Source organism: Strongylocentrotus purpuratus, unplaced genomic scaffold (genome assembly GCF_000002235.5).
Source record: "Strongylocentrotus purpuratus isolate Spur 01 unplaced genomic scaffold, Spur_5.0 spur5_scaffold_14, whole genome shotgun sequence".
NCBI lineage: Eukaryota > Metazoa > Echinodermata > Echinoidea > Camarodonta > Strongylocentrotidae > Strongylocentrotus > Strongylocentrotus purpuratus.
The window spans coordinates 31640437-31884103 of NW_022145599.1; the positions used below are offsets into that span (position 1 = coordinate 31640437).

At 39.0% G+C, this 243667-nt stretch overlaps 7 protein-coding genes, 1 long non-coding RNA gene and 19 other non-coding genes across 30 annotated transcripts in view; 21 read left to right on the plus strand and 6 right to left on the minus strand.

Moving 5' to 3' along the window:
* The first annotated feature begins 7591 nt into the window (after positions 1–7591).
* Positions 7592–22100, plus strand: LOC575739 (short-chain dehydrogenase/reductase family 42E member 1). The gene is made up of 11 exons (XM_030984744.1): positions 7592–7720; positions 13293–13461; positions 14193–14288; positions 14607–14667; positions 15870–15985; positions 16413–16488; positions 17053–17135; positions 17975–18112; positions 19076–19205; positions 20500–20573; positions 21455–22100. The coding sequence occupies exons 1-11, from the start codon at positions 7668–7670 to the stop codon at positions 21614–21616; spliced, it is 1158 nt and encodes a 385-aa protein (XP_030840604.1). The 5' UTR covers positions 7592–7667; the 3' UTR covers positions 21617–22100.
* A 29102-nt stretch (positions 22101–51202) lies between these two features.
* Positions 51203–51685, plus strand: LOC105444358 (proline-, glutamic acid- and leucine-rich protein 1-like). The gene has a single exon (XM_011678508.2). The coding sequence runs from the start codon at positions 51203–51205 to the stop codon at positions 51683–51685; it is 483 nt and encodes a 160-aa protein (XP_011676810.2).
* Positions 51686–56172: 4487 nt separating this feature from the next.
* Positions 56173–60415, minus strand: LOC115923640 (DNA polymerase subunit gamma-2, mitochondrial-like). The gene is made up of 5 exons (XM_030984745.1): positions 60334–60415; positions 59628–59846; positions 58941–59035; positions 58269–58365; positions 56173–57405 (listed from the first exon to the last, which is right to left on the minus strand). The coding sequence occupies exons 1-5, from the start codon at positions 60361–60363 to the stop codon at positions 57346–57348; spliced, it is 501 nt and encodes a 166-aa protein (XP_030840605.1). The 5' UTR covers positions 60364–60415; the 3' UTR covers positions 56173–57345.
* Positions 60416–66563: 6148 nt separating this feature from the next.
* Positions 66564–66636, plus strand: TRNAR-UCG. The gene has a single exon. It is a non-coding gene; the product is annotated as a tRNA-Arg (tRNA).
* Positions 66637–77951: 11315 nt separating this feature from the next.
* On the plus strand, positions 77952–84078 carry LOC115923846 (steroid 17-alpha-hydroxylase/17,20 lyase-like). The gene is made up of 7 exons (XM_030985225.1): positions 77952–78062; positions 78763–78977; positions 79742–79934; positions 80791–81164; positions 81671–81910; positions 82823–83156; positions 84029–84078. Exons 2-7 carry the CDS (start codon positions 78816–78818, stop codon positions 84076–84078), a joined length of 1353 nt encoding a protein of 450 aa, XP_030841085.1. The 5' UTR covers positions 77952–78062; positions 78763–78815.
* Positions 84079–85802: 1724 nt separating this feature from the next.
* On the plus strand, positions 85803–85875 carry TRNAR-CCU. The gene has a single exon. It is a non-coding gene; the product is annotated as a tRNA-Arg (tRNA).
* A 298-nt stretch (positions 85876–86173) lies between these two features.
* On the plus strand, positions 86174–86246 carry TRNAR-UCU. The gene has a single exon. It is a non-coding gene; the product is annotated as a tRNA-Arg (tRNA).
* Positions 86247–86947: 701 nt separating this feature from the next.
* On the minus strand, positions 86948–87020 carry TRNAR-UCU. The gene has a single exon. It is a non-coding gene; the product is annotated as a tRNA-Arg (tRNA).
* Positions 87021–87319: 299 nt separating this feature from the next.
* On the minus strand, positions 87320–87392 carry TRNAR-CCU. The gene has a single exon. It is a non-coding gene; the product is annotated as a tRNA-Arg (tRNA).
* Positions 87393–87645: 253 nt separating this feature from the next.
* On the minus strand, positions 87646–87719 carry TRNAR-UCU. Its single transcript has one exon. It is a non-coding gene; the product is annotated as a tRNA-Arg (tRNA).
* An 884-nt stretch (positions 87720–88603) lies between these two features.
* On the minus strand, positions 88604–88676 carry TRNAR-CCU. Its single transcript has one exon. It is a non-coding gene; the product is annotated as a tRNA-Arg (tRNA).
* A 1825-nt stretch (positions 88677–90501) lies between these two features.
* On the plus strand, positions 90502–90574 carry TRNAR-UCU. The gene has a single exon. It is a non-coding gene; the product is annotated as a tRNA-Arg (tRNA).
* Positions 90575–91923: 1349 nt separating this feature from the next.
* TRNAR-UCU lies at positions 91924–91996 on the plus strand. Its single transcript has one exon. It is a non-coding gene; the product is annotated as a tRNA-Arg (tRNA).
* A 435-nt stretch (positions 91997–92431) lies between these two features.
* On the plus strand, positions 92432–92504 carry TRNAR-CCU. The gene has a single exon. It is a non-coding gene; the product is annotated as a tRNA-Arg (tRNA).
* Positions 92505–93384: 880 nt separating this feature from the next.
* Positions 93385–93456, plus strand: TRNAR-UCU. The gene has a single exon. It is a non-coding gene; the product is annotated as a tRNA-Arg (tRNA).
* A 253-nt stretch (positions 93457–93709) lies between these two features.
* Positions 93710–93782, plus strand: TRNAR-CCU. Its single transcript has one exon. It is a non-coding gene; the product is annotated as a tRNA-Arg (tRNA).
* Positions 93783–94079: 297 nt separating this feature from the next.
* On the plus strand, positions 94080–94152 carry TRNAR-UCU. The gene has a single exon. It is a non-coding gene; the product is annotated as a tRNA-Arg (tRNA).
* Positions 94153–94616: 464 nt separating this feature from the next.
* On the plus strand, positions 94617–94689 carry TRNAR-CCU. Its single transcript has one exon. It is a non-coding gene; the product is annotated as a tRNA-Arg (tRNA).
* Positions 94690–94988: 299 nt separating this feature from the next.
* On the plus strand, positions 94989–95060 carry TRNAR-UCU. Its single transcript has one exon. It is a non-coding gene; the product is annotated as a tRNA-Arg (tRNA).
* An 843-nt stretch (positions 95061–95903) lies between these two features.
* On the plus strand, positions 95904–95976 carry TRNAR-CCU. The gene has a single exon. It is a non-coding gene; the product is annotated as a tRNA-Arg (tRNA).
* Positions 95977–96277: 301 nt separating this feature from the next.
* Positions 96278–96350, plus strand: TRNAR-UCU. Its single transcript has one exon. It is a non-coding gene; the product is annotated as a tRNA-Arg (tRNA).
* Positions 96351–101254: 4904 nt separating this feature from the next.
* TRNAR-CCU lies at positions 101255–101327 on the plus strand. The gene has a single exon. It is a non-coding gene; the product is annotated as a tRNA-Arg (tRNA).
* Positions 101328–102984: 1657 nt separating this feature from the next.
* TRNAR-CCU lies at positions 102985–103057 on the plus strand. The gene has a single exon. It is a non-coding gene; the product is annotated as a tRNA-Arg (tRNA).
* Positions 103058–104699: 1642 nt separating this feature from the next.
* On the minus strand, positions 104700–151937 carry LOC763490 (cAMP-dependent protein kinase type I-alpha regulatory subunit-like). 3 transcript variants are annotated; one of them, XM_030984746.1, is made up of 11 exons: positions 151643–151937; positions 131431–131613; positions 125700–125791; positions 124589–124650; positions 114758–114804; positions 113472–113570; positions 111998–112057; positions 110956–111016; positions 110159–110280; positions 108384–108465; positions 104700–107413 (listed from the first exon to the last, which is right to left on the minus strand). In XM_030984746.1, exons 1-11 carry the CDS (start codon positions 151805–151807, stop codon positions 107241–107243), a joined length of 1146 nt encoding a protein of 381 aa, XP_030840606.1. In that variant the 5' UTR covers positions 151808–151937; the 3' UTR covers positions 104700–107240. The 3 variants fall into 3 exon arrangements, with proteins under 3 accessions (XP_030840606.1, XP_030840607.1, XP_030840608.1); XM_030984747.1 differs by lacking the exon at positions 151643–151937 and adding an exon at positions 143591–143721; XM_030984748.1 differs by lacking the exon at positions 151643–151937 and adding an exon at positions 132881–132988.
* A 4633-nt stretch (positions 151938–156570) lies between these two features.
* Positions 156571–202874, plus strand: LOC594214 (leukocyte receptor cluster member 8 homolog). Of its 2 annotated transcripts, XM_030984750.1 has the most exons (15): positions 156571–156764; positions 163971–164230; positions 165594–165760; positions 166476–166839; positions 168772–168961; positions 189439–189471; positions 190058–190429; positions 191452–191667; positions 192656–192841; positions 195193–195364; positions 197316–197405; positions 198202–198336; positions 199007–199075; positions 199751–199880; positions 200108–201012. In XM_030984750.1, the coding sequence occupies exons 1-15, from the start codon at positions 156715–156717 to the stop codon at positions 200512–200514; spliced, it is 2841 nt and encodes a 946-aa protein (XP_030840610.1). In that variant the 5' UTR covers positions 156571–156714; the 3' UTR covers positions 200515–201012. The 2 variants fall into 2 exon arrangements, with proteins under 2 accessions (XP_030840610.1, XP_030840609.1); XM_030984749.1 differs by lacking the exons at positions 156571–156764; positions 163971–164230; positions 165594–165760; positions 166476–166839; positions 168772–168961 and adding exons at positions 182958–186321; positions 201399–202874 and having other exon boundaries at positions 200108–200315.
* Positions 161845–162172, plus strand: LOC115923641. The gene is made up of 2 exons (XR_004064029.1): positions 161845–161949; positions 162099–162172. It is a non-coding gene; the product is annotated as an uncharacterized LOC115923641 (long non-coding RNA).
* Positions 202875–220665: 17791 nt separating the features above from the next.
* LOC373213 (scavenger receptor cysteine-rich protein variant 2) overlaps positions 220666–243667 on the plus strand; it is a 23046-nt gene continuing 44 nt past the window's right edge. Inside the window, 13 exon segments of the mRNA NM_214484.1 lie at positions 220666–220703; positions 228238–228342; positions 229643–229972; positions 231229–231401; positions 232247–232448; positions 235632–235949; positions 236501–236818; positions 237434–237745; positions 239019–239342; positions 240379–240684; positions 241192–241371; positions 242533–242635; positions 243090–243667. The exon segment at positions 243090–243667 is cut by the window's right edge and continues 44 nt beyond it. Coding sequence (NP_999649.1) covers positions 228246–228342; positions 229643–229972; positions 231229–231401; positions 232247–232448; positions 235632–235949; positions 236501–236818; positions 237434–237745; positions 239019–239342; positions 240379–240684; positions 241192–241371; positions 242533–242635; positions 243090–243348 — 2922 coding nt within the window. The 5' untranslated portion in view covers positions 220666–220703; positions 228238–228245 and the 3' untranslated portion in view covers positions 243349–243667.

The following is a 243667-nucleotide window of genomic DNA, read 5'->3' on the forward strand; positions in this document are numbered from 1 at the left end:
TATATCTATATAGTTGAGAACCATTTGTGATAAAATGGTGCTTTATATTTTATTGAGATCAAATGGGATTTGTTTGAATAAATGTTATTTATTGTGATTGATGTGTGAATTAACGCAAAGATTCATAATTATGCTGCTTTTGATTATTAATCAAATGTAGAAATCTGTTTGCAATCTTTACTGTAAGATGTATGTATTGTGCCATGTTAAATTGTATATCGTGTACTCTGTGCTTTCTATCATATTATAGATTTAGTGTTATTTAGATATTAAGTAGTACTCTGTGGTATATATTTTCATTGAAGTGTGGTATTTATCAAATGTATCCGCTGAGAACATGTTTATTACCATATATATACACTGAATGACTGTGCACAAAATAGATATTGCAACAAGTACTAAGAGTTCGCATAAGAACTACTATCATTGTAAATTTTCACATCTACCCATTGAAAATAAATACACAAAGTAATGTTAGCGTGTGGGTTCAGACTCAACTGTGGAAAGTTTCTAAATGTATTTGTATTATGACACTAGTTCTGTGCATTATATCAAAGAAAACCTTTTCCTTTCACAGTCTTCAAATTTATACGCATTGCATGATTGTTAAAAAAATATGCTTCTGTACTACATGACATGTTTATATGGTACACATTTTCATGGTAGTATTTAACATATGTTGAATGCTGATACCAACAGAATTGTGTATTGCTTTGTACAAACAGTTGTACATCTATGTTAGTTCCCACCTTACACAATTGAATAATCTTTAGTGCTTATAGATTCTTCAAGTTTCACAAACAAAATGGCCGATTTTGAAGGGCCTTTCTATTGTTATTCTGCTTCAGTGAAAATAGCAAATCATTGATAAATATTATAGCTCTACATGTATTATACTATGTTCATGCACTATGCTTCATCTATTGTGTTTAATGTCAATATGTTTCTGTCCATCAATAATCAACTCTTATTAGAAATCTTGTAGGTTTCTTTATATTTAGTATTTCAGACTGTCATAACATTTAATCTCTTGTTATTATTATTCAGGACAACTATACAAGTCCTATACAATTTAATCCAAAATATGATTTCATTTAGTCATATTTATAAAGGGTATTCAGGAGAGCAATCGTGTCATATATATATTTTAATTTTTTTATTAAAGCTAACCTTAAAATTGTTTGCCTTAACAGCTAGTTGATAATGCTTGTCTAGTGTCAAGTTTTTGTTTAGGTTTAGAAACAGTGATCTGTCTTTTCTAATTCAGTTAAAGCTGACCCTAACAAAAAGAACATTAGACCTCAGACTAACATCATCTGTTAAACCTGATTGTGCACAAAAGCCTCAATGCAACATTAGGTTTTAATTTTTAGTAGCAAACGAACGATTGGGTGCAAGGAGACTTGGTGCTCATCAACCTGTTGAAATCTAAACTTTGATAAATTAACCCTTTACCTATTTTGGTTGTCTAATAGACAACTAGTAGACCACCACTGTTGACTTTTGTCACATGTATGTACATGTAACTCATACTCCACACAATTTGCCAGTCTGTGGTATCTTAGCAAAATGTATCCTCTTTATGTACGTTCTATGCCCCTGGACTGTCATTTTCTTAATGCTGTGACATGCTACCTGGACTTGTAGATCATAGGGAAGCATGCTAGTTAAGATGATATTTGCGATTATAAAGTAAATTGCTTGATAACTACAAATCCCATTTGGGATTTTTTAAAAGGGAATGGTCAGCAGCTATTTGTATGTAGATGTAACAAAAGGTTTCCCCAATAAAAAGTATTACAATGCTTACTTCATATTTATTAGTCTTGTAGTATGTATATTAAACTCTATAGTCTACCCGATAGTATACTTGTAAATTTGTATTTTATTACAAGAGTACTAACATTTAAATATCATTATTGTTGTTCACAAGAAATGGCTATTGTAATAAAAGTGGATCGTTTCACCAAATTTTTCTTGTGTTTTCATGTGGTATTGTGTATGTGTGTGTGTGTGTGCGTGTGTGATTTGTTTATGAAATAAACAAAAAATCAAATCAAATTATATATTATATAATTTCACTTTCTGTATAATAGTAGGAGATCAGCCTGTAGATCCTGTTACCAAACTCTGGGAACAAAGGTTTGAAAGTGTTTTTGTGTCCTCTGATGAATACCTAACAATTTTGACTTGGGCTGCCCCCTTGAAAATCCCGGGAATTTCCGGGAGGGGTCAACAAAGGTCAAACAGGGGTCAAAATTTAAATATATTCCAATCGTGTCGATATGCATATCAAATTACTTGTCTAGTCATGAGGATTCAAAAAGTGTATAGTTTGATATACCTCCAATCTTTGATGAGGGCGCTAGGGTAAAAAAAAACGTTGAAAGGTCAACGCACTCTAGAGTGCAGTACGTGGTGGTCAAGTTCACCAACACATTTAACATTGTCCGATTCTAATGATTTTAGTGTCTAATAATATGTTTCCTGGCATGGCAAGTTCAAATATATAACTTTCGTAAGTAAAAAGGCTTTCCTTGACCATGAACATTCAAACTGGCTGCCAAAAGGGCTAGGCTACTGCATGAGAGACTTGAATCAGGAAGCTGTAATGAATGGAGATACCGTCTCGAAAGAATTTTCCGAGGGAAAATTATTCAAGATTAACCTGGCTTAACAAAAAGAAATGTAACCCACTCCAGCCATCATTTCCATCAACAGCTGTCCATATCAATGCACAGTCCCTCTCTGGCATTCCAAATAGTACGAAATGTTACGCAACGCCATCTGCTTCCCTGAGTTCTCTATTCACTCGTTTGCAAAAATATGCAAGCATCGGGCTTTGAAGCCATGCGTGGCACCGACAAATTAAGTCATGTTCATGGAAGATGTATTTAGCTATAACATATAAAATGCAGAATTCACAACATATGACCAATGCAACTTTCTATTAGTCATCAAATGCGTTTTCCGTTCTCGGATAGCTCTACTGAAGACATGGCCATTTTAACCAACGAAATCGACCAAGGAAATCATGAGTTAGAGCGAATGAAAGATTTTCATAATCATGATTTTCTCATCTAGTTATTGACATTTTCCGAAAATTTCCGAAATTTGTACATAGCTAGGAAGGTAGTCCAAAGGTTTATCTTCCTAAATAACTAAATTAAATTGTGTTATAATGTTTGCGCATTTATTGATTTAGGGCTAGAAGTTGTCAAGTTAGCACCACTATTCACCCAAAGTACGGGCCGGCAAAGCAAAAGCCGCCGTGCTCGCTGGGCTGGGCTGTGTGTGGAAAGGGAGGACTTAGTGCTAGTAGGGAGCTGTAAGGTTTTGGAGGGGGATTAAGGGGATTACGGTAGGGGAAACAAAAGACGCGCGGTGCCACGGATGACTTCAAAGGGGCCTCTTGGACGGGATCTCCATTCATTACAGCTTCCTGCTTTAACATACATTTTTCAAAAAAATTGAGGGTGGGGGGGGGGGGGGGGGGGGGGGGCTTGAGCCCCTGAGTCCCACCGTTCTGCAGGCCCTGACATGAAGGCTTCTAAATAAGTATATTTTTTTGCTGACTGTAAATTTGGGAATATGTAATTTTCCAACAAACGCATAAAAATGTATAATTTCCACACAAAAATGAGAAAAAAATCCCGGAAAATCATGTCATTTCAGCAACATTTGTAAATCACTGGTATCGAATTTGAAATAAAGCTATAATTATAAAATCTTCGATTGATAAATATAGGGGCATGCGGAATGCTTAGGAAATTTAATTCCCGTTTACTTTACTTTTCTTTGAATGGAATATAATTTGTATGTGATTTTCTTTTTGTATACAAAATACAAACCATTTTTTACTCCTTTACTGCTGATTTTTTTTTCGGGGGGGGGGGGGGCGAAAATGCGTTTTGCCCCCCCCCCCCCCCCCCACTTTTTCCGGTTTTTTTTTTGGGGGGGGGGGCGACTGCCCCACCTGCCTTCCCCCACATCTGGCGCCTAATGCATTTAATCTATCCCAATATTTGTAATGGAAATGTGTGGTGAAGACGACAATTTATATTGTTGTCGGATAACGTTTTCATTCTGGCTGTGATTTGAGTGCTCATGATCCTCTCGGAACTTATCTGCTAGGAAGAATTTTAATTTGATACTTGAACACAATTCCCCTTACCTTGAGAAGAGTCCAGCTCTGCCAGTCTCTGGATCATGTTTGCATCAGAAATTTCAGGAGCAGGTTAAATACATAGTCTATGGCGTGCAGTATATACAGTGTGATGTTTTTTTTTTTTTTTTTTCTTCATTTATTACTGCAAACTAAAATAACAATAATAAATAGTCCAGTAAATCGAGACAAGCGTATACCACAGTAATGGTATCGTTCCCTTTCAAAGAAAACATTGATCAAGCTGGGTTAGCTTAACTTCGATAGACGGATGACCAGGAAATCAAGTATATCAAATGAAATATGTTTCTTTGAACATGAAATTATTTAATTCTAGCAGTCTTGGCTATATACGGTGAGTATGATACAAGAAATAATCTTCTTCTTTTTTTTAATAAATTTGTAATACCTGACAGACTTGGAAAAATCGGAAACTTATTTTATTTTACTGGCATACAATTTGGAAATCTTTTCCCAAAGTGTGTAATAATTGTAACATATTTTTCACATTACGTTGATATATTAAAACAAAAATAAAAAATATATGTAGAAATGAGTTCTTGAATGAACATGATTGTAACTAGTGAATGTAATTTCAATCAACATGTCATGTTACATTGAACTTCTTCCCTATAATTTATTGTTATAGTTTTCTAACTGTTGTCGTTGATGTAGGTGTTGTGGTTCATTTAGTTTCCTTCTTTTCCCCCTTTTTTTTAGTCTTGCTGTTTGATCACATCTATATATATATATATATATAGGAGTTGGAAGGTTACACTTTATTGGTACGAGTTATACAGACAGTTATACTGCACATGAGTGTTTTTAACTTCGCCATGATTGTATTATGTATTTAGTTACTGATGAGCCTTCTGGCGAAACAGTTTGTATAACTCGTACCAATAAAGTGTAACCTTCCAACTCCTATATCTACATTTGCTCCTACAGTTGAGTACTGTCAGAAATTGCAGTTTCACTAAACTTGCTTATATATATATATATATATAAAGTGCGAGAATTCTCAACTCTGACATGACAACGGGTGTTCCAGAAAATGTAGGCGTGAAGAAAATGGTCTAGGAACGTGAGACGTAGCTGTACTTTACAATTTTATTACGAGCTTTACTTCACGCCTATATAATCATTATCAAACGTACCGTCAGAATACCCATGAATTTATCAATTATTTGAATAAATTCTGTACCCCACTTGAAATTTGACTTTTTTTTTTTACCTCTGACATTTTAACCTTTGACATTTTTATCACTTATAAGTTCTATACCGCACCAAACTATCCTCCTACCCATCATGATCAGTTACATCAAAGTTAAGTACTGCAGATCGAAGGTGGATGAATATGAACGAAATTGAGAGGGAAAATGATTTGAATATACTCTCCTCCCGGGGATGATGTAGACCCTCATTTTGGTTATGATTAAATGAAAGACGTGCATGGAATCGTTCTGCTCAATCGATCGCTAAAACATATCAATTTATTTTGTTCAAAACACTTTTCAGTTCGTTGTTCCTATTTATTCCCGTGTCCCAGTACTTAACATTTGCACTTGAACACGTGTACAGAATAATGTAATTTACGTCAGGTCTCCGTGATTTTTCACGATTAAAAAGTTACACACTCTTATCTAAACATATAGAATGATCAAACTTCGCCTGCATTATGACAACTGTAAATAATTATTCTTGAGACTAACAGTTGGAGCTCATTACAATCATTTTCCATTTCGTTTAAGCTAAGCTCATCATGGCATCGAAGACCATTACCGCCTTGCTCCTTCTCATCATCGCTCTCATGGACGCGGCGAGTGCTTCTATGAGCTCTGAGAGTGAATTTGACAACGAGTTAAATAACGAGTCTTTTAGTAATGATGACATCGGGGATCGCAAGGAGAAACCAGATGCATTTAGTAAGCAAGGACATTTGGAATACACATTTAATTATAAGACGGGTGAAATAATGACTTTATTGTATGTGCAACGTAATGCTTTTATTCATTGCTCCTCTTTTATTCGGAAATGTAACAATATTAAGGAGAGAGCATTTCTGACCATTTTATTAGCTTTATACAGTTTCAGTACTCACACTTTTGATCCTACATCCCCATCGAACTTTAATCCACTACAACAATTTATTTTTCATTCATGCTTACGTAATTAATTATATTCAATTTTGTATATTAGACAATAAAGATAAAATAGATATTTTATCTTCGTTCACCAAAAACACAATTGCAGTGAGGGGTAATAGATACTATGTAATATTTTGTTTAATTTTACAGCAGGTCGCATATAATATGTATAGGTACTATTACATTAGGCATTCCATGCCACCTCATTTTCCTATTTTGTATAGCACGAGTTATAATGGATTAATATATTAGGTATTATATATCTGAATCTTCGGAATGTATTACATTATATTTTTTACTGAATGCATTATTTGTCATGTTATTACAAGAAGAAAACAAAAAGAGTTTTTCTGCTGTATATAATTTTCCTTCTGCTTTGCTATATGTACACTGCATTGTAAATTAATTTATATGATATATAATTATGTTTACAAACAAGATTATTGATGTACATAAATGAAGTTTAATAAATACGATACAATACAATACATATGGCACATTTAATGTTGGTCTGTTAACTTCGTCAGGCCTCCTGGCGTCTAACTTTATCACATCTATCTAATATAAAAATTATGTGGGATGAAAGCTTATAACAACGAATTTTATACGTTAAAAGGCATTTATATGACTGAGAAACATTACCCAGTGTCATGCTTTGCCTCATCCTCCCTGAATCAAGTAATGTAACATATATCAACTGAAATGGCTCGTTTCTATATACATTAACATTTTCCTGTCTAATTTCTCTCTATATATTTTTATTTCTTTAGATTAAACTTCATATAGCTTCCTATATAATATTCACTCTCTTTCCTCTCTCCTTCAATACGGCTCCCTCTTTTTCTCTTCCTCTCACGTCCGCCTATAGTGTTCCATACTTCAAGTTCAAGTTCAGTTTATTTCACACATCCTATAAAAAACTAACTTACTTGTCTATCGATTATCTACATTTTTATTTCCATTTCTTCATCCATCAAGTAGCGAAAGAGAGGGAAAGAAAAAGAGAGGATCGAGAGAGGGAGAGGGGAAGGGAGAGAGAGAGAGAGAGAGAGTTGATCAATATGTAGACTATATAAGTATGTGAATATGTAAAAATGTACTACCATTGTAAATATGAAAAATTAAAAATGGAAAAAATAAATGAATTGAATTAAATTGAATTGCTGGAAAATGCATGAAGATACAGGTTGGGTGATGACGCGAGATTTTCCTTTGAGGTTGTTTCGTCGGCGACACCATTGTTACCCAGCCGACCTGAATTTCGGCATCTTCTTTGTCAGATAAAATCTCCCCGTTAAGTCGGCCTGATCAGTAAAAAATAAATTATTGAGTTAATAGGTAAACTATAACTAAGAATGACAATGTCTGCGAATATCCGCCATAGACAACGAGCTGGGGACGTGATTCGGTGAGTTGTGTGTTATGCAACTTGCTCGTCTGAGTCCGACACATTTAAAATGGTGTTGGCGTAGACTACCGTATAGCTGCATATTACTATCATGGTTGTGTATTAAAAACTATTCTATTGTTTCTCAATATTTCAAAGCGACTGTACAAAACTGAACTGATTTCACTAAAAATTTGTACTTTAGTGACGCTGTCTTCCATTCACACAACGTAGACCATATTTGTGCGAGCAGCAAGCTTGCAATTTTTTTATTTCTTTTCGTCGATAGATCTAGAATCTACCAACATTATGATGGCTAGACCGAAAACTTCAGTCTCTCTAATCGTCGGTTGTTCCACTGAGACTACGTCTGGCTCCACTAGACCTCCGATTATAGAGACTGAAGTATGGCCTATCGGGACTGTACGGAACCAATGGTTCGGTTCGGCAGGACCGCGATGAATGAGATATGCTACGAGATTTTCACTCTTTACATCCTCACACATGCTGCAATATGACAATAATTAGAGTCTAATTAAAAATAACATATATATAGCTTATTTGACTTACGATAGCTTGCTCATTTAGATCCTAAATTAATGATTAATCCGAGAAAGTCTCGTCGTCAACATTATCCGTCTTGGTTTTAGTTGATGAATATTAATTTTTTCTTTTCGAACGTCCAATAGCTACCGTAGCTAGAGTCGGCCCGGCTTGACCAACGAACTCCCACGAAACGAGTGCTCTGATTGGCCATTGGCTATGTTTTGGTAGGTGGACCCGGAAATATATCGGCCGCCGGGTAATATTTCGAATGCATGAACGTAAGTGCTTCGCGGTTCTGAGGAACAAATTGGATAATTCATATAAGTAAGTCCGAAAATTTCACATTCTATAATAGGTTAGAAAATTTCGAAAACTGTAATTAGGAGATATATAGACCGACCTAATTTACATCTGATTTAGAAATCAGGAAATTAGATCTAAATAAAGAAAATCGGGGGAGAAATGTCGGTAACGAAAAGCTGTTACGCTGTGGCTCTAATTTACCCCCACGGTACGAGATCTCTGGGTTGCCATCTGTATTGGGGAATGACAACAAATGTCAGTTTTATTAAAGAAATGACCCAAATCAGATGGTTATTGCTGTCTATGATAGACCTTGATATTGATATTTCAGTCAAACCCTCTAGACATTTGTTACGATTTTTCAGCATCTTTAAAGGGTTCAGTATTTCACTTAAGTTTAAGTCTTACATAACTATTTTTAAAGTTTGAAGAATTCTGATTTTTATCATAGATCTATTTAAGGTACAAACTGGAAGTTTATTTTGAAATGTTTGTTAATTTTTCTATTTAAAAATTATTGTGTGTGCAACTTCATGTGTGCGTCAGTTATGTGTGAAGTGCATCACCTGTTTAAAGCGTGACATGTCAAAATATCTGTGATGTGACGTAATATTACGTATTGACATTGCCATTGAACTTAAGTTGCGCTTAAGTTGAGTAGGCCCTCTCTCACTTTAATTCGAAGCCACTCGAGTCGAGCGGATCGGCCAATGAGAGTGCGTAAACTCACTGTACATCAGAGAAAAAGTGTTCCCTCAAAAGCATTGCTCTTCAAATGCCTTAATATTCTAAATATGACAAGTAACAGCTTAAAAATGATGCCTGATTGTTATGCCACATGTATGTGTAGTCCCATATACTTCTTTCTGCGTAGACTACAGTGCTTGTTACTTTACCAAGACTGGGCCAAATTTTTTATCATTTCGATCACTCCAGAACCTTGCAGTACATACCAGTACTTAATTGCTACATGATCAACTATTTCTGATCGATTCCACACCGTTTCTTTCACAATGCAATCGCATGACCAGAACTCAACTTTATCTTTAAAATTACATGTATCATTTCCCAGATTGCTTGAAAAACAAATGTAATATGTTGGATTATTCCCCTACAGTATATACATGTATATCATTGCATCATACTAGATTTTTAATGATGATTTAATGAGTAAGTTCTACATGTATTAAGTTTGAATCCATGGGTTTTATAATAGATCGGACACAAACAAAGACTTAGATATGAAGTTATAAGAGTGCAGCTACCGTTTTGTAATATACATGTAGGCCAGTAATTCAATTTTCAGATCATTGTGTATGGATGTACAGGCCTCGAATTACGTCAAATTTGGGTCAAGGCCACTTTTTTGAGAGGGCACAAATCTATATCATAAGGGGCACTAAGGCCAAAGTGGAAATTGTGTGTAAAATCACCTCACGCCATTTTAATGGGGGGGGGGGGGACCCCCCCCCCAAAAAAAAATGCTCACAACCCCCCCCCCCCCAACTGAGCGAAATATCGGCCGGGCGCGATTTTCAAATTTTCGGGAGCAAAAAAAAAATAGTGCTCACTACACCCCTCCCCCCCCCCCCTTATTAACAGGCAGGCTGTTTCGCCACTAAATATTCTCCCACTGGGGCCCCTCTTTGGTCCCCTCCCCTGCCGCCGGCTGGATCCGCCCGTGGGGTGGGTGAAGGGGGTGGGGAGTTTCCCCCTATGACGTTTCATTGAATTATTAGATAAAGAAGACGATTCGTTGTACCGTTCTCGACTCGTTTTATCTGTTTATCCTTTTCTGAATTCCACGGGAAGCGTGGAAGCTTAGATGTTTTTAATAAATTCTTAGAGAAAGAAGATGATTCGATACCGTTCTCGACTCTATCCTTTCCTGAATTCCACGGGAAGCGCGGAAGCTTGTATTTTTTAAATAAATTATTAGATACAGAAGACGTTGTACCGTTCTCGACGATTAATCCTTTTTTGAAATCAATTCCCACCCTCCAGCGCGAAGCGCGTAAGCTATGACGTTTTAATTAAAACGTATGTGAAAGAAGACGATTCGATGTACCATTATCTCAACTTTTAATTGTTTTCTGATTTAATTCCCGACCCTCCTCCCGAGGAAAATTCAAGTTTTTCACTGATTAAAAACTCTGAAAACGCACCAAAAAAGGTCACAACGCGAAGTAAAGATGTTGAACCAACGATAGGTAAACAAAACTTCCCGATATTGATTGGTCCAAGTAAAAAGGATGGAGACGGATTGAAAAACTAAGCCCGAGTCATTACGGTTTTTGTGCCAAACGTTTCAGTCATTTCGATGAAGATATGCTTTCATATCTCCGTATCGGCAATGAAGTCCCGCCAATAGTTATTAATTTAGGAGTTCCATGGTGGCAGTGAAGTCTCGCCGATAATTATTGTTTTAAGATCTCCGTAGGGGCAACAAAACCTTGCCGATTATTATCGTTTTTAGAGCTCCGTAGGGGCAACAAAACCTTGCCGATTATTATCGTTTTTAGAGCTCCGTAGGGGCAGCACAACCCTGTCGATTATTATCGTTTTTAGAGCTCCGTAGGGGCAACAAAACCTGGCCGATTATTATCATTTTAGAGCTCCGTAGGGGCAACAAAACCCTTGCCGAGTATTATTGTTTTTAGAGCTCCGTAGGGGCAACAAAACCTTGCCGATTATTATCATTTTTAGAGCTCCGTAGGGGCAACAAAACCTTGCCGATTATAATCGTTTTTAAAAGCTTCGTAGGGGCAACAAAACCTTGCCGATTATTATCATTTTTAGAGCTCCGTAGGGGCAACAAAACCCTTCCGATTATTATTGTTTTTAGAGCTCTGTAGGGGCAACAAAACCTTGCCCATAATTATTGTTTTTAGAGCTCCGTAGGGGCAACAAAACCTTGCCGATAATTATTGTTTTAAAGCTCCATACGGGCAACAAGACCTTGCCGATCATTAATGTTTTTAGAGCTCCGTACGGGAAACAAAACCTTGCCGATTATTATCGTTTTTAGAGCATCGTAGGGGTAACAAAACCTTGTCGATAATTATTGTTTTTAGAGCTGCGTATGGGCAACAAAACCCTTGCCGAGTATTATTGTTTTTAGAGCTCCGTAGGGGCAACAAAACCTTACCGATTATTATCATTTTTAGAGCTCCGTAGGGGCAACAAAACCTTGCCGATCATTAATGTTTTTAGAGCTCCATAGGGGCAACAAAACCTTGCCGATTATTACCATTTTAAGAACTCCGTAGGGACAACAAAACCCTGCCGATCATTATCGTTTTTAGAGCTCCGTAGGGGCAACAAAACCTTGCCGATTAATAATGTTTTTAGATCTCAGTTGGGGCAACGAAGTCTTTTTGAACATTACAAGTCGGGGTTGACTTATGATGACTATAATGTCGGCAAAACTTTTGTGGATTTAAATATTGTGGCCGTAAGCGGTTTGATTTTGAAAAGGGCATTCCGGCCAGTGAGAGGGGCATGGCAGCAAATTGCCGATTGCCGGTGGGTAATTCGAGCCCTGGATGTATCACAAAAACATTACATATATGAAGCTTGTATTAAGCTTGTATCAGCCTGCTTATGTGGAAAAAAGATAACTGATGCTAGACACTACAAAAAGAGAGTGGCTTCAAGTGTACCTATTATGCACCCGCCCTCAACAGTTTCAGGTGGTGGTTCAGCACTCCTGAATTGCAGGTGTATATGTGTTTGTTTTTAAAACCGCCTGTACTATTTCTACAGGTTTGGAGAAATAATATTACCAGGTGGTCGAATTTTTATTCACATTTACTGTCATTTAGCATGAGCAGGTGTCCATATGGACTTATTTCTCCACAAAAAAAAACATGTTAAATAAAATTTTGAAATCCAAATTTCAATGGGCAAGTGTCATCATTTCATGGCAGATTGTAATGCATGATAATACTCGCTAGGGGATCACATATATTGAAATGATGATGATAATAAATTAGAATAAACTACATATCTGTACATTTAATCGCTTTAATGTATTATGAGGAGAAATGCAATGTATTTGGTATCTTCCATCTCGGCTATATTCAAATGTGTGTACCCTTGTAAGGTGATTACAGAATTAGTATTGAATGCTTTATAACTATGTCAAATTGGATCTAATTTAGAATAATTTTTATTTTAGTTTACAGAAACACATATGTTGAATGAGGAAAAGTAGTGTCTGATTGCATTGCAGACTTGCAGTGATGTTAGGTAAAATGGTACTGTACCATATGGTAGAGTGTGCTTTGTTGTATAGGTTCCCTTTCTCATGTTGGCTATATTCATCTTTATGTCGGACTATACCAAGCATACTTTTAAAAAAATGCATAAAAAGGATTGATATGTTGTTTTGGTTTGAAGGGAGGAAGTCTTGCTGTATGTATGAAAAAGTAAAGAAACACTTAAACTTCATGGCCACATTAAAAATCTATAAGTGTAGATGTGATGACATACAAAACTGTACATTGTGGGCTAGCACAAGCCTATAATAGCTAGCAAACCTTTAGGTGCTGGCGGTCTTGTAGATTAATACCCCACTCTGATTTTAAAGGTCAACACTTCATTTTATGCAATTTACAGTGGATTAATATTGGATTAACAATGAGGACCATTTTATAAATCTTTATCCTTATCCTTATAAATCTTTCTCCTTATCATATCCGTATCATCAGTATTGTAACCTGTGGCTGTGTGTTTATTTCAGGAACTTGAAAGTGGAATCATTCCGGGGTCATCAGGTCCTGGTGACCGGGGGAGCTGGGTTCGTGGGCGTTCACCTTGGGAGGGCACTGCATCTCCTGGGGTCAAAGGTCACGCTGTTTGACAAGGCCAAACCATTGGAAGACTATGACCCAGATATCAAGGTTGTTCAGGTAATATGACAAAGGTTCAGAGAGGTACATGTAGATACACATGTATCATGTACAAGGAGATGGATAGATAAATGAGAGAAAGTTAGAGTAAGGCCTAAAAAAAGATGTTGTATTGCTTTTTGCGACCGACCAAAAATCTTGAAATCTACGGTCTTCTTTTTGATTTTTTTTTTTTTTTTTTACCGTTTACAAAAAAAAATGTATTAAAGCACTAAAGAATGAGAAATAACAGCCCAAAGAGGGAGTAAAAAAAATAAGATTTCTGACCGACCGACCCATGCTTTGGCAACTAAAGGGCAATACAACATTTTTAAAAAAAAGGCCTAATATAGAAAGATTTGGGGGGGGGTGGGTTGAGGAGAGGGAGAACATTCTTGACAAAATTGATTTTTGTTTCATTACAAATTGAGATGTAAAATGTACAGAATCACTTAGGACATATATCCTTAGCCACTTGTATTGGCAGGGTAATAATCGGGAGTGCCAAGGCTGACAGATGTGAGCGCTATACAAGAACCCAATATTATTATTTATATCAGTGGTGAGGCATTCTTTTGTTTTGAATGGTACTGGGCCCTGTTTCAGCATACTAGTACTCATTATCAATGACACAATAGCTGAAATCAGCTACTGAAATACATGCATTTATTAAACAAGTTTGTGAAACAGGGCCCTGATGTTCATACATGCATGCATTCAATAGTTAATTTATTTTTGTATTTTTTTTGTAGGGTGACATCAGGGATCGAGAACTACTTGATAAGTTGTGCGAAGGTGTAGACTGTGTCTTCCACATAGCTTCCTATGGGATGTCTGGCAGGGAAATGGTATGTATTACAGGCCCTACCAAAATACAAAAAAAAAAAAAAATTGTCCCAAGTAAATTGGTTGTACTTGGCAGAATCAGGCTTGCAAGATGCAGGATATCAATCTATATTTGCCACTCTCCACCCAAGTGTAGTAATTGGGTACCTGGTAGTAAGAAATTCCTTGAATGGTAGCTCGTCTAAAGCCGGAGCGATGATATGATTGTCGCGCCTTAAAGGCGAACAGTATTAATACTGAAGAGGCTACCCTGGGTAAACAAGACATTTTATCATCATAATCTTTATTATTATTTATAATTGATTGTATTCTCCTCTTAGATGAAAGCCTCAGACTTCATCGAAAGCATCAATGTTGGTGGAACAGAAAACATCGTAGAGGGTAAGTCGGATTTGTGCAGCAAGAAAATAAATGATAAATGTTAATTTGGTTTATGTCACACTTACTTCCTCGAGGAATGGACAAGCATGAATTACAAATCCTCTTTGTTGGTCTGATGCCCAAATTTGTCATGTCTGAGTTTGCCAACACCCCCATTGAAACATTTGTTATAAAATGAATACACATTCCTGTATGATGTACATATGAAGACAGATTTATAATGGTTTCTTGCAACAGCAGTGTTTCTGAACAAAATATAGGAAAAAGCATCAGTTTTCCTAATACTTCACTGTTCATATTTGTTTGCCTGCCTAGCAAAAAGCGAGACATACCTGTAGGCGCCGCTTTTCCGGTGAAGGCGATGGCATCAACATCAAAAACTTTACCTAAGGTTCAGTTTTAGAATTTTTGGTATAATTTTGAAAGAATATGTTCTTAGTCAATGAAACTTGGACTATAGGGTTATCAAGTATCTCCAATCATGTGAGTAGTATTTCAGGTCACTTAGTTAAGGTCAAAGGTCATTTTAGGTCAACAAACTTAGACTTTGTTGTGGCATCAATATCAAGATTTTGAATTTTTAGCATATTTTCAAAATTGTTTGTTCAAATTCTATGAAACTTGTACCCAAGTGTTATCAAGTATCACAAATCATATGACACAAATTCCAGGTCAAAAGTCATTTTAGGTCAGTAGACTTTGATCATGTTTTCATGAATTGAATTAATAAATACAATTTTAAAGTTAATTTGTTCATATTTCATTCAAGTTATCGATAGTGGTACAATTAATAGTAAATAATTTTTCTGATGATTCTTAGTCAATATTCACTTCAAAATGCTGATTATGTTCAGAGTATTTCATTTTTTGGGGCCTGATAACGGGCCACCCTGCCTATAAATAATGTTACAACCTCAATTTTCATCATATCGAATTGCGTAATGCAGGCGAGACCGCCAAGAGCATTTCCCTTGTTTAAGTTACTATTTGAAATAATTTTGTAATTCTTCCACATACACATGTATAGCTTTGGGGCTTACAACTTGGAAAATAGATAGGGATTTATACACTTTATATATGTGCATATACTTTATATACTTTATTTATACGCTTTATATTTTCGGAGGTGATATTCAAGTCGAATCTCCATTTCATGATTACCCGTTTCAATGTTATTTCTATTTCATGATTATCCATTTCAGCCTGTATCAAGCAGAATGTACCAAGACTAGTTTACACAAGTACACACAACGTGGTCTTTGCTGGGCAAGATATAGAGAATGGAGATGAGACATTACCACTGCTTCCACTGTCTGCTGTGAGTAAATAATGCTTTCACCCCCTCCCCCCCCCCCCCCTCATTACCTTGGTCCTGTCCTCCCATACCATTTTCCACAGATTTATCCATTAGACCTCAACAACCATAATGATTAGGATGACGATGATGATGATGATGATGATGATGATGATGATGATGATGATGATGCTACTACGTCTACTACATCTACTACTACTACTACTCCTCCTCCTCCTCCTACTACTACTACTACTACTACTACTACTACTAAAATTACTACTACTACGACTACTTCTTCTACTACTGCTTCTACTACTACGACTACTGATTAAAAAGAAATTCATTTAATACCTGTAGCAGTGACATGTTCATTACCAAAACTTCTCTCACTTTCCAAGTGCTCTCTATCTTCTACTGTTATTTATATTTACTCTTTTTTTTGGCACAGCACAAAGATGATTATTCAAGAACAAAATCAATGGCCGAGCAGCTTGCAATGAAATCAAATGGCAGGGAAACGAAAGGTGAGAATGGATTTATTTGAAGCGATTACACTGTAATTATCATAATCTATTGCTTATGGGAACCAAACAGTTCCTTTATTAGAGGCTATGAGAACGAGATACTTCAATAGCCAAAAGGTTTATATAGACAAAACAGTATATAAATAGAGAGGATTGGTTCTATAATCGAAGCACCATATATGATTTTTTTTTTTTAAATGCATAATGATCATAATTAATACAGATTTGTGTATTTTTGCATAAGCCTCGTTATTGAGCTACGGTAGGAATTTTGAGAAAAAAACTTATGGAAATAATGCAATACCTCATAAGTAGTTAAACAGCATCAAAGGTGAATAGGAGCTGCGAAATATTTGAAGTAAAGTTATTACAAAATTCTAGTCTGAAATGAAACAAATCATAGGTTAAGATTTGCATTCCACATGACACTTTTTTCCATGATTTGTTCCCATCCTGAAGGAACAATTCAAAGATTTTCAAATCATATTTTGTGATAAATTTCACAGGAATAGGGTATAATAGGAAAGAAACTTACCTATTAATATTTTCATCCTCTGTTTTTAGATGGGAGCATTCTGAATGTGTGTGTTATCAGACCTGTAGCTATCTATGGTGCAGGGGAACAGAGACATTTCCCCAGGATAGTGGTAGGTGTTCACTTTGTTAATTTTTTCTTTTCATCTTGTAAACAGATAGTAATAATGATAAATTAAAGTCAGCCCACTTCCCTGGACCTTGGCCATGCAATGATCACAAATTTTGAACACTTCAGAACAGTCAAAGCATCTGCTAATGAATAAGCTGATGAAATTTCTTATGTATATGTATATCTCACATAATGTGGAGGAACAGGATATGAAATGCTGAAATGGATGGCTCAAGACCGAGGTACTTGGAGAGACACTTTATGTAGAATTTTGAATGGGTCACTGAACCTGTCATAAACTGACAGATCACTATTGATGATGATATATCACATTCTTTTTTAGTTATCACTAAGTGAATTGACAATTTTGCAGTGTGTAGAATTGAGTGTTGATACGGAGTAATGTCCTTCATCTTGTTCGGCAATGCATGATACCCTCAAATTTTGATAAAAGTGTATAAATTTGGTATTAAAAGATGCGTAAGACTCTTGGCCACAAAGTCATGAAAGCTTGTGGCACAAAAATATAATCGCATTGGGGGGGGGGGGTGAATTTCGTCATCGCTGGCCCTCTTCAGGTTGAATTTAATTGCAACCCTAACCCTAACCCCTATATCTTACACACAATAAAGTCCAGAGCACTTTACGACACAGGGGTGTTCTTATGGAAGTAGCTGCTCTGTCTTTGAAATGCATTGTTTACATCAATATGTTTGTAAATTTTGTATTTATGTTGTAGGGCCTCCATGGAAAACAGTATTTAACTACTGATGGAGCCACCCTACTAAAACAAGACTAATAAACAATTAAAATATAAATAAATGTTCTTGTTTTTTGCAGAAGAATATGGAGCAGGGTCTTTTATGTATGAAGATAGGCAGTTCCCACATCAAGGTTCCATGGGTTCACGTCGACAACCTGGTGAATGGTCATATACTAGCAGCTGAAGGGTTATCGAGTCACAAAGAACACATAGCAGTAAGTTGGTCCACCTCTACACATTGCTGTTAAAGACCCCATTGTGCAGGAACCGCAGTAGTTTACATTGGCATCTTCTTCTTTTTTAACGTGTGAATGAATTACAAGTGGGGATGGGAAAAATAGAAACCTGCGCACAACAAAGGCCCTTTGCGTGCTCACTAATCTGAGTGCTATAGGAGGCAGAAATGTTATTAAAGTGCATTATGCTGATTTTCATCATTTAAAAAAAACTGCAGCAGTTTTCTGCATCATATGTGAATGAGACTTAACTCTACTTCTGCTACACAGAGGCCAGCAACTATAAATCCTAGTTGGCCAGGTGGACTAGTGTAACATTTAAGTTTTGTTTATCAAAAGAAAAAGAACAAGCATCGGCCATCATTGTAGATGTATATAACTTTTGTTCAGAAAAGGTAACAAGGGAAAGATTGTGTATGACGTATTATGGCTAATGGCCAATTATATCCTAAAGAATGAAAGTTCTGAGAATATTTATATATACTTAAGAAATTTACTTTATGCTCTTTAATTGATGATATTGAAAGAATACCGTATGCCACCATGCAAGCATGCTAGTCTTTTCATTGAGCCTAGATACAGTTAAGTAAGTGTCAAACGTTTTAATGAGAGAGTAAGGTAATAATGCATGAAAGTAAAATAAATTAAAAAGGAGGGGATAGTAGGAGGAATAGTGGGAAAAAAAGAAAAAGGATTGGGGGGGGGGGGGGGGGGAGAGAGAGAGAGAGAGAGAAAGAGCATGTAAGAAAAAGAGCATGTAAGAAAAAGAGCATGTAAGAAAGAGAGAATCACTTTGCATTGACTTTACCATGTACATTCTCTGGTACAATACATTGATCATGTACCTGTATATTGCTTGTACATGTAATGCCATGTATGATGTGAACTTGAAAATTCCTCTTGGCAATCATGTTTAAATCATGTTTGTATCTTTCCTTTCAGGCAGGTCAGGTGTACTTCATAGCTGACAAGGCTCCTGTAAACCAGTTTGAGTTCCTCCGTCCGCTTATAACCGGTCTAGGTTATCGTTATCCATCCCTCATTGTTCCTGTATGGTTCATGTACATAGTAGGTGAGTTTGAGTTCCTCCGTTCCGCTTATAACCGGTCTAGGTTATCGTTATCCATCTCTGATTGTCCCTGTATGGTTCATGTACATTGTAGGTGAGTTTGAGTTCCTCCGTCCGCTTATAACCGGTCTAGGTTATCGTTATCCATCTCTGATTGTCCCTGTATGGTTCATGTACATTGTAGGTGAGTTTGAGTTCCTCCGTCCGCTTATAACCGGTCTAGGTTATCGTTATCCATCTCTGATTGTCCCTGTATGGTTCATGTACATTGTAGGTGAGTTTGAGTTCCTCCGTTCCGCTTATAACCGGTCTAGGTTATCGTTATCCATCTCTGATTGTCCCTGTATGGTTCATGTACATTGTAGGTGAGTTTGAGTTCCTCCGTCCGCTTATAACCGGTCTCGGTTATCGTTATCCATCTCTTATTGTCCCTGTGTGGTTCATGTACATAGTAGGTGAGTTTGAGTTCCTCCGTCCGCTTATAACCGGTCTAGGTTATCGTTATCCATCCCTTATTGTCCCTGTGTGGTTCATGTACATAGTAGATGAGTGTTCATAGTGAATTAAACTGTCCTGTGATGATGTGAATTATGATGTTAATGATTGTTTGGAAACAACTGAAGAATATCCCACCACACAACAAGTAACCTGACCCCCGAGTGACCACACCCAAGACCCTAACCTTAACATTAATTCCAACCGTAATCCTAATCTTGAACTTAACCCTTACCCTATTACCCTTAAGATAAATCTGACACTGACCCTAACCCAGGCCTAATTCTAATCCTTATCGTAACCCTAACTTTTACCGTAGAACTGGCCCTAGGGCCTAACCTTAACTTGGCCCTAATCATAAGCCAGATCCTGACTCTCCCTTTAACTCTGTTTCTAACACTGAACCCATGTGTATTGTACTGATGCACAGTGAGATATTCTATGAGCGTTGAATTTGTCAGTATCCAAAGTGTTAGATATCTATTAAGCTACCAATATATGTAATTTATGGTACAAGTCTACCTTTTCTAAACATACATGTACCCTAGTTTTAATACAACTGCTACAGGATCTGATAGAGTATGTCCACATTGACTCAAATTTTCCCCACTCCAGCTGAAATCCAAGTCTTGCATGTCAGTCGTTCTATCAATTTCTTTTGATTTGCAAGTGTCGCCCTTATAAAAAACAAAAACTACATTGATTTGTACACACAATGATAGAAAAGTTAGAACTTCTTTTTCGGAAGTGGCATGAATATTTAGGTATTTACTTTTCTTTTCCTTTTTGTTTTATCATGTAGCTCTGCTTAGTGAGTGGTTACACACAATCCTAAAACCAGTCATCAATTTCCAGCCCTTGATGGTGAGAACAGAGGTAAGAGAAACTTCCACTTATTTGTAATTTTTTTCTCGAAATGGTGAAATCTGTATATAAAGACTGCTTTACTAGAGAAACATGAAAAGTGGATTTTATAGGCAGGTGGTCTTTATGTACAGGTTCCTTTAGTACAGGTTTCAATGAGAAACCAGATTCAAGGGAAATAACAAAGGTGTTCTTTCTATACAGGTGGTCGCCAAAGCAGGTTTGACTATAGTTACTGCCAAAAATGTTTTTTTTTTTTTTTGAGACGTCCAGGTATTTGTATAGGGATACAGATGTAAAGCCTAGGTCATACCTTGCTGATAATGATAACTGTAACCATAAATCGTTCCCAACTCGCTCCCCAAATGGCTACCCTGTTGTTTATGTTTCTGTGTGCATTGCATGTGATTTCCAGCAAGATGAGAGTCTATATCTTTCCATTTTGATCATTTTCAAAGTTCACAATCTACATCGGGGGGGGGGGGGGGGGGGGGGGGCTGTTTCACAAAGACTAAGATCGACTTTAAGTTGGACTTAACTATGGCACGCTGTTCATGCCACTATTTGCTCTCACAATTTTACTGACAATGGTCCCTCTTGGGACGTACAGATCATGGTCACAAATAGACAGAATTTACATTTTTTGATAAATCATTATTGAAGGCAAAAATATAATCTGAAGATCATAATGGTGAGAGTAACCAGAGGCATGAAAAGCCTGCCGTAGTTAAGTCCAACGTAAAGTCGATCTTAGTCTTTGTGAAACACCCCCCAGTTCTTAATGTACTTCATCATCAGCCTTTCCCCTATTGCTTCCAGACACTTTCTATCACAATGCAACTGCATGAACAGAACTTAACTTTTTCAATATTTTTCATTTTTACTTCCAACAGCTGTTCCAGGTTGCAGTCACTCATCATTTCAGTATAGAGAAGGCCAAGAAGCAGCTTGGGTACGAACCTGTTGAGCGAGATCTCACCGATATGGTCCAGTACTTCCTCGAGCGCGGCCATCGGAAGAAGTCATCGTCGATCGGCGCGTTCTTTTTACCGTGATTCTCGCTGTACTATTTGTGATGCTGTTAATGTCTCTTCTACCTCTAGCTGGGTGATATATATGCATGGAGTGTTGAACCTTGAACCCTAGTTACACCAGGGAGGTGTTAGAGAAGGAGTGGAATCAAGTCGCTCTCCTTTGACCCCATGCTCTAAGCTGCCGAAAAGTTATGCGCTAATCTGCAACTGTTGAACAGGTGATGAGATAAAAGAGCGCATGGATAATCAGGGTTTAGAATTCCTACATCAGAAAATGGTATCTCTGCAAATGTTCGCTGCCCTTTCAATGATTTCTCATCAATAGTTGAATGTTTAATGAGTTGAACAAGCGAACACAAACTTTTGTAATTCATACTTTTGTTCAACTGCAAAAACAAAAAAAACATGCAAAAGCATGCAGTAGTAAACTTACAGTTATCGAAGATTGTAAATCATGGATTAAGTGATGGGGACATTAAAACATGCACAATAATCGGATTATCCTAAAATATTGAGTTTTTGTCAGGATCTATTTTTCTTTTCCCAACTCTGGCACACACCTCCCTGGTTACACCAACAAGACCAATCCCATGCCAAGGCTTTCCATGGAAATTCATGGAATGATGGAAAAGATTTGTTTCATACAGGTGTCGGATAAGAACATTTTTGCAATAATTATATTTAGGGTGAATGTGATTGACAATTTTCTTAAGGGAAAATATGAATGTAATTTTTTTTTTAGTACAGGGCAAATGGAAGTGGACCTCGTAAGATACGTTACGCAGTTGCCAATTAGGGGGGGGGGGGGGGGGGGCTTCTGCGCTCATTATAGTTATCAATTCTGATTATGCCTCTCAGAATTTTGTCCAATCTTGCAACAACTACAACCTGCTAATGACCCCTCCCCCAAGAGCATAATACTATAGAGGAGAACATACAAAAACGCCCCCCCCCCCCAAACATCAAAATACAGCATAGAAAATACATAAAGATAGTTTAATGTACCTGCATTACAGTAGTTGTCTATTTTAGGCGGCTGGTCGAAAAGGTGATACATGCACGTGTAGTTCTATTTTATGTATTCTGTTAAATGCAAATGTAAAATTAATCATTATGTCGTGTGTGTGATCAATGTTTCCTTCAAATAGTGCGTTCAGTGAACTAAAAGAGAATTAAATTATTTGTGGCTCTGTGGGTAGTCAGTATTGAAGAAAGTCAGCTACATGTACTTTAGCCCTCAGTATTATTGATATTTATGCATTTTACTAGTAAAGTTATTTTGAGACTTGAGAATTTAATTAAATTATGATATTTCATATTCTGTGCAAGTATCCGTGTACTCTGTGACCATGGGGTACTGATGATAATATTGTGAAGTGTATTGAAGTATTCATGTAATGAACTGGGCCCTGTCTAATACAAAGAGTTGATATTAATCGCAACTTATTTGCGACTATGTACATATTGAGAGATAGGAGACTGCAAACTTGCTATTGATTGGAGGACTTGCGATTGATCGTAACTCTTTGTTAGACAGGGTCCAGATGTATAGTTATTCTCTTACTATGAAGAGACTTGTATAATCTGAATCCTATTTATCTGATAATTATTATTCATGTGAGGTAATGTTTAATTATATGTAATTCTGATTCCTCTTTTATCCCTCTCTCCAGCTCATGTATTTTTAACATGACTATATGCCCTGTCTCCCTCTCTCTTTTTCTCTATATCTATCTACTGCCATCTCTCTCTCTCTCTCTCTTCATCTCTCCATATGATATCCTTAAAATACCTCATTCGTGTTCAGTGACGAATTCTTATCTCATTATATAATTCATGTCTTTTTTTTGTTACCTGGATGCGCGTTTCCATTTTACACAACAGCCTAGGGAACATTCATCTCTGCTTCATATAAACATGTGACGCAAGAGTCTAATTTAAATGTATGAGCAGAGTGCAATGAAATAATAAATCACCCCCCAAACATGTTTATGGAACATGAAATATAGTAGCTGGGTTTCTAACTTTCTTTCCGTATGCTGATAGTATGATATAAAACTGCAATAACAGTATTACCGACTGCAATTTGAAATTGGAAACAAACAAAATTTATACATTCATTTACAATTGGAAAAAAATAAATCAATTAAACAGATGAGTTAGACTCCACTCTTCTAAAGCAAAATTGTTATCAAAGATTCCCCAGGCTGTTGTGTAAAACGCAAAGGCCCTTCCTGGACCCCATGGCAGACCAGAGGGGTGTTTCACAAAGATCCTAAGTTGAACTTATCTCTAAGTTAAACTTAACAATTATGGAAAGGCGTTAGCATCTATGAAAATGTTTTGTAAAAGTTATTTTAAAAGGCATAAAATGTTAATTTAAATCATTCACAATTTCTATTATCAAGGAGATTTCATGGTCTTGATGTGGAATTTATAAAAAGTAAAAAAAAAAATTGAATTTTCACTATTGAATTTGAAAGCTACAAATGGCTCTCCATCATTTTTAAGTCCAACTCAGAGTTAAGTTCGACTTAGGATCTTTGTGTGATGCTGGTACTGTAAGTCCTGTCCAGGACTTTTGAGTTTTTAAGAGTGTGAAGTATTGGGACCAAGAATGACTACGTCTTTCTCTCTAAAAATCATTGTCGGGTCAACAAGGTAGTTTTTTTAAAAGTTTTTTTAAAAGGCAGCTGTAATCATTTTGCCCCAGCAGTTATAAACTAGTTTGATTCAGGCCTGTTTCATGACAGAAAAAGTTAATACTCTTGTCACGTACTGTACATATTTGTACTCTACCTAAAATAAGGCCTACAATGTGTTTCTTTGAAATTATGTTATTAGATTAAATGTATTTGAAATTTCATTTTTGTATATGATTTAGAAGTTATAATGTGACAACAGGTTTGTGAACAGGTTTGTGGACTAAAGACATTGTATTTTGTGTGCTCTCTGAAGCAACTGATAATTATAGCATCTTTCCAGTGATAATTGCAATTATGTGACATTATTGTGCAAATAAATCATTTTTATACATGAAATTATATCTCCAGTTTGTAAAAGTATTTTTGAAAGTCATCTTGCAACGTTTATTGATACAATGGGTGGTATTCCGGTAGCGCGTACTAAGTTAGTCCACACTTTTATGGAGTGCCTGTTGCCAACTCATTTACCCTGTACAGATTGTTTTAATCCTTCAATGAAAATTTTCTAAAAAATTAAGTTTGCAATGAAATGGGAAGAAAAAGATAATATGAGTATGAACTGAATTTCAACCAAGTCTTTGGTAGATTATCTTTGTCATGAATATTGAAGGAGGAAGATAAAACCTAGCATTCTATAGAAGTGTGAACTAAAATTCTTGTTTAGTCTGGACTTAGTCCCGGCTTAACTTATGAGAATACCACCCAATAATGTTAGCATACAAATTGCATATTGTTATTTTCATTATCATCCTTCAACTATCCTCCCCCCCCCCCCCCCCCAATTAACTTGACAAAACATACACAAACATTTACATTCAACTTTGAGTATCTTCTTTTTTTATTATCATAATTTTTTTCTTCATTATAACAAAATAGTACTTCCTCTTGTCCAAATTAGCACCATAAAATGGAATCACACACATACATTTAGTAATACAGAATTCCGAAAAAATTAGTACAAAGTTTGACAACATTACAAAAGTTGGAAGTAAATATTGAATACCAATGTCATGAAAATGATAGGGTGGGCATAGAATATACATACATTTATAATACTTAAAGTTAAGCAATCATAAGCATAAATAAAATGTGTTATTAGAATACATACCGGTATACTGGGCTATATCACAATTCATTGTTTTAACACTAAAGCCTCGTTCAGATACTATGCCTTCACTACAGCATTTTATTTTCATGATTGAGCATTTTATACTTTATGGCATTATACAAAATATATATAATATCATAATGTTATATTTGATGACATTTATAAGCATAATAAATAGCTGCCAACTGTTACAAAAAAATTGTAATTGTTACAAATTTCCCACCCTCGGTACAAAATTACCCATAATAATAATAATAATAATAGTGGGTGCTTGTATAGCGCTCATACATGTCAGATTTGACACTCCTGGCGCTCTTGATTATTACCCTGGCTTTAGCACGGCTGCCAATACGGCGCTCTAGCATTTCAAGGCAGGCACGATCGGGGATTTCTTAGGGGGGGGGGGCCCTAAGCTAAAAATCCAATGTGCGCGCCAACGGAAATTCGGTACATGCATGCGCTAGAGTTGAATCCACCGTGTTGTGTTGTTGGTTACAAACAGGAAATCGTTGTGAATAAGATGGAGCGCCAAAGGGGACTTCATTACATCATCAGGAAAGAGTAAACATTATACATTTTCCAAGGTATGTCGCTGAGAAGCAGTGGACAAGTATGATGACAGAGAAGAATGCTTCTGGTGAACTGTGCTATGACAGACTTGCAAGAGTAATGCTTGGGATTCTAACCATACCCCATACCAATGCTGAATATGAAAGGGTCTTCAGTCAGGTGCGAAAGAACAAAACTGACTTCATAGGGTCCATGAGCAACAAAACTCTAGAAAATGCCCTTATTATTAAGGAATCCCCCCATACGTTGATGATCAATGTAATGTACGGTATGTAATAGTTGGATGAGCATTTAACACATTTGGCAAAGCTTTGTAGGCTTTGTGGCCAAATGCTCTCCAAACACCCTACATCATTTAACATAGGTGATTATTTCATTTGAATTAAAGTGGGCTTGTTTCAGTCGAGCCCGACATCCATCCCAAGCGATTGTGCAAGGGGTGTTACACAGGCATAAAATCACCCAGGAACAAATGGGTGCCAAGAGCAATCTGAGCACCACACGAAACCAAAACTGTGCAGTTTGTTCAGATTCAAAAAAAATGTTGGAGGGCGTCCAAAGAAAAAAAGCCCTGGAGAGTATTTTTACCATATGGTCACCATATATGGCAATTTCTATCGCAAAGGCTTTATCCATGCTTACCAAGTCCCCATTTCTCTCCTGGGTATGGAGTGGCAAATGTGGATTAATGTCTAGCCAAAGGACAGTATAGTACTGTGTAAGAGAATTGCACAAAGAAATTAAGAATTTTACCCTAAGTTTAAGCATCATACCCGGTATGCTTAAAGTTCAAGCGAAAGGCTCACAACTCATTTTCAAAGCTGTAGATAACATGGCAGCATTAATTCATCGCATGCACACTAACTATCGAGACTAGGCGCGTGCACCCTGTCAATACTTACGGAATTGAACTTATAAAGAGGTACAGATTCGATAAAGAAGGAATAATAGAAATTACAGAAATGATCCATGATGACATTGCACCCAGGGTGAATAGAAAACATGCCATTCAGCCCGTTGAAGAGTGGCAATATGACGACGCCGTGCAGTGGAGAAAATTACAATGGAATTTCAACATTATTTATGCAGAGACATGAACATAAATGTTGCTGATCATCTCGATATTTTTTTGACAAAATATTAGACTTATGCTGTAAACAATCAAGTGACTTTCGGTAATAATATTGAAGTGAATCTCTGGCTAAACGTTGACTTGGCATTCATAAAAAATTTGCTACTTTTTTCGTCTATATTCTTCTTAATCATATAATACAAAACATCATCTGAATCACATATTACAAAATCATGTCAGATAATATGTAATTATTCATTTTCATATATCCCTGTTTTAGCCAATCAAAACTACAATAATTTGTGTGGCATCAGTATCAAGCAAAGATTGCTCGAGGACAACTATAAGAAGGAGGAGTGCAGTGATGGGGAAGATGAGGAAGGTGGTTCTCTGGGGGAGGAGGAGGCCCAGCAGAGAGATCAAACCCAGACTGCATGGGGCCCTACCGGAAATATTGGAACCAAACTGGAATAAGTATTCCAGCCGAGGACATCCTACAGCTGAAATCATTTTTTGGTTTCAGCTGGAAAAAACTCAGAAGACTGAGTGCGCCCGGCTGCTAGAAGCTACAGTAGGGGGAAGGGAGAGAGGTGGGAAGACATCAATCGGAAGTGGACCGACTTGAAGGTGAGGGCAAATAAATACCTCACCAAGAAGAACAAGACAGGTAAATATTCCTAAATCTTTACAATACATAAACAGAACATAAGAGAGGAAGGAAGTAGCAATGTTGAATATGTGCATTATATTTTGCAATTTATTCCTTATAAATTTATCTTACATTATTCTCATTTGTAGCCAGCATTGAATGGTTACATACAGTATAACAGATAGGAAAAACATTGATCTGTCTTTATCTCTTTCTATTTACCCTCCCCCCCCCCCCCAATAGAGTAATACCAATTTTCTGTTTTCAAAACTATAATGAAGCATCAGGTTTTACAAATGTACATATATGAATCAAATACTGAAGAAGAAAAAAATTATATTTTGTATACAATTTTTTTTAATGAAGCATGTTTCACTCATTTCTCATTTAGACATGTGAACCAGTATAAAATAATTAGCTAACAAGTGTTTTATTTATCATCATTTTCTCACTAACTACATACAGGTGGCGGGGCCTTCTCTGTACATCCAATGTTCGAGGCAGTGCTGCAGGCACAGTGCCCACAAGCAATTGTGGGTGTGTTGGGAAGTGACACAGAAGCAGGCCTGCTTTCATCCCAGGTGAATTGAAGCTTTATTTTTAATATACATTTGGATTCAACAAACTGCCCCCCCCCCCCCCCCCCCCCCCCCCGGGCTTTGTCATAATGACATTCTAAATCATCGTGAATGCAAAATGTGAAATTATTAATGTAAACCCACAGTGGCCAGGAAGCGTCCATGATTCACCCATTTTGAGGGAAAGTGGACTTGACGAGGTTCTTGAGAATGCAGATAGGCATCTGCTGGGGGATAGTGATTATCCCCTTAGACGATGGATGTTGATATCTTTTCTATGACCACGAAACCATGCGGAAGAACTCTTCAACAGTTAATTGTCATTTTCAGATCAAGATCAAGCAAGAAGGACTTCAAGAGCTGTATAACGAGGATGAGGAGATCCGCACACAGACGAGGATGATTGGATCACTTGCGTATGTGCCGGTAGAGGATGTTGAGGAGGCATTTGAAGGAAGAACTCTTCAACAGTTAATTGTCATTTTCAGATCAAGCAAGAAGGACTTAAAGAGCTGCTCAACCAGGATGAGGAGATCCGCCCACAGACAAGGATGATTGGATCTCTTGCGTTTTTGCCGGTAGAGGATACCGAGGAGGCATTTGAATCCTTGTCAGGAATTGCTAGGCCAGAGTTACAGCCTGTGCTCAAGAACTCTGAGGCTTTTAAAATGCATGAAAATGCCAAGAAAATCCTGATGGATGCAGTTTACCAATCCAGAAGAGCCAATTCTGATGTTTTCCACTTTGTCACTGACACTATCCGCCTGTCAGCACCAAAGGTGCAGAAAGAAAAAGGTGTGCTGCAAGTGGGTCTCAGCGGATAAAGATTGCAAACCAGTTCCAAAGCAATGGAAAAAATTCTTGGCAAATAGCTTCACCAAGCAACACAACTGTACAACTTCAACTATCTACATGTATTTGTTGACATGGACATTGAAAACGAGAATCTCTGTAGCTACAATGCCGTCAAGGTACGCATAGACGACATTAACAGTTACAGAGAGAAGTTCTGTGTTTGAAAAATTTGAACAACCAGAAACGCAAAATATGTGGCCATGGAAAGACTGTTGAAATAGACATGTCCAAAGTTGGCAAAAGAAAGTATCATCAAGGTCATGTTGTAGAAGGCCAATGGGTTTTTGTAGGGATTGAAAGAGCCTCACAACCTCAGTAAACATGGCTACTATCATGAAACGGTCAACCACTCAGTTGAATTCAAGAACTCAAACGGGTTTCACACAAATACTATCGAAGGTCACTGGAGACATCTAAAGACTATTCTTCCACAGGACAGCAGAAAAAAGCACACTACGAATTGAATCTTGCTGAATTTCTGTATAGATACCAGCAGCATCCATGCGGGGACAGGTTTACGTCATTCATGCGCTATGTAGCTCAGGTGTACGACGCAACGATGTAGATTCATCCAGATACAAATGCCAAACATAATGATATTTCAATCTTCATTGTGTTCGAAAACAAGAAAGTGCCTAAATACTGAAATGGAGAATAAAGACAGTCATAATAAATAACATTCTTTAGATTTTAAAAAAAAGCTGTAGATAACATGGCAGCATTAATTCAACGCATTCATAATAACTAGCAAAACTAGGCACGTGCACCCTCTCAATACTTACAACGATATTATTCGATAGAGAAGGAATAATAGAAATTACAGGAATGATCCATGATGACATCGCACCCAGGGCGAATAGAAACCATGCCATTCAGCCCGTTGATAAAGTTTGTGCAGCCCTTCACTTTTACGGGACTGGTCCTTTTCAAATGGCTGAAGGGGATACCTTGAAGATAGCACAACCGTCAGTTTCAAGCTAGGATAATCAAACTGGTTTCGCTCGCACTTCTAAAGAGATATTGGGTGAGCATGTCTGTCTCCATAATGAGGAGGAAAGGAGGGTCAATGCTGATAGCTTCTATCAGATGGCAAACATCCCTGTTATCATTGCGATTCGAGAGGTGACAGCAGTCAGATGGAGTAGGACCAGCACGTTTCTCAACTGCATCTTCTCCAAGACTGAAAATTGATGCAAGAAGGCTGATCAAAGAAATCAACATGCCCAAAGTAGCATTACCTAAAGTGGTGATGGGCTGGAATACCGGGACTTTGTCAATCTTGTTCATCCCAATTGGCCAAATGATAAGATCATCAATGCTTATTTGCACCTATTAATGACTGCAAACAATCGATGTGACTTTGGTCACATCTTTATATTGCCATCATGTGTGGCTCTGCAGTGGAGCTGTGAGGGTTATATGCAACCATGGATGTTTAAGAAGGTGACGTTGTGCCAATTCACATGGTCATTCATGCCCATAAATGAGCGGCAGCCTTTTGCTATATAAACAGTGCTACCCCGTACTTGTATTTTTGAATTGTTGATTTCTATTACTGTGATAGATGCATTGTTTTTTCCCTATACAATACGGACGCTTACAACAATTAGTGAGTTATGAATGTAATGAGCGGCAGCCTTTCGCTATATAAACAGTGCTACCCCATACAAGTATTTTTGAAATGTTGATTTCTATTACGGTGATAGATGCATTGTTTTCTCCCTATATATTAAGGACGCTTACAACCATTAGCGAGTTATTAATGTAATGAGCGGCAGCCTTTCGCTATATAAACAGTGCTACCCCGTACTTGTATTTTTGAAATGTTGATTTCTATTACTGTGATAGATGCATTGTTTTCTCCCTATACATTAAGGACGCTATTAGAACCATTAGCGAGTTATTAATGTAATGAGCGGCAGCCTTTCGATATATAAACAGTGCTACCCCATACTTGTATTTTTGAAATGTTGATTTCTATTACTGTGATTGATGCATTGTTTTTTCCTTATACATGTACATTACGGACGCTACAACCATTCGCAAGTTATTAATGTAATGAGCGGCAGCCTTTCGCTATATAAACAGTGCTACCCCATACTTGTATTTTTGAAATGTTGATTTCTATTACTGTGATTGATGCATTGTTTTTTCCTTATACATGTACATTACGGACGCTTACAACCATTCGCAAGTTATTAATGTAATGAGCGGCAGCCATAAATGTTCGCAAGAGCCACTGGATCCTTTTGGTGGCCAATATCCCAGCAAGAAGAGTTCCACGTTGGATTCCCTTGCCGACCGGCCATGACAATTTGTTCTATATTGAAAAGTTTAGACTGTACATGGCAGACAGAGCAAGGTGTACTGGTGAACTTCAAGAAGAGTGGCAATATGACGACACTGTAACATTACCGCAACAAACAACAGTAATTCATGTGGCCCATTTGTGATGCTTAATGCCTTAGCTTTGAGCTGGAACATGTTGCATGCAGTCCTCAGACAAGGCCATGCCAGAAGCATGCAAAATTATGTGCTCTCCAAACACGTATGCGCAATGCATAATGACCGTGTGATAATTTAGACTGTTCAAGAATGGCCGCTGAGGGTGAGATTTGTTTACATTTCCAGTTCATTTTTATTATACCACATTATCAATGTCTAAATAATCGTGAATGCAAAATACGGAATTATTAATGTAACCGCACAGTGACCAGGAAGCGTCCATGAATCACCCATTTTGAGGTAAAGTGGACTTGACAAGGTTCTTGAAAAAACAAATGGGCATCTGCTGAGGGATTGTGATTATCCCTTAGACGGTGGCTGTTGACATCTTTTTTTACGACCACAAAACCATGCGGAAGAACTCTTCAACAGTTAATTGTCATTTTCAGATCAAGCAAGAAGGAATACAGGAGCTCTACAACCAGGATGAGGAGATCCGTACACAGACAAGGATGATCGGATCACTTTCGTTTGTGCCGGTAGAGGATACCGAGGAGGCATTTGAAGCCTTGTCAGGAATCGCTAGGCCAGAGTTACAGCCTGTGCTCGAGAACTCTGAGGCTTTTATGCACGAAAATGCCAAGAAAATCCTGATGGATGCAGTTTACCAAGCCAGAAGCACCAATTCTGATGTTGTCCACTTTGTCACTGACACAATCCGCCTGTCAGGATTAAAGGTGCAGAAAGAAAAAGGTGTGCTGCAAGTGGGTCTCAGCGGATAAGGATTGCAAACCAGTTCCAAAGCAATGGAAAAAATTCTTGGTAAATAGCTTCAACAAGCAACACTTTGCCAAATTTTTGGTGGACCATGTGGAAATAGACGAGTCCAAAGTAGGCAAAAGAAAGTATCATCGAGGCCAATGGGTTTTTGGAGAGATTGAAAGAGCCTCATAAACTATTGTATTAGATTGCTGGAAAGCCTATAGCAACCTCAGAAAACGTGGCTACTATCATGAAACGGTCAACCACTCAGTTGAATTCAAGAACTCAAACGGGTTTCACACAAATACTATCGAAGGTCACTGGAGACATCTAAAGGCCATTCTTCCACAGGACAGCATTTTGGTGGCCAATATCCCAGCAAGAAGAGCTTCTATCTTGGATTCCTTTGCCGGCCGGCCATGACAATTTGTTCTATATTGAAAAGTTTAGACTGTACATGGCAGACAGAGCAAGGTGTACTGGTGAACTTCAGGAAGAGTGGCAATATGACGACACCGTAACATCAGCGCAACAAACACACGGTAGTTCATGTGGCCCATTTGTGATGCTCAATGCCTTAGCTTTGAGCTGGAACATGTTGCATGCAGTCATCAGACAAGGCCATGCCAGAAGCATGCAAAACTATGTGCTCTCCAAAATAACAGCTTCTTCATACAATGAAGTGAATGAACATGCTCGATCTGGAGGATGAACATGCTGGGGGCTGGGGGAGTGGGGCATTAGCAAATATTTCTAAACAAATCGATTGGTCAACTAAAAAGAAGATTCCATTGTCTTCATAAGAAACTGCGAGTGAGCCAACTCAAAGCCAGACCCGTCGTTGCTAGTTGTTGTGTTCTACACAATATAGCTACGAGGATGAACATGCCGGACAACGAAGATGCCCCTGACCATGCCAATGACAAGCAGCCTCCTCATGGAAACGTCATGGAACATGATGGTGTGTCTGGACAAGCCTATCGCCAACACATCGCTGCTCTATTACTCAGTCCTCAAAGCAGTGCCTATTTTTATTGAATGGTTTATATTTAATTTACAGTCAAGACAGTCATGGGTTTGCACAAGTGGCATGCAATTTAACAGTAGAGCAGACAGTGAATAGAGACACAAAGACCAGAGGAGGAGTAAAGTGTTTCTCCAACAACCAAGTAGCTACAAACTGCCGGGTCAGAGGCTACCATGAAAGAGCCCCTATCACAAGACGGTGTGAAGAAATAGCTGGAAAGTTCTGACAAGCCAAATCAACATAAAAGAGAAAGAGGTTGTGCTGAAGAGCGTCCGCGAGTTAATGGCCAGGCTCATTATCATCGGCCGTGTGCGCAAAATTGATCAACGGAAGATGCTAAGTCACTCTTTGTAATGTTAAAGTTCACTTCACACAAACACAGAAACCATCTATATATCAACACTCTCATTGACAACCTGCATTTAAAATGCACACACTGCCAGTCATCAATTCACCACACTAAAACATCCATTCATTCATGCCATCAACATGACCACACATACAGTAAAACACCAGACATCGTCGTGACACAGTTGACACACAAACAGAGGCAAGAGATTGCAACAACATATCTAAAGTCTCAGTGTTCCCATTCCCATGATGGCATCTCTGCTACGTTTAGAATACCTGGCCGTGGAAAGGTAATAAAATACTTCTGTTACTTATGACCTCCACAATTCTTTTTGACATTTCTAACTCATTAGTATTTTTACAAGATCAAATCAGATCAAACTATTTTTTATGCCATTACCATGGTGATTCAAAATACAAAATGTTAGGTGATAATTAAAATGTCTATGCATTTTGTAAGAAATGATTAACAAATTAAGGCCCCATGCATTATTACCAAGAAGTGAAAGGGAAAGAAATGTGTGTGTGTGTGTGTGCGTTTGTAAATGGCTGCGAACGTGGAACTTTGTAGAAATACACACCTTCTAACCATGGAAGCCCGGCGACGGTGGACATCCACGGTTCTCTTTTATCTTTTATATGACTTTTTACGGCTAAACAAGGACCATATCAAATAGCAGACTCGATTGGAGCGGTCCACGATAACCGTAAACAAATCTGATACACTGGTGTGCATATCATTACGACCGAGTAGGATTAATGATCGGTGGGACAAAATTACTCGATCGGCGGATTTTATCTGCCCCTGCATGCTTTTCCTCTGCAAATGATGATCCACTACATGGATTGTCTTGTCAGTGCTTTGTCTTCTTTTTTCTCAATCTCTTGATCATTCTTTGTTTTCTTTACATTAGGCTGATGAAAACTGATCTCATGGTTCTCGTCAGCGCCCGCATCAAATTTTGCTCGCACACCAAAAAAGTTCAACACTCATCGCTGACGAAATTCCCGCGTCAAAAAGTCCAGATATGAAATTGCCGCCTCAAAAAATCAACAATATTTTCGATTGGCTGCCGCGCGTGGCCCATGTGACACGCGTCCATGGCGATGTCTGCCAAGTCGATCACTGATTGGTCTAAAGTAGCGGGCGGCATAATATGCCGCCCGCTACTTTAGCTGCCTATCGCGTAGGCCAGGAATAGTCTGCGGCTAGACATGGGGCGAATGTTTTGCCTCACGCCGTACTCCGGCTTCCCGCTACCATACCGGGTGGGAGCTAACGCGTATTAAACTGTTCAGGACAGCAATTCATCTGTACGATTTATCGATCGCTTTTGGCCGCACTGTCAGTCAAAATGATTCTTTCACTTTGTGTGACTCAGGGCAGCAGACTGCTTGTCAAGTGGAAGATAGTTTGTGTAGATAGTTTTGATGAAACCTTGACATTTGAAAGGTTTTTTGAGTCTGTGAAAAGAGGGGATGTGCTCGGCGTGCCTCCATGCATTGAGTGGCCACACGGGCCAGGCCACGATGTACATCAGCAGCAGCCCTGTGAAAAGTTTGACCCCGCGGTTGACATCAAACTTGCAAAGGTGTACATGGGTAAGTCTCCCGATGCTCTAATTGAAGGCACTACCACACTACCTGTTGAGGCATGCAAAAAGTCATTCGGGGACTTTGTGAAGTTTGTGTGCAGCGTGCAGGAGCACCCTGATGACTGTGTCTGTCAAAACAAACCCAAGGTTGTGAAAAATGCGTTCGTTATGATGATGCAATCAGTGGCTAGGCGAAAACCAGATGGACTTTGCCTCCCAAAAAGGATAGAGACCCCAAGAAATCAATTGGACAAGTTAAAAAAATCAATTGATTGATATGTTTGAGGACATGGGGCTGGGTTGGGATACGCCAAATCCCAGTCACATGCATGCTGTCACGGATTTGACTAACATTTTGTGGAGCATCGACGGCCACCATGCTACACTGGAGGCGAGAACGCATAGATTGCCTGCCATGTTTCGGGAACTGAAAGGCTACAATGTACCGCAGGCCAGCAAGCACAGAAAAAGAGCGGCCGAAAACCTGAAAGTCTCAACACTCCAAAAGCATGTGAATACTCTGAAGAGTATGTTGTCTACCACATGGATTGATCGTCAAAAATGGAAAGAAGTATATCATGGTCGTATCGTATCTTTTTCTTTAAATATTTGTCTTCATATTCTTTATCTGTGTATATGTTCTGAACGTAATGTTTGTATCCCTGCTATACTAGCTATCCATTTTCTTCTCTCCAAAAGAAAACATCTTGAGGTGAGCTATTAAGTTAATGAAGTTATCCTCATTTGGACGGTATCATGTAAAAATGAATGCAATATGTGAAATTATTAATGTAAACCTACAGTGGCCAGGAAGCGTCCATGATTCACCCATTTTGAGGGAAAGTGGACTTGATGAGGTTCTTGAGAATACAGAAGGGCGTCTGCTGGGGGATAGTGATTATCCCCTTCGACGATGGCTGTTGAAACCTTTTCTACGACCATGAAACCATGCAGAAGAACTCTCCAACAGTTAATTGTCATTTTCAGATCAAGCAAGAAGGACTACAGGAGCTGTTCAACCAGTATGAGGAGATCCGTACACAGACAAGGATGATAGGATCACTTGCGTTTGTGCCGGTAGAAGACACCGAGGGGGCATTTGAAGCCTTGGCAGGAATGGCTAGGCCAGAGTTACAGCCTGTGCTCAACTACTTTGAGGACGTTTATGTAAGTCGACCTCAGTCGAAGCAGAACAGTTAGAGAAAGTGTCCATCAGAGAATGGACGTGTGCTGCACACAAAGTAGACAATATGGTAAATGCAATGACGAATGCAACTTGTACCCATCTTCACGACACCACTTACAATAGACAGAATGTTGGGGCAAAAAAGCTCATCTATGAAACAAACAAACTGATCTGTGAGCAGAGTCGCAAGGAGTACGGCCGTGGGAAGGCCTTTAAGATATAAACAGTGCTACCCCATACTTGTATTTTTGAAATGTTGATTTCTATTACTGTGATACATGTAGATGCATTGTTTTCTCCCTATACATTACGGACGCTTACAACCATTAGCGAGTCATTAATGTAATGAGCGGCAGCCTTTCGCTATATAAACAGTGCTACCCCATACTTGTATTTTTTAATGTTGATTTCTATTACTGTGATAGATGCATCGTTTTTTCCTTATACATTTACATTACGGACGCTTACAACCATTAGCGAGTTATTAATGTAACGAGCGGCAGCCATAAATGTTGGCCAGAGCCACTGGATCCTTTTGGTGGCCAATATCCCAGCAAGAAGAGGTTCTATCTTGGATTCCCTTGCCGGCCGGCCATGACAATTTGTTCTATATTGAAAAGTTTAGACTGTACATGGCAGACAGAGCAAGGTGTACTGGTGAACTTCAAGAAGAGTGGTAATATGACGACACCGTAACATCAGCGCAACAAACAGACAGTAGTTCATGTGGCCCATTTGTGATGCTTAATGCCATCCACGCGGGGACAGGTTTACGTCATTCATGCGCGATGTAGCTCAGGTGTACGACGCAACGACAAAGTTTCATCCAGATACAAACGCCAAACATAATGATATTTCAATCATCATTGTGTTCGAAAACAAGAAAGTGCCTAAATACTGAAATGGAGAACAAAGACAGTCATAATAAATTGATTGGTCAACTAAAAAGAAGATTCCATTGTCTTCATAGGGAACTGCGAGTGAGCCCACTCAAAGCCAGACCCAACATTGCTAGTTGTTTAGTTCTACACAATATTGCTAAAAGAATGAACATGCCGGACAACGAAGACGCCCCTGACCACGCCGATGACGAGCAGCCTCCTCATGGAAACGTAATGGAACATGATGGCGTGTCTGGACAAGCCTATCGCCAACTGCTCTATTACTCAGTCCTCAGAGCAGTGCCTATTTTTTTTTAATAGTTTATATTTAACTTACAGTCAAGACAGTCATGGGTTTGCAGAGGTGGCATGCGATATGACTATTGAGCAGACAGTAAATGAGACACAAAGACCAGAGGAGGAGTAAAGGGTTTTCTCAACAACCAAGGAACTACAAGCCGCTTGCTCAGAGGCTACCATGAAAGAGCCCTTATCACAAGACGGGCGAAGAAATGGCTGGAAAGTTCTGACAAGCCAACAGTCAACATGAAAGAGAAAGAAGTTGTGCTGAAGAGTGGCAGTGAGTTCATGGCCAGGCTCATTATCATCGGCCTTGTGCGCAAAATTTATTAACAGAAGATGCTAAGTCACTCTATGTGGTAATGTTAATGTTCACTTCACACAAACAATCAACACTCTCATTGACAGCCTGCATTTACAATGCACACACTGCCAGTCATCAATTCACCACACTAAAACATCCATTCATTCATGCCATCAACATGACCACACATAAAGTAAAACACCAGACATCGTCGTGACACAGTTGACACACAAACAGAGGCAAGAGATTGCAACGACATATCTAAAGTCTCAGTGTTCCCATTCCCGTGATGGCATCTCTGCTACGTTTGGAATACCTGGCCGTGGAAAGGTAATAAAATACTTCTGTTACTTATGACCTCCACAATTCTTTTTGACATTTCTAACTCATTAGTATTTTTACAAGATCAAATCAGATCAAACTATTTGTTATGCCATTACCATGGAGATTCAAAATACAAAATGTTAGGTGATAATTAAAATTTCTATGCATTTTGTAAGAAACGATTAACAAATTAAGGCCCCATGCATTATTACCAAGAAGTGAAATGGAAAGAAATGTGTGTGTGTGTGTGTGTGTGTGCATTTGTAAATGGCTGCGAACATGGAAATTTGCAAGAATACACACCTTCTAACAATGGACGCCCGGCTGATGCCACTGACGATGGCATATTTTTTTACGACCACGAAACCATGAAGAACTCTTCAACAGTTAATTGTCATTTTTAGATCAAGCAAGAAGGACTTACAGAGTTCAACCAGGATGAGGAGATCCGCACACAGGCGAGGATGATCGGATCATTGTGTTTGTGCAGGTAGAGGATGCTGAGGAGGCATTTGAAGCCTTGTCAGGAATTGCTAGGCCAGAGTTACAGCCTGTCCTCAATTACTTTGAGGACATTAATGTAGGTCAACCTCAGAGGGCTGTGGGACATGGTCGTCAGGCAGCGAGGTTCCCGCCCATTATGTGGAACATGCACAATGCGACACTCCGGGGAGAATTCCGCACTAACAATCACGTGGAGGGCTGGCACTGACACATTTCCGCCTGTCAGCATCAAAGGAGCAGAAAGAAGATGTGCTGCAAGTGGGTCCCAGCGGATAAAGATTGCAAACCAGTTCCAAAGCAATGGAAGAAATTATTGGCAAATAGCTTCAACTAGCAACACTTTGCCAAGTTTTTATATGAGACGTGGTGTGCTTGTGGTGAGGATGAATTCAAGGGATTTGCAACATTCAACGGAAGGCTGAAGGAGAACATTACCAACAAGAAAATGCCACCAAGAAGGGTATTACAAAGCTTGGAATTGGAGGGACGCTCTATTGCTCATAAGGAAAAGGTGGACCGAAGAAGAGAAAGCAACGTTCATCGGTAGGCTAAAGGGGTACATTACCAACAAGATATTGCCACCAAGAAGGGTACTAGAAAGCTTGGAATTGGAGGGACGCTCTATTGCTCAAATAAGAGCAAGAGCACATATACATCATAAATGGAAAACTACATGTAAAATAAATAAAATCAATATATATAAGGACCAGTATCAATGAGAAAAATTGAAGAAAAATACCTTGCTTTAAAAAGCAGAAAAGGCAGATCTAACCAGATAACCAAAAAGGTTTAAAGTTCACCCCCACAACAGAAAAGATTGACATTGCCAATTTGCCATTTATCTTGACCTCATAATAACGTTGACAGCAAATGCCCTGGCTCGAAAGATTGTGGGTATCTACTTTACTCGGAAGGAGAGGCTCCCATGTAATATAAAGGGGGCTCATGGGCACTCACCTTTGGATCCGTTAAGGGTAGCAAAGGTGAAGTCCCTGTTCCTTCACGTCATAGGGACCAGGAGCAAGAGCAGTCATCGCCATAGATGAGGAGACAAGGAATTTGAGAAACAGAGATCTTTTAATTTAAGAAGGGGACTTTACAGACAGTATACAGTAGAGTGTGACAGTATTAACCTTTTAAGATTTCTTTGTATATAAATATTCTCTTCTATTTTTCCTCTATAGTCTCTATTTACAGACCATGGTGGTACCCTGCAACCAGTGCAAACGAACCTTCAGAAGCTACCCAGAGTAAAATTACCATTTGCGGAAGGTACATTTATGGTTATTAACTTTAAAGTGTGGGGTGTGCTCGTACGAGGCACAGGAGTGGATAGTAATGCTCGATCATTACCAACAGCTTCACAAGGAAGAGCTAATCAAAGTGGATTTTCTGGGGTACACATTGGCGGGACCCAGATACCAGGACAAAAAGGAGAGAGAGGAGAAGACAAGAAAAGAGAAGCAGGAGAAAGAGAGGAGGGCCAAACAGAGACGGGAGGCAGAACAAAAGGAAAGGGTGGTAAGAAAGGGGAGAGAGGAGAAGGAAAAAGAAGAAGAGGAGAAGACAAGAAAATAGAAGCAGGAGAAAGAGAAGAGAACCAAACAGGAAAGGGAGGCGAGAAAGGAGAAAAAAACGAGAAGGAAAGAGAAGCAGAACAGAAACAAGCAAGAGAGGAGGAACAGAAGACACAACACAGGAGAAAGTAGAGGGGGAGAAGACCGGGAAAGAAAAGAGGACAGAACAGAAGGAAAAGGAGGAGAGAGAAGGAGAGAAAAAGGAGAAAGAAACACAGAAGCAAGAGCGTGGTGACCATCCAACTATCGATTTATACGAGGAGGAAACAGATTTTTCAGACTCTGACAGTTTGTGCAGCGAAAGCTGCGAAGCGTGTGTCCCAAGGAAGAGACCTTACCTGGCTCTAACGAACCCCATCACTGCAGAGCAGGATAGTATCCTGTTCTCAGTTCCTGTAACACCTCTAGGTATCAAGAGGGTGATAACAAGGGTAACAGTTCATACCAGCTGGTATGAGGAAAGCGCACAGGGACATCTTCGGCTGAAGAGGAGGATGGTTGAGACTTCTTATCTGGAGAAACTGCCGGAGAATGTGGAGGAATAGATTGCTTGCAGAATTCCAGCATCATATACATGTAAGAGTGAAGCATGAACTGACCATGACATGGGAATGCAACTTTTGCCAATACGAATCACCTAACCTACATGTAGGTAACATAAAAAAAAACATTACAGCAGGACACACAAGATTTCTGCAAAGGAAACAAAATCTTGTCTACTTACCAAAGCCAGGAAGTTCTATGGAGTCAACAAAAAGGTCCCGGTTGGAATGGGGGAGAGGGTAGCGAGAAAGGAGAGGGAGGAGTTGGTCAGTAGAAGTAGCCCAGAACAACCAAAGTTGAAGAAATTGAGGATTCCAAAGTCAGTGATATGTGTGCCCCAGCGAAGCCCATCCCCTCGTTCTGTTCCTATGGAAGCGACCATGGAGCAACTGCTCCAGTTGGGATTGGACCTCAGTCTTAACTCATCATTTTCGACCTTTGATATTTCATCGCCCAAGTCTAGCTTTTCAAAACTTGCTCCCCCACAGTTCAAGACATTCATAAGATCTCAAATAAATGAGGAACATTTCAGTATACTAGATATAGAAGAAATGTGTATGCAAGAACTGCGGTCAGACTTACTTCTTTTACATGATGGAAAGGTATTATTATGTAGCAACAGATGATGATGTACTTGTACCAAGTTTCAAAACCAAATTTGCATTGGAACAAGACAGATCCAATGAAAGATCACAATTCTCTTACCTATATATTTTGGATGAAAAAGCAGATTCACCTGATACTCTTAAACGGACTTTGGGTTTCGTGTGTGATACCTTTGCAGTTAAGACTAAATTAAACCATCTTGTAGTAGTCGGAGATGGAGCAACAATACGCATTCTCCTTCATATAAAATTAGAGTACGGACAGGCAATGGACTGGGTAATCCCATTTATAGGAGACCGACATGTGCTTAAAAACTTTCAGGAAGTTTTAATGAAAACTTACTGGGATACTGGCCTCAAAAACGTGGCTAAAATAATAATATTAGTGGATGCCATATGTTAACGATGGCTTTATTTGTGGTATTAATATTACTAGGTACGGCGAGAAAAGAGATGAGAGAGAACTGACAGACCAGTGGTGGCGAATGACGCTGCAGGCAAAGGCCGAATGGTCTTCTTTCCGGACACAAACAGGGAAGACGGGGGAAAGGTCCACCGCAGCCTAGCCATCCATGATGGCCAAGGAAGTTAAGAGACTTGTACCAACAGAGTTTAACGAGTTGAGAAACATGTTAGATGATGATTGTGACATCACGGCGAACAACCCTGAAGCTGTTAAAGCGGAAGTTCAATTTTCATTTGCAAAGGGTACATGGACGACTATTAACTCTGAAGTGTCGGGTGTGCTTATATGAAGCAGAGGTGGTTATGAATGAACATTAACAAACCCCATCACTGCAGAGCAGGATAGCATCCTGTTCCCGGCAACACCTCCAGGGATGGAGAGGGTAATTACAAGAGTAACTGTACATACCAGCTGGTATGAGGAGAGCACACCAGGACAGTTCTATGGAGTCAACAAAAAGGTCCCGGTTGGAATGGGGGAGAGGGTAGCGAGGAAGGAGAGGGAGGAGTTGGCCGGTAGAAGTAGCCCAGAACCAAAGTCGAAGAAATTGAGGATTCCCAAATCAGTCATTTGTGTGCCCCAGCGAAGCCCATCCCCTCCTTCTGTTCCGATGGAAGTGACCATGGAGCAACTGCTCCAGTTGGAATTGGACCTCAGTCTTAACTCATCATTTTCGTCCTCAGACATTTCATCGCCCAAGTCTAGCTTTTCTTTACCACCTATTTCAGCACGCATCTCCACCCCTCCACCCGCCTCTATTTCATCGCCCAAGTCTAGCTCTTTCCTACCACCGATTCACAAACACATCTCTACTCCTCAACCCACCTCAGAATTAATGGACGATATTTGTATAGTTGAGACACCTGCCGACGACGAATATGAAGACATCCTAGTGAGAGTCAAGAATTCGGGAATCGGCAGACTTGCTATTAGGACAATGACAATTGTGACTGAACGTGTGGAGGATGAAGATGAGTGGCTATTCGGTATCAGGTGACGATATGAAGGTAGTCAAGGACAACAACATTTTGCACTCAAAGAGGGGCAATCGGAACCATCCCATACCAGGCACCAGAACTACTCAATGGTAATCGTAAGTATATAAATACCTGTTGATGTATACCCTTATGCAATGATCATGTATGAATTAGCCCATGTGGATCAGCAGTATCCATGGCAATAAGATTGTGGTTCATCTGCAAGTCGCATCAACAAAGGTTTATCTCTGCGATTTTGTTGTTCCCCGAGAAGCCGCGGGAAGCTATCAGGTGGCTAACCATTTGCGAACAGTGAGCAAACGGTAAGCCAACGGTTAGCGAGACAGAGCGCATGCACAAATTTCTTTCTCTGAACGGTGAACGGGAAGCACCCACTTAGATAAAGAGCGTGCATGCGATGAAACAATGACGCAACAATGACTGATTTTATAAAGCCGCATGGAGATCTAGGATTCATGTTTGCTAATGTATAAAGAATGAAGACTTGTGCTCTGCATTCGGAACGATTCTGGTGAAGATAATGATGGTGATGTTTTGATGAAGTTGTTAATGATGATGATGACAATAAAATTATGATGAGATGGTGGTGATGATTGTGTGGTGGTGTTTGGGATGATCGTGAAAAACTATGATTGTGAACTTGATGTTGATGATAACTCTTCACTTTGTCATTATTTGTTCTAAACCTGTAAATGAAATCTCTGCTTTCCAACATTTATACGTACACAAGAAGAAGAACAGTAGAAAAGGCAGACGTGAATATAGGTTTGAAGTTTGCTCCCGACTCTGAGGAGATTGACATTGCCATTTATCTTGACCTTATACTAACGCCGACAGCAAACGCCCTGGCAAGAAAGGTGGTGGGGATATACTTTACATGTGAGGAGAGGCTCCCGTGTAATATGAAAGGAACCCACGGGCACCCGCCTTTAGATCCAGTAAGGGTGGCTAAGGTGAAGTCCCTCTTCCTTCACGTTATGGGAACGAAGGCAGAAGACCAGGAGACTGCCTGGGCAAGGGCAGTTGTGACAATCGACAACGAAACTAGAAATTTACGTAAGAAGATCGGGAAGGGACAGAAGCTGTAATCAGGGGTTTTTAATCAATTTAGGTAGCAGGCCAGAAATGATTCTATAATCACATTGCGGGCTATTGAATATCCCACATACCATGGCCCCCCATCCAGGGGCTGCAAAACATTTTCAAAATGGAGGACAATTTTCAAAACTTGATCCCCCACAGTTCAAGACATTCATAAGATCTCAAATAAAAGAGGAACATTTCAGTATACTAGATAGAACAAACATGTACCCAAGAACTGCGGTCAGACTTACTTCTTTTACATGATGGAAAGGTATTATTACATAGCAACAGATGATGTACTTGTACCAGGTTTCAAAACCAAATTTGCAGTGAAACAAGACAGATCTGTTTGAAAGATCAGTTGAAAAAGCAGATTCCCCTGACACTCTTAAACGCACTTTGGGTCTCTCGTATGATACCTTTGCAGTTCAGACTAATTAAATTAAACAATCTTGTAGTAGTCGGAGATGGAGCAACAATACGCATTCTCCTTCATAAAAAATTAAAAAAAGAGTACAGACAGGCAATGGACTGGGTAATCCCATTTATAGGAGACCGACATGTGCTTAAAAACTTTCAGGAAGTTTTAATGAAAACTTACTGGGATACTGGCCTCAAAAACGTGGCTAAAATAATAATATTAGTGGATGCCATCATATATTAACAACGGCTTTATTTGTTGTATCAATATTACTAGGTACGGCGTGAAAAGAGATGAGAGAGAACTGAGAGACCAGTGGCGGCGAATGACGCTGCAGGCAAAGGCCGAATGGTCTTCTTTCCGGACGTAAACGGGGAAGACGGGGGGAGGTCCGCCGCAGCCAAGCCGTTCATGATGGCCAAGGAAGTTAAGAGACTCGTACCAACAGAGTTTAACGAGTTGAGAAAAATGTTAGATGATGATTGTGACATCATGGCGAACAACCCTAAAGCTGTCATGGCGGAAGTTTAATTTTCATTTGCGGAGGGTACATGGACGACTATCAAATCTGAAGTGTCGGTGTGCTTATATGAAGCAGAGGAGCGGGTGGTTATGAATGAACATTAACAAACCCCATCACTGCGGAGCAGGACAGCATCCTGTTCCAAGTTCCGGCAACACCTCCAGGTATGGAGAGGGTAATTACAAGAGTAACTGTACATACCAGCTGGTATGAGGAGAGCACACCAGGACGTCTTCGGCTTAAGAGGATGGTCGAGACTTTTTATCTGGAGAAACTGCCGGAGAATGTGCAAGAGTAGATTGTCTTTTGGGAGGGGTTTAAATATGCATGTAAACAGGTAGTTTGACATTCTCATTGTTGTTCTTCGCCAGTTTGGCCACTTGTTTTTGGAGTCGGAACCTTCACCCTTTTCATGATTTTTTTATCATGTATAATATATAATTCCCCAAATTCTTTCTCTTCTTTCTCAGAATTTATGCACTAGGACTGTCAAGATGATGTTTTACGTGCCCCACATGCCACTGTGGCTTTACTACAGTTGCGGAATTCCAGCATCACATGAGAGTGAAGCACAAACTGACCATGACATGGAAATGCAACTTTTGCCAGTACGAATCACCTAACCTAGGTAATATCAAGAAACATTACAGCAGGACACATCAAATTTCAGCGAAAGAAACCAAATCTTGCCAACTAACTAAAGCAGGGAAATTCTGGAGCCTTTTTTCATTACAGCTTCTCATGGTCTATTGTGCAAAGTTAACACACCTTGAAAGCCGCTGAAATATAGTGTTTGATCCATCTTGGCCTGCTGCTTACTCCATACCATGTTCATTTTTTTATCAAAATTAAAATGAAATTAGTGTTAGGCTATTGGCGACATTAAATTCAATATTATGGGAAACATCTCCACGTATCTTTTACATAAGATAGCTGGAGAAAATTTCATTCCATGTTTTGTCAACGCCAAAATATAAGGAACAGGGTTCTGTATATGTGTTATCATATGTGTATATCCATTATCTATGCTGTACCTGTATTAACCCTTATCGTACTGGGGCCTGGGAGCCCCCCCCCCCCCCCCCCCTGGAATTTTAAATTGCCGTTTCTACGCAACTACGCACCTAAGTCCTATACGCATATTTTGATACCATTTTCGTCTAAATCAGATATTCTTGTAAGGTGTCACATTATTAGTATGCGCATGTCATCAAAGAGTGAATTAGAGTGCTATAATTGCATATTCATGTACAAGCAAAAGTGTGAACACAGGTTTAGATTTCTTCAAACAAGTGTGAGATATAAATTGATATCAACTTGCTTTGATATGTTCCCGAACAAATACATTAGAAATAAAATGAAATAAAACAGAGAATGAGTTATGATCATTAATAATTAAAAGAATACATCAAATAAAAGTTCATTCTTGGCTTTTATAATTATGACACCATAACGCATGACTTTGCAGAAACAAGTTGCTATTGGTAAGGCATATTATTTACATTAATTCAACTACCTTATTTAATTCCTAAAACGAAATTTCGACGAGCCACACGATTTAATATTGAACAAAAAATAACTGATAATGATTAATAATCCCAATTCATTTCGTTTCTTCGCACTCTTTTCCATCGCAGTCTTCAATGTCCGGATCGTTTTTAGATTATGTTTGCGGGCAAATATATCTAAAAAGTTGTAAGGGATCCGAGCCTTGTTTGACTGAATTCACATAAATCCTGTGCTTTCATTTATTCGGACTGGACTTTTTTTCAGATAACATGACCTTGAACTTGGAGCAAGAGGAAGCTGAATTGGCGGCGCTGGGGGCTGAGGACGTAGAGGAGGTGCTGGAGGCTGAGGCCGTAGAGGAGGTGCTGGAGGCTGAGGCCGTAGAGGAGGCGCTGGGGGCTGAGGACGTAGAGGAGGTGCTGGGGGCTGAGGACGTAGAGGAGGCGCTGGGGGCTGAGGCCGTAGAGGAGGCGCTGGAGGCCGAGGCCGTAGAGGAGGCGCTGGGGGCTGAGGACGTAGAGGAGGTGCTGGAGGCTGAGGCCGTAGAGGAGGTGCTGGAGGCCGAGGCTGAGGCCATAGAGGAGGTGTAGCGGTTCAACATTCTACTGTGTAAATAAGTTATAGTTCCTTCACCTTTCTGTCACCTTTTCATTGGCATGCGTCCGCATTCTTTATTTATTTTTAGACGCGCTATTGTACTGTTGACGTCACAATGGTATGCAAATTCTTCAGTATGCTTGCGCGTTGCTGTTGTAAATTTATTATGTTATGCGTGCCGATCCCATTTGATAGGTGTGTTTTGCCTATTTAGTAATGTATTTTTGCCATTTTGTGTCACTTAAAGTTTAATAATATTCAAAATGATTGCTTGGGTGATAATAACATTTTTATATTGCTCTATATTCTTCAATTCAATAATAATTTTAAATCTGGAAGTTTTATTAAGATAGTATTCTAGTTGACTCCAGTAGCACAAATAGTGTGTGTTTTGTCATTCTTGGTTTTATTGGTAATTGTAAAAGTTTGCTGCCATTGGTCAGTTTTTTCTCTTCTTTGATTGGCTCTTTATATTGGCCAATCCCTTGGGGCTTAAGTTAATTTTTTGGCTTTGGCTAGTCAGTCGCCTTGAAACCTTCGACTTGAAAGGTTCAATTTTTTGTCTGATTTTGAGCTCAGTTGTCCTTTACTTAATTTCACTTATTTACGTGCTTCAGTTGATCTCCTATAGACCTCTATGTTTTATTACGTTTATTTGGAAATTTTATTCTCCTGAGCAATTTTCACTTCAACAATACGTCAACCTTTCATTGATTACTTTTTGGCGACCATATTTTTTAGTAATCAATCTTCAACAAACTTTTGGACTTCAACTTCAATTCAGTGAATCAGTACAGCTCATGAACTGCAACTCTCGAGTCTAAATTATTCCCGTCTTAGAACAGTCGATTAAAGACAGTCATCAATCTTCAACTCCGACAACGTTTTCAGCATCATCAACATTTTAGACTGAGAGTCTTGTGAACTGAGTCCAGAGTTACTTTCATCATTTAAGCATCATCTCGAAACTCGACTCGGATTTATTGTTCCACAATCAATTTATTGCAGGCTGAAATTCTGATTTCTCATCAAGTTCAATCATTCATCTAGGCAATACCATCAATTGCTTAGTCTAGTTCAAACTGTCGCGGTTCTTCACTTAATCAACTAAATTAACGACTAGCTTCAAACTCTTATTCAACGATCACCAACGTCAGTCTACATATTCAAGAGTAGATCTAGTTCTTCCAAATTTTGATCATTCTACAAGCTACAGTCTACGCTGGATTCGTGAGTTTGGCTCGTCTACCTATTCAGCACTGATCAACATCATTCTAGATCTTCATCATCTTTATTTCATCTCTTCGTTGGTTTTTTCGCCAATGCGTTGAAAAGAGTTTGTATCTATAAATCAGGAAGTTTCTTTTTAATGGATCTATATTTCCCCCCTTGTATTTGACTTGGCAGTAAGGTAAAATAGCGGCGGTCTTTCGCTTTATAAATAAATAAATCTATTTATTAATATTAATTAATAGATTGTAACCAGTTGCATGCCTGGATTATCTCATTTCTAATTTCGTGATTTTGATATGAACATTACAATATTTGGAAAGTGAATCTATTTATCAAACAAAAAAACAAATCGGTGTTGGAACTTAAAGATTTTGCTTGATCAAAGTGTCTCTTATTCAGGAGTTATTTTCTTGTAAATCAATTTCATCTAAATTATCTTTAAGTCCTTTTATTACCAAACTGGTGACCCCTGTGAAAGAACAAATATTTCTCGGTTTGATCATATCAATTTCATGATTTAGATTGAGTTTACTTAATGTTAAGTTCGAACAATAATATTGTGAGCTGGATTTAGATCTAGACCCTCTAAATCTAACTGTTAGGTATTAAATCAGAGATTCTGATTAGACTTTTGAGTCTATAGATTATCTTGGAATATTTTTATTGGCGATTCTATCCCAACGTAATCTATACTATTACAATCTCTGATTTCTGTAGTGTAAGTTAAATCTAAGACTAACGTTAGAGTGCCCGTCAGGCCGATTGCTCGTCGTGCTTTTTGCATGTCATGATTTAGGCTCGATATTGCCTATTTTTATTGTTAATGTTATTATCTACTAGACGGTAGACCTAACTTATAGTTATAGTGTGTGTGATGTTTTGATTGCATTATCCAAGAATTGGTGAACTGACTGAGAATTTTGTCTTGTCTAATTTTTGGACATCCTTTTCTCTAGACTTCTACTTTGTTATTTAGCTTTGCGCGATGGCTAATAGCAATAATAACAATAATAAGCCTGATCCGGTTGTGGATCCTTCGCTTGACAACGGGCCGCCCATAATGGGACCCGTGGTGAACTTGAAGCTGCCACAATTCTGGTCTAATGACCCACAAATTTGGTTTGCACAAATTGAAGCGCAATTTGAAACCAGGCGCATTAACTCACAACAGAGCAGGTTTGCTCACGTCATTTCAGCGTTACAACCAGAGGTTGCACAAGAGGTGCGCGATGTATTGCTTAACCCACCTCAGGTTGATGCTTACAAAGCTCTTAAAGAGCAACTGATTCGTCGAATGTCAGAATCAGAGCAGCGACGTTTGCAACTCCTTCTTACTGAAGAGGAGTTAGGCGACCGTAAGCCTTCGCAGCTTTTGAGAAAGATGAATCAATTGTTAGGCGAGCATATTAAGCTTGAGACAGGTATCCTAAAGCAATTGTTTGTCCAGCGCTTACCAACAAACGTTCAACTAATCCTATCGACTGCTAGTACTGCTCTGTCAAACGAGCAATTAGCAGATTTAGCCGATCGTATTATGGATGTGCCTTTGTTTACATCTTCTGTGCATAGCGTTCATGTCCCGTCACCCCCTACAACTGCTAGCGTTACTTCAAGTCCTAGTCCTATCGAGACAGCAATTTCTTCCTTGCAGGATGAGATAAAGCGTTTGTCTATGCAGGTGCGTACACTGCAGGGCAATATGCGTGATCGTGAGCGTAGTCGTAGTCCTGCCCCGGGTTATCGACGGCCATCTGTCGATAGGCGTAAAGGAAAATCCAGCAGTCATAGCTTCAGCAATAGCGACCCCAATGTAGGGGGAACCCCGTCCGCATCGGATTTGTGCTGGTACCATTTGAAGTTTGGTAGTAATGCTCATAAGTTGCGAGGAGGGAGGGAGACAAGGAAGTAGAGTGGGGGCAGCCAGACGACGACTGGCATCTGCACTGGACTGCGGACGAGGAGACCGAGGAGGAGGAGGAGGAGTTGGTCAGTAGTAGTAGCCCAGAACAACAAAGTTCAAGAAATGGAGATTCCCAAGTCAGTGATTTGTGCGCCCCAAGCGAAGCCCTTCCCCTCCTTCTGACAATGACAATTGTGACTGAACGTGTGGAGGATGAAAATGAGTGGCTATTCAAGATTTCAGACCTGGGAGAGGCCCATACAGCCCTGGACACCACGTACAGGACTACGACATCTTGCAATCCAAGAGGGGCAAAAGGAACCATCTCCAGAAGCAAGAATGACATGGAACGGCGTCGTATCATTACCCATACATTGATATCAAAGAAGAGGAACATGAAGTTGTTGAAAAGTGTGGGGATTTCAAAGAAAGTTGTGCAGAAGATGATTAAAATCAACGGAGAGACGAAGTGGCAAGAGTTTCGAAAGAGAAGACAGGATGCGGTATCAGGTGATGATAAGAAGGTAGTCAAGGACCTTTATCATCATTACTCGCTAATGTGGAGAACTTGCTGGTAAAATGGAGAGTAAAAATGTAAAGAGAAAGGCTAATTGGGATGCTGCAGAGAAATCCCATCTGCTATATCTCTTGGCTGGCGAAGGGCATTATTGAGGTGATAAAGTTGAAAAACAACACTTATGCAGCTTCATGGTTTGCACCAAGTCTATCATGAGGAAAAGGTGGACCGAGGAAGAGAAAGCAACATTCAACGGAAGGCTGAAGGAGTACATTACCAACAAGATATTGCCACCAGGAAGGGTACTAGAAAGCTTGGAATTGGAGGGACGCTCTATTGCTCAAATAAGAGCAAGAGCACATAACATCATCAACGGAAAACAGTACATGTAAAATCAATATATATTAGGACCAGTATCAATGAGAAAAATTGAAGAAAAAATAACGCTGGGGGCTGAGGACGTAGAGGAGGTGCTGGAGGCTGAGGCCGTAGAGGAGGTGCAGGAGGCCAAGGCTGAGGCCATAGAGGAGGCACAAGGAGAAGATGAGGAGGAGCAGCAGGAGTATGTGGAGGAGGAGGAGGAGGTGAATTTTGAGGAGTTCGAGGTGATCGAGGTTGTGAGAAGGGAGGGAGACGAGGAAGTAGAGTGGGGGCAGCCAGACGACGACTGGCATCTGCACTGGACTGCGAACGAGGAGACTGAGGATGAGGAGGAGGAGGAGGAGGTGAATTTTGAGGAGTTCGAGGAGATCGAGGTTGTGAGGAGGGAGGGAGACGAGGAAGTAGAGTGGGGGCAGCCAGACGACGACTGGCATCTGCACTGGACTGCGGACAAGGAGACCGAGGAGGAGGAGGAGTTGGTCAGTAGTAGTAGCCTAGAACAACAAAGTTCAAGAAATTGAGGATTCCCAAGTCAGTGATTTGTGTGCCCCAAGCGAAGCCCCTCCCCTCCTTCTGACAATGACAATTGTGACTGAACGTGTGGAGGATGAAAATGAGTGGCTATTCAAGATTTCAGACCTGGGAGAGGCCCATACAGACCTGGACACCACATACAGGACTACGGCATCTTGCAATCCAAGAGGGGCAAAAGGAACCATCTCCAGAAGCAAGAATGACATGGAACGGCGTCGTATCATTACCCATACATTGATATCAAAGAAGAGGAACATGAAGTTGTTGAAAAGTGTGGGGATTTCGAAGAAAGTTGTGCAGAAGATGATTAAAATCAACGGAGAGACGAAGTGGCAAGAGTTTCGAAAGAGAAGACAGGAGAATGGAGAGTAAAAATGTAAAGAGAAAGGCAAATTGGGATGCTGCAGAGAAATCCCATCTGCTATATCTCTGGGCTGGCGAAGGGCATTATTGAGGTGATAAAGTTGAAAAACAACACTTATGCAGCTTCATGGTTTGCACCAAGTCTATCATGAGGAAAAGGTGGACTGAGGAATTAAAAGCAACATTCAACGGAAGGCTGAAGGAGTACATTACCATTTCAAGTCTATAATGAGGAAAAGGTGGACTGAGGAATTAAAAGCAACATTCAACGGAAGGCTGAAGGAGTACATTACCATTTCAAGTCTATAATGAGGAAAAGGTGGACCGAGGAAGAGAAGCAACATTCAGCGGAAGGCTGAAGGAGTACATTACCAACAAGATATTGCCACCAGGAAGGGTACTAGAAAGCTTGGAATTGGAGGGACGCTCTATTGCTCAAATAAAGAGCAAGAGCACATAACATCATCAACGGAAAACAGTACATGTAAAAAGTCTAAAATCAATATATATTAGGACCAGTATCAATGAGAAAAATTGAAGAAAAAATAACTTGCTTTAAGAAACGGAAAAGGCAGACGTGTACTGATAAAAAAAGGTTTGAAGTTTGCCCGCACCTCTGAGGCGATTGACATTGCCATTTATCTTGACCTCATAATGACGTTGACAGCAAATGCCCTGGCAAGAAAGATTGCAGGGATCTACTTTACTCGGGAGGAGAGGCTCCTGTGTAACATGAAAGGGGCGCACAGGCATCACCCTTTGGACCTGTTAAGGGTAGCAAAGGTGAAGTCGCTCTTCCTGCACGTCATGGGGACGAAGGCAGAGGACATGTCTGGGCAAGGGCAGTCGTTGCAAAAGACAAACAGTGCTCCTGGTCCTGTACCCATCCCCAACATTACCGCTGCGCCCGTCGATCCAACCCCTGTTGACGCCCCTAACCCAGCACCCGGTCTTACCCCCGCACATGCCCCTCTGAACTTCAATACGTTAGAGGGCCTTCTTGCCACTGCTCCAACCTTCCAAACAGCAGAGGAGATTGACATTGGCGAGGTCCCGGCGCCTGTTTACCTGGACCTCATTGTCACCCCAACCGCAAACGCCCTGGCCTGTAAGGTGGTCGGGATATACTTTACACGGGAGGAGAGGCTCCCATGTAATATGAAGGGTACACACGGCCACCCGCCTTTAGATCCAGTAAGGGTGGCTAAGGTCAGGTCGCTCTTCCTTCACGTTATGGGGACGAAGGCAGAGGACCAGGAGACTGCCTGGGCAAGGGCAGTAGTGACAATCGATAACGAGACAAGAAATTTAAGAAAGAAGATTAGGAAGGGGAAGAAGTTGTAATCAGGGATCCTTCATCAGAACAGCAGGTGCATTTTTAGGGAGACTCTATCATTCGTGAACTGGAGGCATTTGGAACAATTGGACTGTAGAAACGAGTATACCAGTGCCAACAGTTAATGAGGCATGTAAATGTAATACCCTATCATAGTCAAATGAGACTGTTACAGCACAGGGAATTATAGAGTAGATACAGGCAAACAGACACCAGCAAGAAATGTTAGCCCAAGACACTTTGACACAAGCAGCATCATCACTATAGGCAAACCATCGTAAGGGAAGAATCACAGCAAGTCACTGGCGCAGGTGACTGCATAGGAAGCGTTACATGTAATGGAAGCGTGTCAGGACAGTCACAAATTGCTCCCAAGGTGAATTGATGCCGTTACGTCCGGTCACGGTGCCTAAATCGAAAGCTCGCTATTAATGATCCAAACGGAATTGCAGAACTTTTTTTTGAGGGGTTTAGGTTGTGGAATTGCCTAAGTGAGATTTTCTACAAGCTGGCAGTTGTACAAGTATTGACAATAATGTTATGCAAATTTGTATTTGTATTATCGTGCTCTGTCTATACTAATGTAGAAGCAGAAGGAAAAATCAGTCAAGGAAAGTGAGAAAGCAGAAGCTGAAGGCCTCATAAATGAGCTAGTGGCCAAGAAAACACCACTGCCTGCACAGGTACATGTACATGTATGTCTAGTTAGGATATTCTTCACTTGATTTAAATGTGTTTATTATGTATTCCATATCGAGCTTGTTGTTTACCGGTATAATCTCTTGAACTCTTCTCAATAATTCTTCTGTGGGTATAAACTCATTCATGCATGCATAGATATTCAGATAGCATATGAGGCCACACATCTCACATTTTAAAAACTTAAAACATTGTTAGTCAATTGCTATAAATTGAATACGGTATTCATTTTTCCAACTCTAATTTTTGATGCTGACCATTTTAAGAGTATTACAATTTCTACTTTGTGTCCTTTGAATGATAATGGTGATAAGTAATTGCACTTATTCGGTTTGTTATAGACAACTGAACATGGTACGAATACAGCTGAGATTGTTCGTCGCCATGCAAGAAGAAAAGGCTACATTGAATGCAAAGATTTCAAATTTTAGTGCAACTCTGGCTATTATGAAAGGTTGGTGTACTATATTCTGCCAAGGAACTTGTTAATTACACATACTTAAAGAACCTCTCCAAAGAAGGGGAAAAATAGACAAATTACACATCAATGGAAAGCCTCTAAGCTACAGAATACAACGTACAATGGCCAAGACGCCAGCAAACAAGACTGTTCCACCATCCTACCCTAAGACGGACATATTCCTTGGAGGAACAATCTGTGATGTTTCCCTCCCCCTCCAGTCAACATTGTTTATCATTCTGAATTAACTCTTCATGTTAAATGACCATTGTGTTCAAAGGAAATATAGGGCATACCAGCATAGAGATTTCTTAAATCTGCTCAACAGCAGATTGTCATCATTTGGCACAAGCACAATGTCTTCATTATGATAACCTAACTGAAAGTGTACATTCTTGTAAATGTTTTCAATCTATCTACAGGTGCTCAAAGACATCCCTGATGTGGTCTATGGTGCTGCACGAATTTGCCTGCCCCAACAAGAATCTAAAGCTCCTCACCTACTTGCATTGGTTGCCTATCCAATCACGAATTGAGTTTAAGATCTTGTTACTTGTGCATCAGTTTTTTCATGAAATAGCTCCAACATACCTCTCAGACCTCCTTGCAAAATACCAGCCAGTGACAAGTCGGAGGTCAGCACAGAAGGACTTGTATGTAGTACCTCACACTTAGCTAAATTCTACGGTAAACGTAGTTTTGGGCATGCTGCCCCTGAATTGTGAAACAGCATCCCTTATGATATCAAACATACAAATACTTTCAAGACATCTTTAAAAACGTATCTCTTTAATTACAGTTGAATAAATCCTACACACAGGTCCTTCTGTGTAGAATTTGACCATGCTGTGTAGAATATTATTATGCAGTATATTTTCTTTTTCCTTACTAGTATTTTATTTTTATTTTTCAATTTTTCTACAGTACGTAGAGATGTTAACAAATGTATTATGTGATTTATAAGAACTGTACTATTATCATTATTATATTATTACATAAGAGGTGTGCGACACAGATTGCCCGGCTACAGACTTGAGTCATCTGCCATGTTTTTCACATCCTAGACGCCGTATCTGACGTCTTCATCAAAAAGCATTGGTTGCCTATCCGATCATGAATTGAGTTTAAGATCTTTTTACTTGTGTATCAGACCCCGGTATCTTTTTTTTCGTAGCTTTCACAGGTGCCTACCATGCCTGTGAAAGCAGCAAAGCCTTCTAAATCCGTGAATCGGTATGTTTTCCATTACGTGCATCATCTATTATTTCCTCTTACATCTTGTTTTTCAGCGAAAGAAACCAAATTGGACACATTAGGAGGTTATAGCAATGTGCAACTTTGTAAAAAGTCACCGTGAAAAACTGTTTGGACGAGCGGGACATTGCTCAGCGAAGGTACGTAAACTAAACCCCTCCAAAGAAATTTTGGAAACTAGATCTATACATGTACATGTAATTAGATTTTTTTTGTAATGAGACCCCCTTTGTTTCTATTTTTCAGTCATGGAATGTGCAGTAGATCAAAATAAGAGTCAAGGTCAAGTGAAAATCCACTGCTCTTTTTCAACTGTGCATTCAAATAACACTTTAGTTTCCACGCTTTCTTTGAGTGTTTTTTTTGTGGGGGGGGGGGGTGTGTTTTTACTTGTTTTTCTTCATTGATTATGATATCCTTTGTTAAAATAATCTACCTTTGACACACTCAAACCCAGGTGAGGTAAATGGGTATCGAGCAGAAATTCTTTCAAATGCCGGAGCGCTGTAATGGCCGCCGTGCTCAAGCTGGGCAATAACAATGGAGCGCCTAGAGTAGCATCACGCCACAAAACAAGAAACCACTAAATATATCAGTGACATGTCATATAAAATACTGTTAACTTACTAAATTTACATCATAAATCTTGCTAGTAATTCAGAAAAATGCCATCTATCTTGATTTCAATAAATAAATAAATCTCTTCAAGATTTAACTAATGCCCCTTACCCATAAGAATACAATACAACATGCAGCAACAATTACAACAATAACCCTACAGAGCATGGTAGTTGCTCACATATTAGATGATAATGGCACCTCTGTATTTGATCAATTCGGATCTGCATCTCTCAGCCTCAAGCCGTCTCAGGACCATGTCTTGAACAGGTGACAAGAGCATCTTAGCAGCTCACTGGTTGCAGAGTGAAAGTTCTTCCTGGTCCTCTTGGTTGACTCAGATTTACCTCAATCTGTCTCTAGACAATGCTGAATCATGTCTTGGACAGATGATAGAAGATGATAACAGCTCACTGGTAACATAGTGATAGCTCCTCATGGTCAACTCGTGTTGACTCAGTCATGTCTTCTGCCTTTGGACGACACAGGATCATATCTTGGACAGATGAAATAAAGAGTTGACAGCTTACTGGTTTATACATAGTGATAGCTCTTCATGGTCCTCTCTTATGTTGACTCAGATGAGCCTTTTGCGTTTGGACGACACAGGATCATGTCTTGGACAGATGATAACAGCTCACTGGTAACATAGTCATAGCTCTTCATGGTCCTCTCTTAGGTTGACTCAGTCATGCCTTCTGTCTTTGGACGACACAGGATCATGTCTTGGACAGATGATTACAGCTCACTGGTTACAAGGTGATAGCTCCTCAACTTCCTCCCTTTGGTTGACTCAGTCATGCCTTCTGCCTTTGGACGACAGAGGATCATGTCTTGGACAGATGGCAATTGTAGTTAGCAGCTCCAAGGCAACTGGTGGGGTGATTGCATCTCTGATCGAAGACTATCCTTGTGCATCAGTCTGCCTCTAAATGACGCAGGATCATGTCTCGAACCTCTGTGATGTGGAGCTGTTGCTGTAATGTTGAGGATAAATAGAGCATTGAAGGGAAAACTTAATAGTGATGTCTTGTAAAAAGATGAGTTGACATGGCAACAAGGTTGAGATTTACTGCCATTAAACCTCACACAACAACACAAAACATTCTACCCAATGACATTATTAACCTTTCATCAGGTGAAAAATCATTTTATCACTCTAACGCTATACACCCTATGACTTCTGACTTGGTAAACCTACAACTAATGAGTGCATATTTCAAATTCATAAATCCTTCATCAGGTCAATATTAAGCAATTGAGCTTTGACCTTTGAACTGTTAGCCAATAAACATCACCAGCCCATTGTTATATATCTACTGACATGAAGAATTTAATGGCAGGAGTCCATTTTGCACTTCTTAAGCGTACCACTTATTTGTTGTGAGACACAAGCTCCAGCAAAAACTTGCAAGGCAGTTGATTTCCTACACTAACTAAATTCCTAACTTCTACCCTGAGCTAAAAACTAAAACTACCCCTACCCCTGACCCTATACTCAACATCAAACCAAATTGCAAACCAAATCCAAATGCTAATTCTTTGACGAAATAAAGCCGAAAAGCAACAGTGTTCCTGGTGCAAATTTCAGATGACTAACTTAGACTATTTGGGACTATCCTAACAGGGGCTGCTGGTGTGACCAGCTGTCAACAAAAACCATTTGATACCTGGGCCTCTTCTTATAAATCAATCGCAACTCCTCCCATCAATCACAAGTTTGCAGTGTCCTATGTCTTATGTACAAAGTTGCAATTCATATCAACTCTTTAAGAGACGGGGCCCTGAACTGGCTAATGTTCGCAATTTTAAATATATATATAGATATAAAAGCACTTACCATGAGAGTTGTGTCTCTCTGCCTCACTCTCAATATACCGGATTTTAAGGTGTTCTCATTCAGAAGTATAGTGAAAGGTACGCCCATCTCATCAAACCTGGACAACAAATAACCTAAAGCTCTTAAAAAAACAAAATGATCCTTTCAATAAATTACCCATTACATCAAAATGAGAGCCTAAGGAAATATCTATCTGCTCTTGTGACGTCTACACACCCACATTTAAATTTGAAATTTTCAAAAGAAGAAAGGAAATTAGTGTCTTGCATGAATCCTAACCCAGCTTTCCAACGACTAAGTTACAGGTACATAAGAAAGCAGCAGCCATAATACAGGTGCTAAGCCTCCTCCATACTTGACTCGTCAAACCTCCTAAAAAAACCTAATCCATAACACAGAGGAAAAATAAAATGATATAAGTGTATGTATCTCATAACACAGATAAGTGAGCACCCACTCATCATTCATTCGCATGTACGATGAGATGCTTTTATATTTTGTCTGACCCATTTTTTTATGTTGACAGTTTACCATGTCATGAACTAATAAGGCTTTGGTGCAGACCATGTTTTGTGTTTGGACTGAAAAGGGTTCGTGTCTGCAATGCAGTTCCAGGAGGTTTTCAAGATGTCACACTCTTTTTTTAAAAATATAAAATGTTTTTTAACTCACATGGTGTAATAATTCTCCAGGGACGGAGAGACTTCTACGATGCTCCTCACGTTGACACCTGCTTTCCTGAATTCCTTGCCCAAGTAGTCCGAGAGCTACAGGATGAAGGAACAAAAGAACAGCATGCAACACATCCAGGAAGAAACATACATACAGTTGAATACAAAAACAAACTCCTCTTAAATCAGACCAAACTAAACAGTTATTTCTGGGGAGTCTTTGGTGGTATTGAGGCGCTGGGCTACATGTGCTAACTTGTCCATAACTGATGCACTTACCTTGAATTTCATGGACTATACCCTGAAGTAGTGCTTACCAAGTAATAAATTCATATGTGATGCATTATAACATATTCATTTATACATTACTCATTCATAACAAGCTTTCTGGTCATCTAAAGCATTTTTTTCAAAGATATGAGCACAAAATCAGTACATCTGGGTTCATATTCATCAAGCCTTACTAAGCCTACATGTAGCTGTCAACTAAATATGCATTATGGCTCTGGCCATTAGTTTAGGGTCTTGCTTTGTCCCGCCATCCTCTAGCAAGATTTCAGGTCAACAAAAGCATTTTTGTTCAAGAAATAAACATAAATTCAGTACATAATCAGTCTAAGATTGTTTATGGTTAATGGCAGTCAATGTTTTTGGACATCCCTCTGACCAAACACATCTCTCTTCCTACCTCTCTAAGTTCCTTGGTTCCTCTGAGAGGTAACACGATGACCTTGAGCGGAGCCAGCCTGAGGTGAAGCCGAAGGATCTCCCTGGACACCGACTGACCCCTGGTGTCCGTGCGTTGCTTCTCCTGGTACCCGTCCACCAGGTAGGCAAGGAGCCCGCCCTCTAGTGACGCTGTGGTCTCGATCATGTGGGGGATCACAGACTTTCTCCCATCCTTTCCCTATGAAATGAGAAAAATGTTTTGATTTTTGTGTGAAGGGGTGTAACAATTTAAATTGTTATCATTCCTTTCCAGACTGTTTTTTGAAGAAAAACCTGATATTATAAGAGCTGATTTCAGATCATAGCTACTGAAATACAGTCTCCAACAAATTAAGTGAGCCCCTAAAATAAGTTGATTATTTTAATGTAAATTTATATAGATTTTATAGAGTTGGCACACTGTCATACATTAATAGGTACAACATATTTATTCTGTAAAAACAGTCATTAACAATACAGAGTTGGATTCAAATGTGTTTTTTAAAGGCTGCAATCACTTTTTGCACATACTGTTTTGGAGAAAAGCACAAGTCACTTACAGGGAATAAATACCAAATATGCAACTACTGATGTACAGAATGATGATAGAACAGTGGTTTGTACATATATGGGACCATTTTCCACTGCCCCCCCCCCCATGAACTAATAACTGCCGGCCTGTATACCTGCATGTCAGTTTTAAATGAGGCCTGCATCTGTTCAACAGGTACGCTCCCATGGTTAGATATTCTCTCGATCGTGTCTACTCCCCATGGAACTTGTACTGTATCTCAGTCGACTGTACGTGTCCTGTCGTTTTGATGTCCGTTGCAGTGAAGTCGGAGGGTATGCCAGCAAACTAAGGGGATGAAATTGGATGGAAAAGAGAGATGAGAGATTAAGATGTCAATATAAATGGAGGGAAAGAAAGGAGACAAGAGAAAAGAGAGGAACAGAAAGGGGAGGCAAACAAAGAGGGAGAGCAGCAAGAGGGGATGTGAGAGGAGAAAGAGAGGGAGTGACATGGAATGTGAGAGAGAGAGAGAGAGAGACAGAGAGAGAGAAAAGGGGAAAGAGGGTATAGACAGCAAGGAAACATGACGGATGGGTAGGAAATATTATCAAATGTCCCACGTACACATTTTTTTCCCAATTGATGACATTTTTGAAAATTATGAAAATTATTCTAACCTTTCTCCACCAAGATAACCTGTCTCTGTGCCAGGTGTTAAACGACAGATTGCTTGTTTTAGGGTCGAGAAAAACTGCATGGACATCTCTGACGTTTGCAGGCCACTGGTGGTCAAAGAAATAAAAAACAGTGACAATACTTTTTATGTGATTTTGTCTTCTTCCTTATACTATGATTTACTGTCCGTCTCTATGCTTTTACTCTCCTCCTCCTAGTTTTAATTCTGTCTCTTTTCAACATTCCTGCCACACTCTACCTCTCTTCTTCACTCCAATCTCTTCATCCCACTCCATTTTTGTGTGTAATTTCCTCTCCTACACTCTTCCTCCACCTTCCTTTCCTCCATTCCCTCCCCTCCCCGTCATCCCCCCCTTCCCCATTCTCTCTCTCTCTGTCTTTCTTCAGTTTCACTCTCTCATTTTCTTTCCATCATAATTACATTCCCAACTGTTGTCCTGTCTTTGTGAGTCTGTCCTCTCTCAGAATAAAACAAATAATTCTCAACAAAGCGTACTCACTTGAAGATGAAAGTATCATGTTCTTGAGATGAGGAGGACCTGTTAAAGCAGGGACCAACCTGGGCCAGGCCAAAAGGCAACCTTCTGTTCAAGAGGCATAATGTGTTGAAATAGTGGTTAAATAAGCCTGTGGGTGACACAAAGAAAAGCAAATGATAAATTACATCTTTTCAGTCTTTCAGAAAATTCATACAATCATCAAATCACAATCAGTGCAGTACCCAGAAGGTGGCACAAAGTAAGAACATTTTAAGCTCAAAAGGGGTGAATCAGCTTAAAAAACAATCCGCTCCCCAAACAAAATGAAACAGTTGAGAAACAGTATGAAGCATCAAAATTAATCTATGAGTATGAGGTAAGCAAATGGAATGGTCTCCCATCATATGTAGCAGAAAGTCCATCACTCAATTCTTTCAAATAATCTTGATAATTGGTCGCTGAAGAAAGACAAGTTTAATCCTGATGAATTATTCAACTGTCCATGTTCATCCGTAACTGCACAGCACCAATTCAAAGTGGATATGTAGAACATAAGAATTGAGGTTTTTGATATCATCAAATGAGTAGATTTTGATTAAATCTAGCTGAACATCACAAGACTACACACAGAAATTGGTAATTGGGACTACACACATGTGAAATAAAAGTTTGGTCTCCACTTTTCAGGTGTTTTTGTCACATTCTAAATATGAGGGTTTTCAGGAGACATTTTTTAACATTTTTAAATATTTTCTAAACTGACAAAAAAAAAAAAAAAAGAGAAGCTCAAAAATGATGTTTCCACCTTTACCAGCACTCAAATTTCTCTTTAAAAGTCTAATTACTGTGTTAGGTGAATAATGATTACTACTGGCACATCCCTACATACAGATAGTTCCATGAAGAATCCTAAATATATACTTACCATCATGCAATGAGCTTTGCAGGCATGCCTCTCCATTGCCTTCATGTAATCTAGATGGATAACATAACATGAAAACCTGTTCAAAAAGTCATATTATTCACATCATACATTGGAAACGTATCTACTGTGACCAATAGTTTTCTGTTCTGTTCTGAGAAAAATCATGGGTTCACCCCCCCCCCCCCCCCCCCCCCCCCCCCCCCCCCCCCCCCCCCCCCCCCCCCGCCCCCCCCCCCCCCGCTTAACAAGAATAACTGTTAATAGGTTAAACAAATTAAATTGGCATTATTTTCTTTTCTTAAGAGTTTCAACAAAGTTCTTACCCATGTGTATAGTTTTCAGAGATATGATATTCTATTAGAACAATATAATTTACAATAAAATAGCAATATAAAGCATATATTATTGTCAATTTTGAGAACATGTGATCAATTTAGGCCTTAAAAATCCCTGTCCTGAATAGGTCAAGCAATTGGTTACCTGACACTAAGGTTATGCTGTGATGTACTAGTACCGTTTTGCCCAGGTGAGGATGAGCTCTGTGCGACTGTGCTGCTCTGGAGGGTTGCATTGTCTACACCTACGACATGTTCCTGAGAGCTGACCATCTCACTCCACCTACAACACATAACCATGGAAACAAGGAAGATAATGCCTTGTTAAGAGTAAGACAATGTGCTTTAAGGACATTCTGCGTTAATGTTTATGGTTCTTGCTCTCTCTACAGTGTAAGCTGCGCTGGGCCAGCTGATCATGTATTTACCAAGTATGATACCACTTTACCAGGAACTCCAGGAATTGTGCAAGATGCACACAAACAATACTGTGGAAAGTCCTTTATTTCACTGCCAAAACAAGAAGAAGAAAAAAATCATATTTGAAAAAAAAAAAAAAGAGGAGATGGTAGGGCCAAAACCAGTCGTCGTCTGACTCTCAATATGACTATCATGGGTCTGAGTCCTGTAAACACAAACAAATGATTGTCGCCATGTTATGCGTAACCATGCAACTCCTCTCTGTTCTTGATGCAGGCTCAGGTTCTGGGATGTCAGCATTTGCACATGTTAATCTACATACATGTAGGTCTACAGATCTTTGGGATAGGCTGCAAAGCCCTTTGGAGATAACAAGAATAAAAAGTAGAAGAACAAACAAAACAAAAAAGGAAAACAAGAACAAAACAAAATAAAATTTAACAAATTATACAAAACAAAAATAAAACAGCAAAATTAAAACAATAAAATTGCAGCCTAATTAAAGTTTATTATGTTCAGAAATACAGGGGTGCTAACTCTGTGTAAAACCTTAAAGTTTATGAGTTAACACCTCATTCATTTATTTGTTCCTTACCATTCATTCAGCAGATTCCTTTTTAACTCCACTCCCAAAGGCCCATAGTCAAAGCAACCTTTCACCCCCATCGATGGCCTCAGGTGTCCCGAGGAGTATACGTAACCATGGCGTCTTGACAGATTGACGACTCTTCCCAAAATGTCTCTCCTGCTCATGCTGTAAATTCTTTGAATTGCTGATATTGAAGTGGATGCCTGGAGGATTGTATGAGGAAAAAGTACAAAAGTGTGCTTTCTTCTGGCAGTTTCGAATTTGAGAGACAAAAAAAAACATGTAGAAATACAAAGAGCATAGTTTATCATTTCTTACAGTTAGGCCTACAATGTTGATTGGTTATTTAACAAACAAAACAAAACATTCTAGAAGTAGAAACGCTTTCACTTATTTTTCAGAATCAGATGTTTTATTTTTTATAGGTCTAGGTCTAGATCTAGATCTAGATCTATTCAAAAGCCTGAAATCCAAAAATATTTGTTTAAAAAATTTGAAAGTTAGCATGGATGTGTCCAACAGACATTTTGCTGACCTAACAATACAGATACAGATACAGAATATATTGTTCAGTTTAAATTTTAACTTATTGAAATATTGCACTGAATGACTGATCGTCTAAGAGACTAGATCTAACGTAGACTGCTGGTAAGTTACTTCACACATATAGTAGGGTGTCTGATCGCGCACCAGGTTTTGTGTGCTAAAACCCTTCCCATTGACATTGCACACATCCCTATAGAGTCTATGTGCATTGCAAAATAAGTCAAGTTTTTAAAAATAAATTTAGATTCAAACCTTAATCTGTTGTGATCCTGAAGGTGATACTCAATAAATGAGGTGTCATATGAAAGGGCAGATTAATTCCCATATTTCCAAAGGGGGTCATTTCAAATTTCTAAAAATATCTTGGTTAAAACAGCGATTTAAATGCGTTTCCATGGCAACTCGGGAGATTTCCAACTCATTTTGAGAATCGACCCCCCCGAGGGATAACTAGTTCAAGTCGTAAGGAATACGTTGATGTTCTTTTTTTCCCGATAGCCCCAAGGGATCACGTAGGATTTAAGTTTGAAAATACCCTTGTATTCTGCAGCGGTTTGCCATGAAACCTGAGAAAATGTGTGTACTAATATCATTGTTTTTCAGAAAAATACTCCAAAAATAACAAGAAAATTTACCTCCTTTAGTCTATATGTAGGGTGTCTGAACGATTTTTCGGTTTCCAATTTGGGATCGTTTTTCACCATTTTTGTTGGATATTTGAATAAAAGTAATCAGAATAATACATTTCAAATTTCAAGACTCACCGATGTTTCTATCAAAAGATACAGCCCCTCAAAAACTCTGCAATATTCATAGCATTTTGGTCAGAATGGACAAAAAAGTGGTTCACGCCGAGTTATCATTTTTTGCTCAACAGCTGCATTATAATGCATTAGGCTATATGCTAAAAGTGGGGGAAGTGCATACTGATAGTAGGTTGCGGGCGGGCGCGCGTGCGCGCCTGTGTGAAGTAATCTAACGTAGTTCTAGATCTAATGTCTCAGATCCTCGTCTAGTTAACTTTACACGTTACACTTTACACCCGCAACACAGAAAATTGACACGAAACAGGTAATAAACATAACAACTTTTAACTCATGATCTTTATTTGGACATTTAATGAATATTTACTTCATTTTGGGTATGTTTTAGTAGGGACTATCTCCACGCCGGAGTTACGGGTCATATTTTGGATACCTTAGTACTGAACAAGCGCCCAGAACAAAAGTTTAGAGGTCTTGACCTACAAAACTTTGGGAAACATTGTTCAAAAGAACAAATTTATTTGTAATCACTCTGTGACTCTCTCTCTCTCTCATTCTCAGTCTCACTGTCAGGAGTTTTAGCACAGACTGCACAGTAGAAATATTAACTCGGTAATTCTACACTAGATCTACAAACGATATAATTTCTCCCCAGCTTGGCCAGATTAGTATTTTAAAAAAGTTTTAAAATTATAAAAATGTAAAATTAAACTTCCAGAAAACATCCTAAAAATGCTCTAGAAGACTAATGGGGCGTTGCAAGAAAGTTGCAATCAATTGCAAATCCCCAAAATCAAGCGTAGATCTAGATCTAGACTAGTCTAGACTAGATCTAGATCTAGGTCGATCTTGCGATTACTTATAAATTTGCAATTGATCGCAACTTTCTTGCAATGCCCCATTAGAATAGAAAGAGAGAGAGAGGGAGAGAATAAAAGCTAGAACTACCAGTAGTTAATTTAATTAAATTGATAAAACTTTAATTCTTACAAAATCCTAGGAAATTTAGGAGACTACTTTTTATAGCAAGAAAGTTGAGTTGCAATCGATTGCAAATATCAGTTGCAAAATTTGCAACTTCATGACTTGCAGTCAATCGCAACTTTCTTGCAACACCCCATATGACTCAAAAAAGAGCCTAGACCTACTGTAAATGATCAAAAATACCTTCTTGATGTAGCATAACTAGTCTAAGGTCAACATTGAAGCTCATTGGGTCGAATTTTAGGCGTGTTTCAGGACAATGAATGCAATCCTTTTTCTAACCGTGGCCGTGTGAATGCGGCGCCCGCGTGCGGGGAACGTGGAGGAGCTATCGCGATACCTCCTCTTCTCGGCCGCCGTAAAAACAAGCACGTCGGACCAAGCATGATATTCAACACATCGTCTGCAGATTGTGGAATAAAGACCTGCAGGCTGCATGCAGAGTATTGAGTTTTCATAAACCATACAACGTTCAGTTCAAACCTTTACTGAAGTTTATACTTTCCGTGGTTACATGATAAAAATAAAGGTTAAACAATGTTAAACTTACAAAATACTTTCTGTCATAAAATTCACATGGGCTGGCGTTCAAAACTTATCTGATGAATATTCATGATTATTACATTGTGCTATACTTCGGATAAAAGCGCCCTCTCTCTTATGCGGCCGCGTAGCCTAATGGATAAGGCGTCCGACTTCGGATCGGAAGATTGAGGGTTCGAGTCCCTTCGTGGTCGTCGAACACCAATTTTTTTAACGCTATGTCTCTCTCTCTTTACAATCAACCAGTTCATTAGTAACAAGGCAGAAATGGTACCAAATATCCATTGATGTTTCAAATTAATGTTTGAATTCATCAGTAGCATTAAATCACTTTAAAATACGTTATGCCAAATAGAAAATAATTATTCTTCTTCACACTTATTACACTATTTAAAGGCCAGAGTAAACAGTACGCAATACAAGGGGGACTTTTGTTTTACTTGCACCACCACACTTTTTATTTAATATAAGAAGGACAGTATTGCAGCCACACACGGCACAAAAGCACCGCTGAATAAGCACTTGAATGTGTATAAATTGAACTGTACTAAAACTAATTTCATAGCTCTTCGTTCCTCTGCTCGCTATATAATGTTGAAAATATCTCTATATTTTCAACTTGATGTAAATGGTCACATCGTCCCTCTTTCTCTAAAGTTACATAGCTTGGGGTATGCATCCATACCATGTTCACAATGTCCTTTCATGTAAATAATTTTGTAATAATTATCTCCAGAATATAGAGGATTCGTTTATTTATTGATTTTAAGACTTGTCACCATGCCGTCACAGGCCTTTTAGGGCAAGGCCACTTTCTGTAGGGCACATTTCTATATTACAGCACAAATAGGAAGAATTGGAAAGGGCACAAAAAATCTCCAAGGCCAATGAGAGGGGCATTGAGGCCGTGAATCAAAGGGGCATCTAAGGCCATGGCCTTGTATGGCCTTGGATTAATGTAAGCCCTGCCGTCACCATGGCTGTACGTGCCTTAATTCTATCTAAGTTCGATTATTGTAATAGTCTTTACACTATGTATTATTAACAGGTGATTACGTTACTCCTCTCAGGCCCTCAGTGCCCTTTTCTTTTTTAAAATAATTTTCCTAGACACCCCGTAGGCCTATATCGACATTTCAAGAGAAAAATAAGATCCTTGAAATTCAGAGTAGATTTGCAATTACAGATGTTAACTGATCTTCTAAAATCAACACATCTCTCTTCGGTATTCTAAAAATTATGTCAAAGGTAGGTTGCCTCTTGTTATTATGCCCCCGACACGCCCAATGCTCATTGATTCTCCAATGAAAATAAATATTTAAAAGAAAATATACCCTTATAGCTAATAGCATTTCATGTTTGATAACCATGCCTGGATTATGACTTTTAGCTGGGGACTTGACACAGATTTCAATCGAATAGAATTGGATTTATTGATTTATCCGTCATACAACAGAAATTCTTTTTTCAATTGTTGAACAATAAACAGCATTCATAACATTCAAAGAAGTGTATAAAGAAGTGTACAGTGACAAATATACATGATTGTGATCACAAAACAGAAGAAAATGTAAAAGAAATTTTAAGGCAGTTCCCCCCCCCCCCCCGCCCAACCAACCAATGCCTGTCATAAAAATAATACAGGAAAAGGAAATTTCTCTCATTAACTCATTTTGAACGCCCTCCTATCATAATTATGTGAATAAACTGAATTTATATCTAATTCAGATCATTGCCCCCCCCCCCCCCTCCCCCAACAATATCGCCTCACTGTAGAACTGTTGAATAGGTGCAATAACAGCTTTCATGCAATACAATGGTTTTCAGAATTATTCTGAAAACCATTGTAAAGAAAAGACTGGGTCTGTTTGCTCGCCTAAGCACTTGCGTCAGAGTATTTGATAAATATTACACAAAGTGACATTATAAGATCACACACCCTTTTTGAATAAAAGATGCCCATTTTGTTGGTGCCCCCACTTTGAGAAACGCTCCACCGTTTTTGTCTTGCTTTTTATTTTTGGAATTAGGGTTGGGGTTGAAGTGGGAAGTACGCCGTCTTTGCCATTTCATATACGCCTCATCTTTCAAAACGAAATATAGGAACAATGCAGAAAGTTTAACTTTGATGCACGCCTGAATAGAATTGTGTAGGCCGCATGTTTTATTACTTGTATTTTACGAATATATCCTAAATCATACATTAGCCTGATCACAGAATTTGCTTAGAAATAACATCCTCGTTAAATTTGCTCACTACACGTCCTCGACGAAAGAAATATTATGTTATGTAGCCAAGGGTGTCGATTTGTATCCGTGGTTGGGGGGGATGATAGGTGCCAAAATATTTTCGGCAATGGATCAAAGCAACCAAGAGGTAGAAGCGTGTGGCAGGTTGCACCCTCTCCCCAAGCGGTAACAAGGATTTCATTTTAGGGGGCGGTAGTGAGCACGCGAAACGTGCGAATCACTTACAGAGCACGCGAAGCGCGCTCTTTAGGGGGTTGGGTGCAGGGAGGGGGGGGTTCCCTCCTCCCCCCGCGAAGCGCAGAAGCTTTGAGGTTTCATTAGATAATTAAAGAAAGAAGACGATTCGATGTACCATTCTCGACTCTTAATCCTTGTTTGAATCAAGTTCCCCTTCCTCCGCGCGTAGCGCGGAAGCTCTGACGTTTCATTAGATTATTAAAGAAAGAAGACGATTCGATGTACTATTCTCGACTCTTAATCCTTGTTTGAATCAAGTTTCCTTCTTCCGCGCATAGCGCGGAACCTCTGACGATTCATCAGATTATTAAAGAAAGAAGATGATTCGATGTACCATTCTCGACTCTTAATCCTTAATGTTTGAATCAAGTTTCCCTTCTTCCGCGCGTAACGCGGAAGCTTTGACGTTTCATTAAATTATTAGGGAAAGAAGACGATTCTTTGTATCGTGTCCTTGTATGAGCGCAATTCCCCCGCCCTCCCGCGCAAATCGCGGAAGCGTTACCGTTTCAATAAATTATAAGAGAAGGAAGACGATTCGTTGTATCTTGTCCTTGTCTGAATTCAGTTTTTCCCCCTCCCGTGCGAAGCGCGGAAGCTTTGACGTTTCATTTGATTATTACTCTTAATCCATGTCTTAAATCATTTCCGCCCATTACGCGCGTAGCGCGGAAGCTTTTACGTTTTATTAAATTATTAGAGAAAGAAGACGATTCGTTGTATCGTGTACTTTGACGTTTCCTTTAATTATAACTCTTAATCCTAGTCTAAATTCAGTTGCCTCCCTCCCGCGCAAAGCGCGGAAGCTTTGACGTTTCATTTGATTATTACTCTTAATCCATGTCTTAAATCATTTCCGCCCATTCCGCGCGTAGCGCGGAAGCTTTTACGTTTTATTAAATTATTAGAAAAAGAAGACGATTCGTTGTATCGTGTACTTTGACGTTTCCTTTAATTATAACTCTTAATCCTAGTCTAAATTCAGTTGCCTCCCTCCCGCGCAAAGCGCGGAAGCTTTGCCGTTTCACTAAATTATTAGGGAATGAAGACGATTCTTTGTATCGTGTCCTTGTATGAGCGCAATTCCCCCCCGCCCTCCCGCGCAAATCGCGGAAGCGTTACCGTTTCAATAAATTATAAGAGAAGGAAGACGATTTCGTTGTATCTTGTCCTTGTCTGAATTCAGATTTTCCCCTCCCGCGCAAAGCGCGGAAGCTTTGACGTTTCATTTGATTATTACTCTTATCCATGTCTTAAATCATTTCCGCCCATTTCGCGCGTAGCGCGGAAGCTTTTACGTTTTATCAAATTATTAGAAAAAGAAGACGATTCGTTGTATCGTGTACTTTGACGTTTCCTTTAATTATAACTCTTAATCCTAGTCTAATTCAGTTGCCTCCCTCCCGCGCAAAGCGCGGAAGCTTTGCCGTTTCACTAAATTATTAGAGAAAGAAGACGATTCGTTGTACTGTTCTCTATATTAATCGTTGTTTGAATTCAGTTTCCCCACATGATGTACATATGGAACGTTTGTTTTAGGAAATATCAGGAAACAAAATGAGTGAAAAAACAAACAAATAAAGATACAATGACGTGAATTTTTAAAAGGGTGGAGGGAAACAACATAACACTAGTAAACTATCTTATAAGTCATACTAATAATCCGAAAATCTTTCTCCTTGTCTCCGATCTCATCACGAATTTGTCACAGAGTTCATACTGTCCAGGGTTGTCTGATGTGCATTGCAGATTGCTACTTTTGCGCTTCGCGTTTAACATTTAGCTCGTTGCTTTTTAACGTTGCGTCTTTGCATTTGGCGCACTGCATTTCTATGATGCTGTTGATTGAACAAATTGAATAAATTCATCAATTCCTGATGAAGCCGTATGAGCGAGAATTCAATTTATTCTTATCTCATATACAGTTGTCTCATTTACTCCGTATATATGTATGTATTTTGAAAATGAGATAGCAAAATGTGTATATTGATGGCCATCTTGCGAGTAATAACCATTAACTACTCTCATCGGGTTCTCATCATTAATTGTTCTCTTTTTTTTTTTTTGAGGGTGAATTATTGGGGGGTGATTGTACAGGCCACCCCCCCCCCCCCACCTGAAATATTTGGGGGGGATATATCCCCCCATCCCCCCCCCCCGGGATCGACACCCATGTGTGTAGCCTTGAATCGTATTTTATGTCGTTAAAAGTCTACCCTTAAAATGTTCAATTATGAGGATTTGTGCCCTTCCCCATCTCCCATGTGGAGGATATCTTTGTCTTCATACCCATTCCTAAATAAAAGACGTTATTTGGGGATATGAGAGGAAAGAGCCGCTTTTATTGTGTTGAAACAAATATTTCTTTCACTTAGGAGAGGGTATTGTACAAATTCAGCCATTTCTCGACTTTTTAACAAGACCTACTCCCTCAAATCATAATGTTTTTGAAATCATTGTTTTCTTGCTTTTTGCAACCTTTCTGGATGAACTTTATTCATTATTTTATATATCCTCCTGCAGTCGACAATGAAGCACAGTTTTTAAAAATAAAACGAACTGAAAGAAGAAGAAATATATCACCCCGTGCAGGCGCGGATCCAGGATTTTCCAATAGGGGGGGGGGGGGGGGGGGGGGCCGGAAATTTGAAAATGCGCAGACCGTTTTTTCAAGGTCATATTAGAAGCACCATTGACATTTTCATCGGGGGGGGGGGGGGCTATAGCCCGCGGAAGCTTTAACCTTTCATTAATTATTAGAGAAAGAAGACGATTTGTTGTACCATTCTCGACTCGTATTCCTTGTCTGAATCCAGTTTTCCCCCTCCCGCGCAAATCGCGGAGGCTTTGACCTTTTACAGTTTAATGAAATTATTAGAGAAAGAAGATGATTCGTTGTTCCATTCTCGAATCTTAATCCTTCTCTGAATTCAGTTTTCCCCCTCCCGCGCGAAGCGCGGAAGCTTTGACGTTTCATTAAATTATTAGAGAAAGAAGACGATTCGTTGTAACATTCTCGACTCTTAATCCTTGTTTGAATTCAGTTTCCTCCCGCCCGCGCGAAGCGCGGAAGCTTTGCTTTTTCATTAATTATTAGAGAAAGAAGATTTGTTGTACCATTCTCGACTTTTATTACTTGACTGAATTCAGCCCCCCCCCTCCCGCGCGAAGCATGGAAGCTTTGGCCTTTCATAGTTAATGAAATTATTAGAGAAAGAAGATGATTCGTTGTTCCATTCTCGACTCTTAATCCTTGTCTGAATTCAGTTTTCCCCTGCCTGCGCATAGCGCGTAAGCTTTGACGGTTCATTAAATTATTAGAGAAAGAAGACGATTCGTTGTACCGTTCTCGACTCTTAATCTTTGTCTGAATTGAGTTCCCGCCACCCCCCCCCCCCCCCCCCCCCCCCCTCCCGCGCGAAGCGCGGAAGCTTTGACGTTTCATTAAATTATTAGAGAAAGAAGACGATTCGTTGTATCGTGTACTTTGACGTTTCCTTTAATTATAACTCTTAATCCTAGTCTAAATTCAGTTGCCTCCCTCCCGCGCAAAGCGCGGAAGCTTTGCCGTTTCACTAAATTATTAGAGAAAGAAGACGATTCGTTGTACTGTTCTCTATATTAATCGTTGTTTGAATTCAGTTTCCCCACATGATGTACATATGGAACGTTTGTTTTAGGAAATATCAGGAAACAAAATGAGTGAAAAAACAAACAAATAAAGATACAATGACGTGAATTTTTAAAAGGGTGGAGGGAAACAACATAACACTAGTAAACTATCTTATAAGTCATACTAATAATCCGAAAATCTTTCTCCTTGTCTCCGATCTCATCACGAATTTGTCACAGAGTTCATACTGTCCAGGGTTGTCTGATGTGCATTGCAGATTGCTACTTTTGCGCTTCGCGTTTAACATTTAGCTCGTTGCTTTTTAACGTTGCGTCTTTGCATTTGGCGCACTGCATTTCTATGATGCTGTTGATTGAACAAATTGAATAAATTCATCAATTCCTGATGAAGCCGTATGAGCGAGAATTCAATTTATTCTTATCTCATATACAGTTGTCTCATTTACTCCGTATATATGTATGTATTTTGAAAATGAGATAGCAAAATGTGTATATTGATGGCCATCTTGCGAGTAGTAACCATTAACTACTCTCATCGGGTTCTCATCATTAATTGTTCTTTTTTTTTTTTTGAGGGTGAATTATTGGGGGGTGATTGTACAGGCCACCCCCCCCCACCTGAAATATTTGGGGGGATATATCCCCCCATCCCCCCCCCCCCCCGGGATCGACACCCATGTGTGTAGCCTTGAATCGTATTTTATGTCGTTAAAAGTCTACCCTTAAAATGTTCAATTATGAGGATTTGTGCCCTTCCCCATCTCCCATGTGGAGGATATCTTTGTCTTCATACCCATTCCTAAATAAAAGACGTTATTTGGGATATGAGAGGAAAGAGCCGCTTTTATTGTGTTGAAACAAATATTTCTTTCACTTAGGAGAGGGTATTGTACAAATTCAGCCATTTCTCGACTTTTTAACAAGACCTACTCCCTCAAATCATAATGTTTTTGAAATCATTGTTTTCTTGCTTTTTGCAACCTTTCTGGATGAACTTTATTCATTATTTTATATATCCTCCTGCAGTCGACAATGAAGCACAGTTTTTAAAAATAAAACGAACTGAAAGAAGAAGAAATATATCACCCCGTGCAGGCGCGGATCCAGGATTTTCCAATAGGGGGGGGGGGGGGGCCGGAAATTTGAAAATTGCGCAGACCGTTTTTTCAAGGTCATATTAGAAGCACCATTGACATTTTCATCGGGGGGGGGGGGCTATAGCCCGCGGAAGCTTTAACCTTTCATTAATTATTAGAGAAAGAAGACGATTTGTTGTACCATTCTCGACTCGTATTCCTTGTCTGAATCCAGTTTTCCCCCTCCCGCGCAAATCGCGGAGGCTTTGACCTTTTACAGTTTAATGAAATTATTAGAGAAAGAAGATGATTCGTTGTTCCATTCTCGAATCTTAATCCTTCTCTGAATTCAGTTTTCCCCCTCCCGCGCGAAGCGCGGAAGCTTTGACGTTTCATTAAATTATTAGAGAAAGAAGACGATTCGTTGTAACATTCTCGACTCTTAATCCTTGTTTGAATTCAGTTTCCTCCCGCCCGCGCGAAGCGCGGAAGCTTTGCTTTTTCATTAATTATTAGAGAAAGAAGATTTGTTGTACCATTCTCGACTTTTATTACTTGACTGAATTCAGCCCCCCCTCCCGCGCGAAGCATGGAAGCTTTGGCCTTTCATAGTTAATGAAATTATTAGAGAAAGAAGATGATTCGTTGTTCCATTCTCGACTCTTAATCCTTGTCTGAATTCAGTTCCCCCCCTCCTGCGCTTTGCGCGGAAGCTTAACGTTTCATTAAATTATTAGAGAAAGAAGACGATTCGTTGTACCGTCATCGACTCTTAATCTTTGTCTAAAATTAAGTTCCCGCCACCCCCCCCCCCCCTCCAGCGCGAAGCGCGGAAGCTCTGAAGTTTCATTAAATTATTAGAGAAAGAAGACGATTCGTTGTACCGTTCTCGACTCTTAATCTTTGTCTAAATTGAGTTCCCGCCACCCCCCTCCCGCGTGAAGCGCGGAAGCTTTGAAGTTTCATTAAATTATTAGAGAAAGAAGACGATTCGTTGTACCGTTCTCGACTCTTAATCCTTGTCTGAATTCAGTTTTCCCCTGCCTGCGCATAGCGCGTAAGCTTTGACGGTTCATTAAATTATTAGAGAAAGAAGACGATTCGTTGTACCGTTCTCGACTCTTAATCTTTGTCTGAATTGAGTTCCCGCCACCCCCCCCCCCCCCCTCCCGCGCGAAGCGCGGAAGCTTTGACGTTTCATTAAATTATTAGAGAAAGAAGACGATTCGTTGTACCGTTCACGACTCTTAATCTTTGTCTGAATTGAGTTCCCGCCACCGCCCCCCCCCCTCCCGCGCGAAGCGCGGAAGCTTTGACGTTTCATTAAATTATTAGAGAAAGAAGACGATTCGTTGTACCGTTCTCGACTCTTAATCCTTGTCTGAATTCAGTTTTCCCTTGCCCGCGCATAGCGCGTAAGCTTTGACGGTTCATCATATTATTAGAGGAAGAAGACGAATCGTTGTACCAATCTCGTCTCTTAATCCTTGTTTGAATTCAGTTTTCCCCCTTCCGCGCGAAGCGCGGTAACGTTGACGTTTCATTAAATTATTATAGAAAGAAGATGATTCGTTTTACCATTCTCGACTCCCAATCCTTGTCTGAATTCAGTTGCCCCCCTTCCGAGCGATGCGCGGAAGCTTTGACATTTAATTAAATTATTAGAGAAAGAAGACGATTCGTTGTACCGTTCTCGACTTGTCTCAATTTGAAAAAATATTTCTTTGTCTGCTCCTTTTTCGTCCTCTTACTGCCCTCACCGCCCCTGGCTACGCGCCTGCTTTAAAGGGAAAATAAAAAACAATCATGATTGTGATAGTACACAATTAGCTTAGTAGACATGAAAGGAAAAAAAGATGTATTACACCAACCATGGATAAATCACGGCCGGGAGCGTCATAGTTTTGTGTTATCGAGCGAGGGCCGGGGCGTAGCGACCAAGCGAGATTTTGCAATGTTGAATGCTGAAATTATGCATTCTAGAAAATCCCTAAGCCCAATTTGTACGTTCTTTCCGTCATATTTCTTTCTAGCTATATTTCTAAATTTCCTGGGGGACGTGTCCCCCTATCGGGCCCAGGATTGCCGCCCCTGTCCACAAGCGAGTTGGTATGAGCTGAATCCAAATGAAGGGCAAAATAAGAGTTGTGAAGCGGCCCTACCGATAATCAAAATGTGACTGTTGAGTATATAACTTCTATTTAAAAGACATCCAAAATATTGTGCCCTTTTCAAATTTCTCACTAAAGAGTGATGACCGCAGGGGCTGTTTTTAACGTTTAACTTTGAATCCGCGGCTCGAGATTTTATGCGGCCGGCCCGTCCCCCATCTATTCAATAACGTTTGCCAAGCCTTCTGGAATGACCCCAAATCTCCCGATTACAGTTTTCCCTTATTCATCGTTACTGTCACTTAGCGCCATTTCCTTGTCTTTCCCCTTTCTCACCGACTTTTCTTTTCCCACCCCCCCCCCACCCACTTAGTGTTATCTAGGGTACGCACATGTATGTGGCCTCTCTTTGAAAGCAGCCCTCTAACTGGGTAAAGTCAGTACGGGCCGGATTTTTGTGTATTACGGGCCGGACTTTGTTTCGTGAAAAGTAACTCTTTATCGGAAATTTTGGGAACATAAATTCGGCCCCTCCGACCTCGGAGTGGGAGGGGGGGGGGGGGGGCTTTCTTCTTTATCTTTTCTCTTCTCTTTTCTTTTCTCTTCTTTTTTCCTTTCTCTTCTCCTTTCTTTTCTCTTCTCCTTTTTTTCTCTCTTCTCCTTTCTTTTTTTCTCTTCTTTTCTTCCTCTTTTTTTTTCTTCCTTTTTTTTGCGCCGCCAATAGGGGGGCCGCGGCCGTTTCGGCCCCCCCCTGGATCCGCCACTGCCGTGCAAATTTGTGGAGGGTATACAGAAACTGAGGTCAGTGACACTGTAAACCTTCAGCATAAAGATTTTACAAAGCACAATAGTTGATAATAATATTTCTTTTAAATTATCTTGTGCAAATATGGCAATAGACAATGAAGCACAGATTTAAAAATATAACGAACTGAAAGAAGAACAAATATATCACCTCGTGCAATTTTTTTGGAGGGTATACAGAAACTGAGGTCAGTGACACTGTAAAGTTTCAACATATAGATATTACAAAGCATAAGAGTAAATAGTAATATTTCTTTTAAATTATCTTGTGCAAATATGGATGGGAATAACATGATAGAGAGTACACGAACCTGAACTGGGGCAGCTAGACTCGCCCACTATTATGTATGGTAACCTTATTCACTATCGTCAAAAAATTGCTAGCATTATGAATTATCTTTTTTAATATTGATCAATATTCCTTATTTGATTTCATATTTTTAAAAACTGACAGTGTTTCTTGTAATATTTTTGCCTAATCTTCTTTCTTCGAATCTTTATTTCCAGGTTTTGACCCTTAATTGGTCTCCTTCTCACCCTATAGTTTCGATGAAAACAGTACATTGAATCCCTTAAAAGCATATATTTATCCCGTATTTTATTTACTTTTGTTATACAGCATGTTATGATTGACAACTGTCATAAGGGATATTTCATATCCAAACTTAAAGATACTGTGTCCCTTTTGCAGCCAACATCAAATTCTGTAGAACTTTGCAGGAATTAGGAATATGCCTATGTCATGTATGTCCTATAATGTGAGATTTAAACATTGGCAGTGTCCTATAATTTTGTTTATGCAAGAAAACCCGTTTACCTTCTAGGGTTCACTGTCAGACGCCATTGAGTGACTAACTGACATCTATTTTTCTTTGGTAATAACATACATAAAATAAGCTGTAACAGGTACATGAGCATTTAGTCTACATCAATAACCCACTTCTTGTAATGGCCAAAATCAAACTGATTGAATCTTTGTGCATCACAAAACGTACAGCCATTTGGTAAAAGGGTCTGAAAATCAGACCATGACTTAGGTGATTGCAATCACTTAAGTCGATTCGACAACTAATGGTCGTTATTTTCCCACCGAAAGCCATTTTCAAGCCCTTTCGTTTTGAGGGAAGTTCTATAGTATTGTCTTTCAAATGCCGTTGAAATTTAACCTTTTTATCTTTGTTTGGCCTGCAAATGGGACATAGTACCTTTAAAAACTTGACAGATACCTTCGTGTTCCAACTTCCACATCAAATATGCTCAATTGATTGAATGATAAGTGTACTCGCGAGAGAACAAACAAGGAGTACTAACACCTTCCATTTATCTCAGGCAGATGTTTTGTATTTTTCTAGATCGAACAAACCTTGCCTTTTCTATTTAAGCAGCATCTCAATTATAGAATCCATTCTTCACACACGATATATAAGCTGCCGCTTCTCGGTCAGTGACCAGTTTGAGAGAATCCTCGGTGATATCAGTACGTGGGCTTTCTTTCACTGGCAGGTACAGGTGAGTAGCCTTGACAAACTATCCCTTTAAATTTTAAAATAGGTTTTCGGGTAGATTTGGAAAAGTGATAAAATCTTCTACTTAATTTTTTTTTAAATTGACAACACTGCGCCTTTTTTGCTCGTGTACCTAGCTCACTACTCGTAAAAACTATAACCTCAACTATTTTGAACGATTCTATATCTTATACGAGAAAATTTGAAATGGCTAAACAGGCTATAATACAGGCCTATAGGCTACTTTTGAATTGTTTATCATTACTTTTGTTTTCCATTTTTCTGTTATTAATCTGAAACCTTCAAATCCTCAACAATTTTAAGTGGTCATTATGGCAGAAAATGATACTTCCATTCAAAACGTCACCCTTTAGATTAAAACGTAGTAATTTCTTTTCCTTTTTTTTGCATCTGGGATTTGTAATTGGCAATAATTTTGCTGAGGTATTATCCTGAAAGAACGAGTAGCCTATGTTTATGACCAGGATCTAAAAATGGGCTCATTTGTAACTATTTCCCAACACAAAATCACACCCCATGTTTATTTTTTCTTCTCTTCCTTCCCGTTCTTTGGCAAAAATCGACCCATTAGAGCGGCACCCCTATTATACTGTATAATTATTAATTAATAATTTATATATAAAATACCATCTCTACCTGATTTCATAATGATTTGACAGACCACAACACTTCCCTTTCCTCAGTATTTCAACGCCTAAACCGCTTCATCGGGACAGCTACCAAATCGAACTCCAAGATGCATCTTACGTGCACGGTGGTGAAGGTGGTGATGGTGGTCGGGATGTTGATGGTGATGACACCAAACTCTGACGCATTGAGTGGAAAAACACCTCCCGGTCCGGGGCTGTTGGGGAGCTTTACGCAGTTGAAAAGGGTAGTGAGCGATTTCTTTAGATCGGTAAGTAGCCTATTCAGTGTAGCCTGCATGATCAGTGGCTTTTCAAGACCTTCGGCATCGGACAGGAGAGAGAGAGACAGAGAGACAGAGAGAAAGGGGGAAGAGAGAGAGAGAGAGAGAGAGAGAGAGAGAAAGAGAGAAAGAGAGAAAGAGAGAAAGAGAGAAAGATAAATGGTGACAAATGATCCAGGCAAATGAGTTGTTTCTTTTGAGTTTCAGCACGTTCAGCAACAAAATAAATCCTCCCATGAAGATTAATTGTGAAGAGTTCCAAGCTTCATTGCTCGCCCCTGGCGCTTAAATACCTAATACACCTCTGTTAGGCTTTATTTACTGGGAGATAAGTAAGGCAAGAATTTCGTCAATTTTCATTCAACACGACTTAATTTTTTTTCTCAATAACCCTGTACATATTGCAGTTTCTTAAAAGTGTGATTATACAATGACAGATTGCAAAATCATAAATCCAGTAGTGTTTTGTCATTGCCCAGGAGTTGATTTCTTAAAAGGCTTTGCGATCACAGATTTGCTTTCTCCTATTCACGTCTTCCAGATTCCAATCATGCCAAACTTTTAAAAAAACATTACAAATTAATCATCAATCTATTCTGAAAATATTGGGTTTCTATTGTTATATATAATAACATAATAGTTATCTCAAAATCTGATACATGTTATGATTTGTCGTAATATCAGTGCGTTCAACTGCCTCATAATAAATTATCAGAATTCAAAATATTTCATGATTTTCGACATTTTGACAGAGATCGGCGGCTGAGATGATCAGCGAAAAGGAAGGCGGACTCTACCAGTTAAACCTCGGTTTATCAAAGATCTGCTTCATCAACTCCAGGGGATTCAGGGATGAAGCGTTTTTGGAGAAGTATCACCTCTTCTCCGATCGTGGGGTCGAGTCAAACAAGAAGCAGCTACCAGAAGAGCTCATGCAGTGGCGAGGTATGAAAACGAAAAAGTCGGAGAAAAAGGGGGGGGGGGGTAGTAAGCACATTTTTTTTTTGCACCCCCCCCTTGAGCGCCGGGGGGGGGGGGCAACCCCCCCCCCCAAAAAAGTAAAAATCACGTGATTTTACATGATTTTTTTCTCAAGGGGGGGGGGGGGGGGGAGGCGGGCCCCCTGCCCCCCCCCTGGATCCGCCACTGATAAGAGGTATATAATCACGTTTATTCACGGAGCTCTGTGATATAATCTTGCTATGATATTAAGAAACGTAAGCGTACTACGTCTTTACGTTATTATTAAAAAAGCCGCCGCGTATTTTCTGCGTCATTTCTGAATGAGCCTTAGTTGTAGGAATAGTATAAATAAGTCTAATCTGAATTTATACAGCGCTTAAAATGCGAAATACCGTCTTTAAGCGCTTTACCTCGATCATCGGATTCATTCGACCAAAATATGCAATGTCTCCATTCCCCGAGGAGTATTCCTACCATAATATTATGGTCACCGTGAGGGCATAAGTATGACAATTACTAACACAAAGGCCTTCGCCATCTTACCAGGTCCACTTTTCTCTCCTAAGTAGGGAGTGGCGTAATGTAGATTAATGCCTTGCCAAAGGACATTAGTGTCGTATCAGGGATCGAACCCACGACCATTGCATTATTTTAAAGTCAAATGCTTAAACCACTTCACTTCGACACCTCTACTGAGATTCATTCTACAACTTTTTTCAATGTCAGTTAATCTCTGGCCTCTTCTGTTTGTTCGGGGGTGTTTTTTTTTTTTTGTTGTTGTTGAATTAATTATCATTTTTTAATTCAACGGTACGTATTTAATCCATTTTCAACAAAGGTACTATACGAGACAACGGCGCTGCTTCGGAGGAGGCACGAGCCTTTGTCAACAGTACCCTCAAGGAAACGTCGTACCTGAGAACCACCGTCGAAACTCAAATCGAAGAAGCCATCGCCTTCTTCGACGATGAATTGACGGGGGCAATTCCCAGCGATTTAGTCGTCCCTAAAATGATCTTCAGGGAGCACGTACTGGACGTGATGACCCGTATAGCGTTCGATACAGCCGGTCATAGAAATACAATCAGCGGCCAGTGGCAGTTCCAGAAATTCTTTGAGGACGTCGATGCTCTCAGTAACAGTGTCTTGTTTCAGCCAGGGTTTATATCTACTGTCCTGCCAAACACTAAAGTAGATGACTACGAAACCAACGTGAGTACCGCCATTGTCAGTTCGAAATACTGTAGTTGCATCACTGTAAAGCAATTTTGTATCTAAAAGATAACCCTTATATTGAAGGTTCTATGACAATCCTGAAGGTGGGAGGGGGTTAAGCTCACGAAGTTGATATTGGACAACATTACTTATTACGCCACTAGAGTGGTGTGTGTAGGGGGGGGGGGGTTACAAGTCAAAACATTTGCTCCATGCATTTTCTTGTCTCCATCCCCCGGTTATTGGATTCAATTGGTTTACAAGAGCACGCATGCCAATCCAACCAAATTAATAACTGCATCTGAGCGGGGGTACCCATTCAACACCTGGGTAGAGAGTGGCAAATTAAGATTAATCTCTTGCCAAAGGAAATTAATGTCGTAACGGGACTCGAACCTGATACTTGGCAACGTATCCACAAGATCACGTCACTCGCCTCAACCATAATAATTATCATCCGCACCCCGGGATTTCTGCCGGTCGTTTCGTAATTTATATTGCAGCTGGTAGGTGTGGCCAAATACCTCAAAGAACGAGCGGAAGAGGCCATCTACACGAACCGTGAAACCAGCCTCGTGCAACGTTACAGCGATTTCTTTTTGAAGCGTGAGTCGTCCATTGCCCAACCAGAGGACGGATGGCGACTTATGTATGACTTCTTTACGGCCGGTGTCAACACCGTACCCGAGGTCATAACATGGGACATCTACTACCTGGCAAGTGACCTGGACCTCCAAGACAAGGTAAAGTCGCAATGTTTGCTTTCCCTTGTATTTATACCGAAAATGCAGTAATGGGGTTCTATTCCATTTTCGGAATAACGAACCTTCGTATTCATGAATCTTACAATTTATTTTATTTATTTATTTATGCATGTTCACAATTTCACAATTCATTGAAGTTAACATCACATGAAAAATTAATATAAGATGACAAATCATTTTCAATTTTACAATACATTTGAATTAACTTCACGTGAAAAAGAATATAACATTGTTTTATCAAAGACAAGTTGTAACTTATATACAGTTTGAAGAATGAACACACAAAGGTGATGAAACATAAGCAAATAGAGCTTGAATCGTTACAACACCTTTCAAATATATAATATATGAAAAATAAAATTCCTAAAGGAGTAGAAACAAAAACGCAAAAGAGGGAAAGAGAATGGGATGACAGTTTGTGTTAGGGCATTACAAAGACAGTTTTTGACTGTTTAAAATGCAACATTTTTGTAAGACTCGGTTGCTTAGCTCCAGAATCTCATAATTTGGCACCCCTAATAGATAATGTGTATAAATAGTATTTTAAAGGGTTAAAATCATTGCATTGCTCTCGATTTTAAGTTAGATCAGGCTCTTGTTAAAATTGCGTCCCCTGTTTACTGGATCCATACAAAATGGTATTCAAAGGTAATTCCACAAATATTAGTACTGAAAGAGATGTTTACTTTCGGTTACTTTGCGAAACAATATTTCATTAATTTCATGGTTTCCTTCGGCCGCCATACACAATTCCTAGCTACATCACTACTGACAACAGACCCCCAAATCACATTAAGCCTATCCCTAGCGCATGGCCAAGGATCGGTCGGTTTGGCATCGGCTTGGCTCTGTGAATGAGGTACAAACCCACCTTTGCTTCCCTCATCTCAGATTCGCCAGGAGATGAAGAACTTTGGCACCGACGTTACGTACGACGATCGCACGAGTCTTCCACGGACGATGTCCTTCCTGACCGAGGTCCATCGCCTTCGCCCAGTTGCTACCTTGGGAATACCCCATGCGGCGTCCGCAGACGGCACGATCGGTGGTTATGCCATCGACAAGGAAACTCTCATCATTCCAAACCACTGGGCCATGCACAACGACCCTGCCGATTGGCAATCTGATCCACAGGTCTTTGACGCTACGAGATTCTTGAAACTCAACGGCAATGACCTGACCTTTGACTCGGACAAAGCCCGTATCGTCACCCCATTTTCTGTCGGTAAGTCATTTTTCGTCAAATTGGGATTCCCGTAATTTGTTTCCATCTTCTTTTTTCTTCTTTCTTCTTTGCATCTTATTTGTTTTCTTTCTGGCCGACGCTGTTATAATATAAATATCCTTGAATAGTGTAAATAAGACTTAAAACATCGCTTAGGCATTCGGACCAAGAACAGTTTTACTTTGAATGTGTTGTGCTACATCAAAATGTTACAACTAGTAATTGAGGTGTCTCTAAATGACTGAATATAGATTAATCATAATCTATAATTGTGTCGGCTCCGTAGGTTGTCGGTCTCCTCAGCCAGTAAACTTGAGACTCTGTGTCACGTGGGCCAGGCGCGGATCCAGGATTTCTTAGGGGAGGGGGCCAACTTTTTTTTTTTTTTTGCCCCCGAAAATTTGAAAAACGCGCCGGCCAAAAATTCGCTCAGTGGGGGGGGGGGGGGGGGGGGGGGGGGGGGGGGGGGGGTAGTGGTAGTGAGCACATTTTTTTTTTTTGATCCTCAAAAAAAATTTCAATTTGCATCCCCCCCCCCTTGAGCGCCAGGGGGGGGGGGGGCCCAACCCCCAAAATCGTAAAAATCACGTGATTTTACATGATTTTTTTCTCAAGGGCCCGGGCCCCCCCCCCCTGGATTTGCCACTGACGTGGGCTCTTGGTCTCAATGACCTTAGGATTTTTGGTCTCATTGGATGTATAGGTTGTTTAGATGTCCTCGTTACGGCGAATAACAAAGGGAAAATCTGGTGAAGCTGTAATGAGGAGAGAGCAGAGTTTTTGTGCATCTATGCATCTACAACATTAAGGCACTAATTTGTCCGTTTTTGGTATTTTTTTGTAATGTTCATTTGTTTGTTTGTTATATCCAGGTCCAAGATCCTGTCCCGGCCAGGAAGTTGCCGCAGGACCATCTTTCTGACTATTGCCAACCTGGTCCAGAAATACACCGTCCGTTTCCGGAGGGGCCTGTCGTTGATGTGTCTAACGTGAAGGGTTCCTTCACCATGTACGCACCTAAGTTCGAAGTCCTTCTCGAGCCTCGTTCTAGACCGCCCCCACAAAGGAATTAAAACGAATAATCCTCTTAATTGAGGTCTTTGTTATTCTGGTAGTGTAAGGCCTAAATAATTTACAGAGAACTGTTTCTTCTTCATTAATACTTGGCGAATGTTTCTCACAGAAATTGAACATATTATCTAGCCTAGATAATTATGCAAAATTAGGTAAAAACTTGATGAGGAAATCGTATTTAAACAATAATATTAGTACCTATCGTAATGACATTTACAAATGTAGTTTTATCGTAATACGACAATAATAGAAGTACCATAATAATTGTATGTATATAATACTATGTCCATAATGTAACATTAACGCAGTAACATAATATGACGATAATTAAAGTATCAAAAGACAGTAGTATATGCAATAAAAGCAGTACCGTAATCATGGTACATGCGTATCAGGACAATTACCTCCCTGGACAATCACCCCCATGCAGGTAAATCATCCCGGAAATTCCCCCCCCCGGAAAATCACACGAAGGACAACCAAGGCTATAGGACAATTATTCCCCGGGAAAAATTACGTCCCAAGGACAATTACCCCCACCCCAATTCTGAAAATTCCCCCCTTGGACAATCACACCATTGGACAATAACCCCCGGAGGACAATTACCCCCCCCCCCCAACAGAAAATATCCCCTGTCAAAGGGTATCATTTTCAGGGAAGGGGGATTGTCCTCGGGAAAGGGTGTGATTGTCGAAGGGGCTGATTTTTCAAGGGGGGGGGGTAGTTTTCCGGGGGTTATTGTCATCGGTGATGGTTGTCCTTTGGGTTAATTTTGACTGGGGGTTATTGTCCTTAGGGGTAATATCCCGTTGGTAATTTACCATTGGGTGATTGTCCAAAGGGTAATTGTCATAGAACCTGCTACATGTAATATGCATTTTAATTTTGCAAGACAATAATTCACATTTGACACTCTTCACCCGGGTGTAAATCAATATCTGGCAATTACTTGGATATGATTATTCTAAGGCCGTCAGTTTTTACTTCACTAAATAAACAAACGAATCATTAAAACAAACACAAAATCGAAGAAAAATTACTAAAAATATGAGGGCAGCATTCATTATGATCACACGATGACGTAATTGTATGAATTATCATAGTTAGGTCCTCATTATTTCTTATAATTGTGAAACTAAATTAATGCTACAATTCGTAATATTTTCTTTTAATCTCCTGGCATAACGTTTCCAAATTAATGTAAGAAAATTATAAGCATTTTTATTTAAAAGTTACCATTTGTTTGGTTCCCGTGAAATTCGTTATACAAAATCATATATAGAAATAAAATATATAGTTAAATGCATTAATTTATTTTGTGCCGTTATTATCCTGTATTAAAGTTTATTATGTGTGGGCGTGTTTATTTCAGAGAGAGAGAGAAAGAGAGGGGGTGGGGAGAAGAAAAAAAAATCAAATAAAAAACAAAGAGAAGAGAAGGAAGGAGTGACTGGATGAATTCAACAAAAAGGTGCTTGTGTGGATAATATAATAACGTCTTACTTACTCCCAATCGCGGTTCATTTATTAACAGATTGCAATTTTATGAGGGGCATCATTGAACTCCGTGGGCCTCCGTGGCCTAATGGATAAGGCATCGGTTTCCTAAACCGGGGATTGTGGGTTCGAGTCCCACCGGAGGTGAACACATTTTTTTGGGGGGTGTATTAGTTAGTTATTATTTTTATCATAATTTCTTCGTGCTTTGTTTCGGCAAACGCTGTAGAAAACCTCATTTTTCAAACAAAGCATTTCAGTGATTGTGCATCCTTAAAATTCTGCCAGATGTTTGCATATATTTTAGTTATTGGAACTCAAGCTGTAATACCTCTTTGATGTAATATCTGAATGTCACATGACCATGAATCCAAGCTGAGATGACCAGCACTAGATGATTCATTTTTAACAGAATAAAATCTTAGGAGAAACACTTTCATCATCCGCCTCCGTGGCCTAATGGAAAAGGCATCGGTTTTCTAAATCGGGGATTGTGGGTTCGAGTCCCACCGGAGGTAAACAGATTTTTAGATTTTGTTTCCGTATCGGGACAATTACCCCCTTGGACAATTATCCCTATACAATTACCCCCCCCCCTTACCCTCCCACCATTGAAACGGAAATGAATTTTTAAAGAAGATGAAAGAATCGAAGTAGAAATGGGAGGGAAAGTCACAGGACACTTAACTTAACGATGGGACTCGAACCCACAATCCCCGGTTTAGGAAACCGATGCCTTATCCATTAGGCCACTGAGGCCTACGCAGTTCAAAGACGTCTCTCATAAAATTGTAATCTGTTAACAAAATAATGAATAACTTAAATGCTTTAATTTTGTATATCTAAGGTACCAAGCCGCCCCATATAAAGGGGCAATAGGGAGTAAGTTAGAATTTATTATATTATAAACACAAGCACCTTTTTGTCGAATTTTCCAGTCACTCATTTCTTCTCTTCCAATAACCCCCCCCCCCGAAAAAAAATCCTGCTGTTATTTTATACCAACATATTTCCTGGGTAGACTTTCCCTATAATGAACAGGGGGATAGTTTTCGAGGGGTAATTGTCCTCGGGTATTGTCGTCCTCGGTTGTACCTGGAGGGGGGAGGCTGCTTGGGGGTAATTTTCATAAGGTGGGGGTTGCTAGGGGGTAATTTTCAATGGTGTGTGTGGGGGGGGGGGAATTGTCCCGATACGGAAACAAAACCAAAAATCTGTTTACCTCCGGTGGGACTCGAACCCACAATCCCCGGTTTAGAAAACCGATGCCTTATCCATTAGGCCACGGAGGCGGATGATGAAAGTGTTTCTCCTAAGATTTGATTCTGTCAAAAATGAACCATCTAGCGCTGATCATATCAGCTTTGATTCATGGTCATGTGACATTCAGATATTACATCAAAGAGGTATTACAGCTGGAGTTCCAATAACTAAAATGTATTGCAGACATCTGGCGGAATTGCAAGGATGCACAATCACTGAAATGCTTTGTTGGAAAATTAAGGATTACCACAGCGTTTGCCGAAACAAAGCAAGAAGAAATTATGATAAAAATAATAACTAAACTAATTTACACAACAAAACATCTGTTCACCTCCGGTGGGACTCGAACCCACAATCCCCGGTTTAGGAAACCGATGCCTTATCCATTAGGCCACGGAGGCCCACGGAGTTCAAAGATGTCCCTCATAAAATTGTAATCTATCAATGAATGAATCGCTTAAAATAATACTTTAATATGTTATAAGGTTCCAAGCCGCCCATAGATAGGGGGATTTGGAGTAAGTTAGGAGTTATTATATTATATTATCCACACAAGCACCTTTTTTTCAAATTCTTCCAGTCACTCCTTTCTTCTATTCAAATTGTCCTAGGGGATAATTGTCCCGATACGGAAACAAAATCTAAAAATCTGTTTACCTCCGGTGGGACTCGAACCCACAATCCCCGGTTTTAGAAAACCGATGCCTTATCCATTAGGCCACGGAGGCGGATGATGAAAGTGTTTCTCCTCAGATTTTATTCTGTCAAAAATGAACCATCTAGCGCTGATCATATCAGCTTGGATTCATGGTCATGTGACATTCAGATATTACATCAAAGAGGTATTACAGCTGGAGTTCCAATAACTAAAATGTATGCAGACATCTGGGGGAATAGCAAGCATGCACAATCATGGCCCTGGGAAGCAGGGGCGGGCTGGGGGGGGGTGCTGCAGTACCCCCGGAATTTTTCCGGGGGGAGGGGGGGGGGGCACAGCCCCCTGCAATTTTTTTTCGTATGATATATTTAATGTATATCATTATATGCTTCGTTTACAAAATTGTCACACAGCCGTCAGCCACAAATGAAGATTAGAAAGAAAAAAAATTATAACGTTTCTTTCACAAAATCTATAAAATGTATCCCTCGAAGAGAATTTGTTTTGTTTAATAAAAAAAAAAAAATGTCCTAATTGGGGACCCCAAAATGACAGACCTCCCCCCCCCCAATACCGATGGACAAAATTTTCAAATTATTCGACACACACAAACAAAAATGCCCTCTTCCCCCCCCCTCCCCCTCTGCTTATTCAGTGGCTGGCTAAGTCGTTGCGAAATTTTTGGGACCAAAAAAAAAATATATGTCCTCTTACCCCCCCCCCCCCCCCCCCCCCCCCCGCGCTTATTCAGCGGCTGGATGAGTCGTTGCAAAAAATAATTTCGCAGTATATATCTCAGCGGCCCGGTGAAAAAATCGTTCCCAGGGCCCTGTGCACAATCACTGAAATGCTTTGTTGGAAAATTAAGGATTACCACAGCGTTTGCCGAAACAAAGCATAAAGAAATTATGATAAAAATAATAACTAACTAATTTACACAACAAAACATCTGTTCACCTCCGGTGGGACTCGAACCCACAATCCCCGGTTTAGGAAACCGATGCCTTATCCATTAGGCCACGGAGGCCCACGGAGTTCAAAGATGTCCCTCATAAAATTGTAATCTATCAATGAATGAATCGCTTAAAAATAATACTTTAATATGTTATAAGGTTCCAAGCCGCCCATAGATAGGGGGATTTGGAGTAAGTTAGGAGTTATTATATTATATTATCCACACAAGCACCTTTTTTCAAATTCTTCCAGTCACTCCTTTCTTCTATTCAAATTATCCCCCCCCCCCCGAAAAAAAATTCTGCTGTTATTTTTATACCAACATATTTTCCTGGGTAGACTTTTCCTATAATGAACAGGGGGTAATTTTCGAGGGGTAATTGTACTCGGGTATTGTCGTCATCGGTTGTACGTGTTGGGGGGGGGGGGGGGTTGCTAGGGGGTAATTTTCAATGGTGGGGGGATAATTGTCCTAGGGGATAATTGTCCCGATACGGAAACAAAATCTAAAAATCTGTTTACCTCCGGTGGGACTCGAACCCACAATCCCGGTTTAGAAAAACCGATGCCTTATCCATTAGGCCACGGAGGCCCACGGAGTTCAATAATGTCCCTCATAAAATTGTAATCTGTTATGAAAAGAATCGCTTAAATGCTTTAATTTTTTTTCTTCATATCTAAGGTTCCAAGCCGCCCATAGATAGCAGCGATTGGGAGTAAGTTAGAAGTTATTATATTATCCACACAAGCACCTTTTTGTCGAATTCTTCCAGTCACTCCTCTAAATGAACCAAGAGGGGGGGGGGGGGGGGATTGGAGAGAAGAGAGGAGTGACTGGAAGAATTCGACATAAAGGTGCCTGTGTGGATAATATAATAACTTCTAACTTACTCCCAATCGCTGCTATCTATGGGCGGCTTGGAACCTTAGATATGAAAAAAAAAATTAAAGCATTTAAGCGATTCTTTCATAACAGATTACAATTTTATGAGGGGACATTATTGAACTCCGTGGGCCTCCGTGGCCTAATGGATAAGGCATCGGTTTTCTAAACCGGGGATTGTGGGTTCGAGTCCCACGGAGGTAAACAGATTTTTAGATTTTGTTTCCGTATCGGGACAATTATCCCCTAGGACAATTATCCCCCACCATTGAAAATGACCCCTAGCAACCCCCCCCCCCCCCCCAGGTACAACCGAGGACGACAATACCCGAGGACAATTACCCCTCGAAAACTATCCCCCTGTTCATTATAGGGAAAGTCTACCCAGGAAATATGTTGGTATAAAAATAACAGCAGGATTTTTTTTCGGGGGGGGGGGGGGTTATTGGAAGAGAAGAAATGAGTGACTGGAAGAATTCGACAAAAAGGTGCTTGTGTTTAAATATAATAAATTCTAACTAACTCCCTATTGCCCCTTTATATGGACGGCTTGGTACCTTAGATATACAAAATTAAAGCATTTAAGTTATTCATTTGTTAACAGAGTACAATTTTATGAGGGACGTCTTTGAACTGCGTAGGCCTCCGTGGCCTAATGGATAAGGCATCAGTTTCCTAAACCGGGGATTGTGGGTTCGAGTCCCACCGAAGGTGAACAGATGTTTTGTTGTGTAAAATTAGTTAGTTATTATTTTCATCTTAAATTTCTTCGTGCTTTGTTTCGGCAAAACGCTGTGGAAATCCTCATTTTTCAAACAAAGCATTTCAGTAATTGTGCATCCTTGAAATTCTGCCAGATGTTTGCATAAATTTCATTTATTGCAAACTCAAGCTGTAATACCTCTTTGATGTAATATCTGAATGTCACATGACCATGAATCCAAGCTGAGATGACCAGCGCTAGATGATTCATTTTTAACAGAATAAAATCTTAGGAGAAACACTTTCAGCATCCGCCTCCGTGGCCTAATGGATAAGGCATTGGTTTTCTAAATCGGGGATTGTGGGTTCGAGTCCCACCGGAGGTAAACAGATTTTAGATTTTGTTTCCGTATCGGGACAATTACCCCCTTGGACAATTATCCCCTATACAATTACCCCCCCCCCCTTACCCTCCCACCATTGAAAATACCCCCTAGCACAATCCCCCTACGTACAACCAAGGACAACATTACCCTAGGACAATTCCCCCTCGAAAATTATCCCCCTGTTCATTTAAGGGAAAGTCAATACCCGGAAAATATGTTAGTATTAATAACAGTAGGATTTTTTTTCGGGGGGGGGGGGGATTGGAGAGAAGAGAGGAGTGACTGGAAGAATTCGACAAAAAGGTGTTGTGTGGATAATATAATAACTTCTAACTTACTCCCAATCGCTGCTATCTATGGGTGGCTTGGAACCTTAGATATGAAGAAAAAAAATTAAAGCATTTAAGCGATTCTTTTCATAACAGATTACAATTTATGAGGGACATTATTGAACTCCGTGGGCCTCCGTGGCCTAATGGATAAGGCATCGTTTTCTAAAACGGGGATTGTGGGTTCGAGTCCCACCGGAGGTAAACAGATTTTTAGATTTTGTTTCCGTATCGGGACAATTATCCCTAGGACAATTATCCCCCACCATTGAAAATGACCCCCTAGCAACCCCCCCCCCACCCCCCCCCCCAGGTACAACCGATGACGACAATACCCGAGGACATTTACCCCTCGAAAATTATCCCCCTGTTCATTATAGGGAAAGTCTACCCGGAAAATATGTTGGTATAAAATAACAGCAGGATTTTTTTTTCGGGGGGGGGGGGGGGTTATTGGAAGAGAAGAAATGAGTGACTGGAAGAATTCGACAAAAAGGTGCTTGTGTTTATAAAAAAATAACTTCTAACTTATTCCCAATCGCCCCTATATATGGGCGGCTTGGTACCTTAGATATACAAAATTAAAGCATTTAAGTTATTCATTTGTTAACAGATTACAATTTTATGAGAGACGTCTTTGAACTGCGTAGGCCTCAGTGGCCTAATGGATAAGGCATCGGTTGCCTAAACGGGGATTGTGGGTTCGAGTCCCACCGGAGGTGAACAGATGTTTTGTTGTGTAAATTAGTTAGTTATTATTTTTATCTTAAATTTCTTCGTGCTTTGTTTCGGCAAACGCTGTGGAAATCCTCATTTTTCAAACAAAGCATTTCAGTAATTGTGCATCCTTGAAATTCTGCCAGATGTTTGCATACATTTTAGTTATTGGAACTCCAGCTGTAATACCTCTTTGATGTAATATCTGAATGTCACATGACCATGAATCAAAGCTGATATGATCAGCGCTAGATGGTTCATTTTTGACAGAATAAAATCTGAGGAGAAACACTTTCATCATCCGCCTCCGTGGCCTAATGGATAAGGCATCGGTTTTCTAAACCGGGGATTGTGGGTTCGAGTCCCACCGGAGGTAAACAGATTTTTAGATTTTGTTTCCGTATCGGGAAAATTATCCCCTAGGACAATTATCCCCCCACCATTGAAAATTACCCCCTAGCACCCCCCCCCCCCCCAACACGTACAACCGATGACGACAATACCCGAGTACAATTACCCCTCGAAAATTACCCCCTGTTCATTATAGGGAAAGTCTACCCAGGAAAATATGTTGGTATAAAATAACAGCAGAATTTTTTTCGGGGGGGGGGATAATTTGAATAGAAGAAAGGAGTGACTGGAAGAATTCGAAAAAAAGGTGCTTGTGTGGATAATATAATAACTCCTAACTTACTCCAAATCCCCCTATCTATGGGCGGCTTGGAACCTTATAACATATTAAAGTATTATTTTAAGCGATTCATTCATTGATAGATTACAATTTTATGAGGGACATCTTTGAACTCCGTGGGCCTCCGTGGCCTAATGGATAAGGCATCGGTTTCCTAAACCGGGGATTGTGGGTTCGAGTCCCACCGGAGGTGAACAGATGTTTTGTTGTGTAAATTAGTTAGTTATTATTTTTATCATAATTTCTTCTTGCTTTGTTTCGGCAAACGCTGTGGTAATCCTTAATTTTCCAACAAAGCATTTCAGTGATTGTGCACAGGGCCCTGGGAACGATTTTTTCACCGGGGCCGCTGAGATATATACTGCGAAATTATTTTTTGCAACGACTCATCCAGCCGCTGAATAAGCGCGGGGGGGGGGGGGGGGGGTAAGAGGACATATATTTTTTTTTGGTCCCAAAAATTTCGCAACGACTTAGCCAGCCACTGAATAAGCAGAGGGGGGAGGGGGGGGGGGGGAAGAGGGCATTTTTGTTTGTGTGTGTCGAATAATTTGAAAATTTTGTCCATCGGTATTGGGGGGGGGGGGAGGTCTGTCATTTTGGGGTCCCCAATTAGGACAATTTTTTTTTTTTATTAAACAAAACAAATTCTCTTCGAGGGATACATTTTATAGGATTTTGTGAAAGAAACGTTATAATTTTTTTCTTTCTAATCTTCATTTGTGGCTGACGGCTGTGTGACAATTTTGTAAACGAAGCATATAATGATATACATTAAATATATCATACGAAAAAAAATTGCGGGGGGGTGCTGTGCCCCCCCCCCCTCCCCCCGGAAAAATTCCGGGGGTACTGCAGCACCCCCAGCACCCCTGCTTCCCAGGGCCATGATTGTGCATGCTTGCTATTCCCCCAGATGTCTGCATACATTTTAGTTATTGGAACTCCAGCTGTAATACCTCTTTGATGTAATATCTGAATGTCACATGACCATGAATCCAAGCTGATATGATCAGCGCTAGATGGTTCATTTTTGACAGAATAAAATCTGAGGAGAAACACTTTCATCATCCGCCTCCGGGCCTAATGGATAAGGCATCGGTTTTCTAAACCGGGGATTGTGGGTTCGAGTCCCACCGGAGGTAAACAGATTTTTAGATTTTGTTTCCGTATCGGGACAATTATCCCCTAGGACAATTTGAATAGAAGAAAGGAGTGACTGGAAGAATTTGAAAAAAAGGTGCTTGTGTGGATAATATAATATAATAACTCCTAACTTACTCCAAATCCCCCTATCTATGGGCGGCTTGGAACCTTATAACATATTAAAGTATTATTTTAAGCGATTCATTCATTGATAGATTACAATTTTATGAGGGACATCTTTGAACTCCGTGGGCCTCCGTGGCCTAATGGATAAGGCATCGGTTTCCTAAACCGGGGATTGTGGGTTCGAGTCCAACCGGAGGTGAACAGATGTTTTGTTGTGTAAATTAGTTAGTTATTATTTTTATCATAATTTCTTCTTGCTTTGTTTCGGCAAACGCTGTGGTAATCCTTAATTTTCCAACAAAGCATTTCAGTGATTGTGCATCCTTGCAATTCCGCCAGATGTCTGCATACATTTTAGTTATTGGAACTCCAGCTGTAATACCTCTTTGATGTAATATCTGAATGTCACATGACCATGAATCAAAGCTGATATGATCAGCGCTAGATGGTTCATTTTTGACAGAATCAAATCTTAGGAGAAACACTTTCATCATCCGCCTCCGTGGCCTAATGGATAAGGCATCGGTTTTCTAAACCGGGGATTGTGGGTTCGAGTCCCACCGGAGGTAAACAGATTTTTGGGTTTGTTTCCGTATCGGGACAATTACCCCCCCCCCCCCCACACACACCATTGAAAATTACCCCTAGCAACCCCCCCACCATATGAAAATTACCCCCTAGCAGCCTCCCCCCTCCAGGTACAACCGAGGACGACAATACCCGAGGACAATTACCCCTCGAAAACTATCCCCCTGTTCATTATAGGGAAAGTCTACCCAGGAAATATGTTGGTATAAAATAACAGCAGGATTTTTTTTCGGGGGGGGGGGGGGTTATTGGAAGAGAAGAAATGAGTGACTGGAAGAATTCGACAAAAAGGTGCTTGTGTTTATAATATAATAAATTCTAACTTACTCCCTACTGCCCCTTTATATGGGCGGCTTGGTACCTTAGATATACAAAATTAAAGCATTTAAGTTATTCATTTGTTAACAGATTACAATTTTATGAGAGACGTCTTTGAACTGCGTAGGCCTCAGTGGCCTAATGGATAAGGCATCGGTTTCCTAAACCGGAGATTGTGGGTTCGAGTCCCACCGGAGGTGAACAGATGTTTTGTTGTGTAAATTAGTTAGTTATTATTTTTATCTTTAAATTTCTTCGTGCTTTGTTTCGGCAAACGCTGTGGTAATCCTTAATTTTCTAACAAAGCATTTCAGTGATCGTGCATCCTTGCAATTCTGCCAGATGTTTTGCCTTCATTATAATTATTGGAACTCCAGCTGTAATACCTCTGTGATACAATATCGGAATGTCACATGACCATGAATCCAAGCTGATATGATCAGCGCTAGATGGTTCATTTTGACAGAATCAAATCTTAGGAGAAACACTTTCATCATCCGCCTCCGTGGCCTAATGGATAAGGCATCGGTTTTCTAAACCGGGGATTGTGGGTCGAGTCCCACCGGAGGTAAACAGATTTTTGGTTTTGTTTCCGTATCGGGACAATTACCCCCCCCCCCCCACATCATTGAAAATTTCCCCCTAGCAGCCTCCCCCCCCCCCCAGGTACACCGAGGACGACAATACCCGAGGACAATTACCCCTCCAAACTATCCCCTGTTCATTATAGGGAAAGTCTACCCAGGAAATATGTTGGTATAAAATAACAGCAGGATTTTTTTTCGGGGGGGGGGGGGGTTATTGGAAGAGAAGAAATGAGTGACTGGAAGAATTCGACAAAAAGGTGCTTGTGTTTATAATATAATACATTCTAACCTACTCCCTATTGCCCTTTATATGGGCGGCTTGGTACCTTAGATATACAAAATTAAAGCATTTAAGTTATTCATTTGTTAACAGATTACAATTTTATGAGAGACGATTTGTTTCCGTATCGGGACAATTACCCCCCCCCCCTCTACCCTCCCACCATTGAAAATAACCCCTAGCACAATCCCCCCCCCCCCCCTTACGTACAACCAAGGACAACATTACCCGAGGACAATTACTCCTCGAAAATTATCCCCCTGTTCATTATAGGGGAAGTCTACCCGGAAAATATGTTGGTATTAATAACAGCAGGATTTTTTCGGGGGGGGGGGGGGGTAATTTGAAGAGAAGAAATGAGTGACTGGAAGAATTCGACAAAAAGGCGCATGTGTTTATAATATAAGAACTTCTAACTTACTCCAAATCGCCCGGGGCTATGTGTGGGCGGCTTGGTGCCTTAGATATAAAATATTAAAGTATTATTTTAAGCGATTCATTTATTAACAGATTACAATTTTATGATGGACATTCCTTATCTTTGTGGGCCTCCGTGGCCTAATGGATAAGGCATCGGTTTCCTAAACCGGGGATTGTGGGTTCGAGTCCCACCGGAGGTGAACAGATTTTTTGTTGTTGTAAACTAGTTAGTTATTTTTTTTTATCCTAATATCTTCTTGCTTTGTTTCGTCAAACGCTTTGGAAATCCCCATTTTTCAAAGAAAGCATTTCAGTGATTGTGCAATCCTTGCAATTCTGCCAGATGTTTGCATACATTTTTAGTTTTTGGAACTCCAGCTGTAATACCTCTTTGATGTAATATCGGAATGTCACATGACCATGAATCCAAGCTGAGATGACCAGCGCTAGATGGTTCATTTTTAACAGAATAAAATCTCATGTGAAACACTTTCATCATCCGCCTCCGTGGCCTAATGGATAAGGCATCGGTTTTCTAAACCGGGGATTGTGGGTTCGAGTCCCACCGGAGGTGAACAGATTTTTAGATTTTGTTACCGTAACGGGACAATATCCCCCCCCCCCCACCACCACCACCACCATTTACAAATACCCCCGGCACAAACCCCACCCCCACGTTCAACCAAGGACAACAATACCCGAGGACAATTACCCTCGAAAATTATCCCCCTGTTCATTATAGGGAAAGTCTACCCGGGAAATATGTTGGTATTAATAACAGCAGGATTTTTTCGGGGGGGGGGGGGGGTAATTGGAAGAGAAGAAATGAGTGACTGGAAGAATTCGACAAAAAGGTGCTTGTGCATGTCATTCACCTGTTATTATTCTTTGTACTCCAATTGTTAGAATACAAAATGCATTTTGGTTTTATATTTTCTTGCAATAAGTAAGTCAATAAAAGAGTATGTTCTGCACAATAAAAACAATGTGTGTCCCTATTGTACAATGTAATGTGTCCCCTCATTTTGTAATAGTTAATTTACCCATTTACATAATGGAACTACCTGCCCGATGAAGCCAGTGGCCTGTGACCCCTGAGCACTCAACACCGTGTGGGAGTCAGTTTGTGATCAACTTCTTTTATGAGACAAATACAAGCAAACGTTTCCGTATGCAAAAGTAAACGCCGTGGGTTATGTCTGCAAAATCAGAAACATTATAGTTGACGTCGATTGCATATAACTTTTAAAAAAATTAGAGGGTTCCACGTACACCATAAAAGTTCAATTTGGACAAGAGAATTGAATGATCTACTTTATCAAAACTTTTGATAAATCCATAAATATTCCAATCCAATTTTTTTTCTTCCATTGCTAATGTCACGTTACCCTGCAATTTAATCAAAGCATGGGTTGTGGAATGATTACGTCGAAATCCAAATTGGCAATCAGTAAGTATATTATGTTTAGAAAGAACAGAAAACTATACAATCGATTATAAACACATTTTTCTAATAATTTTGATATACAGGGTAACAGAGATATTGGTCGATAATTTTTTAATGAATGACGATCGTCTTTTTTAAAAATAGGAATAATCTTCGCAATTTTAAGTTTGCTTGGAAACGTGCCAGCGGACAGTGAAATATTAAAAATGTAGACCAACGGTTTTACAATAGCATGAATGATTTGTTTGAGTACATTGCAACCTATGTTATCATATTCACAAGATTGTGTATTTCTTAATGATTTACACACTTCAATGAATTAATTTTGTGATTATAGGCTTAAACAATAATGAAGAAGAAGTTCGGACATGTAGGTAATCTGTATGAGAAATAATATTAATTGGAGCAAGACGATTATTTGCATCAAACCCAGAATATGAGGAAATAAGATACGAATTAAATTAATCTGCAATAGATTGATCATTTTCAACCATTTTACCATCCTTCATAATATATGTGGGTAATTTGGGTTTTGATTTATTTAAAAGGGTATTAATAGTTTTCCATGTACCTTTCATATCATTTTTCGATTTTCCACATTTTAAACAAAAGTAAAGTTTCTTTGCCTTTCTCAATAGATTATTCACTTTATTCCTATAAGATTTGAATTTATTTTCATTTACAACAGACCTATTATGAATAAATTGTTTATAAATTTTCTTTTTCTTTTGAATACACCGTATCAAACTTTTATTTATCCAAGGCTTTCTGATTTTCAGTCGTTTAGACTTATTTGGTAACAAAGGTAAACATTTGTTGTATGCAATGGTAATTATCACCGATATAAATGTATCGTACAAGTCTGTTCTATATCCTGAAGGTTGTTTAAAAAAGTCCAATCTATTCTATACAATTCACCCAATGATGCTGCAATATTTTCATTCGAGATTTTCCGAGTATAAGATTGAAGTGTTTTCCTATGTCTTTCGTAATTGTCTATATTAAAAAGGGAGAATACAGGTTAATGGTCTGTTACATCGGTACAAATTGTTCCGCTCGTACAGTCAGACTTAGTAAGGTTGGTAAATATGCATTGCATGCATTGTATATGTTGTTTCAAAGAGATTCTGAATGGTTCTCAGAAGAAACATCTTAAATGTTAAAGAATTACAAAAACAAAAAAATCATCTGGTCTATTTCCTTTTCTAATCGATTTGATCAACATCAGCGACAAGACAGCGAGACACAACTAACATTTGACATGTACAGGTCGCATCCGGAAACCTACCCTCTGAACATCCACCCCCAAATAACCACCCCCAGTCAACTACCTCCTAGGGCAACCACCCTCTAGGTCGACTACCCCCCCCCCCCCGGGAAAAACTACCCCGGACAACTGACCCCCAGAAAACTACCCCCTAGGACAACTACCCCCTAGGACAACTACCCCAGACAACAATCCCCCGGACACAACCCCCTAGGATAGTTGTCCCGGGGGTAGTTGTCCTAAAGAATGGTTGTCGTAGGGGGTAGTTGTCTGGGGATAGTTGTCCGGGTGTTTAACACATTAACACAATGGGGGGGGGGGGTGGGTAAAGAGCACTAACTTTTTTTGCCCCCTTATCAAACAAAAGCATTGAGGAGAGGGTGGTTAACCCCCCCCCCCTGCGTACGCGCCTGGGTTATCTATATTGTCTGAAGATCTTTGTAGTTAACTGAACATAATTATATAGATCTCCCTGCCTCATCTGTTTCTCTCTTTTTTCGCTCTCTCTCTCTCTCTCTCGTATCATCTATACCGGCTTGCTTCAATCTCTATCTCTCTCTCTCTCTCGTATCATCTCCATGGTCCATGCTCTCTCTCTCTCTCTCTCTCTCTCCATGGTCCATGCTCTCTCTCTCTCTCTCTCTCTCCCCTCTCTCTCTCTTTCTCTCTCTATCTCCCCCCCCCCTCTCTCTCTCTCTCTCTCTATCCTCCCCTCTCCCTCTGTAATACACACGGCTACACACTTACAGGTAGATATAATTATGTAGCATCATTTTCCCTTGTGCAATTCAACCTCCGCCTCCGGCCTCGATGATAGATGGCAGAACTCGGGTGATATTAATTTATCGAAACATGAACGCAATGATATCCCACATCGATACTGGCTTGAATGAATCCGCTGTGAACTATCATAATTGAACAATAGGTCTATTGATTGATGGAGTATGTATGTTTGTATTATTGCGAACTGTAGTCTGAGGATTGATTGATTAATTTGATTGATCGATTGATTGATATATTCAGTAATTAATCCATGAAGTATAGATGATTGAGTAAATTGCATGTTTGATTAACCATAATATTGTGTGATTATTAGTGTGGGCCTATATTTAACGTTGGCGTTTTCTTCCTGTGTTAAAAAGAATTTGTTGATTTGCATTCTTGTTGGATTCCACAGAGTTTGACGAAACAAAGCAAAAAGGAAATAACATTAAAAAAACTAACTGAATTTAAAAAAAAGTTTTTTTAAAAATAAAAAAATTACAGCACCTCCGGTGGGACTTGAACACACAATCCCCGGTTTAGGAAACCGATGCCTTATCCCTTATCCACTTATTGTAATAAGTATGACCGCAGAATATATTGTTTGATTATTTTTTATAATGAGTAGATATCGAAGCCTGCCGTTCGTTACCGACACGTCACCACATTTATGTAAATTTGAAGGAATCAATTAACGTCAAAGTATTGATGTATCGTCGAGAATGGCGTACGGGCTAAGACCTCTGACCTCTACATGGAACGAAAACGAGTTGGACTGGTTCATTTTATATACAGGGGAAAGTGCCATTCGCTCCCTTATGATTGTTAGCATAAGTCATCAAATGCTTCATATTTTATTGTAATTTTGAATGTAAAATAGATTTTAATGTGATATTTTTTATCTATCATTCACCTCGACTCATAAGCAAAACTTATATACGTCTTTGACCTTTTGTTGCATGTTTTGATGATGAACAAATCACGATCGAACGAAGCCAACTAGGAGATGGCCGTTCTGATTGGTAAATAAATCCAACGTTATGAATAAATCATGCAGAGCAGTAAAATCTAGATTGCAAAAGGCCTCGTGGCTAGCGCCACTCGATAGCGCGTTCGCCCCTAGCCTCTTATCGATGGCCTTAGCGCTGCTGGATCGAGTCCGTAACCCCCCACCCCCCCACTCAGTGTTTTTTAGGTACCCATATGCGTGTTCCCTCCTTTTGAAAATACCCCTAAGTCCGGTGTGTAAAGTCAATTTTGTGAATGTACGAGCCGGACTTTGGTGCGTGAAAAGTACCCCTTTACCGGACATTTTGGTAACACGCATGCGGTCATTCCGACCCCGGAGGGGGGGGGGGGGGGGGGGGGGCCGGGGTCCGTAAAATTTACGGACTCCAACAGCGCTACACAAGAGGCTAGTTCAACTGTACCGGGTCTCTGGACTCATCTCAGCTAAGCTTTTGGTGGAAATTAGCCAGAGTCACGAGGCCTTGTCAAAAGGCTAACCCGGAGGTGAACGGAGATTTGTTCTTCCTTTAAGTTATTTAGTTAATATTTTTATCTAATATTTGTTCTTGCTTTGTTTCGTCAAACGCTGTGGAAATCCGCAATTTTTAAAGAAGAACGGAAAGTTGAAATTTAGATATAAACGCATTGAAGCATTCTCGTGATATATTGTGCATTATCCTTGCAAAACAATCCTGCCAGATGCATTTTAGTTACTAGTAATTGGAACTCTACAATACCTCCATGTAATGATAAATATAAGAATATTACTTGACCATGAGTGTAAGCTGAGATGACCAGTGCCAGATGGATCATTTATTATCAGTTTAGAATAGGATGATAAGTCATTTTGAACAACTGCCTCCGTAGCCTCCAGCTGTAATACCTCCTTGACGTATATCGAATATCACATGACCATGACTCCAAGCTGGTATGACCAGCGCCAGATGGTTCATTAAATAAAATCTTATGACTATAGGAACAATTTTTAACATCCGCCTCCGTGGCCTAATGGATAAGGCATCGGTTTCCTAAACCGGGGATTGTGGGTTCGAGTCCCACCGGAGGTGAACAGATTTTTAGATTTTGTTTCCATATCGGGACAATTACCCTTTAGACAATATACCCTAGGACAATTACCCCCCCCCCCCCCTCCCCACCATTGAAAATATTTCCATAGCATAATCCCCCAACGTACATTCAAGGCAACAATACCCGAGGACAATTACCCTTCGAAAATTATCCCCTGTTCATTATAGGGGAAGTCTACCCGGAAAATATGTTGGTATTAATTACAACAGGATCTTTTTCGGGGGGGGGGAGGGTAATTGTAAGAGAAGAAAGGAGTGACTGGAAGGATTTTACAAAAAGGTGCTTGTGTGGATAATCAAATGAACAGATTTTTTATTTTTGTATCCATCAGAACAACTACCCCTTGGATAATTACCACCCGGAAAACGACCCTCCGGAAACTACCCCCCCCCCCCCTACGGACAATAACCCTCACCGGATAATTACCCCCTAGGACAATTACCCCCGAAAATTGAAAAATACCCCCTAGAACTATTACCCCCCCCCCACAAAGTACAACCAAGGACAACCACACCCGAGGACAATTACCCCTCCCCCGAAAATTACCCCCACCCACTCCCTGTTCATTATAGGTGGAGTCTACCCTGTCTACCTGTCTCAGATGGTCCGGGGGTAATTGTCCTCGGAGGAGGGGGGGGAGGAATGGTCATCCTTGGGGGTAATTTTCTGGGGGGTAATTGTCCTAGGGGCAAGGGGGCGATTTTACGGGGGGGTAATTGTCCTCGGTGGTAATTGTTTTTCTGGTAATTGGGAGGGGAAAGGGGTGATTATCCATTGGGTTATCTGCCTCCGTGGCCTAATGGATAAGGCATCGGTTTCCTAAACCGGGGATTGTGGTTCGAGTCCCACCGGAGGTGAAGCAGAATAAGTTTTACTTTTAGTTTTTTTCAGTTAGTTACTTTATTCTATTTCCTTTTTTACTTTTTCTCGGCAAACGCTGTGGAAATCCGCATATAACAAATTAATTTTAGAATATTCTTATTTGAAATTTCATATCAAAGTTACGATTAATTTTGCTCCCGCGTGAAATGCATTATACATATCATAATATGTAGAAATAAATATATAGAGTAATATAGAGTAATTAAGTTCATTATGTAGGTGTGTGGCCGTGTTTATTACAGAGAGAGAGATAGAGAGAGAGAGATAGAGAGAGAGAGAGAGAGAGAGGGGGGAGAGAGAGAGAGAGAAAGAGAGAGAAATAAATATAATAGAGTAAGATGCATTAATGAATTGTGCCAGTAAAGTTCATTATGTAGGTGTGTGGTTCCCCCCCCCCCACTCAGTGTTATTTAGGGTACGCCGTATGCATGGAAAATTACCCCCAACCATTAAAAATTACCCACTAGGACTATTACCCCCTAGGATAATTAACCGGCCCCCTGCTTATCATTTAGGATCGAAGTCTCCCTGATAATAAGTTGGTAAATTTGCCTGGGGGGTATTGTCCGTGGAGGGTAATTGGCTGAGGGGGTTATTGGCCGGGGGTAATTGTCATAGAGCCTAATACTTTTATAACTTACTTGGAATATCACATGACCACATGACCATGACTCCAAGCTGAGATGACTTACGCCAGATGTTTTTTTTATTAATAGAATATAATCTTAGGACTACAAAATCCTTTCATCATCTGCCTCCGTGGCCTAATGGATAAGGCATCGGTTTCCTAAACCGGGGATTGTGGGTTCGAGTCCCACCGGAGGTGAATGGAGACTTTTTTTTCTTCTTTTAGATTTAGTTAGGTATTTCATCTTATTTGCTTGTTGCTTTGTTTAGGCAAACACTGTGGAAACCGCAATTTTCCAAGAAGAATTCAATCAACAAATTATTTTTATCACAGTGAAATGAAAAAAATCAATATTTACCAGACAAGAAGAGAAATTCTATGTAAAATGTAGACCCACACTAATCACACAATCTTTTGGTTTATTCAACATGCAAATTACTCAATCATTCCTATTTCATGGAATAATTACTGAATATATCAGCAATCAAAAGCTCTCAACTAATCAATCCTCAAGACTATAGTTTGCTAAAAATACAAACATACATACTCCATCGATCAATATATTGTATGAAAATAAAAAATGACATACTCATTCAATCAACAGGCCAATGTTTGATAGGGATTTTTTAGTACACCATCACAGATTATGACTTGAACTATCAACATTATTTTTAAAAAAGAAAAAAAGATCGTTCGCTTCACATGCCCACATATTTTCACAACTCTCTGTCACCATATCCTAACACGTATGATTTGAATTAAATCAGTGAGACGCAAAATATGTATGATATTTATGATAATGCATTTAGACTGGGGGAGAGGGATATTTTGTTCTTCCACCGCCCCTAAATGGGCCATTGGTATATGTATGCAAAATACATACTCAGTGGCCCATCTGACAAATTACCGGTAAACCCTTTTGGGACGAGCATTTCACATTTTGTGGTTTTGCCCAGTTATTTTTTATTCAGAGCCTTTAAAATATACCAGATGCATGAAAAGAAAGGGCAACAGTTTCTGCACATATCGTGTCCATTTTTGTTGCATGATGCCATAAATTTTAAGGAGTATAAAATTCTAAATATTTAAATTGGCAACACACAGAGAGGTTCAAAATCATTATTTTTATATGAAAATTTTTCATAATATAATTTCAAAACAAATTTTTTACCTACCATATGTATAATGCCTAATGTTTTCTGAGACATTGCAATTCATTAGAACAATATAACATTAAGAGAAAGATATTGTTTTGAATTTGAAGAATTTTGAATGTTGAATGTGTTTTTATTAATAAACGTTGCAGATATGTCATAATCAAGTGGCTCACTCACTTGACTAGCATCGCTAAGGTCGCAGGTTCAAACCTCAGCACAGCAGTTTGCCCTTGAGCAAGGCATTTTATCTACATTACCCTTCTCCACCCAGGTGCTACATGTGATGTAAATGAAAATCTGCCGGATGGGACTAACTACCATTACCACACCATCATGAACACAACATTCTAAATATTTTCAGACGGTAGAAAGGTTTATTGCTGAAAGACGCAGCAAACTAGATGGGCACAATGAAAAATGGCGCTTAATTTCTGAAATTTTAGAATATAATCCCGTTTATGCAGGTTTTTTCTGGGGGCGGGGGTATTTTGACGATCACTGATGTTTTCTATTTTCCATTTGATTTCTTTTTTGGATCTATTGTTGTTCCATGATTATAAATGTCTGATATTTGTATCATGTTTATTTTGAATGTAAAAATATTATTGGATCAATAAAAACTCATCAAATAAAAAAAAAATAAACATGACATTCAGATAAAAAAAGGTAACACAAGACCAGTCTTTCTTTAGACACCACCTTCATTAAATTTAATGATAGTAGATTATAATTTCACAGAACAATATGTTTTTTATCAGGGTATACCTCTACAAGAAAAGACAACACACAGATATGTAATAAGTAACGCTCTTTCATATATCTATAAACAATCTATTGTGCGAGGAAAAAACAAGAAGGAAAAAAAATGGTTAAAAGAAAGTATACATTAATTCAAAAGAATTATGTAGTCATAATTCCCTTCATGGTGGCATGATATAAGATTAAATAAACGTTTTGAAATAATTAAACAATTAAAAATGTAATCATATCAAATAGATTTTTGGTGCTTTATTTATACGGACAAAACAATGAGAGATATCTCCTAATGATTGTGAGCATTCTAACTACATAAGGTTCTATTTACAAGCTTAGGGTAGTTAAAAAGACAAGTACTTGAACACATTTCAAAAAGGTTGTTCTGGAATTTCGACATCAATACAATGATAAAAGCACACCACCTATCTGATACATGAGAAAAGCAAGAATAGTAAACTCAACGACCTTGATATTCCTATTAAACCCAACAATGTCTTAATTATATGTTTGTTTATATTCCTCATATTTAAATCGCTAAGATTTTTGAAAAGATGCCTTAAAAGGCGGCACTCTGCAAGAATGATGCTCCTTTAAAGCATAGTTCTCAGCATTCTCACAGACCACAGCAACATGATTTTCACTTTCTCTGCCAAACTGTTACAACCGTTACATGTATATCACAGCATGTTTCCAGAGACATCTTTCAAATTAAATTGAAGTGAATTGAATACTGAAGAACCAAGGCAGTATGTCCCTTTCTCCCCAATAAGGATCCAATAAAACTTTCTGATACCAAAGTACACACAAACTTCGTATGTACGACCAAGTAAGATGAAAATATTAGAAGAGATGATGTAAAATAAAAACGAGAGGGAGGAAAATTAGACCCAGACCCAATCATTAAACCAGCGCCCAGAAAATGTATAATCTACAAATATAATGTTGCACTATTTAAAGCAAACAGTCTAACTGGCTATGAATATTCATATGAGGAGTTATGAAAACCATACACAATTATGCATCCCCTTCAAATTTACAAGAGCAAATATAGTTTATACGTTATATTTAGCGAATTCCTGTCCGACCCTCATTTGACACACAGCACCAGGGACTAATGAATGAACAAACAATGTCAGTTATGTACATACACATGGTCAAACAACTGCCCCAATCCGTCCGTAAACACCAAGTTTTTGGATTTTCCACACATGCTATGACAAATCCTCGCTTGTCAAACCACAAGCTCTCTCCCGCACTGGTCAATGGGCATAAAATCACAATAAATAAGGAGTTATAGTCGTCTAGAGTAATCTAAAATCCTACCTCCTCTCCAACTGCTATAATAAAGGTTTTTATAATACCTGAACAATTTACAAGGGAATTGTGTTTATTGTCTGTTTGGAGCCAGAAGGGCAGTAACTCCTAAACTTGAACAGAGAATTAATGCCTTTCTGACTGTTATAACAGATGATTTCATAAAAAAGTAACAAACTTCAAATGCTCCCCGCATCTCTCTTTTTCACTGCTTTGCAAATAGACCGCTTTCAGATATGTTGAAATGCTCTTCAGGAAATTATCAAAGAAAACAGCATAGTATATTCTCTTTCAAATTCAACTTCGGTCTGCAATATCCCATAACAGCAGCGTTTTGATTGAACTGCACAGCGAATGACATATCCCGTCCTAACTTCATCGCAACTAGTTCACTTTCATAGTGCACACGCTAACCCTCTATTTCTTGTAACAAAGAAAAGTTGTGAGATATTTTGTTGTAGGAATACTAGACACACAAAGCATAAAGAACAAAGCTCCATAGCTCTCCCCCTCCCACTATGATAAAGAAACCAAAGTGTTACTTGGCCAATTTATCTCTCGTCTCTGATCTCTCTTTCTCTCTCTGCAGTTTGTAGCAATTTATTTTTATAACACACTCTCTTTCCTTCATCTCCTTCATTAGTACCAATGCTTGTACAATACGAAAGACCCGACACTCGGAGGGGCCTGGTCCACAGAGGCCCCCCAATTTAAACTCTCTACCCTACATTTAGAAATTTGAACAGGGGCTGTATGCAAACTGACCATAAAAATTTCCAATTCATACCACCTGTGAAAAAAGGTTTTGTGAGGCCCTTTGAAGAAACATTGTAAAACTCTTAAGGTACTCTCTCAATCGTTTTTAAGTTCTAAAGCATCACATAGATGACACAGATCTTTATCCATCCTCTCGAAGAGAGAGAGAGAAAGAAAGATAGAAAGAGAGATAGAGAGGGGATGAGAGAGAGAGGGCGATGAGTGGTGAGAGAGAGTCGTGGAAAGAGACGGACAGGGAACAATGGAAATGAGGGAGGGGAATGATGGCATGTGTTAGGGGGAGGGATGGGGGAGAGAGGGTGATAGGAATAGAAAGTACAATAGAAAGAGAGAACAGGAGACTGGAGAGAAATAGGATGAGTTGAGAGAGGAGATCTCTATACAGACAGCTGCACAAAGCTGTTGTAACTGGAGATATTCCTCTTGAGGATCTCCTGGCAAGGTCCAAGCACACGCTCGAAGCGTTGTCTGTCCAGTTTGACGCACTTCAAGTTGCCGCGGGCTACGACGGTGGCAGCACGGGGGCGGTCTAGCAGTAAGGCAATCTCACCTGGTTTAGGAAACAGAGTTCAGATTTGAAATTCATTAATCTCTCGGCGATGGTTTTATTTTTTTTATTCAACAAACATTATCATTAATATTGAAGCCCCACTGCACTACTTTAATGTATAGCTACTTGCTCCCTCTAAATAGCAAACAATGCCTAATCGGTGCCTGTTGGTCCCCATGATCCCCCTTTTCTTTGTTAATTGAGAGCTGATTTGATGTGATAACCACCTGTCAGTGACCTTGCAGGGAGGTCTAATTCCCCTGGCCAAACTAGTACGGACAGGCTTTAACTATTTTGTGTCACCTGTGCCTGTGAGGGGAAAGCGTACTGAATCATTCTCTCCTCCTGGTTAGGATGTGCAGGTGGACCATTACACTAGGGTTTTCCCCTACACTTATAAGAATAGTGCAGTGGGTTCTTAGCATGCAAAGGTGGTGACTCTCCTCTACACAGGCCCTCCATGTAATGTCCTATCCGAGGGACAGAGTGTTTTCCACTGTAACGTAGCCCACATCTACCTGTATGATAATGGCAGCGGTCCGTCAATACACAACGCAGGCTACAGTCATCTGCCTTGGTTGGATTTGAACCCATGATTTTGGGGTTTGACAGGGAGATGCTTTACCACCTGAGCTAGCTCACCTCCTTCCTATTCAAAGTAGGAGGTGCATAGCTGCTAATATGACTCTCTGATTTCTAACTGCTTCTAAAAATGCAATAAAGCGATCCAACTAACAGACTTTCACAGGTAGTACAGTCAAACCTGTCTACAGCTACCGCCCAAGGGATACACAAAAAGAGGTCTTTGTAGACAGGTTCCTTTAGTACATGTTTCAATGAGAAACTGTTTTCAAGGGAAACAAAGCTTGTTGTAGACAGGTGGTCACTAAAGCAGGTTTGACTGTATAAGTTCCTAAAAGCAATGAACCAACAGATAATGCAACAGATAAATGAATGGCACAAGTCTTACCAAAGTAATCTGATGGTCCTAGCTTGCCAACTTCAATCAATTCCGAGTCGTTGCCATGACGCTGAAGAACTGCTGCCTGGCCCTGTATAAGGAAGAATGAAAGATAAAGAAGTCAGAATTTTGACAAAGGAACAATCCTTGAAATATATATATTTTTTAATTTATAGACTGAATCGACAAGAAAATTAATGAATTACAAATATTCCTATTTATAAATGATGTGCTTCCATATCTACAGGTACACTGTAGGTAGTAAATTAAACATTTGACCTTGGCCATCTTGAGGTAAAATGGTGTAAAAAAAATTCTGATCATATCTATATTTAATGCTCTAGCAAGCTAACTTGAGCCGGATACTCGGCCATTGAAACATCATATTGTCTGATGCCAGTCACCAGGGTGTTAAACCTGTAGAAAAGTATAGGAGATAGCACCCATTTCTCTCGCATGTGCTTCATGGTGAAGCAAGGATGAAGTTGTGTTCCCAAACATCTTCCTAGGTTAAATGCCCCTCTGCAATAGTGTGGCCAGGAGGGATTAGACCTCACTGCATGGTCAACACAGGTGGTTAGCTCATCAAATCAGTTCTCAATTAACATAAGACTAGATGGAATTTTGACTGCGCGCAGTCAAAAATGATGCCTCCGCCATAGAGCAACTTTACAAACCAAAACGGAAGCAATTTTTAAAATTCAAGTTTGATTGTAATCCATCTGTCGGTTTTAATAATAATGCATTCACAAGCTATTTATAGTCATACATAATGAGCCCCATGACCTTTGACCTGATGACCCTAAAATCTAATCAGTTAATTGGCTCTGCAAGATACATATATACATGTCTTGAGTTTGATAGTAATCTGTCTATTGGTTCTCATTATAATGCGATCACAAGCTATTTGTGCATACATAATGAGCCCTGTGACCTTTGACCTCATGACCCCAAAATGTAATCAGTTCATTGGCTCTGTTAGATACATACATGACCCAAGTTTGGCAGGAATCCATTGACCGGTTCTTGAGATAACGCGATCACGAGCTATTTTTGTAGACATAATGAGCCCTGTGACCTTCGACCTCGTGACCCCAAAATCTAATCAGTCCATTGGCTCTGTTAGATACATACATGACCCAAGTTTGGCACGAATCCATCGATCGGTTCTTGAGATAACGCGATCACAAGCTATTTTTGTATACATAATGAGCCCTGTGACCTTTGACCTCCGACCTCGTGACCCCAAAATCTAATCAGTTCATTGGCTCTGTTAGATACATATATGACCCAAGTTTGGCAGGAATCCATTGATCGGTTCTTGAGATATTGCGATCACAAGCTATTTTTGAATACATAATGAGCCCTGTGACCTTTGACCTGCGACCTCATGACCCCAAAATCTAATCAGTTCATTGGCTCTGCAAGATACATACATGATCCAAGTTTAGAGAGAATCCATCAATTGGTTCTTGAGATAACGCGATCACGAGAACGGGACGTACGGACGTACGGACGGACGTACGTACGGACGGACGGACAACCAGAAAACATAAAATGCCTCCGGCTACTTTGTAGCGGAGGCATAAAAAAGGGGATCATGGGTAACCAATGGATACCGATTAGGCATTGTTTGCTATACGGTATAGAGGGCACAAGTAGCTATAAGTAATGCAGAGGGGACTTAAAGCTCCTATCAAAATGAATATTCGGAAAGACCCACTTTTTATTTTCACATTCAAATATCAGACAAAAAAGGAAAGTTAGGGGTCTAGTTTCGATACCTCAATGATCATGAAGAAGTCATCTCCTTGTTCTCCTTGAACAACAATCTTTTGGCCATCGTCGAACTGGACTGGCTCGAGAGCATCGGCTATTGTCAAGTTCTCCCATATGTCGAGGTTTTCTACAAGAGAACAACAGATCAAGATTGACTATCCCTCTTCAAATTTGCAACTTGAAAATGTTTGTTTATTATTTATATCATTCATTTTTAATTTTATAACAACATTCCACAAAAACTATCAGTTATCTGAAATAAGATCAATTTAAGATCAAATCAACGTTCCTTGCTTGAAGCTCATTACAGCCTCATGCATACAAATGACAAAAGTCTCTGATTTTCCTCTATAAATTGGCAACACATTCTTTATCTTTTATCTTCATAATCTACAATCATGCATCATTATTGTTTTCACATGTACATTTCATTGTATTTCTTTGTAAATAAAATTCTAAGATTTCATTATTTTAAAAATAAAGTGATATCTTTTTGAGTATGCTCACTGGAACTCATTCTTTATTTTGTTCTTTTCTCCATGCATTCTTGTTTTTGTTCATGTTTTATTCAATATTTCTTTCAATCATAAATTCTTCATACGCTGAAACTATATTTATTTATTTTGTGTTACTTTGTTCTTCCCTTTAGTCCTTCATCTCACTTCACTTTCATTAATTTCTTCCTTTTCCTTCTCTCTTAACATTTATCCCTTCATGCCTGCTTCATTACCCCACTTTCCCTCCCTAACCTTCTCCCTAATAAAGTCATCCATTAAATCAATTAATAACTTATTTGACTTACCAAGGATGGATACCTTAGTGAGGAATTCCTCGTACATCTTCCTCTTGCGTACTTGGCTTCCCTGTAAATAGAAAACAAATCACATGACGATGTAGTATTCACTTCATTACCATGAACCATTACAGTACCTCCTTAGCCTTTGAAATGGAAACAAAATAAATTTAATTGCATTGTTTTTCAAGGATACTCTATGTTTTGCAGCGTGTTTGGACCAAGAAACTTTTTTATTTGAATAAACAAATAGTAAACAAGTGTTGTGGACTTAATAAAAATAAGATATGCTTAAAATTTAGAATAGGTCTCTGGATAGTCCATTTATTTCCTTCTTCCTCACCTTGGTGGGACAGTAGGGGCACATTTATGGAATCAATTACGTAAATGTGAAGGGTACGATCAAAAGTCTTATATTCGTCTCCATGACACTACCCTTCAATATTAAACATGGCTAGCACTGCCACGATTGTGTTTCTCTCGCACGCGTTCTCCCATCATCGCTTTGCCCCATTCGACGACGGCACTATCCTTTACGTGGATGATGTCATAACGCTGTGTAAACATCGGCCACACACCTCAGGAGTTTGAAGGTTCCGATCGATACCCTCGAGCTCTAATGAAACACTAGAACCCTTCTCCCTCATCCTATCACGTTACTGGACGTCACCAACGTGTACTCCTTGCAGGAGCATTCATTACAGCGGCGCTGCGTAAAAGCCGCACTTTCTTCGGGAGCATGGTCTAATTTGGCAGGTTAACATGGAAATCAATTTCTTTGTATTGACTTGTCATCCTATTGATCGCGGTACACCGCTTCTTGCCACTGGAACATAAGGAATCAGGATAACTATCCCAAGATCTACATGTAGCTGTCAATGCTCCTAAACTTTCTTTTTGAGTTTGCCAGTGTATCTTAGTTAAGCAAATACAAGGATGTAATGGTTAAATGTACAGAGGCAATATATAGGATTGGAAAGCTAAAAATGATGATGCCCCAGCAATAAAAAGTTTAAAACTATAAAAAGAAAAAAAAGATCTGCATACTTACCATGAGAATTCGTCTGTAGCTGTCCCTGTCAATTCCCCACAGCTTCATATCAGTCTTAGCCTGCAAATACAAAGATAAGGGTCCCAAATAAGCATCACAATCATTGGGGAGGGATGGGTAAGTTTTTGAGCTATTTCAGGTGCAATGTGCCCCATTATTGTTTTGGACTTGACTTTGGAGAAAGAAAAGAAACCTGTAAATACAGTAAATAATGGCTTGTTATATACATATACCACGGTAGCATGACGTTTTTATATGACGACACAAATGTACTACACTTCACATATCTGTATCTTATACATGTAACACAGAGATAAGTGAATATCCGTACATGTAAAACTGCACGCAGCAGTTGCCATTTTAGTTACATGTATTTTTAAAATTGTATTTTTAATATTGCGGTCTTTTACCGCGGCATATCTGAACGAGCCTTTAAGTGGTATTTTGTAGCATGCAAGTACCTGTACAATACTATACAAACTTATCCAAGAGATAGAAGTAATGATTAGGAAATGTAAATCAATACTGTCAGCATTTTTAGCCCAAATGTCAATGACCTCCTCTCAGATTTGAGCATGTCTGATCATTAAGCAAATAGTCTTACTGCATCTTTAGATCAGACCACATATGAAGTTTAATGACACATTTGATGTCAATTTATGGTCAGAATTCAAAAATACTTGGTAACATACGGAACAAGAAATACCATGGACTTGCCCTACTAGCTCTATCTGTATGTTGTAATACAATGTACAATAATTGCATGTTTTAATAATTCTGGTCATGAGATTAAATTGTGAAAGAAAGTGTGTGAAAGCGATGGAAAAAGTTGATCACAGAGCCCAAACTGTTCATATAGGTGCATACTGCGAGGATGTGAATCATCAAAACGATAGCAAATTGGCCCAGTCTTGCTAGAAGTCACATGCACTGTGGGTGACTGTGCACAGAATTTGTGTGGACTACACAAACATGTGGCATGTAGGTGTCGTCCTCACCCCTTTAGCTATTAATTCCGAATAAGGGAATGTGAAGAGCCATCTTTTTCTGGGTAAATTTTATTCTATGATACTCTTCTAAACTAACATCAAAAGAAAGAAAAATCTCACAAATTATTATTTTTCACTTTTCCTGGAATGCAACCTTCTCTTCACGCACTGTACAAATCAAGATTTGACAGACAACCTGACAGATAGACAGATAGACAGATAGACAGACAGACAGACAGACAGACAGACAGATCGATAGACAGACAGACAGACAGACAGATAGACAGACATACAGACAGATAGATAGATAGATAGATAGACAGATAGGCAGACAGACAGACAGATAGATAGATAGATAGACAGATAGACAGACATACAGACAGATAGATAGATAGATAGACAGATAGGCAGACAGACAGACAGATATACAGACAGGCAGACAGATGGACGGATAGACAGACAGACAGACAGAATGGTACACATACCTTGACTGTAGCAGCTCTTGGGGTGCCGTAGATGAGAGCCAGCTCTCCAAAGCTGCTGCCCTCACTCAGGGTGACGACACGCTCATTGTCCACATAGATCTACATAGGGCAAGGGCAGGCAGGAGGAGGTAGAAAAGGAAGAAAAAAAATGTCAATTTATGGCTCTAAATAGACATTGTAGGGAATAAAATATGCATCCAGTGATAAACTGCGCAAGCTATGAGGAAGACAATCATATACATATAAATGTGTGTGGGTAAACCTTAGCCAAGACTGGAGTAATTTAAACTGTGCTTTCAGAGATATTGCATGGTTTAAGAGCTACATGTTTTCTATATACAGTATATCAAAATTAGTATTGTACATGTTTATTACAATTGCAGAATAGTAGTAAAACCATGTTCTAAATCCTTAACCTGCAAACTACTGAATTCTCTCATTGCCATGGGCTTAATCAAGGAGCCACACACTTCCCGTACACAATGTGTTGAATATATCAAGGTGTATACTGATACAGGTACATATCCCTTTTATGATCAAATATCTATGTAAATCACATATATATATATATATATATATATATATATATATATATATATATATTGACTTTAAAAAATGTACAGAACACAATGAAATTCATATTCCACAAGAGAGTCCACTTAAAGGGATCCGGTAACTTTGTCTCAGATTCTGAAACAAAATTCTGGATTCAGCTCATGATGCAATGATAATTATAAACCTTTAGGTCAGTCAGGAACCCTGTGACTTTTACAAGCCGATCGCCTGTCTGATTATCTATCTAAGATATTTATGATTGGAATCACAAATTTTGAAAACTGTTCGCCTGACGGTTTTCATAATATTACAGTCTATTGGGGAAAACGAGTATGGTAAAACCGGTCACTCAAAGATTTTTACTTTTTGGAGGCTTTTCTTGATCATTTTGAAGCGCAATTTTTTTAGGGCTTCAATATTACACCATACCACAGACACTGATAACAAGTAGGGTCGTGCATCTCAGATTTAACATTGTTAAACGATCCCTTTAAGGCTCTTTCCACATCTTGAAGCTTAGATTGCAGCACCAAATGGAAATAAAACGCCACTAATTTCATGAATTATCAAATTTACTTATTTAAATCAGCATTCACTATTCAGTAGAAGTTCAGTTTCGCCCAAAATATCATGCTAGAAATTACTACTACACCGAGGTAGCATTTGTGGGCAATGAGCCAATGACATCACAATGAAAACAACTTTTTTATAAATTTGGGAATAGTACTTACGTCAACTTCTCCGGAGTCAATGACATAGAAGTTATCGCCTTCATCACCTATTCATGTCAAGGGAGAGAGAGAGAAGGGACAGAAAGAAGAGAGAATGGATGAAAGTGACACTCGCATAAATAAATTCCTCTTGGGGCGTTCAAATATGTTCACGGCGAATCAGTCACGTTAGCCACGAATGGGTGGTACATGTATATGATCGCAAATTATGTGAACACTGTGGCAATCTATTCTTTACACAGACATGAACAATATAAACCTATCTAGGATTGCAATCGTCCAATCCAAAGGGCTTGTGTTCACATGAGATAAAAGAAAGTATTATTAAGCGCTATACACATATGAGCCATGATTTAGCCATATCATTTCCAATGTGAACACTATGATGATATATTCATTACAAATTATTTAACAGTATAAACCTTCCTAGGGTTGCAGCCACCCTAATTCATTTCTTTCAATCCTACAGAGCTTGTTCGCATGTGATGAAAGAAACGTAGTATTAAGCGCTATACACATTCGGCTAAATTAGCAACAAAGTGGCTTTAGTGGCTTACGATTGCAAATGTGAACAATGTGATGTTCTATTCATTACACTATCCCCCATTCATTTCTTCAGATCCAAAAAGTCAAGTTAGCCACAAATGAGCAGTACAGGATTGCAAATGTGGACACTGTTACAATCTATACATTACACAGTACTGAACAATTAGTCCCATTGCTTTCCTTCATTGCACGTTTCTCCCTAGTAGGGCATGTTCGCATGCCTGTTCAAGATAATAATACATCACTTAGTAACAAATGCACGTATGAACATCACTTACATGTAGTAACAAATGCATGTATGAACATCACTTAGTAACAAATGCATGTATGAACATCACTCAACATACCATCATTCAGATTTGGACTACAGTATCCCAAGTCGCTTTCTCATTACTCTCACATCTACTTCTCCCTAGAACTTCACTATCATCTAGAGTATACATGTTGAAAATGAATGGGGATATACATTGTATTGTTTGTACAGACCCGAGACAGCATCACACCTGTATCGACACTACAATCGACCAGCACTTTCATATTCATTTCCCCTTTGAAGGGATGGTTCATAGGTGCACATTGAAAAAGGGCCATAAAATCATACATCAACAATTGAGCATAAAAAGATTGCGGAGAGCTGCACTACATCATCATCAATCATAATGTACTCTTATTGATAATATATATATACACACACAGTTAACAACTAAATCATTCATACCCCTTGTAAATTTGATGCTTTTTTTTGTTTTTTGTAAATCAAGAATGAACGGTGGAATAGTTGAGTTTATTGGCCTTTATTGATTACTTTTAGATGTAAGCTTTTAATAAGGCGCATTCTCAAGAAACATAAATCGGGGCAAATCCATTTTCCACATAATGACAAAATTTACAAAACTTGGCAGGGGTATGAATAAGTTAGTTGTTAAATGTATATACATCTATAAAACAATGTATATTTGTCAAAATAAGCCTATGACAGCCCGGGAGAATCCCGACATTTCTCCTGTGAAATCTAAAGCAGATGTTGAAATAGAATGCCACATTGTATTCAGATAATATTTTAACCTATGCAAGCAGCAGTCTGATCCCATTATGTTTGTCTCGACGCTTTCCAAGGTCTTAGAGACTCTGGTGCAAAGTGCTTTATAAGCGCTATTTTATTATTATTATTACTTTTCTAAATACCGATAAGTAGTTCACATTGCTGAAGGAACATGCCACTTTATCTCAGGTAGATGTAGAAATATTATGTACCTCAATGTAGCAGGCTGATAATGGAAAAATGCCTGAAGAGCATATATATGACCCCTTATCACTTCTACATGCATCTATTTGCTGCCAAATTTCCCTGTTTTCTGGTGACTTTATTGACACCAATAAAATGCCTCTGTAGTAGGATCTAAAGTAGATGTGTAAAGAGAAGGGCTCACCTTTACAAATGGGAATATTATATGCTACTGATTGCACAACAATTAATAATATACACTCTAACTTGACTAGTAAAGCCATGTGCCAATTACTTCAAATGATTTTGAGGGTGCATGCATGCAAGTGTTTCTTGCAGTAATTCTATAGGGGAGATGTGGATAGAAAATAACTCAATTTTCAATAAAACACAAAATTGTGTCAAAGATTTTAATTTCTGGGAACAAGATAATTCAATAATTGACAACTTCAAATGTGTTTAAAAAAAAACAAACATTAATACTTCTCCTTATAAAAGGGGAAATATATCAAGTTGGATGAAAATTGCTACAAAATTCATATGGTAAACATAATTTTCATTCAACCGAGCTTCCTCAAATAATTATGAAAATTGACTTGCTTGAATTGGGGTAGACAGGAATATGTAAATAATGATTCAGTACTACTGAGTAAAAGCAAGAATTCCATCAAAATTGAAAATGTGATTTGTCAAAGTCATGCAGCCTCAAATCTTTATTAAACAACACAATATGATTGTGCCTTAGTCAAGTTTAGCATAAAACATCATCCTCATTTGGGGCAGGCTTTAAGCTAACAAGGCATCACTGCTGCTGAAAGACGCCACATTCATCAGTAGAAATTAGCTTGATACAGCCTGACCAGAATCATGTGATGGACAGCTCTTTCTTTTTTGACATTCAGCTTAAAGATAATTTCTTCCCTTCGTTCACATTCCAAAACCTAACCGTGTGTCATTATGTACATGTGTACATGGCAGTGCAAGAAAATGCATGCATGGTGCTAGATGTACAATGCATAATGTAGCTACATAATGAAAATACTGCATGCTCTGGCATTTAATGTAACAAAATATGAAACGACAAATTTAGAATTTCGAGAGTGCTGTTATATTTTACAAAGGCCATAGTCAGGGGTTGAAATATAATGGCACAAGAGGAATTCTGAATTTGAGATGAACATATGTTATATTCAACAACAAATGCATGTCATATTTGTTTTTATGAAATTAAGGATATTTGTGATCCTTTGGCTTTGGAGTCAGGCCCTTTTGATCTCTTTATAAATATGATGAATAAAAATAAGCTAAAAGCAATGAGTATTCACTGCCAGCCTAGAGCAAGAAGAGATCCTTCTGGCTCTATACATACAACATGTATGTACATAAAGATAAACAAAAAATTGAAGAAAAAAAAATAGAAGAAAATAAAAATGAGAAAATATGTCTGTTTCCTTCTTTTCTCTTTCCTTCTTTTCTTTTTCCTTCTTTTCTTTTTCCTTCTCTTTCTGATATTATGCTTATTGATTTGACATCTCATTTTGTAATTTGATATAGCTGCAAGGTTTTAAGATGCAAAATTGCAAGGCTTACTAATAATACTCAGACTCCATTTTAATACTTTGAGTACTAAATAAACAAGTACTGAAACTACATATCATTCACATATGGTTACAAATAGTACTGGTACTCAAAATCTCAAATCATATTGCTATGTATGGATTCATTGCATAAATATATCGCAAATAGGAGGAGCACTTATTGACAAAATGGAAATTTTTAATTAAAAATTCAGAACATCTGTGCAAAAGAGCAAGCTATTATGAGATATTTGACATGATTTTGGTTTCGTCGTCCTTAGTCTTCCTCGTACCAGACCCATCTTTGCAATCATCAAAGAGGGCCTCGTTGTACACAACACACCGTAGCAATGAGAATCAAGATGAACATACATGTACATGTAATTTGAAGTGTTTGGAACATTAGTTTCCCAAAATCAGGGGTCCCAAAGTTTGGAATGATATACCAATAGACATTTATAGACTGAGCCCATCACTGAATAGTTTTAAAAGAAAATGTTAATTGTATTTCTATATTACAACAATACTCAATAGTGCAATAACTTATAACTTCAATTTTACATCAGACAGAACAATAAATGTGTGTTGGTGCGTATGGGGGAGAGTGAGTGTGTTAAAGTGAATCATTTCCCTTTTTCCCTTTGTATTAAAAAAGGAATAATTTGTTTTTCATGTCTTTTCTGCTTGTGTTATTCTCATGTTATACCCTGTACATGTATATTGATACACATATTATATTTCAACTACCCAGTATTATATTATATTTCAATATTTTATATTTCAAGTCATAGATACGTCTTAAAAAGTCTGTATTTACAGACTAGCTGATGATTTTCAAGCCCTATCCTTGCTCTGTACAAAGCTGTTAGTTAGTACTGCACTAGCAGGACCCGTGGAAAATCCACGGGATTCTAGGGGAGGGGGCCAAATAGATAGATAGAGGCCTATGTGCTATCCAAAACAAAATTTAGATTATCTTTATATAGAGAATTTTTATAATATATGCTGTTTGACCATGAATGGCGCATCGTAAAACAAACTATGTCAGATAGGATCTCGATAATTACTATTTATTTGCATTATTATTGTTGTGATTTCAATGTAGTTTCATGAAAAGACTACATATGCAGATCGAGGCTTGGATTATGATTATGTTGGCATTGTTCACAAAATGTGTATAATTATTTTCAAAGTAAAGATTTTACGCGAAAAATTGGACGGTTTGTGCACAAATTAACTCGACTGTGTGTGGGACTGTGAGCGTAGAATCCAGTGAAAGATTTTTTTTTTCGGGGACTCGATCTTTATCAAATTTTGGGAAAATTTTGGGGGGCTACTTTTTTTTATCTTTCGGGGGCTCATTTTTCTTGGGCTAATTTTTCATTAATTTATTTAAAGATGCAGTTTGTTTAGTTTAGTAGCGTAGTGTTACGTAAAAAAGGCGTACTTTCTGCGTCAAGTTTCTACGCCAAAAGTACGCGAATTTTGTTAAACCTATTAAATTGTTTGCGTCCATCTTGCGTACTTTTTTGCGTCCCTCGGGGTATAGTAACGTAGGCCAGCGTACTCTCAGCTCAGCGTAGTTGGTACGCAACTCTACTATGGACCCCACGCCAATTAGTGATCGACCTGCCAGTGTCACAAATAAGGCATTAAAAATATGCTCATCTGACCATATTAAATGCCTAAAACCCCTGAGCTTTCGGGGGTTCAGCCCTTTGTACCCGTGGACACCACGCCTGCACTCAAATCGCTTTGAGTTACCTGACCCCCCCCCCCAACCCCCATACTTCAAAAATTGATTTGATGCAAGAACTGTATCATACTAAAAGTATTATCATGTTTTTAAACGACCATGACGACCGTCTGATTTTCTTGTGAAAACTTTACTTTGCTTGTGAAAACTTTACTTTGAAAAATGATTATCGAAATTCAGTATACAACTATACATGGCCAGAATAATCACAATCTAAGCCCAGGTTTCATACATCTATTCACGAAACTACATTGAAATCGGGGCAATAATAGCAATTTCAAAGTGTTGTTTAGACTCTCCTCACACCACGGACAGGCCTGGCTACTCCGGTCACCGCTAGTCCATGCTCACACACTCAGCTCCGACAGCACCGCCGACAGCAGCGCTCAGCTGCGGTGGCAATACACTGCGGACTCAAGGCAGTTTCCAATTGAACTGTCACGTGAAGGCGTACTATCACAGATCTATTTGCGCTATTCTTGTTGTAATTTCGATGTAGTTTTCATGAAAAGACCAATAAAACAGAAGCTTGGACTATGATTATGTTGGCATAGATCACAGAATTTGTATAATTATTTTCAGAGTAAAGATTTTACGTGAAAATAGGTCCATGGTTTGCGCCAGTTGTAGCAATCGCCTCGACTCGAATCGACTGTGGTGTGTGCATGTGTGTGACCTGAGAGCGTGTAATACACGTACACGTACTATGGGCGCCTAGCTAAAGCATATCCTATAGAAAGACGCATAGCACGGGTCAGCTCAACCCGTTGAGCGTACATAATGGCTACATCCCATCACCCGGGTGAGTCATCTGTTAATGTGTGTTTCTCTTACATGCTACTAAGCGAATCCTATAGCAAGAGGCCTTACTCGAAATACGCCGCAATCTTTACAATGAGACTTGCTACACCCGTTGGCGCGAGTGGATTCTCGTCCATCGTGTGTCTCTTCGTCTCTCTTTGATAATTAGACAGAGGGCGGGTGCACGCCTTGTCGACTCGCTCTCGCGAGTTCGTCTCCTCCTGGCAATCCGCGACGCCCGCCGTGCTCTCGTCCGCCCGTCCTCCCCGGCCGCCCCGAAACCGCGTTTAACGGCATGGACGTCGATCGAGGGGTCGACGTGGCACGCGGGTTACGGGAGACAGACCTCGTGGAATTGTGCCGCCCTCCCCGCGCCACGGCGGAGGCGGGCGGGGTCGGGGAAAGACGTTTTTGAGGAACCGTTTTGTACCCGTTTGGACCCCCCGCGGCGATTAGTGGTATTAGTAATATAGATGTTCTGTGGTACGACAAGAAATGCCATTCTTGAGTACATGTACATGTATGTACATCTATTAGCAGTAATGGGAAAAATGTCAATATCGTTCTTGATAGTTGCGATTAAAAATTAATGTCTCGCGGGAGAATGATGTTAGACCTTGGTTGATTAATTGTACATGTAATGTTGGAGATTACAAACACCCCATTTTCATTTTAGTCCATTCAGGGATTCACAAATTCCTTCCTTTCAGGAATTCAGGCAAGTTCTTTTCATTCACTTGCTTTGTCTTTAAGGGTTCAATCCTGATATCAAGTTGGTTTCAATTATGATAACAGAAAAATATCAGTGAAAGTGTGAGAAAATGCAATGACAAATGAGCAAATTTAAATCTTTAATTTCTAATCTCTATGCAAATGGGCAACCATTTCCCAGTGAGCACTTCTCTCATTTGTCATAAGATATGACAGCTTCTATTTTCTAGGTGGTTGATGAAGAAAGGGATCGATTTCATAAAGGGGGTGTACATAATAAAGCAAGGTGATCTACGCTGCAGCTACAAAAACTACCGGTACACACACATTTCCTTTGGAAAAAGGTGAAATTCATGAAATGTTGAGTACAGACGAAATAGGAGAGTGGTAGCAAGGTAAATCAAAAAGTTACCTACACTGTACGATGTATTTGTGTTTGATTGATCAATCAATAAAGGTTTATATCATGATCTGTTCTACTAGGGCACAGTGTGATAAGTTAATTTTCACTTCTATTTGGCAAACTTACATGTACATTATATTTAAGGAAAAAGAAATTGATCCTGACAGGATCTTGCTTTTTATCGGCTGGATACTTTTGACAAATCGATTTTGAGGGCTTGATAACAAATTCATACATGATACATACATGTACCAAAGGTACCGAGCTCAGACTTTGAAAAGCATGTTTAAATTGAGCTGTGACATATTTATATAAGATTTTAGATCTTTAAAGTCTTCAAATAATATGACTTCTTGATTATTATCAATCTTTCACTGAATGAGCAAAGTAATTATGGAAAAATATACAAATATCTTTTCCCTCCTAGTTATCACCTGTTTCAAATGTCCAGTAGCAAAGAGAGAGAGGATGGGTAGGGATGGTAAAAGGCAGACTTTATACTAGGTTCAATACTACTCTTTTTCTCATTCTTATTCATTTCTTATGTAACCCTGTAAACAATCATTTGATCGGCCGCCGATACCGATCCGATCAGGGGTGATTGGATAATAATTTCCAATCGCCGATCAAGTAAAATGATCGGACAAAAATCGGCAGAATTTTTTTTTTTTTTTTTTTATGCCAAAAATTTTCAAGTTTTTGGCTATCAAATGCTCAAAAAAAATTCATGGCTGGGATTATTTTGTCATTTAGAGTTGTTGTAGACCATGTTTGTTGATATTTAGTGCCTTTTCATGACTTTGAAATTAATGATATTGGTCTAAGAGCAGAGGCAAAACATGCGGGCCGCCATCTTGGATTATAATGCATACCTACATTATAATCCAAGATCCAATCGCATGTTTTGCCTCTGCTCTTAGACCAATATTATTAATTTCAAAGTCATGAAAAGGCACTAAATATCAACAAACATGGTCTACAACAACTCTAAATGACAAAATAATCCCAGCCATGAATTTTTTTTTAAGCATTTGATAGCCAAAAACTTGAAAATTTTCGTCATTAAAAAAAAAAAAAATCAGCACATTTATTTTGGCGATCTTCCGATCCGATACCGATCAAAGGTCCGAGGGTGTCGCTCCGATCTTCCGATCCGATCAGAGCCCCAACTTACAGGGTTATCCTTATGCTTGTTTCCTTCCTCATCTGATCTATCCACTACTCATCTCTTATTAAACTGGGCATCGTTTCATGGAACTGTCATAAATACAAGTTATCCGACATCCCACTGACACATGTATTAAATCAAATACACACATTGCAATGGGTTGCCAGGGAACTTGTACTTTGATGGTTTCGTAAATTACATCACTGATGTCCAGTAATCAAAATAATGTATACCTCATGGTATTCATCAAAACTGGATCCAATTACGCTTTTTCTCTTTCCTCCATTTTGACCTCAGGATGTTTTCTTGTTGTTCATTTCCTATTTGCATTTAAATTGTACACGTTCATAACGCTTTGTTGAACTCTGATTGGTTTTTATGCTTCACAGATAAGTTCTGATTTCAATGTAAAACCCATTCTCTCTTGCTCGTATACTAACTCTCCCCCTTCTCTTTCTCTCTCCCTCTCACTCTCATTCCTTCCTTCTCTGCTAGTTTCTATAGCTCCTCATTTATCTATGAACATTGTTCACCATTCCATATCTTTTCACACTGCTTTTCATGTAGTCTGTTCAGAGCCTAAAGGGCGTTGCCTCTGTGTTAAAGAGAAGGTTGAGTTCTGGGAAGAGGTGAAAAATAATTTCTGAGCGTTATCATTCTTATTATGCAAGTGTGGAAGAACATCAGATAAGACATGTTCCGTGAAAAGCATGGCTCTTCAAATGCCTTCATACTCTAAATATGACATGTAACATCGTAAAACTCGGGGGTAGGATTTTTATGCCACGTGTTCGTGTAGTCCCATATACATATTTCTGTGTACAGTGTTTGTAACGTTGACAAGACTTGGCCAAATTTCTTATCATTTTGATGATCCCAGAACCTTGCAATACAAACAAATTCTTATATGCTAGATGATCAACCTTTTCTGGTCGATTCCACACCGTTTCTTTCACAATGCAATCGCATGACCAGAACTCAACTTCATCTTTAAAGTATATGAGTTAAGGCCCTTCTGGCTCCAAACAGACAAATTATTATTGCTTGGCAGAATGGATGGTGGATGTAATGTATCTAAACTAGACTCCATTCTATAAGTTTGTTTTTTTCTCCCTGCCTCTTTCCTTTCTTTTGAAAACTTTCTTTCACTATACATTTCCCTGGACTGTCTAGGTATGATGTTGTTGTCTTACAATCAGTTTTCAATTATACTGGACTGTATGAAAGACTAAATTTTCAAATCCCCCCTCTCTCTCTCTCTCTCTATCACTAAATTATCCATCTATCTATCCATTCATCCATCCATCCATCCATTCATCGATATATCCATTCATCTATCTATCCATCCATCCATCAATCCATTCATCGATATATCCATCCATCTATCTATCCATCCATCCATCAATCCATTCATCGATATATCCATCCATCTATCCATTCATTCATCCATCAATCCATTCATCGATATATCCATCCATCTATCTATCCATCCATCCATCAATCCATTCATCGATATATCCATCCATCTATCTATCCATCCATCCATCAATCCATTCATCGATATATCCATCCATCTATCTATCCATCCATCCCTTCTTTCTAGTCTCATCCTTCCATAAAGGTGTGCAATGTTCGTTGCTTTACCTTGCTGTATGACGACCTGGTTAGCATCGTGCTTGACTGGATACATGGCATCAAATATGTCGCTGGGGGTGAACAAAAAAGAAAGAAAACAGAACAGGAATCAGATTATCAAGCATAAAACATGTATGTTATTTTGAGAAATACATGTAAAATATATAACTGTCTTTCCCCCACACAAAATGATCGACATTCAAATAACAAGTATTGAATTAATTTGTATCATACTTATAGATACAGATACTTTTGGGAATAAAGCAGAATCTCCATTCTAGTCTTTAGTAATCATAACTTCAATAAATTTGGCAAAGATATTTAAAGAAAGCAACAAAAAGCAAACAAAATAAGTAAAGTAGCAGAGACTCTCATTTCAACTCTCATATCATATCAGTACATGTGAGTGCTATTGCCTTTTCAAGGTAAAAAAAAAAAAAAACAACAGCTACTTCTGCTTTTTATTACCACCAAGAATTTTACAAATCACTTGCAAAATACCATCAGGTCAAGCCACTTTTTGCATGGGATTTGGATAGGTAATTGGATTTTCCCCCATGATGATGAATGGGTATTTATCATATCATTTCTGTGCCAAGAGATGCTTTTGATCATTACTCTTGATGTAAACTTTTTTCGTCCTCCTCTTGCTCTCCTCTCATTCTCCTCTCATTCTCCTCTGTCTGTCTGTCTGTCTGTCTGTCTGTCTGTCTGTCTATCTGTCTGGTTTCTGTCTCTCGTCTCTATCTCGCTCTCTGTCTGTCTTTCTCTCTGTCTTGTCTCATTCTTTCTCTCTCTCTATCTCTCTCTCTCTCTGTCTTGTCTCTGTCACGTTACTCTCTATCTCTTGTCTCTATCTCGCTCTCTGTCTGTCTTTCTCTCTGTCTCGTCTATCTCTCATCTCTGTCTTGTCTCTGTCTCTCTTTCTCTCTGTCTTGTCTCATTCTTTCTCTCTCTCTATCTCTCTCTCTCTGTCTTTCTCTATCTCCCTCCATATCTCTGTATCTTTCTCTTTCCCTCCTGTCATCCATCCCTCCCACTTTCTATCACTCTCTCCCTTCTTCTCCTGCTCACTTTATACCACATATCTTGAAACATGCCATGTGCAAAGGATACCTACCTCCTCTCTGATTCATCCAGGTGGGAGAATAAAACGTTCTTAGAGATGGCTTTGGAGAGAGCGGCCATAGTCTTGTAATCTTTGGGAATCACCTGATAAAAATAAAAGAAAGCAAAGAGTAAAATACATCTGTACATTAAATATGTGAATGCCTAATCTGAAATGGACAAACATGACATTATCAGAAAAAGAGATCTGACAAACAGCTTAAAAATTATCTTGCTGTTGTAAGACACACATTTTGATTAATAAAATGAATTTGATTAATTTTCATCTTATTTTATAATTGATGATCTATTGAAGGTACTGGCGCCAAAAAAATCAGCAACAGAGAACGTCGTATTTAGTTCGATCTACATCAGCTGCTTCCTTTCTCATTTCCAAATCTCGAAAACAGGCTGGCTTCGAATCCTTTCACTCTGTTGCTCCAGGCCTATCGACAAACTCCCTGAATTTCTGAGAAATAGTACTTCACTTAATTTCTTCAAAAACATCTAAAAACATCTCTACTTGTCCGTAGACCAAGGGAAAGTGCCTTGTATCCTCCGGAAAAGGTGCGACATAAATAAGTTTACAATACAGAGGAGGGAAACAATGGAATATAGCCTAATGACATAAAAGCCTCTAGCTTTAACAAATTCAAACCGGAAAGTAAAAATTTCTTTCCTTTAATCTCTCCCCTCTAATTCTTGCTGTTTTGTTTTCTCCCATCCCCTCTTCTTTTTCTCTCACCCTCTTTTTTTCTTCTCTCTTTTGCCTCAGTGCCTCCTCTACTACTGCTCTAACGTATTTGTAATCTATGTGAAATTAGTGCCTACTTGATCTTCCTCTAATGCTTGTCAGTTTTATATCAATTCATATGTGATGATCGATTTCTATCTTGGTTTAAATTCTCCATCTGCCTCTATAGTCTTATAGATTTATCTTTTTATTTATCCTCTTCCATATATGTATGTTAATAATTTGTATTATATTTTTTATCTACATGTGTTATCTTCGTTTTCATCATACATGTACTTCTCTTTATTTCATATATCTAATTATATCATTATTTACATATATATTTGTTCTTTTATATTTATTGTACATTCTTATGTATATGATCTACATGTATGTGTTTTATTTATGCACAGCCATTGGCTGAAGCAAGTGTCTCCTTGCTCAAATAAAATACAATAAAATTGAATAAATAATTCAAATTGAATGGAAGAATTCCTAAATGCAAAGTAATTAGGGTATTCCGCTGAAAACTGCCTTTATTAAACATTTTTCAGTGACATCTAGATATGTATCCCAATATGAGGGCAGGAAAAAAACATTTGTTTCAGACTTGAACTTCATGAGTTAAAAACCCCTTCTGGGTAAAAAAAACAGACGATTTGTGGACGATTTATCCAAGATATAACTATTTCTTCAAAGCTCAATTATCTGAGTGACCGTTACAAAATAAAATCACAATCTTCACCACATTGAGAAAAACAATTAAAAAGAATCATCATGCTTCTTACACAAGGTTTCAATTATTGCACAACGCTCGTTGCATAATATTATGCAATAACAAAAAAACAGAATCGTCATTGCCTGCAGAACTATCTGATCAAATTCTGTAAATGCGCCAATGGCCATAAGAAATTAAAATCAATATTACACAAAAAACAGAGAGTCTAACAACACGGCTCATTATTTGATTTGAGAGGGAAAAATATAAAAATAGTTTCTTCACAACAATAAACCTGTTGAAAGGCCTTGGAGAAAACTTGTTCATAATAAGTGGTTAATTGAGCCACTCCTCATGATTGAAGGACACATATTAAAAAGAAGAAATAGCTAATAATCATAGATTTGATTATCATTTTCTGAAGGCAAGCACTGCAGGAGGGTTTTTGTTCAGACACGCAGGCAAGTTTAATTGAATTGATGACTGGAAGGCTTTTGTGTTGAATAGATCTGCAGTGGGATTGCCTATTACTTCTATCGTCGACACTCCTTAAAGGGATTCGGTATTCGGTAACATTGTTCAGATGAGAGAAAATGATGCTAAGGTAGTGACTTCAATGCTTGATGTACAATTTAAAATAATCTAAAAAAGTGAAAAAAGACGGTTATTCATGAAAAAAATTGGGTAAAACTAACCTGATTGATTCCTTAATTCCCCTAACTATATTATGACAATTTAATTACATTTTAGGTGAATGTAAATCGTCACAAAGCAATAAATTGGCTCTATATACCATTCCAGACACTTAAGTGTTGAAAGATTTTTAAAAGCTTGTCTTACATGTCTTAGTTTCATGGAAAAACGTTCGGGATAATTATAAAATGGTTGGGATAATTGTAAAATGGTTGAGAGAATTTACTGTTAGAGAGTGTCGCACAGTGACGCCTTCCAAGAAAACCATAAATATCTTTGTGGTATGAAAAAAATTTCAGGATTTTTTGCATGTTAGAGGGTGAGTACAGTAGAAAGAATATAATAAATAACATTTCATGCAAAAAATTATGCAGTCGGATATAGTAAACTGCGACGGTTTCTACCTGTAAAGGAATGGCAACTGCAAGCAATGAAGGTCTGACACATCACTGAGCTCTATGTTTCCAACATGTATTTCTACATTTGTTGTTAATGTTTATTATTGATTTGTAATGTTTCGTTGGAAACATGAATAAATTGAAATTGAATTGAATTGAATAACATAGGAAATGTCAAGGCGTACTACACTTTACATCATCATCAATTTTTTTTGTTTTTAAGCAATTTACCGTTGCATGTCTGAACAACGCTAGGAATTAAGGCTCTGTATCCAAGCATGAAAATGGCAGCCCTCATTTGGTAAACAAATGGGGCGAATAAAACACTGCCACATGCAAAATACAAAATGTTTGAAAAGAGCAATGACTGTAAATTTGCTAATAATACACGTTTTGTCACCAAACATTTAGGAGAGTTTTTAATTATGATTTTTTAAACATTGTTTTGGCCCTTTTACTTTTTTTGAGACATCCACCTTTCAAATCCCTGCAACGCCCTTAAATTTCACATGTATATCCTCTTTTGTGTTTCACATGCATGAAATGTTTGCACATTTTTATGTGGTTGATTTAAGATTGGTGAAAGTTTAATGTTCCTAAATACAGGGCCACAAGTGATGCAACACTGAATTTGTCAAATTTGACATTTTTTTTCTTGCCATAAACATGACAGTCTTTAACAATTAATTTCACAAAAGTTCATGGTTTTACAGTGTATTTCGATCATGAAGGTATGCAGTTCCAAAGAGTATAGATCTGAGAATACCGGTATGTACACATCAATATATTGCACAATTAAGTGCTACCCTAGGCCTTCAATTTTCTCAGAATACAATTAAGTTTATTGCCCTATACTGAGACATTCTCATGCCCACAATTGATTGTCTCTAAATCTAATAAAATCATATTTTGCTCTTCAAATATTGACTGCTGAATGCCAGAAGGATTTTTGTTTCATCATTGTGTAATATCAATTTGAATCATAATGTCGGCCAGAGAGCAATTAGCTTTTTGCAATAAGATGTTGCATCTTTCTCCTAGTATGGTTCCGTGCTGAAACTACCACAAAAAGCTTGTAGGGCATAAGCCTTTAGGTGAAGTGTTACCGGTAATATAGCTAATGCCCTTCTGGCTCTCAGCTAATGACCCATATACAGTACTATTTACTTCAATCAAATTGAAGTGAAATAATTATAAACATAAACTAGATGGAATTCGACTGCGCGCAGTCGAAAATGATGCCTCCGTCATAGAGCAATTTTACAAACCGAAACGGAAGAAATTTTTCAAATTCAAGTTCAATTGTAATCCATTAACATGTTCTCAGAATATCGTGATTACAAGCAATTTCTCATATACATATATGACCCTTTGATCTTTGACCTCATGACCCTAAAATCTACTCAGTTCATTGGCTCTGCAAGATTTCCTGAGTTAAATAGTAATCCATCTGTCAGTTCTAATGAGAATGCGTCCACAAGCTATTTTTGCATACATAATGAGCCCATGACCTTTGATCTTATGAACCATTCATTGGCTCTGCAAGATACATAAATGATCTAAGTTTGGCAGGAATCCATCAATCTGTTCTAATGATAATACGATCACAAGCTATTTTTGCATACATAATGAGCCGCATGACCTTGACCTTTACCTCATGACCCCAAAATCTAATCAGTTCATCAGCTCTGCAAGTAACATACATGACCTAATTTTGGCAGGAATCCATCAATCGGTTCTTGAGATAAGGCGATCACGAGCTGTTTTTGCAACAATGTGCGCTGTGACCTTTGACCTCGTGACCCCAAAATCTAATCAGTTCATTGGCTTTGCAAGATACATACATGACCAAAGTTTGGCAGGAATCCATCAATCGGTTCTTCAGATAACGCGATCACAAGCTGTTTTTGCATACATAATGAGCCCTGTGACCTTTGACCTCGTGACCCCAAAATCTAATCAGTTCATCAGCTCTGCAAGATACATACATGACCAAAGTTTGGCAGGAATCCATCAATCGGTTGTTCAGATAACGCGATCACAAGCTGTTTTTGCATACATAATGAGCCCTGTGACCTTTGACCTTTGACCTCGTGACCCAAAATGTAATCAGATTGTTTTCCTATAGTGATACACACTATCACTAAGTTTGAAGTTTAAATCTCCAGTGGTTCTTGAGATATCATGATAACAATCTCAATGTATGGAATTTCATAAGTTGACCTCTGTGACCCTTGACCTTTGACATACGTGCTCCAAAATCTAATCAGATCGTCTTCCTATGGTGATACATACTATCCTTAAGTTTGAAGTTTAAATCTCGAAATGTTCTTGAGATATCGCGCTAACAAACTCAATACAAGGAATTTCATAAGTTGACCTCTGTGACCTGTGACCTTTGACCTACGTACTCCAAAATCTAATCAGATCGTCTTCCTATGGTGATAAATACTATTCCCGAGTCTTAAGTTTAAATCTTAAATGGTTCTTGAGATATTGTGATAACGGTCAAACGGGACGTACGGACGGACGGACGTACATGTACGGACGGACAACCCGAAAATATGATGCCTCCGGCACCACCTTCGGTGGCGGAGGCATAAAAATATCATCACAGCTAATTACCGCATGAGTAAATGTAGAATTTCTAACAAAGTAACATTAAATTGTGGGTGAAGTTTCAGGGTTCTACCATGTAATTCTTTCAAGCCCTGAAAAGAGCTGGTAGGTTATGGTACAAGGTCTTATTGCTTTGAAAGACTTGCATGGTGTAACCCTGATCACTTTACCTACAAATGCAATTTATTGTCTCCACCATGATAAGTGTCTCTGATACTTAACTCAAAGTAAAACTAGTTTGTATGTAATGATATTCAGCCAGAAAATTGACGTACAGGAAGTTTCATCTTCTTCTATCTACGGTTCCGCGCTAAAATTACCACAAAGGGGCAGTAGGGCAACTCACACTTGATCAGGGGCCCGTTTCACAAAGCCTTTTTTCAATGACAAATCACAAAAATCAGTGACAAATCTGCTGATAACCAATCAGAAACAAGGATTTCAGTTGAATTGAATTGATTAATATTGACATAGTTTTATTTTTTTAATCAACATTTCATCTCAGCCAGCTGCCACAACATGATCAATGTGAAATGTTCTACAACATGAAACTAATTTGTACGATCGGCCAGAGCGCAATTACCTTTTTGACGTAGGAAGTTGCATCCTCCTCTGTGTATGGTTCGGCGCTAAAGGCACCGCGGCGACGGCGGGTCTTGGGCTGGGATACCGGAGGGGTGGGGGAGATCTCCTCCTCTCTCTCTTCGCTGAGTGAGGACTGGGTCTGGGAAGACTGGGCCCCCTGAGAGGACTTGGGTTTGGAATCCTATGGTAAAAAAAAACAAGGGAAGAAAGGGTATTTGATTAAAATACTTGTAATTAATTACAGTTTGGTTCAATATAAATCATTTCCATCGCGTTTAAAGTAGTTCTTTGAAAATACATGTAGTGTAAATTAAAGGTACATGTGTATAAATTAAACTGAAACATCACGAATCAAATACATGTCTATTTGAAAATTCTGGTTGGATCATGCAACCTAGTTTCAGCCACTATATGAAGAGTTTAATTTCAAAAGGAGCTAAATCCATTTTTGTAACTTCAGAGAAAAAAGAAATTGTTTACCAGATTTATGGAAAAGTGATATTAGAAGGTGCCTTTTTTTCATTAAAAAATTCAGCTGAATTTACAAGAGTCGAATTGTTCTTCTGAGAATACTCATTAAATATGGTACATACAAATATCTGAGAATGACCTTAATCAAAACACTCGAGTATTCAGTAAGTTTGAATTAAACTGTTTGAATTTAACTACTTGAAGTTCAACAATTTTTATCTTTTCAACACAACCAGTATATCTGACGTCAGTATTTATCCACGAAACACTCAAGTGACAATTCACATTGCATCTCCTATACAAACTCAATCTCATTCTCTTTTCCCCAAGGATAATTAGATTTCTCAGGTATCTTCAAGATATGGTGTTCTTATGAAGACTCTTGTACATGTACATGTAAGCACACATTCAGGTACACATACCGGTATATTCACATCTACATCAACAACAGCGATTTTACACACAAACAAACTTCTACTAACAATCTCATTTCAACCGTATGTTAAAGGTAAAGACCAGTATTGGAAACGCCCCAATTTCAAAAAATGAAATGGAAGCTCTCATTACCAATCATGTGAAAGAATATGTTTTGACTAATACATGATGATAAAAAATTTGCCGGGAAACCGCCTACTAATTCATATATTTGGTAAATTTGTTTCTCTCATGGTCTGTGAGAGATATAGGGTAGTCCCATATACATCTTTCTGTGTATAGTGCTTGTAACTTTACAAAGAAAGGGCCAAATTTCTTATCATTTTGATGATTCCAGAACCTTGCAGATGCTAGATGCTAGATGATCAACCTTTTCTGATCGATTCCACAACGTTTCTTTCACAATGCAATCGCATGACCATAACTGGTCTTTACCTTTAAGCAGCTACATGTATGAACATTAGTTACAAATCCCTTAAGTAAGTATGAAGGTACTGTACATGTACTGTGGGTAGTCAATCCAATGCAGTGCTTTAATTTACCATAGATCTTGCCTTGACACTAGATGCTCCCCGAGAGTCCCAATACAGGTACACGTTCCAAACCAGATCACTGAACTAACTGTACACAATCCGCAGAAGCTCTATAGTCTATAGTTGACTGTATGAGATAACAGGAAGGGGGTCCATTTAACCCATAGCAGAGTTTTTCTCGAGGTCTAAATAAATCAGTACTTCCTCCTCAAATTGGCACTAATTATTTCAATTTTCCTCCAATACATGCATATAGTTTCATTTCAAATATCAAATGAACCAACGTGAATGAAATTTCTAGATTTTTAACAAAATATATCGCAATTTCTAAAAAAATACATTTACAGAACGCATTGCCAATTTGACATCACAGTGATTATTTACATTTAAATCCTCCTTCTTCATAGATGGCACAATGCACTGCGTTAGAAGTAGACTCTAATTATTTGTGCTTTTTTCGCTGTTGCTGCTCATGTATGATGTATATGATTCCTAGCTTTTGGGGTCATAATCCCAAAACATCTTTAAAAAAAAGAAAGACCCTGAAGTGTTATGGGCACTAACAACACGGCAGGGACTAACATGATGGTTCCTGCTTGATTCGTCGCCATGAGTCAGACTAATTAGAGGGGCTATGACACAGGTAGCAAGGGGGCGGGGCAGGGGCAAATCAAAGTTACAAGGCCTGCTCTCGAGCAGTTGTGATCTGTCGTTTGCAGTAGAACATGAGACTCTGAACTTGACGGGATCATCTGCGCTCTGGAAGTGGAGGGATGTTATATACATGTATGCTTTACCGAGATTTGAGGACAGTAAATGCTTTTAGCATATTTTAAATATGAATATTTGGAAAAATAGTGCACAGATTAATGCAGAGAGCCCATTCCCACCATCCATCCCTGCAGCGTCTTATTTTTTTGGTAGCACAGCGAGCCCAGATTGAGCTCGCGAAGGAAACCCGCGCATGCACACTCGCGAGGGAAACTAGCGTATGCGCACATGGAATCCGGTAGGGTTGTTAATAGGGTCAGGTGATAGTTATTATACAAATCAACCTTTTATCAACCCATCGTTAGCTCAACCGGTAAAGACCAGGGTATTACTGATAGAACTTTGGAGTTGACTTGAGGGTTCGAATTTCAGTTTTTATTCAGTTGTTTTGCCTTTATAAATAGTGAGGCAAAGCGATAAATAATCAAAGTCTAATTGTTTGTGACCTCTTTGCAAGCTTTCGTAGCTTGTTATGTATGAAAAAATAAAATGCATCCCCCCCCCCCCCACCATTCAAACTGTTCTAGAGTTGCCTCACGAGGATGCTACAAGTCTGATGTGATCATGCTCAAAACGTCCAAATCACAAAATGAAAGATGACAGAAGTATGAATAGTTTAACTCACCATGCGGAATGGCATAAGCATGATCAGGAAATGAAAACAGACTAAATCCCCTCGGAAATCATAATAACAAACTTGAGATTGTTAAAAGTTTTTCAGATGATTTAAATGCAGACCTCTGCATCAGAAGGTACAGATAAACAAAATTGCTGGAAATAAGATTTACATACCGGTACACTCCATATTAACTACTAAACATTTGTACATACCATTTACATGCATGTACATGTGCATGTATTATTAAATTCTACAAGTACATGTATATGAATGTGACACAGGTGTACAGCACACACTGCACAGTCTCTTGAAAATGCATGTACCGGTATACGCAGAATTACTGCAGAATGGTCATTGGTTGAAGAAAGAGTCTTATTGGTTGAGTGTTGAAATTTAATGAGATGAAAATAAAAATGCTTTCTTAATTGGTTAGGTTCAGGGTTGTTTTGAAAGAAAGCTTTTATCAACTGCCTACAAGCACATACAGTATATGTACAGTACATGTAAAATCAATGCTTTTAGTATTACCCCCATTTTCACGAACTGAGCCTCCAATAATGAATTCCTTTCCAAGCAGATTACATGGTACAGTCACTCCAGACGAATAAATTAAATGATTTTCCACAAAATCAGAAATCAACAATTACATGTTCACTTCAATTCTGATGATTGAAGAGATGAAATGCATGCACAATGTCATAGAGAAAATGGAATACAACTAAGCAGAGAGTGAGAGAAGGAGAGGGGGAAAGAGAGAAAGAGCCACCGGTACATTAAGGGTTGGGAGAGGGAGAGGGAGAGAGACAGAGAGAAGGGGGAAACTTTGACTATGAAATAAAGAAAAAGGAACAAAATTCGTCTCCATGTATGCCTACAGAATCGAGCTGCTAACAACAGCAAACACTTTCAGAAAATCCCTTTTTATATTTAAACAAAATAAAAATTCTGCAAGTCATTGCATTACAAATGTACATTCTGAGCTTCTACAAAATCCCTTTTAAACTATTTATTAAAAAGCCACATTTCTGCAATTCATTGCAGTACATTAGGTACTACATGGAAAAGCAGCTACATGCACCATTGCCACCGGTGAGTGGCTCACCTAGCATTCACAATAAAGCGACTGCTGGATAATATTAGTACTGCCCTAATGTAATAAGCCTCAGATTGTGCTTCCATTCCAACCGGTGATGAGTTGAAAATCAAGGCCGTTCAGCACATCGAGGGAAGAGGATTCATGCCATGCCAACGATAAATCGGGAATAATGGCTCGCGCTGGAGAGGAGGTCGGGGTCTTTAATACTGCTTTCCTTTCCATTACACTGGGGAAGTATGATTGAATCAGGTCGTCAATTGTAGCGGTTGATTTTAAAATGACCTAATGCAATACTAATGAGTCTCATTGTAATGTACAGGTCTGCAAATGTACATTGTTATGAGTGCTTTTTGTTCACATGAGCTATTTGGGAATTTGTAATCCACGTACCTGTATATATAAGTACATTCGTAGAAAGAGAAGAATCCATACACATATTCTTTACGATAATTTTTTTTCTGGGAAGTCTTTTGTAAATCTTTTGTAAATGTTGCTTCATACATTTTAGTTGCAATAGACCATTTTTGTCATTGTAATCAAATTTAATGCACAAATTTTTGTTAAGTGGCTCCATACAAATCATTTCGTTCACCCGTTATGAATAATTATAATTATATTTCAAAAGTCAGAATGCGCGAATTGAATACATTAATTGCGACACGGTAGAACAAACAACATGGCTTGTCTTACCTGTAACAATAAGAAATGTATGAAATTCGCATGCTGCCAATTAAAATACAATTATTTGTAACTGGTGCATGAAATAATTTGTAACAGCAATTAACAAAGACTTGCACATTGAATTTAATTACATTATGAAAATGGCCTATTGGGAAAATAAATGTATGCACGAATGTCTGAGCATGTTGTTTTGACTACTTGAAACCTAACGTGCATACTATAGATCTAGGTAGAGTTTGACGACGATGATTCAGCAATACAATTCTCTGTAAACACCATTTCATTTTGGACAGAGCAAAAGTGATGTTAAACATCTTTGACCATGTCTACTTAAAACGACACAAGTAACAAACTCATGGCAAGCAATGTATTCAAGACTACCATGTTTCTCATTTTACATTTTTTTCATTTCCTTCAGTCTGGGCAGAACAATTCATGATCTAAACATGTGCCCTATGAGGCAAGAGGAGAGAGGGAGAGAGAGAGAGGGAGAGAGAGAGAGAGAGAGAGAGAGAGAGCGAGAAGAAAAAGACAACATTGCAGCAACCTGCAAGGTAATTGAACTTAACAGAAAACGAACATAAATGGCTACCCAAGGTACCTGAAATGTCTGACCGACTGCACTTGTAAACATGCACACACAACGACAGAAGCAGGGCGAAGGGCCCCAGGCGCCTACTTCTATTTTCGATAGTGATCATTCAAAAGTAGACCAGCATTGTACATGCCCATCCAGCTAGCTCACGACACCAAGCTACAACGCACTCACACTTTCTCCCCCTCAGGCGCAGAGGGAATGAAAAGATGAAAGGATGAAGCCGTTTGATCGGGATCCACCTTGTTGTTTCTGTAAACAGCTTCTTGCGTTTTTTAACAGTCCCTTTTTTGGAGAGGAATAAAATACTATTACTGGAGATAAGAAACGTCTATGAGAACCCTTATCTGATTTGGATTTATTCTTTTTCCCACTTTGAAGGGAATAAAATATTCCTCCTTATAATAAGCCAGAACAAACAAGTGAAATTTCGACATGTAGAAACTAGAAAGTGTGCATTTTACAAGAGTAATATAGCTCTTAAACTCTCTTTATCGTTCTCCGTCTCTTTTTTTCCACCTTAACTTGCTTCACTGTTTTTCTTTCTCCATGCCCAATGTATAAATATTTCTCACTTCTGTCTACATTCTCTCTTTCTTTTAAAACCCCTTCACATTTTTCTTTCATGATATATTTATCTCTAGCTTCTACCTCTTTTTCTATTTCTCCCAATCTCCCTCCCATCCTCTCCGTCTTCTCTCATCTCTCTCTCTCTCTCCCTCTTCCTCTCTCTCTTTCTCTCTCCTTCCCTCCCTCTTCCCTCCCTCTTCCTCTCTCTCTCTTTCTAACTCTCTTTCTCTCCTTCTCTCTCTCTCTCTTTCTATATTCATCGGACACAAATGCCTCAACTATTTAAAAACATAGCACATGTTTCATCTTGTACAAGTACAGTAACTTCTGTTTTCATGACTTTCTTTATTCCAATGACAATTGCATAGCATACCATGAAAAGCAAATCTTCCTGTCTAAATATAATCTGTTAAGAAACATGCATGGAATGTGGATTCCCTATGTTGAAAATGAATTGAGGAAACATTTACAGAACCTTGTATGTTGTGTGCATTCTTTATACACATGTTCATATCTACCCAAGATTGCCATGTACACAATCTAAACCTAACTTTCAGAACATAAATGATCGTATTTAAATGGTAAAATGGTGAAAATAATTTGCGATCAAGGTTTCTCTTTCTTGTTATTTAATTTTTAAACATCTATCACATCTGGTCACTGAAGAAGAGTGTGACACTAACCTGTTTCTTTTGTTTTTTATTTGTTGGACAACTCATCGCCCTCCGCCTGCCGGATGAAGGGTTTTTTTAGGCAGTTTTGGGGTTTTTCACATTGAGATGTATGTCAATTTCACAGAAAGGAATGTTCTTTAAAATACCTGCATTAAAAACAAAATGTTTGGAGCAAAATTCTGAAGCAGCAGGTGTGATGCCACATGCAATTTACAGTGTGTAGTCCCATGTACCCATATTTCTGTATTCGGCATTTTTCATTGATTGTGGTTTTCAGGAATACATCAATACAGTCATTTGAAAAAATTGCTTTGATAACTACAAAATGTATCGATAGAATTTTGTTCCATTTCTTGATAATCATTTGGAAAAGCTTCTAGGTAGTTCATCTCGAGAATGCAATTACGAGTACGAGTACTTGGTCGGGTAACCTTTCAACCTCTTGAACGATCGATGTCACTGCAATACAGCATTAGCATAGATCAATCAATATGGCATCCATTCATGTGCCAAACCTGGCACACTTGATCCCACTACAGTACACGCAGCCCCCCTGCACAGCGCATGTACATTCCGTATGGTGACTTTGCCATCGATTGCATCTCAGACCCACATTTGACACCCTAGAGTGAGCAAGTGGGTAGCTGAGACGACGGCTGCTGCTTCCACAAGCCATGGCATGGCATGGACGGACGGCTCATGACAAACCCAATGAGCTGTTCATAACAAGGGGGCAAACGACCCAGCGCCGCCGATCACGTTTTGCGGTCTCTGTCAGGAATGCAAATGGGAGACAGGTGTCCGGTATTCGCCGTTTATTTCCTTCTTCCCCCCGGCACGGTGGCCACTGGGCAAACTTGCCGCTAATCACCGATCAATTCCACCCTTTGTGAAACCATCATGCAAATAGAGCACTACTCCGCTATCTAAATGTACACACACTGGAACCAGCATGTGGTATATACATGAAGTATGTGCATACACAAACCCAGGTGAAAGTGACAGCCGTACAAAACAGCTCTGTTACCATGGCAATCTAATGAGATCTTATTGGAAGGATTTGATAGATTGAATCTCAATCTCCTCGAGAATTAATTAAAGCATACCCTGGAGGGGCTCCAAACCCACTAGCCCCTTGCGTGGCCCAATTAAAATCCTCCTGGCTTAGATGGGCATGCAGCACAATACAATGGGTATATTTTTCACTGTTCAACAGGTGAAATAGATTTTCTAGTATGCGCTATAATTACCCAGTTGAAGCTAATCTTGAGCTCTGGTATGGAAATTGTATTTTGAGAGAAAATTGCTATCATTTATTCTGGGTTGTTGATTTTGCAGTAGATGTGTTGTTTGAGGCAGTGAAATAAAAACAAACGCACAAAAACTTACTGGGCATCATCTGCGATAAAAAAAAAAAAATACAACTCCCATTTGCATGAAAATGTACAGACCTGTGTTTAGTCCATGGTGTCAGGCCTACTTATTTGTACCTGGATTTCCTTATCTTTCTATGCTCATTACTTTAATAGCCACTGTACATGTTCTACCAAAATTGTTTGGCACATGTCATTTATTTGTAATCTTGAACATTCAGTGTAGTTTTCATTGGATTCTGTGAGAATTCAATTTTTATATTTATCAGAACTCAAGTTTATCTTTAATTACCTGTTCTATTGTGTCAACTAAAACATGCATGGAAGATAGTTTGGTGGAGTAAAGTCACATATTCTACCCATGGATGTACACTGTATACCATCTGTTGAGGTCTAAAAGGGAAGCTAATGTTACTCTCCATAATATTGAGTTTATAAAACATCCTTCTGGCGCTCAACAGGCAATTAACACTGTAAGCATTGAATTGGAATGATTGCACTCAAATCTATTGATTTTTCTACCCCTAAGTGCGTAAATGAACATGCTTGTACATGAACACAAATGTAGGGCTCTACCAACTAAAACATCCATCACATTACACACATACTTTAGTGTGTATTGCACATTTCAGTTGTTGCTAGACTGGGCAAATCTCTAACAAGCTGTAGAGCATTTTGGAGGTCTGTCGGTCTGATAAGCTAGCATAGAATTTTAAATAATGAAAAAAGAGCCAATTGAAAAATGGCCTGCAGAAAGGAACAACTTTATTTTAAATTACCTCTATTGTGCCAAAACAAGGGAAATGCATTTAAGCCCAAGTTACTTGTTTTAAAGAACAATGTACAGGACTACAGTGTACATAAACTATACAAATAAAGATAAATATATTATACAATGTATTACATACAAAATGCCCCAAGTGATTTCCGTTGTAGAAGAAAAAACCATGGTGATACAAGGCACCCCAATTAGATGTAATGATGAACATGCACCTGCAAAGCAATATAAATGTCCGGTGTATATTCAAGTCCTCACCCGTATGAACAATGACGCCATTCATTCATCCAACTTGACCCAGACATGCAGGGCATGCACCGGATTCACGGACAGGAGGCCAGAAGACCAGGGGGGTGTTTCACAAAGATCCCAAGTTGAACTTGTCTCTAAGGTTGACTTAACAATTATGGAAGGCTGTTAGCATCTTTGAAAATATTTTGTAAAAGTTATTTCAAAAGGCATAAAATGTTGATTCAAATTATTCATATTTTCTATTATCAAGGAGATATCATGTTCTTGATGTGGAATTTATAAAAAGTCTAAAATACTTGATTTTTGCGCTTTGGAATATATTTATTTTATTTCTGATTGGTTATCAGCAGATTTGTCAGTGAAAAAATGCTTTGTGAAACAGGTCCCAGACTACAAGTTACCTCATAGTCATACGCTGCTATCTACAGTAGATTGGAAGTTACTGAGATACTATGAATATCAATAGAATATTTTTATCATGTTTTAATCAGCCAATTTTGGCCTCATCACAAAATAATTGTCCATTAAACTATTAATTCTGCTCAACATTAGACAGTATCCAAGACACCTCTTGAGCTGACAAAAGTCTCTTTTTCTTTTCTTTTTTAAAAGTATATTGTATTAATTAGCAAAGGTTAAATTATAAGTAAAATAATTGAATAATTGATTCTCAAGTAGATAGATGCTACATGTATGTATCCTGTACAACAGTTTTCATATTTGTTGGAGATGTGATGAATACCTTGTATGCCAGTATATTATTACAATCTTTAACTTGGTGTGTTAATGAAATTCGACCCTCTACATTACACTAAATATGCAGGTACCCTTTTACATGTACATGTATGTACATGTATTTGGAACAGGCACTTTTCAGATGTTCTCTCAAATACGGCATCCATCAAAGCACTATCCATACTTCTATTACAGGACCCACATCAAACTTTGGTTTGTTTTTGAGGCACCCAGTATTCTTGGCGCCATGATAATCAATCTGTCCCAATCCTATGGTTATTGATGGTCAGACTGACCGTAAGACCAGCCAATGCCTCATATTTCCCGTCATGAAAACGATCTCATGATTAACCAAACAGCGAATCCATGTGTGGATGCGCATACTGTTCATTTCTGAGAATGCCTGGATTCCCGGGAAAGCTGAGATTTCAAGTCAAACTCAGATGAATCTACATCCCAGATGCCCTCTGCCATACCCGAAACCCATATTATGCATCCCCAAGATCACCTTTCAATTTCATTAGAGTAAATGGGATGCATGGCAACACCATCATCCCCCCTCTTAATACAAGCCCACATTTCCCTCCCTAGATGGGCAGACGCATTTCTATCACATCCGCAATATCATAGGTTTATTTTACGCCACTAATGGAGTAGAACAGAAACAGCGGCATGGTCATTAAGAGCAGCATCGAGACCTGCGAAATTTGGGTTAAATTTGCATCTCAGATTCGCCAATAAGCGACTTGAATTGGCAATCCCGGGACAGACGAGGGCTTATCCTTGCACGGTCACTTTGAAAGCGAAAGGGCAGAGAACGAGGGCCAGTTGAAATGTCAACATAGCCAGGAAAATGCATTAGTTTAGTACATCTACGGCATCCTTTTATAAAGGTAATTCATCAATACTGGGCCAGGCATGTCAGCTAAAATGTCAAATTCTATTCTATTACTCCCTCTGTATTAAAGAGAGTCTGTATCAGGTTACGTTTTGAAGAACCCTGAGATGACAATTAGAACATAAACAGCATCAACTTTCATACTTCTACTGCAAATAGAATACACATTTCTTTTGAAAGAAGCAGACTTCCAGGTTAGAAGAAATGTTAAGAACTAAAGCATTTTAAATTCAACATTTAAAAAGGGTGAGATAGCAGCAGTGCTTGAAAAATGTTCTATTTCACATTTTTACTCATTAATAATGCAGACAGCTGTAATGCACAACATATACACGCAGATGGTGCTCAAGGCGCTATTAAAAGAAGCATATTGATGAAGAATAATATACTAAGATGCTTACACTTCAAATAAAAAACATATTCAGGAGAAAACACTTTTCATTAGGACATATTTTCACGTTCCCTTTTAAAGTCATCACCAGTTTCACAATCTTTCACTGATTTTGGGAATCTGGATTGCTGGATCCAATACAACAAAGACCTGTGGCATCCTGCAAAGTATCAAATCTTCTATTTGAAAAAAAAATGCAATCACTGCTTGGTGCTTGTTGATGTTGATTTGACACTTTAGTATTTAGAGTTCGGACATTCTTGCCGTCGAGTGAGAATTCTCGCCAAAAAAATAAAATCAATCTTTGCATCGCGATCAAAATCGCACTAATCATTATGTGTGAACAGCCTATTAGACTACATGTAGGGCAATTCAAAGCTAGTTTCCTCATTTGGTGCAATTAAGACCTATTACCCTGAATACAATTATGGTGATCACCAATTAGTGGACAATCTGACCTACATTGTAGAATGTACAACATGTAGTACACTGTATGTACATTTGACAGGAATGTACAGATTCAAACTCAAAACCTTATTTTACATTCCCAATTACCTCACATGATACAGTCAAACCTTTTATAGTGGCCACCCCTTCATAAAGGCCACCTCTTTATACTGGTCAACAACATGTACACTGTACATGCATGTTTCCCTCAAGGAGAAACTATATGTACGTGTATGTGCTTTGAATTAAAAAAATACAAGTGTAACAAATCCATCTAGAATATCCACTTGTCTATATAATAGTGGGGGTCCTATTTCCTATCTTCTATTGGTGGGCTTTAAAGACAGGTTTTGTTGTGCATTCTAAGAGAGATTCAAATACAATAGATTTGATACTACACACTTCAATCAATAAAGTCAATAGATCTCTACATTTACAAAATATTCTTAGACAGAGCAGGCAATGCATTTCAAAGTCAGAGCTTTAAGAAAATGAAAATGGCGTATCCATAGGTGGTAATTAGCACCCAGCTGATAAGATGGGCAAAAATAAAATAATATTTGTACCACCTAATGAAACTACACAATATGTACATCTACATGTGTAAAGCTGACTGTTCATGAACACAGCTAGAAGTAATTCTGAGTTTTGACTCTACCGTACATATTGAACAACATAAGCAGGTAGCAAGCACAACTTCTTGAACTCTCAATGAACATTTCAAGAACTTGAAGTTTTGAAATATCCAAAGAGAAAATGTTAAGGTAAACATTTTGTATCTCATCCCCAACAACAAACTTCTCAGATCCACCTGTTGGTTTAAAGACTTCAAAACTTACTGCTTCGGCAGGAGTGCCGCCATTGGAAGTTTTTCTCCTGCGATTTATGGCTGACTTTATGAAGCTCATCTTCAATAATGTACTATTACAACAACACAATAAACAACAGGAAAGTTGGTCCTTGGAATGGATTTAGTTTGTGTTTGGTAGAGTGCTCAGGAAAGCACTTTAATAATAGCACTCTGGCTTAAATTAGGGGCTCTGCCCAGTGTTAGAGCGCTCACTTGGAGCACAGTAGACTCACAGATTGGCCGCGCTCAAATCCCAGCAATCAACACTGATTTGAAAGCATATTTCTCCTCTAAGTAAAGGTTCATGATTCACGGATTATCCACATATTAAAATCCCAGAGGGGTCTGACGAGCACCATCATTGCTGTGAAACAGGTTGGAATGAAAAATAACGGTAAAGCAGCGAAGAAAACGAGGTACAGCTGGAAGGAAAAAATGGAATGCGGAAGATTAGAAGAAAGAGATCTTATGCGACGAGATCAAAGACACTCAGATTAGGGTCTGCATGGTGGTTGCACACGATTTGAGTTCTGAGTCGGACAGTGTAGAGTGGGGTAGCAGGCGACGATGAGAGGTGTTCGTTGCTCGCTACGCAAGGCTACAGCTGAGGAGTTTAGAGCAAAGTGGCAGGGTACAGTGGGGCGATGTTGGCATTATGCATGCGAGGCCTGCTCTCCGGCGAGGGACGCTGCAGGTTTTCTTATTCCGTCTTTCGCAGCCAGCAGATAACACTGAGGAAGACGCCACGGCTGCATGATAGAGCCCGTGCATATGGGATGGATCGTGCAAATGATAAATGCCCAGTGCATGTTTGCAGTTGGTTGTGTATGTACATGAGTGTGTTGTCTGTGTATACGTGATGGAGAGTGTGTGTCCTGTGTATTCTTGTTTGTGTGTTATGATGCCAGCATGCCTGCATGTGGTGTTGGCACAGGGAGGGACACCGTTTAATAACATCCATCTGGAAAGCTCAAATAAATATATAATGCAAATATGCTGATGAACTGGAGTAAATTGATAAATTACACACTCTCATTTCTCACATCCTTTCTCAGTTATATTTGTCTTTGAACCGTTTCTTGCTATATTTCTGAAATAATTCTCTCTCTCTCTCACTTTTCCAACTGCATTCTTCCAACTCTTTTTCTCTTTTCTTCTCTGTTCTCCTGCCTTCAATTTCTCTTGCTCTCATCTACATTACACATTTCTCCATCCCTCTTTTTCTGTATCCCTCTCTCTTCTAGTTCTACTCTCCTGCCCTACTCCCCCCCCCCCCCTTCTCTCTCTCTCTCTCTCTCTTTCTCTCTCTCTCTCTCCCTCTCTCTCTCATCTATTATGATTTAACGATCCATCTAAAGTAGGCTCATATCTCGATGTGCTTCTATTGGCTGCGGCACAATCAATGCTTCATTATGACAGGTGATTGTGACGGCATAGCTAATGAGCGGCACATCGTCTCTTATTCATTCCCACCTAGATCTTGTATTAGGAGAGAACGCTGTGTGATTTTGTGCCTCTACAATGTAGTTTTCTCTTCAAGTATGTTTTAAAATTAGTTTTCTATTTAATTTGTGATCAAATCACCATTTTAGGGCAGTTGTTTGATGTGCGGTATGAAAAAAAAATTAAAAAATAATAATAATAATTATTAAAAAACATATTTTATGAAGAAAAAACGTAATACCGTAATTTGGAAGAAAAAACGGAGTAATTCCGGCAAAAATGGAATGGTTGGCAGCTCTGCTATATACTTTCTTGAAGTGGGACACCATCTCAGTTTAGGGATAAAAAAAATGTATTTATACAGGCAACTTCAATGCACCTGCTTTCTTTTGTGATATCGTCTGCCAACAGCAAAAAAAGTGGTAAATTGTTACTATTTTAGCATTTAAAACACCTTTCTAGCTCTCACTAAATTGTACTTTGATATAATAATGATAACAATGATAATAATAACAATAACAACAACAACAAACCTTGACAACCATGATATTACAGCTACTAGAATAAATAATTAACGATAACAAGCACAATTAAAGATTTAAATGCACTTTTTCCCAGTAACGTATAACCCCCATTAATACATGTACATATGCAAAAGGTAACCAATCTAATAGCTATGAATATAAATGTAGGCCCATTTACACGGCCAAAATACCATTTCGAAAAATCTGTGAATTTTTGGACTGCCAATTACACTACTGGAGAAACCCATTAAAAAATCAGTCTTTGCTCATTCCGATTCTTTTGGAGAGTAGGTGCATGCCCTACCCGTCGCTGCTCTGTATGTGATTGCACAGAAGCAAGGAGAGTCACACGACCCATTACCAAAGTTTCCAGAGTTGGCATTTACACTGCAAAAATCTGTGAAATTTCTGCAGGCGTAGAAAAAAAAAAACACTCCGGAGGGGGATTTTTCAATTTTGGTTGCCGTCGTGTTTGCTGGTAGTTCCTTATAACCACCAAAAAAACACCAGAATGTGAGAAAAATCAATTGTTTTGCTTGCAGTGTACATGTATGCAGCTACTGTTATGTACATGTACAGTACCTACATGTACATGTATTTATTAGCTAGACCCTACTTTTCATGAATTTTTTGTTAAAAGTTCATGCACATTTCATTTTTCTTTTTTGATACCTGTAAAAGAAATCTTGATTTCATGAAGGCATATTGATACAAGTTAGCTAATACAAGTGGAGGAAAAGATAGTCCTTTCCCCAAGTTATTTCAAAATCTAAACAAAACAACCCAAAACCTTGCAGGGGCTCCTTTTGGATTTGATATTATAAAACGTAAAATGTACTACAAGTGAGATTCCTAATTTCCTATAATGATTTTCATTTAAAATTCTATCATTTGCTATTTTTGAACCAGAGCTACATGTATTTTGCTGGTTTCCAGTGTTATTGGGCTTTCAATTCTCCACTCTCGTGTTCTCTCTCCCCTGCGAATAATTACCTCTAATACATGTGACATAAGTTACCGAGAGATTTGGTCATTAAAATTCTGCATTGTTTACTACTGCTGGTACATGAACATACACTTGACCCGAGACACCTAATAAATACCACACACACTGAACATGTGTGTATGGCATGCAGTGCTGCAAGCGATATCCGCAGACAAATCAGCCCATGCCTGAAAATTTTTCAATTAAATCGGGATCTGCCTACAACCTGCCATATTGCAGCTTCCGTTCCCCCTCCAGGCTCCAGCTCGGTCCTTTATAAAGAGCTTGATGTGGGTATTGCTTGTCTGGCGCCCTCTTGTGACTAAGGAAAGCACAATGCTGCATTCCTGCTTTGCTCTGTAGTGAGTATGGTACTCTACATGTACAGTGTAGATAAACTAGACATGAACATGTAGATGTATGTCTAATGCCTGTATCTGTTCTTAAACAAAACACATGAAGTATTTTCACAAAATGTGCTTCCTGCTCTGTTTACAGTTTTGTCTCAAACAAGACCCATAATGATGATAAACAAAAAGAGTTCTCTTGTGAAAAGAGAACTACAAAGTACACTAACTTTAACTAGGATGTTACCAGGTATTTCTATAACTTTTAAAGACAAACTTGAGTTCTGGTAAAATAAGAAAATGAATTCTCACAGAATCAAACGAAACTTACACTGAATGTTCAAGATTACAAATAAATGTCATTTGCCAAACAATTTTGGTAGAAAATGTATACTGGCTGAGTAATAAGCAGGGAATAATTTTCCTGGTATCGCATCGCAATTTGCTATGCATTTTTGCATGACTGCTATACAAAATATCTTTTGTGTAGCAGTTTTCTTCCATAGAAATGTACAGAATTGCATTTGAAATATTTATCCATCGGCTGAAATTGCTAATCAAAAAATTTGAGGAAAATTATTCCCTGATAAGCATAGAAAGATAAGGAAATCAAGGTGTAAGAAGGCCCGACACCATTTGTGTAGTCCCACATGTACATCTCTTATTCTCTCTGTGTACAGTGCTTGTTACTTTACCAAGACTGGGCCAAATTTGATATGATCTTATCTTATGATAATAATAATATGTCTTGTTTACCCAGGGAAGCCTCATTAGTATTCATACTCTTCTCCCTGAGGGGCCTGCAATCATATTATTACCCTGGCTCTATCTTAATTTATGTTGGTAGAATAATCATTTTCTTTTTCTTTGATTTATATCTTTTTATATTCTACTGATGAGTAGGCCTGTAACCGATCATCGGATCGGGGGCCGATAATGCATGCCTACATTATAATCCAAGATGGCGGCCCGCATGTTTTGCCTCTTCTCTTAGACCAATATTATTAATTTCAAAGTCATGAAAAGGCACCAAATATCAACAAACATGGCCTACAACAACTCCAAATGACAAAAATATTCCCAGCTATGATTTTTTTAAAGCATATGATAGCCCAAAACTTGAAAATTTTCAGCATTACAATTTTTTTATTTATTTTTTTAAATTCTGCCAATTTTTTTCACCAATTATTTTTGCCGATACCGATCACAGATGCGAGGGTGTCGCTCTGATTTTCCAATCCGATCAAAGCCCAACTTACAGGGTTACCGATGAGTTAAGGTATAAGAAAATTAATGAGTGTCCACTTCCTTTTTTTGCAGAGTGTAATTACATGTACACGCTGCTTTAGATGACATTTTCTCAGGCATACACCAGTAGAGGTATTGTGGACCAGTGGATCACATGGTTTGTGGTTCCAATCCTGCCGCAGCACTAATGTTCTTTGGCAAGACATTAATCTAAATTTGCCACTCTCTACCCAGGTGTTAAATGGGTACCTGGTAGGATGTGAATGTTAATGTGGGTGGATAGGCATGTGTGCACTTGTAAAATGGTGCCTGGTCAGAATATTCCCCAGGGAGTGGAGCGTGTGCACCGTCACATGAATTGAATTCAAATGAATCCAATGACTGGATAATAATAACATCACAATTTAAAGCACTTTATGTAGCATTAGGCACATTATCCGTCTTCCAGTGAACCAATATGACTTATCCTGGGGCCCAGTCGTATATACAGAGTTGATATAAATCATGACTTATTCGTGATTGATATCAATTGCAGCTACATACTGTATGTACATGTACATATTGTACATGTACTGTAAGAGATAGGAGACTGCAATCTTGCAATTGGTTGGAGGACTTTCTTTATAAGATGGGGCCCAGTTGTACAATCAACATACATGTACATGTACTGTAAGGCTCGTTTAAATTGCAACTCACTGTTTGACATGCATTCATAATTCATCATAATAATTCTATGCATGATAAGACCATTGCCAACTACAAGCAGGATTGGGAAGATCACAGCTCATGTATTCCTAATGCATCATGATGCAGAATTGCAGATGAAATTGGGCAAGGAAGGATTGCAATTTCTGTGTGCGTGCTTATATTGTAGGTCTACATGTAAATGTGCACTGTGCAATACTGCAATCATTAAGTGAATTTTAATATCAGCATTTTGTGCACACATTGTAGATACATGTACATGTACATGTAGATCATACATGTACACATTTTCCAATAAATCTGGAAAAATTGATGTATTTATAATCAAAAGATTTAAAATCACAGGAACAAAGTAATAAAGAATACATTTGATCTACATGTGTATATACATGTATGCCATCTCTGTTGCCCTGTACTTAAAGTAATATGAGCTTGCACAACCTCAGCGACATTTCATTTCATGTATGTGTAGTCTAGATGTAGTCCTGCATGTTATCTCGAGAGCATTATGCACATGAGGATTATCTGTCTTGACACCAACAGCTTATTAAAGATGCATGCAACTGTACACTACAGGTACATGTACATGTATACATGTAGCTACAAAAGTCTTACATGTTCCTGTACACTGTAAATCTACCGTACTTGCTCTGTATTCCTCTTCTAAAGTTTATTATCTTTATAAAGATGATTTCAAAATTACATGCGTACACATCTACATTTAGGCCTAGAGTATACACAAACTGTTCATGTACGTCACATCCATTTCAAACTTTCTAGACAGGATTATTTTTAGGGCTAAATTTATGACATACCTCTACATGTTGTTCATGTACTGTCCTTCAAATTGGCAACAATAAAAAAATTCTTTTATTGCTACACTGTACATACATGTACATGTACAAGTACTAATAAAATGTTATGTCTCTGAAAACGATATACATGTACCTACATACACATGAGCAGTAATAAAAAGTTAAACATTATGATTGATTTTTTAAAGCCAATTTAAGGATTATAACTCATATTTTTCCTTTTTTTTAAATTTCTGATTTCAAATGTAAGATGGTCATGAAACGTGTGTGCAGTGGTTTGCCATGAAAGCTGTTAAAAAATGTTACCTCTAATGTCTTCCTTTTTAGGAAAAATACTCAAAAAAAGACAATTGACACGAAACAGGTAAGAAAGATAACGTTTCCGCGAACGTCTTTTTACTTCGGCGCTCTGGGTGTGTAGGGTTACCTCTCTATGCCTTGGCAATGCGAAAAACGGATTGCTTGTCATAAGATACTCCCAGCTCACAGTCTACTTTTACTCGTTGTTCTGACTATGGCATGTATTGTAACAACAAGTTCAAGTTCAAGTTCATTTATTCAAAACCCACACAAAACATGATATAATCTTTTTCATAAAAAAGAGACTGGTAATATGGTGATAGTACATTAATCAACATGTATACTAACTTGATTAAATCATTAAATGAATGGTTTTAGGAACCCTGGGGAAGCTATGCTTGTGAGCGGGGCCCTATAGTCATAAAAATCAGGACAGATTTTTATGCCACATTTTTGTGTAGTCCCATTTTCATCTTTCTGTGTACAGTGCTTGTAACTTTACCAAGACTGGGCCAAATATCTTATCATTTTGATGATCCCAAAATATTGCAGTACACACCAATGCTAGATGTTCAACTTTTCTGATGTTTTCCACGTTTCTGTCACAATGCAATCGTATGGCAAGAACTCAACTTCATCTTTAAACGCGAACAAATCGCGTCCTAAAAAATAAGGATCACTCGCAGTATCAGTAGGGGCGCTGGTTCAAGAATGAAGTTCATCCGCATAAACAAGGATATCTTCGTAAACGCAGACAAATGGCATCCTAAAAAAATAAGGATCGTCCGCGGACCGTCTACGTTCATGGGTTGTCCGTCTTCCCAAGGATTTATCGCTCATCTAACGTGAAAGTCTCTGTACAAAGTCAATGTGAAATACATCAAGAAAATCATTGCGGAATAAGATTTTCGCATGGCCAACGAGCGGATCGAAAATTAGAATCATTACCTTGATTTACCTTGATTTACCTTGATGTTGGGCTTCAAGTATAATTACTTACACTGTATATGCCCCTCTGCAGCAGGATTAATGTCTGTATGTACTGGGGATTGCGTCTACGTCGGAGCTTCGGACAATGCAATAGCAAGGAAACATTTCTTTAGGATTGCACATGTCATGTCATGTCAGCGAAAATGCGGACGATCCTTATTTTTCGGACCCATTGTCCGTGTTTACTAAGATGATCCACATATATCATGTTTATGCGGGCAATTTTTATTCTCGGACCAGCGCCCCTACTGTATCGCTGAGTTATGCGGACGATCTTCATTCTCGGACCAAGCGCCGCAAGCCCTACTCACCTACTCACAATTCATGCATCGTTCACACAATCACTGCTTACGTTAATACTTCATAGACCTAGACTAGACTAATCATAATTATTAATTCAATATAGATCTAGGCCTAGATCTATAGCCCTAGCCCTACTCCCCAGCCCTGGGTGATGCCGGTCTAGCCTACAATGTACTCATTGAACATTCATTCAATCAATCAATTTCATCATGTTCATGATTGACATTTGTCAGGGTGTTTATCAAAAATAATCAGCCAACATAAATCATCCCAATTCTTCATTCTACTTCAATATCATAATTTTTCATTTGCATTAGATCTAGTCTAGACTAAATATAATATATTTTGTTGTGTTTTTGTTTGCATTATTTTGCTATTTACCGTGTTCAGTTTTCCAAAGTACTCCCACAAAAAGTTGACCGGTTCCTCAGGGCGATGGATGCAGAGTTGCACGATCGAATCTTTCAGCAATTGCTGGATGTTGTGCTTCTGAACATACGCCTCGCATTCTTTCAAACTCTGCTCGTCTTCCATGTGCGATGCCATTTTTTCCTCCTGTGGTATTAGGTTCTCGATAGGAGACGTCAAAGTGTCCTTACTTGGCCTGACAACGAAAGTTTTCACCAAGTTTATCAAATTGTCTTTCGGCACAGGGAGAGAGATTGACGCAGTTCTAAAGAGTAGCCATATAAGTTGTACACAAACTGCATACACTCAATCTTCGGTCAATATTGTGCAGACTGAAGTAAGCTATAATTTCTCAAAGTGCATGAATGCCCAGCACCTTCACAACACCAAATCTCTTGTTATCTTCAGCTTTTTTCGTGACGTCAAATACTACATCGTACAAAACTTAACTAATATTTTTTCAAAATATTTTTTACCAACAGGTTATTACATACCTTCTAAAGATTTCAATTTTCACTAATGAACATTTAATATAATTTATTTAATTCCAAAAAATAATTTTCAGTGATATCGTTGACCTTGACATGAACAAGTAGAGTACGTCCAAAGTACGTCCACATATATTTTTTCTGTATGAGTCTTGGTAAAAGGCTAGCATGAGGTTTGTGACGTCATAAATGTTAATATCATTTTTAGACTCGTCCGATTCTTTTCGGCCAACTTCGAATTCGAATTCGAATTCTTCTTCTTCTTCTGATTAAGTCTGCCTCCTTCAAATTAACTGAAGATTATTGCAAACTTGATGGGAAACAACACGAATGTCGTCGACTAATCACCTTGAGCCCCATATTGAGGGAGAAAAAAAATCTTTCCGAATCATCATCAACTTCAATTGGGCACTTTAGGAATCCCTATAAACAGAGACGGTGGAGCGACTTCCAAAGTGGGGGAGGGGGGGGGGGCACCAACGAAAAAAGGCACTTTCTGGAAAAAGGGCACCTACAAAGGGAATTCTCAACGTGAAAATATACATTTGTTGGTATACATTGGTATATATCCCTATAAACAGTGATTACATTATCAAGAATGATTTCACTTTTTATTTCTCTATACTCATACAAGATTTTGTTATGCATCATATCTTTGCAGTTGGTGTGATGGTCTGAATATTCTTTTGCGAGCGAAAGAGGAAAAACCCCAATCCTGATGGGATTATTTATAAGCACATTCTCATAATGAGAATGTGCTTAAACACGATTATATCATCTATCATAATGCGAGCGAGCGTATATATAGCGAGCGAAGTTGGTGGAAATTGACAAGGGGACACTTATCGCAAGGGATACAGACACTTATTAGAAAAGAAAAGGAACAACGGTGTCAAAGTACACTTATGAGGTGAAAATGGGAGATTTCTTACACCTGAAAAGAGGCACTCAACAGAGATGAAAAGGGGCACTTATGAGAATGGCAAATGGGCATTTGTCGAGGGAAAAGGGGCACCCATCGGCTTTTGATAAAGGCATTTTTCAGGGGTGAAAAAGGGCAATTATGAAATGGGGATAGGTCCCTTATTAGAAAGGAAAGAGGCATGTACCATTGTTAAAAGGGAAATTATCAGAGGTGAAAAAGGGCACTGACCAGATATGAAAAGGGGCACTTATTATAAAGGAAAATGTGCATTTGTTGAAAGAAAAGGGGCATCTATCAGATTTTAATAGGCATATTTATCAGAGGTGAAGCGGGGCTTTTATGAGAAGGGGGAAGTGGCTCCTTATATTAAAAAGAAAGAGAGGCACCTTTTGAAATAAGCAGGGCACGTGTCAAAATAAAAGGGGCATTTATTAAAGTTGAGAAGGGGCACTCATCGGAGATGAAAAGAGCACCTATCAGGAGGGGAAGGGACACTGGTCAAAGTAAAAAGAGCATCTCTCAGATTTGAATAGGGACAATTATCGGAGGTGAAGGGGGCATTTATCTGAGGTGAAAAGGAATACTACTTCTCGAACCTGAAAAGGGTTATTTACCAGAGATGAAAAGGGGTACTAACGAGAAGGGGAAGAGGCTCTCTTTTTTATATGGGGGTTAGGCACTTATCATAAGGAAAAGCATTTTTTAGAAAGGAAAAGGTGCACATGTGAACATAAAAGGTGCGCTTATCCGAGTTAAAAAGAGAGAGGGGCACTTCTTACAAAGGAAAAGGGGCACTTGTCGAAGTAAAAGAGGCACCTATCAGATTTGAATAGGGCAATTATCAGAGGTGAATGGGGGCACTTACCAAAAGTTAGAAGGGGCACTTCTCGTACCTGAAAAGGCGCTCTTACTAGATATTAAAAAGGGAACCTATATGAGAATGGCATATGGACACTTATTGCAAATAAAAATGGGAACTGGTCGAAGGAAAAGGGGCAGGTGTCAACATAAAAGGGGCACTCATCAGAGGTGAAAAGGAGAAGGGGCACTTTTACAAAGTATTAGGGGCAATAGTCAAAGTAAAAGGGACACTTTGTGGGTAATTGAAAAAGTGGGGGCACAGTGCCCCCTGCCCCAGGGAGCGCCGCCTCTGCACATAAAGGAGACAAATATAGGACGGCTTAGCTAGGATTTAACTAATTTTATACTTTATTATATAAAATATGACATGTATGTTTAATCATAAATTAATTGCATTTATTTATTCATTTCTTCATTGATCAACATGAGATTAAACAAACAAAAACAATACTAATTTATGTCGAAACAGGAGACGCCCATAAGCCTGTAATGAAATACCCATCAGTTTATTGCTCAGTCATATAAGCCGCAGTCTGCACTCTGCAGAATAATAAATACCGGGCCTGAAAAGTAGCAATTTCTGGAGAGTTCAGAAAAAACAAGATGTGATATTGGTAGAGGCGGTCAGGCGACTATCAATTAAGGCGTGACCCCCACCCCTGCAATGAAATAAAGGGGACTTTTTTTGTTTACTGCCTGAATTTTTAAAATAAGATTTCAAGTTAATCTTCACCAGTCGTCATTTTTTCTTATATCGCGTTACTTATAGGCTGCACTGTAATTTAACAATTTTGGGACTCGATTCATTTTAGTCTATGTATCAGTTGTATGATGGTATGTAGCGCGAGCCCCTCGATCCCCGTCATAAACAAAAATGGTGTAAAGACACCCCGTGTAAATACAGCAATATACACCTCTCTCTGGGAAGAAAACAACATGAGAGGAAGTAAAAGCAGAGAAAACATTTTAATATCCTATATAGTTTGGCTCCATTAACAACGAAGGTTTTCATCAATTTCATTGAAAGTGTAACACGCTAAAAACTGAATTTTTAAATCACCATACGAGGAGTGATTACTTTTTCAAAATGTCAGATTGATACCCGGATTGACACTTTTAACCTGCTAGATTCAACCTTTATATTGTTGGATCCAGCATGTTCAAAATGTTAATCTACCATTTTGAAAATGATTCAACATAAATCCAGTGTGCATGCGTATTAAAGATAAACTTTAGTACTGGTAATGCGATTGCATTGTGAAAGAAAAGGTGTGGAAAGGATCAGAAACAGTTGATCATGTAGCATGTAAGTATTGGTGTGCACTGCAAGGTTCTGGAGTCATCAAAATCATAATAAATTTGACCGAGTCTTGGCAAAGTAACAAGCACTCACATAGAAAGCTATATATGGGACAACACACATGGTGTCGGGGCTAGTACTACCTTGGTTTCCTTGTCTTTCTATGCTCATTACAGTGGCGGATCCAGGGGGGGGGGGGGGGGGGCCGGGGGCCCGGCCCCCCCCCCCTTGAGAAAAAAATCATGTAAAATCACGTGATTTTTACCTTTTTTGGGGGTTGGGCCCCCTCCCCCCTGGCGCTCAGGGGGGGGGGGGGGTGCAAATTGAAAATTTTTCGAGGACCAAAAAAAAAAAAAAAATGTGCTCACCCCCCCCCCCCCCCCCCCCCCCCCCCCCCCCCCCCCCACTGAGCGACTTTTCGGCCGGCGCGATTTTCCAATTTTCGGGAGCAAACCAAAATGAAGAAAGTTGGGCCCCCTCCCCTAAGAAATCCTGGATCCGCGCCTGGCTCATTACTCAGCTAGTATACATTTTCTTCCAAAATTGTTTGGCACATGTCATTTATTTGTAATCTTGAACATTCAGTGTAAGTTTCGTTTGATTCTGTGAGAATTATTTTTTATTTTTTTATCAGTACTGGAGTTTATCTTTAAGCTTCACAGAGAAAGATGGATTATAATTAGTTCAAAAATAACTTGACAGAAATGTTACTGTCGATAGTGTAAAAAAGCAACATCAGCCCTTGGCTTTAGATATAAATTTAAATAGAGAGATTTATAGATAGATAGATTTAGAGAGAGACGAAAGAGTGAGTGAGAAAAGAGAGAGAGAGAGAGGGGGGGGGGGGAAGAGAGGGGGAGGGGCACATCTCTCTCTCTCTCTCTCTCTCTCTCTCTCTCTCTCTCTCTCTCTCTCTCTCTCTCTCTCTCTTTCCAACACTGCAAGGGTAACCTGCCTTTGGTGGAACTAATTGGAAAATCCCTGGGGACTCGATTTATGTTAAACGACCATATTTATAGGAATTAAAAGACACATAAAAAAGGCTATTCATAATACATCTTCTGAAATATCTAGAAAATCGCTTAATTTAAAAATCATGGCCCTAAACTCAGCTCAACAGCCATTTTGAGAGGGGAGAACAATCTTTCTTGTCGGACTATAACAGAATGGATAGAAAATAAAAATATTTGAGTTTTAGTGAGACAAGAACGAATAAGTAATCATGTTCTTTTGACGCAAATTTTCAAAAAGTGCGTGGCGAAAATCGATGACCGAATTTTCTATAGGGCAATTTTTTCAGGACGATTTGTTTAGCGATACAATCGCGACGAGAAGTTGAGAGCTTGAGCAGCAGATCGGAACACAAGCCCAAATTACTTCTTTTTCTATTGCAGGCAGACTCTGGTTATCTAATCCTTGAAAAATTTCAAAATTTATCAAGTGGCTGAAATAAATATTTGTCAAGCAATCGATGACGACCAACCCTTGGACAATTTCTCCTGCAGCCCAGGCTGCTCAGTGGTGAGTTGAATGAAATGATCGCTTTGCAATGCACGTTTGTCGTTTGTGTGTGAAATGCCGGGAGAGATGAGGCAGTGCAGTGATGTGTTGATCCGCCTCGATGTAGCCGTAACTTAGCAGGTAACTCCAGCTCCAGGCAGCTCCGACGGCGATGCCGAAGGCGTCGGAGCTCCAGAGCCAGATTTTGAAAACGATCGAAAGTAACAGCGGGTTGGGTCACATATTTTTCACAATGTAAAGAGGTAGTAATTACAATAAGCATCGTCAGCGCTTGTTCAGAAACCTATCCAAAATTTGCTCTTGTTCAGAAACCTAGGGGGCCGTTTCTCGAAACCAACTCCATGACAGTCATATCTTTGTCGGCGACCTACGGAGATGTCATGAAGCGGATAAACCGTTTCACAAAGCCATGACAGACATGATATCGATATATCGCGATACTAGCAGCTCAAGAACATAGTCTTTGTCACGATCCATTTGATTTATCAAGAATAACCCAAAACAAGTTTTGGGGCTAAAATTGTTCAAAAAGAAATATATACCTATAAATTCTCCTAAAATAAATAATAAATAGTGTCATTATCAAATGTAGATCACCAAACGATTTGCATATTTCTGTAAAGATTCTTAAATTGAAGAAAAACCGGTGAGTGTTTTTTTTTTGACAGTCGAATGAAAAGTTAGTTGAAGGATACCGTAATGTGATAGTTTATCAATACGTACTTTTTGTTTATTGTGACGAGGAATTTTGGGCAAAATACCTTTTCTCAGCCAGTTTTTATTCTAGAGTCTCATAAATACTCGTTATATAATTGATTTGATATTGAAAATATAATTTGGAAGAAGTAATTAGGGAGGAAAAAATAATGCACATAGGCCCCAAAGGTATGACGGTATCCTAAGAAAAGACTATGAATCGACGATGGAAAACGGTGTGTAACATTCTTATCTCTCTTATTTATATGTTATAGTTAAATGATTTGTGATTTAATGTTTATATTCAGCTTTTTAACATTTCTGTATAATTTGTATTATCACTTTTTTACATTTGCATTTCGCATCCCAGAGAATTACGTACCGAACTCGTCTATATTTTTCTCAAAATGATAGTGAAACTAATCGTACATTTTGCGGCCCATGGAATAGCAACAAACTGACTTGTGATGGCGCTTTACAGCAATTAAAAAGATATGACAGGTTCGGAGCAGTGACAACTCGCTTGTCGCGGAAGTTGTCGCTCATCTTGGCAAAGACGGCTTTGTGAAACACTTAGCTGACAAGTTGCGTGACAGTGGCGAGATGTCGTTGATCTTGTAGTTATGACGGTTTCGAGAAACGGCCCCCTAGATTCTATCCCAAATTTGGCGCTTGTTCAGAAACCTATCCAAAATTTGACCCGTAACGGTAGATAACGTCCTGGAGAATGCAGACGATCCTTATTTTTTAGGACGCATTTTGTCTGCGTTTATGAGGATATCCTCATTTATGAGGACAATCATTCCCGGACCAGCACCCCGCCCCTAGAGTAAAGGAGCCGGTAATCGGCCAGCTCCAGTTTTCGGCCGATTGGTTGGATGCAAGGTAAAATCACTCTAAAATACATCGCATAATAGCATAACACATATCCCACTCATACCATACCATGCCAGTGTCACTGAAGAACCACATTTGCAATGAAAAATATATCCTAAAATATCACATTTTAGCGATGTAATCGGCGGTCCTGCTACCCGAATCTGAAAAATCAAGTATCTTACGCGTGTATGTAAGAAATATGGGTACCATAAAATCAGCTTTATTTCAAGTATTTTTCAGATTTAGAGCCCGATTTTGTGTTAGTCGCAAGCTCAAAAGTATCTCATTGCATGTATTAAATCAATGCAGCCGAACCCTGCCACGCACACACAATATTAGGGTGTCTGAACGATTTTTCAATTTTCAATTTGGGATCGTTTTTCACCATTTTTGTTTGATATTTGAATTAAAAATGTAATCAGAATAATACATTTCAAATTTCAAGTCTCGCCGATGTTTCTATCAAAAGATACAGCCCCTTCAAAATGCTGAAATATTCATAGCATTTTGCTCAGAATCGACGAAAAAGACGTACACGCAGAGTTATGTTGTTTTGCTAAATTTAGCCAAACAGCTGTATCGCGCGATGTGCAAGCGTATGCATATCGTACGCAAGTTGCTCAGCCAATGCGCGACTTGCAAGCTTGAGCCACGCTGTCTCCGCGATATGTGCCATTGACTAGTATGGGTGGCCGTTCCCGCCATAGAACCCGGAAGTGAATACACGTTGTAGTCAATGGCAATATCGCGGAGACATCTCCGCGATATTGCCATTGACTACAACGTGTATTCACTTCCGGGTTCTATGGCGAGAATCGGCCACCCATACTTTCATTCACTATAAGCGCACATGTTACGATGTAACCATGGTTTGGACTGAGCGGAGCTCACGCCTCCCTAATTAGCTGATTCCAAAAATGTGGGAAGGGTATTTTCAAACTGTTATAACAAATGATCCCTTGGGGCTAGCGAATAAAAAAAAGCATCTGGATATTATCCTTACGTCTAGCCCTGCTTAAGCCGCGGGGGCGCAGCTCAGGAAAGTGGCAAATTTTGGAGCTAGGATGCAAACAACATTTCAATCGCTGTTTTGACCAAGATATTTTTAGAATTCTGGGGGTGGCCCCCTATGGGGAATATGGAGAAAAACCTGCTCTTTCATATGACACCTCATTTATTGAGTTTCACCTTCAGGATCATTTGTTATAAAGGTTTGAATTTCAAATTTTTTCTTAAAATCATTGACCAATTTTGGATGGTCGCGCAATGCACGTAGACCACATAGGGAAGCGTACAATCTCTATGGGAAGGGTTTTAGCACACAACATTGGGTGCGCGATCAGACACCCTAACAATATGTCTGTCTAATTCAGATTCCAACTTCCGATCACCGCTGTGCCTGTCTTCGGCCAGGCGAGCACCAGGGAGCTCCGGCGTGGGATACCTGCTCCGCCCGCTTGTGCTGTACATCAGCGCGGAAACGCACGGCGCGCGCGAGCGCTTCCTATTGACTTTGTACATGCGGCCGTAAACTGAAACGCTCGGCCGATAACTGGCTCCAAAACAGTGAAAATTGAAATGAATATTGTCATGGCAATTCGTGATTTTTTTCTGGGATTCTTTTTTTGTTTAAATAATAATGATATTTGCTTCATGATTTGAACAAAAAATGATAATAAATAGGAAGTAAAGGGTCCTAAAAATAGGATTTTGTCTTAAGTGGCCGAAAACGGGCTCCTTTACTCTACTGCTTACAATGTTTTTTTTTACTCCTCTGGGCATCTTTCCAACCACTTGAAATTATAATAAGAACTTGAAGAAGTCTTTGATGGGAAAAAGGGTGATTCTTCGTCCTAACCCGACGATTCATCCTTGTTGTATCTTCAATTCAACATGGCAAAGAGAAAGTACGCATGCGCGGTAGCGGCGGAGCAAATATGAATATTCATGATAGACTATTAGAGCGCCATTCGCTCGAAATTGCTGAATATGCATGACTCGACAGATAAGTAGTCCCATTCTTAAGGAATCTATCAATGCTAGGGACATTCATGGGGCACTAGAGGGCGCTTTGTGCGTGTACGAAAATCTGAATGGCCTTGCTGCGGTGGGTCGGCAATAATCAGCCCAAAACTTGGATATGGGTGGAAGGATATATCTTTTTTATAATGTTATCCGGTCTTACCTCTAACCATCCTATGTTTAATAAGTAGAAATAACATGGGAGTACAAAAAGGGAAACATCAGGCCCATTACTGATGCAACTTTTTAAATATTAGCCTAGAAATGACTACCAAACGGAAAAAAATTGACATTTTTTTCTGACAAATCTTCATAAAATCTGAGTTATAAACAACTCACAACTAGATTGCAAAGGTTACTCCCCTACACAAAAAAGGGCCAAGAGAAGATCCAGGTAATTATAGACCAATATCGGTTTTACCTGTCATCGGTAAAGTTTTAGAAAAATTGATAAATATCAGATTGATACAATTTCTAGAAAAAAATGATATATTCTATTACCATCAATATGGATTCCGAAAGAAATATAGCACTAAATTGTCTTTGATCAACTTGATAAATTCAACTTTGAAATCTATAGATCAGGGAAAAGTAACTCTGGGTATGTTCATCGACTTTAAAAAAGCATTTGACACAATTAATCATAATATATTACTAGGTAAACTATCTAGTTATGGCATTCGAGGGTTACCTCTAGAATGGGTAAAGGATTATCTCAGTAACCAATTTCAGTTTGTCCAGTGTGGTCAAACGTTATCAGAAAGGAAAAGGATAAGATGTGGTGTTCCACAAGGATCAGTATTAGGGCCAACTCTGTTTTTAATCTATATAAATGATTTGCCAACTGTTACTGATTATTTCAATTTTCGGCTGTTTGCCGATTACTCCAATCTATTTCATACTTTTTCTGCTGACCAGGGTGAAATTGATGTAAATGAAGTGAATGACAACATACAGAAGATACATAAGTGGTGCACTGCTAACAAACTTACAATTAATTCAATGAAAACTAATTTCATGTTAATATGTAGTAGAAGGAAAAAAATAGGTATAAATGGTAAACTAAAAATCGCTGGTGAGGAAATTAAAGAGGTTGATGTTGCCACTTTTGTTGGGGTTCACATTGATAGACATTTGTCTTGGAAGAGTCATATTCGTTTTGTAAATCAGTGTATTAGAAAGAAAGTTGGAGTGCTATTTAGATTGTGACATTTTGTTCCTATTCGTACTCTGATATTATTATATAAAGCATTTATACAACCACACATTTCTTACGGAATAGAGGTGTGGGGAAGCACTTATAAGACTAATCTTAGAAGTATATTATATTCACAGAAAATGGCAGTTCGTGCCATAACATTTAGTGAATGGAGAACTCCTTCAGATCCATTATTTACATGTAAAAGATTGCGAATCCTAAATGTGTATAATTTACATAATTTATCCATTTCTACTTTCATGTTTGATCTATTCAATGGCAATTTGCCTCATATTTTGATAGAGTACTGTGACATTATAGAACATAGCTTTTCCACAAGACAAAAAGAAGATGGACAATTACGTCTTCCAAAATTAAGAACGACACAAGGTCAATTTTCATTGTCTTTTGTGGGCAGTGAATTTTGGAATAGATTACCTGTTGATGTCAGATTGACAAGGTCTAGAAATAGGTTTCGGAATTCTGTTACAAGTCATTTGTTGAACAATTACGTCTTCCAAAATTAAGAACGACACAAGGTCAATTTTCATTGTCTTTTGTGGGCAGTGAATTTTGGAATAGATTACCTGTTGATGTCAGATTGACAAGGTCTAGAAATAGGTTTCGGAATTCTGTTACAAGTCATTTGTTGAACAAGTCATGAATGAAATATCAAGTGTACACAATTCATAATTCATATTTTACATTATTAGTTTGTATATTGTAAGACATTATTGAGTACTGATTCTTGTTTTTTGTTTTTTTAAAGCATCGATTGTAAAAGTAAATTAATTATTTTTTGTTTTGTTACATTCTCTAAACTGATTTGTACCAAAATACTTTGTTTAGTTGTTTAAGGGGTTAGGCTCGACTAGCACATGTGCTATTATCTGGCCCCTTTTTACCAACCAATAGTTTCTCTTCCTGTAAATGTAATTATTGTATAAAATGTATGAATATGTATTGCTGTTGGTAAATAAATCAAATCAAATCAAATCAAATCAAATCAAATCAAGGTACGGTAATACAAATATGATTTTCTGAAAAAACAGTTGTGATTTTTAAAGTTTCTTTCAAGTATATTTCTGTGCATCGCAGCGCCAATTTTCTTCACTGCTTCAAAATCACTCTTGAATTTTTTTTTTGCAACGAATTTGATACGAGGTCCGTGAGTGTTCCCCGTTCCTTGCGTGTTGAAAGTTTGGTAATACATAGTTTGCATTGACTCGGGCACAAAAAAATGGCTCGAAAACAAATGTCAAATGAAGAAATAAACAAGCTTTTGTATAGTTATAAGAGATCTACCAAGGTTTCTTTGTCAATTTAATTTATTATATAGTCTCAATTAGAATTCAGAATTATCTCACTGAAAAGTTAAGAAACCGACGATGTTCTCGATTGTAGTTATTTTCACTTTGCCAGCAGACGATCTAGCGTTGTTTTGGCAAAAAGCTAGCCCGCCACTTTCCCACCTCGAACCTTTTGAGTTCCGCTAAAATGGCGCGCTGCGGAGCTCCGAAGGTGCGTTAGTATCGCTGGCAAACTCTCAGCCGGCTAGCTCCCCACGACAGACCATTCGCGGTATGGCGAGAGTGTGTGTGTGTGGGGTACGATTTAGGATTTGAGAACACACGTAACGCAAGCGTGCGCGTCATTTTCAGCTGTCGAATGTCTACGACCAATTTTACATGTACGATTTTTAGTACAGATACTTGGTCAGTTTTCTTCTTATATCTTTGGTTTTACAACATTTAAAAATATAATTTCTTCAAATTTGCTCCTGACTCGGTTCAGACTAATTGTCTGATGTGTTTTCAAGTCAATTTTTTGAATATATTTTTTTGCATGAATTTGCCTATCCATGCGCTTGTTTTTTCTCTAGCCCCAAGGGATCAAAAGTTATTACAGTTTGAAAATACTGTTCCCCCCATTTTTCGGATCAGGTAAATAGGGAAGCGTGAGCGCTGCTCAGCCCAAACCCATGGCGACAGCGCAAAGAATCTGCACTTGCTTATGCAATTTGGACCGCGTGTGTGTTTGTGTATTGGCGAATAGGTGGAGGTGGAGCTTGCGATCATGCTCAAGTAGCGCATGCAGCTAAGCAACACACGTTCGCTTGCACGCATACCCTTGCATATTGCGCAATGCCGCTGTTTTGCTAAATTTAGCAAAACAAGATAACCCTGCGTGTACGTCTTTTTCGTCAATTCTGACAAAATGCGGACGAATATTGCCTAGATTCTGGGGGGCTGTATTTTTTTTTATAGAAACATAGGTGAGTCTTGAAATTTATTCTGATTATATGTTTTTTTTCAATTATTCAACCATAATGGTGAAAAACAGTAAAATTGAAAATTCTTTCAGACACCCTATTATCATTCTGTATGTCAAATTCTCATCATCATTTTCAGGTCGCAGCAGTATGGAGCAGCCCCGGCACCCCCAGGACCTCAAACAGCCTGGGACATAGCCCGTAAGGCACTGGAAAAACTTGGCGACAGCTCTGGGGAGGCTGGGTCTTCTGCAGAAGGAAGCGGGAAGGAGAGCAAGACCTCACCGGAGAAGAAGAAAGTGGATGGGGAAAACAAGAGCCCAAAACAGAAAGAACCCACACCTCAGGAAGCACCAGACTTCATGAGCCAGCAACATCAGAATCAGATGAATATGTATGGTAGGTCATTGGACAATTTTCTCTGGCAACATGCCCTGGGCCCAATCTTACAAAGAGTTGATATCAAACGCAACTATGTACATAAAAGATTTAGAGACTGCAAACTTACGATTGATTGGAGGACTTTTTAAGTCTTTTTAAGACGGGGGCACTGGCCACCTTTTTGCTTTGGGCCTTTTTTCATCAAGGACTTAGGGCTAGGTTTCATGTAATGTACATTACCAACTGAAAGTCTAGATGGCTCACATACTACTTCAAATTTTAACTGACGCTGTTTTAAGCTTGATTTAGAGTTGGTTGTAACTAAAGAGTTAGACTGGCTGGAGTCACACCCATGAAAATACCGATTGAATTTTCCTTATGTAAACAAAGGTGAAACCGCAGTTTTCCCCATGTTGTTTTCTAACTGCCGCTGAAATTCGCTCGCTGTGACGAGCCCTTGCTGGAAGTGAAGAATTATTGCATAATTATTAGGCAGCGCTCCATCTAGCTAGCATACAGCATGTTCAACCATAAGTCAACAAACACAGCTGGTTACGATAAAGCGCGTGTATACTGCGACTTTTGACCATTTTAATCGCTGTTTTAATCGCCTTTTTCTCCCGAACGTTTTCTAACTGGCAGTTTCATCGATGTCACACCGATAGAATGAGAATTTCTTCTGCTCTTGAGCAGGAGAATTTAATCGCCTATTTCTCTTCTTTTCATCGGCTATTTAATCGCCTTTTTCTCCTCTGTTGCTTTCTAACTGGCTGTTTCATCGGATGCGTCCGGATGCATCCGATGAAAATCAGTGCAGTTAGAAAAGGGTATAGTAGGCTTATGAATTTTAATTTTTGCCTCATTCTTGGCAACACTCTTTAATACAGATTAATAGAATTTCAGTTAGTATTGCACAATGCAGAGCTGCCAACTAGTACGGATTTCCCGTAATTGGTACGGAAATTAACGACCATTACGGAATGTTGTTTAAAATTACGGATTTTTTTTTTTTTTTTTTTTTTTTTTTTTTTTTTTTTTTTTTTTTTTTTTTTTTTTTTTTTTTTTTAATATCCCCCCCCCATTTTTCCTGGAAGACTGTGTTGTGATGATATGAAACTCATTATTTAACAACTTTGTGTGAGTAAAATCACCAAAAATTTCAGATAATCATATTTCTGTGCAACGTTGGCGTGCCGTTTTTATTAGAGTCATAGCGCCGCATAGGAAATTACTGATTTATACCCAAAATTACTGATTTTGAGCCTTGTGATTACTGATTTTCTGTTCTGGAGGTTGGCAGCTCTGACAATGCAAGGACTGCTGTCTTTAATAAAACATGAATTATATTGTGCTTTTTTCTTCCCTTTTTTTCCCATTGAAGGTAATTATTATGGTCAGCAGTATGGAGGAAGGGGAGGAGGAGGGATGTACCCAACCTACCCAGGATACGGCCCAGGCCCAGGTTATGGCATGCCGCCGGCACCCCCTCCCCACATGAGAGGAGGCCCAGGCTTCCAAGGCATGCATGGCTACCCTCGACCCCCAGGGGTAAGTAAAAAGGGACAGAAATTAGTCTCTACTTTGGTAATTACAATCTTTAAACAAATCTGAATATGTTGCATTCAACTTTTGCATCCACTTGTACATGTAAGTATATTTAAATAATCAGAAGTGCATGGTTTGCTTTTGTTGTTTGTGTTTTTGTTTTTGTTCATAAATCACCTTTATCTATTTCAGGCTTGTATGGAAGTTGCCACATGTTATCTTAGTTGGAGATTAATTGATTCCATGACATTTGCTCCGGCGACAATTGCTCCGCTGTAAATTTCATACACTAATCGAATGGCTAACTTCAACCCTGGATTCAACACTATACCCTACCCTAAACCTAACCCTAAACCTAACATAAAACCCTATTGAAACCCTAACCCTAACCCTACATCTTAGACGAAATAAAGCCCGGAGCAATTGTCGCAGGAGCAAATGTCGTGTCACCGATTAATTATAAGAGATTAATTGGTAAAATATGAATATATTTGTAAGAAGCGATCTGTTGATTGTTAACTAATTCGTTGTCCTCAGAATATATGTTTATATGTCTAACATGTGAAGAGTGACCCAAAAATATGATTTGTTTACTGTACTGGACATAGATGTTGATGTTAATGCATTTGCAGCTGATCACTGATCTTTGCCTTGTACAAGTTAAATGCAGTTTTCCTCTGAAGATTCAAACTCTTTTTTTGATTTTTTTTTACAACAGGGTATGTATCCAACGTACAGGCCTCGACCTCCTTTCGGTGACCACGGAGGACCAGGCTTCCCCCCGCAACGTCCCAGAGGACCCATGGCACAGGGCCCCCCACCACCTCCTCCCGCCCCTCCCCTTTCACTACTGGGCAAACCCACCCCTTCACCCCCGCCCCCGCTGCCGCCCCCCTCGTCCAAGACCTCCTCCGCCAACCCGCCACACCAATCCCAGGCACAGGTAAGTGGGGAGAGTGACGGAGGCGGAGGAGGGGGAGGAAGAGGGGGAGATGGGCGCGGTTTCTCCGAGGCCACAAAGTTTAGGCAGGAATCGCAGCAGCTGCACACGGGCTCACGATGGAACAAAAGCTACCAGCAGCGTGAGTACCAAATGATTCTTGCTTTCATTAGATTATATAGTAAAATAGCAATCACTCTTATGAATAAATGGAGTTGTGAGACATCCAAAGAACTCAAAGGATCCATGTAAGATTCGTATTACCGGTAATAATTTCTTTGTTCATTCAAACCTGTCTATAGCGACCACCCAAGGAAAACACAAAAAGTGGTCTTTGTAGACAGGTTCCTTTAGTACATGTTTCAATGAGAAACAATTTTTAAGGGAAACAAAAAATGTGGTCTTTGTAGACAGGTAGTCACTAAAGCAGGTTTGACTGTATTTTGTAAGTCAAAGTGGAGGGTGCATACATAAGTTGCTGCTGTGCCAGATGAGTCCAGGGGGGGTGTTTCATAAAGCTGTTCGTAAAGTTACGCATGACTTTACGAATGACTTGTATGTGAAGTGCCAGATAGGATGCTCAATCGTTTTTAACTGCATCAACTTAAGTTGAACTGTGCAGATGTAGATTGACATTCTTATTATCATAAACATTTTTAATGCAAAGTATATTTTTTGCCATAATTTTAATTGAGATTATTGGAAATATAGTCATAGTTTGTTAAAACATCAGGAAAAACTTTGGGCATCATAAATGGCACTTCATATACAAGTCGTTCGTAAAGTCATGCGTAAATTTATGAACAGCTTTATGAAACACCCCCAGGGCGAACTTGTTTGCTCAACACATGAAGCATGCTTCCCCGCCAGGTTGAAAGCAAAATGCTCTGGGTACTGGTAAATTGTCTGTGGCAGACAACCTCAAACACAGTTATGCATGTTGAAGCCCAGTTTATATGCCTACCCTGATTTACTGAGGAGGCCTATGCTTCAGTGGATAGAGCAGTAGTTTGGGAATGCAGCTATCCCTATAGAGATAAAGTTGGTGAGCGTGTGCCCTTGTGTATTAAAGGCACATGTCCTCTATCACCTTGTCAATGAATGTTCCTTTGACCTGTAAGCATCTATGGGTGATTTGACAAACATTCACGCAATCTACGGTCATCTTCACAATTAAACCTGGTGTCTACTTCGGTGTCAACTCTTTCTTATGGTCATCGCTTTTTTTGCAAAGCTTCTCCTGAACTTTGGAACAAACTACCTTTACATGTCAAAAACTGTTAGACTGTCACCCAATTCAAAACTTGTCTTGAGACACATTTATTCAAAATTGCTTTTGATGATTATCTTACTCTGTTCACATTGATTTTTATTTCATATGTATTGTAATTTGTAGGTGTATTTGTTATTTTTTGTTTTGCTTAATATGTACAGTAATTGTTTATCATTGTATTTTGTTTGTTATAGCGCTTGGAGACTTTGGTGAAAAGCGCTTTATAAGCACTGTTTTTATTAAATTATTTATTATTTGCTCCTGGCTTTATTTCATCAAAGGTAAAGGGTTAAGGATACTGTAGGTTTGCAATTGGGTTTTAGGCATAGGGTTTAATGGTTAGGGTTTAATGGTTAGGTATAGATGTTTGATCCAGGATTGAAGTTAGCAAGTGGGATAGTGTAGGAAATCAACCACAGAGCAATTGTAACTAGAGCTGAGGGATGTTTCACAAAGACTAAGATTGGCTCTTTTAAGTTGGACTTAACTATGGCATGCCATTCATGCCACCGGTTGCTATTTACCTTTTATTCTCTCAATTATGATCTCTAGATAATATTTTTTACTTCACTGATGAACTATCAAAAAATGTAAGCTCTGTAGATTTGTGACCATGATTGTTATGTCCCTTGAGAAACCAATGCCAGTAAATGATGAGAGAAAATAGTGGCATGAATGGCCTGCCATAGTTAAGTCCAACTTAAGGTCAATCTTAGTCTTTGTGAAACACTCCCCTGGTGTCTATTCGCCTTCTAATAATGCCCCATTGAAACCAACTTTCAAATCACCATTTTATGACAGAGCCATCAGACACCCAGGGCATACGATTCAGTCTTCCCAACAAGCGCACCGGCATGCACCCCTCCCCGATGGTGGATAGCCCAGCTGGTCGGGGGCAGGGGCAACAGACCAACCAGTTCAACAACAACAAGAAGAAAGCAGGAAAGCAGGACAATACCGGTGGCCAACAGCCCAAGAAACCCAGTGCTGCGTAAGTTGTCCATCATTCATACATATGTTAATTAGTCTTCTATCTAGACCATGGGGGTGTTTCACAAAGATCCCAAGTTGAACCTATCTCTAAGTTGGACTTAAAATTATGGAAAGCCGTTAGCATCTTTGAAAATATTTTGTAGAAGTTATTTTTTAAAGGCATAAAATGTTGATTCAAATCATTCGTACTTTTTATTATCAAGGAGATTCATGCTCTTGATGTTTAATTTATGAAAAGTCTAAAATACTTGAATTTTTTATTTGAATATATTTGATTTTAAGGCTACATATGGCTTTCCATGATATATAAGTCCAACTTAGAGTTAAGGATTTAGGATCTTTGTGAAACACCCCCATGTCCTATATGAAAAAGGTAATCATAACTTTCTCATTGATTGGAAGAATTTTGAAGGATTAATTAATTTAGCAGTTAGGAATAATCAAATCATTCAAAAATAGGCAGCTAAATGCTATATCAAGAGACCTTTTTTCGGAAACCCAAAATTGTCCTAGAGATTGGTTAGTTCGGGAGGCCAGGATGTGATTTATTATTTACCCCTTATTTGCAGGCAAAATATTCTCCTGATTCTAATCAGAATTCAAATAAAATTCTATTTTCCTAATCATTTTTGTCCAATCGGCTTCAGTTGACCCTCAACCATGTTAGAAAGCTGAGAAGATTTTGAGGCACGTACTATTTTCCATATTCCTTATCATTTTGACGACTCCAGAACCTTGCAGTACACACCAATACTTATATACTACATGTCCATGATCTACTTTTTCTGATCGATTCCACACTGTTTCTTTCACAATGCAATCGCATGACCAGATCTCAACTTTGTCTTTAAATATAATTTTTCATCCATGGCAAATACCTATCTATGGCAATTGGCCTTCATAGGAACAGTTATGTAATTGTGTACTTTGGATTCAGTAGCGTTACGCCGCTGCCATGTCATATTCTTGTGTGCGCTCTAACTGCCACATTCCTTGACGGATTTCTTTCAAATTTTGTATGGAGGTGTATCTTGGTATAATCTTCAAAGTACACCTATAACTTTTGGTGATGCTGCCCTCAGTGTTCTGTTTTCTACAGTCAAAGGTCATATTTTGATAGATATCTTGTGTGCACTCTAGCGTGTGGTCTAACTGTATGGAAGTGTATGTTGGTAAAATCTATGCACCTATAGTTTGTAGTGCTGCTGCCACGAGTGTCCCATGTTTTATAGGGTCAAAGGTCATATTTTGGTGGGTATCCAGTGTGCGCTATGTAGGGACACTGATTTTCCGTTTATAAAAATGGCCTTTTCCGTTTCAGAAAATCTGGAATTCCGTTTCAGATGGGCTGAAAAACGGAAATTCTGTTTTTGCCATAGACTTTATACACATGAAAAAAATAAAATTCTGTTTACATAAGATTTGCATTGAAACATGAACTTGTAGGGTACAAATGTTCTATTAATGACGCCACATTTGACACGCCACTGATAACCACTCAAAAACATACGGACGGGACTGAATAAACTTGATGCAAAATACTAGTGAAAATATAGACCACTAGGGCCCTAGGGTCTAGGCTAGACCTACTAAAAATTATCAAATGTTTAGATTTCCCAACTTCAAATTCGAACTTAGACAAGCAGACTAAAGTTAGCGGAATGTGTCAGAACACAACATATTCCTGACGGAACGATACAGTAGTACCGACGTCGACGAAAACATTTCACTTTCAGTCTTGGCTGTCATGTCAGCGATCCGCGATCAATCGATTTTAGGTGCACATGCCAGCCCCTTTTTCGAAATGTACAACAGCGTGTGTACAATATCGCTGCACTTAGCGCCCGCTGCTGAAGTCTGTGTCCCTAGTATTACGTCGACGTAATACTAGCATCGAATTTCAAGTACTAGGCGGACACGCCAGCACCCCTAGCGATCTCTATTGGTCCAGCAAAACAAAATGGCAGCGCCCTGTCTCCTAAGAATCTGACGAATATCGCTAAATATTTGGAGTTATTGTCCATGATTTTAGGCCCGATATATTTTCACTGCATAAAAAAATCGTACAGGTCATATTTCATGACAGATTTCTTTCAATTTTTGAAAGGAGATGTATCTTAGTACAATCTACACATCTACACTTTTGGGCAATGCTGCCATCATCGTTCCGTTTTTTATATGGTCAAAGGTTATATGTCTTTTATGCGCCCAACTGCCACATTTCTTGACGGGTTTCTTTCAAATGTTGTATGGAGGTGTGTCTTAGTACAATCTACACATCTTTAGTGTTTGGTGATGCTGCCACCTGTGTACTGTCTGTTATAGGGTCAAAGGTCGTATTTGGTGGCTTTCTTTTATGTGCTCTAACTGCCACATTTCTTAAAAGATTTCTTACAAATTTATACAGAGATGCATATAATCTACACACATATTGGTTTGGTGATGCTGCTCCTATCCTATAGTCTGAGCCACTAGTGGTGATCTCTACATGTACGTCATCCTTTTGTTTCAGGGAGGGGAGAGGGGATCTTTGTCCCTCCTTCGAACATAAGGATGACACAAAATCGCTGCCAATGCCGGGGGATACATTCGCATTGCTCAGCAATACAGATTGCGATATTTCTAGTTTAGTTTTAAGATTTTATCCAGGATTACCTGATCAAATGGGGACATGTACATTTTTGTTAACCTGTTCTTTCCTACTGAACATTGGGCAATGGGGATAGCACACATTATGTGAACTAATGCTGTAATTTAGAGCTACATCGGATCAGATGATTGAATCAGCGATTTGGTCCCGATATCGGTAACGGATCGGAAGATCAGGAAGGAAATCTGACAAATTTGAATCTGTAAGACCTAAAATCACTCATACCTTGGATAATTCTCTCATTTGAAGTTGTTTAATGTGCATGTTTAAAGCTATTTTCATGCAGTTAAATGTAAAAAATTAGTCTAATTGTAGAAGCAGAACATACGAGTCGCCATTTTGGATTATAATGACGATGAAAAAAAATGTGTGCCCACAAAAGAGGCTTAGATTTAACAAGTTTTCTGCAATAAAATACAATAAAAGCATGCATACCTGGGATTATTTTGTTGTTTGGAGTTATTGTGGGCCATGATTGTTGATGTTGAGTGCCTTTTCATTCCTCTGAAATTAAAAAAATTAGTCTGAAAGTAGAGTCAAAACAAGGCTCTCCAATGTTTACATTGTTGGAAAAAAATTAAACAGCTTTGTAAAAAAATGTATAGTTATAATATTTTTCCAAGTCATAAATTTTCTTTCACTCCTCTCACCACATTCTTAATTTCTAAAGCTATTGTCAACTTTACAATCGCTACATGATTCATACATTGAGGATAAATATCACAGACTGTACATGTACACATGTGAAGCAACTCTATGTGGGCTTTAAGTGCAATTCCACTGATACTGTTATTCCAAAGGAATTGGTTTGCTTTTTTTCCCTTCTGTCCCAACGAATCACTACAAGTTGGCATGATTGAATTATCCAGAGCAAAGGAAGACCATGAGAAGAAGCTTCTTAGTAAAGGTTATTCTTATTGAGTGAAATACATGTAGTTGATGTTACATTGTTACAAATAAGTGGCCCTCTCTGTATGTACATGTAATGAATAAATAATTATAAACATAGTATGTACTGAGACAGAGTTTGAAAGATATCCAAACTGAAAGAAAAAAGAGAAGGAGGAGGAGGAGAGAGAGAGAGAGAGAGAGAGAGGGGGAGGGAGGGGGAGAGAGAGAGGGAGGGAGGGGGAGAGGGAAGGGGGGGGGGGTGATTTTTTCAATTACATAGGTATAGCCCCGTTGACGGTATTGATTTTTTTGTCAAGTCATGCTGCAGCTGTGTACATTCTATTTTTAGCAACACAAATAAATGAAGTTGATAAACTAAGCAATCAGTCATATTTTTTTAAAACCACCCTATACCACAGAGGCGTAGCTAAATAGACAGTATTGATTTTTGTTGGAAGACTGAAATTCACAGAATTATCAACATTTCGTTTTTCAATTCATGCTGCTACATGTACCTGTACATGTAAATACCATCTGTGCCCACTTCTGTACTTTGCCGCCATTTTATGTGCAGCGCTCACTGTGTAATTATTGACATTGGTAACATGCAAGAAATCTGCATGTTAAGGACTTTTTCGGTGCTGTTGAATGCAGTGCATGACCTGATAACTTGCCCATGTTGTTTTCCAAGCCACCGAGTCCCTGTTGACTGTTACTGATGTCTGAGCGTGGTCTAACAGTAGTGGTATGGAACATTCAGGCATTGAGGATCATGACCAACCTCTGCTGTCTCTAGAACAGGATATAAGCCAGTGTGGATACCTTTTGGAGACCTTAGGGAGCCAGTCCTTGCAGAACGCATTCTTGTATGGTGGATGGCTCAACATAGCCAGGAGACTTTTGGATCCTGAGGACAACGATGAAGCCGGAGTACGGTTTAATGCCTGGGTTGTCCAGAATTGTGGGATTGGTGTTGTACAAGCTTGGCAGCATTTAACGTTTTATGAACAGCATCGTGGTAACCCAAGGATTTATGAACTGCTTGGAGGATTCACAGCAACCCCTGAGGAACATTCTGAACAATCAAGCTCCGTAAACCATCACCTGACAGTCTCACTGGAAGACTGCATTGCGAATTTACAGGAGGGTGATTCTTTGTTCGAGGTGATCCGTAGTCACTTGCAGAGAGCAAATTCTATGTTTGGAAGATTGCTGCTTCTTGCACAGGAATTATGGATGCCCACGTCTTGCAATGACGAAGAAACAAGAGATTTCTTTACCTGGATTGAAAGTAGCTTTGGTATCACTTATGACGTAGCTCAGCAAGTAATGCAGTGCTGTACATTGAACAGTAGTATGGATCAGAGAAAGATAAGGGGAACAGAGGAATCTGAAGAAGATATAATTGGGAGAGTAGATGAAACCAGTAATGAAAGAGCAAATGAAATCGGAAGGGCTGATGAAATCAGAAAAACAGACAAAGTCGGAAGAGCTGATGAAACAGGAAGAGCAGATGAACCCAAGGAAAGGGTGGGAACTGGAAGAGAAGGTAACTCAAGACAAGCTGGAGAAGAAGAGATTGCAAATGAAAACAAAAAAGCAGATGGAAATCGAAAAGCAGATCAAGAGAGTGGTGTAGATAAAGCTGAAAGTGAAGATGATGGTAGAATTCTGTGTGAGATTATAAGTGCAAATGCGACTGGAAATCTCGACAAAAGTGGAAGCAAAAATGAAAATGACATTATATATATAAGTACTGATGATTCCAGCAGTGGAGATGAAAATGAAAGCACAGACGAAACCAGAAATACAGATACTGGTATACACGTATCTGAAAGGGGAAGTATGTTTGGATCTCAAAGCACAGATACAACTGAAAGTGCAGATGAAGAACAATCTACAAGTAAGACTCCTGTTACCTATACCCACACAAGTATGCATCAGGAAGGAGAGAGTGTTGCAAAATTTAACTCAAATAGGGATCCTCACCCTTTCAGTCTAACCCTGCAACAAGGACCACATGGATGTTGTGACACAACAGAAGGCAATCTTCATCCAAATGTTGTTCCTTACTCAACAACAAGTGTCTCTGATGGTCTCGGAAGTCAGGAAAAGACTCTGTCCAGGAGCGACACTGCCCTCAATGGAAACTGTAGAATGTCACCTTCATATCTTTCAAAGCAAAAAGGACGAGAAGGTATTGAGTTGAACCCAAACAGAGATGCAACTGGAGAAGATACAAGTGTTGAGGAAAGGGATATAGAGAGAAGGTCAAGATTCGACAGGTTTGCAAGTGGGAGAGTTCAGTCTCCTCAGGATTTATTGATGCAGAATAGTCCTGCCTTTAACTCTGAGCCTACTAGTACTTGCTCTTCCTCGGCGATGAAGAGTGACACTGGGTCAATGCAAGAAGCTGCCTTCAGTACCAGAAGAGAAAGTGAGGTAGCTCGTCTTTGGCCTTACAATGAGCATCAGGATGACTTCCCTTTGGCAGTTCCCAAACAAGAGTTACAGAGATATGATAAAGACAATCTTCTGTGTGATTATCAAGATTCCTCTGAATTGGATGAAACACAAAGAGACTGCAGAGACACATTTCCTGGGGATTACCAAAGTTATATGGGTACTATCAGGGATTCTGAAAGGAGCCAGACAGTCCTGTCAAGGAATAATGAGCTCTTTTATAATGAGAGAAAAGAGATGTTTCATGTACATGCAGCAGATAGAAATCAAACCATCATTGGTCAAAGAATAGAGCCTTCTGCTACAGATCCTTTTCACATTGATGAAAGAAGAAGGATGGAAACCCGATCAGAAAGTACCAATCGCTCTTCAGAGACCAGAGGGAATGTGCCTTTGGACAACAGATTCCAAGCATCTTTTCCTCAGACAAGGGAAATATCATTAGATTATCAAAACAATGCTCATCATCTTACAGAAAAAAGTAGTTTGTATACAAGCTCAGATCCCAGGGAAGTTAATGCAAGTAAGGAGGCTGTTCATTCTCTAAGGCATGGCTTAGGATCTCGTCTTGGACCAAGAAGAGAGTCCTATCCTGTTTCACATGATACACCTGCTTTGCCTGAAGAAAGGAACAAGGGTGGCACAAATTATCCAGATCATCTGGAGCTCATTGAACCGGAAATTAGGTCCAGAGCGTGCACTCAGGAAATGAAGAATAGCAGTTTTCTTAACTCGAGAGCAGGAATGCAAGCACATCATTGTCAACAAATGGGACAGACCCTTGACAATCAACAAAGTACTACACCGTATGGATATGGTGGCACATCTTTTGCAGTGGATCTTTCACCACAGGACCGTGCTTTAAACGACCCGGGAACTACTCAAAGGTCGGATACTTGGCCCGAGTATCCACCTTACTCCTTCGAGGAACAAAGAGATCGGTCATCTTTTGCAGTGGATCTTTCACCACAGGATCGTGCTTCAAACGACCCAGGAACTACTCAAAGGCCAGAGACTTGGCCCGAGTATCCGCCTCACTCCTTCAAGGAACAAAGACATTGTTCATTGGGTAACACATTGAGAGTGCGCCTTGGGCCTCAAGCTTCTACCAGTGCCCCTCCCTGTTCTCAGTACTCAACACAGAATAGAGGGTTTCAGATGAATCCTTCAACAGTTCATGGATCAAATTTTGAATTATCTACAAAAGAGGATGTTCCAGAGCAATGTTCAGACATGGTCCAACCTGAACATGCCCCTATATTTGGCTCAGAAATCATTACCCCAAGAGGTGATTCTGCCTGGGAAAGAAGGATGAGAAACAGAAGAAGGAAAGAAAGACAGATTAGAAGTCTGAGAGGAAGGATGATAGGCAGACAATTACGTGGGGGACGAATTGGTAAATGGGTAGGAGGAAAAAGAGGACAGATAGGTGGACAAAGAAGACTGATGAATATACAGAGAGGAAGACAAAGTGGACAAATAGGCAGACAGAAAGGAGGAAATGGAAGAGGACAGCAAAGTTTTTCTGTTACCCACACAAGTAATGGAGGAGGAACAAAAGAAGTAGAGAGCATTGAAACAAATGTGGCCAGCCCTGAGCACGAGACGCAAGAACATTCCTTTGATGGGAAGCAGATCGTCATGGACAAATCTTTGTAAGTCTTAAAGATAGACACCCATGTAAAAATCTGTCTCCACTCTCCTCTCTGTCTCCCTCTCTTTCTCCTCCCACTCTCTCCCTCTCTCTCTTTCTCTTTCTCTCACACACACTTCCTCTCTCTCCCTACCTCTCTCTCTTTCTCTCCCTCTCTCTCTTTCTCTCCCTCTCTCTCTTTCTCTCCCTCTCTCTCTTTCTCTCCCTTTCTCTTTCTCTCCCTCTCTCTCTTTCCTTTCTTTCTCTCTCTCTTTCCTTTCTTTCTCATTCTCTTTGAATCTTCTTAACTTTTAGTATTTTAAAAGTAGAGTTTCTGGTTAGAAAAATAAAAAGGGCGTGATGCTTTAACGCTACATGCACATGCAGACAAGTATAGAGTATGGACCCCCCCCCCCCAAAAAAAAAGTTTCTTGTAGCCTGTTTTATGTCTTTTTTTCATGGAAAAACGGTTGGGAAAATTAAAAAATGGTTAGGAGAATTTACTGTTAATCACTGTTAGAGGGTGTCGTACATCGACTCCTTCAAAGAAAACCATAGATATCTTTGTGGTTTGAGAATTTTTTCAGGATTTTTTGCATGTCAGAGGGTTAGTACAGTAGAAGGAATATAGAAAGTAACATTTTATACAAAAATTAAGCAATTTTTTCATCAACCTTCAACAATGTTACCAAGTCACTTTAACATTACATGCACATGCAAACAAGTATCGAGTATGGACCCCCTCCCCCCCCCCCCCAAAAAAAAACATTCTTGTAACTCCCTGTACTAGGTGCGTGTAGGGTGTGGAATTCCCCATCATGATATTGTTTATACTGGTGTATTGATCTAGTGATATATATATAATGTCGAAATAACAGACCCTTCAACAGATTTCGCAAGAGTTAACTGAGCAACAACTCGGGGACAGATCATTTTACAACATTTTTTCACCGACCTTTGTACATGTAGTCTCTATAAATGCAGCCTTTGAGACATTAAATATTGATATCGTTGTAAAAGAAGATGATAGGCCTACACATGCATTCACCTGTAAGTTTGATAACAACATCAGCGTTTCCCTGTCTTCCTTCATGCATTATACTTATACTATATAGGCATCTGTTTTATTTTGATTTTGTGCTGGGTCAAAACCCCAAATTTGTTTTTAACCTCTCAGGACAGGATTTATTTTTTTGTCTAAATTTATCATATACTAGCTGCTTGCGCCCGTTAAACGGGCACTCTTTGCTGTGGCAGCCATTTTGCGTTTGTCTCAGCCACAGATCCATGGGGCGCTGCTACAAAAAATTTGAACATGTTTAATTGTTTGCGTCCATCTTGCGTACGCTCAGCGTAGTTGGTACGCAACTCTACCCCCGTGGACCCCACGCATACACTCAACTCGCTTCGAGCTACCGATCCCCCCCCCCCCCCGTCCCCCCAACCCGTGGACCCCACGCCTACACTCAACTCGCTTCGATCTACCTGATCCCCCCGTACCCCCCACAACCCGTGGACCCCACGCCTACACTCAACTTGCTTCAATACACCTGATCCCCCTCGCCCCCCCCCCCCACAACCCGTGGACCCCACGCCTACACTCAACTCGCTTCGATCTACTTGACCCCCCCCCCCCCCCACACTTTGAAAAATGTTTTGTGGGGTCTGCATGTAACATGTAAGATGCAGATTTTTTTGTAACATGTAAGATGCAAAAAACGATGCCCCCAACGATCTTATGGCACTTTGGCCTGCCCGCTGTTGTGTTCACGTGTAGGCCTACTTCAATGAATGGATAGACATAAATAGTCGCATGGATGGATACATAATATAGCGTATAGTTGTACGAATATTGGCATGTTTGGCCCTTCATAGTCTCTTCGACTCTGAATAGCTCACTCACTCACTCAGTCGAGCATGCAGCCAGTGCAGCTAGAATGCACTGCACTACACGTACGGCAGAGCTCTTGAAACTGAACGATGTTTTTCTCTGATTTTCTTGTGAAAACTTTCCTTTAATAAATGATAATCAAAACTCAGTAAACATGGCCAGAATAATCACAAAATAAGCTTTGATTTCATACCTCCACTCACGAAAACTATATAAAAATCCCGGCAATAATGATGGAAATAGGTCTCTAAGTTTGGGCGTGGATGGGAAGACATCTGTTGCGCTGATTTTATTTATAGGCCTAGATCTAGATCTAATTGATTTCATCATGAAATAAGCTAATAAATATCAAATAAAGACTTAACTCATTTAAATTTTAAATATTAGGTCTACCTTTTAATTAAAATTTAAAAAATGGTAAAGATTACAAAATCTAAAATATATAAAAACAAACACAGGGAAGAAAAAAAAACTTGTGACGGAGGCGGGATCGAACCCGTGCGTGCAAAAAGTGCAAAAGCTGCCGGTGAAACGAACGCAACCAGCGCCTCAGACCGCTCGGCCATTTTTACTTCATGCTAAAGCATGAAGTTCGTGACGGATAAGTAGGACGTGCGGACGCATCGTCGACGTCGACGACGACCGGGACGTCGCACCGCGCTGGGACGTGGTCGAGCAGCTGGATTAAAATGCCCTCTGTCCGCTCGACCGCCCGGCGGCGCCAGGGGGCGGGCGGGAGGGGAGATTTGGGCGCTGTAAAATGGACCCCAGATACCCCCCTCGACGCCTTAGAGTATTATTATACGGATTGTTGTCGTGCGTGTCCTCAGTTGGAACACTCCTTTCAAGTATCTGCAAATCAAAGGATGCGTTCCAACTGTATACTGTAGCTGCATGCAATCATCCGATAAAGTAAACAATGCAATGGCACCTCTTGCAGTGTTGACATGCGGCTGTGAGGTTGTTCAGCCTGCCTAGCATCTTCATTGTACAGTCAAACCAGCTTTAGTCCCCTCCTGTCTACAAAGACCACCTCTCTTCAAAGGCCACACATTTGTTTTTTCTTGAAAATGGTTTCTCATTGAAACATGTTACTAAAGGAACCTGTCTACAAAGACCACCTGTCAGCAAAGACCACTTTTCGGGCTTCCCTTGGGCGGTCGCTATAGACAAGTTTGACTGTATCTCTTGTATGGGTGATACTGTTGAGTATACTGATGGCCTTTGGGTCTCATCGTGACCCCCTCCGTTACTTGTAGCTGGTCCTGCAGGTCTTTAACTTGCTTCCCAAGATTGTCTCTGAAGAGAAGCTTGCTTACTTTGTTTCTGAGGGCTTGCAAAATAGACAGAACTTGCAAAATAGACAGAACTTCAGCGAAGTACTTCAGGCTTTATGAAATCCTTCCTAAGCATCCTGATGTTGACCCTTTACCGTGGCTTTTTAGGACCTAACATTGCTATGAAGGTAATTTTAGACTCCAAAATGTGTGAAATAAGATCATACCAATTCAGCTCTACTTTCAGAAAAATATGGTGACCGTTAATTACTTAATTAATTAATAATAACAATACATGGGCCTGCTGGTTGTGCGTATTATAACCAACACAAAAAGCCAACATAGGCATTGGCTGGAATAAAACGTACAATGTACATGTATAAGGCGCTATTTAGTTTTTTAAACGGCTGGTTCAAGTTATCAAATATTAAGGGGGCACCACAGATATTATAAATCGTTTTTTTAAATGGATATTTCAACCGTGTCTGAACTAATTTTAATCAAACAAATATGCTTTTGTCATTTAAATTTTATGCTTTTTTCAAATTTGACACTCAGTTTTTCATTATCTCATCAAAAAATTATTTTGTGTAGCGCCCTCTGCTAAAAAACTCAATTATCCCTTTCATTTTTAAAGGTTTTGTCAACCTTTCAAAGAAATATTTTCTTTCATTCCTCTCACCACATTCTTAGTTTCTAAACTATTGTCAACTTAACAATCGCTACATGATTCATACAGAGGATAAATGTGTGGGCTTTAAGTGCAATTCCACTTATTCCAAATGAATCGGTTTGCTTTTTTTCCTTCTGTCCCAATGTATTTGCATTAATAGATCACTACCAGTTGGCATGATTGAATTATCCAGGGCAAAGGAAGACCATGAGGAGACGTTTCTTAGTAAAGGTTATTCTTATTGAGTGAAATACATGTTACAAATAAGTGGCCCTCTCTGTACATGTATGTAATGAATAAAATAATTAATAAACATAGTATTTACTGAGACAGAGTTTAAAAGATATCCAAGGATGAGGGTGATTTTTTTAATCACCCACATACATGTACATGTAGGTACATGTATAATAATTAATAATAGTAATAGGCATTTCTATAGCGCCGTTTATCAAGAAATTCTATTTCAAGGCGCATTTATTATTACCCCAATTAGCCCAATTGACAGTATTGATTGTTTTGTCAAGTCATGCTGCAGTTATGTACATTCTATTTATTAGCAACACAGCAAACTATGCAATCAGTCATATTTTTAAAGTCACCCTGTACCACATAGGCTTAGCTCAAGTGACAGTATTGATTTTGTTTTTCAATTCATGTTGCTATAAAAAAAAAACTGTACATGTACATGTGACAAGACTATACTAACAGTTCATGTACAGACCCACTTATTTTCTTACCGGTACTTGAAGTTTGAATCAACATTTGCTAGACAGCAAATTAATGTTGTAGATTTAGTCTAGAAATTACATGTTCAAGTATTTCCTTCATTGTTCCACTGAATCTTAATATTTGCTATGCAACAAAGCTTTTGGCGCATGTAAAAAAAAAGAACTGGGGAATTCCCACATGCAGAGCAATTGGGCATTTCATCACAATAGCACACAGCATTCATTACAAAATTGTTGGCTCGTGTCCAAAAACCTGGGAATTTCCGCATGCAGAGCAATTATTCTTTTCATCACTATAGCACACAGTGTTATGTTGTGCCTTGCGCATTCAAAGAAAGAGCAGCAATTTATAAGTTACCTGTTGAATATGCTTTTTGGAGGAAGTTATTCACTCATGATTTACTGCACGACTATATAACTACCATCTGTGCCCACTTCTGTACTTTGCCACCATTTTATGTGAAGTGCTCGCTGTGTAATTATTTACATTGATAACATGCAAGAAATCTGCATTTCAAGAACTATTTCGGTGCTGTTGAATGCAGTGCGTGGCCTGATGACTTTGCCCATGCAAGCTAGCAAGCTAGTCCCTGTTGACTGTTACTGGTGCCTGTGCGTGGTCTGACGGTAGTGGTATGGAACATTCAGGCATTGAGGATCATGAACGACCTTTGCTGTCACTAGAACAGGATATACGGCAGAGTGGACACCTTTTGGAGACCTTGGGGAGTCAGTCTTTGCAGAACGCATTCTTGTATGGTGGATGGCTCAACATAGCCAAGAGACTTTTGGATCCTGAGGATAGGCGGGACAACGATGAAGTCACAGGCCAGTTTAATGCCTGGATTGTCCAGAATTGTGGGATTGGTGTTGTACAAGCTTGGCAACATTTAACGTTTTATGAACAGCAACGTGGGAACCAAAGGATTTATGAACTGCTTGGAGGAATCACAGCAACCCCTGAGGAACACTCTGAACAATCAAGCTCTATCAATCATCACCTGACAGTCTCACTGGAAGACTGCATCGCAAATCTACAGGAGGGTGATTCTTTGTTCGAGGTGATCAGTAATCACTTGCAGAGAGCAAATTCGATGTTTGGAAGATTGCTGCTTCTTGCACAGGCAATATGGACGCCCACGTCTGGCAATGATGAAGGAACAAGAGGTTTCTTTAGCTGGATTGAACGTAGCTTTGGTATCACTTATGATGTAGCCCAGCAAGTAATGCAGTGCTGTACATTGAACAGTAGTATGGATCAGAGACAGATAAGGGGAGCAGAAGAATCTGCAGAGAATAGAATTGCGAGAGCAGATGAAACCCGAAATGAAAGAGCAGATGAAATCGGAAGGGCTGATGAAATCGGAAGAGCAGATGAAGTTGGAAGAGCTGATGAAGCTAGAAGATTAGATGGAATCGGAAGAGTTGATGATATCAGAAGAGCAGACGAAATCGGAAGAGCGGATGATATCGGAAGACGACACGAAATTGAAAGAGCTGATGAAGTGGGAACAGCAGACGAACTCGGAAGAGCTGACGAAATTGGAAGAACGGATGTAATCGGAAGAGCTGATGAAATTGGAAGAGCGGATGAAATTGTAAGAGCTGATGAAATTGGAAGAGTGGATGAAACAGGAAGAGCGGATGAAATCGGAAGAGCAGATGAAATTGTAAGAGCTGATGAAATTGGAAGATCTGATGAAACTGGAAGAGCAGATGTAATCGGAATAGCTGATGAAATCGGAAGACCGGATGAAATAAGAAAAGAAGATGAACTCGGAAGATCGGATGAAATTGGAAGACCGGATGAAATTAGAAACGCAGATGAACTCGGAAGATCGGATGAAAGCGTAAGAGCGAATGAAATCGGAAGAGCAGATGAAATCGTAAGAGCAGATGAAATCGTAAGAGCTGATGAAATTAGAAAAGCAGATGAAATGGGAACAGCTGTTGATATTGGAAGACCGGATGAAATTGGAAAAAGAGATGACATTGGAAGAGCAGATGAACTTGGAAGAGCAGATGAAATCGGAAGACCGGATGAAATCGTAAGAGCCTATGAAATCGTAAGAGCCGATGAAACTGGAAGAGCCGATGAAACTGGAAGAGCGGATGTAATCGGAAGAGCGGATGTAATCGGAAGAGCGGATGAAATCGTAAAATCGAATGAAATGGAAACAGCTGATGAAATGGGAAGAGCAGATGTGATCGGACAAGCAGATGAAATCGGAAGATCGGATGAAATCGTAAAATCAGATGAAATTGGAAGAGCTGATGAAACTGGAAGAGCAGATGTAATCGGAAGAGTGGATGAAATCATAAGAGCAGATGAAATTGAAAGAGCTGATGAAATTGAAAGAGCTGATGAAATTGAAGGAGCGGATGAAATCGGAAGAACAGATGTGATCAGTAGAGCAGATAAAATAGGAAGAGCAGATAAAATGGGAAGATCAGATGAAATGGGAAGAGTGGATGAAATCCTAGGAGCTGATGAAATGGGAAGAGCAGATGAAATCGTAAGAGCTGATGAAACAGGAAAAGTGGATGAAATCAACAGAGCAGATGTAACTGGAAGAGCGGATGACATTATATATGTGAGTACTGATGGTTCCTGCAGTGGAAATGAAAGTGAAAGCACAGACAAAACAAGAAATACAGCTATCAGTATACATGTATCTGAAAACGAAAGTTTGTTTGGATCTGAAAGTGCAGATGAAGAACAGTCTACAAGTGAGACTCCTGTTACCTATTCCCACGCAAGTATGCATCAGGAAGGAGACAATGTTGCACCATTGAGCTCTAATAGGGATCCTCACCCTGTCAGTCCAACCCAGCAACAAGGACCATATGGATATCATGACACAACCAAAGGCAATCTACATCCAAATGTTGCTCCTTACTTAACAAGAAGTGTCTCTCATGGTCTTAGAAGTCAGGAAAAGACTCTCTCAAGGAGTGACACTGCCTTCAACGAAAATTGTGGAATGTCACCTTTAAATCCTTCAAAGCAAAAAGGACAAGAAGGTATTGAGTTGTACCAAAGAGGAGATACAACTAGAGATGGTTGCAGTGATGGGGAAAGGGATATGGAGAGAAAGTCGAGAGACAGGTTTTTAAGTGAGACAGTGCAGTCTCCCCAGGATGTGCCAACCCAGGACAGTCCTGCCCTTGACTCTGAGTCTACTTGTAAGGAAAAGCGATTAAATCAATTGCATGACACTAGTAGGTCTTCCTTGGCGATGAAAAGTGAGACTAGGTCAATTGAAGGAGCCAGCTTCAGTACCAGAAGAGAAACTGAGGTAGCTCGTCTTTGGTCTTACCATGAGCATCAGGATGACTTGTCTTTGGCAGTTCCCAAACAAGAGTTACAGAGATATGATAACAACAATTTTCTGTTTGATTATCAACATTCCTCCAAATTGGATGAAACACGAAGAGACTGCAGAGACACATTTCCTGGGGATTACCAAAGACATACAAGTACTATCAGGGATTCTGAAAGGAGCCAGACAATCCTGTCAAGGAATGATGCTGTCTTGTATAATGATAGAGAAGAGATGTTTCATGAACATGCAGCAGATGGACATCAAACCATCATTGGTCAAAGAATAGAGCCTTTTGCTACAGATCCCTTTGACATTGACAAAAGAAGAAGGATGGAAACCCGATCAGAAAGTACTAATTGCTCTTCAGAGACCAGAGGGGATGTGCCTTTGGACAACAGATTTCAAGCATCTTTTCCTCAGACAAGGGAAATATCCGTAGTTTATCAAAGCAATGCTCATCATCTTACAGAAAAAAGTAGTTTGCAAAGAAGACCAGATCCTCTAACCAGGGATGTTGATGCAAGTAAGGAGCCTGTCCATTCTCTAAGGCATGGCTTAGGATCTCGTCTTGGGCCAAGAAGAGAGTTCTTTCCCGTTTCACACGATACACCTGCTTTGCATAAAGAAAAAAAGAAGGGTGGTGGTGCAAATTATCAAGATCATCGGAATCTCATTGAACTGGAAAGAAGGTCCATAATGTACACTCAGGAAATGGAGAATAGCAGTTTTCTGAACCCAAGAGCAGGAATGCAAGCACATCATTGTCAACAACTGGGACAGAACCTTGACAATCGACAAAGTACTACGCCGTATGGATATGGTGGCACATCTTTTGCAGGTGATCTTTCACCACAGGATCGTGCTTCAAACGACTCTGGAACTACTCAAAGGACTGAGACTTGGCCTGAGTATCTGCCTCACTCCTTAGAGGAACAAAGAGAATGGTCATCTTTTGCAGGGGATCTTTCACCACAGGATCGTGCTTCAAACGACCCTGGAACTACTCAAAGGACGGAGACTTGGCCTGAGTATCCGCCTCACTCCTTCGAGGAACAAAGAGATCGGTCATCTTTTGCAGCGGATCTTTCACCACAGGATCGTCTTTCAAAGGACCTGGGAACTACTCAAATGATGGAGACTTGGTCTGAGTATCCGCCTCACTCCTTCGAGGAACAAAGAGATTGTTCATTGGGTGACACATGGAGAGTGCGCCTTGGGCCTCAAGTTTCTACCAGTGCCCCTCCCTGTGCTCAGGACTTGCAACAGAATAGAGAATTTCGGATGAATCCTTCAACAGTTCATGGATCAAACTTAGAACTACATGCATCTACAGTAGAGGATGATGCTGCTTGGACAAGAAATATGAAAACCAGAAGAAGGAGAGATCAAAGACAAAATAAAAGTCTGAGAGAAGGAAGGATAGACGGACAAACGTGTGGAATAGGAGAGGGACGAATTGGTGATTCTGCCTGGGAAAGAAGGATGAGAAACAGAAGAAGGAAAGAAAGACGGATTAGAAGTCTGAGAGGAAGGATGATAGGCAGACGATTACGTGGGGGACGAATTGGTAAATGGGTAGGAGGAAAAAGAGGACAGATAGGTGGACAAAGAACACTGATGAATATACAGAGAGGAAGACAAATTGGACAGATAGGCAGACAGAAAGTAGGAAGTAGAAGAGGACAGCAAAGTTTTGCTGGAACCCACACAAGCAGTAGAGGAGGAACAAAAGATGTAGACAGCATTGAAACGGATGTGGCCAGGCCTAAGGATGAGACGCAAGAACTTTCTTTTGATGGAAAGCAGATCGTCAAGGACAAATCTTTGTAAGACTTATAGATAGACACCCATGTGAAAATCTGTCTCCACTCTTCTCTCTGTCTCTCTCTCTCTCTCATCCCACTCTCTCTCTCTCTCTCTCTCTCTCTCTCTTTTTCATTCTCTTTGAATCTTCTTAACGTTGAGTATTTTAAAAGTAGAGTTTCTGGTTTAGGAAGTAATGCTTTAATATTACATGCACATGGAGACAAGTAAAGAGTATGGATCCCCCCCCCCAAAAAAAAAAAAATAAATAAGAAGGTTTCTTGTAACACCCTGTACTAGTTGTGTGTAGAGTGTGGAATTCCCCTTTGTTGCATTGTTTGTACTGGTATATTGATCTAGTGATATATATAATGATGAAATAACAGACCCTTCTACCGATTTCGCAAGAGTTAACGAGCAATAACTCGAGAACAGATCATTTTTTCCCGACCTTTGTACATGTAGTCTCTATAAATGCAGCCTTTGAGACATTAAATATTGATATCATTGTAAAAGAAGGTAATAGGTTTGATAAGAACATCAGCATTTTTCCCTGCCTTCCTTCATGCATTATATTTAATGCCACATAATAGGCCTCTGTTTTATTTTGATTTCGTGCTGGGTCAAAATTTGGAATTTATTTGTAACGCTTTACAAGGCATGATAGCTCAGTTGGTAGAGCAGTGGTCTCGTAATCCAGCGACCCGGGTTTGAAACCTAGTTGATGCGCTAGTGCCCTTTGGTAAGGCATTAATCCTCGTTACCAGGTCCCTCGGAGAGGACCTAAAGCTGTCTGTCCTCTTTTGCTTACTAACAAGCATTTATGCTTTCTTAGCAGTCTGGTAAAAAAAAACACTACTACTACTACTACTTTCAAGACAGGATTTATTTTTCTGTCTGAATTTATCACATATTGTTCTTCAAATTCGCAACAAAAAAACATTTTTCTTTTCTCGCCATGTAATGTCTTTAAAATTAATAAAAATGGGCAAGAATTTTGACTAAAAGTTGAAAAAAAATAGTTGATTTTGATTGACAAGCAAAGATTTTTGATCTCGCATCACGTTGCCAATCGTTCCTTTTGAAATTCCAGGCATAAGACACAGTGAAGTCGTCAAACAAAAATGGATGCAGTGTGTGCAGATATATTTGCCTTTTCTACGCATGCATTTTTTTAGGGCTCTGATTAACAAAATTGTTGTAAAAGCCAAACCAGAAAATGTGGAATGATTATTGTGATATGTTGTGTTCACAGATTTTAAAGGTACTATGTCCCTTTTGCAGCCAACCTCAAATTCTGTAGAACTTTGCAGGAATTATCAATATGTCATGTATGTCCTATCTGTGAAATTTAAACGTTAGCAGTGTCCTCATATTCAAATTATGCAAGGAAACCCGTTTACTTGCTAGACTTCACTGTCAGACACTATTGAGTGACTGACTGGCTTTTTTTTCTTCTTTGGTAATAACATACATGAACAGAGTTGTAAAGGGTACATGAGCATTTGTCTACATCAATAACCCACTTCTTGCGATGGCCAAGATTAAACTGACTGAATCTTTGCGCAGCATAAAACGTATGACCATTTGGTACAATTGTCTGAAAATCAAGACTATTACTTTTGGGCTCTATAGCCCTAAAGTCGATTTGACAAGTAATAGTCGTTATTTTCCCACTTGAAGACATTTTCAACCCCTACCTTTTTTTAGGGAAGTTCTAAATTAGTATTATCTTTCAAATGCAGTTGGAATTTAACTTTTTCATTTTTTGGCCTGCAAATGGGACATAGTACCTTTAAATTAAACTGCATAGCGATATATATTTTTACAGTTGCATTGGATTTTGACAGGGTTTGGGTGGTCATGAGCCAAGGGAGGCAAAAATATTTTCATTTTTTCTTGTTAAATTTGACAGTGAAACAAAATGTATTTGTAGAATCATTTACTTTAACGAGTCAGATTGGGATCGTAATGTTACAGGAATAGACCTGACATTCATCGTTTCGCAGATCTGATTGAATGGTTTATTGTTTGGAATGCTGTTTGGAATGCATTGTTTGTTTAGAATGCATGGTTTCTTTAGAATGCATTGTTTGGATACAGCTACCTTGACAACTTGGTCGGTTTGACGTCACACTTTCGTACTCTATTTCTTTTAAACTGCTGACTGTCTAAGGGCGCGTTCATGCTTGATTTTGACGGCCAGAATCAGGCATCTGTTACGCGTTTAGTTTAAAACACGGTTGCGTCTTAGCTCACTTTTGTAGAATCACCGAAAAACGGCGATCACGATCGCCGATCGTAAACTCACAAAAAGATGCGTTTACAATTTGTAAACGCGTTTAAATGGGGTCAACGCACTGACCTCTAGTGGGTCTACGTAGCATGCACAGTGAAGGTTTGCGAATCCAGCTGGAAGACCAATTAAGGCCACACACTGAGAATTGCCTGGGGGAGCCAGAGAAGTAAGCATGAACACTACATCGTGGAACTGCGATCACGATGAGCGTTTACGATGAGCGTTTCAGATCGCTCATTCTGCCTTCAAAATTTAAGCATGAACGCAGCCTTATAGGGAAAGAGAAACATAAAGTGATCTTTAAGGGATGTACATGCTAAACTATTCATACCCTTTCCAAGTTTGGTAATATTTTGGGGTATGTCAAACAAATTTTGTTCTAGATTTTTTTTCTTCTTGAGAGTGTGACATATAGCTTGCATTTAATAGTATTCAACAAAGACCCTCATTCAACTAGTCCACCTTTCATTCTTGAGTGACAAAAAAAAAGAAATGAAAAAAAAATGGAATTTATATGAATACAAATATAAATGAATATGAATAATTCAGTTGTTAGCTGTACTTGTATCCACATTATTACCTGTAATGGAATATTCCTTCTGAATCTGAGCAGGTTAGCTTTTTGAAATGCATGAACTTTGAATACAGATCTGTATAGTTCATGCACTAGGACAATGCTTCGAACTAGGGAAATGTGCATGTTATATTTCCTTCCTCTTAATATATCCTTATACAGTACATTATTAAAAATAATCCTTTCTAATGTTTCCTTATAGATGTGTCTGGGCATTTTAAACCTCCTTTAAAACAACCTTTCTGTTTTTTCTTTGTTGCCTTGCAGAGTCAGTCCTGCTGATTGGCCACCAACCTTGAAGTAAGTATTCACATTAATTTAAAGTTCTATATCTTAATCAGGAGAATATGTGTGTAACCGCACAGTACTTGATCAGTGATAATTATCAATATCTTTTCAATTTGAATACCCCAAATAAATCTTTACATTAAGTAATACAATTTATTGTATTGTCCTTTCATCTGAAATAAAGTTTTACATGCAGGTAATAACTTTTTAGTTTTTAGGTGTTTTTTTTTTTTCTTCTATGCTTTTCATTATGCATGTTTAGTATGTCGGACTTCTTTGAATAAACGTTACGTGTGGAATTATACATATCATTCAATAATCATTAACATACCTGGAATTAGCGTTTGTTTGCGGGACGAGATGACAACTTATTAAAGCCACACTGTCCTACTTGTACCTACTTGCTCCCTCTACATAGAAAACAATGCCTAATCAATGACCATTGGTCCCCCATGATCCTTTTTTTCTTATGTTAATTGAGAGCTGAGTTGATGAGATAACCACCTGTCCAATGACCTTGCAGTGTGGTCTAAACCCTTCTATAGACAAGTGCAGATAAGCTTTAATGCATGTCTTGCCATTCGTTGTCTTTCCACAGGGATTACGTCCAGAGAGTCTTCAATTCTTGCCAGAATGAATCCGAGAAGGACAAGGTGGAGTCCCACCTCAAGAAGATCCTGACCGAGGCTCACAGCCAGGGCACTGTCATGACCAAGGACTGGAGTCTGGAGCCCCTCCCTCTCTCCGCCCGCCCCAGCCCCGCCCGTCCCAGCCCCAACCCCACCCCTAAGTCCTCCCATGAACAACCCGAAGCACCCTGGAGCGCCAGGCGCAGCCAGGAGAACCCGCTCCGCATCGGCAGCGATGATTACCTGGATGTATCTAGACAGGGGATCGGGCAAGGGCGGGGCCGGGGGCGTGGCAGAGGGCGTGGTCAGTGGAATAAGATGCCGGAGAACCAACAGAGCAGGTAGGGAATAATAATAATAATAAAAACGTTGCTTATAAAGTGCTTATTTATTTATTTATTTATTAGTCTTTTTTTAGTAGGGTGGCTCCATCAGTAGTTAAATACTGTTTTCCGTGGAGGCCCTACCACCGAATTCTCTAAGCGCTATAACAAACAAAATAGACTGGTAAACAATTACATATTAAACAAAACAAAAAAAGTGTAAACAAACCTACAAATTACTATACATATGAAATACACATCGATGTGAACAGAGTAAGTTAATCATCAAAAGCAATTTTGAATAAATGTGTCTTCAGACAAGTTTTGAATTGGTTAACAGTTTGACAGTTTTTGAATGTCAGCATAGCATTATTTGAACTTAGCTATTCTTGCCCAAAGCCATGACTTGGTAAAGTACCAGATAAAAAATACTGCTGCACAATAAAACCATTTCACATGTAAATGAATAGTAAGTGGACTTGGCTATAAAAGCTGCATGCAATGAAGGCCCCTAAGCATTCTTACTTATTCGTATGTTGTGAGATACAGACATATGAATTACACTAGCTGATATCATTTAGTTTGCCTCGGTTGATAAGAGGTTTACCGCATTGAGCGTATGGGGGCTGTGTTAGACTAACAGTATTCACAGATTGATATGACTTTTACAGGTCAGGAGGGTTCATGCTATCACTTTTGCATATACTTTGCCCTTCAAACTCAAGAATTAGTTCTTCTGAATCTTCAACATATCAGCCCCTGAAATTGTTGATTTACTGTGCTCTGTTCCTTGTCATTTTGTTGCAGATAACTTGTAGTTCAGATTAAGTAGTTTTAAAGAGGTACTGAACTGATGAAATTTGTGCCCTGGTGTACTGTTTACTGCACAGCGCCATCTCATGGTCAACTTGCCAACAGTGTGTAACAGTGAGATACTGGACAATACTGCTACAGCTGACCTGAGATTGCGCTTGAGCGGTAGTGCTTCTGGGACAGTGTGGCTTTAATAATTTTTAAGTTTATTGCTTTCATTTGCCCAGGTTCCCCACCCGTGTAGCTGAGCCAGCTAAGGGGCGCCACGGCCGCAAGATCTTTGGCTTCTCCAGGGACTTCAGCAGTGACAGTGGTAGTTCAAATAGCCGGTCTAGGTCCCGGTCTAGGTCCCGCTCACCGTCTAGGTCTAGAAGCCCTGGTTGTAGCAGGTCTCCCTCTTCAAGTTCACGTAGGAGAAGAGCGAGATCATACAGAGACAGAGAGTGAGTGTAATAAAGGACAAGTCGAGGGTTCAGTGACACAAAGACGTAACTCCATACTTTGCCAAAATGAGTACTTGATATCAAAATGTTCAGAAAGATGTGGGCTTTCCAGGAAACACAAAGACATAACTCTACCAAACACCCCATTGAAGTCAATGGCTAGTGAAACATAGCCTTAACTCCTTAAGGCCCAAGTGCTCAGAGACACATAAACCACTTTTTCTCAAAATGGCCAAAATGGAGTTATGTCTTTGTGTCACTGACCCCTCAGAGTATGCCTGTTATACTTAGGAATATTGGTTTCACAAAGTTGTAGTGGTGAATGCTAAAAGAGAATGTGTGGCTTGAAACATTGCCTTCATGATGATAGGAGTCCTGTAAAATTTAATCTCCCCTATTTGCTGTTTGAGCAATGAAAAGTTGTTATGATTAATTGGTTTGCCTTTCTTCAAGTTAAAGCATAATATAGGTGGTTCAAACTTTTGCAAAAAAAATTTAAGCATGATTTCTTTGAAGATTTTACTTTTTATTGTATTGTATGTTTGATCTGTTAACACACCGGACTCGCAGAATGTTTCATGAATATGATTTCTTGCAATGTTACCGTGGAACAGGCTCCCTCCTCAATTGAAACCATCACCAACATTGAACAATTCAAACAATTGCAACTCTCGTTATTATAACTATTATAATAAGCAAGCATTGTAACATTTTGTCAACTAAAATCTCAATGTCAATGAATACATCACAAAGAATCAAAGTATTAACAATTCAAATGAATGTAAATGAAATAGAAATCAAGATATAAGTTTAAAAAAATAAAACAAATCAAGATATACAAGACACATATATTTATATATATAGATATATATATTTAAATAAATATGAAAACAATTCAAATTTAAACAAATCATTTGAATGAGAGCAAATACATTTGTAAATTCATACAAAATAAAATCATAAATGATTTTACCCATCATCCTTCCAGTGATCGGGACAGAAGATCTAGGAGCCACGAACGGGACTACCTGTCGCTGTCTACTGATAGGAAGGAGAAGGGCAAAGGTCGCGGCCGCGGGAGGGGAAGAGGTAGGGGGAGGAAGAGCGAAGAAGCGGAGATTAACAGAAGGAACGAAAGAACACCAGGCAAGAAAGGACCGAAGGGGAAGAACAAGTAAGAACTGAGTAATAATAGGGCAATTCCACGGTAACGGAAGGACACTCAGACAAGATTTTTGAAGTTCAGGTTCATACTAAAAGAAATGTTTTATTAGTATGTATTAAACTATGGGGAACAAAATGTGTTTCAGTCAAGTGGAAAGCTTCATCAACTTCACAAAGTTTGGATAAACACTAATTAACTGGAAAAACCATGTCCATTTTTATGTCCTTCCGTTACCGAGATAATTAATATGCACATTCTTAAACTACTTAACTATAATGACAATTTTTTTGGGGAGAATTGAAGGCACTTATATAGGTATTATATCTGTACTGTTTCACATCTTATACTAATAAAACAGTTCTTTTAGTATGAACCTGAAGTTCAAAAATCTTGTCTGAGTGTCCTTCCGTTACCGTGGAATTGCCCAATAGTAATAGCAATGTTCAATTCTTATATAGCGCATATTACATAATTGCTTAGATATTAGAGAGAGAGAGAGAGAGAGAGAGAGAGAGAGAGAGAAGAGGAAAGACATGAAAAATATTGAGCTTTCATCGTTTATCACTTAAAACTATCAAATCAATTACAAAATTCACATGTTTACTTAATGTTTAGTGATGTCTTCTCTGCCTTTAGGTTTGAGAAATAATTATCCGTCTGCTAATTTCTCTACATTCATTTTGTTTTACAGATCTATTATTAAATGTAATGTGCCAATTTGCTAATCATTTTCTTATTTCTTTTGAATAATATGCATTTTCCCTAGTATGTGTAATATGATACGTTTCAACAAAATTATCTTCTAGAATAAAATTTGTCAACGTTTTACACTACTATGTAAAGCGCATAGAGACTTCATGAGTATAATGTGCTAGATACAAATTTACTTGTTATTAAGAACCTTAACAATGTGTGTACTTTTTTCCTCCTTAAGACCCCTTCCCCCCAAAAAAAACAACACACACAACAACAAACAAACAAACAAACACCTACATGTACATGTAACAGGACTGTGATATTTTGGGGGTGGGAATTGTCCCCCACTGCGTGGAAATAGCTAAATTTGGAGATCAGTCTCCTTTTCATCTATTTTGTTCAAACTGTGTTTCTCTCTGATATTCCTTGAAGATTGCAATTGATACTTTCATTTGGGAACCCATGAATGTATGTGGGTATTGTCAAGTGCTAGAAAAAACCTCATAATGCTTTGAGTGGTTTCATAGAATTTCATAGTCTTATTTTAATCTACAATTGCCACTCTTCATCCAGGTGTTAAATGGGTACCCGGTAGGATGCGAAAGTTAATGTAGTTTGCTCAGCATTGTGAGCTTCTGTAGAATGACGCCTGGCTGGAATGCTCCCCAGGGAGTGGAGAATGTATATATATCGTGTGTGGGCAAGCTTGAATCCAATGACCAGGGTTATGATATATCTGTAAAGCGCTTTAAAGGTACTTTGTCCCTTTTGCAGCCAACCTCAAATTCTGTAGAATTTTGCAGGAATTATGAATATGTCATGTATGTCCTATCTGTGAAATTTTAATGTTAGCAGTGTCCTCGTATTCAAATTATGCAAGGAAACCCGTTTACTTGCTAGACTTCACTGTCAGACACTATTGAGTGACTGACTGGCTTTTTTCTTCTTTGGTAATAACATGAAAAGAGTTGTAAAGGGTACATGAGCATTTGTCTACATCAATAACCCACTTCTTGTGATGGCCAAGATTAAACTGATTGAATCTTTGCGCAGCATAAAACGTATGACCATTCAGTACAATTGTCTGAAAATCAAGACTATTACTTTTGGGCTCTATAGCCCTAAAGTCGATTTGACAACTAATAGTCGTTATTTTCCCACTTGAAGACATTTTCAAGCCCCACCTTTTTTAGGGAAGTTCTAAATTAGTATTATCTTTCAAATGCAGTTGGAATTTAATTTTTTCATTTTTTTGGCCTGCAAATGGGACATAGTACCTTTAAAGGGATCCGGTAACTTTGTCTCAGATTATGAAACAAAATCTTGGATTTAGCTCACGCTGCAATGATAATTATAAACATTTAGGTCAGTCAGGAAACCCATGACTTTTACAAGCCGATCGCCTGTCTGATTATCAAGATATTTATGATTGGAAATCGAAACCAAACGGTACAGTCTATTGGGTAAAATGATTATGGTAAAACCGGTCACTCAAGGATTTTTACTTTTTGAGGCACTTCTTGAAGCACAATTTTTTTTTAGGGTTTCAATATTACACCATATTACAGACACTGATAACACGTAGGGCCTTGCATCTCAGATTTAACATTATGTATTAAGCATTACGTATTATTATTTTGACCACGCCTTTATGTTCTGCTCAGGAATGTCGGGGATGTGAACTATGTGAATGATAAGGAGCGTGCGATGCGCATGCAGAAGCGCGCAGCCAGATTCCAGGACATGTTAGGGGAGGAGGACAGTCCGTCTGGCGGTGGCAGCGGTGGCAAGAAGCAAAGAACTCAGAAACTCTCCCTTCAGATCAATGAAGTCTTGGTAAGATTGATTGATTGATTCAAATTTTTTATTCCATTTCATATATCAATTGTTTGCACAATAAAGAACATAGTTTAGAAAGTAAGTTCAAAATTATGAAATGAAACAGGAACCTGCATAGCTTGTTTTTTGTAGGTTCCCAAGAATAAATATAACATGAACATTATTTTCATAAATCATCTTAAAGTGTCTTAATAATCACAGTAAAATAGAAATGAAATAATAACATATTTTTGTAAACCCTTTTATAGTGTCTAAATAATCAAAATATACAACAACAAAAACAGAATTACAAAACAGGACACAAAGGACAGGAAACTGACATAATAAGATAAGACAGGACATGATAAAACAATTCGCAACACAACAAGATAAACAATACATAACAGGACATAACAGGACAAAACAAGGCAAGAACAAAGCTGCACACTACAGAAATTAGCAGAAGAGATGACAGAAGGTCTTAGAGATTTTTCCTTTAGTCCCAGTTATTGTCAGTTTCAGTATGTTACAGATCGCTGTTGAGAACACTCTTGTAAAATTACGAATAATCGTTTGGCAGTCTTCCTCATTGCAAGAAAATAAATCAAAGAAATCTCAGGAAGTCAAATAATTCTTGTTAAGAGAACACAATTCTGTTGCTCCATCTAGCTGTACAGGCCAATTCTGCAGAAATTCATAGCTTATGATTTGTTCATTTCATTTATTGGTTCAACCATTTTAATCAACAAAAAAAAAATTGAAATTACAAACATTGTTAGAAAGATATATACATTAAACATATTTGACATACAAAGTAAAAAAAAATGGTTACGGAACCCACACTTTGTCAAAGGCCTTCTCAGCATCAAGAAGGGCAACATAGGTGGGTTTCTTGCTGGCAGTATTAAGCTCTATTGTAATTTCAAGGCAGCAAGATGTGAGTATGCAAGAGTGCCGTGTTTGAAATCCAAACTGGAGCTCATCTGGAATGTCACTCTGACGGGGGGATCTCTCAATATGTGGTTTGAGAACCAGTTCCAGTAACTTACATATGGTTGATGTCAAGGTTATCCCTCTATAATTGTTGGGGTCTCTAGGGTTTTTGGCCTTCCCTTTACGTTAAGGCAGCACAAGACTCTGTGGGGGTGTATGATTCTGTCAAGAAGGCATTGAATATCAGAAGTATCAGTCTTCTAGCAGTGTCATCTAGGTATTGGATGTCCTCGGAACTGATGTTATCAGGACCGCCTGCTTTGCCTTTTTTGAGGTTAGCAGCTGCTGCGTTCAGCTCTTGGGAGGTGATAGGGCTGTTTCCAACAAGGATGGGATGCTAGCCTTGCATTCTACTGGAGTTTTGGTTGACACATGGCAGTCTTGATTATTTGTTGATGGTTCAACCAAGTCTGTGAAGTAACATTTCCATCCTTCAGAAACATCAGCTCCCTGGTACGGTTGGCCTTTGTATTCCAGAATTTCTGTTTGAGACTTTGCGATATGGTTGGCTCGTTGTCAAACAAAGAGTAGGCCAACAGGAACCAGAACAGGAAATTAAAATGTTGGCAAATATATTGTCATATCCTGTACTTTAATACTAGAGTCAATATTTCTTACATTTCATTTCATTTCATTTATTTTTATATTTCTGATGTTACATATACATTTCAAAATAAAGTACAAGTTATTTTTTGTATGATAACATAACAATCAATAAAACATCATAAATAACATAAGGATAAGTGGTCAATAGAGAGTACTGATTTAACTGAGAGAAATATGATGGGACCTACATGAAAGCAAGCTTGTAAAGCTGTAGCGTGAAATAAATTTACATCATGACATTAGATGTACACAGTAGGTAGATTATATTTTTTGATACCTTATTTATTTTTTATTTGTAATGCACTGTGAAGTGGTATCTACTATGTGTTTTTGTTAATTTTTGTTTTGTTTTGTTGATTTATTCTTTCAGACTGGTGAAAGTGATGATGTTGAATGGTCAATGGAACCTATAGTAGGCACCAATCAGGACGAATGGAAACAGTACCTCAGGCTCACATCCGTAAGTCATTCACCATTGTCGTCCTTTGACATTCAGCTGACAGTCATTTCTTTTTCACCCACAATGGTATAGGTATCTTCCCATGTAGGTCTTATCATATCACTTCAAAACGGAACATAAAATCTGTTTGATAATAGAAAATCAAATAATTTGAATCAACATTTTAAGCCTTTTAAAATAACTTTTACAAAATATTTTCAAGGATGCTTACAGCTTTCCATAATTGTTAAGTCCAACTTAGAGATAAGTTCAACTTTAGGATCTTTGTGAAACACCCCCCAGATTGCTTTGGCCTGCTTGGCAGTAAAGTGAGTTCTACAGATTAAAGATAAACTTGAGTTCTGGTAAAAAGAAAATGAATTCTCACAGAATCTAACAAAACTTACACTGAATGTTCAAGATTACAAATAAATGTCATGTGCCAAACAATTTTGGAAGAAAATGTATACTGGCTGAGTAATGAGCATAGAAAGATAAGGAAATCAGGGTAGTACTAGCCCTGACACCATGTGTGTTGTCCCATATACATCTATCTGTGTAAGTGATTGTTACTTTACCAAGACTCTGCCAAATTTATGATGATTTTGATGACTCTAGAACCTTGCATTACACACCATTACTTACATGCTATATGATCAACTTTTCTGATCTATTCCACACCTTTTCTTTCACAATGCAATCGCATTACCAGTACTCAAGTTTATCTTTAATGTTACATCAGAGAAAATGAGTGATAGTCATAGCCATCACTTTTCTGCCCTTTCCTCTTCCTCCCTCCCTCCCCTCTACAAACTAGGCGCCAGACCCATCTCAGGTAAGACCGATCTCTGTCCTTCGTAAGTCTCTGGTCAAGGTCAAGGAACGATGGAAGGACAAGCAAGACTATCGCTTCGTGTGTGAGCAGCTCAAGTCAATCAGGCAGGATCTCACGGTAAGTTAGCAGAGAAAGACAACGTACCACTGACGTGCTATGGCATAAGAAGTTTTTCTTAAAGCCTGTCTGTACTAGTTCAGCCAGGGGGATTAGACCTCCATGCAAGGTCACAGACAGCTAGATATCTCATCAAAGCAGCTCTCAACTAACAAATAAAGGGAATCATGGGGGACCAACAGAGGGCGCAAGTAGCTATAAGTAGTTCAGTGTGGTTTTAAGATTCAGAATGTTAAAAATGGCAAGGTATGCAGTAGCAGAACAGCATTGGAATTGCAGAAAGAAAATGAATTACTGCACGGTTCTGCAGATCCTCGAATTGGCAAAATGTATGGAAAATGTCAAATTATGATTATTCTGTTTAAATTCTCATTTACTTTGCTTTAGATATATGGGTATGTTTTAAGTTTAGAAATGTGATATTTTGTAGAAAGTAGGAAGAATGTGATTTGGACAGATAATTTAATTGCCAAATTGAAATAGGCAATTACATTTATTTGTCTTTGCAGAAAATCGGGTGGCCCGCAAAACAAAATTTGACCATGGTTGTAAGAGTGGTATATTACCTCATAATGCCAATTTAGGCCAGTTTGCCAATAATTTTTTTTTAACAGATGGTGTGTGTTTCATTTGAAAGTAACTTATCTTTTATTCCCCCTCTACGATACAGATACAGTGCATCAGGAATGAGTTCTCAGTTGAGGTGTATGAAATGCATGGAAGGATAGCTCTTGAAAAGGTGAGAAAAGTAGATGGGGCGTTAGGACTACCTCAAGATTATGTTTTTTCCCTTCTATCGCAGTCAAGGTTTTGAGTAATAATAATAATAAATTTATATAGCGCAGCTTTTATACAAAATATATTCAGCTGCGCTGGTTAAGAGCTCCTTTTTACTAAATTCTACAAAATAAGATCTCTTAGTTGAACAAATAAGTTTTTAAATTGGATTTGAAAACATTGAGAGATGGAGTAGAAAAAAAAAATGAGAATAATCCCATAAGTTTGGATTTAAATCAATAAAATTAAAATTGAATTGAATTATAAAATATAGAAAGACAGAAAAAAAAGAAAGACAGAAAGAGAGAAAGAGAGAGAGAGAGGGGGGGGGAGCATGTGGACAAGGGGGGGGGGGGAGAGGAAGGTAGTTGGGGGGGGGGGCTAGCATAGACATTCAGATATGTTGAAGTTGGAGTTTCTTCGCTGTCTGCTGCCTCACTGGAGAGAAGATAGGTGACATTGAATAACCGGGGTCCCTAGTCGGTGAACGATTTATAGGAGGAAGTATCCATCTGCATATTTAGGATTAATCACGTTATCACTGTCGTCTGTCTTCGCTCCAGTGATCCAGAGGCGGTAGACAGCCAGGAATTGCCTAAATAACGTGTAAATATAATCACATATTTTCTTTCTACAGGGGGATGTCCCAGAGTTCAACCAGTGCCAGACCCAGTTGAAAGCCCTCTACGGTGAGGGGATGCCCGGTAATATCCATGAGTTCCAGGCGTACCATATACTCTATAACATCTCTATGGAGAACACCATGGGTATCCTTTACATTCACACCGGTCTAAAGAATACATTCTTATTTCTTGTATGTGGTTTTGCTGTTTGTCAATTATTTAATATCATTCATTTTGTTTTTAGTATTGTAGTTAATTAAAAGATCTACATGTTCTCACATATCTGTAATATAAGTATAAATAAATTGCACCATTCATATTCTCTAGGAAAAAAAAGAGTTTTTTCCTTGACTCCTGCACCCCTCCACCAGAAATGAACACTACCCTTGCGACCCTCAAACCCGAATCCCGGAAGGACCCCTCGGTAAAACACGCCCTGGCGCTGCGCTCCGCCTGGGCCATGTCCGACTATCATAAGTTTTTCAAGCTTTATCGTACCGCCCCACGCATGGGGTCCTATGTCATTGATATGTTTCTAGCTCGCGAGCGGAAGGCGGCGATCAAGATCATCACCAAATCGTACGTATACCTCGCCTTTGTTCTGTTCCTTTCTAAGAAAGCAAAAGAGCAACTCTGTATCGGGTTCCCATTACATTCAAGGTTGCTGTTAAAGTTTTATACTGTTATACATATGGGAGGGGGGTTGCTTTTATTCCGGTTTCATATTATTTGGTTGATGAATATTTTGTTTGGTACAAAATGCAAACCAGGGAGATAATGTTGAATAATCAAGACAAGTTATGAATTTGGTTCCCCTAGATTAAATATTTAATAGGAAGAAAATACAGAGGTGATGAAAAAAGAGAAGAAATAAGTTGTACATAAATGTAATGCAATATTGAGACACAATATACTTAGATGAAAAATATGCAGGAATAAGGGAGAAAGAGGACTCTTTGCTCTCCCATTTTTTCAGGGATAATTTTCCTTTCTTGTAAATTTGAATTGAAGGTACATGTGTAATTGTGTGTTATAGTATTAAACTACCTTTTTTGTACTAACAATTGAAATGTTAAATTCTATAGGCTCGGTAAGTATGAATTCAGACTTCTATTGTAATATTACAAATAGAGAGAGATAACTAAGTATCTAAATTCATAGTATGATTTGCACAAACAAAGGAAAACTATGAGAGCTGATGCTGAACTATATAAATTTAAAGATATATATTTTTAAGATTCATAAAATGTAGATATTTAGCACGAAGTGTATAATATCAGTTTAGAACTAAGGGTAAGTATGTATATAGCATGATTATTAATTTAATCCTACTAATGATTTGAATTAATATGTGTATAATATTTCTAAATCTTGTGATCAATTATCTGCTTTAAAATAATGTATGTTTTGGTTCATGACGATTTATCAAGCTTCAATATATAATAATATCAATGTGATATGTCTCATGATAAATATGTCCTTTTTAATCACTGCCAAGGTAAGTATTTCTTTCTTGTAAGATTTGTGAAGTTTTCATTTTTGTACCAGTAGTTTATTTATTTTTTATTGAATTGCTTCTAATTTGTGATTTATCTCTTTTCCTCCTTCCACATTCAAACCTGTCTTTCCGCTGGGCTGCTAAAATTGTCCGCATCGGTGTAGATTTCGACCCATGGTCCCCGTAGACTACATGGCAAACAGCCTCGCATTCGACAGCGACGAGGAATGCATCACATTCCTGACGGAGCTGAATGTCGTGTTGAACGCGGATAGGACTAAAGTGGACTGTAAACAGAGCGCTGCCGCCATGGCTGTGGCTTGAGCTAGTTAGAATCATACCCCAAAAGTTAAATAGAAGCAAAGACTTAATCATTGACCTAACAAACCAGAAATTCAAGCGAGATTCTATTCAAGGAATATCTGCAGTTGGCTTTGACTGGCCACTGGCATACTGGTTTTTGGAACAGTTTTGGAGAGGAAACAAAAATTAGAAGAGAGTTGGACTTGCATGGCCCATAGTTCTTTTCAAATGAAGAAGAATGCAGCAAAGAATGTCAATTATTTATTTTGGCTGATCACAGTTTTACAAGTTTACAGTAGAAATGGGCCTTCCTATAGACCCTTACACAGGGAAGTAATCAGCAGATATTGCTCCAACATTGAAGGAGATTCACCTTTGCTTTCGAGCATCTATATTTGGAAACTAGAATTTCTATGTCATGGTATTTTCCTGGTGTGGTAAGAACTAGGAAATCAAAATTCTTTCTTAATTGTCTTGCACCTTCAATTTTAGTGTGTGTCTTGTGCTCCAAACTTCTCATATGATAATCTCGGCAAATCAGTTTTATGTAAAGAATATTTATATTTAAAATATAAACATTTGAAATAATTACAAGACAATGCTACATTTTTATTCTGATTGAATGAATTGGCACATACATATATGTAGAAATAAAAGATATTAATTGTAACATTTCTTTCTTTTCTTCTTCCTTTTATCCTACAATATTCACAGCAATTGTCTAAATGTTTGTACTCTCTCAGTGTATCTATATTGGTTATATATTTATTTGAAAGGTGGTACTTGTTAACTGTTCACAAAATATCTTTTAAATGTAACTTCCAGATTCTAACAATGCCATTCAGGAAAGGTTTTCATCCTCCTCTTACAGTATTGATAATTTACAAAAAGATGTTAGATATTGGATTATTGGTTATTTTCTATTGTTAATTTAAGCTGAAACTTCAATAACTATGGAGTATCATCAGAATTTATGTCAGTGGGTTTATGTGCAATTCAAAAAACAAATGGTCTGTTCAGGTACTTTAATTTGATTTTCTTGTAGAAATATTTAACATGGTAGAGATTCCATGTTAGATCAAAAGCTCTGTTGCTTTTTTTTTTAATTTTTAATTTTTATTTACTCACTTCATTTACATATTACATTGCATGAGTCAACAACTTAGGTTAACATTTTTTTAATGGATCTGTCATAGTGATTTTCAATTCAAATTATTCTATAATATAGACATGAATACTGCTACAAGATTTCAGTGATAAGAAATGACAAAATAAAAGTGATACAATAATCTAATAGGGATGGTAAGTATTAATACTCCTTAGTAAAAAAAAAAATTGAAACAGTAAATCAAACGTACATTCAAAATCACATTAAATTATTTTGTAATTAGACATAAATTTATTGATGGATAGTTGGTAAGTATATAACGTTCGTCCAAATTGTTAGCTTCCTCATGTATAGATTTCTTGACTTTTTATCTGACATGGAATTTCTCTGCTTTGTTATTTTATCAAATGAAAAAACTCACAAACATTCTAATAAGGGGGAAACAAAATGAACACATCATTTAGACTTAGATCAAAGATTATTTGACCAAAATTCACTTGCATAACTTCTGAACGATGTTTGTAAAAGAGTATTTTGAAGGTACATGTATTAGGTATTCACTCCTCTTAATGATTGTTAATTCATATGCACTCGCATTTATGACAGAATGGTTATTTTCTTCATGATTTCACAGATAAAAAAAGTGTCAACTATTTACAAATTCCATAGGGCATTGACTCACAAACCTCACAATAGAGAACTGTAAAAGAAGAGATAGGAACAAACTGAACACGAGAGTGAAAATTTAAATTTGAATTGTATATGCCTAAGTCATGAAGTATTGCATGTCATATATAAGGTATATTTGGCCCCTCACACCAGAAACAATAGTTTTTGATAACAAATATTGTTCTACTCCTGTGGAAAGTACAGTGTACTTGTTTAAAAAAAACATGACATTTAAATTTATGAGAGAATCAAAGTATTCCTTGCCCTCCCTCACTGTGAGCATCACCTGGGAGATGTATTATATTTGCTAATGATTATGACAAGGACTAGTGTGTTCAAGCCTATACAATCTGTATGACATACAATTTGAATTCCTCCTTTTTTCTCACAAAATGCTTCTGTTGATATGCCGTCTTTATAAACCAGAGTTTGCAGAATTTATGGTCCTTGTGAATAGTTGATGCTACCTCTACGTAAAATGTTAGAAAGTAATACATTTCAAATATGCTTGCTAAAGAAAAACCGAATACTGGGTGTGTTCTTGGGTGAAAGTGATTATTTCTGTGGAGGTTTTGTCCTTCAATTGAACACTGCAAGAAGGGATAAATGACTGTTTGGTGGGATTAACTGTATCCATATTGTGAAAATCAATGCATAGGCCACACAAATGCTCCTCATTCCAGCTTAAAACACAACATTTTCAATTGTAAACCTTTGCTCCCGCAACAAGGTTGTCAAGTCCTAGAATATCAGCACAGAGAGATGCTGAATTTTGATCTTCATATACCTACTTTTCTAAATTTCATGCAGTGGTCCATCAAATATGCATTGATATTACCTACAGAGTGTATGGAAGGCCTATTGGGGGGGTGTTTCACAAAGCCTTTTTTCAACGATAAATGTCAAAAACCAGTGACAACTGCTGATAACCAATCAGAAGCTAGGATTTCACTAGCTTATAACAGAAACTGTCATTTTTCACTGATGACAAGTTTTGTGAAACACCCCCTGGTCCCTGTATTTCTTATATTCAATCCCGTCAGGTCTGAAATGATGGGCTGCTATACTAGAAGCTTCTGGACTATGCATTGATTCGAATAGGGGCTTTAATAGATGTTCATGATTTTTATTGTATGTACACTTGAAAATGTATATTACCATCAGTATTTAGTTATGTATGTTGTACTGTCCATGACATTATTTAATACTTTTGTGTGGTTACTGTGGGGTATGGCTGGGTAGAGGATGAGCATCTCTGAAGGCTCTCTCTCAAGACTATTGGTCAGAGTGGTTTGCACTTGGCTGAGGTCATTCCTGTGTGTCCTCACCGGTTGAACAAGGCTCCTGATTTATGTAACTAGAAAAGAAGACGACGATAAATGAACCGGAAAGGGAATGCATGTTTTGAGTGTCTACTCCTGCATGATGTTTTCTGGAGTTTCCTTCTCCTTGCCTGGTGCTAATGTTGTCATTAGAGAAACAGCTGATGCGTTGTAGGAAAGATGAGAGGTATGCTGAAATAGACTGTTTTGTACGTCTTCCCCAAGGCTGCTTGAGGAGGCCAACATCTAAATCACCTGGCTCTAAAACTTGTACTTTTGATATGAAAGCAGTGACCCTTGACCTTAGCGTTGATCTTACTATGGCACTTCATCAAGGTCTTCATCCAAGCTTGTTTCTTATTAAGAGTGTTGCCTACATCCTGATTCCTTGATAGAAAAACCTGCACACTGTACCTGTGAACTGTTAATCTCCAACTGCCTGTTTGCTGCCTGTACTCCTGCAACACAAATCAACTTGTTCAAAAGTTTGTTCCTGCTTGCCCTCCCTTCCTCAAAAGCTATGCTACGAGAAGTGTCCAAGATTGATGAACAACCTGTCCCCTGTTATCTGTGTCCAACTGAGTTTATCCACTGCCGACTATTTTGAGTGCCTTGATCTGAAGACTGTAGTTTTGTGATGTCACTGACCAGATGCGCATTTGTGATTCAGTTCCAGTCATGCCCTTCTTCTTGTTCAAATTCTCATCAATATTTAAAAGCAACCTTGACACTTCCTGTTAACCCAATGGCACAGCAATGATCTACCTTATGAGGCAAGGTACTGTTACAGTCACCTATCCATTTGCACTAATGATCTAATGATCTGTCCCGGAGGAGCTGAACTGATGTCTGTTTCTTCCATTCCTGCTTTGGCGATGTCTGCACCACTTCCTATCACAGGGTACCATCCAGGATTTTACAGCCTGCAGAACCTTAGCCACTTCCAACTCGGGGCTCCTTCCAGTATAGATGCCCCTCCTTCTCCTTTTTGCCACATTGTGTTATCACCCCATCTTCCAAAGGCATCTGAGTTCCTGCACCTGTTGTCATCCTACCTCATGTGTACATTAGCCTCTAGGTACGGTTCGCCCACAGTCAAAGTTAAGAACCGTATCATAGCTGGCTGATGTACACAAACTGTTCGAGTGACCTTCCAGAATCTAGAAGACATCCTTTCATCTATGTTTGTACCCTGTAGACATCTTTCATGGTTTCCTCATCTGCTGTCAGCGCTTCCATAATGAACAAAGTCTATCCTTTTGCTTGATATCAGCCCAGGACCTAGCCATGCTGTCAGTAATGATCATCCACCTTCAGCCCAGGAGAGAAATACATCCAAAATTTGCCCAATTTTCATAGTATTCCTGAAGTTCCCTTCATCAAGGCAAGGAGTCAACTCTGTCATCTAATATTCAACGAATCATCTGAAAGACGAGCCTATTTCCAAAGATCTGAGATTTAAATCATTGAAATCTGACGAAGCGTGGCCTTTGACAGTTCCTCCTTGTGCCACAGCTCCTTGATGACCATGGATTGACCTTGACACTTGGAATAACACCAGCTTGCATGTCATGAGTTTGTAAAGTGACTACTCTCAATATATATTGACAATCTGGTAAGTTCTTGTCCTGTTGGAGAAAGTTAGCTATCAACCATTCTGTGAAAATAGTTTTGTCCTGAATATACATCCTGAACACACATCTTGCAAATAAAAGGGACTTTGGACTTGAAGCAGCAAACTCACCACGTCTTGAAGTGACAGTGGTTCCAGTCTATCAGCGTTTGTAATTGTTGGGCTGATTTCCCTATGACTTTCCATGTTGCAGTATTATCAAATTTACTAGGTTTTGTATTTCTTGGAGCTTACGTACTTCATGTACTTGTGTGAGAGGTATGTTAAGTAGTGTATTTGATGCTCGGGCACATTTTTGTGATGCATGTATTGCACCTTTTTTTGTTATTTTTTTTTGTTCTTACATGTAACATAACGTCCTATTTTTTTTTGCTGTCGATTTCAACAAGTCCTCATAATAAATATCCATATAATATGTGGTTCCCTTATTCATAGATTAATGGATTCTTACTACAGTAGTAAGGTTGTAGTCTGATAGCCAATTGTGCAAGTGAGCAACTTTGTAGGTCTTATTATTATTATTATTATTATTATTATTTATCACTTATAATCAACATTTAATAGCATGTGCTTGGAAAAGAATCTTGTTTTAGGAATTTTCCAATGAAGTAATAAGTAATGTAAGCAGGTTACTAGCTCATGAGAAAATAGATGGCTGTTCTGAGGGAAAACATCTAGAACTTGAAGACATCAGTTGTGCTTGAAGACATCCTTGGTCCCTAGAAGACATCCAAGGTGCCAAGAAGACATCCTTGGAGCTGATCCTCATCCCTTGTCAGTGGGCTGATGCAAGTACTATTGCAGAGTGTTCAATAGTATCCTATCCCCTGTTAAATGTGTGTAATTTCTTTTCCAGTAATGCTAATTTACAGTGGCCACCAACCTGGAAAGATGGAAAATGCACTTGGTGAGCAGGTTTATTGGATGTTTAATACATTGCCTTTTCTCTGACAGGGGTTATAGGTGGCCACTGTAAATGAGTGTAAACGGATTTCGTAATTTTCTTTTCTTTCATGGATACTGTTTAATTATCCTCATCGTGGTTACATTTTTAGGTAAGCCCGGAGACCTAGACCAGTCACCAAAATCTAGGCTCATCCTTAACCAAGTTAAATCTCCCAGCTTTATACTTCCAGATACGGGAAAGCAATTTGAACAATCTGTATTTTCTTGTGTTTACAAAGTGGAGTCAACTGTCATTCTCAAATGGAAATAATTGATTCAGATGTGTTTGATTATTGGATGGTTATTATTAATATTATGTGTTGTAACATTAGCTGGAATTTAGTAGCGTTTAAACTAAATTCAATGATATAATGAACCATGCCCTATGACTTTGTTAAATAGTTTCTTGAGCAAAATTCTGTCGGCACATTTCAGTTATTTTGATAAAAGAGCTGTATGCAATTGCACTCATGCAAATTTAATTGTAATCTTTCTACCCCCTCTCAAACGATTTACTTTGGTTATTTAAAGTAGCACTTTTATAATCAATTTTATATAAAGTAAGACATGTTTTGCTTCATGTAAGGCACAATGAAAGAAAGAAGGAAGAAGAAGAAGGAACAAAAAATGATAGAGAATGATAGTTGGCTCCATTTTTAGTTCATTAATATCCCCTCTATAAAGTTCTTTATATTGAACCTGTGAAGTTGGTGATGAAAACATCACTTATTTCAAACAATTTCATACGTGTAGCTTAGTATGATGATGCGATTTTGGTTACAGTGTTGGTTGAACTGGTCAGTGTATGCAAGTTTGTATATTTTGTAAATAATTTGTACATTGAAAACAAATGTCCATAGAATACAGCGAAAATTATGAATGATGCTTTAGATATTACAGATATGTTTTTCTAATAAAATTTTGGGAAAAGGTTCAAATAAGTAGAGAGCATTTCGTCCTTTCCAGTGTGTGTCTGTGGTTTTTAGTCAGTATTACTCTAATTGCAGCTTGATCTATACACTTTGGCCCAAATTCACAAAGGAGGTTTGTTAGGCGCTTCAGACCAAGGTTTGTCTGAAACGCATCGAAACGCGTCATATGACGCTAATGAACCTAGGTTTGTCCTCCTTTGTGAATTCTGGCCATTATGACGCAGGTCATCTTGGGAGAAAAAAGAGGTGATTATCATGAGAGAAGAGAGAGAGAAAGAGAGAGGGGGGGGGGGAGGTGGGGGAGGGATTGTTTGAGAAATGAAGACATCACGAGAGATGTGTAGAGAAGAGAGAAGGTGGCTCGGAGGGAGAGAGAAAGAATAAGAGAAGAGAGGAGGGGGTGTGAGTTAAAATCGGTCATAGAGGGGTAGAATGAGAGGTAAAGACATGACAAGATCTAAAGATGTGTAGGGTCGAGGAGAGCAGATAAGATTCAGGGACCAGTTCCTCGAAACTGGAGAGAGAGAAAGAGGGGGTGGGGGATGGATTGTTCGAGAAATGAAGGCATCGCGAGAGATGTGTAGAGAAGAGAGAGAGAGAGATGAGGGGGTGGGGTTAAGATCGATTATAGAGGGGTAGACTGAATGAGAAGTTAAGGCTTGACAAGATATAGAGATTTGCAGGAGACCAGAGAAAGAGATCCAGTGACTAGTTCCTCGAAACCGTTCTTGAAGTCGATTTTCTTGGACATACCCTTGAAAAAAAGTTTCAAGAAATCGTCCCAAGTACAAGATCACCGGCATCCCATTTAAACGCGTTACATTTGACACAAGCGTTTCAATGGGATTTTGGCGAACGGTTTCAAGAAACGCTGCCCTGGCTATGCAAGGGGAGATAATGGGGAATTTAGGCAGGGGGGGGGGGGGCGGGGGGATATTGCAATAAGGAGAGAAAAAGATGGGTCAATATGTGGAGAATGTGATTCGAAAGAGCGATAGATACACAATGAATAAATAAAGGAAGAGAGACCAGTATTACACTAAAAGCTTATTGAACATTCTTGAAAAGGCGTGTACTCGCATACATTAGTTTTTTAAAGCTCTTAGTTAGGCCTAGAAAAAAAAAATGTTGTATTGCCCTTTTCGACCAACCCTAAAATCTTGAAATATACTGTCGGCTTTTTAATTTTTTTTTTTAATCCTTTCTTTAGAGAGAAAAAAAATGTATATAAGTATTCAAAACTGAGAAATATCAGCCCAAAGAGGGAGTAAAACATATTTTTAAAAGTTAAAAAGATTTACGACCGACCGACCATGTTTTGGTACCGCAATACAGCATCTTTTTTGTTTTGGCCTTATGCTATTCCCCCCGCTCCTCTTTCTCTCTCTCTCTCTCTCTCTCTCTCTCTCTCTCTCTCTTCTCTCTCTCTCTCTCTCTGTTTACCTCTTACACACAACACACAAACACGTGCGCACCCCGGCCCTATAAACAAACAAAACACAAATCCATGACTTACAACGTCTAATTAAGACCAACGTCAGTTATTGACTATTGTAGTATTGTTTTATTAGTCAAACTGGATGCCCCAAACAGTTGATATTGGACAAAGGGCAACGTTTTGTTTATAAAGGGCATTATTCGTAGGTGTCTATCTCAGATCTTATGATTACAAAAATATGTTTTTAAATGATCAATGCGCATCCCTTTGTGGCCTATATATATATTGGCAGTTTTCCAATTTAAGTGACTTTATATTTGAGAAGCTATGGGGTGCCACCAATAAAATGACTACATCTTCCTGTAAGCGAGATTTTTTATTGCGTGTTTATGAAAACATCCATCCTGTATCCTGCTAAGGTATTGTTAAGCTACATTTTTATGATTGTGCCTGGGTTAAACGCTATTCCCACAGTGCAATAACGAGGTTTAATGAGACTTGTGACACCGGTACATACATGTAGGTCTATGTTTCTTATGTATAGTTACTTTGATGGGAGTTCAACAACATGGGAATAAATCAATTTCTTGATCGAAGTGTGGGATCGAGATGGGTTAAAGATTCAAACCATTCAGAGACCACTATGGATCAAGGAATACATTTTTTCAAAGAAAAATTAATAGAACAAATACAGATATCGAGAAATAAAAATCACATGGGGGAAGAAAAAGTGTGTCGGGGAACTGCCCCCCCCTCCCCTATCTTGCTGCAGCGAATTTCAGGTGACTTTCTTGCTTGGAACCCCCTCCTTCAGTCTCACGTGTGCAATTCAGAGCCCCTTCCTTGCTCATTTGCACAATCATGGCAAAACAATGACTTCTATATATTACATTAAAATCCCAATTTTCACGAAGTGACGGTAGTGAGGAAAATCGTAACGCAAAGTGAATGCATTTTTTTTCACTACCGTCACTTCGTGAAAACAGCGACGAAATGGTTACTGGGTAATGAATAATTATTGAGATACTGATTGAGGGAGGGTTGGGTGGGGGGGGGGGCATTTACCAGGGGCAATATTTCAGTGCCGGTAGTCCCAATTTTAGATCACATTAAGTGTTAAAAGTGCAAAACGTAGGATGTTTATCTTACAAACTGTTATCAGTTCACAACTATAAATTTGTTTAATATAATATTACTCAATTGGGGCTTAAATTTGTTTTAAAAACCTCCTTACCCAACAAAAGGGCACTTGTGTACAATATTCAGTTACATTTGGGTGCCCCCTCCGGTTTTACATGTAACGCTGAACAGCAGGTCTAACTTTGATCCACATGCGGTTAAGATTATGACGTCAGGCATAGATTACATAAAACATGGATGGTTCAAGTAACGTTTGGTTTGAATTATTGAAATGAAAATTACAACAGAAAAGACGATGTAAATATGATAATAAAATCATTCGAAAATGGCAGATGGAAATGAAGCAAAACTGAAACCTTAATGTCTCGAAAAAAATAGTTTAAATGGAAAAAATTGTTTAATCATGCCAATGTGTTCGTGGAACAATAACCTCCATCGTTCTCGAACGAGAAACTGGAAATAGGGAAGAAAACCTTAGAAAAAGATGACGCAATTTTGCCCTCTTTTCTTCCTGTCGCCCCGTGCCCCCACATTCATGACCGTCTTCATCGCATCAGAGCCCCTCGACTTAATATATGCTACGCAACTGTTTTACGCAATGATCCAAAAATGTCTTTAAAATGGCCCGTATCCGACTAAATAAAACCCGACGCTGGGTCTAGGCTTTTCATCAAAATCGGAGTTCAAGAAGTTAGCCTGAGACTGAGTTGTATTTCCTTTTTATTACGTGATTATATACCCATGCTCGGTTTTAAAGCCCGTCTGTACTAGTCTGGCCAGTGGCCAGGGGGATTAGACCTTCATGCAAGGTCACTGATAGGTGGTTATCTCATCAAATCAGCTCTCAATTAACATAAGAAAAAGGGGATCATGGGGGACCGTCAACGGGCACCGATTAGGCATTGTTTGCTATATAGAGGGCGCAAGTAGCTATACGTAGTGCAGTGGGGATATTTAAGCGTTCTAGTCAAAGGGTCTATATGACCTTTAACCAGAGAACACTTGGATATATAGTTCAGGGCTTGACTCTCCCTTTAACTAGGTCTCTTGCTATGAAGGCAAAGAGGAAACATTTGAAACTCTTTCTCCGGATGTGATAATAGGACTACAGGAGTCTAAGTCCAAAATACAATATCCTGTCGGAGGAAGGGAGAAACAAAACCACAAATCATCTCCTACACACAGGTATATCTCTACTCTACAAGTAAATCACAGGTAACAGTATCGAGAGGTATTTTATTGTTATAAAACCAGCGTTTTTCGACCCTTTTTCTTCTCTTTCTTAGTTGGAAATTAAGTAACTCCCTTTCTTTTATATTTATTTCATAAGACGGGTGCAAGCATAATGTTCACTGTACCCCTTCTATATCATAGCTTTTATTTAATTCACACTAATTACTGATTTAGTATGTCACTTAATTTATCACCTCTTTTAACAAAATATATATACTGTGTCTGACAAAATTGTAGCAATGTCATAATGTTCGAAAAGATGAAATAGAATCACTAAAACAAATCAAATAAGCATCAAAGGGTGGAATAAAATATGCCCAATATAGGTCATAGAATATTTGGATCCAGAAGCCTTGCCGGATGGTGGCCCCTCCCTCCCTTCTCTCTCTCTATCTTCCCAACTATATAGTGTGTATCAGCAAATTCAGAAATGCTATCGTTAATTTGAGGGACATTTCTCCATTCCCCATGCTGAAATATCTAGAAGTATGGGATTCATTTTGCTTTTCTTGTTGAAAAACCAGTCTGAAGTTTGTAAAATGTATAATGACCCCTTTATCTGGCTTGATGGAAACTTTTCGGTAAACTGTTCCAAAAAAAATATGCCGAAACTCCCCCCCCCCCCCCCTCTCCCACCTCCCCAGTATTTTATCGATATTCTTAAATTAGGAACAGTGGCGTATTGATACCTTGAACTCAGAAGGGGCAACACATCTCAGCTTAATGTGATCGATACAGTTTTTAAAGCCCCTGGCTTGTGATACAGTGGTGGTGGGTATATCAACCTCAAATAAATTATTCTTAGGATGAAAGTGTAATCTTTAAAGAATGTTTCTATATTTCGTGCGATTCCATGTGCATTATCAAAATGATTCCATAACCTGCCATCTACTTGTACATATGTATATATAAAAAGTCTTCTTTTTTTTCTTGGTCAGAAACCTGTCGGGAGGGGCTAGGGGCAATTTACCCCATGGTGACGGACTCGAAACCTTCTACAAATCGACGATAGCAACTGGCACTCGAAGGAGGGACAAATTGCCCCGTTGCCCCCTCCTTTAATTTACGCTAATGGTTATCGCTCTGTAATAGAGATCGTCAACATTTAAAAATATTGCAATTTTTAGCTCTGATACCATATTCATAAAGTTTTTAATAAGGAAGGAGGAAGGAAATGAGAATGTCATGAGCGTTATAATATGTTTATTGGGCACCACAAAGCTCTTTGTTTTATTTTGTTTTGTTTGTGTTTTCTCTTTCTCTCTAATATATGTATGCTTATTTCTTCTTTTTTGTGTTGGTCTTTTTATGACATAGGTTCCACTAAATGGGTGTTATTAGATGCTCAAGGTGTTTGTTTTCTCATCTATATTCAATTTGTCAATTTGAAATGGTATATAAAAATACACTATAATGACGTTGCATTTTTCAAATGAGTCGTTTCTAATATGTAGCTTTCAATTATAGTATGTAATTATCAATCCTTGTTGAATGCTTATCAATTATTTAGTTGTGACACCTGTGAATGATAGAAATAAAATACCACGTATTTATATACAAATTTATGTACAAATATTTCAGCTAGACAACCCTACACCAGCCCTTAATGTGCCATTCACAGCTATACAGTATACCAACACAATAATCATGCACATGGCTATTTCCGTTGATGACTCATATCAAATCAAATCGAACAAGTCAAACTCAGTAGCCTGAGACGGAGAGGTGTAGTGGTCTAGTGGGTAAGTCTCCGGACTCTGGCCGTGAACCACAAGCCACGGGGTTCGAGTCCCTGACCAGCAGTAACGTCTTTTGCTACGCATACACTCTACCCAGGTGTAGTCATTAGGTAGCTCATCATATACCTGGGGGTGTTTCACAAAGATCCTAAGTTGAACTTATCTCTCTTAGTTGGACTTAACAATAATGGAAAGTACATGTATGAAAATGTTTTGTAAAAGTTATTTTAAAAGGCGTAATCCAAATCATTCATATTTTCTATTATCAAGGAGATTTCATGTTCTTAATATGGAATTTATAAAAACTCTAAAATACTTTCGCTTTTTAAAATATTTTATTTTAAGGCTACAAATGGCTCTCCATAACTTTTAAGTCCAACTTTGAGTTAAGTTCGACTTAGGATCTTTGTGAAACACCCCCTGGTCCTGGTATGAGTTATTTCTTGAATGCATTGAGCGCTATGGTTGCCGGCGCTATAATTAACCATACTATCGAAGTCCTTACGATGTACATAGAGACGTTGATTCGTGGTTTACAATTAAGAACGGATTAATATCATCATAATTATCCTCATCCTTATCATTATCATAATTATTATCATTTTGATGATGATTACGATGATTATTATTACATGTATTATAATCAATATTATGATCATCATCAGTATTAATAACAAAATTGTGGGTGATCAAACCTTTTACAAAGCCAAACGATAACAACCAATTTCTTTTAAAAATAAGATGTGTTGTAACAATATCTGTGTTTAGAGTGCGGAGAGCAATTAACATTCATAATTGTGTTTTGTTAATAAGAAATGTAATAAAGCAGCTTCATAACATTCTAAAAATTTCAATTTCTGAGGGAATCGAAACCTTGTATTCTGACAGCATGCTCTCGAAACATGCAGTATCTATTTCTGTTGTAGTATATTTCATTTTCATATTTTATATTTCATTTCATATTTCAATTTTTCAAGGTTCACATAATTTTCAAACTGGAATATCATATTTTAGGAAGGGAACGTTAGCCTCTCCCCTTCTACTGGAGAAATTACTCTTGTACGCCTGTGCCTTACGAAAATGTTCTGAGTTGAACACTGAAAAGTAGCATATTGTCTGCATCAACGAGAAGCATCATAGAATGGCATTATAACACTGTCTCTATTTCGAGGATGCGTTTTCGCTTTGCCAAGCGGCAACCAAATATTTTGTCAAGTATAACGAAAATAAAGGTCGTGAAAATATAAAGGTAGAGGGAAGTGGCAAATGAGACTGTACTTTTACATCCATTTCTATTTCACTTACTATGAAAATATAGAATTTCTGGAGTTCAGGGCCTGTGCTGGTCTTGCCTTTTCCGCTGCAGCTATCTATATTTCCTGTTTGTAAATTGTGGTTTGTTTTTTAATAGTTTATTTTGTGTATTTTGCAGAGCTTTATATTGGGAGAAGAGTATCTAGGCCGAAAACCTGTTATGTAAACACAATGACGAATAGCGTTTTACACCCGTTGGTGTGAGGTGGTGGACTAACGTATAACGCCGATTCTTTTAATCAACTTTGGCCAAAACTCTTGAGAGCATGTAAATTTGAAAATGATGACAGATTTAGAGTGCTTAATTAACAAAAGTTGACAGTATTCATAACTTTAGAATATTTGTAACTATTATAACTATCAATAATGTCTTGCATGACACTAAATGTCCGTGGTATTTTTGATTATCCTGATCATGGTTGTGATTGTTGTGTTTGGTTGTGATGAAAACATTGGTGATTTGCCTTTGATGCTTATCGTGATGTTAGTGGCAAGTGTGACGATGATGACGATGACGATGATGATGCCATGATGGTGTTGATGATGATGACGAGAGAGAGAAAGAAAAAAATCTGTCGACAGATATCCGTGGGTTATGCCAATTATTGGTAATGAAGACAAACAAAACAACAACAAAAATCGAAAAAAAGTAGCGAAATGTATGATCTATATGCAATTACATCTACCACTCACTACCACTATGTCGTCCTGATGATGATGATGATGATGATATGACGGTGGTGGTGGTTTCTTGTATACCGCCGATGCTCGCCTCTTCTGGGCGTTCATAGCGTTTTTCTACAATGTCTCACAAATTTACTTAAATTTATTGTGACGATTGAGGGAGAGGACGAAAGAGAGAAAGATGAAAATGGGAGAAAAAGAGAAGAGGTAGAGAGAGAGAGAGAGTGATGGAAAGGGGTGGGGTGGACATTTACTTAAGATCATGTTTCGTCTTTACTTATACTACAAGACACAGGCGCGGATCCAGGATTTCTTAGGGGGGGGGGGCCCAAATTTGAATTATGCGAGCCAAATATTGGTACGTAATGGTGACCAGCAGTGACGTAATGCAGGGGGATGTAGGGAGGGGCGAGTTTCCCCCTCCCTCCTCTGCAAAGCGCGGAAGCTATATATAAAGTATTAGAGAAAGAAGACAATTCGTTGTACCGTTCTCGACTCTTAATCCTTCTCTTAATTCAGCCCCACCCCCTCCGCGCAGCGCGGAAGCTTTGACGTTTCATTAAACTATTATTGAAAGAAGACGATTCGTTATAGCGTTCTCGAAAATTATCCTCGTTTGAATGCAATTTTCCCCTACCGCGCGAAGCTCGGAAACTTTTACGTTTCATTAAATCATTGGAGAAAGAAAACGATTCGTTGTATCGTTCTCGACTCTTAATCCTTGTCTTAATTCAGCCCCCCCCCCCTCCGCGAAGCGCGGAAGCTTTGACGTTTCATTAAATTATTAGAGATAGAAGACGATTCGTTGTACCGTTCTCTATACTCTTAATCCTTGTCTTAAGTCAGTCCCCCCCCCCTCCGCGAAGCGCGTAAGCTTTGACGATTCATTAAATTATTAGAGATAGACGACGATTCGTTGTACCGTTCTCGATACTCTTAATTCTTGTCTGAATTTCAAAGATGTTTTTTGTCTGCTCCTTTTTCTCCCGTCCTCTTCCTTTCCTCCTCTCTCTATTTTTTGATAACCTTTGTCAGGAGACCCGAGAAGCTCAGGGGTTTTTAGGCATTTGATTACGGTCAGATATATTTTTATACCTTATTTGTGACACTGGCAGGACACTAATTGGCGTGAGGTCCAGCGGGCGAAGCCCCCAGAAAACAGGGGTTTTAGGCATTACATTTCCGTCAGATTAGCATCCAGGGGAGTCTAGGGCTTCCATGGATGCAGTCTTTGTTCTCTTTTTGCCTTCTTCTTACTCCTTGACCGTTCGTGCATATTTTTTTTTACAAAACTGTTTAGCCATATATAGTTCATGTGCAAGCACGTATACCCAGGGAAGAGAAGGTAATAGAAAAGGGAAAACAAAAAATACATAAGGAGAGTGCAGAGGAAAGACAAAAAAATAAATAAGAAATACATAACGGAAGGGCTTTTAGGCACCAAATTACGCATCTAGGGACCCGCCTTAGGCCCCTTGTTTGAGTCCAGAGGGCAGAGCCCCCGAAAGCTCAAGGACTTTAGGCATTTAATTTACGGCCAGATGAGCAAACAGGACCCGCCTTAGGGCCCTTGGTGGGTTCCAGGGGGTAGAGCCCCGGAGCTCATGGAAAAATACTGCCATTTTAGCAATACTTGTAAATCACTGGTATCAAATTAAAAAATAACCCTGTATTGTATTGTAATTGTATTGGGAGGGGGGGGGGTTACTGCCCCCCATCAGTACGCCCAGTGAAAGAGGCGGAGGTGACGGAAGGGACTACCCCCATAATGCTGTATGATAAGTCTTATATGTAACCCCCTTCACAGATTTTTGAAGTTTTGTTGTGTTACAAAATTACATTCTTTAGCAAAACTACAGCATAAAAACAAGCAATATACTTTTTTCACGCTTCACTTTTACTTTGCCGATATCTAGTGTGCAGTCCGAAGGGTTGTAAATATTTACTAGGTAAATTTTAGTTTGACTGAGCAGGAAGGGACTTCTTAAAAGAGCAAGCTGAATATTCATTTTTGGAACACTGATCTATTTCTATAACTTTTAATCTTGTTAACATACAGTGTAATTTGTACATACATGTCAACAGAATACATATTTTCTTCAATATTTACTTGTATATTTTTAGGATATTATGCGAAGGAGCGTAGCGACCGAGCGAGAAGATTTTAGCATTTCTATTAGTCTAAACGCTGTACTCTTGGGCCCACCAGAGCCTTAAAGCGTGTTGCAGTCTTTAGTCAGTATTTGCTATACATTTTGTTGGTGTGCACTTTTTCAAATTATCCATGGGGGACGATCCCCCTCAGAAAATTGAAGGAAGACGTGAACCCCGTCCTTCCACCTATTTTGTGTTTTGCTCAAAAAACTATCCACACAAAAGGACTATGTATGCCCCTTTTGTGAAGCGACCTATCAATATTAATGTTCACATATCAGTCCCTTTTTGGATTGCCCTCCTCCCGCCCCCCCCCCCCAAGAAAAAATATTATCACACTGTTACATGTGTGCACAATATATATATTGATTTTTCAACCTTACGAAAGTGGTGTTTTCATAATGTTTATTGACATCCTTTCAATTTATATTTATATGGAAGACTTAAGAAGACAACTGTTTACAGTCCAACTAAGGGTGAAGAGCATGCCGTGTAGACTAAAATGTGCAATGTTGTTCAATTTCTGAATTCTTTGTTTAAAAAACTTGCTTGCTGTCAATAGTGTATACATTTTTTATACGTTTCAAATGTCTAGTCCGGTTAAAAATAGCACGTCATGATTTCATTATTTGACACGTACTTCACATTGATTTATCTTATCGATAAGCGAAACGATTTGCTTTAGTATCATATAACAAATATTACAGTAATGACAAGTATGGTTTTCCTGAAAATTGAATTATACAATGTATATATTCATCGTTATGGAAAATGTTGTATAATATATAACAATGGGCATTAACATTTTCCAGACCATCGATTTAATTACGTTTAATATTGAAGCTGTTGCCCTTTGTATATACATGAACTTGAAATAATAAGTAGCCTTGAAAGTGTCGCAATAAATCATGTGTGAGTGAGCTTGAAGTTTAATGGTGTAGGTTTGTTTGAAACTGTATAGCCTTTACTCTGTTTTTAATGAGATATATCTCCAATCAAATCAAATCAAACTGAGTGATGTTATCGTACAACTAAACAATATCAATCTTCTGTTCTCCTAAATAAGCCTGGGAAACTTGAAAATTGCATTACAATGTGAATTCATTGTCAGTGAAAATGTAATACAATACACAACAATGGGCAAATAATTGTTTCCAGACCAATGATTTAAGTACTGTACTCATATCACGCTTGTGATTAGCACACTGCCAAGACTCCAATTGTAATACTTTTTAATACTTTTTAATACTTTTTAATACTTTTTAATACTCAATACTCAATACTCAATAGTTAATTACAATATTTCCAATGTTACAGTTAATTGAATTCACGTATCTGTATACATTTTATTTGTTTATATGTCAACATTTATTCATTTTTACTAGCAATATTTCATATCTTGTATTTAAAAAAAAAATCTTTTTTTTGTGTTTTTGTTTTCTTGTTACTACTTTAATGTTTTAACTTAAAAATGTATTCATTGTTATATATTTGTCCTCATTTGCTATGTTATCTTTATGTTTTTGAATGTTTTTTATATTGATGTAAACTTGCATTTTTAGTCTTCGGACATGTTGACAAGTAATGAATAAAACCTTATTTGAACTTGAAAAGTAAGAAGAACTTACATTTTATATTGAAACTGTTGCCGCTGTATATACATCAGGCGCGGATCCAGGATTTCTTAGGGGGGGGGGGGCAAAATTGGAAATTATGCGAGCCAAATATTGGTTCGTAATGGTGACCAGCAGTGACGTAATTGGGGGTGGGTGGGTGCAGGGAGGGGCGGGTTTCCCTCTCCCTCCTCCGCGAAACGTGGAAGCTTTGACATTTCAATAAATTATTAGAGAAAGAAGACGATTTGTTTTACCGTTCCCCAAAAATAATCCTCGTTTGAATTGAGTTTTCCCCCTCCCGCGCTAAGCGGAAGCTTACGTTTCATTAAATCATTAGAGAAAGAAGACGATTTGTTGTGTCGTTATCCCCTTTTTTTTTTCTTTCTTCTTCCTCTTTTTTCCTTTCTTGTATCTCCTCTTTTCCTTTTTTTCTTTCCCTTTCCTTCCTTCTCTTTTATTTTTTGATGGGGGGGGGGGGGGCAACAGCCTGGGAGGCAAGTCCTTTTGCCCCCCGATCTACTTCTTCCCTCTTTTCTTTTCTTCTTCCTCTACTTTTTTCCCTTTCTGTCCTCTTTCCCTTTCCCTTCTTTCCTTCTCTCTCTCTCCTTTTTTTTTTTTTTTTTTTGCGGGGGGGGGGGGGGGGGGGGGGGGGGGGGGGCAAGGCCCGCTCGGCCCCCCCCCCCCTGGATCCGCGCCTGACAAGACAATCGTCCAGCTAATACAAGAAGAAGAAAGGAGAGGAGGGACAAAAATCCGTAAAAATGACCCGATAATAATTATAAAAAAGTGCGTGAGATAAGGGGCTTAAATAGTTGATGTTTACCAAATCAAATCTGTACATGAGGAGGAAAGCGGTCACAGTATTTAGAATTATGAAATCCTCCCCGCCTTTTTATCGCGGTGCGCTTTAATACCATTGACACATGAGATAGAATCAATGCTCGTATCTACTCATTTTCAACTGGTCCAACGAGGCTTTAAACTACAACCATTTAATACCGAGCCGGGGTCCACGCTTACACAAAACACCCGGAAAAACTTCCGTGTCCTCTTCCGCTTTCGATAGCATTATTTGCCAAGTAGCAATTGGGTAAGAGATGTGCAGGTAGAACACTTCATGCCAAAAACAAGGTTCTATGAGTACCACTTATACTCTGGTTCTCTTCTATCTGTCTCCGCAAATAAGTTTATAACCTAGTTACGTCAATCGTCTCTTACCAAGGATACATAGCTGCGGCGGTAAGTAGTTCAACACTTGTAAATTTTATGATTGATATTAAATTATGTCTGAATGTTTAATATCTTTTCAACAGCAGTTTGTGATAAGGCGAATCTTACCCGAGGCATCGCAGGGTTGTATCAATTGCTTGTGATATTATGCTTCTGTGTCGTGTGCTATCTCTGTTTCGAAATCTGATACAGTTACTGCCCCTTTGACTTATTAGAGATCCGTTTGATAATATACATTCTTAAGACTATTGTACATTGATTATTGTCCCTTATTTTGTCTAGTGAGAATCTCTTTGCATTGTGCGTGAATCTACAACCTTATGCTGGGAAATAGATTGTATTGGCAATCGTTTGATGAAATTATTGTTTTGGTGGAAAGTCATCTTTCCTTTTATCTTTTTTCTATCAACCTGTTCTATGAACACTTAAGAAAAAGTTAATAACTTTATTTAACTTTTCAAAGGAAACATCAGGCCTGCTTTTTTTTTCCAATTTGTCGTGTTATTTATTGTGGGTTTTCTGCGGGGAGGGGGGGGGGGACTGTGGTGGGGGTAGGTCATAGCCACTCACCAATGTTTTAACTGCTCGGTCTGCATGCATGAATTAAATGTTAGTTTTCCTTATCACAGTTGGCTTCATAGTCTGTAGTATTATCAAAGCTATTCTGCGGAGATTTTTAAGGATACAGACTTGTATTGAAAAAAGGTTCATTATTTTTAATTGAAGTTTAGGCTGCGATATTTGCTTGACACCTCTCTGTCTTCTAAAAAAGAAGACCATATGACATTGCAATTATATGACTTCACTGTGTGCACGTAACAATTTGCCGCATGTCGATTTCATAACTTAGCATTGATAGATATAGTTGTTATAAAAATGTCCCAAAGCGAGGGGTAATAGCGGAAGCGGGTCATCCGGAATTATCCTAGGGCTTTTTTGGTAAAATATTCGATAACAATCAAGGAAACTCATCAAAATAGCTGTTTGTGCAATTTTTCACAAACTAACTTTCCAAAGTCATAACGTCTTCGAAAACAATTTGTAACTCACACAAAAATCGTGCTAAAGAGGAATCTAAAGGCCATCAGTACTAGTGTAACGGAGGGATTAGACCACACTGCAAGATCACTGGACAGGTGGTTATCTCATCAACTCAGCTGTCAAATAACATAAAATACAGAGGATCATGGGGGACCAATGGTCACCGATTATGCATTGTTTGTCATATAGAGGGCGCAAGTATCTACAAGTAGAGGAGTGTGGCTTTAAAAGACAATTGCTCTAAACGAAAGCAGAAAATTCAGAGGAGCAGACATGATGAACGTTTCAATTTAATCTGACTAAAAATAAGAAAGTTAAGATGTTTTGAAAGTTGCATAGTCACTATATAATGTGCACTTCAAATTGGCTGAGTCACTGTGACGAGTGCCGGACTACTTTCCCATTTGTTCTAAACGCAAAAAAGTTATGGCTCATGAGCGTCTATTCTCTTTATAGGACCTATACTAATATGCTATCCATAAAATATTTTGAGTAGTACCCCAAAAGGAGAAGGCAATTACATGACAAACATAAATAACAGATATTTGTGTAAACAGCAAACGACAGAGTCTGTCACAGTCCACTGACCAAACTGCCAATTTGAGATTCGCGTAGACTTAGTGATCTCATATTTCAAACATTCCTAACTTTTTTTTATTGGTCCGATTTATATCGATTTTCACCATTCTGTTTATCTGATTGTTCTGCTTTCATACAAATGAACTTATTAAATGGGTTAGATTGCCCTTTAACGGTATGGAGTAATCTCACAACTTCAAGGTGTTATAATAATTTACTGTGCTGTGACTACTCTCTATAACTTGTTTTAAAGCGAATGCTCTCCCCATTTATTTGACTGTCAATAGTCTTGCTGTCAAGAGAGAGATTAACCGCATTCTCCGCATTACTCACATTAATGGTTTAGAGGAAAGAGTAATTAATCATGAAAATACAAAAACTAGCATCTACCTATTGTGAGATAAAGCTCATTTCTACTTCACACTTCACAAAATTATCAAAATATTGTTTATTGGATAGCTTTTATTTCGGCATTGGTCAAATTGAATAATGCTGAACTGATAATAACTATTTTCTTGTTGGTACCCGCAGAAACCACTATGGGCCTTTAACTTATTAAATAGGTCTATGAGCTTAAAATGAGCTTGTTTTGTAACATTGTCTTGTGTTTCACAAGTCTTCGTAGGCAAAATTTGGAACAATTGTATTTCTGGGGGATCCATAAACTACAAGCTCTGCTTTTTAGTGGATCCCCCCATTTTCTCAGAAATTAAGAATTTCTTGTAATAATGTTGTTATGTGCAAAGTGTATTTGTATAGTTACCAGAAAAATGAATTATGTTTGAAAAAAATGTAATACCCTTGTTTATCTTTCTGTTGGAAATTAAATAATATATGAAGAAAAAAATTGAAGAAAAAAAAAAGCACGATTTCAACAGGGCGGTTTTGGCGTCCCTTGCCCTGAAATCAACTTTCCCTTTTCCAGTTTTTACTAAATAGCAAACAATTAGGCCTGGTTAAATAAAGATGTTATTCTTATATCAAAACCATGAAGAATACGCGATTTACTTATTGCACTGCCTGAATACGAGGTGACAATTGCCCTCCGTTTCAAGGTATACGTATATTTATGTCAACAAGGATTCGCTTTCGTTTTCAGTTCTTTAAAATGTCTATTTCGTCTTTCATGTGAATTTAATACGTCAACTACTTTATCCTGTGGAAGTACTGAAACGGGAATAAATCAAATCAAATATGAGTTGGTGTTGGCCACGAATACTGGAATCTCCAAATTCTAGCGCTTTAATAAACATCGTTCGTCTTCGATAATACATCGGTGATAGGATTGCTTGCAAATTTCTCATAGCGCTCCCGGTATCATGTGACCGTGCTTCGGGTGGGGGGGGGGGGGGGGGGGGGGGTGGGGGGGGGGGGGGGGGGGGGCAGCGCGTACGCAGGGGGGGGGGGGGGGGGGGGGGGGTGTTTGGGGGGTTAAACCCCCCCTTTGGAAATTTTTTGTGTGTAAACCCCCCTAAAAAAAACCTAAAACCCCCCCTTTTGGATTTTTTTTTTTTTTTTTTTTTTTTAATTATTAAAAAAAAAAAAAAAAAAAAAAAATTATTCCCATGGGCCGACCTAAAAAAGGTGACCTTACCCCCCCCCCAACGGAGCAAAATGTCAAATTTCCAAATTTCGAGACCAAAAAAAAAAAAAAAAGTGTCCTCTTACCCCCCCCCCCCCACCCCCCCCCCCCCCCCCCCCCCCCCCGCTTATTCAGCGGTCGGCCGAGTCGTTGCGATTTTTTTGGGACCAAAAAAAAAAAAAATGTGTCCTCTTACCCCACCCCCCCCCCCCCCCCCCCCCCCCCCCCCCCCCCCCCCCCCCCCCCCCCGCTTATTCAGCGGCTGGCTGAGTCGTTTGCGAAATTTTCGGACCGATTTATAAATGTTAAAACCCCCCCCTTGAAAAAATCCTGCGTACGCGCCTGGGGGGGGGGGGCACTATTAATCAAGAAAGAAATCGAAAGTATACTGACATCGTATAGTCATGTGAGAGTACAGATGATAATTATCATGTCGATAAATGTTTCCGGTTTAATAAATAGTGATGTTATCAATTAAAATATCGTTGGAAAATATTTGTTGATGGCATTACCAGATACTAGTATTACGCATGAAAGTTGGTTTGTGTTTCCTTTTCTTGTTGTATTATGTTTTGTTGGAGGTGGTAGGGCATTTCATAGAAAAACGGAATACGCAACATCATGAGACACCAAGATAAGAGAAGGAGAAATAGAAGAAGAGGAAGAGAAAGAAGAATAAAAAAGAAAGAGGAGAGAAGAAGAAGGGAATAATTAAGAAGAAGGAGAGGATCTAGAAAAGGGGAAAAAGAGGAAGAAGAAGAAGAAAAAGAAGAAGAGGAAGGAATAAGGAGAAGAGGAAAAAGGAGAAGAAGAAGAAACAGAAGAAGAAGAGCAAAAATAAGAATAAAAAGAAGAAGACATTGATCTATAGAGATAGAGGTAGATAGATACAAATAGAGAGAGAGAGAGAGAGAGAGAGAGAGAGCAATTTGATATCCAAAACACATTCGAGAAACGAGTGTCATATTGCCTCGTTGACACTTGCCCGCATTTTGGTCCCGCACTGCCCCGCTCTGTGGAGTGCCAATGCGTGCCAATTAGTGGCACGCAGCGGCACGAAGGGTCACGTCTAATTTACGAATAGTTCACGCAATGCGTAACCACCAGGACACGCATTCGTAGACAATGATCATGGCATGCGAAAATTGCGCGGGAAGTATGCGCAGCCAAAGCGCAAATTGTGCGCAAATTAGTCGTTAACTAGTCGTGAATATGCATGCGTGCCACTAGGCCATCGGACACGAATCGGCGCGCACTGTCACGACTAGGCAGCGCATAGGGTGCGCATAGTTCAAGAAGTGTTCACTAACGTTGCCAAACAAAATTGTCGTGCCAAAATTTTGAACATTTTGAAAATTCTGTCACGCATTTCACGCACGTCCCGCATTCTCCCACACGCTACCACGAATACTTCCCGCACTGGCACGCAAGAGTATGTGTCTATGCGCAAACTATGCGCAAACCAAAATGCGGGCAAGTGTCACCGGGGCATTACATTGTCTTGGTGCCGAGAGGGTTAATGCATACACCTAGACGCATCCGGGGAAAGTTGATCAGCGTGTAATGGAGAATGCCATTAATATGTTCATCGAATTGTTTATAGAAACTTTATAGAAACATGAATCCTATACGTTACTGATTTACATCGATCTATGTCATCAAAATAAGGTCACTCACTCTATGACTAATGTTTCTTTGAAAGAGGCCTTATGGCTTTCAAGGACCACGGGGTGACGTTTCAATTGGAAATAAAAGAAGAACAAAAAGAAAAGAAAAGCGAAAGTAACCAAACCAAACCAAACCAAACCAAACCAAACCAAACCCAAACCAAACCCAAACCCAAACAAAATCTTACAGTTTTAAAAAGCTTTAAAACAATGCGGGAATGCTTGTATCAAGTCTACACAGTTCAGTGACTTTGTTCATTAGAAAAATGTTTTAAACAGTGTATCTCATTATTTACATTCGGGTGTACGACATGGCACTCCTTTCCATTTAAGGCACTCAAAGGCGTGGTTAGTGCAATTAGAAGAAGAAAAAAAAGGGGGGGGGGGTAGGGGAGATCGGATGTCGTACAACTAACGGTTGTTATTTTCACATTAAAGTACATTTTCAAGCCCTTATGCTTTGAGGGAAGTTCTAAATTAGTATTATCTTTAAAATGCCGTTGGAATTTAACTTTTTTCATTTTTGGGCCTGCACATGGGACATAATACCTTTAACCTTTGATTAGAACTCGAGTAGTTATACAGGTGTCATATAGATTCGCAGTATAAGGGAAGTGCCTTGCTCTTCGTGGCCATTTGATTCATTGTAAACATCCATGATTAAAATCAAAACGTTTTGTATCTAAATGGTTCAATTTCCCCCGGAATCCATACAATACTTTGCCTTTTAAAAAAAGATCCATCATACAGGAACGCCTCTTTCCTACTATAATGACATGAGAAGGGGAATGAACTCTACGGGAGCTTTGCTATATTACATTACTTGCATCATACTTACAGAATTGGACCAATTTATTTTCTCAAGATAAAACATTCACGTCTATACTTGTATATTGTTGAGTGAACAATATTTAACATAATTCGTCCCTATTTTCACGAAGTGACGTTAGTGAGGAAAATCGTCACGCAAAGTGAATGCAATTTTTTTTTTTTACTACCGTCACTTCGTGAAAACAGCGACGAATTATACTGTGCTTACATTCATCAAAATGTTGTTATTCTGTAGGTCGAAGTGACTTGTTACCATAATACAAATCATACTACAAATAAAATAATCAAACATTACTTTCAGTATTTTTGGTTGCATAGGCCTACATGTACATTGATATGAATACATACATGTACGTCTCGGAAACCACAGTAGGAATCATGACTATAATGTTTTTCAGAGGTGCTAAAATTTGCATCGAAAGGGCATTGGTTGTTGCCATGAAATATCAATTTTCGAGGTTAGTAATTCTTTATAGAAAAGGAAACTTGCCATTTGTAATTCAGCAATTTCAGAAGCAAATGATTATATCGTTTCAATTTACCATGTCGCGCTATAACCACAAGGCAATACCGGTTCTTGGGGGGGGGGGGCTATGAGGAGGTCAGGCCCCCGCTCCAAATGTCTTCAAGCCCCCTCCCCCTCTCCTTGAATGCAAGAACCGATCGATCGATCGATCTTATTTACTGGGTGTAAGCCACAAATATGTTTAAAAAATTGAATTTTCTCTCAGGAATCATTACATTTATAAAAGAAAATAGTATTGTTAGAACAAAAATATTTAACTTTCATGGTTGAAGCAGATCATCTCAATCACATTAGGTCAGTAAGCAAACGACACTGGCTCGGAAACGCAGATATCCGTCGGATGCGCACTCCGGAAAATCCGTTAGAATTCTCGACCACTTTCAGAGTTTAAAAAACCAAAGGAAACAACTATATAGTTTGCGTAATGGCATGACGTGGCACGGGTAAAATGAAGCTATACAAAAGGGAACAGTATTTGATTTCAAATTGTCTAAGAAGTCCGGGTTCAAAGACTTGGTGTATCAATCTACTGGAGTCGCATGCATTATACGATTTTGATTTGATTTATGCATATATAGAAGTGTTTATCGTACATAAATCATTAATTTGATTTGATTTGATTTTTGATTTATTTATTTCTGTTTGATTTTCTTTTTCTTTTGCATTTTTACAAATATATAAAAAAAAAATAAAAAATTGCATAATCAATTAATCAAATGTTATACACATTTATTTAGCTGTATAAATATTTCATATCTATATAACTAACTAACAAATTACTACGTCAATGCTTTTACTAAAAAAATACGTAAGAAGATGTATAGCGAAGTTCAAGATAAACAGCAAACAGAATGCAACTATACAGAGTCAGCAGGATTTTTTTTAAAGTTTTTTTTTTTAGATTGTTTTCTCTTACATCAAATGCATTTTTTACAAATCATTCATATTAAACAAAAGTGTACATATCTTCATAACACAACTGGATGCAATGTACATTGATGTTTTGGCTGAAACATGAATTGCAATAATAAAAGAAAAACAAATTAAGTACATTTTCATAAACTGTTTAGAAAACATTTTCATTTATATGATCAAAGAATAGTAAATGAGAAAGATAAATTTGGACAAATAATTTTTTTCACGTTCATGCAAATTAAAAAACTTGGTAAGGTTATGAATAATTTAGTTGTGAGCTTATGTTTATCATACCATAATACTGTGTAATGCATGGACATGCAAATATAGCAATCAAAATACCTTGGACTATTTCTTGACGCACTATGCTATTTCATTCACATGTATTTCATATTTTTGCAGAATACAAAATGGCGCCTGACAGAATTACACCAACTTTACCTATTTGGTCGTCTATGCTCTTATTGTTCTTTTGTCTAAATGGATTAGAGACAGTGAAGTGCCAAGGTACGTATTTTTCTCAAATTGAATATTTAATGACTTAAACTATCAAACTCAGATGTAAACAAATTATATTAGTATCCACTGTTATTTTTGAAAAGATGAGAAGCCGATGTTTGAGTTCGCATCCAGGTTAAAATAGACAGTTGCCCGGAGGCGGGGGGGGGGGGTGTATTCACTAATACGGTATACGGGGATGTACCGCTTTAATATGTTACTTTTTTTGCAAAAATTCCCTAACACGGGGTATGATTTTGTGCTGCAAAATCCCTAAAAGTGCCCCCACATTTCTGATCTTGGTCTTAAACATGGGTTACTATTTTCGTCAGGATAATATCTCAACCATAATCTCGCTACAGTGAAAATTCCAGATGCGAAAACCCCGCAAAAATAATTGAAATCATTTTGCTTTTTCATCCAAAGTCCTCGCCGATGGTCGCACAGATTTATCAATATTATTAATTTTATCTCTGCTTCTGACTAATTTAAAACTGGTAATCCCACCCCCTTCTCGAGCGTACGCGAAACAAATTCTGTGTATGCAATACACGAAGAATCACAACTTAGCCAATGCCACTACAACTTCCGGCTACCATTTATTGAAAGAAGCAGGAAACTTGCTTTAGAGACGCGCCATTAGATATCCAAGGTGAGTAGGAAGTTTTCAGAACCCCCCCCCCCCCCACATGTAACAAAAAATGTCTCCTTCCACATTATACGTTGGATAAAAAAAATCACCCCATGTTTAAAAATGAAAAGAAAACAAATTCACCCTAAAGATTCAGTTGAAGAAAAAAAAATCGACCCCTGAAACTGGGAAAGCTGTTACTACGACAAATTAAGGTATGTGAAAGTGTAAATCATTCATGCAAATGAAATACAGCTATAATTTAAACATAGGTTGCGTTTTGAATGGAAGTCAATAATAATGGGTACAAATTTATGCCAAAATGACCTTTAAAAATGAAGTAGCCCTACCTCTCCAATGCTACGCTGATGCATAATAATATGTGATTCTCAATCTGATATTCTGAATTGAATACTTTTTGGCTGGCCTACATTGATTTTGTTTGTCTGGCTTTCTTTCGAACTGCATTATGCTGGCTTCCATGATGATAGGTTCTTTCTTTCTCCTCGTTTATCTTATGATCTTATCTTCTTCTTCTTCTTCTTCTTCTTCTTCTTCTTCTTCTTCTTCATTCTCTTCTCTTCTAAGTAAAGGTTTATTATATACCTATGCCTTATCAGGGTGTTCAATTTTGAAAGTAATTTTGCTTTCGGTTCGTTTTTTTTTTACATTCTCAAGGGTCTTACGAGCTTCGATTGGTCAATGGAAGCGCGCCAAACGAAGGTCGGGTTGAAATGCGATCGAACTCCTCGGACTGGATGTCATTGTGCGGCGCGTACTGGGACATCGGCGACGGATCGGTAGTCTGTCAACACCTCGGCTTCACCAACGCGACTTCGGTCTCGCGTACGGCCCGCTTCGGCTCAAGCACGGGACGGATCATGTCTACGAACTACCAGTGCACGGGGAGTGAGAGTCATCTCGAGGATTGTCCAGTGGGGCAGTTCTCCGAGGGGGACTGCCAACATTCCGCTGACCCAGGTGTGGTCTGTTACCCTTCAACCCCAGGTAAGACTGCAATTATTTGAAGACCATCGCTAAGGGTTTTAATCAAAAGAATTAAAACTGATATAAATCATTCATATTCAAGTATGAGTCGATCCATAAGTTTTATTATAAACTACTTGGGAATGGAATTTCTTGGAAGGTTTCAAGGAAATATTTCAAAGTTTTAGAGTATTTGCCCTTCTATCTTCTTGTTTCTTCGTCCGTTTGGAGACGCATGGCAAACAGAAGTAAAAATGAATATCGATTAGTTTTTGTTAAGATTCCTTCTATCTTCTTGTTTCTTCGTCCGTTTGGAGACGCATGGCAAACAGAGTAAAAAATGAATATCGATTAGTTTTTGTTAAGATTCCTAAAAATACGTCTGTGCATTTTCATTATTGACTTACATTCATTTTCAGTTTCTCTGTCGTCTACCGCAATTTTTAAGGTATAATTATATTTTCAGCTGTACATGTGATTGTTTAATGATTCGTATGACGACTATAACGGACAGTAAAACATTAACAAATTTCTGGAAGTGGGCAAAGAATGAACTACTAGAGGCACGGGAGGGAGGGAGAAGTAGAAAGAGAAAGAGAAAGAGAGAGAGAGAGAGAGAGAGAGAGAGGGAGAGAGCAGGGTGGGGGGGGGGGGGGTGTATAGGAAAAATCTTTGTCCAGGATTTAGCGATTTAAGAGCTTTGTTAGTTAATCGCATGTATTATGATGACCGTTTTTCCTTCGTCGGAAAATTTGAAAAGTTGATGACCATCTAATCTGAAAAATATATTTTTTTAAATCATGAACACATAAGTCTTTTTTTTTTTATTTTTTTTTTTACATGTCATTAACCCAGACTCCGTCACGAATGGTCATCATAGATACTAACTAAGTATACCTTCAGTCTGACATTAGAAACAATTGCAAATGTTTTTTGAGGCCGCCGTCCTTGTCAAGCTTTGCTTATGATTGCGGTCTCCTGCACTTTTCCAACAAAATAGTTCGGATAATACTTTAAATTTATGATAATATGTTATGGAAATAATAAGTTTCGTTATTATATGTACATATATTATGTAAAAAAAAACATTTTGACATGAAGAAATTATTGTTTGTTTATGTTGTATTATACCTTACATTTATATGTTCTTTGTTATTCAGTTATATTTTATATGGAAAAAAATGCAGAAATAAAATAAAATAAAATCAAAATCAATATCAAACCCGAATGATTCAAACTAGCATATACGCTTTTATCGTCATTTTCATTTTCAATAGCGTCGATGATGACGACGATGCTACCTAACCTGGTGACAACGCTTCCGCCTGATGTACCCATACCCGTTCGGCTGATGGGCGGGAATAGTCCCTTTCAGGGGAGGGTAGAAGTCTATCTCAATAATGCTTGGGGAACGATCTGCGATGATAGCTGGGATACTACCGATGCTCGGGTTTGTATACTTAGTATAACTGTACAGACTTTCGAAAAATCAATTCAAGGGCAAAATTTAATTGCTCAAATTACGCACATGTAGTACGTCATTTTCATGTTCGACAGTTTCAATAAATGACGCTCAAGCCCTATGCTACGGTCACAGAGGTTCGTAAGAACGATAATTTCGTACGAATCTCCCTGTTTTTCCATTGTCTTCCCGAATTTTCATTGTCTGAAAATCGTTCGTACGGCGTTCGTAGCAGTTCGTAATGGCATTTGTGACCGAGGCTTTAGGTTGATATTTTCAAAAGTAGCTGTGACAGAGTTAATCTAATTTGGAGAAAGTGGTCATACTCGGTATTTTTTCTGGTTATGTCTTCCCTTCTTATCTCTTCTCCGCTTTGTTTGATATACCCTTCACGATTTTTCTCTTTTTTGTTTAGAAGGTTTTGTATCGTATCCATGTTTTTTTTAATTTGTCAAATCTTGTGTTTTCGTTTTATGAACCTCTACTTCCACTTCTTGTCTCGTTTGTTTTCTTTTGCTTTTAATTCTTCCTACAGAAGGCGATACTCATATATAGACACTCTAGCATTTCTTAAAGTTTTTCCATGTAGTATTTAATACACGAAGAAGAAGAAATTCAATGGGATCGGAAGTATACGTAAACGATAAAAACAAAGTTTCGTCAAAATTCAAATTAGTCCAATACGAAATTAGGTAAAAGTAAGGTAAAGTTGTCCAGTTCCATTTAACACTCTCATCTTTCTTATATTTCAAACAATCTCTCAATATAATCAAGTGTTAAACATTTATATTAACTTACGTCAACAACTCCGTCGTTTATCAATACACCAATAGATCGTATGTCGTCAACTCGGCTTCCAAGAAGTTTTCGCTGCTACCACCAACGCTCGTTTCGGCCAGGGCCTCGGACCAATCCAAATGGACGACACTCGATGCTACGGCAGCGAAACGTCAATCCTCGACTGCCAACACCGTGGTATTGGCGTCCACAATTGTCGGCACACGGAGGACGCTGGCGTGATATGCTTGCCCGAATGTAAGAGAATAATAAGCGTGATGATGATGATGACGATGATGACGATGATGGATGATGGATGATGATGATGATGATGATGACGATGATGACGATGATGGATGATGCTGAAGATGATGATGAGGATGAATTGATGATGATGATGGCGGATGATGATGGTGAATGAAAATGATGGTGAAGATGATGATGATGACGATGATGGATGATGGTGATTATTATGATAATGATGATGAAGAAGATAATGATGGTGACGATTAAGATTAAGATAAAGACGATGATGGATGATGATGATGAATTGATGATGACTATGATGATGATGATGATGAAGATGATGATGATGATGGCGGATGATGATGGTGAAGGATGATGGGTGATGATGACGGCGATTAAGATGAAGATGAAGATGATGATGATGATGGTGATGGTGATAATGAATTGATGACGATGATGATGATGATGATGATGGCGGATGATGATGATGATGATGAATTGTTGATGGAAGATGATGACGATTAAGATGAACATGAAGTTTCTGATGATGATGCTGGTGGTGGTGTCAATTACACCCCAAAGAAGAAAAAGACGACGAAGAAAGAGACGGAGAAGAACATTGTGAAGAAAACGAAAATGAAGAAGAAAATTATGATGATGCTGACGATGATGGCGATGATGACGAGCTGTCAGTGATGAAGAAAATGCAATAGCGCTGTAGAAGAAAAAGATTATGAGGATGATCATGATGGTGGTTATGAATGTCAAGAGTCAAACTCAGTCTTTTCGTAAAGGCGCTGAAATTAAGCATTGAAAAGGATGTTACAAGCTCATTAATATAACATAAATTTGTTCAATCACTGCAGCTACAGATGATATTTGGTATGATCATGTGGAGACCTGGTGTGTTTAATGCTAGGAGTCCACTGGGCCGGCGCCAGTTGGTGCCAGTTCGCGCCAAAGATTATGTGATTGGCGCGTAGTGGCTCGCTGTGGCGCCGAATTAATGTCCACTCGGCATGTGTCGCCAAGTGGAATAAACTGGGTGCCATATGGCGTGCGCCAAATGCCACCCGGCTTGCTCCAAAATGTTGCGCCAGTTCGCGCCAGTTTGCGCCATTACGCGGCCATTTGATTCCAAAATTCACCCTGTTGGCGCCATTCGCGCCAATAGACGGCTACTTTGCGCCACTTGGTGATTAGTTTGTGCCAAAGGTCGCCAAATTGGTTTGAACTTGCCGCCGCTTGGCGCTACTTGCCGACTAAATAAATACCAGCCATTGGCTACCTGGTTCAGACCCTCCTCAGCTGCTGTATGAACAACATCTCTACTAAATATTTACAATTTTGATATGTCTGAGGCTTTTGATAATGTTGGAGTGATGATGCTGCTCCATCAGAAGATGATGAGAGATGCTGAGGTGGCCACTGCCTATTAACTTATGCTGGCCAATCCTGAATAAGAAGAGCCTCCTAAGAAGAAAAAGAAGCACAACTGGTGGTTTAGACCCATGCTCCACCCACAGTTGAGGGCCGAACGTGGACAGTACCACACTTTGATGGAAGAGCTGAGTGAGAATGACAGGAGGAAGTTCAAGAACTACACCAGGGTGTCCCCAGAAATGTTTGATGACCTGTTGGTCAGGCTTACACCCCACTTGCAGAAGAAGGACACCCACATCAGGAAGGCCATTCCCCTGGTCTCAAGTTGTCCGTCTTCCTGCGCCATCTCGCCACTGGGGCCACCTATGCCGAGCTGTCTTACAACTTCCGAGTGGGCAAGGAAACCATCCAGAAGTTTGTCCCTGATGTAGCCAGAGCGGTAGTGGATGAGTATGCTGCAGAAGTCATCTCTCCCCCCCCCCCACAACCAATGAAGGCTGGCTTGAGGTTGCAGGTGATTTTGAAGCCAGATGGAATCTTCCTCACTGTCTGGGAGCCTATGATGGAAAGCACATCCGTCTCCAGAAGCCCAACAAATCTGGCAGCCTTTACCTCAACTACAAGCAATTCTTCTCGGTTGTCCTGATGGCTCTGGTAGATTCAAAGTGCCAGTTCCTGTGGATCGATGTGGGTGGGGTTGGCCATCAGTCTGTATACAACAACAGTGAACTGAAGGAGTGCATTGAAGCTGGCACTTTAGGCATCCCAGATCCAGCTCCTCTTCCCCATGATGATGAAGAGCACCCTATGCCGTACTTCTTCGTGGGAGACGATGCCTTCGCCATGAGGACGTACGTGATGAAGCCCTATGGCCGTCGTAACAGAAGATCTTCAACTACAGGCTGTCCAGGGCAAGGCGTGTGGTTGAAAATGCCTTTGGTATTCTGGCTCTGCGGTTCCAGTGCTTCCTTGGCCAGATGAGACAGGAACCAGACACAGTCCGCCTGCTCATTGAAGCTGCCGTCATGCTGCACAACCTCATCAGGAAACACTATCAGGCACTGGACGTCCGCATGTTGGACCAGGAGGATGCCCAGCACAACCTCATCCCTAGAGCTTGGGGAACTGCCGCCATCACTGTGAGAAAGTCCTGCGATGCCGCCCTGCTGTTATAGGCGGCAAGTGGCGCCGAATGGTGGGCAATCACGTGGCATTTGGCGCGAAGTAGTCACCAATCGGGTGCCGTTTGGCTCGCGTAGTGGCGCAAACAAGGTGCCCCTTGGCGCCAAGTGGCGCCATGCGGCGCGAAATCTCATTGGCGCAACTTGGCGCGCGCCATTACATTCTAGTGGATTCCAATAGGCGGATTGTTTGCGCCAAAGGGCGATATGTTCGCGCCATATGGTGCCACTTGGCGGACACTTGGCGCTGATTGCTCGATGCAAGTGGCGCGACGAAAATTTCAAACATTTTGAAATTTTCTTGCCGCCACATTCAAATTTGGTGCCGTTACGCGCCAACACGAGCCAGTCGGGAGGCAGTTTGAGCCACTACACGCCACTAGGCACCTTATTGGCGACACTAGGCGCCACAGTAAATTGCATTGGCGCAAACTGGCGCCAACTGGCGCCGGCTCAGTGGACTCCTAGCATTAAATCAGTAGACCAACTCTTTACCCAATATAGGATTAAAAATAATAATAACAATAATTAATACATTGGAATGTATTTCAATCAGTTTTATTCTCGTCAAAACAGATAGGTTTATATATATGCAAATCAAGTTTTTATTTTGTTTACCTTTGTCACGCAGCCCGCTTAGCTGGCGGCAGCAATCACTCCGAAGGTCGCGTCGAGGTCAGGGTGGGAGAACAATGGCAGACGGTATGCGGCGTCGGTTTCGACGACATAGATGCGAACATTGTCTGCAATCAGATGGGGTACGGAGAAGTTCTTAGCATGTCGCTTGGCAATGACCGGTACGGCAACGCCACCGGCACTGCTGTGGTCAAGAACGTCAACTGCAATTCCAACTTTCAGCTGATGTATCAGTGCGCGTCGGAAGTGGTACCTGACGGGGACCCACAATGCACCAGCGACAATGACGTCGGCATCGTCTGCTCAAATTCTGGTGAGTGAAATGTCTTTCCCGGTCCCATTTTTTCTTGGAGCTTACTTTGGAATAATTTAGAGCAACAAGCCGAATAAACAAGAAGATTTTTTTTTGGAACTTAGCAAGTCGACTTATTTAGGACGAGAAGATGATGACGAGTCGACTTTTTGTTTTGTTTTTTGGTTGTCATCTGAAAGGGTATAGTCATGTACAAGGTGACCCATACCCCTATCCCCAAAATGTTTAGACTGCTTTGCCCGTTTGAGAAAAAAATACGTCTAAGACCCCCTAATCACTCGAGTCCCCTTTGAGTGACTTTTCAGTGCGTCATCATCGCGGTATCTTGTCTTCTTGTCCTACACAAGTCGACTTGCCGAGTTGCAACAGCTCGTCTTCCCGGGCCTTCTCGTCCTAATCTCGTCCTAAACAAGTCTACTTACTTAGTTCCATAACATTTGGAACAAAATGACGCAGATTGGATTTGCCGATATAATTTATACAGATTCATAATTTATACTAATTTATACATGCTCCCCTTCCTTCATCTTCCTTCTCCCGCTCTTTCTCAGATTCTGCAATGGGACTTCGTCTGGTCGGCGGCAACAACATCTTCGAAGGCCGCGTCGAGGTTAACATCAACAATACCTGGGGAACCGTGTGCGATGATTACTGGGACATGGAAGACGCTTCGGTAGTCTGCAACCAGCTCGGGCTCGGCCGGGCCGTCGAGGCCAGAAAGTACGCCAGCTTTGGCCGGGGCTTCGGACCGATCCACATGGACGATGTCCTGTGCTCTGGAGACGAAGCAACCATCTTTGATTGCGAATATAACAACCAGACTGGATGCTCTCACAGTGAAGATGCCGGTGTGGTGTGCGCTCCAAAAAGTGGGTACCGACTGTAGATAGCAATTGCTTTATAAATAATAAATGGTTAAAGGCGATTCCTTAAAAAAAGTCGTAGCCTTCAATTATATAGATTAACCAAAACATAAAGGTAACTTTTTTTCAAAAATCAACGAAAGAGCAAATATCCCATAGATATCATTTCGGGTTTCGTTATACGTCTTTGTCATGTTTTCACATTTCCATATAAGAGACGCACAAGGCTTTTTGCCTTCGGTCGGTTTTTCAAAAGTAGTCGCTATCGTGTTCAAATTTATTCTCAACATATTTGTTTTCATATGAATCTCTTGCTAATACCTTTTGGTACAATAACTACTACTATAATATTTATTCAGAGCAGATTACTTAGACAATTTGATTCCAAGAATCATCTTGTCGGGTCAGAATGCATTCTCATCGATTTTGAGGGCCACAGGAGTCGCAGGCAACCGGTTTTTCTGCCAGAATTTTTGCAGAACGAGTCGCGTCTTCATAAAAATAAATACCAACTTTGTAGGCCCTCTATTTCGTCGTACATTTTGTCTTTAATATCCTCCAATAATATTCTACATAACATGAAAGTAAATGCTGTTGTTTTTGCTCCCTGTCAAATCTCAGTTCGTCTCATGGGAGGTATGAACTCGTACCAGGGTCGAGTAGAGATGTTCGTGAACGAAGAGTGGAGCACAATCTGCGACACGCAGTGGGATGAGGACGAGGCCCGTGTTGCTTGTCGTCAGCTCAAGTACGGCTTCGCAGCTACGGCCAAGACCGGTTCGTACTTCGGAGAGGGCACGGGTCCGATCCTCGCCGAGAACATACGGTGCAGCGGTTATGAAGGGTCGTTGGTGCAGTGCCCGCAATTCGGCATCTCGCCCAACACGACGTGCGATCACTCCCGAGATGCTGGTGTGATCTGCTCACTCCCCGGTAAGGATGTATATAGTCTAGGATATTATCCCAAAATAGTTACCTATATCATCCATCATGCATGAACAACAACGTTGTTGGCATAACCTAGCTGAAGCTAATTTAAATCCCTACTGTACTACTTGTAGCTACTTGCTCCCTCTATATAGAAAACAATGCCTGAGCGGTGCCCGTTGGTCCCCCATGATCCTCTTTTTCTTATGTGAATTGAAAGCTGAGTTGATGAGATAACCACCTGTCAGTGACCACGTTGGGTGGTCTAATCCCTCCTGGCGAAACTAGTACAGACGGGCTTAAAGTTTGGCCCCGATCGAGAGCCCCCGAAACAGACACCAAAGTCGGGCCGATTTCACAGCATAAAGCCCATTCACCACACTTTATGAACGTACCATCATATAAAAATCAATTTGTTGACATATCGTAGGTGAGTTCAAGGGCGAAGGGGTTGGATTTCTCCTTTACAACTAAAAGAAGCGACTTTTAGGGTAGCAATTTCAGGAATAAACAAAAACTGCCCTTCTTGGGGAGCAACTGTATTTATTTCTAAAACTCATAAAATACTCAGTAATCCATTAATCTACTCAAAACGCATAAGCGTGGTCACTCAATCATGTGGTTTGATTAGGCTGACTAAGTTGTATCTCGATTTTAAATGTTACCAATGTACAAAATCAAGAGTATGTCCACAAAATCAGGACTTCACTCGACCGAACATCTCCATGACTACATTCAGTATATCTTATGATGATTACCGACATAATTCAGAACTGCGGCTACTTCAGTCTTTTATAGCTATGTCAACCACACGTCTGAATACATCCCCTCACCTTTCCAGCAGTAAAGAAAATCATATTCACTTCGATCTAATTCAGTTCCTTCCCTCCTCTTCCCAAAACCACGAAATAAAACTATCTTCAAATTCTTTAATCTGTTGTCCCACGACTATTGACTGAACTAACTACATTTCTAAGAACTAGTACTTATGTTTTCTTAATCGAAAAACATTTACCTATTATTTTCCAAATCTACTATTCTCCAGTAGTTTATTAACTCAGTAACAGCGCCTTAAGGCATAAATAGTCAAGTTTGACTGAATTGCGTTAAAACCTAATCAAACAACAAACAACAAACAACAAACAACAACCATTTACACCCGCTGGAAAATGCGCTATACAAATCAAATTTATGTTTGTTGTTGTTGTTGTTATAATAACAATAATAATTTGTACTATTATTATTTTTATTATTATCACCTTCTCGTTCATACACTCAGAAAACAACATCACTCTTCGGCTGGTCGGTGGCGAAAACGCCTACGAAGGTCGGATCGACATCGAGCTCGATGGCATCTGGGGCACGGTCTGTGACAACAACTGGGACAAGAACGATGCTCGTGTGGTATGCAAGCAGCTAGGTCTTGGTCCCGGCATCGAGGCCGCGAAAGGTGCCACCTTTGGACCGGGTACTGGACCGATCTACGTGGACAACCTGGCCTGTAGAGGACACGAGTCGTCAATCGCATTCTGTCCCAACAATGGGGTAGAAGTCCACAATTGCACTCATGATAACGACGCAGGAGTCGTATGCTCAGCTCCTAGTAAGACTTATTATGTTTTACTCTCCTTTAATAGCAGTAGTGTGGTATAAGAAGTATACGAACACGAGGCTAATCTGCCACAAGATCAATTGTACAATTTTAAGAACAATATATTATCAGATAAATGATTAAAAGTCCGGGAATACATGCAAAACAGAAAGAAAAGGAAACGTATAGCATTTATGTGTGTCAATCGGAAGGAAACAAGAAGAAAATTAATACGTACAGAATTTTTAATTTTTTATATCAAAACTACAAAGCGATAACTGAAGCAAAGTTCAATTATTTTGACAAAGTATTCCAATAAAATGACGAACATTGATTGGAATGTCAATACTTATATTTTCGAGGATGTGACCTAATATATATTTAAAACGTACATCAATATTACATGATTGCAACTCATTCTAATCTTTTGCAGTCGGAAGAAACACATTTGATTGTCTATAAATAACTCTAACCAGCAACAATTAGGTATTTTAAAGTCTTTTTAAAGTCTTGCAATGCATGATGATTACAGCATAGACAGTAATATGCCAGTCTCAGCACTTCTTATTTTTCATTTATTTTCAGTTCTTAGCAATTGAAACTTGTCGCATATATAGCCATGGTGATTTTGTTCAGTTAAAAATAAATATGAAGATAATGATAACAATATTAATAATAATAATAATAACATAATAATAATAATGATGATGATTATAATAATAATAATAATAATAATAATAATAATAGTGATAATAGTAATAATAATAATCATCATGGGTTCTTTTGTAGTGCTCATGTCCGACATATTTGACTCCTGACGCTCCACTGCTATTTATAAGGCGCTCTAGCATTTCCAGGAACTAATTCCTACAGGGTACCTATTAACATCACCTGGGTGGGGAGCGGCAAATGTGGATAAATGTCTACATTTTAAAGCTCACTACATTCAGGACCCATACCTGCATTCAGGATCCAAAGCAGAATTCAGGTCCTGCAGTCACGACCCACACTTGAAGTTATAACATTTTCTTTCGTGCTTTAATCATAGTCCGACTTGTAGACGGTTCCGGTCCGTACGAGGGCCGCGTGGAGATTCTCCGCAACATCGTATGGGGGACTGTATGCGATGACGGTTGGGACATCAACGACGCCACTGTGGTCTGTAACGAACTCGGCTTCGGCAGCGCCAAGCGGGCCGTCCCCGCTAGCTACTTCGGCTCTCGCTCTTATGGCTCTATCCACATGGATAACGTGGCTTGTGAAGGGGATGAACAAAGCCTCACAGACTGCCCACACGACACTACCCATGACTGCTCGCATTTGGAGGATGCTGGAGTTATCTGCACAGGAAAAGGTATATGGTTAACACGATCAGATGTACCCTGATCTGTCGCTACCTCCAAACACATAAATGAGCTTTGTGAAGTTACATTACAAGGAAGACGAGGTCATAGCCAAAATGCCTTTCATGGCATCTTGTTTAAGGTTGCCAGAGGTAAAAAGTGAAAAAACAAGATTTATCTGTGGTCATCAATTTAGAATAGAACACTTTAGGAATTAGCCCTAAATGTTAATTTGCATAATTTGGCAACAAACAATTCCCTTATTTCATAAAGTCACATGTAAACAACAGTATTTTTCAATGCTTTATCTTGATGTAGATGTGGCACGTGACTTTGCAATTGGCTCCCTCCAAAGACATACATGAGCTATGCCAAGTTAAACTACAAAATATTACGAGGTCACAGACACAATTTACGTGATCACATTACTGAGAATATGTCGAAGGTTTTCAAATGTCAAGAATTAAAAATCTGGTCTCTACTTCAAAGCAGTTTCTTTCCATGTGTTTCCTTGGCAGATCTTGCATGTGATCTTCCATCACTCCCTCCAAACACATACATGAGTTTTGTCAAGTCACATTACAATGAGGATGAGGTCATAGCCGTCATCTGTACCTATGGCAACGGGTCGGTGGAGTGGCGATGCGGCACCGACAAGAGATGGACAGGACTATCCCTTACCTGTCCCCCCAGGAAAGGTTAGCAATCTCTGCTTACATCTGCTGATCATCAGGAACCCGTTTCACAAAGCCTTTTTTCGATGACAAATGACACAAATCAGTGACAAATATGCAGATAACCAATCAGAAGCAAGGATTTCAGCAACTTATAAGAAAGACTGTCATTTGTCACCGATGGCAAGTTTTGTGAAACGGGCCCCTGATGACAATACAATGCAATGCAATACTTAGCAGTACTATACGATAACTAAAGAGTTAATAGATTCTACAAAATCGAAGAATAGAACGAATAAAAACATAATTAGACCAAAGCTTTTTGTCTTGCACATGTCAGAATAAATCGCAAAAATGTGATCTTTCGCGCGCTTAGTACTCTCAGGTTCAGTTTATATTTGTCTGATTTCGGCTTTCTGTTTATTCTTGAAAATAACCCCGATGAGTGGAAGAGGAAAAGCTGTCTCGTTGCTATATGATAACTAATTGATTGAAGCGCTTTTGCAACTGGATATAGGAATGGTCATTTACCAGGTAGTAATTGGCTCAGTCAGTAGAGCGTCCGCCTCACAACCGGGAGGTCGTGGGTTCGAACCCCGGCCGCGTCTTAGCAAAAGACGTTAAAAGATGGGAGTTGTTGTTACCTTGTTTGGCGTTCAACAATAAGGGGGGGGGGAACGTCGATCTGGCGCTGCTCAGTTGCTGCCGGGCTCACGATCAATTGGGCAAAATGGATTTCCGTTTCGATTTAATAAAATTTGGAGTGGACTATTAGGCTATTATTATTATTATTATTATTATTATTATTATTATTAATTGTAAATAATAATAATACTATACTCAGTTTTTATATAGCGTTTATTTTCTTTACGTAGTACCTGTACCTTTAACTTCCTTAAAGGTATGTTCTGCATGTCAGACAAGAATTAAAGGTGAATTTTCAGAGGAGATCGGGTGGGGGCGAGGGGGGAGGAGGGGAGGAATAAGTGCCCGTCTGCCCGATGTAATATATATATACTTTTTAATACATGCATTGCTTTGTATAAAAGTCTGAAATTGATACTGGCTTTCAGTACTTTTTTTCTGTGCAGGTTTCTAGAAAGTCTTAATGATGTTTTTTAATTTGTTTAAAAGAAGATGTGTTTCCATGACACTATCTAAATGTTACCATTTCTTTTTCTATAGGACATCCTCGTTCCAATAAAACAATGATTGTAAGCATAGTTGCTGTATTGGTGGGTCTAATTCTCATTGGATTGATGATTATCTTGATCTTCTTTGTCGTACGGTAAGTTCGTCGTCATGTTATAATAATAATTCGTCAGAAATAGATGACCATTCATTCTTTATTACACTGCATTTGAAAAACGGTAACAATTTTGCAATCTAAAGTTTCCTTTTGTTGGAGTTAATTGGGGATTGATTCGGTAAAATCTCATAGTTTCTTTTTTAATCAGGGCCATCTTTAAATCTTAGAACGGTCATAAGTTTCGCCTCCTTTATACAAAGTGAACACCCGAGAAGATTAAAGCCTTATATTAATTTCGGATGCTTATAATTCTGTTAAACTTGACCCTGAATCTAAATCAAGTTAGAAAAGTTGAAAAATTAGACCCTAGCATAACTTCTTTTTTTTTTTTTTTTGGGGGGGGGTATACATGTACCCGACTTTGAACAAAACCCTAAAGACGGGTTTAAATTCAGTGGAAAAACCTTTATTTTTATGAATTCGTAATCCACAGGAGTCAACGCAGACGAGGGTTCGGCGGCGCCATAACGATGTCTGACGTCATCGCTCATATAGAAACCATCAAGAACGCTGCCACCACCAACGGTGATCGTAGCAAGCTGGAGGGATGCACCACGGCCATGCCCGAAAACGATATCACGGGTGTCGACGTCGAACCCTTCAATGATCACGCCGTGGAAAATCCTAAGTACTACGACGGAAAAGATTCCAAATCCAACGCAACGGGCGGTTATGCTCGTCTTATCGAATAGTTTGAATGGCTTCTTGGGCAGTACTGTTATAATTTTGAAAAGACTTTGTATGTATATACCTGTCAAACCGTCAAAATGACTTTACATCCATTCCAAACTGACCAGTTCTTGGCTGTTGAAGGATATGTAAAATAATGTTTGATAAACCTGTTGTAGGTCCGTTATCGGTCTCGTTGATGCGACTGAGAAAACCTTCGTCACACCGTCAAACCAATCCCAAGTAGCCTGATGTTATCCATTCGAGATGATTACGGTTTATACTATCATTTTTATGCCAGTGCATTCGTGTTTCCGGGCGGTTTGGAATCGTTTCCCTTAT

What these genes read in the sequence shown, in the direction of transcription:
- LOC763490 (XM_030984746.1), bottom strand. Translation starts at nt 151,807, where the DNA reads ATGGCATCGCACATGGAAGACGAGCAGAGTTTGAAAGAATGCGAGGCG. An exon ending in CAACTTCCTACGTCAAAAAG is followed by an intron (nt 125,792 to 131,430) that starts GTAATTGCGCTC and finishes TATTTTTATCAG; the next exon opens with GTGATTCCCAAAGATTACAA. An exon ending in ACTTCTTCATGATCATTGAG is followed by an intron (nt 108,466 to 110,158) that starts GTATCGAAACTA and finishes TTCCTTATACAG; the next exon opens with GGCCAGGCAGCAGTTCTTCA.
- LOC575739 (XM_030984744.1), top strand. Translation starts at nt 7,668, where the DNA reads ATGACAATGTCTGCGAATATCCGCCATAGACAACGAGCTGGGGACGTG. An exon ending in CGAGCTGGGGACGTGATTCG is followed by an intron (nt 7,721 to 13,292) that starts GTGAGTTGTGTG and finishes TGTTTATTTCAG; the next exon opens with GAACTTGAAAGTGGAATCAT. An exon ending in GTCACAAAGAACACATAGCA is followed by an intron (nt 18,113 to 19,075) that starts GTAAGTTGGTCC and finishes CTTTCCTTTCAG; the next exon opens with GCAGGTCAGGTGTACTTCAT.
- LOC594214 (XM_030984749.1), top strand. Translation starts at nt 183,107, where the DNA reads ATGGGAACAGCTGTTGATATTGGAAGACCGGATGAAATTGGAAAAAGA. An exon ending in CCGGAGAACCAACAGAGCAG is followed by an intron (nt 190,430 to 191,451) that starts GTAGGGAATAAT and finishes TCATTTGCCCAG; the next exon opens with GTTCCCCACCCGTGTAGCTG. An exon ending in AGTACCTCAGGCTCACATCC is followed by an intron (nt 197,406 to 198,201) that starts GTAAGTCATTCA and finishes TCTACAAACTAG; the next exon opens with GCGCCAGACCCATCTCAGGT.
- LOC115923640 (XM_030984745.1), bottom strand. Translation starts at nt 60,363, where the DNA reads ATGCAGGCCTCATTTAAAACTGACATGCAG. An exon ending in CATTTAAAACTGACATGCAG is followed by an intron (nt 59,847 to 60,333) that starts GTATACAGGCCG and finishes CTCATTTCATAG; the next exon opens with GGAAAGGATGGGAGAAAGTC. An exon ending in CTGGAGAATTATTACACCAT is followed by an intron (nt 58,366 to 58,940) that starts GTGAGTTAAAAA and finishes TTTGTTGTCCAG; the next exon opens with GTTTGATGAGATGGGCGTAC.
- LOC115923846 (XM_030985225.1), top strand. Translation starts at nt 78,816, where the DNA reads ATGCATCTTACGTGCACGGTGGTGAAGGTGGTGATGGTGGTCGGGATG. An exon ending in TAGATGACTACGAAACCAAC is followed by an intron (nt 81,165 to 81,670) that starts GTGAGTACCGCC and finishes TTTATATTGCAG; the next exon opens with CTGGTAGGTGTGGCCAAATA. An exon ending in CGTCACCCCATTTTCTGTCG is followed by an intron (nt 83,157 to 84,028) that starts GTAAGTCATTTT and finishes TGTTATATCCAG; the next exon opens with GTCCAAGATCCTGTCCCGGC.
- LOC105444358 (XM_011678508.2), top strand. Translation starts at nt 51,203, where the DNA reads ATGAGAAAAATTGAAGAAAAAATAACGCTGGGGGCTGAGGACGTAGAG.